The sequence below is a fragment of the Microcaecilia unicolor genome, chromosome 3 (genome assembly GCF_901765095.1).
Source record: "Microcaecilia unicolor chromosome 3, aMicUni1.1, whole genome shotgun sequence".
NCBI classification, from domain to species: domain Eukaryota; kingdom Metazoa; phylum Chordata; class Amphibia; order Gymnophiona; family Siphonopidae; genus Microcaecilia; species Microcaecilia unicolor.
Window position 1 is genome coordinate 401,623,264 of NC_044033.1, and position 287,839 is coordinate 401,911,102.

The 287,839-nt window shown below is 43.1% G+C and overlaps 2 protein-coding genes and 1 long non-coding RNA gene across 6 annotated transcripts; 2 read left to right on the forward strand and 1 right to left on the reverse strand.

Moving 5' to 3' along the window:
* The first annotated feature begins 330 nt into the window (after positions 1-330).
* LOC115467065 (cytochrome P450 2K4-like) lies at positions 331-153,495 on the forward strand. Of its 2 annotated transcripts, XM_030198743.1 has the most exons (9): positions 331-607; positions 27,333-27,495; positions 50,709-50,858; positions 68,280-68,440; positions 93,640-93,813; positions 127,534-127,675; positions 134,139-134,323; positions 136,811-136,952; positions 152,869-153,495. In XM_030198743.1, the coding sequence occupies exons 1-9, from the start codon at positions 422-424 to the stop codon at positions 153,048-153,050; spliced, it is 1,485 nt and encodes a 494-aa protein (XP_030054603.1). In that variant the 5' UTR covers positions 331-421; the 3' UTR covers positions 153,051-153,495. The 2 variants fall into 2 exon arrangements, with proteins under 2 accessions (XP_030054603.1, XP_030054604.1); XM_030198744.1 differs by lacking the exon at positions 93,640-93,813 and having other exon boundaries at positions 333-607.
* Positions 153,496-172,380: 18,885 nt separating this feature from the next.
* On the forward strand, positions 172,381-258,269 carry LOC115467064 (cytochrome P450 2K1-like). Of its 3 annotated transcripts, none has more exons than XM_030198740.1 (9): positions 172,384-172,644; positions 204,092-204,254; positions 214,985-215,134; positions 223,425-223,585; positions 227,476-227,649; positions 235,745-235,886; positions 245,088-245,272; positions 248,303-248,444; positions 257,696-257,952. In XM_030198740.1, the coding sequence occupies exons 1-9, from the start codon at positions 172,459-172,461 to the stop codon at positions 257,875-257,877; spliced, it is 1,485 nt and encodes a 494-aa protein (XP_030054600.1). In that variant the 5' UTR covers positions 172,384-172,458; the 3' UTR covers positions 257,878-257,952. The 3 variants fall into 3 exon arrangements, with proteins under 3 accessions (XP_030054602.1, XP_030054600.1, XP_030054601.1); XM_030198741.1 differs by lacking the exon at positions 172,384-172,644 and adding an exon at positions 200,258-200,367; XM_030198742.1 differs by lacking the exon at positions 248,303-248,444 and having other exon boundaries at positions 172,381-172,644; positions 257,696-258,269.
* Positions 258,270-274,370: 16,101 nt separating this feature from the next.
* LOC115467074 lies at positions 274,371-276,586 on the reverse strand. Its single transcript, XR_003941639.1, has 3 exons — positions 275,127-276,586; positions 274,838-274,896; positions 274,371-274,645 (listed from the first exon to the last, which is right to left on the reverse strand). It is a non-coding gene; the product is annotated as an uncharacterized LOC115467074 (long non-coding RNA).
* Positions 276,587-287,839: the final 11,253 nt, after the last annotated feature.

Consider the following 287,839-nt stretch of genomic DNA (forward strand, 5'->3'; position numbering starts at 1 on the left):
AGTACAGATCCCTGGCGGCATTCCACTATTCACCCCCCTCCACTGACAAAAATATTCATTTAACCCTAACCTCTGTTTTCCTTTCTTTTTTTTTTTTTTTTCCAATCTGCTTATTGAAATTTTCATTCAAATATTCAAATGTGATGGAAGGAAGGAGAGAGTTTTTGAGGGTGTAGTAATGTTTCTTTCTGGGTTCCATTCTCATGGAACCAACCTCCCCTCTTTTTCTAACTTCACATGGGTCAGCAGATTTTGTGCCTTGGAACTTCCTCTGTTTGAAATGTTATAAAGGGAATGGAGTGGGTGGAGATAGCTAAGACCAACCCTGTTATTCGATACCAAAACTTTCTGCAGTTTAGTCTTACAAAATAAGGTCTGTAAGTTTGTTATCACACCCTCAGAGAGCAAGCATTAAAAAACAATGTGCTTTTCTGTTCTAACCATCTTATTTTTGGTGGGGGTCATTACTCTTATTTGCTACATTAGTGGAGTAAATGTCTGGAAAAGAAATATCCAACAGAATTTTCCACCAGGACCCAGACCACTGCCTCTCATTGGAAACCTGCACATCATGAATCTAAAGAGACCCCATAAGACTTTATGCAAGGTAAGAAAGATTGCAGAATGAATCTCCCAGGCAGAATCCTGGTGTTTAAAAAAAATACAGCTTTCCTATATGTAGTATTTTCTTAGAACTTCAGAAAAAGATGCATTTATTACTAGATGACTTTTTGCAGACAAAATACATAGTTCAGACTTTTTAATCTGCATTCAGAAGGAAATAAAATCAGGACTCGCATATGTGTTCGTGTGTGCATGTGTGTATGTCTAGTAACTTGGGGGAAGGGTGTGGTATGAGGGTTCCAACAAGTGTGCGTGTGTGCACCTTGGAATACAGGTTCTATCAGTCCTGGGTGGAATGTCTTATAAACATATGGTATTGCTTGCAAACAGATTATTCAAATCAGATTTTGTGCATAATCTTTCTATCTGTTACACTTTTCAGAGCCAAAGGAAGGACGATTATCAGACACATACCAAATAAATAGCAGTTTACCTGTGGAAATTACATTGGATTAGCTGAAAATAACCCTTGCCTGCCCAACGAAATTACATGCAAATGTCCGGAGCATTCATATTTATTACCAACTTGAGGGGAGTTGTTGCCAGATGTGAGGAGAGGGTGACATAAGAAGCATGCATAAAGCTGGTTTTAATTTTTATGTATGTTATTTTCCTGCAAATGTTTGTCTACAGAAATTGCAGGTGTAATATTTGCAAGAACTTATGTCCAACAGACTTTTCAAACTAGTTGCATACTTTACCATCTGTAAATTAGTTATAAACTCTCTGGGTACAAAGTACTTGTGGCCTATGGGTACAAAGTACTTGTGGGCTTTGCAGCTAAACAGGCTATCTGAAAGCTGCTCTTTAAAAGATTCAACTTTAAGAAATATGCTTTAGGTCTGTACTGTGAAAAGATAATAGGTAAAAAAAATAATGGAAAAAGAATATATTGTCACTAATTCAGTTTGAATACTTCCAAGCCTGGTGGGAATGGAGAAAGATATAATTATTAGATAACTTGTTTAGAGAAACCTCAAGGCACAGGGGGAGAGGCAAAGAAGCACCAGTATCGGCAAGAAGATCCCACATTCTCTAGGCTGAGGGTTAGATCAGGTTTGGAGTTTTGTAGGAATATAGCTGAATTGAGGGAGTTTCTCCATAGATAGGCTTGCTTGGGGGGAATTTGACAACAAAGGTTTGTTTGCTGTCGAACTACCAGAAAGACCACATGAAAACAATTTAGGACTCTTTTATAGAGGGATGATTGGAATACAGCCTAAACATTCATCTTGATCTGAATTGTTCTTCAGTCTGTCACAAATTTGCTACTGTTGACCAGTCCAAACACAACTTCTGAAATGATAGGACTGTAAAATGTGAAGTCAATAAAAAAACAATGACTTGAAGAACCAAAAGCAGTAAGAGAGGGCTAAAACAGGACCAAAAGTGAATAGAAGACCTCAAAGCAATGAGGATGAATCATTTGAGTACTGGTGGGTGGGAAGTTATTCACCCCAAATTTGGCTGCTGAGGTTCAGTAGGCATGGCAGCATTGGAAGTGATATGTATATTCAATGTCTCTTAAAGTAATTGGGTACACAAAATTCATTAGCCTAGAAGGAAATGTTAGCCTGGAGGGCTCATGTTATTTAGTGGCTAGGAGATGTAGCAATTATATCTACAAGGTCCTGCCAAAGGATAAAACAGCAGGAACAGTAGTGGAACGATGACCCAAGGCTTCATTCCACTATTGGTATGAAAGTGGTAAAACTAGAGGACTTGAATTTAGATTAGTGTGGTGGACTTTGGTTCTGGGGAACTGGGTTCAATTCCCACTGCAGGCACAGGCAGCTCCTTGTGACTCTGGGCAAGTCACTTAACCCTTCATTGCCCCAGGTACAAATAAGTACCTGTATACAATATGTAAGCCGCATTGAGCCTGCCATGAGTGGGAAAGCGCGGGGTACAAATGTAACAAAAATTTTAAAAAAAATTGATTGCGGGGGGGGGGGGGGGGGGCACTCAAGAATAATATTAGGCAGTACTTTTTCACAAAGAGGGTGGTATATGCCTGGACTGCCCTCCCATGGGAGGTGGTGAAAAGGAAAAGAGTAACAGAATTCAAAAATGTATGGGATAAACACAAAGGAATTCTGTATGGAAGGCATGGGACCAAACAAGCTTAGTTTTAATCAGATGGCAATACCAGTTGTTCTGTTTGTCTGTCCTATTTAGATTGTAAGCTCTTTGAGCAGGGACTGTCTTTTCATGTATGATGTACAGCGCTGCGTATGCCTTGTAGCGCTATAGAAGTGATAAGTAGAAGAAGTAGTAGTAGTAGTAGTAGTAGTAGTAGAAGCAAAGCCAGTCCTGAACAGACTTCTACAGTCTGTGCCCTGATCGTTGCTGGACAGATTCAGGTTTAGTAGTTGGAGATCAAGGACATGCCAGGTAGATTTATAGTCTCAGCCTTGAAAATGCCATTACTTTTCCAAATGGCCCAGGAGGAGGAACATTTCTGACCAGTTCTGGTGAAGTTTGAGGTTTTATACCAGCTGGTTTCTATTCCCCTGATGAGGCCAAACAAATACTGCCTTTCCTGAGAGAATATGTTCAGGCACTGGCGAGAATGTCTGCCCATCTCTTTCAGGCAGATACCCTGGGCATCTCCTCACCACCTGAGAGGCCAGGGTGCCCCCAGGAACTGGCAAGGTTATATCTGGCCAAAGCTCTCATCTCAGGAAAGGCCCCACTCACAGATGCCCTATAGCCAGAGCCTAGCCAGTGTCCCTCTGGGGAGTTAGGTGAGGGTGGCCAGCTGAACTGAACAATGTCAAAGCAGTGCAGAGAAACAGCATTGTGGGTCGTAGGATAAGGCTGACTGCCCATCTGCATCACCACTGCACTCTGTAGCCCTGGGGGTTCACAATCAGTGCATAAACCTATAATAATGCTGCCTACAGAGATCTGGTCTGTGGGATACTTGGAGTTAATGGTGCTGGACGTTTATGTGACATAAACATTTGTGGAAACCAGCATGCAGGGCCCCCCAATCCAGATCTATGCTGGAGTCTGGAACAAAGTTCCCAGCACAGGTGTTCCTTCACAAAAAGGAAAGATAGACCTTTGCACTGCCACCCCCAGGAAGGAGGCAGCAGCTACTGGTGTCGACCACATTTGAGCTGCCCTAAGCATTATCTTGTCCTTGCTAACCAACTAGCAGTGGGAGTTCAACCCCATATGCCCCCTCTACCCTGGAAACCCACACCCACTTGCCAGACTGCATGCAACTAAACAAAACTAAGGCAATACTTTTATACCGCAGCAAATGTTTGTTGTCTCACACTAGCCACCAACCAGCTGATGCTCCTAGGCAGTGTCCAGAGTAAAGTTTACTCTCTGTTCAGCATGCTGCCTTGTCCACAAACAGCATAGCTGAGGGCTTAGAAAGATGCAGAAACAGCTGCTTCCTTTGCATGCATTTACATATTTTAAACAACATATAAGATTACAGGTGAGGGACGAGAAAACAACTATATACAAATATAGAGGATATATACATGGGGTGGGAAAGGAACTATTACATATGTCTGTTGTCTCAATGGCAACCAGTCAGGTACAAACCAGCAAACCTCCTATGTAGGCAAGAACTCTGAGTCAGAGGCAAAGGCTGGAACCAGTAGCCAGCAGGCAGCACAGGAGCCTCAAACAGAGGAGGGGGAGTCAGTGGCAGCAGATGAGTCATAAGAGGGCACTGTGCCAGCAGAAGAGCCTGCTGAAGACATCAGCAAGGAGCCACTTGCAGGGGAGGAAGAAGAGGACCAATTACTCTTTGAACCCACACCCCCTGACTGGATATGCCAGATGTCTCTGTAGAGACTGATGAGCCAGAAGAGGACCCACAGTTGGCCCATAGGGGACCACTCGCCAGAGGCAGCAGGCTGTGTGGCTGGCGAACAAGCTCCTGGCCCAAAATGTGCAGCTGGATGACTGCTGGTGCTAGAAGCTACAGCTGATGCATGAGGAGGTTCAAGTTCAGCAGCAAAGGTTCCAAGCCCAAGATGACTACCTGCAGGTGCAGCATGCTATGCAGCAGGAGAGCAAGGATGCTAAATACAATACGTGGCTGCAGCTTCAGGGCATCTAACAAAATCTACATGATTACACAGAGGCCTTGTCCAGCACATTGCTCAACCAGCAGGTGCCTGACCTTCCCAGGGGAACTGGTGAAGCCAGCATTCCAGAAGCACCACCCTCCACACCAGTGCCCACACCACCCAGGCGTGCTTCACAGAAACTTCCCCAGCTCTGGTCAAGCATCCAGAAGCCAAGCAGATGTAGATGGGACTCACATGAACCCAGGCGAGTGGGTTTACCTTGCAGCCAGGCCCTCTAGGGCAGCATATACTTCCTTGCTGGGAGCTGTGCCCAGCAGTAACTCAGCCACAGGGCCAACCAGTTGGCCTAATTTCCATGGGGCAGCAGAAGCAGGCGTATCTCTTGATGCCTCTGAAGGCAGGGCAGTCCCACAGGGGAGAACTCAGACAATGTGTTTGTTCCGGCAAGGCCTAGACCTTCCCCTACAGCTAAAGGGAGGGATGGGAGAGTTGGCCCACAGAAGGGAGGGGGATAATGAGGTAGGGCTGTGAGGCAAATACTTGCCATGCTGTGGTGGTATGTGCTGGAAAGAGGGGGTGTATGTGCTGGGGGTAGGGGTTGAGGGTGGGGGAATATAATAAAATATAATGAGGCCAAACAAATACTGCACTGACCTTTACTGGAAATTGGTCTGTTTGAATCTTTGGTGCAGACCCCCCAGCTGATGTGGTCCCTGGTCAGTTCTGTGGGTGGGGAGGGGGCGAGGAATGGTTTACTCTTTCAAATAGACTAGGGAGCACTCTTTGAAACTAATAGGTGCCATCTGTAAAACATATGTAGCAAGTTTTTTTTTCCACTATATTCAAAACCAAGCTATGGACATTATTACCAGAGCTGGGCATAAAAGGATTTTACAAACAATCCTGGATGAGAAAGTTTTAAATATATGTACTTATAAATACAGAACACAGTTGTCAGTGTGTAAGTCAGAGTTCTTCCATTCAAGGAGGAAAAACGCCTCAAAAACAAGCCCCTCCCACAGATGTAAATGGGGTGAAGGCTACAAATTCATCATCACAGGTGCTTCTAAAACCTCCTCATTTTAAAACATTTTTTTGAAAAAGTTTTTTCTAATGCTAAACAACAAAACTGCTTTGCCGAGTAAGCTATAAAGTTTTACTTAACTTCGGCAGACTGCAGACTTTCTCCTCCCAGACCGTGATTCAACTGTGGTCAACGGGTCCCGTTTCACATTGCGCTGCTTAAGGACCACAGCAATTCAATCAACCAATTCAACTGTCATAAATCATTCCGTTCAAAATGCCGATGGTAGCATGAAGGGCTTGAATATAGTAAGAAGCATGAAGTTTTAAATATAGTAAGAGGCAGCAGATAAAAATCTGAATGGTCCATCCAGTCTGCCCAATAGTCACATTAATTATCAATTCAAGATTAAATCAACAATGAATGTGATAGTATATACTTGATTATGGCCTTTCTTTGGTGTTTCTAGGACTTAGACCATAGAAATCCGCCCGGCTCTGTCTTTATGTTCCAACTACTGGAGTTGCCATCAAGGCTCACTCCAGTCTATCCAAATCCATCTTGTCATTTGCGGGACACAGACTGTAAAAGTATGCCTGGCACTATCCTCACCTTCAAAATTACTGGAGTTTCCACTGAAGCTCTCTCCAGCCCATCCTAAACCGGATTGCTAAATGCAGGATTCAGACTGTACAAGCAAGCAAAGCACCAGCCTTAGTTGATACTATCTAAGCACCACTTGACATGTTGAGACCAACAGACAAAGTTCAAAACTAGGAGCTCCCTTATACAATGTGCTAACTTTCCCTCCAGAACTGAAACTCCTCCTAGCTTTCTAACTCTCATCAATTATCTCGATATTGATTAGGAAAGTATAACATCAGGGCATGCTAGGGAGGTAAAATTCCTTGACGAAACCAAGGACTGCTTAATGGAGCAGCTGGTACAGAAGCCAATGAGGGAAGGAAAAATTCTAGGTCTAGTCCTTAGTGGAGCACATGATCTGTGAGAGGTAATGGTGAAGGGGCCGCTTGATTATAATATGATCAGATTTGATATCGGCTTTGGAGTAAATACACACAGGAAATCCATTAAAGTAGCATTTAACTTTCAAAAAGGAAACTATGATAAAATGAGAAGAGCGGTGAAAAAAACTTAGAGGAGCAGCTGCGAAGGTCAAAAATTTATATCAGGCATGGATGCTGCTTAAAAATACTGTCCTGGAAGCTCAGGCCAAATATATTCTGTGTATTAAAAAAGGAGGAAGGAAGGCCAAACGACAGCAGACATGGTTAAAAATGAGGTGAAGGAAGCTATTAGAGCTAAAAGAAAATCCTTCAGAAAATGGAAGAAGGATCCAACTGTAAATAATAAGAAACAGTATAAGGAATGGCAAGTCAAATGCAAAGCGCTGATAAGGAAGGCAAAGAGGGACTTTGAAAAAAAGATTGCGTTGGAGGCAAAAACACGTGGAGGGGCATAATCGAAAGGGGCGCCTAAGTTTTCCTGAGGACGTCCTTGCAGGATGTCCCGGCGAAGGGGCGGGGAAACCCGTATTATCGAAACAAGATGGGCGTCCATCTTTCATTTCGATAATGAGGTTGGGGACGCCCAAATCGCAAAATTTAGGTCGACCTTAAAGATGGTTGTCCTTAGAGATGGTCGTCCTTGATTTTCGGCGATAATGGAAACTGAGGATGCCCATCTCAAAAACGACCAAATGCAAGCACTTTGGTCATGGGAGGAGCCAGCATTCATAGTGCACTGGTCCCCCTGACATGCCAAGACACCAGCTGGGCACCCTAGGGGGCACTGCAATGGACTTCAGAAATTGCTCCCTGGTGCATAGCTCTCTTACCTTGTGTGCTAAGCCCCCCCAAACTCCCCTCAAAACCCACTCCCCACAACTGTACACCCCCATAGTCTAAGGGTGAAGGGGGACACCTATATGTGGGTAAAGTGGGTTTCTGGCGGGTTTTGAAGGGCTCACATTTACCACCACAAGTGTAACAGGTAGGGGGGAGATGGGCCTGGGTCCACCTGCCCGAAGTGCAATGCACCCACTAAAACTGCTCCAGGGACCTGCATACTGCTGTCATGGAGCTGGGTATGACATTTGAGGCTGGCAAAAAATATTTAAAAAGTTTTTTTAGGGTGGGAGGAGGTTAGTGACCATTGGGGGAGTAAGGGGAGGTCATCCCCGATTCCCTCTGGTGGTCATCTGGTCAGTTCAGGCACCTTTTTGAGCCTTGATTGTTATAAAAAAAGTCGCCCAAGTGCTTGTCAGGGACACTCTTCTTTTTTCTATTATCGGTCGAGGACACCCATGTGTTAAGCACGCCCCAGTCCCGCCTTTGCTACGCTTCCGACATGCCCCCATGAACTTTTGTCATCCTTGTGACAGAAAGCAGTTGAGGATGCCCACAATCGGCCCACAATCGGCTTTTGATTATGCCAATTTGGGCAACCCTTCTCTGTCGAAAGATGGGCGCCCTTCTCTTTCGAAAATAAGCCTGATTGTAAGAATTTTTTTTACTTATATTAAAAGCAAGTAGTCGGCAAAAGAATCAGTTGGACCGCTAGATGACCAAGGGGTAAAAGGGGCAATCAGGGAAGACAAAGCCATAATGGAGAGATTATAAGTATATAAGAATTGCCATGCTGGGACAGACCAAGGGTCCATCGAGCCCAGCACCCTGTCACCAACAGCGGCCCAAAGAAGAAGCAATTTGTCCCACCCATCCTAGAAATACTGTATTATTCCCTCTTCCATTCAATATGAATTCTTTGCTTTGGTCTTCACCAAGGAAGATTTGGGAGAGATACCGGTGCCAGAAAAGATGTTCAAAGCTATGAGTCACAGAAACTAAATAAAATCTCTATTAACCTGGAAGATATAATGGTGCAATTTTTTTAAATTTATATTTGTACCCTGCACTTTCCCACTCATGGCAGGCTCAATGCGGCTTACATATACAGGTACTTATTTGTACCTGGGGCAATGGAGGGTTAAGTGACTTGCCCAGAATCACAAGGAGCTGTGCCTGAAGTGGGAATCGAGCTCAGCTCCCCAGTTCCCCAGGACCAGAGTCCACCACCCTAACCACTAGGCCACTCCTCCACTATTATTTAATTTAATTTCACAAATTAAATTGCCTGGACCGGATGGTATACATTCCTGAGTACTGATAGAATTGAAAAATGAAATTGCAGAACTATTGTTAGTATTATGTAATTTATCTTTACAATCAAGCATAGTACTGGAAGATTGGAGGGTGGCCAATGTAACACTGATTTTTTAAAAAGTTTCCAGAGGTGATCCGGTAAATTATAGACCGGTGAGCCTGACATTGGTGCCGGGAAAAATGGTAGACACTTTATAAAGAACAAAATTATAGAGCATATTCAAAAGCATGGATTAATGAGACAAAGCCAACATGCATTTAGTGAAGGGAAATCTTGCCTCAACATTACATTTCTTTGAAGTGGTGAACAAACGTGTGGATAAAGGCGAGCCAGTCGATAATATGTCCTCGGGCTGCATGGGGTCCCATCGACACGCATACTTGACTGTCACTGCCTGAGCCATGTGTGTGTAGTCCTCTCTGGGTTTGTTCAGAGAGCGGTGGTTGCAGGCTCCTTAATTGCTTTGCTTCCATGCACCTGTTTCTGCTCTCTCTCTCTCTGCCTGGCTTCCAGGCTTCTCTCCTATTGGTCTTCCGGTTCCTCCTTCCCCTGCTCTTGTCCTATGGCTGTGCCCCTTCTCCCTGCTGATGTCAGACACCAGCACTTTATTAGCTGAGCGCTCCCTGGACTCCATGCTTCGGCTTCTACTTTGGTAGGTGTTTCTAACTCTGTAGTCTGCTTCTTGTCTACTGGTCCCTCGTTGCTGACTTTGCCTGTACCTGGATTACCCTTCTGCCTGCCGCCTGCCTACTGACTTTCGCCTGTACCTGGATTACTCTCTTGACCTGCCGCCTGCCTACTGACTGCCACTTGTACCTGGATTACTTTCTTGACCTGCTGCCTGCCTGGCTAATACATTCATCACCCCGCTTCCAGCTCTGTCCCGTAAGTCCTACAGGCAGCCCACACCTAGGGGCTCAACCTCTGGGGAACGGCAGCGCAGGTGAAACCTGGGGTTGTTCAGACGCCAAGCAGAAACTGGCCCAAGTACCAGGCTCAGCAGCGCTCTACTTGGTACAAAAACTCACAAGTCTGACAGTAAGCCGAAGCCATGATTTCGCCGGACAAACCTGACATGTCTGAGTTGGCCCAGGTTCTTCAGCAGCAACAGGCCCAGCTAAACTGTCTGTCCGGAGTTCTACAGGAGGTGTGTTCCCAGATGTCAACCCTTCAATCCAATGACAGCCTCCTGCTGCATTGTCCGAATCCATGTTACCTACTCCAGGGTTGTGGCTTCCTTAGCCTCCCTGGTTCAACGACACCCCTTCTGCTTTCCGAGGGTTCTTCAACCAATGTCTTATGCTGTTTGAAATGCAACCAGCAGCCTTTTCTATGGATAGATTCAAGATAACCTATATCATCTCTCTACTCACTGATCTTGGAGAATTTCTTTGCCGCTTCTGGTCAGTTTTCAATGTGCTGGGACAGCCCTCCTCTGCAGCCGCAGACCTTCTACGAGTTCAACAAGGCAATTGTTCTGTTGGTGCTTATGCTGTTCACTTTTGAACCCTAGCTTCAGAGGTAAGATAGAACCAAGAGACCTTTACGGCCATTTTCTGGCAAGGACTCAATGACCGGATCAAAGATGAACTGGCCGGCCGGGAACTTCCGAATGCTTTGGATGCTCTGATCACCCTCTGTGTCCGTATGGACGTACGGTTTCAAGAAAGGTCACTGGAACGCTCTGCTCAGCGCCGCTCTCAGAGACCATCTCCCCAGACGCTGCGCCCTTCTTCTCCCAAAGGTGCGACAAGCTCTATTTCTGGAGTCCCTGAAGAGCCAATGATTATCGGACAGCACCGCCTCTCTGAGAAGGAGAGGGCTCACCATCGGGACAATCAACTTTGCCTCTACTGTGGGCAGGCTGGCCACTTCCTAAGACATTGCCCGACTAAACTGGGAAATGCCATGACCCACGGTCACTGAAGGGGGTGGCCCTGGGTCATTTTTCACCTCTTCCAGATAATCTTGTCTCCGTCCCAATATCCCTGCACTGGAGGGAACTCAGTATTAACACTGTGGCTTTGATCGATTCAGGAGCAAGAGGAAATTTTATTGACGCCGGTCTCCTGAACCAACTAGGAGCTCCTTCAATTCTTTGCAAACCTATGCTACAAGTGACCTCCATTCAAGGTTTAACTCTTCCCTACTCGATCATTCACATTGCCTAGCCCTTGCAGATGCAAGTTGGAATTTTGCATAAGGAGGAAATTCAATTTCTGGTGCTTCCCCTGGCCATTCATCCCGTTATTTTGGGCCTACCCTGGTTACGACTACATGCACCAAGTATCAACTGGACTACGAGTGATATTGGCAGTTAGGGTTCCCAATGTTTTGCAACATGTCTCATGCCGGTGATGCCTTTCCCGAGGAATATTGCGGCCTCCCCGGGGGTCTTGAGCCTGGGTGATGCTTCTCTCCCCAAGGAATATCATGATTTCCAAGACATCTTTAATGCACAGGAGGTGTCCTCCTCATCGCCCTTTTGACTGCCCCATTGAGCTACTCCCAGGCAAAATGCCTCCTCGGGGCCGGCTCTACACCCTTTCTCGGGAGGAATCTAAAACCATGTGGGAGCATATTCAAGAAACCTTCTGTAAGGGCTTCATCAGATCCTCTTCATCCCTGGCGAGGGCAGGGTTCTTTTTTGTTTCCAAGAAAGATGGCTCGATGCGACCCTGCATTGACTACCGAGGTCTGAACGAAATAACCATCAAGAATCGGTATCCGCTTCCCTTCATTCCAGAACTTTTGGACCGTCTGCAAGGGGCATCTATCTTCACCAAGTTAGATCTCCAAGGGGCATACAACCTAGTCTGAATTCACCATGGGGACAAATGGAAGATCGCTTTTAATACCCATGAGGTACATTTTGAGTATTTAGTTATGCCGTTTGGCCTTTGCAACGCACCTGTGGTGTTTCAGGAATTCATCAATTTTATTTTTCAAGATCTTCTGTACTCCTTGGTCATAGTTTACTGGGATGACATCCTGGTTTTCTCTACTTCTGTTAAGGACCTTGTCCATCATGTGCATACGGTCCTGCAGTGCCTCCGGAGCCACTGCCTATTCGCCAAGCTGGAGAAGTGCTCGTTTCATCAACAGTCTATCCCATTCTTGGGATATATTGTCTCCTCGAATGGCCTCCAAATGGACCCCGCTAAACTCCGAGCCAGTCAAGATTGGCCCGTACCCCAGATGTGAAGAACTGGACACCGGAAGCCCTTGACGCCTTCATCACCCTTAAACGAGCTTTTCTGTCCACCCCAGTACTCCAAATCCTGATGTTAAAAGACCGTTCATTATGGAGGTTGATGCCTCTTCCCTTGGGGCAGGGGCTCTTCTTTCTCAAGCCTCAGAGTCTGGCAAACTTCACCCCTGTTTATTCTTCTCTAAAAAGTTTTCTTAAATTGGCTTTTCAAGAATGGCACTACCTCCTGGAAGGTGCTTTGCACCCCATCAAAGTAATCGCAGATCAGAAGAATCTCCTATATCTTCAAGAAGCCAAAAGGTTGAACCCACGGCAGGCACGCTGGTCATTATTCTTTTCCCATTTTAACTTCTGCCTGGTGTTACGACCGGCCGAGAAAAATACGCCTACCATGGCTTTGTAAAAGGGTCCCATAGCCGGTTAGCAGCTAGCCACTAACCGGGATATTCAGCTATAGATAACCAGTTATCTCCCTCTGAATATCCGCAGTTAGGCACTTAAATGCTATTTAACTATTTTATCAACTTTGAATATCGGATGGGGGAGGGGACTCTCCAAAGCTGTTAACTTACACCACTTTCACGAAATTCTTTCTCATTAACTCCCAGTTGCCACTACTAGGTTAGCAGGTAGCCAGCATAGTTCCTTTAAGCCACATCTACTACTGTGGCTAGCATTGCACAGTTTTTTTAAGCTTAGATGCCTGAGGGTAGCAGTGCAGCACTGTTCATTAGAGGTTCCACTTACAATTGAGTTGCTAGCTGCCATGAAGCTCAGGGGCAGGTTCTGTGTACTTGGGATATGGTACTAGCTTTTTTGGATAGTTAGGAACCCTGTATATGTTGTAAGTGATGTATTTCTGTCATCCTTGTGATGCTCCTGGACCATTAGTAGTTGAAGTGAAACCTTGACCATTTTGCTGTAATAGATAGACAAATAGACCAGTCTACTAGAGGATGGTGAGGGCTCCTCATTCTCTTGGCCAACCAGTAGAGCAGGTGCTTCAGTAACATTTCTGTTAGATACTCTTGGTTTCTCCTTTAACTTTTCTATAGTGGCTTAGGTAGTACAGTACTAGCCTTTATAATGACTGGACTATAGGGATAAAGCTTAAGCATGAAGGCCCTTCTTTTGTGACTAGAGTTAGAAGACAGAGAGGAACAGAAAAAGTCAAGAACGGGGTTTCAACAATAAGGCAGGGTTTTATAGTCGAGGGAGTATCCTTTTACACCCAGTCCTCCTTCTGATGACAAATATATCAATCCCAGCTTTTCCTAGCTTTTCTCTCTTTTTAGAAAAGGCCAGAATGTCTAGATGGTCAAATATTGGTCTGCCTGCATATCACTGAGGTCAGGCAACAGGTAACATCCTATTAGTTAGGTAGTGGCAATGGAATTCTAAGCAAACACATCTACTGCTAAATTACAGCTGCCCTAGACATATATTACCCATTTTAGAAAGACTACCTAGGAGTACCTTAATCAAAATGATTTAAACATCCAGGAGAGGCTCCTGGCCATTTAAATCACAAGTTCGAGGCTAACCGGTAATTTTCAGCAGCACTTAACTGGATAATGCTGCTGAAAATGCCCGGTTATCGCCCAAGCCGAAACCAGCTATTCTGTGGGTGGAGGCAGCACTTAACTGGCTGAGATAACTGTATAAATAGGACCATGTAAAACACAGTCCTACCTTTATGCAGTTCTTCTTAGCCGGTTAATTACTGAATATCGCACTTAACAGGCTAAGTTTTATCCAGTTGTATATATCCATATTTAATGCTGAAGTTCAGACATGGGCCAGCATTGAATTTCTGGGCATAAGGCTAGCAGTGGGCAGCAAAATGCTGATTGATGTTGGCCGAATATTGGATCCTTTATATTTACTGTTACTAGATTACCAGTTGCCCTAGACAGGTATTTATCATTTCAGAAAGACTACCTTGGAGTACCTTACTCTTTATATATTAACTTTACTGTAAATTTATGAAACTGAAATAGCGGGGGGGGGGGGGGGGGCGCTAGTGAGCCACAGACAAAATGGCAGCCTAGACAATTTGCTCTCCTCCATGAACCAGAATATTGGCGATTTTCAACATCTTTACAAAACTTTTGTCCTTCTTTTTTTGACTCTCAACCTTGTTCAATATGTCTTCTGCTAGAATCTCTACATCCAATTCATTGTCAGTCTCTCAATAAAGCGCTAAACGCTTGAAACACGACCCTCCTATGCCTGAGAAAATGGCGCCAAGTAAGTCTGTTACTCTGGTAGCGGATGTGGTGCTCGATGAGCTTAAATCTTTGAGGGACCTTTCCTCTCGACATTATGAGACTACTTGTAATTTACAATCAGAACTTGCAGCTATTTCGACTTCTCTTGCTGCTTTTCAAGTGCGAATAACAGATTTAGAGCATAAAACGGATCAACCTGTACTGCACTTAACTCAGCATGAAGGAAATACAGAAAAATGCTTCAAAAAGTTAGAGCTAGAATTAGAAGACCTTGCCAATCGGTCCCACAGAAATAATATAAGAATTTTGGGGCTTAAGGAAAGCACTGAGGGATCTAATATGTCTAATTTTCTTACCAAATGTATTCTGGCTCTTCTAAAGATATCATTTGATCCTCCTCTGGAATTCAAAAGAGCTCAAAGGGCTCCGTCACATAAAACAAGGCCGAACTACTCCAAGGCCTGTGGTTGCTAAATTTCTACGCTATCAACATGTGTTTCAATTCCTGTCAGCAGCTCGCATCACTCCGTCTCTCCAACTTGAGGGGAAAAAAGTTCTTATTGTTCCAGATTTAGCAAGAACCACAGCACGGAAAAGAAAAACCTTTTTGGAAATGAGGGCACGTTTGAAATCACTGGGGGCAAAATATGGACTTTTATATCCTGCTCATATGGCCGTTACCATTGACAATGCAACTAAATTTTTTGATTCACCAGAACAACTCCAACAATATTTGGATGATTTTAAACCTGGCGAAATGACATGATATCTGACTTCTTAATTACGTCGCCAAGGTGAAATTTTCTGTTCCTTTAAACAAATGAGCTCAAAAGTCATATGAAGGACAAAAAAAAATTAAAATGAGCATATTTTTACTTTCTTATTTCTGCAATGTTTGTATTGTTCTGCTAAAGTTAAATATGTTTTTAATATTATCGCTTTAGAGCATTGTACTTTGATTAAAATATGGAGGGTTATTGCCTGGACACATAGATCCTGGTTACTGACCTCCTCTTTTTTTGGAGTTTTTCCCTGTTTGGGGCTGAGCATATTTCATTCTCTCTTTGCCTTTTGTTTTGTTTTTTCATTAATCAGCCTGTTCGGAAGAATATGTCCTTAGTCTCAGGGCCGTGCCAAGGGTCTCTGGTGCCCCCCTGCAGACTATCAGTTGGTGCCCCCCCCCCCCCCCGTCTCACTTCTTCATTAGATGTTTCTCCATTGCTACCTGTCTTTCCTTTAGACTGAAAACTACAGGCACAGCCAGACCTACCACATCCTTCAATGTCAAGCATATACTAGAAGACTGTAAATTAGCTTACACAGGAAAGCAGTTTAAAAAAATAAACACAATTCCTGCTGTTTCTTAACACTGCTCTCCAGAGAAAGCACTGCCTTTATAAAGAGGCTTTTCAGTGGGACTTAGCCTATTAAAATCTATTAGCATAATTAGGAATGGCCAGCCCTTGTAACTGCAGAGACCTAAGCTTTGATTATGCATGTTCCTATCTTTGTTACAGTGGGGGGGGGGGGGGGGGGGTCTCTTCATCTCATTTACACAGTCTGACCTCCCTGGCTCACTGGGAGCCCAGTCTCTTGGAGGCTGCTGTACATTGCAAAATAAGATAGCAGATGTAAATTCTCAAAGTGGACATATTCCAAACACTAAAATGAAAATAAAACGATTTTTTTCTACCTTTGTTGGCTGGTGACTTTCTTTTTCTGATCATGCTGGCCCAGTATCTGATTCTGTTGCTGGTATCTGTCCTCTTAACTCTGTTTCCAGGGCTTCCTTTCCACTGTATGTATCCCTCATTGATAAGTCTCTGACTCTAAAGTTTAGCAATTTCATTAAAGCAAAATGTATTTTCAAATATCACAAACTCTCCCTATCCAAGCAGAATGTTTTACATAAAAACAAACACACAAAGAAAGCAATCAGATTTTTACTTACCAGCTATTCTACACTATACGTGAGCTAAACTTCCTCTTTGAACCTCAGCCAATTAAATGGATTTTAGGTGTAGCTATGATAATTATGTACACATCATTGCAGTCATGCCCTCCTCTCAGTGTACATGCTCAAAAAACAAAAACTTTGAACCACTTACAGATAACAATTACACTATTTATTTTTTATTTCTCCCCAGTCTCACTTGCACACCTGCCTCCAAACCTGTTCTCTTTAATTTGAATGTTGTTCCAGCTCACCCTGAATGAAAGTTGTTCACACACCAAAGCCATAAATAGCTGCTGGTTGTACTCTTTGAAACAGCTTTAGCAGAGCAGCGTGTCTGTCTCAGTACTGGTGGGCTACCTTCACTTCCTGATGTGGGAAGGGCAGGGGAGAGAGGAGAATCACAACTTCAGGTAAAAGTTTTTGCAAGTGAGTGGCACCCTCTAGAGGTCGGCGCCCCCCTGCGTTGCTTACCTCGCTTACTGTGTCAGCACAGCCCTGCTTAGTCTTTTCCTTTGCTTACCTTTCCAGATTTTCTGGGACCACATCTAATGTGATTTTCATATAATAAAGTTCTATGGTTTCACAAGATTTATATTGTAAGTTAATTTTATGTGGAGCAGAGTGGAGGAGTAGCCTAGTGGTTAGTGCAGTGGGCTTTGATCCTGGGTAACTGAGTTCAAGTCCCACTGCGGCTCCTTGTGACTCTGGGCAAGTCACTTAACCCTCCAGTGCCCCTGGTACAAAATAAGTACCTGAATACAGTGCAATCTGCTTAAGTGCAAGGGTCTGGGACCAAAGAAATGCATGCAGTTAACCAGAGCATGCACTTAACTGTTGTGACCCAAAGAAGCTTGACATCTGATAGACATATGTAAAGTACTGTTTATTATTATACATACAGTCTCAGTTAACTGACATTAGGCTTGCTTGAAGTAATCAGTTATAGACCTCTGTACAATCTTGGGTCTGCGAGTTCCATAGACTACGTCTGCCAGACGGTAAAAACTGTCATAGCACTGACATCCAGTGGCCTCCAGATAGGCCCGCACAGTGTTGAGACTCTCCAGCGCTCTTGCAAAAGTGACAGGAGGAGGTTGTTCAATTTCATCAGCATGTGCCTCGCTGCTCATTTCTTCATCTGTTCCATCATCAGCCGTTGTTGCCTGCGTGTAGGCGCATATCTCAACATCAGTGCTGTCTTCAGCTGTTTGTAGATCGTAATCAACAGCTACTTAGCGATGGAACTCCTCTTCAGTAACACAGGCTGGGATGTCAATAACCTCTTCATCCGACACATTTGCAACAGCTGCATCTGTTTCATCCCTCTCCACATCCTTAACAAAGCTTGCCCACTTGTAGCAGTTCACAATGGTTGCCTGTGTAACATGATTCCAGGCTTCTTTCTACATATGTAGGGAATCCAATAGTGATAGATTATGAGCCAGTTCAACAGCACATTTATCCTTGCCAGTCTGGTCATTCATAACGCTCATCAGACGACGTAGCACAAGAGCCCGATAATGTTGTTTGAAATTGGCTATTATGCCCTGATCCATAGGTTGGATCAGAGAGGTAGTGTTTAGTGGCAGGAAGACCACCTTGACGTTAGACAGCCTGACATCATCACTGTGTGCAGCACAATTATCACAAAGCAGCAAAATCTGACGCTTTTGTACCCGCATTCTAGTGTCTAACTTCTTTAGTCACTGCTTCCAAATGTCCACAGTCATTCATGAATTTGCCTTAGCCTCGTATGACACAGGAAGTCGCTTAACTTTCTTGAAGCAACAGGGCTGTTTGCTCTTTCCAATGACGAAGGGTTCCAACATCTCACTCCCATCCATATTGCAGCAAAGGAGGATTGTCAGTCAGTCCTTCGATGTTTTACCTCCAGTAGTTTCGGCATATTTGAATACACATGTTCCATCAGGAATTGCTCACCAGTAGAGACCATTTTCTTCAGCATTGAAAATGTCACGAGGTGCAAACTCGTTCAAGAAGGTAGGAAGAACTGAAACAACCCAATTTTCAGCACCAAAGTCATCAGCGTCTTATTTCTCACCATGCTGTTTCTTGAATTTTATGCTGTTCCACTCCTTCCATCTTTCCAACCATCCAACAGTGGCTTTGAATTCAGTTAGTCCAAGACTTTCTGCTAGCTGGTTAGCTTTCTCCATAAGCAGTGGACCACTGACAGGAAACTGTCAGCTCCTGACTTGAGAAAACCACTGAAGAAGAGCATCTTCTACCTCCTCAGCTTTTCCCGCCCGTTTTCGTTTTCATTGTGGATTTGTATTGTTTTGCCAGCCTTCCAGAAGCTGGTCTTTCTGCTTCAAGACACTTGAAATGTGACTGGGATTGACACCATATTCTTTAGCAATAGATGCTTGACTTTGTTTGTTTTCTAATTTTTTTAAGAACTTCTATTCGTTCAGCCAGTGTTAAAGTCTTACAGTTCCGCCACGACAACAATCGCGGTGTATGCCCTAACAACATTCTTTCACTTATTCTGCCTGTGGCAGTTAAAGAGGCAGTAAATTTGAAATCTCGTTGGTTGTCTCGCACAAATCGGCTTCCATATTCCATCTGCGCGCTTATGCAGAGTCTTTCCTGCACAGGAGCGGTCTTGAACCATGCATATAAGTGAATCTTGTACTTATCAGTGGTGCGCTAAACCGAAGTTTGTCCCCATAGAAATTGATGGTGCCAAAAATGGGATTGAAGTAAGGCATACAATTAAACAGAGCATGCGCTTATCCGACGTGCACTTAAATGGAGTGCATTGTATATGTAAACTGCTTTGAATGTAGTTGCAAAAACCTCAGAAAGGCGGTATATCAAGTCCCATTTCCCTTTCCCTTATTTCATAAAGGCTTCCAGTTTCAGATTATTAATCAAAAATTGATCCAGAAGGAAGATGGATTATTCTGAAACTGGAGGTTTCATCTATGCAATTTCAGCTTGCAAATGTATATGCTCCTAATAATGATTCTCCTGAGATTTTCATATCCTTTTTTTAGCATTTATCTGACTTTGGGTCTTTACCAACTTATATCGCTGGTGATTTTAGTCTCACATTAGACCCATGGTTAGATGAAAATTCAGGCACAAGAAACACTCAATCTAAAGCTCTTATTACATTACAATCTCTTATTAGACAATTTCATTTACTAGATCCTTGGAGGATTTTACATCCTGACACTAGAGATTATATTCATTATTCTGCACAACATAATTGTTTTTCTCGCTTAGATTTTTTTCTCATCTCCGCATCATGTCTATCTAATATATTAGAATCTGGAATCCATGCCTCAGTTCTTTCTGACCACTCACCAATTTGTCTTGTGCTCTCTAATCCGAGTACAAATGTTCCTCGTTTTCCAATTTGGAAACTTAATATGAATATTCTTATGGAAGAACACATTCAAAATCGTATAACCAAATTTATAGAAGATTTTTTTCTAATTAACAACACTCCTGATCCACCACTAACTATTTGGGAAGCCTTTAAAATGACTTTGACAGGTGAGTTTATCTCTATAGCATCTGTTTAAAAAAAGGCTGCTCTTTTTACTACAACTCCAAATTATTATGTACCAGCCACCCACAATTTAGAAAGATAAAAGATTAGGAAGGCCAGCGTATGAGAAAAGAAAAGCAATTCTTTAATTTCTTACCAAGGTAAAGTTACAATTACAAATGCTAGTTTCTCATGTGGCGAGGAGGGGACACAAACATATGGTCTGCCTCTGCTTCTCCAACATAATGCTCTGATTCAATCGTTTATATATCTTTTGTGTTAAGCAAGGCTTCACATTACTTCAGCTCTTATCTTCCTGAGAGATCATTCTATTCTCTGTTCTCACCATATATTTTCCCTTGCTACATCACATTCTTCTGTTTATACTAGTTTATTTCCCAAGGTGTGCTTTGCTCCCTAAGGGTATAAATTCCTGAATTTACACAGGCTCATGTTCTTTAATAAATTGCAGGTTTCTCAATCTCTGATAGATTCTAGAGTGGCTTGTCAGCCTCTACCTTTTTTGACATGTGCTGGGGTACTGACCTGTGCTCATAATCCTACATCTCCCCTCTTGAAGGCCTCACAAAGGGAGGGCTTCACACTTGATAATAATGTTAGGCATCAAATCAGGTCCTGCACCCTGACTTGTGCTCACACATCAGATTTTGATGAGCCGGTGGTGGGAGGCAGGGCTAGTGGTTGGGAGGCGGGTCTAGTACTGGGCAGACTTCTACGATCTGTGCCCTGAAAATGGCAGATACAAATCAAGGTCAGGTATATACAAAAAGTAGCACATATGAGTTTATCTTGTTGGGCAGACTGGATGGACTGTCCAGGTCTTTCTCTGCCGTCATCTACTAAGTTACTATCTAGCTTATTTTCGAAAGGGAAGGATGCCCATCTTCTGACACAAATTGGGAGATGGGCGTCGTTCTCTCAGGGTCGCCCAAATCGGCATAATCTAAAGCCGATTTTGGGCGTCCCCAACTGCTTCCTGTCGTGGGTATGACCAAAGTTCCTGGGGGCATGTCGGAGGTGTAGCGAAGGCGGAACTGGGGCATGCCTACCAGAGGGGCATCCTTAAGCGATAATGGAAAAAAGAAGGGCATCCCTGACAACCACTTTTTCGACTTTACTTGGTCCTTTTTTTTTACAACCAAGCCAGAAAAATGTGCCCTAAATGACCACTGGAGGGAATCGGGGATGACCTCCCCTGACTCCCCCAGTGGTCACTAACCACCTCCCACCCTGAAAAAAAACTTTAGTCTTTTTTTTTTTTTTTTAGAGTATGGGTGACGGACCTCCTTTGCTATGCCTCTGTGACAGCAGGTGAGGATATCCTTTGATATGCTCTGTCTGTGTGATGGTAGTTGAAGATGTCCAAAGTGTGGATGTTTGTGAGAAGGACATCCATGCTTGGGTGTTTCTGTGAGAAGGACATCCATGCCTGCTATGCCTCTAACATCCCCTTTATTTATTCAGATTTTGCCTCACAAGTAATAGCAGTGGGATTTGAACCAGCTACCTCTGGAGTGCAAGACCAGTGTTTTAACCACTAAGCCACTCCTCCACTCCATGCCCATCCGCTCCCTTGAAATTTGGACATTCCTTTGGGGGGGGGGCAGTATGCAGGTCCCTGTGGGGGAGGTATGTGTGTGTCAGCGGAGGCATAACAAGGGTATGGACGTCCTTCTTTCAAACATTTTGGATGTCCTCAACTGCCCCCCCCCCCCCCACAGGGATGGCCAAATTTGAAGGGTGTGGAGTGGAGGAGTGGCCTAGTGGTTAGAGCACTGGTCTTGCAATCCAGAGGTGACCGGTTCAAATCCCACTGTTGCTACTTGTGATCCAAAATCCAAATAAATAAAGGGGGTGTTGGAGACATAGCAAGCATGGATATCTTTCTCACAGAAAACTCTAGGCATGGATATCCTTCTCACAAACATATACATTTTGTATGTCCTCAACTACTGTCGCAGGGACAGAGACATATCAAAGGACATCCTCAACTGCCGTTGCAGGGATGGAGGCATAGAAATATCCAGTGTACCTGAATGTATCTCACCTTGAGCCACTACTGAAAAAGGTGTGAACAAAATCTAAATAAATAGCGAAGGACGTCCTCAACTGCCATCATGGAGGCATAGCGAAGGACATCCCTCACCCATACTCTAAAAAAATGACAAACGTTTTTTAAAGTTGTTTTTTTTTCGGGATGGGAAGTGGTTAGTGACCACTGCATGCCTTTTTCCATTCAGTTAGTGCATTAGTTAGTCCACTGCAGTGCCCCATAGGGTGCCTGGTTGGTGTCCTGGCATGTCAGGGGGACCATGAATGCTGGCTCCTCCCATGACCAAATGACTTGGATTTGGTCGTTTTTGAGATGGGCGCCCTCAGTTTCCATTATCGTCGAAAACCGGGGATGACCATCTCTAAGGTCGACCTAAATGTTGAGATTTGGGCGTCCCCGACCATATTATTGAAACGAAAGATGGACGCCCATCTTGTTTTGATAATACAGGTTTCCCCGCCCCTTCACTAGGTCATCCTTAGAGATTGGCGCCCTTAGAGATGGTCGTCCCCGTTCGATTATGCCCCTCCACGTTACTAACTAGTGCCCCAGCCACAGGCTGTCTTAGGTTGTAGGCTGTCCTATCTTACCCATCATTACCATATGACCGCATGAGCACTAACGAATGATCTCTCATTTTTCCGCTTAAGGGATAGCCCCTCATAGGTTCCCGTTAATTTAGGTAGGGAGATTGTAGGTGTGAGTCACAATGTCAAACCCTTTTTACAGGTATCGGGCTATAGGTGACAAAAGAATGTGATTATAGTGAGATGTAAGTTACCCCTCTTTAACCTTCCCTGGGCCTTATGTTACTTACAATACCTCACCATCTAAATGATCCTAGAGGAAGATAATAATGCAAAACCAAGAGTATCACAAAGAAATTAAACATTATCTTCAACATTTTCAATTTCTGCGCTAATGCGTAGTCTTTCATACAGTACATATGCATGTTCTATAGGTTCTCTTTTACTTAAAGCAGTTTCAATTAACTGTTGCACTAAGCTTCTAATACAGGGTGTTATATAGCAGCTAAGAAGTACAAATATAGCAATAATGATTATCAATGTGGTGAAACCAGATAATATGAAGGTTTTCCATGGCATGGTGAACATTGTATAAGCAATTAACATTAGCAGTGCTTAGAACAACTTGTGATGTAAGGAGATAATTCAGTAAGAAAAATATAATCATTGGAAAAGTCCATAATGTGTGGTTTAAAAATGTAAGCAGTTAGAAATCAGGTAATTCAAAGTCACTTAAAATTTCATTGATCTGATAAGTAGGCAATCTTGGCATCAGAGAAATTTATAAGTCAGTGTAGGTTCTGGTATTGTGAAACAGCAGTCTGCACACTGTTGGGAGGCTCACACAGACAGGCATCATGTTGTATCCAGAAGACTTCCACTTAAAGAATCTCATGATCTCCAACAAGTCAAACAGTCCATATAATAGTTGTCCAATTCATTAATAACATGGCATTAACTTAAGGATGTTCCCAGATTTCATTCGTTGCACAGTTCAAGGTATATGTAAAATATAATAAAAATCTTATTATGTGAACAGAAGCATTATCAAACATGAAACAATCAATTGTTTTAATAATATTAAAATTAATTGTGTTAACATATAAGTTTACACCTAGTAAGCAGAATGGATTTAGAGTCAGAAGAAGAGAACCAAAGAAAGAAATCATTAAAACTCAAAATGTAACTTAATTAATTAAAGATTATACAAAAAGTGTAATATTCCCAATGCAGCTGTAGGTGTCACTGTTTGGATACTAAGCAGTCCCGTATAGATTGGGTCTTGCCACATTTTATGGCTTAAATTCTTCTTTTATACCAGCTGGTCAGGCTGATATTTGTAAACAGGATGACATGATGCTTCTGAAGTAAATAAGGGGACTTTGAATGAAAACAATAAACAAACAGAGCAATGTACTTAATATCTGTCCAGTTCCTTAACAAAAATGCCATTAGCTCAATACTGTTTTCAGGTTGTTTACTTTATACAATTCTGGTTATAGTGAATATAGAATAAAATCAATTGCTATTCTGGTCTTAACTAAAAGAATATATCATAATTCATATACATATCCCTGTTCAAAAGACTTCCATATATATTCACATTGCTCATTCTTTCTAGCTAATTTGCAATATCTTTTCTATACATGCTGTTCCACTAGCCTGCACTCCCTCCATGTGACCACCCACAGCATGCACCGTTAAACAGTTCACACAACTGTCCCATTTCTAGCTCACTATGAATAGACCTTCTCATTTGTCCAAACATTTGTGCAACCCTGTACATAAAATTATTTCAAAACTGATTGGGAAATTGCTTCCAACTTCTGCACAAGGTTTCTCCATTCAATTGAAAACATAATTTTAAATCTTTATCATAGGGCTATTACAAACAAGCTTCTAAAAAGCATTAGATAGGCACATTTCATTTATGGAAAAACAAATTAGGGAAAAATAATTTAACATGACAGCTGTTTACAATGGCCTGGATTTTGGCTGCAATTTCTGGTGTGGAGAGGTAGATCTGGGAGTCATAAGCGTAAAGATGATGCTGAAAACCATGGGATGAGATCAGAGTACCAAGGGAAGAAGTATAGATAGAAAAAAGAAGAGGTTCCCAGACTGATCCCTGAGGTACACCAACTGACAGTGGGATAGAAGTAGAGGAGGATCCACTAGAGTATACACTAAAGGTACGTTGGGAGAAATAAGAAGAAAACTAGGAAAGAACAGAGCCCTGAAATCCAAGTGAGGACAGCGTATCAAGGAGCAGGCTGTGATCAACAGTGTCAAAAGCAGCAGATAGATCGAGAAGGATGAGGATAGAATAGAGACCTTTGGATCTAGCCAGGAACAGATCATTGGAGACTTTAGCAAGCGCTGTTTCACTTGAATGAAGGGGGCGAAAGCCAGATTGAAGTGGATCAAGAATAGCTTGAGATGAAGGAAGTCAAGACAACGGTGGTGAACAGCACGTTCAAGTATCTTGGATAGGAAAGGGAGGAGGGAGATAGGGCGATTGTTGGAAGGACAGGTAGGGTCCAATGAAGGTTTTTTAAGGAGTGGTTTGACTACGGCATGTTTGAAGGCATCAGGAACAGTCGTAGTGGAAAGTGAAAGATTGAGGATATGACAGATAAAAGGGATGACAGTAGGAGAGATAGTGCTAAGTAGATGGGTGGGAATAGGATCAGAGGAACAGGTAGTTAGATTCGAGGAGGAAAGAAGATGTGTAGTTTCCTTTTCAGTGATTTCAGAAAAGGAAGAAAAGGAGGCAGGGGTTGTAGGATTGAGAGAATGGACTAAGGGAAGGAGAGGTGGAGGTGACTTGGTTGAGAATTCAAGTTTAATCTTGTGAACCTTATCATGAAAGTACTCAGCCAGGAAAGTGAAGGGGATGTTGGAGGTGAAGGCACTTTGAGGAGAGAGTTCAGTGTGGCAAAGAGATGTCGAGGGTTTGAGCCAAGAGAATTTGTCAACTGGATGTAATAGGACTGTTAGGCAAGTAAAAGAGCAGACTGGAAGGAGGTCAGCAAGAATTTGAAGTGTATGAAGTCAGCATGGGCACAGGATTTCAGCCAAAGGCGTTCGGCAGAGCGGGCACAGGAACGTAGGTAGCAGATTCTAGAGGTCAGCCAAGGCTGGGGTTTGGTACGTTTTACAGAACGGGGACTAGGAGGAGCGAGAGTTTCCAGAGCAGAGGAGAGAATAGTATTATAGGAAGAGACAGCCTCATTGACATACTTGGATAACATAGTGGTAGAGAAGAGATTTGAAACACTGGAGGACAGAGTAGTAGGGTCAATAGCCCGAAGATTCCTAAATGTATTGGTTAAGATTGGACGGGACTGGGGAGGAAGGTGTTTAAGTGTGAAAGTTATCAGATGATGATCAGAGAGGGGAAGAGTTGAGGCACAGAAACTGTAGAGTGAGCAGTTTGAGAAGAGGCCAATCTAGTGAGTGGGAGCAGTGGAGCACAGTTGAAGATTGAAAGAGAATGTTAAAGCAAAAAACTGAGAAGCATAAGAATCAGAGGGATCATCAGCATGAGTTGAGGCACAGAAACTGTAGAGTGAGCAGTTTGAGAAGAGGCCAATCTAGTGAGTGGGAGCAGTGGAGCACAGTTGAAGATTGAAAGAGAATGTTAAAGCAAAAAACTGAGAAGCATAAGAGTCAGAGGGATCATCAGCATGAATGTTAAAATCCCAAAGAATGAGGGAAGGAGATGAAGGTTCAAGAAAGAAGGAAAGCCAGGCATCAAAGTCAATGAGGAAAGAAGAAAGGAACTTATCAGGGGGTCGATAAATGACTGCTACTTGTAGAGGCAGAGGAGCAAATAGGCAGATGGAGTGGACTTCAAAGGAAGAAAAACAGTGAGACTGAGGTGGAAGAAGAGGTTGAAATCTACAAGAGGGTGAAAGTAGTAGCCCAACACCACCTCCATGGCCAACCGGGCAAGGAGTATGGGAGAAAAGATAACCGACATGGCATAGGGCTGCGACTGAAGAAGAGTCTTCAGGGTAAAGCCAAGTTTCAGTTAGGGCAAGCAGATGAAGAGTATGAGAGACAAAGAGATCATGGATGTAGGAAAGTTTGTTACAGACAGAGCGGGCATTCCACAGAGCGCAAGAGAAAGGCAGGGAAGAAGGGAGGAGGAGAGGAACAGAAATTAGATTGGAGATATCACAGTGTGACCTGCACAAATAGGATGTGAGCTGATGTAGAGGACCAGGATTGGGATTAATGTCCCCAGCGGAGAGCAGGAGAAGGAGCAAGAGAGTACAGAGAAGGGTAGGAGAGGTATGATGACAGCGACGAAGGCGAGATGTACTCAGATAGAAAGGAGATGGATGAATGTGAGGAAGGAAATGTTGAAGGTTGAGTGCTGAGAAAAAGGAAGAGGAAAAAAGAGATGGTGAGATGATGAATACAGAGGGTGGACAATGTGTTCCTGCAGCATACAGTGGTTTCAGATGGAGAAACAGATTAGGAAGGGACAGTACCAAGAAGAAAAAGTGTACTGGAGCCATAAGTAGTAACTGGGAGAAAAATAAATGTAAATAGAAAAATGCCCCGGAGCGCGACACCTAGAGCGGAGGCCCTGAGTGAATCGGAGTGGATCTGGGAGCCACCATGGAGAAGGCTGTAAGGATACGCAGATGAGCTGCAAGTCCTCCACAGCACCTGAGAGCTGGGCACCTCTCAGCCAAGGAAAGGCTTACCAGGGATAGGCCGAAGCCAGTATTCCTCCCCCTGAGGGTCACCTCAAGCACTGTTTGTGTAATTTTGTTACATTTCATATAAAAATTTTAAAATATCTAAATTTAGGGTTCATAATCCTAGATTATTGATGTTTTGATACCATTGAGAAAAGGATTGCCCTCTCAAAATTAATTTCTGCTGTGTTCTGCATTACAGTTGTCTGAGAAATATGGCTCTGTGTTCAGCATTCAGATGGGTATGAAGAAGATGGTCATACTAACAGGATATGAAACTGTGAAGGAAGCTCTTGTGAGCCATGCTGATGTATTTGAAGAAAGGGCCATAATTCCAGTGTTTGAAGATGTGGCAAAAGGACATGGTAATTATATTATATTATATTATATTATATTATATTATATTATATTATATTATATTATATTATATTATTTACTAAGCTGTGTTAGCAAATTAGCAAATTAATGTGGCTATTACTATGCACTAAGGACATAATTTTGTAAGGAGCTTTAGTTTTAGGCAAAAAGAAAGCATGTGAACAGAGACATTCTAGTGATTTAAATGTGTAGGAATCCAGGTGTATTGATGTTCTAGACTAACTTGCAGTATATATGATGCTCCCCTTTCCTAGGAAGGTCCTTGCTGGTGCTGTTATGGAATGGTATATTTGTTCTATAAGTCCTGAGTGACTTTTGTGCTACAGCAGAGGGATTATTTTGTTGTTACTGAGATAGAAATAAGAGTCAGATATTTTATAGGGTGAGTCCTATAATAAAGTACCCTAGTTCTACTCTGCACCCACTGTTGTGTACATAAGTACATAAGTGTTGCCATACTGGGACAGACCGAAGGTCCATCAAGCCCAGCATCCTGTTTCCAACAGTGGCCAATCTAGGTCACAAATACCTGGCAAGATCCCAAAATAGTACAATACATTTTATGCTGCTTATTCTTGAAATAAGCAGTGGATTTTCCCAAAGTTCAACTTAATAATGGCATATGGACTGTTCTTTTAGGAAATTATCCAAATCTTTTTTAAAACTCACTAAGCTAAGTTCTTTTACTACATTCTCTAACATCAAATTCCAGAGTTTAATTACATGTTGAGCGAAGAAACATTTTCTCTGATTTGTTTTAAATGTAATACTTTGTAGCTTTATTGTGTGCCCCCTAGTCCTAGTATTTTTAGAAAGAGTAAACAAGTGATTCACGTCTACCCGTTCCACTCCACTCATTATTTTATAGACCTCTATCATATCTTCCCTCAGCCATCTTTTCTCCAAACTGAACAGCCCATTATAAATTCTTCCTTGGCCCATCCAGGCCGCATCCCTTTGAAATTTCTGCATCCTGGGGATCTACATATGTAAGTAGCGCCTTTCTGAAATTACTGTTCACACATGTATTAGCTCTGTGTTCAGCATTCAGATGGGTTTGAAGAAGATGGTTATACTGACAGGATATGAAACTGACGGGAGAAGGATCTTGGGATCAAAATATCTGAGGATCTGAAGGCGACTAAACAGTGTGACAAGGCGGTGACCGTAGCTAGAAGGTTGCTAGGCTGTATATAGAGAGGTGTGACCAGCAGAAGAAAGTAGATGTTGATGCCCCTGTATAAGTCGTTGGTGAGGCCCCACCTGGAGTATTGTGTTCAGTTTTGGAGGTTGTATCTTGCTAAGGATGTAAAAAGAATTGAAGCAGTGCAAAGAAAAGCTACAAAAATGGTATGGGATTTGCGTTACAAGACTGGAGGAAAAGAGAAACAGGGGTGATATGATACAGACGTTCAAATATTTGAAAGGTATTAATCCGCAAAAGAACCTTTTCCGTAGATGGGAAGGCAGTAGAACTAGAGGACATGAAATGAGATTGAAGGGGGGCAGACTCAAGAAAAATGTCAGGAAGTATTTTTTCACGGAGAGAGTGATGGATCCTTGGAATCTCCTCCCGCAGGAGGTGGTGGAAATGAAAACGGTAACAGAATTCAAAAATGCGTGGAATAATACATAAAGGAATCCTGATCAGAAGGAATGGATCCTCAGAAGCTTAGCGGAGATTGGGTGGCAGAGCCGGTGGTGGTAGGCGGGGCTAGTGGTTGGGAGGCAGGGCGAGTGCTGGGCAGACTTCTACGGTCTGTGCCCTGAAAATGGCAGATACAAATCAAGGTCAGGTATACACATAAAGTAGCACATATGAGTTTATCTTGTTGGGCAGACTGGATGGACCGTACAGGTCTTTCTCTGTGTCATCTACTATGTTACTCATGTTACTATGTAGCCAATCTGCACATATGAATGCTTCTAAAATGAACTTCTAGATGTTTTGGTAGAAGACAATATACATACCCATGGATTGTTACAAATGGAGGCTCATGACAGCACTAAATGTTAGAGCTCTATCCCAAAATCTACTAGACATCAACATAATTACACGCAGTTTCATGAGATTTTAAAAACATTTCTTTTCACAGTTTCTTATTAATGGTTTCTAAGTTCCAGGATTAATTAACTTCATTTGCATGCTATTTTACATATCGCTTATGAACTATGTCCTTACTTATCCGAATAGTGCATGCTGGATCTTCTTTTATTTGTCTGTACTTCAAATATTGACTGAACATAAGAGCAGCCACACTGGGCCAGACCAATGGTCCATCCAGCCCAGCATCCCGCTCCCCAAACAGTGGCCAAGCCAGGCCACAAGCACCTGTCAGAAACCCAAATCGCAGCAACACCCCACACCACAAATCTGTGGATGTAGAATATATGTTTGTATTTAATACTATGACAATATAGGTCAGTATTTATTTATGTATGTATGTAATTTAATTTAATTTAAAAGAATTCTTGTTAAATATAACCAATGTTGACAAAGTTTTCTTTTTTTTTTCTAGTCAAGTGTATAATTTGAAAATATAAGTTGCATTCTTATTTTCTGGGGCAACTGCCTGACCAGTGTTCTCATGCCATGGTTTTCAGTATAATCTTTATGCTGATAACTCCCAGATCTACCTTTCCACACCAGAAATCTCAGCTGAAACAGAGGCCAAAGTATCAGCCTGCCTGTCTGACATTGCTGCCTGGATGTCTCAGCACCATCTGAAACTAAATATGACCAAGACTGAGTTTCTTATCTTTCCCCCTAAACCAACCTCTCCTCCTCCCCCCCCCCCCCCCCCATTCTCTATTTCTGTGGATAACACTCTCATCCTTCCTGTCTCGTCAGCTCATAACCTTGGGGTCAACTTTGACTCCTCCATCTCCTTCTCTGCACATATTCAACAGACTGCTAAAACCTGTCATTTCTTTCTCTATAATATCAGCAAAAGTTGCCCTTTTCTTTCTGAGCACACTACCAGAACCCTCATCCACACTCTTATCACCTCTTGCTTAGACTATTGCAACTTGCTTCTCACAGGTCTCCCACTTAGCCATCTCTCTCCTCTTCAATCTGTTCAAAATTCTGCTGCACGACTAATATTCCGCCAGGGTCGTTATGCTCATATTAGCCCTCTCCTCAAGTCACTTCACTGGCTTTCTATCCATTTCCACATACAGTTCAAACTCCTCTTATTGACCTAGAAGTGCATTCACTCTGCAGCTCCTCAGTACCTCTCCACTCTCATCTCTCCCTACATTCCTCCCCGGGAACTCCGTTCCCTGGGTAAATCTCTCTTATCTGCACCCTTCTCCTCCACCGCTAACTCCAGACTCCGTTCCTTTTATCTTGCTGCACAAGCTGGTACGTCAAGCTCCATCTTTGGCCGTCTTCAAATCTAAGCTAAAAGCCCACCTTTTTGATGCTGCTTTTAACTCCTAACCCTTATTCACTTGTTCAGAACCCTTATTTTATCATCCTCACCTTAATATTCCCTTATCTCTTGTTTGTCATGTTTGTCTGTCCTAATTAGATTGTAAGCTCTGTCGAGCAGGGACTGTCTCTTCAGGTTCAAGTGTATAGCACTGCGTACGTCTAGTAGCGCTATAGAAATGATAAATAGTAGTAGTAGTAGTAGTAGTAGAAGATCTTCTTGACCAGAGTTTTGAGAAACCATCCTCTTTGAATGCTTTGAGTGGGGGGATAGGGGGAATCTTATCTCTTGCCTCAGGTAACAGACTGGTATGAGCTGCCTCTGGGAATAAGTGCTGCCAGTGGAGAGATCCAAGAAGAAAAAAAATCCTATGCCTGTGGGAGGAGGGGCAAGATCTGCTTTTAGGGAGGAAGGTTAAGAAAAGAAAGTGCTGCCTGTGGATTGACCCATTAAAAAAAAAAAAAGGACTGCCTGTTTGAGGTGGGGGAGGGAGGAAAAAAAGTGTTGCCCATTTGAAGTTGGGGATGGGATAGGGGAGATAAAAGTGCTGCCTATTTGAGAAGATTGGAAGAAAAAAGGTCTGTTTACAAATAGGTAATCTATTTTTCATCTGTTCACTAACCAGTCATGGACATCCGAAGGGAGTGAATTAGCATTTTCCATTAAATCCTGCCATATTCCCACATATCCCTCCTAATTCTCTTCATCTATACTTATGTTCTAGGCTTTTTAATACTGTACATTTTAGCTTAAAGTACATTATCTTGCATTTCATTGTCAACTGGCCAGTGGCCAATGATTAGCAAAAATTATGACTTTTCAAAACTTGGTTTGGTGTGCCACAAGAGTCAAGCAAACTCAAAAATATGCCCCCAAATAATTTTTTAAAAGGTTGAGAAGCCCTGACCTAAGTCAAAGTATCAGAAAGCCTGACTCACACCAAAGGAAATTTCCTTTCACTAATATCAAGCCAAAAGGAAAATACTGGAGACAAGGTATTGGATCTGAATTCTGTCCCAAGAAAACAGCAGCTCCATGGCAACAGGATTTATTTTCTAATGCTGGTTTTAGCCACCCAGTCCTCAAACCAGCAAACCATGTATCTGAACCTAAAGGGAGGGCCCCAATTGCAAATGCAAACACAGGGGTAGATGAGCAACTTCAATGTCTAGTACAGTCAGTGACTATCAGGGTGTTGCCTTGGAGAACAGCACAGATAAATTATGTCCTGCAGTGTCTTAGGCAAAACCTGTGGAAGGAAAATATGGCACAAGTCTCTTGGAAGAAACACATTTGGCAAAAGCTTATGGAAAAAATCAAGGTCTTTGTCTTCTCCAGACAAGTAGTAGTTTCAATCTTATCAGTGTCCCACTTAGACTACTGCCACCTGCTTCCCACATTCCTTCACTTCAATCTATTCAAAACTTGACTGAACAATTTACATTCTGCCATTGTTACTACACTCGCATAACCCCCCTTTTTAAGTCATTTCATTGGTTCCTTGTCCATTTCATATGTAGTTAAAACTTCTCTTATTCATCTCCACATACATTCATTCTGCAGCTCCTCATTACTTCCCTCTCTTATTTTCTTCCTATACCTTTCCATTGGAACTCCAATCATTGGACAAGTTACCCTTATCTGTGCTTTTCTCTTTCACCGATAGCTTCAGACTTTGTTCTTTCCAACTTGCTTCACTGTACACCTGGAATAAACTTCCTGAGTTGATGTGTCATGCTCCCTCCCTTGTCCTATTTAAAACCAGCCTAAATACTCAACTTTTGAGGTTGCTTTTAAATCTAAACCCCCTATTCTCCTGTTTATATCCATTTGGTTTTTAACCGTTCCCATAATAAATGAAATTCTCTTATTATTATATTTTTATGTTTGTCAGTCATTAATAGATTGAAAGATCCACAGAGCTTATAGAAGTTGAAAAACAGAAAAATAACAGTAGATAAAAACCACACAGTTTATCCAATCTACCCATCCATACCAACTTCAATCTCTACTGTTTACCTTTGGTGCTCCGATACCTTGGAACTTTTACATTTTATCATATCTTCTATATCCCATCTTTCTACTATTTTTGTAGAAACCCTCTTGATGATTACATCTTATTTATATCCTTTTGAAGGTACAGTCTACAGGACTGCACACAGTACTCCAAATTAGGTCTCACCTGAGACTTATACAAAGGTATTATTCTATTTTTTTTTCCTGCTGACCATTCTCCCTATGCACCCAAGCATCCTTATCTCTTGTTGTCACTTTTTCTACCTATTTGACCAGCTTGAGGTCAACAGATAGCATTGTGCCCTTTCTTTGTGCACAGATCTTCACTCCCCTATACTGTATCATTCTCTTGGGGTTTGACAGCACAAATGCATTTCCTTTTACTACTTTAACATTAAATCTTAGCTGCCATATTATAGACCATTCTTCAAGCTTCGTTTGATCTTTTCTCATGGTATCTACAACTTTCAGGGTATCTACTCTGTTGCAGATTTTGGTATCATTAAAAAAAGAGAGAAACCTTCCCTAAGTGCTTCAAATGATGTTTTGCTTTTTTATATCCAAATTTATATAATAGGTGTAACTTTTATGCAAGATACCTATCTGTGTTGTAAGAGTCTGTGTAACTGCTAAGACTAGGGTTTTCTTATTTGCATGCTTTGCATCAGATATTAGTTATGCACTTTAAGTTCTTTTCTAGCCTCCCTTGCCTAATATCACTTGCAAAAATGTTGAATATAACCTGACAGTATACTACTGGTACCATGCCTATCCTCAGAGTGAATCCTATTTACCACTACCCATTTACCACTATCTACATCAACCAGTTCCTAGTCAAGCCATAAGTACACAAGTGTTGCCATACTGGGACAGTCCAAAGGTCCATCAAGCCCAGTATCCTGTTTCCAACAGTGGCCAATCCAGGTTACAAGTACCTGGCAAGATCCCAAACCAGTACAATACATTTTATGTTGCTTATTCTAAAAATAAGCAGTGGATTTTCCCAAATCCATTTTAATAATGGCTAATGGACTTTTCTTTTAGAAAGCTATCCAAACCTTTTCTAAACCCTGCTAAGCTAACTGCTGACTCACTTTAATGCCCATACCAATGGTATTCAATGACATCTATATATAAGGAATGCATGTTTGTACAGTGCTGCATATACCTAGCATTTATATAGATTTTTGCTCACACCTTTTTTTTCAGTAGTAGCTCAAGGTGAGTTACATTCAGATACACTGGGTATTTCTCTGTCCCAAGAGGGCTTATAATCCAAGTTTGTACCTAAGGCAATGGAGGGTTAAGTGACTTGCCCAAGGTCACAAGGAGCAGCAGTGGGATAAATGGGCATTGCAGGCGTACTCTCCTTTTCTTTCTGCTAATGCTTTATTAACCTTTCACATGCTGTCTTCCATTCTTTATCCTCCCTCTCTTTTTCTTTCTGTCTGTTTGCTCTTCTTTGCCTCTGTGGGTCTATCTGTCTTTCTGGTCTCTTTGCATGCCCATACTCTCTCTATCTGTCTCTGTACCTCCCTGCAGAGATAGGTTCATTACTTTTTAAAAGCACTTAAGTAAAAAGTAAAAGTATTGGCTTCAAAAGTAGTGAAGTGAAAGTAGAAAGTCTTATCCCAAAAAAACTTAGGCCTTTGTTTACTAAGTAGTGCTGTAGGTGTTCTAGCGTTTTTAGTGCACGCTAAAAATTAGCACGTGCTAACGCTAAAGACACCCATATGTTCCTATGGGTATCTCTAGCATTAGCGTATGCAAATTTTTAGAGTGTGCTAAAAATGCTAGCGCACTTTAGTAAACAGGGTCCTTACTCAACTAAAAGTAATAAAGTACAGCTCTTAAAATTACTTCTTCTTTTTTTTAATTTAATTTTAATTATATTTTCAGAGTTATATTTAATAGTGTCCTCAATAGTGGAGCCAAATAAAACTCCCAAATACTTAATTTGATTATCATTCCATTGAAAATTATATTGTTGAATAATATGTTTCAGATGAACACAATTTATGGGCAAAAGTTCCGTTTTTGTGGTATTTAATTTATAACCGGATATTTTGAACTACAAAGTAAAAAGTATTCTTAGCAAGTTGGATCACAAAATCTAGTTTACAAGCAAATTTCCAGGGGATCACACAAGGTCCTTCCTGGGGGGTGGGGGGGGGAAACACCCCAAACATTGTAGTGGACAGAAAAACATTAATACACCTATTGGGAAAGAAAACAAACTGGATTGGTACAGATGAGTCCTACACAGACACTTGATACTAACAGAATACCCCGCCTTTTTTAAACTACTTTCCAAATTTGTACTTTTTTACTAAGTATAAAAATATGGCTTAATGTAACTCGTTACAAGTAAAAAGTATTGCAAAACAAATGTAACTCATTACAAGTAAAAGTACAGTCAATGGTACTACTCACCTCTGTCTCCCTGGTCCTCTCTGTCTGCATTTAGGAAGCACAGCTACATAGTAACTGAGGCAGGTACATGGGTGGCACATCTGTACTTTGCCATGCACATGGGATCTGTAAAATAGAAGCCTCCACCAGACACATTCTTCTATCAGAATAGGATAGCAACTCTTCTCTACTAAAGCACCCTTGCAGTCAGATGCTAGAGAAGTTTAAGGCCCCAGTCTCTGGCTACTAGAAGACTGGCATCATGGAGGAGCAGGAGATACCCTGATAGCTCTGAGACAAAGGTCTTCATACAGGAGGAGGGTTACTGTGCACAGCCTCAGATGATAGACCTACCTATCGGAGTATGAGATGGATTAGTACTTACGTTCTCTTATTGCAGATTCCAGAGATAGTGGCATCATCTAGAGACAACAGAACCTGTTGCTCAATCAGGGCAGATTAACCTGGTTAGAAAGTCCATCTTGGACTATAGTTACATGTCTATTCTTGGCTTTCTCCCTAAGACCTCTTCAATTGTTCAAAAGATCCTTAATGTCACCTTAATTGTAGAAGATGGCTTTGTGAAGCCTGATTCATACAAGATGTTCAGATGTTTCATCTACCCCGTCATCAAAAAGACATCCTATGCTGGAGAAAAGTTAGCTTACCTGAGAACTGTTGCTCACCAAACAACCATTGTATCTGAGCTCTGCAGTGACTATATACACACTTATAAAATAGATGCACACAAGCTGAATTGGGTGCTATGTAGGTCCACTTGCAACAATCAAATAATACTTAGTTTTTATATATTATAATTCATTAAATTGATGTAAATTTTATGCAGGGCACTTTATATGCCTACTTTGGCATGATTGTAAGTGTCTATGTAACTGTTAAAGCCTGTTCGGCTCCTACATGTACTTTGTGTCAGGTATTAATTATTTACCCTAAATACAGCAGCACCTTTACCTTTTCAAAAGTAGACCTGTTTGTTATGTACACATTTCTTTTTCCTCTGGAGAGGGATTGAACCCTCAGCAGTGAGAAGGTCATTGTGTGCTCCTGTTCTCTCCTTCTGACTTACATTGATAAGTACAACCTTAGTGCAACCTTGCTACAGTGATGATAGAGTCATCTGTGCAGTTGGGGAAGAGTATTTCTTAGAGATATGTTTTTTTAATTAATTCTTTTTCGGGTCAACTAGCACCACAATGTGTCAGCTAATGGAAGGTTCAATTCTAGCAAGGGTACAACTATGTCTTGTTTATTACTCCCGGAAAAAAAATTTGGGGCAAATGATGTCAGACTCCAAATGCCTGATTCTGTAATACTGCCGATGAGTAGGTGATCCTTCAAGCTGTGTCTTTTGGAATTCTATCTAATTTCCTTGTTAGCTATGTCTCTAATGAGATGTAGCACCCTAGAGGCAACAACAGTGGCTGAGACATCTGGATGGAACTTTAAGTAAGGTGGATCTTTGATGTGACACTGCTTCAGTATGTTATATGAAATACGCCAGTGCTATGTCTTTAACATACAACATTTTAGGTTGTTCACTTTAGGTTGCTATCAGGGTGAATGTGCATAAAAAGTAGGAGCTGACCTTTTATATTTTTTTAACCTTATATTATATATAGCATGCTAAGTTTCTATAGGGTGTAGTCTTTATCTACACCTGTGTCCCATAAGCTATGTCTTTGCTACCTGATGCCACATGCAGTTGGAGTTACTGTACATCTGAAGGTGCTTGACCTACAGCCTGTATTTTTTCAGGCTTGTTTGCTCAGTGCTGGCTTGACCCAGTTGCTTGCTAGGACTGATAGTTCTAACTACCCTCTTCCATTGCATTACCAAGTGAAAAGTGCATCTGCTTGCTTGGTACGGGGTCAAGTACAAGCTGGAGAAGCAGCTCTAACTTAATACCTCCTAGATGGGCAGGAAAGTCTGCAGGCAGTGTTTTTACAATGGCATATAGCACAGTGTGGAGGTTTTCTAAGGGCAAAGGTTGAGATACTTGTGTAGAAGCAAAAGGGAAAGCTGGATCCTGGCTGTCTTGTTCATTCACATGCAATGCTTTTATATCATCAGGTTTTCTTTTCTTGTTTCTAAGATCTTGAGTGGGTTAGAGAAGATGGAATGTTTCTGTGCTTTTTCAGATGATCAATCACTACATTATGGTTACATTATGAAAGAATACTGAAGTGGCTAAAACTTGTGACTATGGGAACAGCTGCAGGGGCCTATGTGGGTCATGACTGATATTCAGCTGGGGCCCGCATAAGACAGTTATTGCTGAATATTGGCTGGTACCTGCATAACAACTTTTTCAGCTCAAAGTCCCTCCGATCCTCCTCCCTGTCCCTGAAAAAGTCCCCTTCTTCCTATCCCCTACCTTCCAGCCTGTGAGACTATAAACCCTCCTACCCCTGGAATGACTTCCTCAACCCCTCCCCCTCAGGGCCTACCTATATCCTTGATGGTCCTAGTGTGGGCACTAGAGGCAGGAACGAAGCTCACTCACTCCTGTCCCTTGTGGCTACCTCCTGAAAATGGTTGCCGCGACCTCTTGTGGCAGCTCACAGTACTTGTGTAGTAGTACTGTGAGAGGTCACAGGAACCATTAAATTAAGATTATACCTGCAAACTATCCAGACTTGGATGAAATCTAATAACCTAAAGTTGAATGTGTCAAAAACTAAGATACTCTTGTTGACAAGTTTGATGTACCTGCTTTATTTGATTTTGGTTTAGATTCAATTGCAATAGTGAATATAATTTGAAACTTAGGTATAATAATGGACTCTGCTTTAATGCTAAAACGGCATATTTGGAAAGTGATTAAGGATGCCTTTTTTAAACTGCATCTGTTGAGAAGATTGAAAGATTTGTTGAACTTTGACAATTTTAGAAAGGTTATTCAGATCATAATTACATCATGTTTCAACTACTGTAATGGCCTGTTGTTGGGAGTGAAGAAAAATCAACTTTACGCATTACAGGTAGCACAGAATACTGTAACAATTATCCTGAATGGTAAAAAGAAGATCTGTATGATCACATCTTTCCTGTATTGAAAGAGTTATATTGGCTTCCAGTCATCTATAGGATCAAATTCAAGACTCTGCCTGTTGTTTAAAGTTTTTAATAGACAGGTTTCACCTTTGCTGGCATAAAAATTATATGTCTAACAAACAGGGTGATCTTTAAGATCTGAAAATCAATGTCTGTTTGTTCCTTTGTATCAATTGGTACAATTGGAGGAATATAGAAGTACAAGCAAAAAAGCACGTTTCGCAAAAAAAAATGAAATGGTCCCTAGCAAGGCTATCGTCTTTTATCGGAAACATTAGTAGGAATATCCTATGTTAAGCATAACTGATAAGGCTTTTCAGGAATATCCTCCCAGGGCAGGGGACATGGACCCCCTTCTGCATGCTGCTGATTTGCTATGGATTTACAGCCTGTCTCACTAACACAGACTACCCAATAATTACCGTGGATTCTTTTGGATTCGTAAGGAGTAAATGAAACCTTTATTAGAGGAAGCTAGATTCTACAATTGGTTAATATATATATATATATATATATATATATATATATATATATATATATATACTGGTTAGCACAAATACAGTAATTAGCTATTTGAAAACAATGGTTACATCACTGATCTCTACATCTCTCAGACCAGGAAAATAAGCAAACGCAATGATTAAGACAATTATTACATCACTGGCCTCCACATCTAAGCAATGCAAAGAGTTCTTTGACCAGGAAAGAAACAATAATTACATACATACAATCATCACTGATCTCCATCATCCAAGCCCTTGTCATCATCAGCTGAGGAGGGCCCGGCACACACAGCGAAAGAGCTAGGAGCTTTTTGGACCAGGAATAACAGATTTCTGCGCAGCCCACAACGTACGTTGCTCACAGATGAACCCTACCGTGCTGTGACAAGCTCTCCCTTTTATTGGGTTCTGAACCTATGTCCAGAGCTATGGGAAGTTACAGGAATGCCTCCAAGGGAAAATTACAGAATGTACATGAGGATGCAGTCACATGCTTCCAGCCCAAGTAAACAAACCACTGGCCAGGTGGCTCCTCTCTTGGGCTTCAAGCATATACTGTTTCCCTCCTGCACAAACTGAATTGGTTAGAGACATGCCTTATCTTCCATATTCCAACTTATTTTTGTATTCACAAGAAAAGTTACTTTCAGTCAAAAGACAAGATTTCAGAGGGTATTATCGGACAAGAGCAGGGTAGAAAAGCAATCCTTTAAGATAGCACTTAAACAATAAATGAAACAGAATTACTTCTAATCAAAAATACAGACCCCAAGTGCACTGGTTGATCAAGACAGGGTTGAAAAATAATTCTCTGGGCATTTGTAAAGGCTGGGTTTAAGGAAGGTTTGGATAACTTCCTAACAGAAAAGTGTATAAACCATTATTAAGATGGACTTCGGAAAACCCACTATTTATTTCTAGGATAAACAGCACAAAATCTATTTTACTGTTTGGGATCTTGTCAGGTACTTGTAACCTGTACTTGTAACTTGTAACCTGACCCAACAAAGCCCAGATCTGCCCCCAGGGATGAAGGGCAGGAGGATGGCTCTTGGAGTTTGTGCTGAGCAGGTAGGAGACTGGCAGCCCTGGAAACTGTTTTCTCTGCAGCATACCAAGATGGCGACCTGACCGGACGGGCGAAACGGGAGCTCTGCAGAAGATCACTGGGATCTGCCGAAGATCGCGATCTGAGCGAACCCGTTGCATACGAGGAGGTGGAATATCTCCTTGTGACGGGATTGCACTCCCTGAAAACGTCCCGGAAAGCGACGAACGAAGATCACTAGAGGAAGAGCCGAGACCGTGACTTGCTGGGATCTGAGATCGTGTACAAAGCCTCTCCCACGAGGCTACTACCTGGGCCAAGCAAGTGATCAGTCTTGCCCCAAGCCTACCTGGCGCCAATCCCATCCTTGACTCACTCCAACCAGCACGCACCGCGGTGAAAACGAGCGGCGAGCTGAGAGAAAACCGAGGCTGAATCGGTACTCCAGTCGTACATATAATTGATGACGTGGACCCACATTGCGACGATCAACCGAGGTGCAGATACGCTGCAGACCGACCAGCACCCAGACCCCATCCTGCCACTCGACCGCTGAAAAGAGGAGTGCAACCGGGGGACGATGAGCGAAATGAAACCGAGGCACTCATCCCTGAACACGAGTGCACAACACTTCGCGGGAAATACTGCGTGAGTAAAGGAGCATTTCTAGAACGGTGAAGACAGAGGACTTGCATAGACTGCAGCAGAGAACCTGCTCGCTCCCACAGTGAACTCCGCATCTCATGCCGAACAGGTAAAGGGAGGCGGAGAGCAAGGAGGACGCGGGGCATGGTGGGGTCAGATCGGACCCGGCAGCGACCTCGTGGAGGGGACAGGGCGCAGCAGAACCGTGACCCGCAATAGCCAAAGTAACTGCTTGCTTCACTTTGCTTTGCTTTGGCTGCATATACTGCTTCCAGCTCGATTTAAAAGTTTATGCCCTACACTCCTGCTTGAATAGAAGGCTTTAATTGCTTTCAGCTCGATCTGGGAGTTTATACTCTGGACTGCTTACTTTGAATGGAAGGCTTTAATTTAATTTAATCTAATTTAATTGCTTTCAGCTCAATCTGAAAGTTTATGCTCTGCATTGCTTGCTTGAATAGAGAGCTCTAATTGCTCTCAGCTCGATTTGAGAGTTTACTCTCTGCTTTGCTTGCTTTACATAGAAGGCTTTAATTGCTTTCAGCTCGAACTTAAAACCTACACTGTGCATTGCATGCTTAAAATAGAAGGCTTTAATTGCTTTTAGCTCAATTTAAAAGTCTATACTCTGCATTGCCTGCTTTAAATAGAAGGCTTTAATTGAATGCACCACTTTCAACTTGGATTTAAAAGTTTAAACTATGCTTTACTTACTTGAATGATAACCAGCTAAATATTTGCCACAGGGCCTAAACACAGATATGAATATCAGTAAAACACTCCTAACCATTCTTTGTCTTACCCTACTCTTACATGCAAACATAACCCACAACCCAGAAAACAACAACCCCATAATTCACAAATCACACAGCACTCACATACACACAATGCCCACCTTAAAGGACATCCATAACAACCTACCAACAACTTACCAAACCAAAGACACAACAACCAACCAAATGGAAAAATCTCCGAACATGATCACCACCAACAAAAAGAGGAAAACAACAACAGCAACAAATTCAACCACCGAAGAAACAGACAACTAATAAAAATAAACACATCGAACCCTCCCACAGACCCACATCGCTCAATCCAACTAGGATACATCAATGCAAGATCAGCAGTAAGCAACTCAGTAGATATACTAGACTGGATCACCGCAGAGAATTTAGACCTTCTATTTATTACAGAAACCTGGTTCCATAGCCCCACAGACCCTGCCATCTTAGAAACATGCCCACCAGAAAACAAAATCACTCACTGGGCAAGGAGTGGAAAAAGAGGGGGCGGTATAGCCATAATTTACAAATCCGAATTCACCATCACAACCACGGGTGAATCTACCTCACCACAACTTGAAATTGCATAGACAAGAATTAATCACCCAAACCTCATAGGACACCTTAATGCAATCCTATTCTACAGACCACCAGGAAAATGGCAAGACTCCCAAACACAACTCATGGACTTCATCTCGAACACATGTGTATCTGCCACAAACATCCTTATAATAGGAGACATCAACCTACACCTCGAAGATGACACCTCAACAGGAACACGAGAATGCAAAGAATTCCTAAAACTATGTGATCTATACGCTCCCAGCACGCAAACAACACATGAAAAAGGATACACACTGGACATCTTAACACACAAATTTGACCCGGACTCAACTATCACACTTACTGAAACAAGATGGACACCTACATTATGGTCAGACCACCATAAAGCAAATGTCTCTCTCTACTGGCAAAAAACACACATAAACACAATCAATAAACATGAGCGAACAATATACACCACGAGAGGAAAAATAGACCCCACAACATTTTGGCAACAGATCTACCAGAACAAATGGTCAACCAATGCTGATACCATCCAATTCCTCCAAGAATGGGACGATTTATGCACAACAACATTAGACAAAATCGCCCCAATCCAAACCAGAACATCACACAGAAAAAAATCAAACCCATGGTTCACCGAAGAGCTGAAAAAGCTTAAAACACAAGTCAGGAAACTAGAGCGTGCATGGATAAAAAAAAGAGATGAACAAACACGAAATGCCTGGAAACTACTTCGGAGGAAATACAAATATACCATAAAACAGACTAAAAGACTACACTACAAGACAACAATAGGACCAAACTACAAAGACACACATAAACTCTTCTACCTTGTGCACAAACTGTTAGACACCACACCAGTTACAAACAACAGCAAAGATATACCAGACGTTGACAACCTTGCGAAATATTTCAAGGAGGAAATTATACAATTACGACTCAAAATACCTGCCAGCCATACTGAATACGCCACACTCCTAGACTGTCTAGACCCTGAAGATGGAATATACACAGCAGACAGAACCTGGACCAAATTCGAACTACTATCAGAAGACCTCATCTCTGAAACACTTAAAAGATATGCCAAATCCCACTGCAAACTAGACGTATGCCCAAATAACCTCATGAAATCAGCTCCTCAACAATTCATAACAGACCTAACGAACCACACAAACTTCATGCTATAAAACGGACTTTTCCCAAAAGAAAAAGGAAAAATTTTACTCACCCCAATACCCAAAGAAAAGCGCAAGAGAAATAACCAACTACAGACCAGTAGCATCCATACCACTAACAACCAAAATAACCGAAGGAATGGTAACTAAACAACTCACTAACTATCTAAACAAACACTCAATATTGCATGATGCCCAATCAGGATTCCGATCAAATCACAGCACAGAAACAGTATTAATTACCCTCATGACTAAATTTAAACAAATGATTGCAACCGGCAACAATATACTCCTCCTACAATTTGACATGTCAAGTGCCTTCGACATGGTTGACCACGGAATCCTATTACACATACTTGAATATTTTGGCATTGGAGGAAATGTCCTAAACTGGTTCAAAGGGTTCCTAACCAAGCGTTCTTACCAAGTCACATCAAATTCAGCCACGTCTGCCGCATGGACACCTGAATGTGGAGTACCACAAGGATCACCTCTCTCACCAACCATCTTCAACCTAATGATGATCCCTTTGGCAAAAATCCTATCAAACTATAACCTCAACCCATATATATACGCCGATGATGTAACAATATACATCCCTTTCAAACAAGACATCAAATAAATCTTCAATGAAATCAACCAAAGTCTACACATCATGAACACCTGGGCAGATGCATTTCGTCTGAAACTGAATGCAGAAAAAACTCAGTGCCTGATACTCACTTCCCAATACAACACGAAGGAATTTACCGCTATATATACACCAAAACTAAACCTTCCAATCTCAGAAACGTTAAAAATCCTTGGAGTTACTATCGATCGCCACCTAACACTCGAAACCCATGCAAACAACACAACCAAAAAGATGTTCTACTGCATATGGAAACTGAAAAGAATAAGATCATTCTTCCCAAGATCCGTCTTTCGCAGCCTAGTGCAATCCCTCGTACTCAGCCATCTGGATTACTGCAACTCACTGTACACAGGCTGCAAAGAGCAAATCCTGAGGAAACTTCAAACAGCCCAGAATACAGCAGCCAGACTCATCTTCAGAAAACCAAAATATGAAAGTGCAAAACCCTTACGAGAGAAGCTACACTGGCTCCCACTTAAGGAACGCATTACTTTTAAAGTATGCACATTAGTCCACAAAATCATTCACAGCGAAGCCCCAGCCTACATGTCTGAGTTAATCGACTTACCACCCAGAAACGCTAAAAGATCATCCCGAACTTTCCTCAACCTCCACTTCCCTAACTGCAAGGGCCTGAAATACAAGGCGCTGCAGGCGTCAACCTTTTCTTACATGCTTAAAGCCCACCTCTTCAATGCTGCGTTCAGCACCTAAGCCTTACCGTTCAGTGATTCCAGACTGCCCCAATTTGACTGCCCCTATCGGACCGACCGTTCACTTGTCTATTAGATTGTAAGCTCTTTGAGCAGGGACTGTCTCTCTTTGTTAAATTGTACAGCGCTGCGTAACCCTAGTAGCGCTCTAGAAATGTTAAGTAGTAGTAGTTGTAGCACGCAGTTCTGGAACACACTGTCGCGCAACCTGAAAACGATCTACGAACAAACCAACTTCCGCAAATTACTGAAAACACATCTTTTTGATAAAATTTACGGAAAGAACCAAAACATATAAAATCCACACTCATTGTTTACTTATACATCAACACATCCACTTATGTATTCTCAATCCTGAAATCTCACCACACTCATACCTTTAATCACAGAAAAATGTATACCATATGTTTTTCGTTATTATATATTACCCTTTAGTTTCCCGTTGTTTTCCTTTCAATGTTTCAATGTTCTTTTCCATTGATATATTCCTTAACGATACTTTGATTTTGTCTCGTATAACTCTTCACAATGTACAGTAATCCATAACCGAATTGTAACAAACTGTATTTCCATCAATCATAATGTATTGTAAGCCACACTGAGCCCGCAAAAAGGTGGGAAAATGTGGGATACAAATGCAATAAATAAATAAATAGATTGGCCACTGCTGGAAACAGGATAATGGGCTTGATGGACCTTTGATCTATCCCAGTATGGAAACACTTATTTACTTTTGGACCACCAGGAGGGAAGAGGTAGGGAGCAGAAGCAGGCAGTCTTTGCAAACTGCCTGATTGTGTTTCCCTTTTCTTTGGATAGCTCCATACCAGCTGTAAAATTATTTCATTGTAATACATTTGCATGGGGTTCTCCATGGCTGATAATGGCACACATTAGAGCCACTGAAAACCCCTTTGTGCATTGTTCACAGAATAACATTTGCTTTTGACTGGCTACAACCAGTCTAAAGCAAACATTCCCAGCACAGTAAACTTTGTGCATCTGGCCCTAATTCTGTTAATGTGTGCTAAGTTTTAGTAAAAGTGCCTTTATTGTTAGAAGCAGCATGCAAATTACATATTAAATTAAATTACTGATGTGGCCAATTGCACACAACTACAGAACTGCCATCTTGGAAACCCTGATATTTTTTAAAAATATCTTTGGTTCATACAAACTTTTAAACGTTGAAAGTGCTCCTTTTAAGTTTTTGGTTTTTTTTTCTAATTTCCTCATTTCTTTGGTATTCTTTTTTAATGTTATATACCACTGAAATAGTTTTCATTAATGTTCTGTCTCCAGTGATTAGGTGAAACGTGGTTGTGTTTTGGTTGGAACTACTGTTTTTAGGTTTTAGCTGATAAAACACCCCAATGCAAAAAAATTACCCCCCTCCCTTTACAAAGCCATGCGGCAATGCTGACACAGCCCATGCAAAGTGAATGGGCTGTGTTGGCATTAGAACCACCAGCCGCTAATGCAGCTTTGTAATAAAATAGATGTTTGTTGAATAAACACAAGAAAAAAATAATTTTCCCTAGTACTTTATCACCCTTCCCCTCGTTTGTCTTGCATTCTAAACTCCGTTTTTATTTATTTATTTGTAACACTTATACCCCGTGCTTTCCCACTTATTAGCAGGTTCAATGTGGCTTACGTGGAGGGGCATAATCGAATGTGAATGCCCATCTCCATGGGTGTCTATCTCCGAGGACGGATGCGTGAAGGGGCAGGACAGACCGTATTAAAAAAAAAGATGGGCGTCCATCTTTTGTTTCGATAATATGGTTGATGCCGGGCAAATGCATCAGATTTGGGCGGATTTGAGTTGGGCGGAATCGTTTTTCAGTGATAATGGAAACCGATGGCGCCCAGCTCAAAAACGAATAACTCCAAGGCATTTGGTCGTGGGAGGGGTCAGGATTCATAGTGCACTGGTCCCACTAACTGAATGGAAAAAGCCCTTCCCTTACTAATCTGGAAAGGAACGGGCATGCATGAAGGAAATTGAATGCAAACGAGCTGCTCGCTGTTAGCTCATTTGCACATGATTTCCTTCCTAAGGAGGGTGCCCGAACTGCCCAGATGACCACCAGAGGGAATCGGGGATGACCTCCCCTGACTTCCCCAGTGGTGAATAACCACCGCCCACTCCCCAAAAAAACATTTCAAGCTTTTGTTTTTTTAGAGTGGCAGTTGAAGACGTCCTCCCCTGCAACGGCAGTTGAGAACGTCCAAAATGCTTCCAGCACCCTCTTTATTTATTTAGATTTTGGATCACAAGTAGTAGCAGTGGGATTTGAGCTGGCCACCTCTTGATTACCAGACCAGTGATCTAACCACTAGGCCTGTCTACCACTCCTCTAAGCCACAGCCTTGAAATTTGGCTGTCCCTGTAGGGGGGGCAGTTCAGGATGTCCAAAATGTTTGCATGAAGGACGTCCATGCCTTCCTTATACCTCTGCTGACACACATATACCTCCCCTGCCCAAGGACCTACATACTGCCCGCCCCCTCCCCCCCCAAAGTGATGGCCAAATTTCAAGGAAGTGGAGTAGTATGGAGGATTGACAGACTGGCCTAGTGGTTAGAGCACTGGTCTAGTAATCCAGAGGTGGCTGGTTCAAATCCCACTGCTGCTACTTGTGATCCACAATCCAAATAAATAAAGAGGGTTTTGGAAGCATTTTGGAGGTTCTCAACTGCTGTTGCAGGAAAGGACGTCTTCAACTGCCGTCTCAGGGACAGAGGCATAGCGAAGGATATACTCTTTAAAAAAAAAAGTTTGTAAAGTTATTTTTTTCGGGGTGGGGGGTGGTTAATCACCACTGGGGAAGTCAGGGGAGGTCATCCCCGATTCCCTCCGGTGGTCAGCTGGGCAGCTGGGGCACTTTTGGGGGACTTGATCGTCAGAAAAAAGGGTCCACAAAAAGCGGCCCAAATTCTCGCTTCTGCCGCCCTTCTTTTTTTCCATTATCGGCGGAGGGCGCCCATCTCTCCTCAGCCGATAAACACGCCCCAGTCCCGCCTTGACCACGCCTCCGACACGCCCCCGTCAACTTTGTCCGTTCCCGTGACAGATTGCAGTTGGAGACGCCCAAAATCAGCTTTCGATTATACCGATTTGGGCGCCCACGGGAGAAAGACGCCCATCTCCCTATTTGGGTCAAAATATGGGCGTCTTTCTCTTTCGAAAATCAGCTGGATAGTATAACAGGTTTACAAGGTAACAAAGATTGGATAACAGTTTTAATATAATGTATGAAGAGGTGGACAACAAAATGTGGATGATTAAGATTGGTAAGGGAGGAAGATGGTAGAGGTAGAGAGTGGGAAGGGGGTGTATATTGTGCCTCTTCTGAGCACACAGCTTCTAAGTGACACTAACATAAGCACATAAGCACATAAGCACTGCCACGCTAGGAAAAGACCAAAGGTTCATCAAGCCCAGCACTCTGTCTCCGACAGTGGCCAATCCAGGCCCCAAGAACCTGGCAAAAAACCGAAAATTTAATAAGGATCAATGGACTTTTCCTTCAGAAATCAGTCCAGACCCCCTTTAAACTCAGCAAGGCCAGCTTCCGTCACTACCTTCTCCGGCAATGAGTTCCAGAGGCTAACTACACACTGAGTAAAGAAAAACTTTCTCCGATTTGTTTTAAACCTATTACATTCTAATTTCATCTTGTGTCCCCTGGTTCTATTATTGTTAGAAAGCGTAAACAAACGCTTCACATCTGTCCGCTCTATCCCGCTCATTATTTTGTAAACCTCTATCATATCACCTCTCAGCCGCCTTCACTCCAGGCTAAAGAGTCCTAGCCATCTTAACCTCTCCTCATAGGGTATTCGTCCCATCCCTTTTATCATTTTTGTCGCCCTTCTCTGCACCTTCTCCAATTCCTTTATATCTTTTTTGAGATGAGGCGACCAGAACTGAACACAATACTCCAGGTGCGGTCGCACCATGGAGCGATATAACGGCATTATAACATCCTCATGCTTGGTTTCCATCCCTTTTCTAATAATACTCAACATTCTGTTCGCCTTCTTAGCTGCCACAGCACATTGAGCTGAAGATTTCAATGTCCTATCCACGGTGACTCCCAGATCCCTTTCTCGGTCCGTAACTCCTAACGCGGAACCTTGCATAACATAGCTGTAATTCAGGTTCCTCCTTCCCACATGCATCACTTTGCACTTGTCAACGTTGAACTTCATCTGCCATTTGGATGCCCAATCCCCCAGTCTCACGAGGACTTCTTGTAATTTTTCACACTCCTCCCGTGACGAGACAACCATGGATAATTTTGTGTCATCTGCGAATTTAATTACCTCACTAGTTACTCCCATCTCGAGGTCATTTATAAATATGTTAAAAAACAGCGGTCCCAGCACAGACCCCTGAGGGACCACACTAACCACCCTTCTCCATCGAGAATAATGGCCATTTAACCCTACTATCTGCTTCCTATCCTTTAACCAGCTCTTAATCCATAATAATACACTGCCTCTGATCCTATGACTCTCCAGTTTCCTTTGGAGTCTTTCATGCGGCACTTTGTCAAACGCCTTCTGAAAATCTAGATAAACAGTATCCACCGGCTCCCCTTTGTCCACATGTTTGTTCACCCCCTCGAAAAAATGCAATAGATTTGTGAGGCAAGACTTCCCTTCACTAAAACCGTGCTGACTTTGTCTCAGTAGCCCATGCTTTTGTATGTGCTCTGTAATTTTATTCTTAATAATAGCCTCCACCATTTTTCCCGGCACCAACGACAGACTCACCGGTCTATAATTTTCTGGATCACCTCTGGAACCCTTTTTAAAAATTGGCGTTACATTGGCCACCCTCCAATCTTCCGGTATCACACCTGTTTTTAGGGATAAATTGCATATTACTAACAGTAGCTCCACAAGTTCATTTTTCAGTTCTATTAATACTCTGGGATGAATACCACCCGGTCCCGGTGATTTACTACTTTTCAGTTTGCAGAACTGCCCCATTATATCCTCCAAGTTTACAGTGAAGTCATTTAGTCTTTCTGACTCGTCTGCTTCAAATACCTTTTCCGGCACCGGTATCCCTCCCAAATCCTCCTCGGTGAAGACCGAAGCAAAGAATTCATTCAATTTCTCCGGTACGGCTTTGTCTTCCCTGATCGCCCCTTTAACACCACAGTCATCCAGCAGCCTTACCGATTCTTTAGCCGGCTTCCTGCTTTTAATATACCTAAAAAAAATTTTTGCTATGTGTTTTTGCTTCTAATGCTAACTTTTTTTCAAAGTCCTTCTTAGCCCTCCTTATCTCCTTTTTGCATTCGGTTTGACATTCCTTATGTTTTATCTTATTGTCTTCAGTCTGTTCCCTTTTCCATTTTCTGAAGGATTGTTTTTTGGCTCTAATAGCTTCTTTTACCTTACCGTTTAGCCATGCCAGCTGACGTTTGGTCTTTTTTCCTCTTTTTCTAATACGCGGAATATATTTGTCCTGTACTTCTAGGATGGTGTTTTTGAACAGCATCCATGCCTGATTCAAGTTTTTTACCCTTTCAGCTGCTCCCTTCAGTCTACTTCATTCCACCAGAAAAGATACCCAGCAATAGTACCTATGGCACCACAACACCAATGAACATATATTTTTGTACTCTCACAGAATCTCTAATTATCTGAAAAATAAACACCTAAATTTACATTGTTTAAACATTTAAGAATAGAAGTTCCAGTTATGATCGCTATTGTCAAGTAGCCCTGTCATCATTACCTATAACATCAGGTTCTACGTTCTTCTGAGGCTAAGTTACTTTATGAAGAAGTTATTTATTGCATCTAGAAACTTCACTACACTTGTACATACCAATGAGACATTTACTCAGTCAATACAGAGGTAAATAAAATCTCTCATTATTGTTTTATTGCCAGTTTTATTTGCCTTTCTAATTTCTTTTAGCATTTTCCTGTCTGTTCATCATCCTGGTCATTGATTATCTTCATTCTTCTATGTCTCTAAGGTGTTAGAGACAAAGAAGAATGAAGATAATCAGTGACCAGGATGATGAACAGACAGGAAATTGCTAAAAGAAATTAGAAAGGCAAATATGTTTTGCTTGTCTATTTTTATCTGAAATATTTGGTAAAATAAAATTTGGAAATGTGATTCAAAGGTTGTATTTACATTTTTTACATTTTCTAGGTATAATTTTTTCTCATGGTGAGACCTGGAAAGTGATGAGAAAGTTTACCATGAAAACTTTACGAGATTTTGGCATGGGAAAGAGAACCATAGAGGACAAAATTATAGAAGAATGTGGTTTCCTAATCAATCATTTTGAATCATTTCATGGTAAGTATCTCCATGTATTCTCAGGTCCTGAGATTTTTCCCTTAGTGACAGAAAGGAGGAAAAAAGCCTCAATGAAGTAGACCCTTATAGAATTAAACTGTTTTATAAATTTAGTCATTGGGAGGTTAATTTTCAAAAGCCTTTTGCTGGATTGATGCCTATTTACCCAGATAAATAATCTGTCTGAAAACTTCCCACCCTGTAAGTAAAAACAGCATGCACTGGGATTAATAGGTAGAATCAGATGCAAGGTTAGGTCAGGGGACACAACATATTTAATGATGCATTTTGAAAACTATTCATGTTATTTAGATGGGTAAAAGTATGTACAGAAAAATCAAGTCAAATCTCTGCAGGTACTTTTTTCTGTGAGTAGTCTTCAAACGTACATACTTTTCATTTGAAAACTTGTATAAAGGATACTAGGAAAAGTTTTTATGGACCTACATGAAGAGTTTGTACATTTCACCAGTAGCACACAGTGGATGTGGATTCAAAGCACTTCAAAAATCTATTTGAATCTGTGGTGAAATGGTGAATTTTCCAACATGTGAATTATACGAATATTTCATGAAGTATATTTCTCTAGTTTGGCTAGAAGGTGGTGCATGCTTTATGTTTAAAAGCTGTTACAGAGAAATGACTGTTCCTTCTTTACTTTAACACAGATAAGAAGTAACCTGCAGAGATGTGGCCACATACTTTTTAAAAATGTTATTCTGGGCCAGTGGCGTACCAATGGGGGGGCGGTCCGCCCCGGGTGTTAGCGGGTGGGGGGTGCTCCGCGAGAACCGACAGCTTTTTTTTTAAAATCCATGCAGCGATTGCTGATGCAGGCAGCGCCTCGCGTCTGCCCTGCATGAACTGAAAAGAGGAAATCGCTTTGCTGACGTCGGGCCTTCCCTCGCTTGTTGTCCCGCCCTCGAGGAAATAGGAAGTTACCTCAAAAGAGGGTGGGACAACAAGCGAGGGAAGGCCCGACGTCAGCAAAGCGATTTCCTCTTTTCAGTTCATGCAGGGCAGACGCGAGGCGCTGCCTGCATCGCTGCACGGATTTAAAAAAAAAAGCAGGGTGGTGGCTTTAGGGTGAAGAGGGCTCAGGCCTCTCGACGGAGGGGGAGCTCAGATGGGAGAGGGGGGGCTCAGAGGGGAGAAGGAAATTGGTGAGGGTGCTCAGAGGGAAGAAGGGGATTGGGGAGGGTGGGGGAGCTCAGAGGGAAGAAGGGGTTTGGGGAGGGTGGTCATAGGGGAGAAGGGGATTGGGGAGGGTGGGGTGCTCATAGGGGAGAAGGGGATTGGGGAGAGTGCTCAGAGGGGAGAAGGGGATTGGAGAGGGTGGGGGTGGTCATAGGGGAGAAGGGGATTGGGGAGGGTGGGGGTGCTCAGAGGGGAGAAGGGGATTGGGGAGGGTGAGGGTGCTCAGAGGGAAGAAGGGGATTGGGGAGGGTGGGGTGGTCATAGGGGAGAAGGGGATTGGGGAGGGGAGTGCTCAGATGGGAGAAGGGGTCTGGGGGTCTGACAAGGGGGCAGGAGGGAAATGGGTCCATGCCTGGGGCAGGTGGGAGAATGGGTCTGGGGCTGAAAAGGGGGGGGGGGCTGAAAAGGGGGGATGCAAGGCATGTGGTGGATGAAGGGGGCTGGAACTGGGGGCTGAAAAGGAGGGCATTTGGGATAAGGGGGCTAGTACTGGAACTGGGGGCTGAAACGGGGCAGGGGCTGAAACTGGGGGCTTTAAAGGGGACAGGGAGAACTGGCTGGGGCTGAAGCTCGGGACTGATGGGAGAAAAGGGCTGGGGACTGGTGGGATAGTGAGGCTGAAAAGGGGGGCAGATGGGAGATGTGGGCTGGGGCTGGAACTAGGGGCAGGTGGAATAAGGGGGCTGAAAAGAGGGGGCAGAGAGAGAGGGTGACAGACCCTGGATGGAAGTGGGGAGCGTGAGGGAGGGCAGACCTTGGATGGATGGGAGAGGGAGGGCAGACGGATTGAAGGGGCAGAGAGAAAGGGCAGATGGTGGGTGGAAGGGGGAGAGAGAAAGAGGGCAGACTGGGGTAAATGGTGGATGGAAGGGGCAGAGATGGAGGGCAGATGGTGGATGGAAGGGGCAGAAATAGAGGGCAGATGTGGATGGAAGGGAGAGAGAGGGCAGACAGTGGATGGAAGGAGCAGAGAGAGAGGGCAGACACTGGATGGAAGGGACATTAGAAAGGGCAGACACTGGATGGCAGAGAGTGAGCGAAGACATGCTGGATGGAAGGAAGACAGTGAAAAGAAGATGAGGAAAGCAGAAACCAGACACAACAAACTGTAAATATATATTTTAATTATTTTGCTTTAGGATATAGTATTGTAGCTGTGTTAATAAATGTTTATAAGTAGAACATGTAAATAAGGTCATCTTTTTATTGGACTAATTTTAATACATTTTGACTTAACTTTCAGAGAACAAAACCCCCTTCCTCAGGTCAGGATAGGATAATGTAACAGCACTATACTGTATTGACCTGAGGAAGGAGATTTTGGCCTCTGAAAGCTAAATGTATTAGTCGAATAAAATGATATTATTTGTTTTATTTCTATTTGTTAATTTGTAAAGTGGTGATTGGTATTTGTTAGTTTTTTCAAATTTACATCTGCTGTCTTTATATTTTGCACAGTACTAGGGGACGTTTTCTGTTTCTGTGGTGTTGCATTGTATGCAGAGTCTGGCATCTTGGGGGTTCAGTTTAATTTTTGTCTAAATAGAAAGTTTAAATATTACTACTTATTCTATAGTGGATTAGGGTGTATCTGTATTTGTGAAAAAGACATGGCTTTCAGTTGGCATTGACTGTGCAGGATCGACGATCTATATTATTCTGTCTGGTTTCATTTTACAATAGGTGAATTGATGTTCTAGTGCTCTCTGTAGTGTTTAAGATGCTTTCCTTTTCCTTGTGTGACTCGTAGAAATTACTGCTTATGGTATGGTAGAATCGCTCTATAGGTCCTGATGTTTTGTATTCTCGGTATGCCTAGTACTGGATTTGGGGGGGGGGGGGGGGGGTTTAAAAATGACCGGCCCCGGGTGTCAACTACCCTAGGTATGCCACTGTTCTGGGCTCTGATTTGCCCAGGAGTTCAAATTCAGTCTGGAAATACTGTATTTTTCTCCAGTCTCAGTTTGAAAGTAGAGAGAGAAAGACCTCTTTACCGAGACCCTGTGAGCAGCTATATTTCCTGAACTTCCTAGGCACTATCAAGGTAGTGATAAAATGTTTACATAGTTTTATAATTGATCCTTATTTATTTTTTGTTACATTTGTACCCCACGCTTTCCCACTCATGGCAGGCTCAATGTGGCTTACATATTATATACATGTACTTATTTGTACCTGGGGCAATGGAGGGTTAAGTGACTTGCCCAGAGTCACAAGGAGCTGCCTGTATCTGAAGTGGGAATCAAACTCAGTTCTCCAGGACCAAAGTCCCCCACCCTAACCACTAGGCCACTCCTCCAGTTACCTGTTATTTGCCTGTTATTTTCCATCTGTTTTTATAGTTCATTGTTCAATATTTTTAATGACAATAAACCCTTTTTAGTTTATTAACTCTGCTTGTCTGGCCTAAGGATCCTGGTGGTTTGTGTGTTGGATCTGTGAGTGCTTTCTAGGAACAGTGGGACCACTGGGAGTGTGGTCCCAGTAACTTAGAAATCACCAGGGATAACCTGAGAGCAGAAGACTTGTACAGAGGCAGTTGGGACCCAGTGGGTGGGAAGAGGGTGCTAGTGGAGAGTACATGCCCAGGTGCAGGTAGACCTGAGCTGTGCTTGGGATAGACCCTTTAAGTGGCCACAGGTTTAGCCCCAGGCAGGTGGCTAGCCATTTCATGATAGAATGTTAGTCAGCCTCATGCTTCCCATTGATTTTATAATTGGGTATTATAGCCAAGGTTCCAGATCAACATAGTTCATTTATAATAACCTAAATTAGTCATTTTTAGTTTTTAGTGATGCTCTAAACTTTTTTCTACCTAGAAATAAAAATCTGCTTATTCTAAACAAATCTAATCTAATATGGATGTTTCTATTCCACTTTACTAATTGGCTCAAGGCAGGTTAGAAATTAAATAGAGAAGAAAACAAGAGACATACCTCCAATTATAATATAATTTCAAATCACTTTCTTGAACCTCACAACATTTACCCCTGTGTTTACTAAGCTGTTCCGGTGGCTGCGCGCAGCAATGCCAACACAGTCTATTCAAACTGAATGTGATGTGTTGGCATTACCACATAAGCAGTCGCTAGCAAGGCTTAATGAACAGGGAGGGGGGTTAATCTCTATCCTAAATACCTGTTAAATATTGTGCAAAAAGATAACATTTAACTAACCTCCTAAAAGTGTTATAACTTGTAATATCTTTTATATTGCATGGTAGCTTATTCTACAATTTGGGATCACTACCTATAAAAGATCTCCTCCTAGTAACTGATTTTCAATGGGTTGATACTGATGTTATATTCAGTGGTGTGCTAGAGCAGGCTCTCACAGGCTCGCAAGAGCCGGTTGTTAAGTTTTTAAGAATTTTGGGAGCCGGTTGTTAAAGCAGGACCCTCCATGGCTTCTTTAACAACTGGCTCCCAAAATGTGGGCTTGGGCCCCCTGCTGAATTATCTTTTACTTTGCTGGTGGGGATGCTGAGCCTTGCAAGCCAAGTAAATAGACTACTGCTGCTCCCTGCTCCTTGTTTCCAGCTCTGGGCAACAGGCTGGGACTTCTCGAGCATGCTGCTCAGAGCAAGACGTTGGGAGTGGTGGCAGTCCATTTATTGGCTGCCAGCAAAGGTATGCCTAGCATGCCCGCATGAAGGAAGGGAGGAGAGAGAGGCAAGTGTTGCTCCCCCCCTCGCCCCCCCCCCCCCCGGCCACCCCTGGCCCTTCCAACTGCAGAGCTGGCTACATCCGGAGAAAGAGCCTGTTGTTAAAAATTTACCAGCACTCCCCTGGTTATATTCAATCTTATTTCCTGAGTGGAGCATAACTCCCTAACAGATAAATATAAAGAGATTATAAGGGGCATTTTCGAAAGAGAAGGGCGCCCATCTGTCGACACAAATTGGTAGATGGGTGTCCTTTTCTCAGGGTTGCCCAAATCGGCATAATCGAAAGCCGATTTTGGGTGTCCTCAACTGTTTTCCGTCGCGGGGAAGACCAAAGTTCCGGGTCGTGTCAACAGCATACCGAAGGCGGGACAGTGGCATGGTTAAGAAATGGGCGTCCTCGGCCAATAATGGGAAAAAGAAGGGCGTCCCTGATGAGCATTTGGTCGACTTTACTTGGTTCATTTGTTTTCACAACCAAGCCTCAAAAAGGTGCCCAAACTGACCAGATGACCACCGGAGGGAATCGAGGATGACCTCCCCTTACTCCCCCAGTGGTCACCAACCCCCTCCCACCCTAAAAAAAAAACTTTTTTTTTTTTTTTTGCCAGCCTCAAATGTCATACCCAGCTCCCTGACAGCAGTATGCAGGTCCCTGGAGCAGTTTTAGTGGGTGCAGTGCACTTCAGGTAGGCGTACCCAGGCCCATCCCCCCTACCTGTTACACTTGTGCTGGTAAATGTGAGCCCTTCAAAACCCACCCCAAACCCACTGTACCCACATGGAGGTGCCCCCCTTCAACCCTTAGGGCTATGGTAGTGTTGTACAGTGGTGTGGAGTGGGTTTTGGGGGGGGTGGGGGGCTCAGCACACAAGGTAAGGGAGCTATGAACCTGGGAGCAATTTGTGAAGTCCACTGCAGTGCTCCCTAGGTTGCCCGGTTGGTGTCCTGGCATGTGAGGGGGACCAGTGCACTACGAATGCTGGCTCCTCCCATCACCAAATGACTTGGATTTGGTCGTTTTTGAGATGGGCGTCCTCGGTTTCCATTATCCTCGAAAACTGGGGACGGCCATCTCTAAGGTCGACCATCTCAACATTTAGGTCGACCTTCTCTAAGGTCGACCTAAATGTTGAGAGTTGGGTGTCCCCGACCGTATTATCGAAACGGAAGGTGGATGCCCATCTTGTTTCGATAATAATGGTTTCCTCGTCCCTTTCCTAGGACGTCCTTAGAGATGGGTGCACTTAGAGATGGTCATCCCTGTTCAATTACGCCACTCCATGTGTTGAAGAAAATCTGGGGCTTGCCTATATAGGATTTTGAAGACAAACATCAACAGCTTCAAATGGATTCTTGCCTTCACAGGCAACCAATTTGACCAAAAATGGACCTAAAATTAAATTTGCTGCTGCGTTCTTAATTACCTGAATTTGGTGTAATTGTGTATCTAATAAACCTAATGAAACAATATTGCAATAGTCTATTTGACTTAAAACCATGGATTGCAAGGTTGTTCTAAACTGAGAAGGTTGTAGTTATGGTTTAATTTAACAAAGCAACTTCAATTTAAAAAAAGTCTTTCCTCATAATTTCATTGACTTGCTTCTCCATTCCCAGAGTAGAATCCAAAATTACCCCTAATATTTTAATATGAGCCTGGATTGAAATTTCAACTATAGCTAACTTAAGTTTTACTTGTGGAAAATCCACATCTTTACCTGATATCCATAATATGTTTGTTTTACTGGGATTAATTTTCAGACCACTCTCAAGCATCCATTGAGAAATCTTTTCATACACTTGCATTATCACCTCTGTTGTCTCCTGAAGGCTCTTTACTACTAGGAACAATAGCAAAATGTCATTGCATAAGAAAAATGTTCAATCAAAAGGCCTAGAAACAAGATACAATTCACTCAGAAAAACATTAAAAAGAATAGGAGAAATTGAACTCTTTTGTTATTGCACATTCCATTTTCAATGTTTTAGAAAGACTCTTACTCCACACGAGTTGTAAAGTCCGCTTCTTTAAAAATCCAGAAAATCACCACAGTACTGTGTCTGAAATACCAATCTGAGACAATCTTCCCAATCAAATTTCATGATTAACCAGATCAAATGCAGCTGACGAATCCAGTTGAGTGACCACAGTCGGTAGGCCCCTATCTAAGGGTCTTTTTTACAATGCCACGCTAGTGATTCCCACACAGCAAATGAGAGGAAGCTTATAGGAAATTAATGGGTTTCCTCTCATGTACCACACAGGAATTGCTAATGCGGCATTGTAAAAGAGACCCTAAATTTGTTCTCAAACTTGTCATCAGTGCAACAAAACTGTTTCTGTGCTATTCTGTGGCAAAACAAATATTCAATTTATTTGTTCTCTAGCCAACTTTTGACAGATCTCAAGTGATGTGTGTTTTTTTTTGGGGGGGGGGAGCCCAAATTTTAAACAGGACCGAGTAGTGGCCTAGGGCAGCAGATTCTGTGAATGCTAAAGAGAATCTACAGTCAAAGCAAAATAGCTAATTTGGCCAGATTATTCTAGAACTGGTGATGTTGGTGTGATCATGATTTTTTTCTTTTTTTTTGGGGGGGGGGGGGAGATAATCTAATATCTCAGTTGTATGGCTATAGATTTGGTTACCTGATATCTGTTCTCTAGACTTTAGATGCTTTGTTAAATTATTGCTTAGTGCTGACTGTGATCGATATTGTGTGAAGTTAGAGATTGCAGTAAAGAAACTGCAATACTTATTGGGAATATTGGATCTAATGGAGAACATTTAGATTCTAGCAGATCTTGATTTTTGTATCAATTTGTCTTATTGCTTGCCCCTTTTATAAAACATTGCTAATAGCGATACTTGGCTGAATCACTGTGAGATTTATAGTCCCCTCCTACCCCCACCCCTGGACTTGCTACACATATGTCAATGACCTAATAATCATTAACAGTATTCCTCAGTCACATGCAGGTAGTCTTACAGATTATTAACCTAATAACCTATTCCTATCCATTCCAATCAAGATGGCTTTTATTCAATGTAATAATTGTGGTGCATTAGTTCCAAGGCTCACCATGTGGAGGTATCTGTCTTCAGCTTGCTAGTATAAAGAGAAGCTCAGCAAACCTAAGCAGAAATTAGATGCAATTAAAGTAGCTTCTAGGACTACACAGCATCATACCAATTTACCATCACTACCTCAAAGAATAAAACAACCCAAGAATAGATCAGTCACAGTAGGTTCAGGTATATTAATATGTGTGGCCCAGAAGCATTCACCCTCACAGTTCATGCCACTATATATTTATATTGCTGCATTAGAACGCTGTGATGCTCTATAAAAATAGAACTGAAGTGGAACCAGAAAAAATGAAAGTAGCTCAAGAGAAAAGATACCCCCAAAGCACTGATAAAGAACCTAAAAACCAGAAAATTGTTGCTGCTAGGGGACTCCATTATCAGAAGCATTAACTTTGGAACACTGTTATCTTGCTAAAGATGCAAAAAGACTGGAAGCAGTGCAAAGAAAAACTACAAAAATGGTATGGGATTTGCTTTGCAAACCGTAGAAGGAGAGACTTGCTGACCTGAACATGTATAACTTGGAGGAAAGGAGAAACAGGGGTGATATGATACAGATGTTCAAATATTTGAAAGATATTAATCCGCAAACAAACCTTTTCCAGAGACAGGAAGGCGGTAGAATTAGAGGACATGAATTGAGGTTGAAGGGGGGCAGACTCAGGACTAATGTCAGGAAGTATTTTTTCACAGAGATGGTGGTGGATATGTGGAATGCTCTCCCGCGGGAGGTAGTGGAGATGAATATGGTAATGGAATTCAAACATGCGTGGGATAAACACAAAGGAATCCTGTTTAGAAGGAATGGTTCCGTGGAATCTTAGTGGAGATTGGGTGGTGACACCAATAATTGGGAAACAAAACGGGAGCTAGGCAGACTTCTACGGCCTATGCCCTGATCATGACTGAATAGATAGGGATGGGCTAGAGTGTAAATTTTAAGGGGCTTCGATGTTAGCTTCAGAACTTAGTACAAGAACTGTGCTGGGCAGACTTCTACGGTCTGTGCCCTGAGAAAGGCAAGGACAAATCAAACTCGGGTATACATATAAAATATTTTGTTGGCAGACTGGATGGACTGTACAGGTCTTTATCTGCCATCATTTACTATGTTACTATGTTAATTCAAAGGGCCCAACAAAGTGAAATGTCTTCTAGGATCCTGAGCAACTGGGAGTACAAACCAAATACTGACTACAATCAGAGAAGAGACTAAGGATTCTAACATTAATGTTGTTATCTATCTGGGAACAAATTACCTGGTCAATAATACTACACTTAGAGTGCATAGAGCTTTCCAGCAGCTGGGAGAGGGTTAAAGCCTTTAGTACAGACTGTAGCTTTTTCTGAAGTACTACCTACCTGTAGAAAGGTATAGAAAAGATTGTAAAATGCTGAAAAGTTCAATAGGTGGCTTAAAGCCTAGTGCCATCAAAAAGGTCTTAGGTATATAGGATAATGGGACATTACATAGAAAAACAAAAGACTATACTGTAATGATGAGCTGCATCCCACTCTGCCAGGAAAAGGAATCTTTGGTGAGAAAGACAGACAGTTATGTTTCTAGCCATTTAAACTAGAAGATGGGGGTGGCATATGGAAGCAGGTCACTTCAGGTAGTAACCCCTGCAAAAGAAAAGATTTGATAGTAGTGAAGAAAAGAATTTAAACAACAATCTTAGCAATTCACTTCTTAGCAATAAAGTAGAAGGTGCATTCTTTAGTCACTAGCACGCTAGATTGTTGTAATTCTATTTTAATTGGTTTGAGTGAAATCAAAATTCAACGCTTACCAATTGTGTAAAATACAGCTGCTCATTTGACAACAGAGACAAAGAGATTTGATCATATTACACCAGTATTTTACCAGCTGAATTAGTTGTCTGTAACAACCAAAAAAACTGTAGTGAAGATGAGACTGCTATTGAAATGTAGCTGGAAAGCAATGACCACAAATGCTCACAGTCTAAGCAACAAAGTTCCTGATCTAGAAACCCTGTTAGAGGAAGATGTAGATATTCATGGTTCAATGATTCCCATGAATGGGACACAAACATAATTGTCTATAATCTATCTAGGAAGAATAGAGATGGTTCAAAAGGTGGAGGAGTAGCTCTGTATGTGAGAAACAATATTAAAGTGACTGAAATGCAGGGGGCCTGGTAAAACAAAGAAGTAATATGGATCACCTTAAAAGAGTAGATGAAAAGTCCATAAGGTAGACCAGGGAACTTAATAGGATCAAGCTAGATGGTGTGGCTTCTAAATGATATGCTTCCCATCTAACGTTTCTGATTCCTCCTGGAGGAACAAGCTATCAGTTGAAATATCATGCAGAGCACTGCTCATAATGAGCTTGCTGTTCTTCAGAAGTATAGCAGCTAGGCATGACTGTCTTTGGTATCACCGGGGATTGCATTTGCTCAAAAGAAAAACCTGATGTACACAAAGGATATGGCATAATAACAAGTCCACCACCAATCTTGCTTATTGTATTATATTATTACTAGGAAAAATGCCCATTTCTGAGTGCAATGAAACGGGCGCTAGCAAGGGGCCCCCTCCCTCCATCCCTCCAAGCTACTTGTTCGCTGTGGCGTTTGCGTTTCGGCCCTGGAGTGTCATAGCTCCGCCCTCGACGTCATGACGTTTTGACGCGAGGGCGCTGCAGACACTCCAGGGCACACCGGATATCTCGGGCGCCTCAACTTCCATGGAGGCTTCAGAACGTTGGGGTTGCCTTTTATATAGAGAGATATTTCCTTAAAAAATACCGCTCAATGTTCAGCACTATTTAACTAACGAAAAATGGCTCCCGGCCTTTTACATAGCACTTAACCGACTATCCACAAATATTCTACAGAAGATAACTAGTTATCTCCCGCTGAATATTTGTGGTCTGTGCGTAGTGGCTAACTAGCTATCCACAAATATTCAGCGAATCACCAGCTAAGTTTGGTGGCCAAATTGTGCCACCAAAATAGCAGGCCTATCTTTGGCAGTTTAAACTTAACTGGCCAGTGCTGAATATCAACTTGGCTGGTTAAGTTAAGGATTGTCTTCGGCCTCGGCTTGCACCCACTTTATCTGAAGTCCAGTTTGTTTTGTCAGCCCTGGTCCCTGTTACCTGACTTGAGGAGCTTAGCAGGCAGCCCTGACTGAAGGGGTAAACCAGGGATATACACATAACCGTTAGCTCCTTCCTAATGATACCCCCAGTACCGCCCCTAACTTGCCCACTTTTTTGTTGGGCGGTCTGTGCTGATATTCCATGGCACTACCCACTTAAATCGCTTTGAATATAAACTGGAAGATATCTTCAAGTGCTAATTCATGCAGTTATTCCTATCAAGTAGCCCAGGAGTGTGGATCTATCCAGGCCACCTAGTCAGGTCACTCTCTCTCCTAAACAGCCAATAAAACCCCCAAAATTCCAATGCCCAACCCAGCCAAGGATTTGCGTATCTCCAACTAAAGGAAACAAGATTATAAAGTGCAAATGAAATACAATCTAAGATTCCCAAATTTGGGCAAGTGATATAATGAAGTTCAACAGTTTTCTTTTCTTTTCTTTTCTTTTATAAATCCTTTAAGGAGGAGTACTGGAACTCAGACTCTGGGCCTTCTCTTATCCTCCCTCTCTCAAGCAAGTTAGGTCACTGCTCTGCAGTGGTGCCTCTGAATCTTCCAGCATAAACAAACACAACCTTCTGAAAACATTGGCACAGTCTCAAAAAGAAAAACTCAGCAAGAAATAAGTGCTCCTGTAACAGTCTCAAATCACAGGGTTACTCACAGCATGAACAATGTTTGCTCAACACTGGTATTCATTACAAACATGATACAAGAAGTATTTACTTTAAGCAATGCAGACAAGGTTTATATTTCCCTCTGACAGGAAACTTTCATTTAATACAATAGTTTGTTTACTTCCTTTTCTTCATAAACAATATTTCTAAGACACAACTTAAAAGGCTGTGTCCTCAGACCACCTCCTTCTTAGGTTTATTTACTCACCCAATATCCTCCCACCAGGCTGAAAGCATCAAGAGCAGTTCTTGTAAGTTTTAACTGCCATTCCAAATATCTAGTTTAATCTGTCGTGATTTATTTCCTCCTCTGGATACTGCTCCACTTCCTCAAGAAAGTTTATGTTTTCGAGATGCTGTTCTACAGGCCCTTGTTCAAACTTGGTATCTCCCTTTTTCCTGTCAGCATTCTCCCAAGGAACAATGAGTGGTTTCTCCCCTCCCCAGCCTCTGTTTGGCTCCATAGCACACTGCTTGGTTAACCAGGGAATTTGGTCCTGATCTAAAACCCCACCTCTCCTCGACAACTGACACCTTTTCTTCCAGGCAGGTACTAATGGCTGTCAGTCACTTCCTTCCCAGGGACATGCCAGGTTTTTCCCCTTGCTGCAGGTTCTGTATTTATCCTGAGGAAGACTAAAGTCGAGTATTTTTAGGGAAGGTTTTTGAATATTGGAATTTACCATCTTGATTATTATATTCCATATTGGCTTGCCAATTGAAATGGCCTCTATAGTGGTCTTAGACCTTTTACTCTGAAGTGATTCCAATTAATACTGAATACCCTTTATCTATGCTGACAACATTCAGATACTAACCACTCTAGATCCCTTGCATCCATGTTCTGTCTACCACTGAGAAACTTACCACTAATGCCAATTTGCTACATTCTAATAAACTAAAGCTCAACCCTGACAAATCAGAGAAAGTACCTGCGTATCATATATATAAACTGCATTGGTTGTACCACAGAAAGGCAGTATATCAAATCCACGATCCTTTATCCTAAATGACAGATACTGGTATTAAGATCTCACTCATTGACTCTCTAAAATTCTGGGAGTACCTCTTAACAACAAAATGACTTTTCAATTTCATATCTCATCTCTACCTGTGGGAGCAAAAGGTACTATATATGTAGCATTACATGGCACACTTAAATATTATTTTATTATGGAGCACCACAAGTCAGAGTCAGGCGCATTCAAACATACTGATTCATGTTGAGATACAGCATTTCATACAAACTCTGGCACACTTCAACTTTCATGCAAAGCCCTGTTGATTTTTAGACCTCAGACTTGCATGCAGTCAGGAAGGACACTGCCAGACATTGCCAAGGTTGCTGGTGGACAAGGAGAATAACAACTGCACATTGTTTGTGAAACTAGGACTTCATGGTCAGAATGACCCTGCCTCATCTACTTCAAATAATACTCCCCAATAAAGTATATTGATATAAGTCCAAAAAACAATTTTTTTAATATTTTTTATTAATTTTTTACGCATTAAATATCTTGCAAAAAGGAAGGAAAAAGCCTCATCTGACTCCTTTATCAGGAAAAGTGCCTTGAATTTCCTGGAGTACAAATTGTCATCATTGGCTAAAAAGCCTTCCAACCTTCCTTAATGGTGTGTGTATTTCAAAACTCAAACAGAATAATGAGCAACTACGTAGCTTTTAGCTCGTATCACTTTGCCAGATCTCATTCCCATAATGTTGTTCCGCTGCTGACCGTGGCCAAGGTTTCATGACCTTCTTCAGGGTTCAAGGAGCAAACTGTCAAGGCAAAGTAGAAATCTCATTCAAACTACAAATACATTTCAACAATTTTTTACAAAGACTGCAATATACTTCTGCTTCTCACAGTGTAACGTGGCAACCGTATCCTTGTATTACTGGCACAGTATGGCGCCCTTCCTTTTAAAACCTGCCATCAGACGCCAGTCAGAACTATTCACCAATCCATTCATGCTTATGTAATTTCAAAAAAAGTACCACCATTCTATTCTCGCATTTAAGCCTGTCGGCTCCATTGTTTTTAAGCAAAAAAATCCATCTCTGTTCTGCTTGTAGTAAGGTCAATTGTCTATCTCCTCCTCTTTGTGCTATCTTGATCTTTTGTAAAATTACACATCACAAAATCAAAATTGTGATTTGCGAAGAGTTCAGACTGGCGTCTGATGTCAGGTTTTAAAAGGAAGGGCGCCATATTGTGTAAGCCAGGGGTCCCTTTTGACAAGTAGTGTCTACTAGGAAAGGAACTCTGAGTCACCTTCAGTTATGAAGGAGTAAGCTGATATAGTAATTTTCCCCCTGCCTAAAAATTAGGGTTTAATGACCTATGTGAGTTTTCAAGTGTACTGTGTGATATTCTATTCAACAACCTCAGCAACAGTATAGTAAAGCCTCAGGCACTCCAAATGATCTCAGGCACAGTGAAATTCCATAATAGAACTTTACTTGGATGTACTTGATAAAACTTCAATTCTATACACAAGAGAACTTATTTACATCTATAATTAGTGAAAATAAAAAATACTAAGATAAATGACATTTAGGTGCATATTTTAGAAGTTTGATTTGTTTTTTTGGACATTTGAAAAGCGATAGTTAGACATCCAAATACTGATTTTATAAAGTCAGAATCTAAAACTGGATATCTAAAACTGTTGTATATCCATAGGCAAGGGGGAATGGACTGGACAAATTTCTTTTTTTTGGGGGGGGGGGGTGGGGGGGGACTAGGGAGGACCAAAAGATGGATGTCCAGCTTCTATTGCAGAAGAGGAAGGGACATCTGTGTTCAAAAAGATGGACATCTGTATTTAGACCTGACATTTGTCTTATCCAGATTACAGAAAAGTGATTTGATTGAGAAGTATTTTCACTGAATAGCATAAGGAAAGTCTCAGTAGATATTTTCCTGTCCATGGAGGACTCTCAATTAAAAAGAACAATTATAAAAATCTGCAGTACCACTTGAACCAGCAACCTTTGGATCTTTACACTGGTTCTACTCAGTCACATTTATACCTGTACGGCCATTTTATAATATGGATGTTCCTCTGCTGCCACACAGATATCCATGTCCCTTGGTTTGCCCAATTTATAGTTTGAACATATCCGTTTGAAAAATGGTGATTCATGCTGGACATAGCCAGAATTTGGACATCCATTTTCTTGTATTTTAAAACAGGCTGTACATCAGCAGCTAGTGTTCTGAAATACATGAAACATGGATGTCCATATTCTGAGTTAGATGTCCTTTCTAAAATTCCGCTTTTAGTATATTCATTTGTGTTGTTTGAGTTAGTAAACCAGGCAGCTCAGGGGTTGACTGAGAAGATAATAACTTTACATATTCACTTGTAATTTATAAGCAAGTTCATAATATCTTGCATTAGATTCAATGGCAGTATAAAGGAGAAATCTGGTTTAACCATCTCAGAGCTAGAACTTTAATCAAGGTGTAAGTTTAAAAGTAATATTTGTCTCTTAGAGGTTGCTGCAGACAAAAAAACAGAAGTTATGCAGTGCTGGGCAAAATAGTGGAAGAGCAAATAAATAAACATGATTTTAATAGGGCAGAGTCAGCATGAATTCATCCAAGGAAAGCTTTGCCTCACCTATTTGCTTCATTGCTTTGAAAGTGTGCATAAACATGTCAATAAAGGTGAGCCAGTTGATGTAGTGTATCTAGATTTTCAGAAAGCTTTTGACAAAATTCCTCATGAGAGACTCCTGAGAAAATTAAAGAATCATAGAATAGGAGGCAATGTTCTGTACTGGATTCAGAATTGGTTATTGGACAGAAAACAGAGGGTAGGGCTAATTGGCCATTTTTCTCAATGCAGGAGAGTGAATAGTGGAGTGCCACAGAGATCTGTACTAGGGCTGGAGCTATTTAACATATTTATACATGATCTGGAAAAACAGAACGACAAGTGAGGTGATTAAATTTGCAGATGACACAAAAATATTCAGTTATTCAAACGCATGTGGACTGTAAAAATAATTGCAGGGAGACCTTAGGACACTGGAAGACTGGCATCCAAATGGCAGATTAAATTTAATGTGGACAAATTGAAAGTGATGCACATTAGGAAGAATAATCTGAATAACTGTTACCTGGTGCTAGGGTCCACCTTGGGAGTCAGCACCTAAGAAAAAGGTGTTATTATAGACAATGCGCTGAAATCTTCCCAGTGTGTGGTGGCGGCCAAAAAAGCAAACAGGATACTAGGAATTATTAGGAATGGGATAGTAAATAAGACCAAGAATACTATAATGCCTCTGTATTGCTCCATGGTTCGACCTCACCTTGAGTATTGCATTCAATTCTGGTTGCTGAATCTCAAAAAATATATAGCGAAATTATAAAAGTTTCAAAGAAGAGAGATCAAAATGATGAAAGGGTTGGAACTACTCCCATATGAGGAAAGGCTAAAGAGGTTAGGGTTCTTTGGCTTGGAAAAGAGACAGCTGAGGATATATGATTAGAAGAGTGGTTCCCAAACCCCTGGAGGCACCCCAGCCAGTCTAGTTTTCAGTATATCCACAATGAATATTCTTGAGATAGATTTGCATGCAGTGGACTGCATGCAAATCTCTCATGAATATTCATTATGGGTATCCTGAAAAGTTGACTGGTTGGGTGCCCCCAGGTTTGGGAACAACTGGATTAAGGTCTACAAAATCCTGAGAGGTGTAGAATGAGTAAAAGTGAATCAATATTTTAGTCTTTCAAAAAGTACAAAGACTAGGGGACACTCAAGGAAGTTACATAGAAATACTTTTAAAACAAATAGGAGGAAATATTTTTTCAATCAATGAATATTTAAGCTCTAGAACTCATTGCTGGAGAATGTGGTAACAGCGGTTAGCATATCTGGGTTTTAAAAAGGTTTGAACAAGTTTCTGAAGGAAACGTCCTTAGTCTGCTATTGAGATAGACATGGGGAAGCCACTGCTTACCCTGAGATTGGTAGCATGGAATGTTGCTACTATTTGGGTTTCTGTCAGGTACTTGCGACCTAGCCTGGCCACTGTTAGAAACAGGATAATGGGCTAGATGGACCATTGCTCTGACCATGGCTATTCTTATGTTCTTATGATGTGCAGTCTTTGTTACCTTAAGGCAGCAGGTGAATGCAGACCTGGCAAAGTCTTTCCTGAAGTCCTGTTTGGCATGTATAGCATGGAAGTTTTAGGCAACATCATTATGTTTTTCATTTCATCCCTATCTGATTTATGGTTTCAATAGAACCAGGAGGTGAATATACCTGAATATGTTATGTTTATAAAAAGAATAGGAGAAAATGCAATCTAAGAACAAAGGGCCCTGTTTATTAAGTTGCGCTAGTGTTTAAAGCACGTGCACAAAATTAGCGTGCGCTGTGTAGGCACCCATAGGAATATTGTGGGCACCTACACAGTTAGCGCTCGCTAAAAGCACTAATGCGCCTCTAGCGCAGCTTAGTAAATGGGGCCCAAAGTAAATTATTAGAGAACCTATGAGATCATATTATTTCTAATCACATGAATGGATGAAATAAATCAGTAAAATGTTGGTTCCCCCACCATGGTGATGACTTGTGTCATCAACATTTTATGTGTATTCTACATAACCTGCAAGTGCTCCTTAATGTGTTTCAGGGACTCCATTTGATACCTTGATGAGCATTACTCTTCCTGTTGCCAATATAATTGCATCTATACTACAAGGATATCGTTTTGACTATAATGATCCAGTATTGCGGAGGCTTATACACCTAAATGATAAAGCTGACAGGCTCCTGGGATCCCCAATGGTTTCGGTAACACTTCATTTTCATATCTATCTATTGAATATAACAAACATTCCAAGTCTTTTGTCATGTACTAAGGATATGGGAAATGATTACCCTTACTATAACTCTGTTCCTTGTGTTTCTGATATTAGGGTTCGAATGATAAATACACACAGAAAAAAATACCTCCAATATAAAAACATTTTAATAGATGTTTATTGGTCATATACCAGAAAAATACCATCTGTATAACCTCTCCTCTGGCTCTTCTTATATCCTACACTCTGTTTTTGTGCCTCTTCTGTACTGATTCCTCCTAAATGACACCTATCTATATATTTGATCTTTCAAAAAGGTATCTAGTAATTGTATATATGGGGCAACAATATAAATAAAAAACAAAAAAAAAATTCTTTGTGCCTTTAAAAAACAGTTAGCTGAGAAAATGAACACTTAAGGGGGTCAATATTCAAAGTGATTTAACTGTCCAGAAACAGTTCCTGGCCAGTTAAATCATATGTTCTGAACTAGCCACTAATTTACAGCAGCATTTAACCAGTTAGTGCTGCTGAAATAACCAGTGAGCACAGAACTAAAAACTGGCTATTTAGGGGGTGATCTGGGGACAGGGTCGGCACTTGGCTGGTTGTGTCAATATTCAGCACTTAACCAGCCAGGTTAACTGTATAAATAGTGCCACACAAAAATCAATCCTAGCTTTGTGTGATAACCCTCCATCTACGCTGACGACGTCACCATATTCATCCCTTTTAAAACTGACCTATCTGAAATCTCCGATAAAATTAACAGAGGTATGACCACTTTAACCTCCTGGGCTGGTGCTTTCAGGATGAAATAAAATAAAGAGAAAACACAATGTTTAGTCCTATCTTCTCCACATTCTCCATTCATCCCAACTACTCTTAGCACCCCAGAGGTTAAACTTCCCATATCAGACAACTTGAAAATCCTTGGAGTCACGATTGATAGTCATTTATCTTTTGAAAACCATGCTAAAGTAATCAACAAGAGGATGTTTAATATAATGTGGGTTTTGAAAAGAGTGATATCATATCTTCCATTAGACACCTTCCAGAACCTAGTACAATCCACGGTTCTTACACATGTAGATTACTGCAATAGTGTTTTTTCTAGGTTGTAAGTCCCTAATATTGAAAAAGCTCCAGAATTCCCAAAACACGGCAGCCAGACTTATTTTTGGTAAGTCAAGATTCGACAGCACAACACCTCTTCGAGAGAAACTTCACTGGCTCCCCATCAGAGAAAGAACTAACTTTAAAGTCCACACAATTATTTACAGGATATTACACGGAGAAGCCCCCACCTACATGAATCACCTTATTGACCTCCCAACCAGGAACAGTTTGATGTCTTCCCATACTAACCTCAATCTACACCTCCCCAACTGCAAAGGTATTAAGTACAAATCTTTCCACGCATCCAATTTTTTCTTTTTAGGTAGCCAGCTTTGGAATGCTCTATCAAGATCTATCCGTACCATTAACAGCCTTCTGCCCTTCAGAAAAGCACTGAAGACCCATCTCTTCTAGATAGCCTACCCTAACAATCCAACCTAACCAAAACTTGCCCATATGATTCTTATTGACAATAGTTATATTCCGACCATGTTCCCCATTATCCTTTCTGCTACCCCATATCCATTCCTTTCCATCTTTCTACGCCTACCTCCCAACGCTCTTTTCCTTCTGAACCCAGTTCCTCCTATGTTTAACTTACTTTCCGTTAACCCCATTGCTTTTGTGTTTACCACAAACTGTATATTCTTCTTACGACTTTGTAATTATTTATATTGTTACTATGTAAGCTGCATTGAGCCTGCCATTTGTGGGAAAGCGCGGGGTACAAATGTAATAAATATAAATAAATAATAAAATAAAATAAACCCATAACCAGTTAAGAGTTGAATATCACACTTAGCTGGCTATGCAATAGCCAGCTCTGCAAACCTGGAAATTCAATGCCAGTGCCTGGACATGGTCTGGCATTGAATTTCTGGGTTTAACATGGGTGGTAGTCAGCAAAATGCTGATCACCGCCAGCTGAATTATTTAAAAAAAAGGTTCCAGAGGAGATCCAGGAAATTATAGACTGGTAATTCTGACGTCGGTGCCGGGCAAAATGGTAGAGACCATTATTAAGAACAAAATTACAGAGCATATTCAAAAGCATGGATTAATGAGACAAAGTCAACATGGATTTAGTGAAGGGAAATCTTGCCTCACCAAGCTACTACATTTCTTTGAAGGGGTGAACAAACATGTGGATAAAGGTGAGCCGGTTGATACTGTGTATCTGGATTTAGAAGGCGTTTGACAAAGTACCTCATGAAAGACTCCAGAGGAAATTGGAGAATCATGGGATAGGAGGTAGTGTTCTATTGTGGATTAAAAACTGGTTAAGGGGGAGGAAGTGACGTCACAGTGCTGAATGGCTACCTGAGCTGAGAGCTTCCGCACCCACCTCCCTTAAACTGCATTTTTCACCCTCAATTGAGAGCCGTTTGGTCCCGGTGGATGGATTGAAGCGAAGGGAAGTGGCACCATTCCTGGTATGAGTAAAAAACCCTCAATGCCAGTGCGTAAAGAAGTGGAGCATCCAGCTCCTCGGCACTCAAGCAGAGGCCCCCCGCGCCACGTGTCTCCTGCAGCGCACTCACACTCGGAGTCAGACTCGGCGGGGTCACAATCGGAAGAATGCCCTGCGTTGTGAACAAGAGCGTTGCCGATGGAGCTGGTAAAAGCGTTACAGGCGATCCGGGAGGAGATTAAGTCTTCAAAGATCGAGATCTTGATCGCATTGAGACCATGGGAGCGGATCTGCGCGAGATGGGAGGTCGTGTGGAGGACTTGGAGGGCAGAGTGGATGAACAGGCAGAACAGCTCTCAGATATGGGGGCTAAATTACATCTGTCTTCCTCTCTTTATGTGGACCTCCAGTTCAAAGTGGATGATTTAGAGAACCGAGGGTGACGGAGTAACCTCCGATTTTGGGGAGTCCCGGAGAATGGGGACATTGAAGATGTGGCTACAGTGGTCCGCACAATTTATGAAAAACTACTGGACTCAGAGTCTACTACAGAGATGGTGGTGATTGAAAGGGCTCACAGAGCATTTGGGAAGCCAGTGGAAAATAGATCAAGAGATATTATTGCACGATTTGCATCCTCAAGTATTAGAGAGCGTCTGCTGCAAAGTGCTAGGCAGGTCTCATATGTTAACTTTAATGATGCAAAAGTCCAGATTTATTATTATTATTATTTATTGCATTTATATCCCACATTCCCCACATATTTGCAGGCTCAATGTGGCTTACATAGATTTGATAACATTGTCATAATAGGACCTTTCTGCTTTCACACTTACTCAGAGGCGCCTTATGAAACCAGCACTGGAAATCTTGGCTAAGGGGAAAATCTCTTACAGATGGGCCTTTCCATTTGCTCTAAACTTCATGCTAAATGGGAAAATGCAGCGGGTCCGCCATCTTAATGAAGCGTGGAAGGTGCTGCACAAGGCTGGACTATCTCATAAGTAATGCCATACTGGGAAAAGACCAAGGGTCCATCGAGCCCAGCATCTTGTCCACGACAGCGGCCAATCCAGGCCAAGGGCACCTGGCAAGCTTCCCAAAAGTACAAACATTCTATACATGTTATTCCTGGGATTTTGGATTTTTCCAAGTCCGTTTAGTAGCAGTTTATGGACTTGTCCTTTAGGAAACCGTCCAACCCCTTTTTAAACTCTGCTAAGCTAACCGCCTTCACCACATTTTCCGGCAATGAATTCCAGAGTTTAATTACACGTTGGGTGAAGAAAAATTTTCTCCGATTTGTTTTAAATTTACTACACTGTAGTTTAATCGCATGCCCCCTAGTCCTAGTATTTTTGGAAAGCGTGAACAGACGCTTCACATCCACCTGTTCCACTGTTCCATTATTTTATATACCTCTATCATGTCTCTGCCCTCCCCTATGGCTAATCCACCATCAGAAATAGCTCCGGCTACAAAAGAGCGTTTTCAAAAATGGAAGAGGGGCGTGCCTAAGCGTCTGCTGTTGCTTGATCCTTCAAACTGACTGATAATGCTTTTTGAAGTTTTCATGTTTATCCAGCTGTTTCCCAGAAAGGAGATAATGGGATCAGAGGCTTATAACAAGCTGTTAATTGTGTGTAGAGAGGGGGGGGTACGGTGATTAATGTAAGGTGGAGGTTTATATGGGGAGGGGGCGGGCTCGGGTGTGTTTGTTGGGCATTGTGGTATCCTTTCTTTTGTTTGCCCAGTCAGTGTCCCTTAGGGTGCTTGTCTGGTGTGAGAAGGGAGGGGGGTTGGGTGAAGGGTAGGAAGGATATTTGTGGGAAGTGAGTGTAAGGGTGGGGTTGGTTGTGGGTATGAGTGTATGGAGGGAGGAAGGGGGAATGGGCTGTGGGGTTCTCACTGTTGGGGAAGAATGTATATTTTACTTACTACAAGATGTGCACAGATTTAAAGATAATATCTTATAATGTTAAGGGCTTGAATATGCCTCAAAAGAGACAGAAGTTCTTTAAGGAATTAAAGCAGTTAAAGCCACATATGGTTCTTTTGCAGGAGACGCACCTTCACCATGTGCATGAAAAACTTCTCTCCCATTCCAGTTACCCATTGGCTTGTTTTGCTTCTTCTGCTGAGGGCTCCAAGAAGTGTGGGGTGGCGGTACTGATTCATTCTTTGGTGCCGGCCCAAGTAGTGAATGTGAAGAGGGACCCGGGAGGGCGATTCCTGTTTCTACATATTAAGATAGATCAAGTGGATTTAACGCTGGCATCTATCTATGCCCCAAATAGTGGTCAAGTAGAGTTTTATACGAAGGTGAAGAACTCCCTGGCTGCGTTTGTCCAAGGGTCATTGATTTTGGGAGGTGTCTTCAATGCTGTGGTGAATCCCGCTGTAGATCGAACAGGGGTCGCTAGTATAGTGGGCAATAAAGAGTCTTTGGCATTGGGGGCACTAGCTTACTCGTTGGGTACATTGGATTTGTGGACATTGACACATGCTCAGAATAGAGATTACACATATTATTCACCAGTACATGACTCCTATTCTCGCACTGACTATATATTCCTTGATACTGCACTGGTAGAGCGGGGTCCAGAGGCGGGTGTGGGAAGTATGACAATATTGGACCATGCTCCAGTTTGGGTTTCATTGCCATTTATCAGTACGGAAACAAAGGTTAGGAGATGGATGCTGAATACTAGTGTGCTACAGTAAGGGAATATGGTGGAGGGCTATAGGAAAGTTTTAAATGAATATCTGGAGTTTAATATGGAATCGGGGCCCGCATTACACACGGTTTGGGATGCCATGAAGGCGGTCTCTAGGGGATATTTTTTGCAAATAGCTAGCAAATGTTCATGTGTTCGTAAGGCCCAGATAGCGAGCTGTATGGACAGAATTCGCTTCTTGGAAGAGCAGTATAAGGCTAGTGGCTCACCTCAGATTTTGCAAGAATTGCGAGGGCAGAGACTACAGCTAGACTCTATTTATTTGGAGCAGCTTAGCTTCCTGCAAGCGAGACATAAGGTTGTTTTTTACGAATATGCCAATAAGGCTGGACGTCTCCTTGCTATGCGGTTACGTAAGCAAAAAATAGACTGCACAGTCACTCAGGTAAGGGATGGGAAGGGTGGTGTGTTACATAAATCTGAGCTTATTCGCAGGCGTTTTAAGGACATTTACCAAGCCCTATATGCGCAAGAGATTAACCCTACCCTAGAGACCATAGGAGAGTATTTGGCGGAAAGTGATCTCTCTTCCCTGTCTTGTCAGCAGCGGGCATAGGCGGTTGGTGGCCCAACTGTTTGGGGAGGCTAAAGGGGGCGGGGTTATGGGTGGGGCCAGGGGTGGAGCTTAAATCCATAATTGTCTGATAACACACAGAAAAATAAATAAATAAAAATAAAATTCACAATTAATACCTTTTATTAAATTTAGATATTAGATATGTATCATATGTCAAAGAATAAAGTGGTTGCTCAAAGCATATACTAACCACAATCGCTCAACTGCAAAACACTGCACAACTTTGTGCAAAAACACACTCAGAACCTTACTGTACCATAAATATTACACTGGGCAGAACCTAATACACCAATATACCACCCATACGGAACATGCAGACCGTCAACAATATGAAACAAGGATCATAATATCACAATTCTCATGTAGAGCCACAAAACATCCTAATTCATGTTTAATGTGGGATAAAATGCCATACATAAGTAAATAAATAAATAAATATAAACATTTAATGTTGAGCACCTGATTCTCAAAGTGGACATATTCCAAACACTATAATGAAAATAAAATGATCTTTTCTACCTTTGTTGTCTGGTGACTTTGTTTTTCTGATCATGCTGGCCCAGTATCCGATTCTGCTGCTATCTGTCCTCTTAACTCCGTTTCCAGGGCTTTCTGCCTTTCTTTTTCATTTCTTGTCCTCGCTCCCCTGCCCCCCCCTCCAGCCATCCATACCCACCCATTGATTCTCTCCTCTCCCCTGTCCCCCCTCCAGCCATCCACACCCACCCACCCATTGATTCTCTTCTCTCCTCTTTGTTCCCGGGCAGATTTTCTAACAGGTGCTGCTCATCCAATCAGAGAGCTCTATTTGAATGCAGATTAACATACAGACACTCTAATGGGAATTTTTAGTCAAAAACATTAGCTAAACCCTTCGTTTTTGGATCAAAGTTCACATTTTTGATCAGAGCCATGCCCTAACATTAAGGCTGTAAACATTTCCAACAATTTTTACCCATAAATATGCAAATGAGAACCTCCCAAAAATGGACTAATTTGCATATGGCTTGAGCAAATTTGAGTACATAGCATACCAATCCCACTTCCTAGCACCTAAATTCTGCAATTAGATTTAATGCAAATACTTTTAAAACTTATTTTTAGCACTTTTAAAATTTCAGGGGTCAGTGCAACTCTCTTTGGTATGAAGTGCTCATGTGCAGGAATTCATCCTAGTTAAATATCTCCCTGGCAACCCAGGACACCTCCAGCCAACCCCCCTGCTCTGCTCTCCCAGCAGTAAGATAATCAAATTACAACTGGTTATACACAAGGCTAGAGACAGCTTTCACTGCAGCTGCTGCTATTTAAACCTCCCAGAGAACTACTACTACTACTATTTAGCATTTCTATAGAAACAGCTGATCCATCCTGCTGTGGCTGGGGAGGCATAGCCTCCCCAAGCCTCTTATACCGGGCACCTATGGCAGCGGGCCATGTTGGATAAGCCGGTTACCCCACTTGAGATACAAGAGGCTATTCTTAGTCTTCCCTCCTTCAAGTCTCCGGGGCTGGACGGGTTTCCCAATGAGTTTTATAAGAAATTCACCTCTGAGCTGGCTCCACTCCTTGCGGACTTGGTTGATCAGGTGGGTGCTGGGGAACCCTTGCCTTTGTCTATGAAGGATGCGTGGATAGCGGTGTTGCCCAAGCCAGATAAAGATCATACTGAATGTGGCTCATATCGGCCTATCTTGGTCTTGAACGCTGATGTTAAAATATTGGCAAAGGTTTTGGTGAGACGCTTGACCCCGCTGCTTCCAGTGCTTATACATCCTGACCAAGTGGGCTTTGTTGCATACAGAAAGGCAATGGATAACATAAGGCGGGTAGTTGATTTAATGCATTTAGCCAAGAGAGATCAGAGGCCTTTGTGTCTTTTAGGCTTGGTTGCGGAAAAAGCCTTTGACAGGGTTCACTGGCCCTTTATGTATAAGGTTCTGGAGGCCTTTGGGTTTGGGGTGCAGTTTCGGGGATGGATACAGGCATTTTATGACTCTCTTAGGGCGTGTGTGATGGTCAACGGGAGTAATTCAGAGCTGTTTTCTTTGTACAGAGGGACTCGTCAGGGATGTCCCTTGTCTCCTTTATTATTTGCAATGGTCATGGAGCCTTTCGCCTCTAGGGTGCGAATGAATCCAAACATCTCGGGAGTTAATATAGCAGATAGGATGCATAAAATGGCTCGCTATTTGTGGACGATGTTTTGTTATTTGTGACTAGGCCGTTGACTATGTTCCCTAATCTTTTACGTACTATAGAAGAGTACTTGGCAGTGTCCGGGTTTAAGGTAAATATGACAAAGTCGGAGGCTTTGAATGTCATTCTTCTGGCAGAACTAGGGGAATCTTTGAAGTCTTCCTTCCCATTTTGTTGGGCTACTAAGGGAATTCGTTATTTGGGAATAAATGTGACCTCAAACCTTTCCGAGCTTTTCTCGGCAAACTATAATGTAACATAGAGGAAAGAAGAGGGGACGGGAAGTTTTATTATTAGGGAAGGTTTGGGGTAATTTGACCGATTTTTGGAGGGGATTTGGTTTAATAGAATAATTTTTCCATTAAATCCTATGGAAAAATAAAAGTAAAATGGAGATTTCAGTTGGGCCATACAGAATTCCATCGCTTAGAAAAAAATTGGAATTTTGAGGCCACTAATTGGCTGGGGGTCTACAGAATTCCAGCTGAAGTTCCGTAACCTAGGGAACGGAGTGGCTTGGCAGTTATGAGAGAGGCTGCAGCGCTGCAGGAGAAAGGTTGTGTTTTTGGCATGCTCTGTGCAAGAGAGTGAGGGAAATGGTGTTAAAGTTATTTTGAAAGGTGTTGGGGTGAAAGTAAATGAATGGGAACTAGTTTAGGGGTGATTTGAAGGTGAGCATGACTAAGTGATGTCACTGTGAAAGAGGGGTATGAAAATTATGAGAGTGTGCCTGGAGTGAGAGGGGAATAGAGTTGGGGATGATTTTAGGAAAAGGGAGATAGTGGGTTTTAATGGAAAAACAGCTACAAATCCTGATTGTGAGCGGAATGTGGGGTTTATAGTGGCTGGGTGAGTAACTGAGGAATGGAATGTGGTGTCAGAGACTGAATCTGTCTGGATTGCTGGTGAATTCAGTGCAGATGCTCTCTCTCCAGCTCTCTAGAATAGGGACTGTTCAGTAAGAAGTAGATTTGAAAGTATAGAAGTATTCTAATTAATTTTGTTTTTGTTAGCTATATGGCCCCAGTCTAATGTAATGTCCCTAAAGTCCCCCAATCAGGATTGGAAGAGAAAGGAAGTCAGGGTTTTGCTTCCCAATTTGGTTTAATTATTAGAGAGATTTAGGAAGAAGAGAAGTACTGTGCAGAGGAACCGAGAGGAACCGGTGGAGATCCCGGACCAGCAACAAAAGAGCCCCCACGCAAGAAAGACAAGTTGCAACACCCGCTCTCAATGGCAGAATTGTATTCAGCTAAGTGATTCTTTTTGGGTAGCCCCACAAGTTGATAAAGCTGGTGCTTACCTAATTGCTCTGAAAGCAAATATCAACTGAAACAAAGTGGATAAGGAAAAGTGAAAGCAGAAAAAGAGACATACTTACCTGCAAGTTTGATCTGAGTATTGTGACTCCTGTAAAGGGGTTAACCTGTGAGACAAGAAGTGGAAACAAAGAATCAAACTCTTTATAGGAACACTAAAGCACAAAACAAATACCAAGTAGAAGTGAAGATATATGAGAGCGTAGAACACAGATAGAACACTTATCTGATAGAGGTTCAGGGATGAGTTTTGTCCTGTGGGGAGAAACACAAACAAAAGTAAATGAGGGTTTCTATAATTTGACTGTTTACAATATTATCCTGTGTATTGTTAGGCCCTGAGTGGAAACATGGTTGTTTAGTCACTGGTACAGACTTAAAAGCTTATAAGGTATAACTGTTAGTACTTGTTATATGAAGTTAAGTATCTTACTATTAATCATTTTTCTATTCAACTGGAAAGAAATCTGGTGTGTCTCTTCCAGAATCAGGGAAAATCCCTACAATTAGTTTATTTTCCTCTCGTGTCCTTTGAGGGCACGAGACGTGGTTAGTGTATTTGTTCTCCTTCCACTTCTGGGAGCTGGGTTCTGGAGCCACGACTACATTCAATGGGCGAAACAGAACCCAGAGGTTAACACACATCTCAACCAGAAGTGAGGGGGAGTAACAATAAGGGCTTGGCTAGAGTGATTGCAGAAGACTTGGAGCGGTGGGGAGATTTGGCTGTTTCATGGTTTGGCAGGATAGCTATTGTTAAGATGAATGTATTGCCCTGATTGTTATATTTATTTCAGGTTTTACCTGTGATGATGCCCAGGCGATTTCTTGCAGCTTTGCAGGATCGCATTGTGCATTTCATCTGGGCTGGTAAGTGTCCGCGGTTATCACATTCTCTTCTTTATCAAGAGAGGAGGAGGGGTGGGCTGGGAGTCCCTAACTTACTATGGTATTATAGAGTGGCACAAGGGAAGGCAGTAGTTGAATGGTATCAGGATTATCCGGACAGGCAATGGGTCCATTTGGAGCAGTATACAGTGGGTCAGAGGCCATTGGGTGCACTCATGTGGCTTCCAAGGTTGCAAAGATGGCTGGGGGAGGGATTGTGTTCATCTGTTCATGTTACTCTTCACTACTGGGACAGCCTTTTTCCAAATGGATGGTGTGTTTTATCTTGTCTGTTGCCTATTGCGTTTAATCCTTTGTTTTTGCCTGAAACCATGAGTGGGGTATTTACACGATGGTATGGGGAGGGATTGAAAACTTGGGGTCAAGTGTTTTTTTTTATTATTTTATATTACATTTATGTCCAATACATAAATGGGAAAGAAAAGAGAAAATATCAATTAAAACAAACATTAAGGAAAAATATCATCTTTGTTAGTCCACATTATTGTCCACAATTGGGGGATCCAAGATCAGGAAAATGGGGTCAAGTGTTTGAGGCGGTCAAGATGCTGTCTTTTCCTGCCCTGGCAGAGAAATATCCTGTAGTGGGGAAGGATGAATTAGCGTATTGCCAGTTGTCTCACTTTCTCCAGACAGCGGCCATACGATCGGTAATGGGTAGGGAAAAGTTAAGCCTGGAAGAGATCTGTGAGAAGCTCTCATCCTCTAGAGGATTGATCAGTTGCTTATATAAATGTAGTAGTGTGCAGACTCCACATTATATTCTTCATAGGAGGGGCTGGCAGAGGGAGCTGGGCATGGTCTTGGGGGAGGCTGACTGGGAGAGGATAGAGCGGACGGCGGCAAAGGTGTCTTCTCATATCCCTTTTAAGGAGAATGCAGTGAAAGTACTGTTTAGATGGTACCTTACTCCCGACCGTCTCCAGCGTATATATCCAGCCTCCTCGGGCTTGTGCTGGAGGGGGTGTGGCAAAATGAGAACAATGGGGCATGTGTGGTGGACCTGTGTGAAAGTCAGAGCGTTCTGGAAAGCGATACATAGTAGGTTGCAGAGATGGCTGGGGTGCACAGTAAAATGGGCTCCTGAGGTCTTCCTCTTTTCTGTGAAGGCAGTGGGTTTGACACCTGCTCAACAGGCATTGATGAGGCAGGCATTGGGTGCAGCCCGGGTGGTCATAGCTTGTTATTGGAAACAGGCTGTGGTCCCACCAGTCACGAGATGGCTTCAAAAATTGCAGTATGTTTGTGAAATGGAGAGGCTCTTAGCAGAGCGCAGACAACAGAGGAGTAAATGGCATTCTGTTTGGAAATCTTTCTTTCTTAGAGCTCAGAGTGAAAAGTGAGAGCTGTGTGAGTGGTGTATGGATGGATGTGTCAGGGGTTCACCACGTGGAATGGTAGGGTGGGAAGGAAGGAAGGAAGGGAGGGATGGGTGGTTACTGAAGGGGGATATATTTTCTAGTTCAAAAACTTTACAAAAAACTGAAGTTCTTTGTGTTTTTTTTATAAGGATGTTGAAACTGTCAGAAGGCGGTGCTTATGAAGCCAGTATATGTATCAGTTATGTTATAATATGCTGTACGTTTGCTCCATGAGCATTTTGTCATGTTTTAACAGTGAATAAAGACTTCATGCAAATTAAATAAAAAAACTGGTTAAAAGATAGAAAACAGAGAGTAGGGTTAAATGGTCATTATTCTCAATGGAGAAGGGTAGTTAGTGGGGTTTCTCCAGGGGTCTGTGCTTGGACCATTGCTTTTTAACTTATTTATAAATGACCTAGAGATGGGAGTAACTAGTGAGGTAATTAAATTTGCTGATGACACAAAGTTATTCAAAGTCGTTAAATCGTGGGAGGATTGTGAAAACTTACAAGAGGACCTTACAAGACTGGGAGACTGGGCATCTAAATGGCAGATGACGTTTAATATGAACAAGTGCAAAGTGATGCATATGGGAAAGAGAAACCCGAATTATAGCTACATCATGCAAGGTTCCACGTTAGGAGTCACGGACCAAGAAAGGGATCTAGGTGTCGTCGTTGATGATACGTTGAAACTTTCTGCTCAATGTGCTGCTGCAGCTAAGAAATCAAATAGAATGTTAGGTATTATTAGGAAAGGAATGGAAAACAAAAATGAGATTGTTATAATGCCTTTGTATCGCTCCATGGTGCGACCGCATCTTGAATATTGTGTTTAATTCTGGTCGCCGTATCTCAAAAAAGATATAGTGGAATTAGAAAAGGTGCAGAAAAGTGCGATGGAAATGATAAAGGGGATGGGACGACTTCCCTATGAGGAAAGGCTAAAGCGGCTAGGGCTCTTCAGCTTGCAGAAAAGGCGGCTGAGGGGAGATATGATAGAGGTCTATAAAATAATGAGTGGAGTTGAACGGGTAGATATGAAGTGTCTGTTCATGCTTTCTAAAAACACTAGGACTAGGGGGCATGCGATGAAGCTACAATGTAGTAAATTTAAAACAAATCAGAGAAAATGTTGCTTCACTCAACATGTAATTGTTGCCAGAGAATGTGGTAAAGGCGGTTAGCTTAGCGGAGTTTAAAAAAGGTTTGGCCAGCTTCCTAAAGGAAATGTCCATAGACCGTTATTAAATGGACTTGGGGAAAATCCACTATTTCTGGGATAAGCTGTATAAAATGTTTGTACTTTTTGGGATTTTGCCAGGTATTTGTGATCTGGATTGGCCACTGTTGGAAACAGGATGCTGGGCTTGATGGACCTTTGGTCTTTCCCAGTATGGCAATACTTATGTATGTACTTATGAATATTGGGCCCTAAATTTACAATTCATTAACACTTAAGAAGTTTTACCTATTCCCATGGGCGTAGACTGGGGGGGCGAGGGGGGGCAATGCCCCCCCAAACGCAGGGCCGGCAACAGGCAGCTCTCCCTTCACCCCACCCTCTCCCCGTTCCTTCTCCTCCCCCCCGGCCCCCCCGTGAGCCGGCTCTCCTCCCTCCCTCCGTATCCGTCCCTCACCGACCTGATCTTCGAATCCTTTGCCTGCCCGCTAGGCGCTAGCGCTCTCTCCCCTGCTGGTTCGCGCTTTAAAAATGGCCGCCGAGACTTTCAGAGGCGGCCTCGCGAGAAGTCTCGGCGGCCATTTTGAAGCGTGAACCGGCAGTGGAGTCAGCGCTAGCGGGCCGGGCAGGTGAAAAATTCGAAGATCGTTGGTGAGGGACGGATCCGGAGGGAGGGAGGAGAACTGGCTCGCTGGGGGGGGGGGGGAGGAACGGGGAGAGGGCGGAATGAAGGGAGGGGAGAGGAGGGTCACTGCTGGACTGAGTGGATGGAGGGCAGGGGAAAGGAGGGCCACTGGGTATGGGGGCAGGGGAGAGGAGGGTCACTGCTGGACTGGGTGGATGGAGGGCAGGGGAAAAGAGGGCCACTGGGTATGGGGGCAGGGGAGAGGAGGGTCACTGCTGGACTGAGTGGATGGAGGGCAGGGGAAAAGAGGGCCACTGGGTATGGGGGCAGGGGAGAGGAGGGTCACTGCTGGACTGGGTGGATGGAGGGCAGGGGAAAAGAGGGCCACTGGGTATGGGGGCAGGGGAGAGGAGGGTCACTGCTGGACTGAGTGGATGGAGGGCAGGGGAAAAGAGGGCCACTGGGTATGGGGGCAGGGGAGAGGAGGGTCACTGCTGGACTGAGTGGATGGAGGGCAGGGGAAAAGAGGGCCACTGGGCATGGGGGCAGGGGAGAGGAGGGTCACTGCTGGACTGAGTGGATGGAGGGCAGGGGAAAGGAGGGCCACTGGGCATGGGGGCAGGGGAGAGGAGGGTCACTACTGGACTGGGTGGATGGAGGGCAGGGGAGAGAAAAGAAATGCTGGACATGGATGGAGGGGAGGAAAGAGTGAGGAAGGAGATGAGATGAGGGAAAAGGAAGAGAGGAGAAAAACTGCACATGGATGAAGAAAATAGGCAGAAGCTGAGGACCAGAAATGAAGAAGAAAGGAAGAAAGAAATAAATGGAAAGGAAGCCCTGGAAACGGAGTTAAGAGGACAGATAGCAGCAGAATCAGATACTGCACCAGCATGATCAGAAAAACAGTCACCAGACAACAAAGGTAGAAAAAAATCATTTTATTTTCATTATAGTGTTTACAATATGTTCACTTTGAGAATCAGGTGCTCAACATTAAAAGTTTATATTTACTTATTTATACCCCCCCCCCCCCCAGGCTCTCTCCCCGGCTATAGCCAGCTCTGCAATTTGGGGGGGGGGGGGGCGCAGAGGGGGACTGGGGGAGAGCCTGTTGTTAAACATTTGCCAGCACACCACTGCCTGTCGCCAAACCCGCTGCCTCTCTGATTCAGTGGCTATCCATTGGCAAACGAACACTGGTTATTCCCAAAAAAGCCAGCTCTTGCTCCCTTCCTTCCTCCATATTAGCATAATTTGCATATACATATATGCAAATGAATATGCTAATATGCCCCGCCCCTTCCTTTGCCCCCCCAAATGAAACAGTCAAACTACGCCTATGCCTATTCCCCACTTCCAATGCAAGCGTTAACAGACATATGCACACTGGTTATGCAATACCACCTAGCACTTACATGTTGATTGACACTAGTAATTGAAATTAATTACTTTAATTAATGTAATTGTGGTCACTTACTGGATCTTCTACAAAGGCACACTAATGTTTTTAGTGCACGATAAATGCTAGAGACATGTATATATATACCGCATGCTTATTTTTAGTGCACGCTAAAAACGCTAATGTGTCTTTATAAAAGGACTCCTAAGGCATTTAATAATCTCTGGAGACTGAAAAGACAAAAGACCATTCTTTACAACTAACACCTTTTGTCATTGGTGTGCTGGTAAATTTTTAACAACAGGATCTCTCCCCAGTTCACCTCTGCGCCCCCCCCCCCCCCCCCGCCCGCCCGCCCGCAAAAAAAAAAAAAAATATATATATATATATATATTGTAAAAAGGACACACAGAAGACCTCGTAGCACTCTGCTGACTTGCCTCTGGAACTCGACCGCTCCCACTATCCCCCACACAGGAGACCTCCTCTGGAGACTGATGCCTTTTCCACTCGGCTCCACTTTGAGTTCTCTAGTCCCCCAGAACCCGCCTGTAGTCAGTAGGCCTTTCTGCACACTTCCCTGGGGATAAAATTATTGCCTGGGTCCCACCAACCCTCTGCTCTTCCCTTGGTTTCAACTTCCAGCCACTGTTATTCAATGGTCAAGGGTAGCAGGGATTCTCTGATGTCCTTGCCTTCAGGGGGTTATTCAACCACAAGGTTCCATCTGGGATAGTGCCCTTTGTAACTCCCACAGGGGTGCTCTGGTGTGCAGTGGCCCTCTAGTGGCTCCGGCCCGGCCTCACCAGCCTTTTGCCTCGGGGAACCACCTTGAAACCAGACTTCTCTGTGACTGCATTGACTCAGGCCTCTAGGTTTGGTCCTCCCCTTTCCCTCAGGGTGACCTCTTCCTTAACCTGCAGTCCTGGCCCGGCCTTCCCGCTGTATCTCCTGGTAACTGACCCATCTTACCAGTTCTTCTGGTGGGGCCCCCAGGTCACCCTTCTCTGGAAGATAGCACAGCTTCCTCTGCTTGCAAAAATATGCAAATTAGCTGGTTGCATGTAAATTCAGTTTATTAGCTAGGTTACAGTCTTTTGGGAACCTGGCTTTCCAACTCTTCTTCTGACTGCGATTCACCCCCCTGAGACCATTTACTGGGGGACATCTGGTCTCAGGGTATAACAGCCACCTCCCCCTGGATAGGACCTTCTTTATTCACATTAACCTTACGGTCCTATCCTCCACCCCACGGCTGTTTGTTCTTTCTAAACACTTCACAGTTACAATTGTTCATAACACTAATACCCAGTGCTTGATCCCCACCAGGTAAGTACCTCTTTGGGTTTGGAGGGAACCTTCTCCTGACCTCTCTCTTGAGCTCCACTTCAGCAAGCCTCTTTCCTCAGTTCCTGGCTTGTAATACTCAAGCTCTGGGCGTTGCAGGTCCCCCCCCCCCCCCCCCCCCCAATCCATCTTCTCCTCTCTCCCTTGGCTAGAGGATGCTTTTTATAGGGTGCCCAATAATCCACTCCACCTTTCTTTAGGCCTCTCCCCCTGCTTCCAGAAAGGTCCGCACCCAGAACTTTCTCCACCTATCCAGCTTCCACTCAGAGAGTCCACCTGGTGGCCTCCCCGGGAAGTACAAGTCCTATGCCAGGAGCACCCCCTAGCTGTTCCTTCTGGTCACTACCATGGACTATACTCTTTGGCTCCCTCTAGTGGCCAGATCAGGACATTTTAGGTTTTCAATGGGAGAGCGCCCTCTGGCGGCCTCCTCATGTAAGGGCAGACACTGTGGTTATCACTATATATATATATATATATATATATATATATATATATATTGCAGAGCTGGCTATACCCGTGGAGAAATCCTGGGGGGGCAATGCACAGGAAAAAAAATTAAGTGCTCCCAGGCTCCAATCTAAATTCATATGGAATAAAATGTCATAAATTTTGGAAACTCAAAAGAATTAAACCTTTCTTCCCAAGAGAAGCATTCTGCAGACTGGTTCAATCATTAGTGTTATGCCAGCTGGACTTCTGCAATGCCATCTATGCTGGGTGCAGAGAACAAATTATCAAAAAACTCCAAACTGCACAAAACACGGCAGCCAGACTCATATTTGACAAAATGAAATATGAAAATGGCAGTCCCCTACGAGAAAAACTACATTGGCTTCCATTAAGACAGCGCATTGCTTTCAAGGTTTGCACCATGGTTCATAAGATCATACACGCTGAAGCTCCGGGGTACATGTCAGACCTTATTGATCTACCAACCAGGAACTCTAACAGCTCATCTCGTACATTTCTGAATCTCCACTATCCCAACTGTAAGGGACTGAAATATAAATTAACATACGAATCTAGCTTCTCCTACATATGCACGCAAATTTGGAATGAATTACCAAAATCCATAAAAATAGTGAATTTCCGTAAATTATTGAAAACCTATTCATTTAAGAAAGCATACAATAATAATTCATCCTAAATGCCAATTAACAATTGTACCTATGCAAATGTATTCATTAAGCCCTAATTGCTTTTTGCTAAAGTATCTTGATTTGTAGTTTTAATATTCCTAATTGCTCAAGTTAATCTTTCACGAACAGAGTTAACCTAATACCTTTCAATTCTTATTATAAGACAAACTTTCCTTCCTGTAACCAAATTCACTTTGTATCCTCTACCTTAACTATGTATTTCTCTGCTCCGGAACTGGTATTAAGCCACATTGAGCCTGCAAATAGGTGGGAAAATGTGGAATACAAATGTCAAAAATAAATAAATAAATAAATAAATAAATAAGTAAATAAATAGATAGATAGAAACTCTGTACATGATTCTCATAACATGATGTCTGTTTTAGAAGCCCTTTACCAGGAGAAAAAAAATCTCTGCACCAATAACAGGGTTAGGTGTCCCTATAACCAGTCCCTCCAAATGACACACTGATTACGATTTATAACAAATTACTACTCTGCCTATGAAAAGTTATTCCCTTCAGTGTACATCCCTATGCACAAGACGGTGTCATTTTTAAGAATATAACTTTTTTTTTAAGTATCCTCCCCAACCCACCTCACCTACCTATTACAGACATCCTCACCGGTCCCCAGAGCCTAAGGGTCCCACTCCCAGCGCATACCTGAAGGCAGCGTCTCTGGTTGTCTAGTGGATTCTTCGGGGCAGGAAAGATCCCCAGTCTTTCCTGCCTGCTGCAAGCGCTGACCCTCCTCCTGCCACATCTTCTTTAAAATGGCTGCCAAGACTTACAAGGGTGGCCTCGCAAGACATCTCCTTCCTCTTTCTTTCCTCCCCTAGTCCCCTCCATTCATATGCATCCCCTTCCTCACTCTTCCCTCTCATCCATCCATGTCCAGCTTTTCTCCTCTCCCCCCGCCATGATCCATATCCAGCATTTTTCCTCTCTCCTCCCCTCCATCCAGCCATGTTCATCTTACTTCCCTTCTCTTCCCTCCCTCCCTTCCATCTATGTCCAGCATTTCAACTCTCTCCCCTCCCCTCTATCCATGTGCATCTTCTTCCTCTGTCTGCCTTCCTCTCCATCCATGTCCAGAATTTCTCCTCTCTCTCCTAAATCCATGTGCATCTCCTTCTCTGTCTTCCCTACCCTCCATTCATGTCCAGCCTTTCTACTTCCTCTGTCTTCCATCCCTCCCCTCCATCCATGTCCAGCATTTCTTCTCTCTCCCTTCCCCTCCATTCGTGTGCATCTCCTTCCTCTGTCTTTCCTCCCCTCCAACATTTCTTCTCTCTTCCCTTCCCTCCAATCCATCCATGTCCAGCATTTCTCCTCTCTCCCCTCCCCCATCCATGTGCATCTCCTTCCTGTCTTCTCTCTCCTCCATCTAGGTTCAGCATTTCTCCTGCCCTCCCCTCCATCCATCCATGTCCAGCAACTCTCTTCTCTCCCCTGTCCTCCCCTTCCATCCATGTACAGCGATTCTCCTTTGCCCCTTTCCTCCCCTCCCATCCATGTCCAGTGATTCTCCTCTGCCCTCCCCTAACCATTCATGTCCAGCAATTTCTCTTCTCTTCCCTACCCTCCCCTCCCATCCATGTCCAGCGATTCTCCTCTGCCATCCCGTCCATGCCCAGCAATTCTCCTTTGCCCCTATCCTCCCTTCCCATCCATGTGCAGTGACTCACCCCAGGCTCCACCTGTCCCCCTTTTCAGCACCCGAGTTCCAGTTCCAACCCCAGCGCTGGCTCACTTGCTCCCAGATAGCTCTCCTTTCCTTCCTGTCGCTACCCTGCATTTAAATATTTTATTTTACCTCACGTTGCAGTGGTGGCACTGAAAACAGCAGGCTCAGCTCACCTCCAGCCTTCCCTTCCCTCTCAGTGTCCCGTCTTCTTCTGATGTATTTCCTTTTTCCGCGAGGGCGGGACACTAAGAGGGATTATCTCATTCTACATTTCCCTAATTACAAAAATATCAAATACAAATGCATTCTTACTCAAGGTTTCTCTCATTTAGGCACTAAATGGTGGAATTCCATCCAAGGGAAATAAGACATCTCAATAACTATCTGACTTTTCGCAAAGTCTTGAAGGCTTTTCTTTTCAATAAATTCCTTCACTAAATGTTGAAATCAGTTATAGCCAAGATCTTTCTCCTTCCCATTACTTTTTAAGAAATGTTCCATTAATTCTTACAGGTTTCATAGTATGTATTATACATTAATTTGTACTGTATATTACTTATGTAACGGCAATCCCTCGCAGTCTCACAGACAAACCAAACACAGTGAAGGTGACAAAAAAACTGAACACCAGACAATGTCCAATATTATGTGGCTTTATTCAAAACATCTGTAATTCAAAACGAGTCATGTTTCAGCCCTAAACGGCCAGCCACAGGAATCTAAAAACAATAAAAGTACATATACACATATACAAATAAATAAAACTAATAAACAATATCTTGACATAATATAGATGAATGAAATGTGCTCTCATAAACTGTATCTTTTTTAACAAACTTTTATTGCAGTGAAGAGCAAGAATAATTCACCAGAAATAATAGATACACAGTTGTTTCTTCAATGTATCTTGCTAATACACGCTACAACCTAACTATCAGATAACAATTCCAGACATCCCCTCCTACCCCCATCCTCCAAACCCCCCCTCTCCACCCTAGTACCATACTGGAACAAGCCCCTAGGTGTTCTTTTTGAAACAGAGCTGGGATTTGTCCAGTGTTTAGCTTGGGGCAGAGCTAAGATTATACTGTAAGTTTTGTTACTAGCTAGGGGGAAAGGGCAACAGACTCTAATGATCTCACACAGGCCCAGATGCACTAAACCTTAAGGACCCTCTAACAACCCTTTAAGGAAGAAATTCCTAACCATTGCATGCATTAAAGGCCTTTTCCCGACTAAGCAAGCAGCTAACAAAAACAGAATACAAACGAGTAACTACCATTGTATTGTGGATGATTCGGGATGCACTAACAATACTGACGATTACACCAAATCATTTACCACGACATATTTAACGTATGGTCAGAGCAGTTGTAAAGGCCAGAGCTGTCATCTCTCCGCTTCCCCCTGCACCATAAAAATCCAAGCTGGCATGTTTAAAAACAAAAGTGAGATAAACAACACCTCCCCGCTTTCCCCTGCATAAAATCTAAAATCTAAACAAAAATCAAAAAAGGATCAGGAGGGGGCAAGGCGCTCATCAGGAGCGTCCTGTATGGACGGCCTTGCCCCCCTCCGCCCGAGGTCGCCGCTGCTCCCCGCTTCTCTGCTCTCCTCTGAAGCCAATTTCCCGGTTCTGAAAACAACTTTAAGCTGCCCAGGTCCCCCTCCTTTCCTCTGTTCCCCCAGCCGGGGGCGGGCCCAGGTCTCTCTTCTGAGCTAAAGGGGATCACAGTGAAAGAGGTCTTTTGTTAGAAAGGATGTCCTTTTGGAGTCTTGAGGAGGACATCTTCAACTGCACTCTCCTGCTAGGATCACAGAGCTAAATGCTTGCACGTCCCGATCCCCCTCCCCCTCGCACGCCCCCATCTGACATAAGCAACCTATGTAGGTTTAATACGTTTGTGTTGACGTTTGTGGCTCTGCGCATGTTTTAAGAGCCGATTACCGATGGGGATTATGAATCTGTAATGCATTGTACTTTACAATACCGCACCGAACATGTGCGACTTGTTTTTTTTGTGCATTCTTCGTTTTTTCAAATTCGGTAAGCACTTTTACGTTTTAGATTTTTTTTACGTTTAGTTGATGCATCTGGGCCACAGACAGTATGAAAAAAGCAAACACCAGATTTTTTTCCCTTTCAAACTGCCGAGAAAGCATACCTATAGAAAAGCATTTATTCTGCCATTCCACTTTTTTCATTTAAAACAAAAAGCGATGAAAAGAAAAAAAACAAGTTGACTTGTCTGTAACTTTTTAAGTTCATCTTTGTTACACCGAAGCTATGATTCTCCCTGTAAGTTTTGTTGTTACCTAGCAGGGAGGAGGGAGGGAGGGAGGGGGAGGCACAAAGCAGCAGTTCTCTGCCTTTTGAAGTGGCTGAAGAGAAAACCAGCTGGGCTCTTACAAAAGCAAACCCCCCTAGCATTTTGTCTGTCTCACTTCAGTCGCTTAGGGGCACAATGTTTCTTCAAAACAGGAGGGTGAACCGCTCTTGCAGTCTAATGTAAGTTTATTTATTTATATATTTATATATTTATTTATTTATTTATAATTTCAATTTACATTTCAAGCAATACGCTTGTTCAGAAAAGTGGTTAAATACACATTTACATATGTTGATGAAATATGAAAAGGAAAAAGCATGAATACATATCACTAAGATTCATCCCTTATCGTGTTTTAACTACTCGAGTCCACAAATTCGATTCAAGAATTACAAATTATGGAGAATTTAAGAAATTACTTATTATTTAACAAAAAAGAATGATTAAACTGTGTAGCTACAAGAAATCACTTTCCTTTTGGACTATTGAGTCTCTCTTCCTAGTCTCCTGGTTACCAGGAACTCCATGAGATGTGTAGGTTCAAAAAATATATATTTATTTGCTTGATATCTCACTATACATTTGCATGGATAGTGCAGAAAAAAAGATGCTCCCAATTGAAGGACTCCGGGTCTACTTAGAAGAAATTGGCATCTCCTTTTTTGTGTCTCTCTTGACACGTCCGGAAATATCCTTATTTTTAATCCAAAAAATCTTTATTTCTATTTATAAAGAAAAGTCTCATTATCCACTCTTTGTCAGGTGCCAAGACTACAGTAGCAACTAATGTCGAGGCAATAACTTTTTCTAAGTCCGACGTCTCTAGTAGTGCTGACACATCCAAAGGGGAATCTGAGCTCTCCTGAACTTAACCCACTTTTACCGGCAAATAGTATATTGTTTCTTCTGGAATTAAGTCCTTCATATATTTCACTAACATTTCTTTCGGTGAAATTGTTTCAATTTTTGGAAAATTTATAAATCGAAGATTATTACTTATTTGATTATTTTCCAGTGCTTCTATCTTCCTGCGTATATTCGTCAGATCTAATCATTACCGTTTGAGTCTCTTGCATTTGCTTTTCTTTTTTGTTCATAATTCTGCATTTTCTCATTCAATTGCTTAACATCATCTTTAATTTTTGTTACATTTTCCGTTAAAGTTTGGGTTTTTAATTCTAATTGATTTATTTGCGGGCATAAGGCTTTACCAAGAGAGGCAATCAAGGCCCATAATGATTCTAAAGTCACTTCATTTGGTTTTTCCAAAAAGGATAACTGTTGTATAAATTGAATATTTTGTAAAGAACTACTTATCTCACTTCCCGTAGCCTGGTGAACACCCTCCGGTAAAGTTGTTTGTCTCACAGCGTTTTCGGTATCCACCTCAGTGGAACTCTTCGAGTCAACCCCCTGTTGTTCCTGTACCTCGAGCCTGTCCAATTTCTCCATGGATGACATCATCAAGGGGGTACTCGCTCGTTGTGGTTGAGGAGGGGGGGTCCTCCTGTCTGGGGTTAAAGTTGTTTTGAGTGTCGGCGTCGACTCTGGGCCACCACCTGCTCTGGTTGGCGCCATCGCGCCTCTCACAGACCCTCTTTCTTGAGCGCTCTGTACGAACGGGTCCATAGGTCTGGTCACCGGGACTGCTTGTTGACCAGGGGTCACTGTGCTGGCCGTCTTGCCCCTTCGCTTAGGCATAGCGAAGGCTAGGAATCAGATCGCACAGAGCACAGCTTACACAGGTTCGCTCTGGTCAGCTATCTTGAATCGACCTCCGCAGTCTAATGTAAGTTATAAGCAAAGAGGAGAAGGACGGTTGATCTATTCTTTTTGTTTTAAAACCTAAAACGGTAAGCATGAGGTATCATTTTTAAAGAAAAAAGTATAAGAAAAAGAAAACAAAAATGTCAGCTTTCCTATGAGAGAAAAAAAGGTTAAGGTGCTCATGCATGACTAAATTCCACTGAGGCTATAGGGATTAGTGTCTGTGTTTTTTTGACATCACTTCCTATCACTTGACCCCATACAAGATGGCAGCTAGTAGAGGAAACAGGAAGTGATGTGATGCATACAGTGGTGGCTGCCATCTTAAAAAAGGGGCATGGCTATAACACCACTTACTATGACATCACCAAAAAGGGCAGGGTTTAGGGTGGGCTTATGCCAATAAGGTGAGACGTGGGGCATGGCTATGGTAAATGGGCAGAGCTTGGGTGGGGTCAAGACGTCATATCCAACATTTAGCTTCTTATCAAGGTACTATTAATGACTCTGTTTTATCTGTTGTGTTAACAACCTCTGTGTTAAATATGTGGAGCAAGAATCACTCATTCCATGCCCCAAAGTTCTAAAATGGTTTTGTAAAAAGAAGGAATAGCTAATCAGAGGGTGATATGTTTTCATGCTTTTTAGGACTCTGCTACTATCCAGCTTATAATCGAACGAGAAAAACGCCCAAGTTCCGACCTAAATCGGGAGATGGGCGTTTATCTCACAAAAACGAATAACGCGGTATAATCAAAAGCCGAATTTGGGTCGCTTTCAACTGCACTCCGTCGCGGATGCGGACAAAGTGGACGGGGGCGTGTCGAAGGCGTGTCGAAGGCGGAACTGGGGCGTGGTTATCACCCGAACAGAGATGGGCGCCCTTCGCCGATAATGGATGCGTTTGTAGCTAGAATTTAGGGCACTTTTCCTGGACCCTGTTTTTTCACGAATAAGGCCCCAAAAAGTGCCCTAAATGACCAGATGACCACTGGAGGGAATCGGGGATGACCTCCCCTGACTCCCCCAGTGGTCACTAACCCCCTCCCACCACAAAAAAATGATGTTTCACAACTTTTTATTTTCACCCTCAAATGTCATACCCTCCTCCCAGGCAGCAGTATGCAGGTCCCTGGAGCAGTTGTTAGGGGGTGCAGTGGACGTCAGGCAGGTGGACCCAGGCCCATCCCCCCTACCTGTTACAATTGTGCTGCTTAATGCTTATTAGTCGTCCAACCCCCCCAAACCCACTGTACCCACATGTAGGTGCCCCCCTTCACCCCTTAGGGCTATAGTAATGGTGTAGACTTGTGGGCAGTGGGTTTTGAGGGGGATTTGGGGGGCTCAACACACAATGGAAGGGTGCTATGCACCTGGGAGCTCTTTTACCTGTTTTTTGGTTTTTGTAAAAGTGCCCCCTAGGGTGCCCGGTTGGTGTCCTGGCATGTGAGGGGGACCAGTGCACTACGAATCCTGGCCCCTCCCACGAACAAATGCCTTGGATTTATTCGTTTTTGAGCTGGGCACTTTCCTTTTCCATTATCGCTGAAAAGCAAAAACGCCCAGCTCACACATTGGCGAATAAAACATGGGCGTCTATTTTTTATCGATAATACGGTTCGGTCCGCCCCTTCACGGACCCGTTCTCGGAGATTAACGCCCATGGAGATAGGCGTTTCTGTTCCATTATGCCCCTCCACGCCTCTTTAAGAGGGTATTTTACTAAAGATTAGCACATGTTATATGTAGCAGGGCTTATATAAAAATAAAATGGGTCCTATGGCAAATAACGTGCTAATCTTTAGTAAAAGATCCCCTACATGTATTAAATTCTATATTAGATGATATTATATTTTTACAAAAGCTGCATTCTCTTTGATTCTAGCTTTGGAGATCATAATTTAGGAGGTAGATCATAAATTTGTTATATATAATGCAAGTCTCAAATGAATCATTTTCTGATCCAGTTTATACTAAAATCCCATTTTACTCTAAGTGTACATTCCAATAGACTATCTACTTCTGCTTATTATGCATCATCAAATTTTTCTTCTGCATTTTCTGTTTATAGTTGTACAACATATTTCCAATACTTGGATTCCTTCCTGGAAATCACAAAGTTGTGCAGAATATTTTAATGGAATCACAAGGTTATATAAAATCTATATTAATAGAAAGTCGTAAACAACTGGACACAAATGTCCAGAGAAGCTTCATTGATGCCTTTCTTTCCAGGCAAAAAGAGGTAAATAAATTAACTCTTATTTTACTTTACATATAAAATATATAATTAATTGTTAAAATGCATTTGCTTGAAAACTTGATATTTGCATACCCATAAATCCTGCATTAATATTTAGATAAGGTCTTAAAGAGGAAGAGTTTGGATAAATTGAATAATGATGTAAGACATCTAAGTTCATGGCCTACTAACCAATCTAACAACACTGGAAGCTTGAGATAATGCTTTACAGTTAATCTTTTTAATGGAATGAAGAAATCAAAAGTTGCTGCCTGTGATAAGAGGTGAGAGAGATCTTTACTAGGGTCAGTGCATTTCAACAGATGTACAAATGATCTGGAAATGGGAACAATGAGTGAGATGATCAATTTTTGCAGATGTTACAAACTATTCAAAGTTGTTAAGCTGCATGCAGAATGTGAGAAATGTCAGGAGAACCTTATGATTGAAATCCCACTGCTGCTCTTTGTGATCTTGGGCAAACCACTCAACCCTCCAGAACAAATATTTGATTATAAATCAGTTTTAAGGTTCAGTGGATTTGGTCAATACTAATTTGCATAATTGATTTTGACAGGTGCCATGCCTACTGGGTTGCCTGACAATAAAAATCAAGGATCTGCCTTATTAAACCCCTTCTCATACATCTTATTAGGACCCTCTTACAGTGGTAAAATTTTCTTTGTAAAAAAAAAAACCTGTTAGAATATACTGATCGTAGATTCACCATGAAGCCTGATCAAATCATATACTATTATACCTGCTGGTAGCCTATCCATAAAAAATTATTAAACTGATACCCTTTTATATGTTTTATGGATTTTCTACCAGTAATGTTTAATGATGACCAGTTGTTTCCAGTTCATAAAGTAAATCTGGTCATCATAGATGATTTTATGGTGTCTGCTTATAAAAATGATGAACTCAAAAAAGCGTTTACCAAATAAATGACCATAGAAATTTAAGCATTATCTATGTCATCCAGAATATTTTTTGCAAAAACATAACAAACTACACTATCACCTTAAAAGTCAAATATAACATAAAATAGCATAAGTTTATTCTTATATTCCACAAAAACATTACCATTCAATATGGATCACAATATGAAATAGCTGGCCACAACCAGGGATTATAAGCAATTATAATATTATCAATACAAATAAAACATGAAGTGCACACCTACTAAGAAAATCAGGGGCTCTTTTACTAAGGCTCACCGAAAAATGGCCTGTGCTGGTGTAGGCATGTGTATTGGATGCGCGCAAGTCCATTTTTCAGCGCATCTGCAAAAAAGGCCTTTTTTTGCCGAAAATGGATGTGCATCAAAATAAAAATTGGCGTGCATCCATTTTGGGCTTGAGACCTTCCTGCTTATTTTCTAAAGAGAAGGGCGGCCATCTTCAGACACAAATCTCTCAGGGGCGGCCAAATCGGCATAATCGAAAGCCGGCTTGGCCCTTCCTCAACTGCTTTCCGTCGCAGAGCTGGCCAAAGTTCCCAGGAGCATGTCGGCAGTGTTCCAAAGGCGGGACGGGATGTGGTTAAGAGATGGCCGTCCTCAGCAGATAATGGAAAAAAGAAGGCTGGCCCTGACGAGCATTTGGCCGACTTTACTTGGTCCATTTATTTACAGGACCAAGCCTCAAAAAGGTGTCCCAATTGACCAGATGACCACTGGGGGAATCGGGCATGACCTCCCCGTACTCCCCCAGTGGTCACCGACCCCCTCCCACCCTAAAAAAATTTAAAATCATTTTTTTGGCAGCCTCTATGCCAGCTTCAAATGTCATACCCAGCTCCATGACAGCATTATGCAGGTCCCTGGAGCAGTTTTAGTGGGTGCAGTGCACTTCAGGTAGGCAGACCCAGGCCCATCCCCCCCCCTACCTGTTACATTTGTGGTGGTAAATGGGAGACCTCCAAAACCCACCCACTGTACCCACATGTAGGTGCCCCAATTCACCCATAAGGGCTATAGTAGTGGTGTACAATTATGGGGAGTGGGTATTGGGGGGGATTTGGGGGGCTCAGCACCTAAGGGAAGGGAGCTATGTACTGGGAACAATTAATGAAGTCCACTGCAGTGCCCCCTAGGTTGCCCGGTTGGTGTTCTGGCATGTGAGGGGGACCAGTGCACTACAAATGCTGGCTCCTCCCATGACCAAATGCCTTGGATTTTATCGGTTTTGAGATGGCCGGCCTCGGTTTCCATTATCGGCGAAAACCGAAGCCGGCCATCTCTAAGGGCAGCCATCTCCAAGGTCAGCCCAAATGTTGAGATTTGGCCGGCCCCGACCATATTATCGAAATGAAAGATGGCCGCCCATCTTGTTTCGATTATATGGTCAGGGATGCCTCTTTACAGGGCTGTCCCTAGAGATGAGCGCCCTTATAGATGGGCACCCCCGTTCAATTATGCCCCTCCTTACTGCCACCCATTGACTTAGCAGTAAAGTCTCAAGTGTTAACTGGGCGTTAATCATCAGTGAGCATATACTGCTGATTACCGCTCGGTTAGCACCATGTGGTAGAAAATAGACATTATTGTCTGCTGTGAGTTTTGGCCCCTGAATTTACCGCCCCTGGCATACAAATTTCTTGAAAAGATAGGTCTTAAATCCAATGCCTAAATATCCATTAGCAGTTAACAGAAAGCTTGTAATTTCTTTACCCACCAGTCACCTGAAACATAAACAAGTATTCCTACATCAAAGTGTAGTCGAATAAATTATTGTTTCTCAATGGTCTAGCAAAGGATACTAAAGAAACACAATCAGTTAAGTAAGATGGTTTCAAGCAGGAGAGTTTAAATAAAACTCTAGGTGACATATTGGCAACCAATGTACTTTGGCATAAAAAAACAAAATTTGATCAGAAAATCAGAAAGAAAAAAAAATCAAACATAGAGCAGAATTCTGAATAGTATGAAGTTTTGTAATCAAAAGCCAAGGATAATTTAAATAGATTATATTGTAGTAATCTAAAAGTCTTAACAGCATAGATTGGACAAAAAGGCGAAACCACTCCTGCGCAAAATTCCAGAGTTTAATTACATGTTGAGTGAAGAAAAATTTTCTCTGATTCGTTTTAAATTTACTACTTTGTAGCTTCATCGTATGCCCCCTAGTCCTAGTATTTTTGGAAAGTGTGAACAGACGCTTCACATCTATCTGTTCAACTCCACTCATTATTTTATAGACCTCTATCATACCTCCCCTCAGCCGCCTTTTCTCCAAGCTGAAGAGCCCTAGCCACTTTAGCCTTTCCTCATAGGGAAGTCGTCCCATCCCCTTTATCATTTTCGTTGCCCTTCTCTGCACTTTTTCTAATTCCACTATATCTTTTTTGAGATGCAGCGACAAGAATTGAACACAATATTCGAGATACGGTCACACCATGGAGCGATACAAAGGCATTATACATCCTCATTTTTGTTTTCCATTCCTTTCCTAATAATACCTAACATTCTATTTGCTTTCTTAGCTGCAGCAGCACATTGAGCAGAAGGTTTCAAAGTATCATCAACAACGACACCTATATCCCTTTCTTGGTCCGTGACTCCTAAAGTGGAACCTTGCATGACGTAGCTATAATTTGGGTTCCTCTTTCCCACATGCATCACTTTGCACATGCTCATGTTAAACGTCGCCTGCCATTTTGACGCCCAGTCTCCCAGTCTCGTAAGGTCCTCTTGTAATTTTTCACAATCCTCCCGCGATTTAACGACTTTGAATAACTTTGTGTCATCAGCAAATTTAATTACCTCACTAGTTACTCCCATCTCTAGGTCATTTATAAATATGTTAAAAAGCAGAGGTCCCAGCACAGACCCCTGGGGAATCCCACTAACTACCCTTCTCCATTGAGGATACTGACCACTTAACCCTACTCTCTGTTTTCTATCTTTTAACTGTTATCTATCTTTTAACTGTTATCATAGCATCAGATCAGAATCTTGAAAAGACAAAGGCATGTGAAAAAAGTCTCAGGAACAGAAAGGCACCTCTTAAGACAAAGAAAAAACTAGTGATGCAGTCTGAACGTTTATCGGACCGCTGCTAAGTTTTGCCTTGCTGCTGATTATGAATCTTATCGGCAATGCAATACACCAAAAAGATGTACTTTATTCCTAGCTGGTAGCGAGGGACAAAGTGCATCCTTCCCAGGCGCCAAGACAATATTAGAACAGATGGCATTCAAAGGCTCAATGAAGAAATGAATGTTATTTGTCAAAGTGCAGGACTAACCAACTATGATAAGGAAAAATATTATTAAGCTGTGCTCCAGTGCTACCTATCGCTTACCAGAAAGGTCAAAATAGAAAGAAAAAATATCTACTTGACAAGGTCATAAACAGACAGAGGCACTGCTAGAAGTGATAAAAGGATTCTTTGTCCATCATAGGAAAAATATCAAAGTGATAAGGTATCCAGGCACAAGGATATAGTGATCTGGGCTGCCGAAGGGACTTTTGTATACAAGGGAATTCCGTCAGTGGCTCTAATCTGTGTGACACATGCTCTTCCCTAACAGAGGAAACCCAGAGGTTGGACAGAGTATATACACTCCTTGGCTGAATTCAATATGCCCTCCATGATGGTTGGCAAAGCAAGCAAAAGAAATCTGCTCACGTCTTAAAGAAAACCCCTGTGAAAACCGAAGAAATGTTTCCGCTTAAAAAAGAGAAACCTCTGAAAACCATAACTCTTCTATAAGAAGAAAGTTGCATTGAACAGACACTGGTGGTTGAATATGTAATATGTACAGTTTTAAAAAATACTTTTTACACAGTGAAAAGATATCAAACTTGTGATTCCTTTTCAGAGTTTTATTTAGATGCAAGGTGATACTCGTTGTAGGAAACACACCTTTGAAGGCTACAAAACAGACCTTGAAAAGATCTACACATCCAATGCTTTCTTTGTTATCCTATATAATAATTCTCACAACCAACGTTCTAATCGGTTCCTGCCTGTGTCCATGGCGCCTGGAGTTGCTGAGCTAGTGTCCGTCGCCAGGCTGACATCACCGTTTCTGACGTCACCGTTGCCTTTATGCTGAGAAGGAGGTGGGGCGAGGGCTCCAGCAGCCAGCTGGGCACACAGCAAGCCCAGCTCCCAACACAAATCCTACAGCCAGAAAGAGAGGATCAGGGCGACTTCCGGAGCACCAGCTCTGCCAAGATGGCCGGCTTTCCACTTTGCAGGGGTGAGAGGATCGGGGCAACAACCTGGGTGGCTGGAGGGGGGTAGGTGAGAGAGCAGGGTCATTGGACATGGGTGGCTGGAGGGGGGGGCAGGGGGAGAGGAGAGTTGCTGCACACGGATGGCTGCAGGGGGGAGCAGGGGAGGGGGTCCTGAGACCAGAGAGGTGGGGTGGAAGGGGGTCCTCAGACCATAAAGGGTGGAGGAGGACGGCCCTGAGAGAGGAGGGGGCGGGAGGGGGACCCTGAGAGAGGAGGGGGCGAGAGGGGGGCCCGAAGAGAGGAGGGGTGGGAGGGGGCCCAGAGAGAGGAGGGGGCGGGAGGGGGCCCTGAGAGAGGGGGGTGGGGCAAACACTGACTCACTCACTGTCCCTCACATACACTCTTTCTGACACACTCTCTGACACACTCTCTGTCTATCACACTCTATCTCTTTGTGACACACTCACAGTCTCACACACACCGACACTCTGTCTTACACACACTCTCTCTCTGACACAAACACACACACACTCTGTCTCTCTCTCTCTCTCTCTCATTCTCTCTCTGACAAACGCACTCCATCTCTCACACACACTCTTTCTCACACATACACACTCCGAGGAAAACCTTGCTAGCGCCCATTTCATTTGTGTCAGAAACGGGCCTTTTTTACTAGTCCTATATAATAATTCTCACCTCCAACGTTCTAATGTGCCTGGTACCGTGGCTCCCTCAGAGGTGGTCTGCTAGGCAGTTTAGAATGCACTGACGTCAGTGATGTCACTGACAGCTGATTCCAAGGCAACCTACTCCTCCCCCTGCCTGGGAAACAGCTTTCAGCGCAACACCCAAGCCCCTGCCATGCAAAACCGCGAGCCAGGCAGGGGGAGGAGTAGGGAAACACACGGAGCGTGTTTCCCTACTCCTCCCCCGCCTACCAATCAGCTCTCAGTGCCCCCCCTCCTCGGCGCAACACCCAAGCCCCTCCGCCCCGGAGCAGCACCCAAGCCCCTACCCCCCCTCGACACATCACCCAAGACCCTCCCCCCGGCGCATCACCAAAGCCCCTACCCACCCTCTTGGGCACATCAACTCCCTCGCCACCCACAGCCGCCAATACTAACGCTGTCCGGCTGCTGCTGCTTCTGCTGTGGAGCAGCAGCGGCCGGTACAAAAAGAAAAAAGCCAAAAAAAGATTTTTAACCTGAAACACGGCTCCGTAGACAGCAACCTGGCATTGGCTGTCATCACTGCAGCTGCTCCTCCTCCCCCCTCCACGTCACTGTCCCTGCAGGAAGACCCCGGAGGAGCGCAGCGACGTCAGAGGGGAGAAGAGGAGCATCTGCAGAGATGACACCAATGCCAGATGGCTGTTTACGGAGCGTGTTTCAGATTTAAAATATTTTTACCGGTCGCTGCTGCTCAACAGGAGACGCAGCAGCGGCCAGACAGCGTTAGTATTGGCGGCTGCGGGTGACAAGGGGGTTTTATGTGCCCGAGGGGGGGGTAGGGGCTTGGGTGATGTGCTGGGGGGGGGTAGGGATTTGGGTGATGCGCCGAGGGGGATGGGGAGGGTCGCTGGACATGGGTGGGGGCAGGGGGAGGGGAGGGTTGCTGGACATGGGTGGCTGCAGGGGGAGAGGAGGGTCACTGGACATGGATGGCTGGGGGGGGCAGGGAAGAGGGAGGTGGGGAGGGGGTCCTAAGACTAGATGGGTGGCTGCAGGGGAGGGCAGGGGAGACAGAAGGGACGCTGCGGGGGGCAGGGGGAGAGGAGGGTCACTGGACATGGGTGGCTGCAGGGGGGGCAGGGGAGAGAGGTGGGTCGCTGGACATGGGTGGCTACAGGGGGCAAGGGGAAAGGAGAGGAGGGTCATTGGACATGGGTGGCTGCAGGGGGGCAGGGGAGAGGAGGGTCTCTGGACATGGGTAGCTGCAGGGGGAGAGGAGGGTTGCTGGACATGGGTGGCTGCAGGGGGGCAGGGGGAGAGGAGAGTCGCTGGACATGGGTGGCTGCAGGGGGAGCAGGGAGAGAGGAGGGCCGCTGCACAGGCGTGGCTGCAGGGACAGAGGAGGGTTGGTGGGGAGGGGGTCCTGAGACCAGATGGGTGACTGCAGGGGGAGCAGGGGAGACAGGAAGGATGCTGCGGGGGGGGGGGGGGATTACCTTGCTAGCGCCCGTTTCATTGCCTACCGAAACGGGCCTTTTATACTACTTTTTCTTAAAATATAACATCCTCATTCTGAGAAGTTCTGGTAGAAGAGGACATTTCTATGGTTAAGTTAACATTATTTTGCTCTGCGCGTTGGTGATTTAAAGATGGGGGATAATAGAGTAATTGTAAGTTTATTAATAGACAGTTTGAAGTTAAAAAAGCAAACTTTATTAACCAGTTTCCACAGTGTAAAACCCTTTCCTCCACATTTTTAAACCTGAACTTTCTGACACAGCCTACAGCATTAACAGATAGCACTTGAAAGCACAGAAGGACCTAGTTCAGCCTTCATTCCCACCCACCCTCCCCAACTCCTGCCCACCCCTAGCACATCTCTTCATTTATAGTTTTAATTTATAGTCAATTATTCTAATTAGGATAGCAAAAGTTGAGTTTTAATTACATTTCATTACTTTCTGAGAAGCAAACATTAAATAAATCACACAATATACCATATAATCTTCAGGCTCTTTATATTGGTCTAATATTCCTGGTAACTTAATAAGTTTTAATTAACCAAACAACTGAGTAATACTAAGATGCAGAGAGCAGTACAGCAGTGAGAGAGGTACTATCCAGTCTTTTCCACTGAGTGTCACATTATAATTACCTCCCAGTTGGTGAGAGGTTATATGTGTGTGCTCGATGCAAAGAGCTCCTAGCTTTCAGATAAAGAGTCCATTCTCTTGAGGCTAGAGGAGCAGACTTAGAGAAACTGAGCGAGATAGATTGATAGATACATAGAGGAGACCTACAGGGACATTGTGGTGAAGTCCCACCTCCGGTCTGGCAGCCCCTGTACTGCCCTAAAAGATGGAGATCTCCTAAAAAGGGAACATCATCCTGGTGAAGTAGGAATTAATCCTATAGCCAGGATATGCCTACCAGGGGATGCTATATCCTATCACACAGAGGATGTATCTCCAGGAACTTCTGCTCAGGATGAAAGGATAAGGAAAGCTTGGTGATTCGATCATTAAGCATGTTGCTGGTGGATGTGAGGATCACCTGGGCACTTGTCTGCCTGGTGCAAAGGTGGCAGACCTCATGCATAACCTAGATAGGATTTTAGATTGTGCTGGGGAGGAGCCAGCTGTCTTGGTATATGTGGGTACAAATGATGTAGAAAAATGTTGGAAGGTTGTTCTGGAACCCAAATTTAGGTTCTTAGGTAGAAAGCTGAAATCCAGGTCCTCCAGGGTAACATTTTTAGAAATGCTCTCCATTCCACGCACAGGACCCAAGAGGCAGGCAGAGCTCAGAAGTCTCAATGCATGGTTGAGACAATGGTGCAGGGATGAAGGATTTAGATTTGCTAGGAAATTGACAACATTCTGTGAAAGGGGGAGCTTACTCCAAAAGGATGTTCTAAACCTTAACTGGAATGGAACCAGCTGCTGGCACTAACATTTAAAAAGGAGATAGAGCAGCTTTTAAACTAAAATGGGGGTGGGGGAGCTGACAATCACCCAGGAGTGCATGGTTTGGTATGGGGTACCATTGAAGGATACTATTGAAACAGGACATTTAGGAAATCTCAATAGAGAGATTTCAACAATGATGAAAAAAAAGATGCACATTATCCCTGTGAACTTCTAAGCAGCTCGTAGATGCAAGGAAAAAAAAACAGTTTGAACTGTCTGAGTACAAATGCTAGAAACGTAGAAAATAAAGATTGGAGAGTCAGAGCTAGGGAGGTAAAATTACTAGACATAATAAATGATTGTTTCTTGGAGCAACAGGAACCAAAAAAAGGGTGAGTTATTTTAGAAATAGTCCTTAGTGGAATGCAGGGCATAGTATGAGAGGCAACCGTGTTGGGTCTGCTGGGGAAACAGTGATTATAAGATGATTAAATCTGAGCTAATATCTGGAATGACATCACAACAGAAATCTACTGGAGCAGCATTTAATTTTCAAAGGGGTGGCTATGATAAAATGAGGAAAATGGTTAAAAAGAAGCTGAAAGGATCAGCTTTAAAGGTTGGGACTTTAAATTAGGCATGGATGTTATTTAAACATACCATCTTGGAAACCCAGACCAAATGCATTCCACATATTTACAAAGGTGGAAAGAAGAGAAAATGACAGCCAGCATGGTTAAAAGGTGAAATGAAAGAAGCTACTAGAGCCAATAGAACATCCTTCAAGGAATGGAAAAAGGACCTGAATGAAGAAAATAACAAGGAACATAAGCACTGGCAAGTTAGATGCAAAGCATTGATAAAGAAGGCTAAAAGAGAATATACAGAGAATCTTGCTGCAGAGGCAAAAACTCACAGTAACAAGTTTTTCAGTTAGATCATGAAGGAGCAAAAGGGGAACTCAGTATTTATTTGCCACAGAGGCAAAAACTCACCTTTTTCAGGTACATCAGAAGCAGCAAGCCTAAGAGGGAATCCATGGAACTGTTAGATCATGACTGAGCAAAAGGGGCACTCAGGGATGACAAGCCCATAGCAGAGAGACTGAATGAATTCTTTACCTTGGTTTTTATGGAAGAAGATGTAAGAGATCTAACTGTACCAGAAATAGTTTTCAAGGGTGATGATGCGGAGGAACTGAAAGAAATCTCAGTGTACTTGGAAGACGTGCTGAGCCAAATCAACAAAATTAAAGACTAGTAAATCACATGAACTGGATGTCATGCACCCTAGGCTACTGAAAGAACTCAAATATGAAATTTCTGATCTGCTGTTAGTGATCTGTAACCTGTCATTCAAATTATCCATAGTACCTGATGATTGGAGGATGCCAATTTTAAAAAAGGGTCCTGGGGAAATTACAAGCCTGATGTCAGAGACTGGTAAAATAGTGGAAACTATTATAAAGAATAAAATTACAGAACACATAGATAAACATGGTTTCATGGGACAGAATCAGCATGGATTCAGCCAAGGGAAGTCTTGCCTCACCAGGTTTACCTTGAGAGGTGTTGCAGCTAAGTTGGGCATTTTCAGACTTGGTCTGATTGTAAACTGAGGCTACCTGGGTCCTGCTCTTAATATCTTCCTGATAAACTATTGGCTCTTTATTCTATTTCACCACCTTTTTATTCTATCCTATTAACAACAAAAACAACAACAACAACAACAAAAATAGTATTAAAAACATCCCTGTCCTTTCACTTACAGTGGGTCTGACCTGTAAATTTTCCTCATCTTTCTTCATCCTATTGCCTATAACCTGAAATTGTTCTTGCACTGTGATTTTATATTTTTATGCTGGTATTGTCTTAAAGGGCTTTTATTGGTTTGAACATCTGTGCTAGTGATTTCATCATTGTATGCTGGAATTGTCTTAAAGGTATTTTCATTGGAACTGCGTTTAGTGTTTTAAACCTGTGACTTAATCCAAGCAATCTGATTACATAACATCTGGTGACTCTGGTGAATCTGGTGTCTGTTTTTAAAGGTGCATTCATTAGAATTGTGGTTTGACTCTACACTGCCAGATACTTAAATCAATCAATTTGGTTACATAGCATCTGGTGACTCATAGACTAGAGGAAGGGCAATTGTATACATCTGTGTGGTGAAAGACAAAACCAGAACTTGGGTTTACCTTGAGAGGTGTCGCAGCTAAGTTGGGCATTTTCAGACTTGGTCTGATTGTAAACTAAGACTACCTGAGTCCTATTCCCACCCGCCCACTCGTCTCCCACCCACCCCTAGGTAAACTCCCTTTATATAGGGCAATCGAGGGACAAGTATCTTCATTACACTTAATTGGTCAATTCTACTTCTTGTTATTCCCTATCATAGTTCACCTTTTCACACTTGTGAATCACATCAATATGACCTTCATTTAGTGCAATAAATGTTATGCTTTAATTCTAAGGTAAACTATCTGGAACCTTAGAGCTTGGCCTATCTGTCGCCAACTATCAGTTTTGAAAGATGAGATCAACAAACTCAAGAAGGAATTAGCTACAATTAAAAAAGCACCTAGGATTACTCATTTCCCAGCCAATTTACCACCACCACTGCCTCAGAGAATGAAACAACAGAGGAATAGATGGATCACAGTAGGTTCTGGTAGACTAAGATCCATGACACAGAAGCATTCACACTCCCAAGCTTTGTCCCTGTCAAATTCTTTGGCAGCGTTGCATCATTATGATGCTGAAAAAAAAGAAGTACTGTTGTGGAACCAGAGGCAATGAAAGTAGCACAACGCAAGAAACATCCCCCAAATAATGACAGATTGGTGAAAAGCAGAACATTCTTACTGATTAGAGACTCCATTATCAGAGGCATTAACTTAGGAACACAGTTCAGTGGTTCCAAACTAGTGAAATGTCTTCCAGGATCTTCAGCTTTAAGATGTACAGACCAAGTACTGATAGTGATCCGAGAAAAGAGCAAGGCTTCAAACGCTGATGTTGTAATTCACCTGAGGACAAATGACCTGGCCAACAATAGCAAGTCTACAGCACAGAGAGTGTTCCAGAAGCTTGGGGAGAGACTGAAATCTTTGGTTCGGACTGTGGCTTTTTCTGAAGTAATTCCTTAATGGGGGAAGGGAGAAGAAGGTCTACGCAAAACAGTGGAATTCAATAAGTGGCTTGAGTCTTGGTATAAAGAAGAAGGTTTCAGATACATAGGAGCATGGGGTAATACGTGGAAAAATAATAGGCTGTAGACTGTAGTGTAATGATGGGCTATATCTTTCAGAGATGGGGAAAAAGGATCCTTAGGAAGAAATTCAGACAGTATGTGTCTAGACATTTAAACTAGAGGGTGGGGGTGACAAAAGGAAACAAGGTATTTCAGAAAGTTACCCCCAGAATAAATATGATGGCAGAAGGAATGGTCATGTAAATATAGAAAACCACCTAAACTCACTAAGCACATGGAAGTCAATGAGCACAAATGCTCATAGTCTAAGTAAAAGGGTTCAAGACTTGCAAGCCCTGATGTTTGAAGAAAACTTGGATATTGTTGCTATTATGGAGACATGGTTCAACAGTTCCGGGTTATACCGGGCTATAATCTTTTTAGAAAGGATAAAGAGGGCCGAAGAGGAGGAAGAGTGGAACTGTATGTGAGAGAAAATATCAGAGCGACTGAAATACGGGGAACCTGGGGAAAGGAAGAAGCTTTATGGATCATCCTGGAAAGAGAAGACAGAGCCTGTATCCACACAGGGGTTATCTACAGACCTCCTGCATAAACGGAGAAGTTAGACAAGGATCTGATAGAAGATATTCAAAAGATTGGTTTGAAAGGGGAGGTGCTACTGTTGGGAGATTTCAATTTGTCTGATGTGGATTGGAACGTCCCGTCTGCAGAATCAGAAAGAAGTAGGGAGATTGTGGATGCCTGTCAAAGTGCCTTGCTCAGACATATGGTGACGGAACCCATGAGGGAAGGGTCAATGCTAGATCTAGTACTCATGACTGAAGGAAGTGTTTCCAATATCTGGGTGGGTGCCCACCTATGTAATAGTGATCATCACACTGTATGATATAAGGGTGAAGGTGGAATGCGGATGCACAAATCTCAAAGTACTGGATTTCAGACGTACTGCTTTTGATAAAATGGGGGAATACCTGAAGAAGGAGCTGTTGGCGTGGGAAGGCGTAGGAGATGTGGAAAATCAGTGGTCCAAGCTAAAGGCTGCTATAAATATGGCGACTGATCTTTATGCGAGGAAAGTAAACAAAAACAAGAGAAGCAGGAAGCCTATATGGTTCTCCAAACAAGTAGTTGAAAAATATAGAGCAATAGAAGCTTTGTTCAAGAAATACAAAAGAACACAACGAGAGGATTACGGAAAAACTTATTGGATTAAACTCAAAGAAGTGAAGAGGGAAATACGGCTAGTGAAAGTGCGAGTGAAAGAAAAAATGGCTAAAGATGTAAAGAGATGTGACAAGACCTTTTTCAGGAGAAATGAGAAAAGATAGGAATGGAATTGCGAGACTGAAAGATAATGAGAATGGCTATGTGGAGAGTGATGAAGATAATTTGAACATGCTAAACAATTATTTCTCTTCGGTGTTCACGGAGAAAAATCCTGGAGAAGGACCGTGGTTGGCTGCCAAGGGAACATCTGTGAATTGAGTGGATATTGCGCCATTTACGGAAGAAAGAGTTTATAAACAGCTGGAAAATCTGAAGGTGGACAAAGCTATGTAGCCGGATGGGATACATCCCAGGATACTGAGGGAGCTCAGGGAGGTCCTGGCGGGACCTCTTAAAGATTTATTTAATAGATCTTTAGAGATGGGAGAGGTACCACGAGACTGGAGACAAGTGGATGTGGTCCCTCTCCACAAAAGTGGAGACAGGGAAGTAGTGGGAAACAACAGACCGGTAAGTCTCATGTTAGTGGTAGGAAAAATAATGGCTGCTGAAAGAAAGGATAGTTAACTTTCTAGAAGTCAATGGGTTACAGGACACAAGGCAACATGGCTTTACCAAAGGAAAATCCTGCCAAATGAATTTTATTGACTTCTTTGACCGGGTGACCAAAGAACTGGATGAAGGACGTGCGCTAGATGTAATCTACTTTGATTTCAGCAAAGCCTTTGATACGGTCCCCCACAGAAAACTTGTGAATAAGCTGAAAGGGTTAAACTTAGGACCGAAAATGGTGAACTGGATAGGAACTGGTTGACCGACAGGTGGCAGAAAGTGGTGGTAAATGGAATCCGCTCGGAGGAAAGGAAGGTGAGCAGTGGAGTTCCTCAGGGGTCGGTGCTGGGGCCTATTCTGTTTAATATATTTGTGGGAGATATTGCTGAAAGGTTGGAAGGAAAGTTTTGCCTTTTTGCGGATGACACAAAAATAGCCACTAGAGTAGATACCCTGGAGAGAGTAGAAACAATGAGAAGGGATCTCCAAACGTTAGAAGAATGGTTGAGGGTCTGGCAGTTAAAATGTAATTAAATTTTAATTCTCTGGAAGAATCTTTATTCAATACTAACTGAGTCAAATACTTCAAACTCAAAATTGTTATACTCAGTCTTCAATACACATAAAACATACTCAAAATAAATTTTAGTAATAATGATAATGTGCTGAGTTCATACCCATTCCAACCATTATATCCCCAAGGGAACATGTGGTAGTAATTCAGATGGAACCATCATTGCACATTAACGTTCCATATCCCTGTGTTCTGTATGTACATACAAAGTAACCTTCCACGGTATTTCAATTTTTCATAGGTAGCTGCCTTAGGTTGAATGACCCAATATTGATCAATATGTCCCACAGTATAAGATAACACTTTATATACACTTTTTTTCCATTTGTACCCCGCGCTTTCCCACTCATGGCAGGCTCAATGCAGCTTACATATTATATACAGGTACTTATTTGTACCTGGGGCAATGGAGGGTTAAGTGACTTGCCCAGAGTCACAAGGAGCTGCCTGTGCCTGAAGTGGGAATTGAACTAAGTTCCTCAATTCCCCAGGACCAGAGTCCACCACCCTAACCACTAGGCCACTCCTCCACTCCACTTATATTCAAGTACCCAAAATTTGGGGATAGCTATATATCAGTAATCACATTACATACACTGCAGACATTGGTAATATGTCGCCTCACCCAGACAGTGAACTAGCTCAGGGAAATTTAATATCTAATACAATGATGTGACCATACTGCCACAAAGTTGACAACCTTCTGGAAATTACTAAAGACTAACCTGTTTAAAGAGACTTATCACAAAGTCCTTCTTTAACTAACTGACATCAAACTTCTACCAGAACAATTTATCAGCGATTTCTTGCTATTTGTTTATTATAATCACAAAGTTATTATTGAATGTTATTTTTATCCTTGTTCTCCTATTCCTGAAATGTTTTGTATATCTATTTACTTCTAACATATTTTATACTTTCCGTACCTTAAATGCAATAATATTCTGTATTTCTCTTCCTAAATTGGCGATCGCCATTACGGCATAATGTAAGCCACATTGAGCCTGCAAATTGGTGGGAAAATGTGGGATACAAATGCAGTAAATAAATAAATGTGTCCCTTAGTATGCCTTATCAGCGCTGTACCCTTTCAGATATAGATGTAAACATGCATACAAATCATGCCTCCCAGACTGGGCATTAACAATCGATAAGTATACTTGAAAAAAGGCACACTTCCCTTGAGGATGACTCCCTTGTGTCCGTGCTCCGTGAAGTCTCTTCAAATTCAACCAACTGACACTGAATATACAAGAATGCAGCATTCCCCTTAAATCTGGCTGAGTTTCGCATAGTGTCTTCAGAAGAGGAATCTACAAATAAACATACACAAATTAAACTACATTCCCTTCATACGGATTGAAATGTATCTTTTACCTAGAGCTTTCACATACACTTCAAATACAAGATCAGGCCCCGCCCTTCACCAGCACGGAGCGTATTCCATCACTGCTCCAGAGCTCCTTATCATTATCACTAAAATTTATTTTGAGAATGTTTTATGTGAATTGCAGACTGAGTACAACAATTTTCAGTTAAAATGTAATGCCAAGAAGTGCAGAGTGATGCACTTGGGGTGCAGAAACCCAAAAGAGAGATACCGGAGAGGAGGGTAGGGACTAGTAAACTGGACTCAGGAGAGAAACCTTGGGGTGTTGGTGTCTGAGGATCTAAAGGTGAAGAAACAATGCAACATGGTGATGGCCTTGGCCAGAAGGATGCTAGGCTGCATAGAGAGGGGTATAACCAGAAGAAGAAAAGAGGTGTTGATGCCCCTGTATAAGTCGTTGGTGAGGCCCCACCTGCAGAATTGTGTTCAGTTTTGGAGGCCGTATCTTGCTAAAGATGTAAAAAAACTGGAAGCGGTGCAAAGAAAAGCTACAAAAATGGCATGGGATTTGCGTTGCATACCGTATGAGGAGAGACTTGTTGACCTTAACATGTATACCTTGGAGGAAAGGAGAAACAGGGGTGACATGTTACAGTTGTTCAAATATTTGAAATTTGTTAATCCGCAAACAAACCTTTTTCGGAGAAGAGAAGGTGGTAGAACTAGAGGACATGAATTGAGGTTTAAGGGGGGCAGTATCAGACAGGGGCGTAACTACGGGTGGGCCCAGGCCCGCACAATCTCAGCTCAGGCCCACCCAGGCAGCCGGCAGCTGTCCGGTCCTCCTCTGCCTAATTTTGTTTTTAGTGCAGCCATTGTACTACACGGCGCCGCTATTCCATCGCTCACTCCCTGAGTCCCCATCCAGTTTTAATCTAGTTTCTGGACTCTGCTGTTTTGCTTTGCTCCTCCCACTCATGCGCGACGGCACCGCACTGCTGCATGGGAAGGGAAACTGTGCCGGCTATTGTCGCGGTCGTGGTTCCTCCACTGCCCTCCTTCTGAATGAAGACAGCCTTATTTTCTTGATTCCACCCAGGCCTCAGCACTCCCCTGTGGCCCCACAACAGCACACATGGAGCAGAGCACAATGATTGCGCTCTGAGTCTGCCAGACTTGGGGACGAAAATCCTGGCAAACATAACGGGAGTCCGGTGAGAGGTGGCACAAGAGGAGAAAGAGAGCGGAGGACCCGATCCCCCCCCCCCACACACTATACACACATGGATAACTGAACCCCAATAACAGAGGACCAAGACCGGACCCGCATCCCGTTCAGCTGGAAGCACCGGTGACACCGATCCAAAGTGAAGGAGGAAGCTGCGGAAAGGGAGGATGATCTCCTTCGGTACCGACGGGGAATCGTCTGTGCAAGTGTGAAGCAGAGGAAGCCTGGAGGAAACTGTCCGCCCCCGCCATACACTGCTGGCAGCTGAGTAGCGCCTATGGGCAGTCTCCCGCTGTGTGGATATATCACAGCAAGGTCCCCCCCCCCCCAGATCCTCACTCTTAACCAGACCCTGCAAGGTTCTCCCCCCCCCCCAGATCCTCACTCTTAACCAGACCCTGCAAGGCCCCCCCCCAAACTTCATTCCTAACCAGACCCTGCAAGGTTCCCCCCCCCCAATCTCCACACTTAACCAGACCCTGCAAGGTCCCCCCACCCCAGATCTTCACTCTTAACCAGACCCTGCAAGGTTCTCCCTCCCCATCTTCACTCTTAATCAGACCCTGCAAGGTCCCCCCAACCCAGATCTGATCTTCACTCTTAACCAGACCCTGCAAGTTCCCCCCCCCCCCAATCTCCACACTTAACTAGACCCTGCAAGGTTTCCCCCCCCCAATCTCCACACTTAACTAGACCCTGCAAGGTCCCCCCACCCCAGATCTTCCCTCTTAACCAGACCCTGCAAGGTTCTCCCCCCCCCCCATCACACTTAACTAGACCCTGTAAGGTCCCCCCCCATCTTCACTCTTAACCAGACCCTGCAAGGTCCCCCCACCCCAGATCTTCACTCTTAACGGTCTGCACCACTATCTGCCACCACCACCGAAGCCCAGCTGCCCAGGCCAGGTAAAATAAATATATTTATTTTAAAAGTTAACATCGTGTACAGTGTAATGGTGGGTGGGGGTGTGCTCTTCATTGCCTAGGTAAAAAAAAAAGGTATATTTAATAATTAAATATACCTTTTTTTCACTAGGCAGTGAAGAGCCTACCCCCACCCAGAAGCCCACCAACAATAAATTTTTATAATGCTCAGGTTATAATCTAAAAAAGGTTGTATATTTTTCATGTTGATGGGTTTTTGGGGGATGTTCTCTGCAGTGCCCGGGTTACAAATTTTAAAAAAAATGTTTTAAATTTAATATAGGCAGGTTTCTGGGTGGAGGTGGGCTCTGCAGTGCCCAAGACATAAAAAAAAGTCTTATATTTAATGCTGGTGTCCTTCATGGTGGGGGGAAGAGATCCCAGACCGTGGGAGGATGGGTAGGGGGTAGGACAAGGCTGATGCTAGGCTAAAGGGGGGTGGGGGGCTAGGGTAGGGCTTATCTATGGGTTGAATGATTGGGAAGGGAAGGGCTGATACAGTGCTATGGGGATAAATGGGGAAGAGGGTAAGGTAGAGAAAGGAAGGGCTGATGCTGGGCTATGGAGATGGATGGTGGGGTAGGGAAGGGGAAAACCAATGCCAGGCTAAAGGGCAGGGATGGGCTGATGCAGGCTACAGGGCAATTGCTAATGTATGGTCCTCTATTCTGTAATTGATGAGAGTTGGTATGTGCTCTGCATGTGACCAAGGTGAGAGATTCTGCGGGCATGTAGTTTGTGTCGGGTTGTATGAGTCTGACTTGTCTGACTTTTCCAATGGGAAGTGTATTGCTGTTATGCATATGCACTGCTGCATTTATACAGTGGGGGAAATAAGTATTTGATCCCTTGCTGATTTTGTAAGTTTGCCCACTGACAAAGACATGAGCAGCCCATAATTGAAGGGTAGGTTATTGGTAACAGTGAGAGATAGCACATCACAAATTAAATCCGGAAAATCACATTGTGGAAAGTATATGAATTTATTTGCATTCTGCAGAGGGAAATAAGTATTTAATCCCTCTGGCAAACAAGACCTAATACTTGGTGGCAAAACCCTTGTTGGCAAGCACAGCGGTCAGACGTCTTCTGTAGTTGATGATGAGGTTTGCACACATGTCAGGAGGAATTTTGGTCCACTCCTCTTTGCAGATCATCTCTAAATCATTAAGAGTTCTGGGCTGTCGCTTGGCAACTCGCAGCTTCAGCTCCCTCCATAAGTTTTCAATGGGATTAAGGTCTGGTGACTGGCTAGGCCACTCCATGACCCTAATGTGCTTCTTCCTGAGCCACTCCTTTGTTGCCTTGGCTGTATGTTTTGGGTCATTGTCGTGCTGGAAGACCCAGCCACGACCCATTTTTAAGGCCCTGGCGGAGGGAAGGAGGTTGTCACTCAGAATTGTACGGTACATGGCCCCATCCATTCTCCCATTGATGCGGTGAAGTAGTCCTGTGCCCTTAGCAGAGAAACACCCCCAAAACATAACATTTCCGCCTCCATGCTTGACAGTGGGGACGGTGTTCTTTGGGTCATAGGCAGCATTTCTCTTCCTCCAAACACGGCGAGTTGAGTTCATGCCAAAGAGCTCAATTTTTGTCTCATCTGACCACAGCACCTTCTCCCAATCACTCTCGGCATCATCCAGGTGTTCACTGGCAAACTTCAGACGGGCCGTCACATGTGCCTTCCGGAGCAGGGGGACCTTGCGGGCACTGCAGGATTGCAATCCGTTATGTCGTAATGTGTTACCAATGGTTTTCGTGGTGACAGTGGTCCCAGCTGCCTTGAGATCATTGACAAGTTCCCCCCTTGTAGTTGTAGGCTGATTTCTAACCTTCCTCATGATCAAGGATACCCCACGAGGTGAGATTTTGCGTGGAGCCCCAGATCTTTGTCGATTGACAGTCATTTTGTACTTCTTCCATTTTCTTACTATGGCACCAACAGTTGTCTCCTTCTCGCCCAGCGTCTTACTGATGGTTTTGTAGCCCATTCCAGCCTTGTGCAGGTGTATGATCTTGTCCCTGACATCCTTAGACAGCTCCTTGCTCTTGGCCATTTTGTAGAGGTTAGAGTCTGACTGATTCACTGAGTCTGTGGACAGGTGTCTTTCATACAGGTGACCATTGCCGACAGCTGTCTGTCATGCAGGTAACGAGTTGATTTGGAGCATCTACCTGGTCTGTAGGGGCCAGATCTCTTACTGGTTGGTGGGGGATCAAATACTTATTTCCCTCTGCAGAATGCAAATAAATTCATATACTTTCCACAATGTGATTTTCCGGATTTAATTTGTGATGTGCTAGCTCTCACTGTTACCAATAACCTACCCTTCAATTATGGGCTGCTCATGTCTTTGTCAGTGGGCAAACTTACAAAATCAGCAAGGGATCAAATACTTATTTCCCCCACTGTAAAAGTACTGTTATTGGTATTCGTGTTCAGAATTGGTGTTGAGATTTGCAACATAGGATCTAAGAAGTTTCTTTGCAGGATTTAGTGTTACCTGACAGTTAAGGGATTTTGTATTGCTAATAGTCTTTATTACCAGAATTTGAATACATCTTTCCTGTGTATTTATATTGCAAGATCCTGTCGTGTGTTGAGAGGCTTGCCACTGTAGTAGACTTATGTCTGGTCAATTTTAAGATATGGGATAATGTAATTATATTTAAAAATATTGGTTTTTCTGTTTATGTATGTGGTTTACGCTGATGCAGCTGTTAGGCAGACTACTTAGAAATCCATCATCAAGTGCATTCTAAGGCCTTATTTTGTAGTATCTCAAGAAACACTACTCATACCTATATACATAGTGCCCACCCATATTAACTCTGGACCCACCCAAAATGTCAAGTCTGGCTACGCCACTGGTATCAGAGGTGGTTGCCTAAGCCAGGGACAGACCTGTTGCAAGTGGGATCCTACCACCCCATATCCCTTCTCAACCAGGATGTCAAACTCCTAGCTGCCATTCTTGCTCGTTGGATGAACGTCTTCCTCCCTGGTATAATTCATCGCGATCAGGTGGGCTTCATCCCTGGGCGCTATGCTTCTATGAATCTCATACAAGCTTTAGCGGCTATTCATATGTACCAGGGGAAAGGAGGATTGGAGGCTATTGCGGGCTTGGACATGGAGAAAGCATTCAACAGTTTATCATGGCAATACCTTTTTTGGGTTATGGAGAAATATGGCTACAGGGTAGGTTTGTTGACTGGATCTTGGCAGCTACTGATCAACAATATGTTGACGGAGAGCTTTAGCCTACAAAGGGGCACAAGACAGGGGTTCCCTCTATCCCCAACATTATTTTTGCTATCTATAGAACCCCTCACCTTTAGGATCCGTCTTAGTGATCAGATACAGGGCCTTCATGTGGGAGAGAAAGAGGTCCGTTTTAACCTTTTTGCGGATCACCTATTGCTGTACCTTTGCTGATGCCCCAACCCATTTCCAGAAAGCACTGATTATAACCAAGAATTTCGGGGCCATATCTGGCTTACAAGTTAATTGTGACAAGTCTAAACTTCTCCCTCTCACAGGAGGGTCTTTGGATTCAAGATTTACGACCTTACCCTGACACACCCTATGCGTTATCTGAGGATTTTTCTTTGCACTAGCCAGGCCATGATGTACAGGTGAAATATCTTGGATCTGATAGACAAAATCAAACAGCTTTGTTTATGCTGGAAAAAACCTACCGAATTCTCTGTTCGGCAGCATACCTTTAGCTAAGATGATTCTGCTTCCTAAGTTGTTATATACCTTGCAAGCCATCCCTATATGGATCAAAAAGAAAGATGAAAGGCTATTCCACTCTATATTACGCTTTTTCATATGACAACAGTGAGGAGTACGTATACGGTATCAAAAATTGGTCCTTGATAAAGATCTGTGGGGACTCAGTTTACTGGATCTGCGCATGTACAATATGGCAGTGCTGATGAGAATTGTTTTTGAGGGGATAACAGGGGTATCACACTTTACCCCACTGGGATGGATGGAAGGATGGAGCTCTCCATACTCTTTCATAAACCTTTTGCATACACCTTCAGGTTTAGGCACTCAGTATATCTTGCAATTGAGCTTTCTTAGACCACTGAGTACTGCTTGGTGCTGGTGGTGACGGTGCCAGCAGCACAGCCCTGATATATCCCCTTTTTTACGTTTTGAAGGTAATGTGGACTTCCCAGCTGGTATGGGTCCCTCACTATTCCGCAGATGGGTGAAGATGGGATGCAGTAGTTTAAGACACTTGCTTCTGCCAGGCATGGACAATTTTATATCCTTCTCTCCGGCTAAAGAAAAATGGCACTTTCCAAATGGCCACATGCTATATTATTTACAGACTAGGTATTATTGGTGCCAGGTTAAGATAAAGTATGGTGTGTAGTGGACATATGGTACCATAGATTCTATTGTTAAGAGTATGCCGGTTAGTGGGAATCATCTGTCTACCTTGTATAAGATTTTAAAACTGACCCTCCCAGAGGGAGCTCTAGACAGTGTCATACAGTGATGGAATGAGGATTTAGATGCCCAATACTCTCACTCCCAGTTTTGCACACTATTCAGAACACTACATGAAATGGTTAAGTCGACGAATCTGCAAGAGAGCCAATATAGAATTCTACATAGAGCTTACATATCCAGGGTAAAGGGGGTTAAACTGAAACTGTGGCATTCTGTTTTGTGCCATAAATGCCATACAGGACTCGGAACTGTCCTTCATGCCTTTTTGGAGTGCCCCAAGCTGTCTATCTGGAATACAGCCTTTCTTGTAATCAATCAGGTGCTCCAATCCACAGTGGAGTGATCCTATGCTACATTACTTTTGGGAGAGCAATCTCTCCTATTCTTCCAAAACTTATCCCAACCAAAGAGGAGATTTATATACATGTCAATTTTGGTGGTTAAAAAAACGATTTTACAGTTCTGGACATCTGAGGAGCCTGCACCATTTGCATGCTGGGTAACAAGGATACTCAAGGTGGTTCAATGTGAATGTATGCTCTACACCCGTTCTTCCAACGTGAATAACAGACAATATGCTCTTCTTTGGCAACAACTTCTGGACATTTTGAACTCTCCCAGTGAGGGTAGGGGGTCGGGATAGGATGGGGACATGAGCATGATGAGTGAATGACTGATATGTTTGTTGCTCTTCCTTTAGGTATGGATATATGAGCTGAGAGTGGATGAAGGTGAAGTTTGGATGTTCTCTATAAAATACAAAAGTCAATGCAGGAGTACTGTATGCATAATTCACTTGCGTTTATACTTTAGGATTTTACAGTGATACTTGCTGATTGTACTCTTTTTGAATGTGTTCTCTCTGTATTGACATTGAAAAATATAAATAATAAAAAAAGGTTCAAAGAAAAGCAACAAAAATTATAAGGAGGGTGGAACTCCTCTTATATGAGGATAGGCTAAAGAGTTTAGGGCTCTTCAGCTTGGAAAAGAGATGGCTGAGGGGAAATATGATTGAGATTTAGAAAATCCTGAGCAGTGTAGAACGAGAAGTGAATCAATTTTTTGCTCTTTCAAGAAGTACAAAGACTGGGGGACACTCAATGAATTTAGATGGAAATACTTTTAAAACAAATAGGAGGACATTTTTAGTTGAGCTCTGGAACTTGTTGCTAAAGGGTATGGTAACAATTACTATATCTGGGTTTTAAAGGATTTTGGACAGGTTCCTGGAGGAAAAGTCCATAGTCTGCTATTGAGGTAGATATGAGTAAGCCACTGCTTGCCCTGGGATTGGTAGCACAGAATGTTGTTACTATTTAGGCTTCTGCCAGGTACTTGTGACCTGGATTGTCCACCATTGTGCTAGATGAACCTTTGGTCTGACCCAGTATGGCTATTCTTATGTTCTTATAATTTTTCATAGTCTTCACAATACAATTGCAAAATATTTTCAAAAGACTTGTCTTTACAATGGTGTGTAAGAAAAACATGTTCTGGTAACCCTAGGTGGTTGATAGAGGATGTTGTAACTGTCTGTTGTGGTGCACGATAGTTTTACATGATTCTGTAAAAAGCCTATAATACTGCTAGGAAATAATAAACTATCAGGGGAATGTCTGAACGAATCAAAAACTCACAGATGACATTCTGACTCAGATGGGTAACCAGTGTTCGCTGGATAAGTCATGTGGATGGGTATTTTCCACTAAAGTTGACAGTGTCCATGACACTTGCTTACTGAGTGACCAGTCACTGGGTTAAACATTTAAAAACAATTCTGCGGCATACAGGTCCTCCTTTAACAAGTAATAGATCTGTATGGTGTTCATTTTTTACATGTGGTCAAACAGGTCACTTCTTTCATTGCTTGATTTCTAATACATTGTCAAACACCCTGTATATGATCACATTTACGTACGGAGCAAAGCATTCACAAAATGGATTTCTGCATGCAGATTACTAGTTATGATCATGGCGTAGTGATATGTGCATTCCTGATCAGGTGACAGTTACTTTGAGTTCCCCTTCGATTATCAGCCCTGTGGAAGTCCTTGTTTATATGCATTTTTAGTATTGTTCCCACAACCGTATTCAGTTAATATGACTCCTGAAGCAAGTATCCCATGCTGAAACATAGATTCATGTCATGTCCTTCACTGAATTTATGTTCAATAAAGATAGTTCTCTCTTTGGATCCCTCTCACTGTGATTTCATTTGGAAGGCTTATTGCAGTACCGTACTTTGTTTTTTTTCTCCTGGTGGACTTATCGTAAGGTTGTTTTTCTTCTTTTGTGGTTCGTGTGACAGGTCAAAACCCAGGAAGGTATAGCCTCTGTAAAAGTTTGTACAGTGGATTATCAATGCACTATCTTTCATATGTTTACCATTTGCTTGCACCATCAGCATGTTTTCTCTTACACAGAGACCATGTTCAAAGTCCAGTTGAAGAGGTTTTACTGGCACTTGTTCATCTCTGTGTCTCAATATCAAAAACAATATTGTTCAGTTCTAATTAAATGGAGGAAAAGACCTCAAATATCCTGAATAGGCAGCAAGTATGAAGTTTTAATGCCAGTTCATACTGTATTCCGATCATATCATTGATCAAAAAAACCTCCAAATTTCCTATAGTTTAATTCTCCTGATTATTAATTATTTTAATTGTCTCTTAATCCTTTTTTATTATAGTTATTTTTTTGTTCAGTTATATAAAAATGCACCGTGGCTGTAGAACCCCTCACTTAATACATGTCCAACAGGGCTTCTTCATATGTCTCCCGGAGACTTATGACGGACCGAGTACTGATTACAACGCTGGAGCACTGGCTAACTTCAGAGTTTGCGCTGTCTGATTCGGCAGGGCCCCTCTGCCTGGAGAGAGTACACCACATGGGACAGGTTCAAAATGGCCGCCAGACCCCGCGAACAGTGATCTTGAAAGTGCATAACTACATGCACAAGAATGAAATTCTCAGTGGCTACCGGCTGAAAAGAAATGAGACAAAATTTGAAAGGCATCTTATCCGCATCTTCCAGGACTACTCGGCGCAATTGCAAGAGAAGAGGCGGCAGTTCAATCCAATTTGTCAGCGCCTGGTGGAGTTAAAGGTGAAGTTTATGCTGCTGTATCTGGCAGTCTTGAAGATACACCATGGAGGTGGCTGGAGTACTTTTGACTCTGTAACAGCGGCAAAAGAATATGTGGCACAGATGGAGAAGGCGCTGAATCCAGGAGAAACCTTATCACGAACTTTGTAGGGAATTTCAGTTGAAAGAAGGAGATACATTTGCATACATACAACTAAGCCATTACTATGTGAACTCTTTACCCAGGGAGTCCCTAGCTGGGGATTCTTGGGATCGTTGGAATGCTATGTTGGGATTGGATGCACAGTTGTGGATTCCGTTGAAATATTTCCATGCTCATCTAAGAGAACATGTGAATCCTAACAACTTTGTCCAGGTGGCACATAAATGGAGTGCAGAACTGGGAAAGCAGATAACCATGGAACAAATCCAATCCTGTCTTTCAAGAACTTATCAAATGACAGCAAACGCGTGCTGGTGGGAAATTCAGTACAAATTTGCCCTTAGACTGCACATTTCACCTCGACGAACATTCCGGGCTACCCTACGAAGCACAGATAACTGCCCTAAGTGTGGACGAGGAGACGCAAATCTGGGACATATGTTTTGGACATGTACGGACATACAAAAGTTTTGGAATGCTATGGCGACACATGTATCTGCTATGTGGAGGGTCCGGTGGCAAGCTTCCCCAAAGCAATTGTTTGGTGACTTCGTTACAAAGGGGCAATCACGACCTGGCCTAAAAGCGTTTCTTCAACGGGCAACCTCGATGGGGAAAAAGGTGATTCTCCAACATTGGCTTGCTCGGAGTGCCCGTCGGTGGCCCAGTGGTGTTCTACTATGATTCATGTGTGCTCCTTGGAACGAAGAGGCATTACGGATCTGGCTGCCAAAAAGGGAGATCTGTTCTGCAAAACATGGGCACCCTTTTGGGACACGTTAACTCCAGTGGCTCGGAGCAGGGTACTTAATTCCTGAAGAGGGGAGTAAAGGGGGAGGGAAGGGATGGGGAAGGGGAGGGGGAAGAGTAGGGAGTCTCTATAAATATAAAAGTGTTATTCTTTTATGTTATGCGGATTATTTTGTTTGTGAAATGTGAAATAACTGTTAAGCGCATGTTCTGTTCTTTATTTTGAATGAATAAACAGGTTTATATTAAAAAAAAATCTATCTCCTTCACTTGAGAATTGATCTACAAAGGTATTCACCTTCTCCTGGTCTCCTGAATTATGATTGGCTTCCTTTAATAACAATCCTCTGTTATTATATTTTGCCCTTTTATAGGCTGATTTCATAACACTACTTAGATAACTTCTTTGATCAAGATTGTTAATAAATCTTTTGGCACTTGTCTTGAAATCTTCATCCCTTGTATAAATTCTTCTAAATCTCAAAAATTGAGAGAATGACAGACTTTTCTTCAGTCTGATTGGATGGCAACTCCGATATTGGATAAATATGTTTCTATCTGTGCTTTTCTTGAACACTTTTATAACAAATTTATGATCTGCTATATGTACTTCAATAACCAAAAACTGTATAACTCTTTCTGAAAATGAGTTGGCAAATTTTATTCTCGGATGACATTAGTTCAGTTACTCAACAAATAAATGAAATTTGTCTGTACTTCCTGTCCATATCATGAAAACGTTATCAATGAATCGTTTCCACAGAGCAATCTTAGTTATGTATGGAGAATTTTCTATGTCTTCTCAAATCTGGTCATAAAAAGGTTGGTAATAGAGGGAGAAAATGTGGCTCCCATATCTATCCCCGAAACTTGTAAATATAGATCTTCTTGAAATAGAAAATAATTCTCCAACAAAGCTAACCTTGTGAGTTCTATCAAAAATTTTGATGGAATTCTATGGGGATGCATCCTTGATTTGACAATCAACGATACTACATCAATAGCTTCTGATTGTGGAATCGATGTATATAAGGCCACAATGTCTAGTGTTACTAAAAGCAGTTTCTGACTGGCCAGATGATTACATTCTTCCAAAATATTCAAAAAATGTGTGTTGTCTCTGATGTAAGAGGGATGGCCATCAACAAAGGGTCTCAAAACAACATCCACAAAGGAAGATAAAGTTTCTAGAGCTGATCGTTTAGAAGAAATAATAGGACGACCTGGGGGAGAATTGAGTCGTTTGTGTATTTTTGGCAAAGCATTAAAAACAGGTATTGTGGGATATTACACATTCAAATATTTAAATTCTCTCATTGTCAAAAAACACTTTCTAATCCTTTTTGTGTGATCTACAATATTTTAGATTGTATCATCAATGTAGGATCTTCCAATAGCTTCCTGTAAGTAGATCCATCTGCTAGTTGTCTTGTTATCTCATTAGCATAAGCTTCATGATTTTGCACCATTACTGGCTCCCCCCCTTATCAGCCCTTTTGATGACAATTTCCATTCTTCTTTTTAAATCATACAACTTTCTTTCTTCTTTAGTCAGATTGTAATAAAAATGCCAACATTCGATGTTAAATTGATCTTTGACGTTCCATAACACCGAAGTCCTAAATGCTTGTAAGATGAGATCTAGTGAAGTTGGGGGCATTAGAGTGGATTTAGGTGCAACTATAGAGAGGTCATATATAGAAATATATTTTTAAATGAAGTGTTCTTAAAAATGTTCTAAATCAACGCTGAATTGAAATAAATCAAAATTAATGGGTAGGACGAATGATAAGCCCTTCAATAATAATTTTAACTCAGATGTTGATAATTCATAAGATGACAGATTAATCACCATTGTTGCTGTCTCCTCTGTTGTCTGGTTTGTGGACGGGAGGGATTCTCCCTTCCCAGTCTGCCTCTTGTGTTTTGTTCTGTCCTGCGTCTTCCTCGACTAGATCCTAAAAAACGTTCTGATGATTTTCCACTTCTAGTAAAGGTTGAGAATGAATCTCTAAATCCTACTCATTTTGCTGGTTCCATTGTTTTCTCCTCAGTGTCTTTCCACATCCAGGGATAAACTTTGTTATTCTGATAATCCTTATTATTACTAGTTATTTTTTAATCTTGACTTTCTTAATTGTTTCTTTAAAATTTTCCATGGATTCTTTACATTGTATGTGCTGTTGTTCAGATTCTTCAGATGTGATCCTTTCTTTTATATTCTTTAATTCCTCATCTAATACCACTTTATCTTGTTCCAATTTTGCAGTGCTCCTTTCTATAATCAATACCATTTTGAAATGAAATCAGAATTGTCTTGAAAATTCTGTGGGGCTTTGTAAATTCTCATCCCTCTTGCAATATTCAATTAGTGCTGCAGAATTCAAATCCAATTTTATGTAGTCTTTAAATTTAGCTGTCAGTTCTGATTCCCAATTCAGTCGTCCGATTTAATAATGCCGCTGTTGTATCAGTGGCTAAAACTGTAACCAGATTGCCACATAATAATTGTCTCCCTAACAAAACTCCTTGTTCAAAATCAACATATAGACTTTTATTTCAGAAAAATCCAATGTCGATGACACAATAATGAGCTGAAAAACAATCTAATGTTCGAATCTCTGCCCCTCAAAATCAAAAACAATCTTACTGACCTCTAATTAAATGAAGGAAAAGACCTCAAATATCTTGGCTAGGCAGCAAGTATGACGTCTTAATGCCAGCTCATATTGGCATTTGAAGTTTTTTTGTTTTTTTTACCAATGGTATGATTGGAGTCCAGTATGAGCTAGCATTAAGACTTCATACTTGCTGCCTAGCCAGGACATTTGAGGTCTTTTCCTCCATTTAATTAGACATGATAATGCCACTTTGGCCATCCCTGTAATGTCTGCTCTATCTTCTTTCATGATCTTACAGGTCAGGTACAACAGCATATTGTTCAAATCTAAATAATCTCTCTATGACTGATAATGTAAAAGTCAAGCCACGTAGATTCTGATAAGGCAGCGAAGGCCAATAAAGGCAATATCTCTACATAAATACTTTTAAAATATTGGTTTGGATGTGTGACAATGAAAAGAGTTCTGATTCTGATTTAGCACATTCTTCCGAACCATCATGAACAAATGCCATAATTTTTCTCATAATATATCTTCTCTCTCTGTAGCATTGGCTCTCTTCTTAGCTTCGCGCTTAGGCTTGTGAGAGCCACTACACTGCTAAGCTTCTTTAAAGGGTTGGATGGTCCTTCCAAAAGTATCCAATTGTTTCATTCGGGCTTTTTGCATGAATGCTAATCCTGATCTGGTCTGTTCCGTGTAGTTATTCATGTTATTCAGAACAGCTGTGGTGATGTAGCCCATCACATCTTTGGCTATATTTTTGGCTACACTTTTACATGTGCAGTTTAACAATCTCATGCACCTTCACGGCAGTGGTAGCGCAGTCCGTACATAACAGGTGATTTGTAAAATCCTGGAAACCTGTGCCCAGCCCAAGCCACATAATAATCAAAAATACCTTGCCCTTTTAACAAAAAAGTGCCAGAAAGGGACTTAACTCTTATAGCCCAGCTCATCTGCAAGATTTCAATTGATCTAATTCCAAGAAGCAACTCAAATAAAGGTTATTAATGCCGCCACTCCCCCCCTCCCCAAATAACTGTCCACTCAGTCAGGATTGATTTTAAATAATTCTTTGGAATAAAAAGAATCTTCCATGGCTTCTCTGTCATAATCCTGTGTCTTTTAAACTAGTTCCTGCCCCCTGTTTAATATGTCCTTTATTATAAACTAGCCGTTAAGCCTGTAACAACGGGCTAGTTTTTTGTTTTCCTATGGCCTCCCCCCACTCCCCCCCACTGTCCACCAACCCTGCTCTCTCCCCTGCCCTCCCCCCAGCGTCTGTTTCCCTCAGTTCCGCCCCTCCTTCCCTCCCTGCTCCCTCCTCCTCTGATTTCCACACCCATGTCCAAGCCCTCCTCCCTATTGGGCTGTACTGCTGGTGGAGGCGGGGCTTGGACTTCTACACTCTTAGCGTTCGGACTCTACTGCGCATTTGCAGGTGAGTCGGTCACTTGCCGTTTATATGTTTGATATCTCATCAATCCATTTCTGTTCGTACCCCTTTTGAAAATTTCCTTTGATTTCAATAGTCTTACATGATCACATTTTGCAAAATGTTGCACAGTCGTTTATAATGTTGTATCCCCTCTGTAGGTCATTTTGAGACCTATAGAGAATTCAGATGTATCATGTTCATCAGTCTGCCTTGTATGGTTCTGTTAAAAATCTGATTATAGCAGGGGCATAGACAGACACCCAATTTTGGGTGGGCCTGGGCGCAAGATGGGTGGGCAGAACTCCGCCTCATCCCACAAGTAATTTGGTCACTCCCTCTCTCGCCTGCATGCCATATGGTCTCTCAAACATTTCCCCTCTCCCACATAACTTTTAAATAGCAGATTTTCACCGGCAGCAATCAGCAACTAATACACACTGCTCATGTTGGCCCCACAGCCTTTCCTTTGATGCAACTTCCTGTTTCCGCATAAGCGGGAATACATCAGAGGGAAAGCTGTGGGGCCGGTGCGAGCAGTATGTATCAGTCGCTGCTCACTGAAGGTGAAGATCTGCTATTTACAATGTATGCAGGAGGGACAGTTGTTGGGAGTTTTTGGCTGGTGGGTCTTGGGGATCCCTGCCAGTCATGTCATAGGTGTACTGCTACTGGGTGGGCCTGAGCCAAAAGTGGGTGGGCCTGGGCCCATCCATGCCAACCTTTGCTACACCACTGGATTATAGATGTGTTGCAAGGCCTGCAATACATCTACATAGCAAAAGTATTAAGTACCACCACATTTTAGACTTTAAGGTGTGGTTAAACCTCTCCACAACGACCACTTTTTTGTGTCCACTTTTACATCGTTAGTCACACAATGATGGATTTGTTTTCTTTTCGGTAATGTCTGCAGAGGATTGTTTAAAATTTTTGTACCCTTGTCTGTCTGTTTTTAGGTGTGTGACTTATACTAAATACATTTTCAAAGGCTTCAGCCACTTCTTGACTGTTTTATTTTTAGACTCATGGCCTACACATATTTTGATAAGATGTCAATAATCATTAGAATGTATTTATAGCCATCATTATAACAAGACAGCACTGACAGATAAACCAAGTCCACTGCCAATGCATATCCACCAACTATTTTGGGGTATTCTGGGGGCAGAGTCGACACTTGGCAGGTTAAGTGCCAATATTCAGCACTTAACTGGCCAGGTTGACCGCATAAATAGAACCACATACAAGTCAGTCCTATCTTTATGTGGTAACCCATAGCTGGTTAAGTGCTGAATATTGCACCTAACTGGCTATTTGTTAGCTGAATACGGCCTGGCATTGAATTTCTGGGTTTAACACCAATGGTGGTCAGTAAAATTCTGATTGCTGTAAACATTAATTTATTATTATGTTTATTATTTGGATTTTGCTCACACCTTTTTCAGTAGTAGCTCAAGGTGAGTTACATTCAGGTACACTACGTATTTCTTTGTCCCTGGAGGGCTGACAATCTAAGGGGTCCTTTTACCAAGCTGTGGGAAAAAGGGCCCTGCATTAGCGGCGGGGGCCATTTTTCCCATGTACAAGGGCCTTTTTTAGCGCAGCGGGGAAAATAGCCCCCAGACACACATGGCCATGCAGTAAGAGTCACAGTGAAGAGAAGTGTCGAAGAGATCCTTTAAAATTTGAGAGTCCCTGACGCAGCCAGAGTGGCGGAACATGACGCTATATTGGACTAGTGGAAGATTTTTGGAAATAACAGTAGCCTGATTTACAATAGAAAATTACTAATGAGGGGTATACACATTGTGTTTGAAGATAAGTACTTGTAATTTTGTTGGATATATTGAAGATACAATTTAACTGTCGGACATTGAAGTTTAATCAAAAAACTTTTATGGAAAATAAGTTTGGAGAAAAAATGGACCGATAAGAAAAATTGGTGTGGCAGTTCAAGTATGTTGTTATACACACATATAAAATGGAAAATTGAACCCAACCTTCTGATGGTCCTATATATAATTTTTTTTTCTAAATATTTAAGATCATTCTAAATACTTGCATCAAAATTTAACACCAAATTGAATAATGACCAGATAATCTTCTTTTACAAGGGTTGATATTTGGAGTATCTTGTATTATGTTCATAGTTTGACAACAGGAGACAAATCTCCAGGGCAGACGTGGAGGGGCATAATTGAACGCTGCCGGCCATCTATTTGGCCGGCGCCGCAAAGAGGCGGGCCCAACCGTATTATCGAAAAAGATCTCGGCCATCTTTTGTTTCGATAATACGGTTGGGCCGGCCAAATGCCTTGGATTTGGCCGGGTTTGAGATGGCCGGCATCGTTTTTCAGCGATAATGGAAACTGAGAGCGGCCATCTCAAATCTGGCCAAATCCAAGGCATTTGGTCGTGGGAGGGGCCAGCATTCGTAGTGCACTGGCCCCCCTAACATGCCAGGACACCAACCTGGCACTCTAGGGGGCACTGCAGTGGATTTCATTAATTGCTCCCAGGTACTTAGCTCCCTTCCCTTGGGTGCTGAGCCCCCAAATCCCCCCCCAAAACCCACTCCCCACAAATGTACACCACTACCATAGTCCTTATGGGTGAAGGGGGCACCTACATGTGAGTACAGTGGGTTTCGGGTGGGTTTTGGAGGGGTGCCATTTACCACCACAAGTGTAACAGGTAGGGGGGAATGGGCCTGGGTCCGCCTGCCTGAAGTGCACTGCAGTACCCCCTAAAACTGCTCCAGGGACCAGCATATGCTGTCAGGGAGCTGGATATGACATTTCAGGCTGGCATACAGGTTGGCAAAAAATGTTTTAAATTTTTTTTAGGGTGGGAGGGGGTTGGTGACCACTGGGGGAGTAGGGGAGGTCATCCCCGATTCCCTCCGGTGGTCACCTGGTCATTTGGGGCACCTTTTTGAGACTTGGTCATAAAAATAAATGAACCAAGTAAAGTCGGCCAAATGCTCGTCAGAGCCGCCCTTTTTTTTTTCCATTATCGGCAGAGGGCGGCCATCTCATAACCATGCCCCCGTCCTGCCTTTGCTACAGCTCCAACACGCCCCCTTTCACTTTAGCCACCCCTGCGACAGACTGCAGTTGAGGCCAGTGAAAATCGGCTTTCGATTATGCCGATTTCACCGGCCTTGAGAGATGGGCGGCCATCTCCCGATTTTTGTTGTTAGATGGCCGCCCTTCTCTTTCGAAAATGAGCTGGATGGTCTCCATATTAAAAAGAATGAATGCTTGTCTCATTGTATTAATCTGTGAGATTAAAATGTTTAATTTGTATTCTTAAAATGGTTCCTTAAAATAATTTAAATATTTCTTTTCACTTATAGGAAAAGGATAATCCTAATACCTATTTTAATGAAGACAATTTAGTGAACCTTGTGCAAAACTTGCTTGGTGCTGGAATGGGTACCACTTCTACTACTATTCGCTGGAGTCTTCTTATAATGATGAAATATCCCAAGATTCAGGGTAAGACATTGGGATAGATTTACTAATGCACAGTACTGCGTTAAGGGGTCCTTTTTCAAAGGCGCGCTGAAAATGGCTTACAGTTGTGTAGGCATGGGTTTGGGTGTGCACAAATCCATTTTTTAGCACGCCTGTAGAAAAGGCCTTTTTTTTGCCAAAAATGGATGTGTGGCATAATGAAAATTGCAGCGCGTCCATTTTGGGTCTGACATTTTACCGCCAGCCATTGACCTAGCAGTAAAGCCTCACGCGGTAACCAGGCCGCAATGATCTATGTGCCAAATGCCACTTAGCACGCATCCGTTACACATGCCCAAAAATAAAAAAATATTTTTTAGATGTGTGTATCGGATGCATGCCAAAAATAAAATTACCGCAAGATCCACGCAGTAGTTGGGCGGTAATTCCATTATATCGCACATTGGGCGCACGTTGATGCTTACATGATTTAGTAAAAGGGCCCCTAACTACACTAACACTGATTAAAGTCTATGGGGTCCTTTTACTAAGGTGCGTTGAAAAATGGCCTGCGGTAGTGTAAGTGCATGTTTTAGAATCAATTTTCAGCACACCTGCAACAAACGCCTTTTTTTGCAGAAAATGGACGTGCGGCAAAATGAAAATTGCCGCGCATCCATTTTGGGTCTGAGACCTTACCGCCAGCCATTGACCTAGCAGTAAAGTTTCACACGGTAACCGGATGGTAATGACCTACACATGTCAAATGTCACTTGGTGCGCGTCCAAAAATAAACATTATTTTTCAGCCGCGCGTATTGGACGTGCACCAAAAATGAAATTACTGCAAGAGCCACTCCTTAGCCAGGCGGTAACTCCATTTTGGCACACGTTGGACACACATAGATGCTTACGCAGCTTAGTAAAAGGGCCTCTATGATTTACCACAGGTCTAATTCTGTTCAATAGAATAAATTTACTAATAATGCACATTAGAAGCATTAACATGCACTAACACAGTACCACACTTTAGTAAAGAGCCTGCAGTACATTGTAGAACATTCCATGGAAGTATTGCACTTCATGGAGATTAGTAGTAACACTAATATGGCATGTATCCTATATGTTATTTTGAATAGGTCAAGCACTATACCATGGATCATGTTATTGCTGTTTCTTTTACATGTCTAGCACTCAAAGAAATTGTGAGGTGCTCTGCCCTTGTTTCTTTATGGGGTGATACCTTCTCAAAGGATAAACAGAAAGGATGTGCATGTAGTTTAAAATTTATGTAGGCTCCATGTTCAGAAGTGATGATAAGACTAAGAGAAGAGCAATTTGGGTGGAAAGGTTTTATTATTGCCTGGCTGTGGAGCTCTTAAATCTCTTGAATTGTCTAGGACACATTAGAGAGGTGAAAACTGCTGAGGTAGTAGAAGAAAAGAAAAGGTACAGAAGGAGCCAAACCTACAAGTCAGGATGTCGCACAATTAGGTTTCAGACCATTAGTGACAGAGACACCGTGCTCGGTTGTTTTTATTTACAGCTTTCAGCAACATATCCAGAGTGGTATTTGAGTACATATGTGTAGAGTGCTTCATATTAGCACCCCTGAAGAAGGCAATTTCTTGCTGAAACACTGCAGTGTTGGGTTATCTATATCTTGAAGTACCTATTGTACACTACTTTTATGTACATTTATATTGGACATTGTACGCTCTTTGCAAAAAGCATGCATGCTTTTTCTGAAAGAGTGCCAACCGTTAAAGTTATTGCTCCAGTAACGAAAAACTAAGAAAAAAAATCCACTGAACAAAATGAAAAATTAAGAAAAAAAATCCACTGAACAAAATGAACTTCCTCTAAACAACATGGGGAAATAAAACAACATGAACATTTTTGGACTGGACACTGCTGCTTAGTACAGCTACTGCAAGGTTTTCAGTGAAATGTATTTCATGGTATAGTCTCTGGGACAAACATACTGCAACACGTTGTTACCCAGTGTGCATTGCAATAGAAATTACTTCTATGTGGAGATTCAATGTAACTATGCTGCTGCCTTTATATTATTTATTTAGGAATAACTGTAGTTTGCTAGAAGAAGCTACATAAAGGCCAAAGCAGGGGGTGGGGCTGGCCATCAGGGTTCATTTTGGGCCCATTTGGATACCATGACTAGACAGCACAATTATTCCTCCAATTATGTAGCCATACTTCAGCAGCTGTGTGGGAGTTCTGGAAAGTGCCTGTCATGACACTGTTTGTACCAAGTACAAACACTCTACCTCCCTTGACCATCCCTTCTGACACTACTGACTATACACTGTAAATTTCACTTTGAGGAATGCAATTATTAGATAACTCTTAAACTCCCAAAACTGCTCCAGAAAACAGATCCTGAAAACTACATTTCTGGGACTGTGAGGCTTGAGGATCAGAGGTTGGCTGCAGGGCTGACTCAGCCTCACTGGGCATAGAAAGGAATCTGTATACTGAAGAGAGTTCCATCGGGTCACTAGAAATTGTATGCCTGGAAGACATGCAGAATAAAGACATTCAGCAGAACTAGACCATAGGGAAAACCATCCCATTGCTGGACGACAGGTGTAGAAAGCATACAGCAGAGCTGGACAGTAGTGAGAAGCAGTTTAACTGCCAGAAGAAAGCACAAGGCATGAAACAGAGCCACATAATACTGAATGTGAATAATGGGCATTGAGCTTTAATATAACAAATAATAAAAGAAGCAACGTGAAATCTGAGTTCAAGTATTTATTTCAGTAGGATTTAGCAAAATGTTGATATCTGAAGGCAACACCTTAACATATAAGGACATAAGAGTAGCAATACTGGGTCAGACCAATGGCCCATCTAGTCCAGAATCCTGTTTTCCAAACAGTGGCCAAACTAGGTCACAAGTACCTGGCAGAAACTCAAATTGTGGCAACACTCCATGTTTGTCTCAATAGTAGATCAGAAGACTAAGGAAGCTATTGAAAATTTGGCAAATTTCCTTTAAAAAAAACAAAAACCTAAATTCTCATGGGTCAAACAAGTTCTTCTTTCGGATAAAGTGGTCCCAGAATTACTGTAGAGCCTTTCACTTGATATACTGGTTGGAGAAATGACCAAAAAAGCTTTAGCATATGTGCAAGTTTGGATGTGTGTTCATGTTATTTTAACCACAGAATCAGATCATCAGGGTAAGCAGGGTTCTGCAATGAATTTGTTGATTTCAGTTTCAATATCAGAGGATTGAACTTGTGCCATCACAGTGCACTTGAAAAGAAATCGAAAACGCAAGACAAAACTTTTGTATTTTTTTCCTGGAAGGTTTAGCAACTTTGTTTTCAGTCACATCCTGGTGGTTCTGCTTATCTGACATATGTGGTGATTTGGAAGAATGTTCAGTGAGGAATTCATGACTAGATGAGAATAATTTCAATTTTGCCTCCATTCATTTTAGGTCAACAGTTACTGTCTGTAATTTAAAGCTTGGATCAAGGCAAGTAGCAACAGTAGGAAAATAATCTTTAAAAAGATGCGAAAAGCGATCATTCACTGATTTCACTGTATCTGACAGCATTTCTTTATTCCATTATGAGACAAGTTATTCAGGTATAGGAGCAAGAACCTTACAGCTGGCAAAACTACAGAAAGTGTAGATGACAACTTGCTTACTTTGGGGTCCTAAGGTGTGTTGAAAAATGGCTTGCGGTAGTGTAGGCACGGGTTTTGGGCGCGCACAGAGTTATTTTTCAGCACATCTGTAAAAAATACCTTTTTTTATTTTTGCCGAAAATTGCTGCACGTCCATTTTGGGTCTGTGACCTTACCGCCAGCCATTGACCTAGCAGTAAAGTCTCACACAGTAACAGGGCGGTAATGACCTACGTGCACCAAATGCCACTTGGCGCATGTCCAATACACGCGGCCAAAAATAAACATTATTTTTCGGCCGCAAAAATGAAATTACCACAAGAGCCACATGGTAGCTGTGCAGTAACTCCATTTTGGCTTGCGTTGGGCGTGTACACGCTTATGCAGCTTAGTAAAAGGGCCCCTTTGTGAGTTAGTTGTTTGAATGTCTTCAACTGAGACATCACACTGCCCATCAATGACTACTGCTGCACATTTAGTCCCTTGACATCATCTGTTTCAGAAGTGTAAAGTAGTACAGCCCTTTTTTTTTTGTTTAAGCAAATGTTCCAACATACAAAATGTTTAATTCTATCTAGTCACCTCATCAGCTAGCAACTGATGCTGAGGTGAACCCAATTCAAGTTAAATGGCATGTAGACGAGATGTGGCACTGAAAGAATGTTTAAAGTATCCAAAAGGTTTTCTGGATGTGTGAATTAATGATGTGACACTATCATCCACTGTTTTTTGTTTAAAATCAAATCTCTTACACTTTGCTGTTTTTGTTTTTTTTTTTTCTTGACTGGACTTTGGATGTGCATAGTATTACACTTCGCCAACATAGATTTACATTCCTCAGGCTGTTTGTGCTTTAAGTGGTTGTTTAAAGCAGAGGTCATTAAATTTTTAGACTGACTGACACCACACAAAATTGTCACTCTACAAGTGATACAGATCGCTTTGCTCAGATCTTCAACCATAATCATAAAGTATTTCTATATTAGTATTTCTTTTATCCATTGAAGTATAAATTAGCTTATCAATCACCGCCAGATGGTCAACAAAGGAACAGGAAGTACTAATCCTCCATCTTCAGTAACTAGAATATTACAAAGTTCATAACTGACTTTCTAATCTACATTTCAGAGCATTTGGAAATTACCCTATGTCAGTGATGGCGAACCTATGGCACGCATGCCAGAGAGGGCACGCAGAGCCCTCTCCCTTGGCACGTGCGCCGTCACCATCGCAGGTCCGCCCACTCTCCCTCCCTCCCTTCCTCCGAGTACCAGTTTGGCCTCCCTCCTGCCCTCCCTCCAACCCAACAAGCATCAGGCCGCCCGCCCGTCCTCCCTCCCAGCACCAGGAACCCCCCTCCTGCTGAAATTTAAAAAGCATACCGTCCTCGGAGTCGGGGTTAAGGCAGCGAGTGTCGGCAGCGGCAGCAGCGAAGCGCGTGTTTTTCACTCGACGCGCCTTCGGCCTTTCCTGTCTCTCAAGCTCTGGTCCCACCCATATATTTATGGGGTCCTGAGAACCTCTTAAGGTGAACTGTGTGGGGGGGGGGGGGAGTAAAATTTGGACAAAATTCATTTGAGGGGTGAGTTCCCAGGGTGGCTATTCTATGCCTGTGGTGGGTCGTGACAGAAGTTTCTCGATAGAGGAGGTGTCAGGGAGGTTTTATTAATTATTTAGAGGGGTGGAAAGAAGATTTATTAATTTTGAACAGATTTAGAGGAGAAAAATGTGGAACATCATAAAAAAAAGTTATTTTGAAAATGTAACACCAATGTCCGTATCAGGGGCGTAGCTACGGGTGGGCCTGGGTGGGCCCAGGCCCGCCCAATTTCGGCCCAGGTCAGCCCACCGAAGCGCACACAGTTGCAGGAACAGCAGCACGGCACAACGACAGAGGAATCCATTCTAGCCCGATTTCGCTCAGACCCACCGCCCGCCCACCACCACCCAAGCGCAAACACACACTGCTGCAGTCTGCAGCAGCAGCAGCCCCGTCGAGGGTAGCCAGGCATCCGCTTAGGTCTCCAAGGTAGGCTCCGAACTCCGTATAATCAAACAAGACACTGTTTGATCAGGGTAAGTATTGAGTCTATTTGTATCCCAAGGTTCTTGATTTGTGATTTAAGGGGAGTTCATATCTCCCCAAAAGATTTTGATGTCAGGTATGTTTCTACTTTTGTTAAGGGCCCACAGAAGCTCTATTTTACTTGGGTTCAGTAAAGTTTGTTGAGTCAGATATTCAAAGATGTTTAACCAGGCAGGAGAAGCTCCTGATCAGTTAAGTACCAATGTGCCTACGCGTGCTCAACAGGCGTCAGTTTTGAGTTAATACCCAGCTACCACGTGGCCCTTGCGGTAATTTCATTTTTGATGCGCATCCGCTACGTGTGCTGGAAAATATTTTTATTTTCTGGCAAACATGCAGTAATCGGATGGTAATCGGCATTGTATGTGAGTAGACCATTACCACCTCATTATCACATGAGACCTTACCGTCTGGTCAATGGCTGGCGGTAAGGTCTCAGATCCAAAATGGATGCACAACAATTTTCATTTTGCCGCACGTCCATTATCGACAAAAAAAATTTTAAAGGCATTTTTTTACTGGTGCGCTGAAAAATGATTCTGCATGCACCCAAAACGTGGGTCTACACTACCACAGGCCATTTTCCAGCTCACCTTTGTAAAAGAGCCCCTAATTGATTTCCTCTTGGGTGGTGTGTTTTTTTTCCAATTTAAAGGAGAAGAGATATTCTCCAATTTAGTTCATATGTTACATTTTCAACTAAATCAATACATTGCATTTTTCATTTACACATATTTCCTTGTTTATGAATTACTAGAAAAAGTCCAAGAAGAGATAGAAAGAGTCATAGGATCTTCCCAGCCTCGAGCTGAGCACTGGAAACTCATGCCATATACTAATGCAGTTATACATGAAGTTCAAAGGTTTGCTAATATTGTGCCAATGAATTTACCTCATGAGACTACCAGAGATATCAACTTCAAAGGATATTTTCTTCCAAAAGTAAGTTAAGTCGGTTTCTTTTTGATATAGTAATTACTTTAAGGAACAATTGACTAGCATCTGAAGATACAATACAAGAAGCATTATTTATTTTGAATATTATATATACTTTTTACTAATCTCAAACAATCGTCCTTTAGGAATGCGTCCATTCAGTATCAAAGTCTGCATATTCTTTTAGCCAGGCTGCCTGTATACTCAAGAAAATTGCTGTGAAATATCCTCATTCTATGATCTGCCCCATGCACTCAGGGAGTAACAGAAAGGGGCCTGAGCACTAGAAGAAAGTTACTGCATGCCACCTAGTAATGAGGCTGTTATTTTTTCTGAGAGACCTGTTGGGACAGAAGCAACTATGATCATTCCTTTCCCCCTCTACCTATAAAGGCAGATGCCTGTCAGTTGCTAGGGTATGAAGTGAGTCCAAGGGGAAGTTTTTAATTCTAATGAATCATGGACGTATGGATAGAGTCTAGCTTTGGGGGGGGGGGGGGGGGGGGATGGGGAGGGGTAATTTCTAATGAATGTGGGGTATATTTCTTTAAGCACTGTGGCCTCTTTCTATGGCTCTCCTCTAGCTTAAACTTGCATGTTAGTGGGCTCAAGCTCCTGGGGAAAAGTTTATAACATACCATGAATTAATTTTCCATGAAAAACACAAGGTTTAATACAAGAAGCATTATTTATTTTGAATATTAATAAGCTGCTTTGCATGCTTTGCAGTTATTTATTATCCTGTATTAAGCTCTGCTATTGACAACCAATAGGGGTCTTTGGTGCCATTCTGAACCCAAGGACAGTTCAGGGACAGGAGAGGAGGGGAACCACTCCTGTTTTGGAAATTAGACCACCAGGGTGACCCGTAGGTAAGTTCGGGGGGAATCAAGGTTTGGGAGATTGCTTTTTGGAAGGCTGCTTTGGGAGAGATTGGATTGGGGGTAAATTTGGGAGCAATGCGAAGGCACCAACACTTAGGGGCCCTTTTACTAAGCCACGTGTCTACGCTCGCCCAACACATGCCAAAATGAAGTTACTGCCCGACTACCACGTGGCTCTTGCGGTAATTTCATTTTTGGTGTGTGTCCGATACACGTGTCTGAAAAATATTTTTTATTTTCGGGCGCACGTAATGGACGTGTGCCAAATGGCATTTGACGTGCGTAGGTCATTACCGCCTGGATTCCTTACCACTAGGTCTCTGGCTGGCAGTAAGGTCTCAGACCCAAAATGGACACTTAGCAATTTCGATTTTGCTACACGTCCACTTTTGGCAAAAGAAAGGCCTTTTTTAGAGGCGTGCTAAAATATGGATCGGCGCATACGCAAAACCAGTGCCTACACTACCACAAGCCATTATTAAGCGCACCATAGTAAAAAGACCTCTTACTGAATTGTTAACTTAGGCAGCGGCTGCTAATACTTTATTGACAGTTGTAACAGGAACAGCTAGTGTGCTGGTAGAGTGAGTAATACACCAGTCACACAAAAAGAAAAAAACAAACAAACAATAAAATGTCCTTCCCATGCCAGGAAGGAAATCAAAGGTAGTCATCCCCCCCTTCAGACCATAATTTGGGAAACCTTGTAGTAAGGGATTTGGTACCCTGTACTAACATATGTTTAGATTTTAGGGATACTGGCCACTCTTAATAAGTAATTATCAGTTGTGATGTACATTTGTTTGAAACAATATTTTTGCCATGTCATATTATGTTGTTTTTAACCCTGAACAGGAAAAAAATAAGAAATTTTATGTATTTCCTCGTATCATCTATAGTGTGCAGTATTTATGAACAGGCCCGTGACTGTTTGAGGGCCCTTTTACTAAGGCAAGTAGGTGCCTACGCACATACAACATGTGTAAAATTACAACTACCACCCAGCTACCACGTGTCTTGGGCGGTAATTCAAATTTTTACATGCATCCGATACGTGCGCTGGAAAATATTTTTTTATTTATTTTCTGGCGCACAGTGCTAACTGGGTGGTAATCGGCAGTGTATGCGCTGACGATTACCACCCAGTTAATGCGTAAGACCTTACTTCTAAGTCAATGGGTGGCAGTGAGGTCACAAAACCCAAAACGGTCGTACGTCAATTTTTATTTTGATGCACGTCCATTTTCAGCTAAAAAAAAAGGCTCGCTGAAAAACGGACCTGTGCACATCCAAAACAAGCGCCTACACTAGCACAGGCCATTTTTCTGCACACCTTAGTAAAAGGATCTCTGAGTAATAGAAAGCAGTATTGAGCAATAAATTGCACTGTTGTCAACATTGCCCCCCCCCCCCCCACCCTAAAATGGAAACAAAACCCAGTTAAACTTGATGAATCAAAAAAATTCTATAAATGACATGGGAAACTTGTCCTGCACATGCTAATAATCAGTTCTTTCTCCTCAGTGTGAGCTTTCACTTAGCAACACCATATAATTATGATTACTACTTTTCCTTATATTTATTTATTTATTTATATTTTGTCATTTAGGGAACCTTTATCGTTCCATTATTGGAATCAGTGCTGAGAGACAAGACATATTTTGAGAATCCAGAAGAGTTCAAGCCTCAGCATTTTCTGGACTCGGGTGGAAAGTTTGTAAGAAAAGATGCATTCATGCCTTTTTCAGCTGGTAATTGTTATTTTCCTGCTGATAAATAATAATACTTAGTTTAGCAGCCCTATTTACAATTTTCATGTGTAAAAAAACAGCACACGCCAGTATTTATACATGTAAATTTGCACTATATGTACATTACAAGGGGCTGTGGTTTGGGCAGGACTTGGGCAGATCCCAAATCTGCAAATGTATCCTCATTTTAGAAAGGGAATGTGCATGTGTATGTCCTGATATTTTAACAGCTGCTCCTTTGCACAAATGTTTTTAATGAAGTGCTTGTTTGGGCCAGACCTTTACAGAAGGGATTAAGAGAGTTCTTCCCTTAATTCCCTGTTGCTTTTATCTCCTTCCAAAATGAAAATTAATAAGTATAGTGTTCTTTGTTGTTAATTAGCAGCATGTATATGTGTAGGTTTGCAAAACGGTCGGTTTAAACATGGAACCTACATATGTAAGTTGTGAAGCAACATCTTGCATGCGTAATTTACATGTGTAAAATTGTAGAATACCTCTGCTCCATAGTCTGCTATTGAGACAGACCTGGGGAAGCCACTGCTTGCCCTGGGATTGCTAGCATGGAATGTTGCTACTACTTGGGTTTCTGCCAGGTTTTTATGACCTGGATTGGCCACTGTTGGAAACAGGATACTGGGCTAGATGGACCATTGATCTGACCCAGTATGGCTATTATTATGTTCTCACGCGTGGTCATCACTCCTGCCTCATTTATGGTATGGGACTTTGAGGGGTCCTGGACAAAGGATCACAGGGTGGGAAGAGGGTCCCACTAGACACCAGGGAAGTTTTGTGCTTTTTTGTGTCAGGTCAGGTCATAGGGGTAGGAGGGGGGTGAGTTCCAGTAGACACCAGGAGATTTTGGGGGGAGTGGAGGTAGAGAGGAAAGTGGCACTAAGCTACCTGGTCAAGGCTTCACCCCCAAAAAAAATTGCAGAAAGAAATCTGGAGCAAGTAATCAGGTTTGTGAGAGAGGCGTTGTGCCAATAGACACCTACTCTTCTAAACCAACCTTTCTTACTGCGCTTAACCTGTGTTAAAACCTTTTTTTGTTTAATTACATGGCTGGGGAATTAATAATGTTTAATGTGATATGTGGTCATGGTTTCTGTTTGAATTTATATTCATACTGAAACCATTTCTGCATTGTGTAGAGTGATGCACTTGGGGTGCGGAAACACAAAAGAGAGATACCGGATTGGAGGGGAGAGATTAGTAAGCTCGACTCAGGAGAGAGACCTTGGGATGTTGGTGTCAGAGGATCTGAAGATGAAGAAACAAGGCGACGGCCATGACCAGAAGGATGCTAGGCTGCTTAGATAGGGGTATAACCAGCAGAAGAAAGGAGGTGTTGATGCCCCTCTACAAGTCGTTGGTGAGGCCCCACTTGGAGTATTGTGGTCAGTTTTGGAGGCCGTATCTTGCTAAAGATGTAAAAAGACTGGAAGCAGTGCAAAGAAAAGCTACAAAAATGGTAGGGGATTTGCATTGCAAACCGTACGAGGAGAGACTTGCTGACCTGAACATGTATACCTTGGAGGAAAGGAGAAACAGGGGTGATATGATACAGACATTCAAATATTTGAAAGGTATTGATCCGCAAACAAACTTTTTCCAGAGACAGGAAGGCGGTAGAACTAGAGGACATGAATTGAGGTTGAAGGGGGGCAGACTCAGGACTAATGTCAGGAAGTATTTTTTCACGGAGAGGGTGATGGATATGTGGAATGCACTCCCGCGAGAGGTGGTGGAGATGAAAACGGTAATGGAATTCAAACAAGTGTGGGATAAATACAAAGGAATCCTGTTTAAAAGGAATGGATCCGTGGAATCTTAGCAGAGATTGGGTGGCGACCAGGGCCGTGCCTAGGGTCTCTGGTGCCCCCCTGCAGACTATCAGTTGGTGCCCCTCCCCCCGTGTGGCACAAGATGCAAAGGAAATAGGAGCTGAAAGATAGAGTGCATCTTTGTGGGATTGCTCAACAAATAGAGGGTTTACAACCACTTAGCTTTTCATGCTTTCATGTTCACGAAATAAGTAATTAAATCTTTGATATCTAACTGGGCACATATATCATTCTCAATAGCAATCATGGCAAGGCTTACAAGCTTTTCTTGCAAAATACTTGATCACAAATAATTTTTTTATGATTTTTAACTGTGAAATGATTGCTCACCACTTGCCACACTGACAGGAATTGTCAGCAATATTCTTAGAAACAAATTGCTATACATTGCAAAATAAGATAGCAGATGTAAATTCTCAAAGTGGACATATTCCAAACACTAAAATGAAAATAAAATGATTTTTTTCTACCTTTGTTGTCTGGTGACTTTCTTTTTCTGATGATGCTGGCCCAGTATCTGATTCTGCTGCTATCTGTCCTCTTAACTCCGTTTCCAGGGCTTCCTTTCCATTTATTTCTTTACTTTCCTCCTTTCTTCTTCATTTCTTGCTCTATATCCATAAGTAAAAGCTGTGTCCTCCACAGACTTGACTGTCCAGTGGGTCCAGCTACTGCCTATTTTCTCCATCCATGTGCAGTTTTTCTCCTCTCTTCCTTTTCCCTCATCTCATCTCCTTCCTCTCTCTTCCCTTCCCTTCCCTCCCCTCCATCCATGCCCAGCATTTCTTCTCTCTCCTTTCCCTTCCATCCATGTGCATCTCCTTCCTCTGTCTTCCCTTCCCTCCCCTCCATCCATGTCCAAAAATTCTCCTCTCTCCCCTCCATGTCCAGCAATTTCTCCTCTCTCCCTGGGCCCTGCCCTCCCATCCATGTCCATCCTTGTCCCTCTCTGCCCTTCCCTCCTCCATCCATATCCAGCAATTCTCCTCTCTCCCCTCCCCTCCATTTCCAGCAATTTCTCCTCTCTCCTTGGGCCCTGTCCTCCCATCTATGTCCATCCACGTCCATCCATGTCTCTTTCTGCCCTTCCCTCCTCCATCCATATCCAGCAATTTGCCTCTCTCCCCTCCCCTCCATTTCCAGCAATTTCTCCTCTCCCTGGGCCCTGCCCTCCCATCCATGTCCATCCATGTCCCTCTCTGCCCTCCCCTCCTCCATCCATATCCAGCAATTCTCCTCTCTCCCCTCCCCTCCATTTCCAGCAGTTTTCCCTCTCTTCCTGGGCCCAGCCCTCCCATCCATGTCCATCCATGTCCCTCTCTGCCCTTTCCTCCTCCATCCATATCCAACAATTCTCCTCTCTCCCCTCCCCTCCATTTCCAGCAATTTCTCCTCTCCCTGGGCCCTGCCATCCCATCCATGTCCATCCATGTCTCTCTCTGCCCTTCCCTCCTCCATCCATATCCAACAATTCTCCTCTGTCCCCTCCACTCCATTTCCAGCAATTTCTCCTCTCCCTGGGTCCTGCCCTCCCATCCATGTCCATCCATGTCCCTCTCTGCCCTTTCCTCCTCCATCCATATCCAGCAATTCTCCTCTCTCCCCTCCCCTCCATTTCCAGCAGTTTTTCCTCTCTTCCTGGGCCCTGCCCTCCCATCCATGTCCATCCTTGTCCCTCTCTGCCCTTCCCTCCTCCATCCATATCCAGCAATTTTCCTCTCTCCCCTCCCCTCCATTTCCAGCAATTTCTCCTCTCCCTGGGCCCTGCCCTCCCATCCACGTCCCTCTCTGCCCTTCCCTTATCTCAGCTCTGTACCACCCTGGGGGCTTTAAATCTTTTACTTCCCACGGTCACAGCAGCTGAGCAGCGTCAGTGAAAGCGCTGCCGACGTCTCCAGCCATCCCTTCGCGCTCGCTCGTTCATTCCCTCAGTGTCCCGCCTTCTTCTGACGTCATTTCCTTGTGAGGGCAGGACACTGAGGGAACAAACGAGCGTGAAGGGAAGGCTGGAGACGTCGGCAGCGCCTTCACTGATGCTGCTCAGCTGCTGCGACCGTCGGAGGTAAAAGATTTAAAGCCCCCAGGGCAGCGCGGAGCTGAGGTAAGTGATGAGGGTAAGCACCGTGGTGGCACCCTCCAGAGGTCGGCGCCTCCCTGTGGTGCTTACCCTGCTTACTGTGTTGGCACGGCCCTGGTGGCGATGCCGGTAATTGGAAACAAAACGAGAGCTAGGCAGACTTCTACGGTCTGTGTCCTGATCATGACTGAATAAATAGGGATGGGCTGGAGTATAAATTTTAAGGGGCTTCAATGTTAGCTTCAGAACTTAGTACAAGAACACTACTGGGCAGACTTGTACGGTCTGTGCCCTGAGAAAGGCAAGGACAAATCAAACTCGGATATACATATAAAGTATCACCTACCATGTAAAATGAGTTTATCTTGTTGGGCAGACTGGATGAACCATACAGGTCTGCTGTCATTTACTATGTTACTATCTAGCTTATTTTCGAAAGGGAAGGACGCCCATCTTCCGACACAAAATGGGAGATGGGCATCCTTCTCTCAGGGTCGCCCAAATCGGCATAATCGAAAGCCAATTTTGGGCGTCCCCAACTTCTTCCCGTCACGGGGACGACCAAAGTTCCCGGGGGCCTGTCGGAGGCGTAGCAAAGGCGGGACTGGGGCGTGCCTAACAGAGGGGTATCCTCAAGTGATAATGGAAAAAAGAAGGGCATCCCTGACGAACAATTGGCCGACTTGGACCTTTTTTTTTTACGACCAAGCCACAAAAATGTGCCCTAAATGACCAGATGACCTCCCCTGACTCCCCCAGTGGTCACTAACCACCTCCCACCCTGAGAAAAACAACTTTTAAAAAGTTTTGTCTTTTTTTTTTTAGAGTATGGGTGAAGGACCTCCTTCGATATGCCTCCATCTTAGATGTCCAAAATGTGGATGTTTATGAGGACATCCATGCCTGGATTTTTCTGTGAGAAGGACGCCCATGCCTGCTATTTATTTTATTTTATTTATTGCATTTGTATCCCACATTTTCCCACTTCTTTGCAGGCTCAATGTGGCTTACAATACATCATGAATGGTGGAGATATATAAGAGAATAGACATTTGGTCTTACAGAAGGATCTTGGGTAACATGATAATGATAAAACATGTTAGTAGTATAACAAGCAAATATTATAAGACAATTCTGGATATATGTGTAGGAGTTCACATTTGTTGATCATTGTGGTATGCCTTGTTAAAGAGATGGGTCTTCAGTAGTTTGCGGAAGTTAGTTAGTTCAAAGATCGTTTTTAAGCTACGCGGCAGCGCGTTCCAGAATTGTGTGATCCAGTAGGAAAAGATTGACGCATGCGTTAGTTTGTATTTTAGACCTTTACAGTTGGGGAAGTGAAGATTGAGGAATGTGCAGGATGATTTTTTGGCATTCCTGGGTGGTAAGTCTATCAGGTCTGACATGTAGGCTGGGGCATCTCCGTGAATGATTTTGTGAACTATAGTACATATTTTGAATGAGATGCGTTCTTTAAGTGAGAGCCAGTGTAGCTTTTCTCGTAGGGGTTTAGCACTTTCATATTTTGTTTTACTGAATATGAATCTAGCTGCAGTGTTCTGAACTGTCTGAAGTTTCTTGATTATTTGCTCTTTGCAGCCAGCGTAGAGTGTGTTGCAGTAGTCTAGATGACTAAGTACCATTGATTGTACCAGATTGCGGAAGACGGTCCTTGGGAAGAAAGGTCTAACTCTTTTTAATTTCCACATTGAGTGGAACATCTTCTTGGTTGTGTTTTTCGCATGACTCTCAAGTGTTAGGTGTCGATCAATGGTAACTCCAAGAATTTTTAGGGTGTCCAAAATTGGAAGATTCAGTTTTGGTGTGTTAATGGTGGTGAATTTGTTTGTGTTATGTTGAGAGGTGAGTATTAGGCATTGGGTTTTTTCTGCATTGAGTTTCAGCTGAAATGCATCTGCCCATGAATGCATGATATGTAGGCTTTGGTTGATGTCATTGGAAATTTCCTTTAAATCTTGCGTATATGTATGGGTTGAGGTTTTGGTTTGATAGTAGTTTGGCCAAGGGTATCATCATTAAGTTGAAAAAGGTCGGTGAGAGGGGGGATCACTGTGGAACTCTGCATTCAGGTATCCATGTGGCTGATGTAGTTGAATTAGATGTCACTTGGTATGATCGTGTGGTTAGGAATCCCTTGAACCAATTGAGAACGTTGCCTCCAATTCCGAAATACTTGAGGATATGTAATAGTATTCCATGATCAACCATGTTGAAGGCGCTAGACATGTCAAATTGTAGAAGTAGTATGTTCTTGCCAGTTGCAATCATTTGTTTGAATTTATTCATGAGAGTAACTAGTACTGTTTCAGTACTGTGATTATCTGCTGTCTGATTATATGCCTCTGACACCCCCTTTATTTATTTGGATTTTGGATTACAAGCAGCAGCAGTGGGATTTGAACTGGCTACCTCTGGATTGCAAGACCGGTGCTCTAACCACTAGGCCACTCCTCCACTCCCTTGAAATTTGGCCATTCCTCTGGGGGGAGGGCAGTATGCAGGTCCCTGGGGGGGTAGGTACAGTGGTGGAAATAAGTATTTGATCCCTTGCTGATTTTGTAAGTTTGCCCACTGACAAAGACATGAGCAGCCCATAATTGAAGGGTAGGTTATTGGTAACAGTGAGAGATAGCACATCACAAATTAAATCCGGAAAATCACATTGTGGAAAGTATATGAATTTATTTGCATTCTGCAGAGGGAAATAAGTATTTGATCCCCCACCAACCAGTAAGAGATCTGGCCCCTACAGACCAGGTAGATGCTCCAAATCAACTCGTTACCTGCATGACAGACAGCTGTCGGCAATGGTCACCTGTATGAAAGACACCTGTCCACAGACTCAGTGAATCAGTCAGACTCTAACCTCTACAAAATGGCCAAGAGCAAGGAGCTGTCTAAGGATGTCAGGGACAAGATCATACACCTGCACAAGGCTGGAATGGGCTACAAAACCATCAGTAAGATGGTCAGTGTAGACAGAGCACTGTAGAGAAGGGGACTCGGGCCCATAACCCACTCTAACTGTATCAATTGTGGTGGAAAGTGTGAGCCTTGCAAAACCCATCAAAAACCTACTATAACAACATACTGACTCTATACTACCCATCTTGTCCCCATCTATATATCTGCATTTGGCCCCTTGTCTAGATAGAAAAGCATTAACATCATATCTATGTCATTTGAATGTTCTAATACATGCTTATTAGATGTTTCATTGGTATTATATCTATGTTATTTTAATATTCTTCCATGCCATCTATTATGGTATTGTTTGTATTACACTGACATCATATTTCCTAGTTTACCTCATTTCTTTTATGTTTATTTTTTTGTTACATTTGTACCCCGCGCTTTCCCACTCATAGCAGGCTCAATGCGGCTTACATATACAGGTACTTATTTGTACCTGGGGAATGGAGGATTAAGTGACTTGCCCAGAGTCACAAGGAGCTGCCCGTGCCTGAAGTGGGAATCAAACTCAGTTCCCCTGTTCCCCAGGACCAGAGTCCACCACCCTAACCACTAGGCCACTCCTCCTACAATGTTAACAAAATTGTAAATTTTATGTTAAACCATACATGCTGTACACCACCTTGGGTAAATCTGTTCATAAAGGCGGTTAATAAATCCCAATATATAACATAACATAACATATAGGTGACACTTACAGGCATAAGGGCTGTTGTAGTGGTGTACAGTTGGGTACAGTAGAGTTTTGGTGGTTTTGAAAGGCTCGTCATACAATATAATGGGGTAACGGTGAGAATTGTACCTTGGACCTTTTGTGTGAAGTCCATTGCAGTGCCCTGTAGGGTGCCCCACAGCTCTGCTGGGATGTCTTTGTGGCCAGTCTACTAACAATACTGGCTCCTCCTACATCCCAATGGCTTGATTTTGTGCCTTTTTCACTGAAATAGTAAAACAAATTTTATGCTGCTTATCCTAGAAAAACTCAGTAGAACTCATGCGTATGTAATTAGCATAGCATACCATTATTTTTAATAGGGAAGTCTCATAGGTCGAAGGGGTTTAATTGCAGTTCTCGTGTATCCCCCTATTTCGTGACAATTGTAATCATCGACTTGCCCTACCACCTTCCTTGGTTGCCTGTTTATCTCTATTTTTATTTTTTATTTATGTTTATTTTTGTTTTTGTTGCTCTTCTACGAATACCAAAGGTATGACTATGCTTGATATTGCAACCAAGGAAGGTGGTAGAGCAAGTTGATGATTACAATTGTCGTGAAATAGGGGGATACACGAGAACTGCAACTAAACCCCCATGACCTATGAGACTTCCCTATTAAAAATAAGGGTATGCTATGCTAATTACATACGCATGAGTTCTACTGAGTTTTTGCAATATCAGGCATAGTCATACCTTTGGTATTCATAGAAGAGCAACAAAAACAAAAATAAACATAAATAAAAAATAAAAGAAGAGATAAACAGGCAACCAAGGAAGGTGGTAGGGCAAGTCGATGATTACAATTGTCGCGAAATAGGGGGATACACGAGAACTGCAATTAAACCCCCGCGACCTATGAGACTTCCCTATTAAAAATAATGGTATGCTATGCTAATTACATACGCATGAGTTCTACTGAGTTTTTGTGAGGTATATGTACCAAGTTATAGTAGAACAAGTGCCATCGCTAGTTGACAGTATCCTAGAAAAAAGCAGTGAATATTCCCAAGTCCATCATAATAATGCCTTATGGAGTTTTTTAAAGGAATTTATCCAAACCTTTAAAAAAAACCCTGCTAAGCTAATTAGTTTTACCACATTTGATGGTAATGAATTCAAGAATTTAATTGCACATTGAGTGAAGAAATATTTTCTCTGATTTGTTCTAAATTTACTACTTAGTAGCTTCATTGCATGCCCCTTTTCCTTTTATTTCTGGAAAGAGTAAACAAGCAATTCACATCTATCATTTCCAGTCCATTCAGTATTTTATAAAATGCCATCATATCTCTCTTCAGTCATCCTTCTCCAAGCTGAAGATCCCTAGCCTCTTTAACCTTTCCTCATAGGGAAGTCATCCCATCCCCGTTATCATTTTCATCACACTTCTCTGTACCTTTCCTAATTCTGCTATATCTTTTTTGACATACAGTGACCAAAATAGCACACAATATTCAAGGTTGGGTCGTACCATGGAGTGCTACAAAGGAAATACATTAAAGAGCAGCGGTCCCAGCAAAGACCACTGGGGAACCCACCTCTACTTAGAATACTGACCATTTAACCATACTCTCTGTTTTCTTACTTTTAAACAGCCTTTTAACAACTGCTATTTGTTATTACCCAACAGGTGGGCCATCCAAGCACCCTGTATCTCCTCTCTGTGCTTTCTCTCTGAGCACTCGTTGTTCTTTGGGCTTATCCCGTAGAAGGATGCACCTATACTTCTTAAATAACACCCGATGATCTGGGCCTCTCGACCGTCCAAGCTGGGAGACAAGCTGTGTCACCATTCATTCTGTCATATTCCCGCTAACATGCAGGCATATCTTTCTTTAATTACATTTCAACATTATTCCAAACATTTAACATCAAACTTATAACTGTTACCTGCTCAGATGCTGTGTACCCGGCACTGGCAATGTATAACTGAACATAGTGTAACTCCCGGCCACGACAACTACCGCTCTGGCCATAGGTTGTCTGGGCTGGGTCAGCGCTGCTCTCCCTATGCTCATTAATCTCCAACTGCCACTACCTTCATTTCTTTCTTGCTTTTCAAACTCCCTTTCACGCTCCTCCCATATTTTCCTTAACCCTTTCCTCACCCTGATTGTTCTGCATTCTGTCTGTACTCATTTACCTTGCTAACCCAAACCCCCTCTCCCTTCTCTGTCTTCCCTAGCCTTCAGCCTATTTGTATACGGCCTCCCCTTAATGGGTTTGCCTAGGTCTTAGTGCATGGCCATTAATTCAGAAAATGGAAAATCGGCCATTTTCCAGCTGCACTAAAAAAGACCTTAACACACAGGAAAGACCTGCGTTAGGGCATGCTAAGGCCATGTTTTCCTGCAGTTTAGTAGAAAGAGTCCATAGTGCATTTGGACTTTCAGAAAGCATTTGAAAAAATCCCTCATGAGAAGCTTCTGATGAAATTAAAAAGTCATCGGATGAGGGAATGTCCTGTTCTGGATTGAGAACTGGTTAAAAGACAGAAAACAAAGAACAGGTTTAAATGGTCAATTCTTTCAGTGGAGGAAGACAGCTAAGCTAATGGAGTATCACATGGATCTGTACTGGGACTGGTGCGTTTTAACATTTTTATAAATTATCTAAAAATGGGAATGATGAGTGAAGTAAACAAATTTGCAGATGACACCAAATAATTCAAGTTGTTAAATTACATAGAAAATGTGAGAAATTGCAGGAGGATCTTGGAAGACTTGGCATCCAGAAGGCAGATGAAATTTAATGTGGACAAGTACAAAGTGATGCACATTAGAAAGAATAACTCAAATTACAGCTATGCAGTGCTAGGTTCCACATCACCCAAAACAAGGATCTAAGTCTCATCATGGACACTACATTGAAATTATCTGCTCAATATGTGTCAATGGTCAGAAAATCAAACAATGAGACCCTTTTTTCTAAGCAGCAGTGAGCACTAACGTGTGCTTCCCATGTGCCAAAATACACTACCACATATTGCACTCAGGTGTCCTGCAGTAGTTCTGGCCTCTGTGCATGCTTCCCACACGTGTTTAGTGGCAGAGAGTAGGTGTACCCAGCATTAATCTGTTAGCACAGCTACATTGCTGTGCACTAACCGATTAATACATAGATGGTGCATGAGCCCATTCCGCCTACTAACTAGGTGCCAGTAAGGGCTCACATGCTAATGGTCATGTGTTAATTGTGAAACTAGTGCCTGGCCATTAATAGTAAAAATGGAAATGCAACTGTTTTACAGCCACACTAAAAGTGGCCTTTGCATGCTAGTCATAGTGCAGGCCACCTTTTTGCGCAGCTTAGTAAAAGGGCCCCAGTGTTAGCAATTATTAGTACAGAATAAAACAAATACCATAATGCCCCTGTATCATTCCATGTTGAGACAGCACCTATTAATGTGCAGTTTTGATTGCCACATCTAAAAAAAAAGATATAGCTAAATTAGAAAAGGTAAATAGTAATTTATTTATTTATTGCATTTGTATCCCACATTTTCCCACCTTTTTGCGGGCTCAGTGTGGCTTACAATACATTATGAATAATGGAGATACAGTTTGTTACAATTCGGTTATGGATTACATTGTGAAGAGTTATATGAGACAAAATCAAAGTATCGTTAAGGAATATATCAATGGAAAAGAACATTGAAACATTGGAAGGAAACAACGGGAAACTAAAGGGCAATATATAATGACAAAAAACATATGGTATACATTTTTCTGTGAGTAAAGGTATGAGTGTGGTGAGATTTCAGGATTGAGAATTCATAAGTGGATGTGTTGATATATTACTGAACAGTGAGTGTGGATTTTATGTGTTTTGGTTCTTTCCGTAAATTTTATCAAAAAGATGTGTTTTCAATAATTTGCGGAAGTTGGTTTGTTCGTAGATCATTTTCAGGTTGCGCGGCAGTGTATTCCAGAACTGCGTGCTCATGTAAGAAAAGGTTGATGCGTGCAGCGCCTTGTATTTCAGGCCCTTGCAGTTAGGGAAGTGGAGGTTGAGGAAAGTTCGGTTTGATCTTTTAGCGTTTCTGGGTGGTAAGTCGATTAACTCAGACATGTAGGCTGGGGCTTCGCCGTGAATGATTTTGTGGACTAATGTGCATACCTTAAAAGCAATGCGTTCCTTGAGTGGGAGCCAGTGCAGCTTCTCTCGTAAGGGTTTTGCACTTTCATATTTCGGTTTTCCGAAGATGAGTCTGGCTGCCGTATTCTGGGCTGTTTGAAGTTTCCTCAGGATTTGCTCTTTGCAGCCTGCGTACAGTGAGTTGCAGTAATCCAGATGGCTGAGTACAAGGGATTGCACTAGGCTGCAAAAGACGGATCTTGGGAAGAATGGTCTTATTCTTTTCAGTTTCCACATGCAGTAGAACATTTTTTTGGTTGTGTTGTTTGCATGGGTTTCGAGTGTTAGGTGGCGGTCGATAGTAACTCCAAGGATTTTTAACGTTTCTGAGATTGGAAGGTTTAGTTTTGGTGTATTTATAGCGGTAAATTCCTTCATGTTGTATTGGGAAGTAAGTATCAGGCACTGAGTTTTTTCTGCATTTAGTTTCAGATGAAATGCATCTGCCCAGGTGTTCATGATGTGTAGACTTTGGTTGATTTCATTGAAGATTTCTTTGATGTCTTGCTTGAAAGGGATGTATATTGTTACATCATCGGCGTATATATATGGGTTGAGGTTATGGTTTGATAGGAGTTTTGCCAAGGGGATCATCATTAGGTTGAAGATGGTTGGTGAGAGAGGTGATCCTTGTGGTACTCCACATTCAGGTGTCCATGCGGCAGACGTGGTTGAATTTGATGTGACTTGGTATGAACGTTTGGTTAGGAACCCCTTAAACCAGTTTCTGACATTCCCTCCAATGCCAAAATATTCAAGTATGTGTAATAGGATTCTGTGGTCAACCATGTCGAAGGCACTTGACATGTCAAATTGTAGGAGGAGTATATTGTCGCCGGTTGCAATCATTTGTTTGAATTTAGTCATGAGGGTAATTAATACTGTTTCTGTGCTGTGATTCGATCAGAATCCTGATTGGGCATTATGTAGTATTTAGTATTTGTTTAGATAGTTGGTGAGTTGTTTAGTTACCATTCCTTCGGTTATTTTGGTTGTTAGTGGTATGGATGCTACTGGTCTGTAGTTGGTTATTTCTCTTGCACTTTTCTTTGTGTCTTTGGGTATTGGAGTGAGTAAAATGTTTCCTTTTTCTTTTGGGAAAAGTCCGTTTTGTAGCATGAAGTTTATGTGGTTCGTTAGGTCTGTTATGAATTGTTGAGGAGCTGATTTCATGAGGTTATTTGGGCATATGTCTAGTTTGCAGTGGGATTTGGCATATCTTTTAAGTGTATCAGAGATGAGGTCTTCTGATAGTAGTTCGAATTCGGTCCAGGTTCTGTCTGCTGGGTATATTCCGTCTTCTGGGTCTAGACAATCTAGGAGTGTGGCGTATTCAATATGGCTGGCAGATATTTTGAGTCGTAATTGTATAATTTTCTCCTTGAAGTATTTTGCAAGGTTGTCTACGTCTGGTATATCTTTGCTGTTGTTTGTAACTGGTGTGATGTCTAACAGTTTGTTCACAAGGTAGAAGAGTTTATGTGTGTCTTTGTAGTTTGGTCCTATTATTGTCTTGTAGTGTAGTCTTTTAGTCTGTTTTATGGTATATTTGTATTTCCTCCGAAGTAGTTTCCAGGCATTTAGTGTTTGTTCATCTCTTTTTTTATTCCATGCACGTTCTAGTTTCCTGACTTGTGTTTTAAGTTTTTCAGCTCTTCGGTGAACCATGGGTTTGGTTTTTTTCTGTGTGATGTTCTGGTTTGGATTGGGGCGATTTTGTCTAATGTTGTTGCACATAAATTGTCCCATTCTTGGAGGAATTGGATGGTGTCAGCATTGGTTGACCATTCGTTCTGGTAGATCTGTTGCCAAAATGTTGTGGGGTCTATTTTTCCTCTCGTGGTGTATGTTGTTCGCTCATGTTTATTGATTGTGTTTATGTGTGTTTTTTGCCAGTAGAGAGAGACATTTGCTTTATGGTGGTCTGACCATGATGTAGGTGTCCATCTTGTTTCAGTAAGTGTGATAGTTGAGTCCGGGTCAAACTTGTGTGTTATGATGTCCAGTGTGTGTCCTTTTTTGTGTGTTGGTTGCGTGTTGGGTGCGTGCAGATCCCAGAGTTTTAGGAATTCTTTGCATTCTCGTGTGCCTGTTGAGGTGTCATCTTCAAGGTGTAGGTTGATGTCTCCTATTATGAGGATGTTTGTGGCAGATACACATGTGTTCGAGATGAAGTCCATGAGTTGTGTTTGGGAGTCTTGCCATTTTCCTGGTGGTCTGTAGAATAGGATTGCATTAAGGTCTCCTATGAGGTTTGGGTGATTAATTCTTGTCGATGCAATTTCAAGTTGTGGTGAGGTAGATTCACCCGTGGTTGTGATGGTGAATTCGGATTTGTAAATTATGGCTATTCCGCCCCCTCTTTTTCCACTCCTTGTCCAGTGGGTGATTTTGTATTCTGGTGGGCATGTTATTAAGATGGCGGGGTCTGTGGGTCTATGGAACCAGGTTTCTGTAATAAATAGAAGGTCTAAATTATCTGTGGTGATCCAGTCTAGTATATCTACTGAGTTGCTTACTGCTGATCTTGCATTGATGTATCCTAGTTGGATTGAGCGATATGGGTCTGTGGAGGGGGTTCGATGTGTTTATTTTTATTAGTTGTCTGTTTCTTCGGTGGTTGAATTTGTTATTGTTGTTGTTGTTGTTGTTTTCATCTTTTTGTTGGTGGTGTTCATGTTCAGAGATTTTTCCTTTTGGTTGGTTGTTGTGTCTTTGGTATGGTGAGTTGTTGGTAGGTTGTGCGTAGGGTTGGTGTATTGTGGGTAGGTTATTATGGATGTTCTTTCAGGTGGGCATTGTGTGTATGTGAGTGCTGTGTGATTTGTGAGTTATGGGGTTGTTGTTATCTGGGTTGTGGGTTGTGTTTGCGTGTAAGAGTAGGGTGAGACAATGAATGGTTAGGAGTGTTTTACTGATATTCATATCTGTGTTTAGGCACTGTGGTAAATATTCAGCTGGTTAGCATTCAAGTAAGTAAAGCATAGTATAAACTTTTAAATCCAAGTTGAAAGCGGTGCATTCAATTAAAGCCTTCTATTTAAAGCAAGCAATGCAGAGTGTAAACTTTTAATTCGAGCTAAAAGCAATTAAAGCCTTATATTTTAAGCAAGCAATGCAGAGTATAAACTTTTAGATCGAGCTGAAAGCAATTAAAGCCTTCTAGGTAAAGCAAGCAAAGCAGAGAATAGACTCCCAGATCGAACTGAGAGCAATTAGAGCTCTCTATTCAAAGCAAACAATGCAGGGCATAAACTTTCAGATTGAGCTGAAAGCAATTAAATTAAATAAAGTCTTCCATTCAAAGTAAGCAATGCAAAGTATAAACTCCCAGATCGAGCTGAAAGCAATTAAAGCCTTCTATTCAAGCAAGCAGTGCAGGGCATAAACTTTTAAATCGAGCTAAAAGTAGTATGTGCAGCCAAAGCAAAGCAAAGTGAAGCAAGCAATTATTTTGGCTATTGCGGGTCACGGTTCTGTTGCGCCCTGTCCCATCCACGGGAAGTGTGAAAAGAGTTTACAAAGAGAGCATATACTTGCAGTAAGATCTCTGGATCGGGGTCATGGGATGTTAGGCGATTCGGACCGTTTGGGTTGGCGGCGGTCGGTTGTTTTAGGAAGGATGTCGGCGGAGTGGTCAGCTGTTCGTGTCACCTTCATTCGCTATTAATCAGCTGTGTGCAGTTCCGTATGGTGCTTTCTGGTGCTCTCATCGGTTTGTCCAAGGGTTTCCTCACCATCGGGGTTAGGCTGTAGGCATGCGTCGCAGTGTATCAGAAATCCCCATGGACAGGTAAAGAGAGGATACATATTTATAGTGTACAATTAAACTAAGCTTTTATCCCACAGATAAACTGGGAATAAAGCCTTAGAGGCCCTTTTACTAAAGCTTAGCAAATGCTAAATGCTGTGTCCTATTTTATACCTATGACCTACATGGCTCTTAGTGCATGCTAATGTCTGTTAGTGCATGATAAGCATTAGTAAAAGGGCTCCTTATTGAATTCACGACAAAAAGCTTTTTAATGCTTTCTGTAATAATGATCTAGATCTACTCATGTATTTTATTTTTCACTACAATGTACATAATAAAAACACGGTTTTTTCAACATCTGAACTCAGTCTTGTATTTTGTTCCAGGTCGGAGAGTCTGTGCGGGTGAGACTCTTGCCAAAATGGAGCTTTTCCTTTTCTTTATCAGCCTTCTGCAGAAGTTCACCATCTGTCTTCCCCCTGGTGTAACCGATGTGGACCTTATGCCTGCAATTGGGCTTGCAACCCGTCCAATGCCTCACCTGATCTGTGCTTTGCCACGTTCTTGAATAAACATAGAAACCAATGTATTAAACTGTAATTTTGTTTTTTCAAAAAAGGGAGCCCACTTACACTTCTGCTAGTGTTTTGAGTTATGTTTATTTTTTGCTGATAGGGCCTGTTTGTAGAAAATTCACAAGATGGTCTCCCTGTAAGTAGTAAACTTTCCATACAGTCCACTATGCTAACCTTTTTCTAAGTTTACTAAACTTAGAGCTACTTTTCCTTTATAACCTATTAACTCTACTAGTCCTACTCTGGTGACTTCAAATCTCTCTGAATTGGGTACATTAATTAGTCAAGAAGCAATCATTTGTGGTTCAGTTTCGATCAGCTGGTCTAAATAAGAAGAGTGTTCAAAAGAATCCGCAAGCTTGCGGAGAACTCGAACGCCCCACGGAAGAACACAGGTATAGGCAAAAGTGGGATGTTTGACCACGGGAATGCAAAGCCTGGAGAGATGGATCTTAAAAACACTTATTTTTATTGATGAAAAAAAGACTCGATACAACTGTTGTGTTTCGGCCGTCAGGCCTGCAACAGGAGTCTCGCTTGGCGGAGACCATCTGGTGACCGCACTAAACTATGCGCGACAGGGTATTCCGTGTGATAAGTCTCAGTCACGGGAGAACAGCTGCTGCATATGTGGAGAAACTCAATTCAGTGTTTTTAAGATCCATCTCTCCAGGCTTTGCATTCCCGTGGTCAAAAATCCCACTTTCGCCTATACCTAAATAAGAAGAGCACATTTCCATTAGATCTTATTTTTTCTTCTTGGCTTTCTATTTCTACTCCTGGTCTTCTTTCTCTATGGCCCTGACTCTGGTGAGACCTCATTTAGAATATTGTGTACAATTCTGGAAACCGCACCTTCAAAAAGATAAACAGGATGGCGTTGGTCCAGAGGGAAGTTAGTGAAATGGTCAATGGTCTTTGTCACAATGCATATGGAAACAGACTTAAAGATTTCAATATGTATAAGGAAAGTATGGTGAATTTATGGAACAACCTCCCAGTGGAGGTGGTGGAGATGAAAATTGTGTCCAAATTCAAGATAACTTGGGACCAGTACATAGCATCTCTAAGGGAGTTAATGGAAGAATAGATAGCATGGATGGGCAGAGTAGATGGGCCATGTGGTCTTTATCTGCCTTCATTTTTCTATATTTCAGTATGTTGTGCAAAATACATTTCCCAAAGCTGACATATTTCAATTGAAATAAATTAAAAATAAAATGCTTTCTACCTTTCTTGATTTGGCATTTACTTTTTTTAATCGTGTCAATCATAATCTCTCTTTTCTGGTTTCATGTTCATTTCTAATTCTTTGGCATTGCTCCTGTCTATTCTTGTCTTGGTCCATTCCTCCCTTATATTTGTCTTTGGTATTGATCTTTCCATTTCATCTCTTTCTGCCACTTATCTTTTCTATCTACTCCTTGCCAAGTCGTCCCCCACCCATGACCTCTTCCACATTGTTCCATCATGACCAGCATCACCTATTTCTCTCTCCCTCCCACCCTTGCAATCCAGCATCTCCTTTGTAACAGTCCATCTCCCTACCTCCCATCCTCCAATAGTCAAGCTTCTCCCCTCTCCCCATCTTACCAATGATCCAGCATCTCTCTATTCTCTCCCATCTCTATAATGCCAACCCTCTCAACAATCAAACGTCTCCACTCTTTCTCTATCTCTCTCTCTCCTGCCCCCCCCCCCATTTAACATTGTTCCTATCTCTTCTCCTATGCAGTATTTCCCCTCTCTGCTGTCTCTTTCTCCCTCTCATCCACTATTGCCCCATGTTTCTCTCTCTCTTCCCTCCCCCTCCCCCTCTAGTATTGTCCCTTTCTCTGTCTCCCACTTCCATCCAGTTTTGTCCCATTTCTCTCTCCCTTGCCACCCATCTTATATTGCCTCTCCTTCTCTTTCTCTCCCTGTCTCCCCTGCCCTATCACTGCCACTTTTCTTCCTTCCCTCCCATTGCAACCTCTGCCAGGTCCATGATGGTAAACAACCAATGAAGATGCATGGGTCCACAGGTCTCTATTTACCACTATTGCTTCCTCCCACCTCCTGTGGTATAAACTTCCAGGACTGGAAGAGGAAACAGCAGTGTCACTCAGAGAGATGTGGACCCATGCATCATTGCTGGTTGTTTACCAGCATGGGTTCAGCAGATGTCAATGGGAGGAAGGGATTGATGTCTCTCTTTCCCCTATCACACCACTGCCACAAGGCACCAGATCTGGAGAATGGGAAGGGTTGTTGGTTGGGGCACCTATGGCTGGAAGGCTAAAGGTGTCGGTCCTAAATACCGGCTGAAAAGAAGCTCTGCTTTGTTTTGAAAAGACACCTTTAACAATAGTGAAGGAAGTCACAAAAAAAAGTCACCTATATGTGATGAATTTGACATTGTGTAAAGTTTAGGCTTGTGCAAAACTGATGAAATTTGAGATGGAAGGGGATTAAATTAGGGTTACCAAATGACTCCAGATTGAGCCAGTCTGTGTTTTACTTCTATTGCTTTCAATGGAAGCAAAACCTGGACTGGATCAATGTGTCCTCCTTTTTCTGGAGCTATATGGTAATCCTAATTAAATGTAGTGTATCATAAATGCTTGAGAACACTATGGAAACTGAGAATAAGAAACTATTTCTCTAGACAATCAACAATACTATCGCAACTAGACTACTACAATGCAGCATACGTAGGGTGCAAGAAAAACACATGAAAATCACTGCAAACAGTCCAGAAAATGGCAGCAAAACTTATTTTCAAGAAATTGAAATATGAAAGAGCAACCCCACTGCTTGAAACACTACATTGGCTACCAGTTAAGGCAAGAATATTTTTGAAAGTGAGCACCCTAATCTTCAAGATACTATTCGGAATGGCATCTGAATATATGCTTAATATGATTGAACTATCCTCAAGAAATGTCAGCCCAGAAAACAGAAACTACCTACTCCTACATCTATCCAACATCTATCCAACTGCAAAAACACTGTCTACAAAACTATCTACACAGCAGGATTTAGCTACCTGGGTTCCAAATGGTGGAACTTGATACTAAAAACCATAAGAAACATGAGAAATCTCCTCCAATTCAGAAAAAAAAATGAAAACCTACCTCTTCAAAAAATTCTACAGCTAATCACAAAGATATCGTCACCTTTCTTTCAAACCTACCTCTTCAAAAACTGTGTAGATAAATATCACCAAAACTCTACAATTGAACACAAAAGCTAAAACTACCCTTTCCTCTTCAAATCTATCTCTTCAAAAACTCTATGAATAACCACATGAACTATAGATGCCCTCTCCACATTGTACAACACTATTGTAACTCCAGCAAAATGGAAATAGTAAGCCACTTTGAACCGAAACTTGTTTTTGGATAATAGTGGGATACAAGAATGAAGAAAGAAAGAAAGAAAGAAAGAAAGAAAGTAAGTTACTCATCTGTTGCAGGTGTCCTCCGAGCAAAACAGGACACATATAGGTGACATCATCTGATGGAGCCCAGCATGGAGTACTTCCCAACAACTATTACGGAAGCCGTAGGAAGACCGCATTCATGAGCGCCTTCCCATCTGCCGCTACCACATGGGACCAGACAGTCTAATACAAAAGCTATTAGAGTTCCTAGGGGAGGTGGGCAGGTATGTGTGAACATGTGTCCTGCTGTCCTCAAAGAACATCTGCTACAAGTGAGTAGCTTCATTTTCTTTGAGGACAACAGGCACTATATTATCACATATGGGAATCCCTACTTATCAGGCTGTCTGAAACAACAACAACAACAAAAAAGAGAGAGAGAATGACAAAAGACCTGCAACAGGCTAGGCTTATCACATATATTTTTTCCTTTTTTTTTTTCATGAAACAGCCTGAAACAGAAGAAAAAAATGTACCTAGGGAGTGGACTTGGATTCTAGAAGGAGGAAGGCATCTGAAGCTAGCCTGCTACATGACCCCAATCCCAAGGGTCTTTGTTGTTTAAATGTGTGGCAAAGATTTCCACCAGGAAGGGTGCCCCACTTTCAGAAGATCTCCTAAGCTACGCCCATGTTAAGCAACCACTCATGCAGCTGCATCACTGCTTAGCCAGTCTACCAGATTGTTGTTCTTTCCTGCCAAGTAAGTGGCTCTGAGCATCATGTCATGCTTGGATGCCCAAGTGCACAACTCAACTGCTTCCTGACACATAAGGTACAATCCCAAGAGGGGCATAATCAAACGCAAATGCCCATCTCCATGGGCGTCTATCTCTGAGAACGGGTACATGAAGGGGCGAGACAAACCGTTTTTTGGAAAAAATGCATCAGATTTGTGCAGATTTGAGCTGGGCGGTATCATTTTTCAGTGATAATGGAAACCGAAGGCACCCAGCTCAAAAACGAACAAATCCAAGGCATTGGGTCATGGGAGGGGCCAGGATTCGTAGTGCACTGGTCCCCCTCACATGCCAGAACACCAACTGGGCACCCTAGGGGGCACTTGTAACAATTAAAAAACTAAAGTTAACTACCTCTGAAGTCCATAGCTCCCTTCCCTTGGGTGCTGAGCCCCCAAAAATCCCCCCCAAAACCCACTCCCCACAACTCTACACCATCACCATAGCACTTATGGCTGAAGGGGGGCACCTAGATGTAGGTACAGTGGATTTGGGGGCAGTTTGGAAGGCTCCCATTTACCACCACATGTGTAACAGGTGGGGGGGATAGGCCTAGGTCCACCTGGCTGAAGTCCACTGCACCCACTAACAACTGCTCCAGGGATCTGCATACTGCTGTGATGGAGCTAGGTATGATGGCATACAGGCTGGAAAAAAAAGTTTTAAAAGTTGTTATTTTTGGGTGGGAGGGGGTTAGTGACCACTGGGGGAGTCAGGGGTGGTGATCCTCGATTCCCTCCGGTGGTCATCTGGTCATTTAGGGCACTTTTTTGGGACTTGTTTGTGAAAAAGTAGGGTCCAAAAAAAGTGACCCAAATTCGCCCTACAAACGCCTTTCTTTTTTTGATTATCGGCCGAGGATGCCCATCTCTCCTCGGCCAATAAACACGCCCCAGTCCCGCCTTCACCACGCCTCTGACATGCCCCCATCAACTTTGGCCGTTTCCGCGACAGATTGCAGTTGAAGACGCCCAAAATCGGCTTTCGATTTTACCGATTTGGGCGCCCACGGGAGAAAGACGCCCATCTCCCGATTTGGGCCAAAATATGGGCGTCTTTCTCTTTCGAAAATAAGACTGCAAGCCTCCCTGATTGTTGATATAGAGGGGCATAATCAAACGCGAATGCCCATCTCCATGGGCGTCTATCTCTGAGAATGGGTATGTGAAGGGGAGGGACAGACTGTATTTTTGAAAAAAAATGGGCGTCCATCTTTTTTTTCAATAATACGGTTTGTGCCGGGTAAATGCATCGGATTTGTGCGGATTTGAACTGGGCGGTTTTGTTTTCCAGCGATAATGGAAACCGAAGGTGCCCAGTTCAAAAATAAACCAATCCAAGGCATTGGGTCGTGGGAGGGGCCAGGAATTGTAGTGCACTGGTCCCCACCAAATGCCAGGACACCAACCGGGCACCCTAGGAGGCACTTCTAAAAAGTAAAAAAAAAAAAAAAAACCTCCCCAGTCCATAACTCCCACCCCTTGGGTGCTAAGCCCCTCAAATCCCCCCCAAAATCCACTGCCCACAACTCTACACCATTACCATAGCCCTTATGGCTGAAGGGGGCACCTGCATATGGGTACAGTGGGTTTGGGGGGCGGTTTGGAGGGCTCCCATTTACCAGTACAAGTGTAACAGGTAGGGGGGGATGGGCCTGAGTCCACCTGCCTGAAGTGCACTGCACCCACTAACAACTGCTCCAGGGACCTGCATACTGCTGTGATGGAGCTGGGTATGGCATTTGAGGGTGACATACAGGCTGGAAAAAAAAGTTCTTAAAGTTTGTTATTTTATGGTAGGAGGGGGTTAGTGACCACTGGGGGAGTCAGGGGGTGATCATCCCCGATTCCCTCCGGTGGTCATGTGGTCATTGACTCTTCTCTCTCCTTCTCAGCTCATATCCAGCAGATTGCCAAGACCTGTCGTTTCTTTCTTTACAACATCCGTAAAATCCGCCCCTTTCTTTCCGAGCACTCTACCAAAACCCTCATCCACACCCTTGTCACCTCTCGCTTAGACTACTGCAATCTGCTTCTTGCTGGCCTCCCACTTAGTCACCTCTCCCCTCTCCAGTCGGTTCAAAACTCTGCTGTCCGTCTCGTCTTCCGCCAGGGTTGCTTTACTCATACTACCCCTCTCCTCAAGTCCCTTCACTGGCTCCCTATCCGTTTTCGCATCCTGTTCAAACTTCTTCTACTAACCTATAAATGTACTCACGCTGCTGCTCCCCAGTATCTCTCCACACTCGTCCTTCCCTACACCCCTTCCCGTGCACTCCGCTCCATGGATAAATCCTTCTTATCTGTTCCCTTCTCCACTACTGCCAACTCCAGACTTCGCGCCTTCTGTCTCGCTGCACCCTACGCCTGGAATAAACTTCCTGAGCCCCTACGTCTTGCCCCATCCTTGGCCACCTTTAAATCTAGACTGAAAGCCCACCTCTTTAACATTGCTTTTTACTCGTAACCACTCGCCTCCACCTACCCTCCTCTCTTCCTTCCCGTTCACATTAATTGATTTGATTTGCTTACTTTATATTTTTTTTTGTCTATTAGATTGTAAGCTCTTTGAGCAGGGACTGTCTTTCTTCTATGTTTGTGCAGCGCTGCATACGCCTTGTAGCGCTATAGAAATGCTAAATAGTAGTAGTAGTAGTCATTTAGGGTACTTGTTCGTGAAAAAAAAGGGTCCAAAACAAATGACCCAAATTCGCGGTAAAAACGCCTTTCTTTTTTCAATTATCAGCTGAGGGCGCCCATCTCTCCTTGGCCGATAACCACGCCCCAGTCCCGCCTTCACCACGCCTCCGACATACCCCCATCAACTTTGTCTGTTTCCACGAGAGATTGCAGTTGAAGACGCCCAAAATTGGCTTTTGATTATACCGATTTGGGCGCCCAAGGGAGAAAGGCACCCACCTCCCGATTTGGGTCGAAATCTGGGCGCCCATCACTTTCGAAAATAAGACGGATAGTGCATTGCAACCTGGTTGTCTGTTTAGACAATTATTATTTTGTTACAGTTAATTCACTTATAGCCCACCATTTCCTATCTATATAGTTCACAGAGGATTACAGCAAGATTCTAGACACAATAGTTTAGGAAGTTACATAATGTGATTACAAAATATACTTAAACCTTAACAATATCATACAAATGTAAAACATAAAATTAACTAAATCAGATTATTTCTTAGTCACATAGGTCTGAAACAGCAGCATCTTCAAGCCTTTCTTAAACATGATATAATTAGTAATATATCTAAAATTAACTGGTATAAATTTCCAAAATGTAGCAGCTTGAAAGGCAAACAAACAGTTAAAAAGTAATACCTCTAGGACTCAGGAAGTCAAATAATGGAAATTTTCTGAAGTTATATAAGTAACTCACTAATAAATAATGCACAAGAGTAATCATATATAATATAACTTGTCCAAATGCAATTTTCCATAACAAACAGCCCAACTTAAAAGTATCCTCGCTTCAATGAGTCTTAACAAAGTAGATAGTAATTCCATCTGTTTTTTGTAGGGAGAACATTAGGCGTAAAGTCACATTTTGAACTGTTTGAATTTTTCTCAGTAGATACTTTGGTAAGCCCAGACAGATTATGTTACAATAATCAAGCTTACTGGGAATGAAAGCCAGTACCACTAACTGAAATAGGTCTACTGTTAAATATTTATGAATTACTCTTAATTTTCTCATAGTGTAAAAGGCATTCCTTACTAAGAAATTTATCTGATGCTACATGGATAAATTGCACATGTTGTCCTTTAGATTGTAAGCTCCTTTGAGCAGGGATTGTCCTTCTTTGTTAAACTGTACAGCGCTGAGTAACCCTAGTAGCGCTTTAGAAATGTTAAGTAGTAGTAGTAGTCCAATTTAACACCCAGAATTTTTATAGATTACTCAAGAGCAAAGCATTTCCCATCAATCAGCAGATTTTATCTCAGTTCTTTATTCTGTTGTGCCCTAATAACATTTTTATACCTTATTCAATTTCAAATGGTGAGACAGCATCCAATTAGTGATGGCAAGAAAGCAATGAGAAACTGTGTTCATTAGTTGATCTGTGAAAGTCTTTAGAGCATTCCACATTGCCCTTAATTCCAGTAGATTTATGCGCAGCTGAGTCTTCTGGGGGGGGGGACCATTGACCCATCAAGTGGAGAAGTAGCCTAATAGTTAGTGCAGTGGCCTGAGAACCAGGAAAGCTGAGTTTGATTACCACTGCAACTCCTTGTGACTCTGGACAAAGTCACTTAACCCTCCATTGCCCTAGGTACAAAATAAGTACTCGTATATAATATGTAAACTGCTTTGATTGCTAAACACAGAAAAGTGGTATATCAAATCTTATCCCCTTTCTCTTTCCATCTACATGACCTCCCCACCCTAGGTTAGACACATCCATTGTCAATGTCTTGTGGGGAGGCAAAATTTGGAATGGAAGTCCCTTTATCAAATTGGTCTGAATTGTCTTCCATAAAAGAAACTCCTGCAGTGCAGGAGTGACATTAGTAACATCTGCCAGGTTCCCCGTGGCCTACAACCATTGGGAAGCTAGAGTTCACTAGGCCGGTCACAATTGGAGATGTGCTGTGGGTGTTACATGAATGGTAGAAGCCATGTGGCCTAGAAATCTCAACATCTACTACTACTACTACTACTTAACATTTCTAAAGCGCTACAAGGGTTACGCAGCGCTGTACAATTAACATAGAGGGACGGTCCCTGCTCAAGGAGCTTACAATCTAAGAGACAAGTGAACGGACAGTCCGATAGGGGCGGTCAAATTGGGGCAGTCTGGATTTAGTGAATGGTAAGAGTTAGGTGCCGAATGCAGCATTGAAGAGGTGGGTTTTAAGCAAAGACTTGAAGATGGGCAGGGAGGGGGCTTGGCGTAAGGGCTCAGGAAGGTTGTTCCAAGCATAGGGTGAGGCGAGGCAGAATGAGCGGAGCCTGGAGTTGGCGGTGTTGGAGAAGGGTACAGAGAGGAGGGATTTGTCCTGTGAACAGAGGTTACGGGCGGGAACATAGGGGGAGATGAGGGAGGAGAGGTAGTGAGGGGCAGCAGACTGAATGCATTTGTAGGTAAGAAGGAGAAGCTTGAATTGAATGCGGTATCTGATTGGAAGCCAGTGAAGTGACCTGAGGAGAGGGGTGATATGAGTAAATCGGTTTTGGTGGAATATGAGACGTGCCGCAGAGTTCTGAACAGATTGAAGGGGGGATAGATGGCTAAGTGGGAGGCCAGTGAGGAGTAAGATGCAGTAGTCAAGGCGAGAGGTAATGAGAGCATGGACGAGAGTTTGGGTGGTGTGTTCAGAGAGGAAAGGGCGAATTTTGTTGATGTTAAAGAGGAAGAAGCGGCAGGTCTTGGCAGTCTGCTGGATATACGCAGAGAAGGAGAGGGAGGAGTCAAAGGTGACTCCGAGGTTGCGGGCAGATGAGACGGGGAGGATGAGGGTGTTATCAACTGAGATAGAAAGTGGAGGAAGAGGAGACGTGGGTTTTGGTGGAAAGACGATGAGCTCGGTCTTGGACATGTTCAGTTTCAGGTGGCGGTTGGACATCCAGGCAGCAATGTCGGATAGGCAGGCTGATACATTTGCCTGGGTCTCTGCGGTGATGTCTGGTGTGGACAGATATAGCTGGGTATCATCAGCATAGAGATGGTACTGAAAACCATGAGAGGAGATCAGGGCGCCCAGGGAAGAGGTGTAGATTGAGAAGAGAAGGGGGTCCAAGGACCAATCCCTGGGGAACACCAACAGATAGGGGGATAGGGGTGGAGGAAGGTCCGTGAGAGTGAACTCTGAAGGTGCGGTGGGAGAGATAGGACCTGTCGAGCAGTGACCTGCTGGCTCTGGCAGAACTGAAACACAATGCAGAATAGGGTGTCTACACACTGTTCTGGAAAGAAGGCCAAGGCAGGGCTCCTATAAACTCCAATTTTTGAATGGGAATTAGATGGGACTTTGGGTAGTTGATAACAAACCCTAGTAGCTTCAGCACTCAAATAATTTTGGACATCGATACCTGTGGTAGTATCCTTGATGTGTGCTTTACCAGTCAATCATCTAGGTAATGAAACACATGCACTCTCAGTCTATGTAACAATGCTCCAACTATTATCAGACATTTTGTGATGACCCTAGGAGCGGACACAAGGACAAAAGGCAGGATGTGATACTGGTAGTGGTGTTTCCTTATTTAAAATCTTAGAAACCTCCTGTGTCTGGGATTATCTCAATGTGGGTATAAGCATACTTTTAAATCCAGAGAGTATAACTAATTGTGTTCCTGAATCATAGGAATTAAGGTGCCCAGGGAAACCATTCTGAACATTTCCTTGGCTAGATACTTATTCAGAGCCCATAGATCCAGGATGGGGTAAAATCCTCCTGTTTTCTTGGGGACCAGGAGGTACATGGAGTAAAATCCATTCCCTTTTCCTCTGATAGAATAGATTTGACCACATTGGTCTTTAAAAGGGAAAAGCTCCAGTAAAAGAAATTCCCAGTGCTGAGAGCTTAATTTTGATTCTCTTGGTGGGCAATTTGGAGGGGTTTCTTTGGCCAACGAAGGATGTAACCTATTCAGACTATTTTGAAAAGCCCACTGGTCTCTTCCCCCACCAGTATTACATAAGTACATAAGTATTGCCATACTGGGAAAGACCAAAGGTCCATCAAGCCCAGCATCCTGTTTCCAACAGTGGCCAATCCAGGTCACAAATACCTGGCAAGAACCCCAAAAAAGAACAAAACATTTTATACTGCTTATCCCAGAAATAGTAGATTTTCCCCAAGTCCATTTAATAATGATCTATGAACTTTTTCTTTAGGAACCCGTCCAAACCTTTTTAAAACTCTGCTAAGCTAACCGCCTTTACCACATTCTCTGGCAACGAATTCCGATTCGTTTTAAATTTACTACATTGTAGCTTCATCACATGCCCCCTAGTCCTAGTATTTTTGGAAAGCGTAAACAGACGCTTCACATCTACCCATTCCACTCCACTCATTATTTTATGGACCTCTATCATATCTCCCCTCAGCCACCTTTTCTCCAAGTTGAAGAGCCCCAGCCACTTTAGCCATTCCTCATAGTGAAGTCATCCCATCCCCTTTATCATTTTCGTCGCCCTTCTCTGTACCTTTTCTAATTCCACTGTATCTTTTTTTAGATATGGCGACCAGAATTGAACACAATATTTGAGGTGCGGTCGCACTATGGTGTGATACAAAGGCATTATAACATCCTCATTTGTGTTTTCCATTCCTTTCCTAATAATACCTAATATTCTATTTGCTTTCTTAGCCACAGCAGCACACTGAGCAGAAGGTTTCAACGTATCATCAACGAAGACACCTAGATCCCTTTCTTGGTCCGTGACTCCTAATGTGGAACCTTGCATGACGTAGCTATAATTCAGGTTCCTCTTTCTCACATGCATCACTTTGCACTTGCTCACATTAAATGTCATCTGCCATTTAGACTCCCAGTCTCGTAAGGTCCGCTTGTAATTTTTCACAATCCTCCCGCGATTTAACGACTTTGAATAACTTTGTGTCATCAGCAAATTTAATTACCTCACTATTTACTCCCATCTCTAGGTCATTTATAAATATGTTAAAATGCAGCGGTCCCAGCACAGACCCCTGGGGAACCCCACTAACTACCGTTCTCCATTGAGAATACTGACCATTTAACCCTATTCTGTACACTCTGGTGGATCCTCTTCCACTTCTATCCATCTACCAATCGGTGTACCCCAGGGTTCTGTTCTCGGTCCTCTCCTGTTCTCCATCTACACCTCTTCCCTTGGCTCTCTGATATCATCCCATGGCTTTCAATACCATCTCTATGCTGATGACTCCCAAATCTACCTCTCTACCCCCGAAATCTCAACTTCCATCCAGACCAATGTCTCAGCCTGCTTGTCTGATATTGCTGCCTGGATGTCTCAGCATCACCTGAAGCTCAACATGGCCAAAACTGAGCTTCTCATCTTTCTCCCTAACCCTACCTCCCCTCTCCCCCCTTACTCTATTTCGGTGGATGGCACTCTCATTCTCCCTGTCTCATCTGCTCGTAACCTTGGGGTCATCTTTGACTCCTCTCTCTCCTTCTCTGCTCACATTCAGCAGATTGCCAAAACCTGTCATTTCTTTCTCTACAACATTAGCAAAATCCGTCCCTTCATCTCTGACCACTCCACCAGAACCCTTATCCACACTCTTATCACCTCTTGTCTTGATTATTGTAACCTACTTTTCGCCGGCCTCCCTTTTAGCCATCTCTCTCCTATTCAATCAATCCAAAACTCTGCTGTCCGACTCATCTTCCGCCAAAGTCACTAAGCCCACATTAGCCCTCTCCTTAAGTCACTTCACTGGCTCCATATCCGTTTCCGTATTCAATTTAAACTTCTCCTACTGACCTATAAGTGCATTCACTCTGCCGCTCCCCAGTACCTCTCCACTCTTGTCTCTCCCTATGTCCCCCCTCAAGTACTCCGTTCTGTAGATAAATCTCTCTTATCTGTCCCTTTCTCCTCTACTGCTAATTCAAGACTCTGTTCCTTTTATCTCACACACCTCACACCTGGAATAGACTTCCCGAGCATATACGTCTAGCCCCGTATTTAGCCGTTTTCAAGTCCAAACTCAAAACCCACCTCTTTACCACTGCATTTGACTCCTAACTCACTTACCCTGTCCTTTATCCTCACCTCTTCATTCCCTTACCCTTAATTGTTCTGTGTATTTATCTGTTTTATCTAGATTGTAAACTCTTTGAGCAGGGACTGCCTTTTGTGTATGGTGTTCAGCGCTGTGTATGCCTTGTAGCACTATAGAAATGATAAGTAGTAGTAGTAGTACTCTCTGTTTTCTTTTAACCAGTTTTTAATCCACAACAGAACACTACCTCCAATCCCATGACTCTCCAATTTCCTCTGGAGTCTTTCATGAGGTACTTTGTCAAACGCCTTCTGAAAATCCAGGTACACAATATCAACCGGCTCACCTTTATCCACATTTGTTCACCCCTTCAAAGAAATGTAGTAGATTGGTGAGGCAAGATTTCCCTTCACTAAATCCATGTTGACTTTGTCTCATTAATCCATGCTTTTGAATATGCTCTGTAATTTTGTTCTTAATAATAGTCTCTACCATTTTGACCGACACCGACGTCAGACTCACCGGTCTATAATTTCCCGGATCTCCTCTGGATCCTTTTTAAAAAAAATTGGTGTTACATTGGCCACCCTCAAATCTTCCAGTACCATGCTCGATTTTAAGGATAAATTACATATTACTAACAATAGCTCTGCAAGCTCATTTTTCAGTTCTATCAGTGCTCTGGGATGAATACCATCCGGTCCAGGAGATTTGCTACTCTTCAGTTTGTAGAACTGCTCCATTACATCCTCTAGGTTTCCAGAGAATTCATTAAGTTTCTTCGACTCGTCAGCTTCGAATACCATTTCTGGCACCGGTATCCCACCCAAATCTTCCTCGGTGAAGACCGAAGCAAAGCATTCATTTAATCTCTCCGCTACGGCTTTGTCTTCCTTGATCGCCCCTTTTACTCCTCGGTCATCTAGCGGTCCAACCGATTCTTTTGCCGGCTTCCTGCTTTTAATATACCTAAAAAAAATTTTACTATGTGTTTTTGCCTCCAACGCAATCTTTTTTTTCGAAGTCCCTCTTAGCCTTTCTTATCAGTGCTTTGCATTTGACTTGACTTTCCTTATGCTGTTTCTTATTATTATCAGTCGGTTCCTTCTTCCATTTTCTGAAGGATTTTCTGTTAGCTCTAATAGCTTCCTTCACCTAACTTTTTAAGCATGCCAGCTGTCGTTTGGTCTTCCGTCCTCCTTTTTTAAATACGCGGAATATATTTGGCCTGGGCTTCCAGGATGGTGTTTTTGAACAGCATCCATACCTGATGTAAATTTTTGACCCTCAAAGTCGCTCCTCTAAGTTTTTTTTCATCGTTCTTCTCATTTTATCATAATCTCCTTTTTTGAAGTTAAACGCTAACGTATTTGATTTCCTATGTATACTTACTTCAAAGCTAATATCAAATCTGATCATATTATGATCACTGTTATCAAGCAGCCCCAGCACCATTACCTCCCGCACCAGATCATGCGATCTACTAAGGACTAGGTCTAGAATTTTTCCTTCTCTTGTCGGCTCCTGTACCAGCTGCTCCATAAAGCTGTCCTTGATTTCATCAAGGAATTTTACCTTGCTAGCGTGCCCCTATGTTACATTTACCCAGTCAATATCGGGTTAATTGAAATCACCCATTATTATTGTGTTGCCCAGTTTGTTTGCGTCCCTAATTTCTTTTAATATTTCTGCATCCGTCTGTTCATCCTGTCCAGGCGGACGGTAGTACACTCCTATCACTATTCTTTCCCCCTTTACACATGGAATTTCAATCCACAGTGATTCCAAGAAGTGTTTTGTTTCCTGCAGAATTTTCAATCTATTTGATTCAAGGCTCTCGTTAATATACAATGCTACCCCTCCACCAATTCGATCCACCCTATCACTACGATATAATTTGTATGCCGGTATGACAGTGTCCCACTGGTTATCCTCCATCCACTAGGTCTCAGAGATGCCTATTATATCTAATTTTTCATTTAGTGCAATATATTCTAACTCCCCCATCTTATTTCTTAGGCTCCTGGCATTTGCATATAGACATTTCAAACTATGTTTGTTGTTCCTATTTACATCATGCTTAGTACTTGACAGTATTAATTTGCAATCTTTCGTCTGATTTTTTTTTTAATTTAAGGACACCTGATCTACTACGGTCTCTCATTGTTCCATCTTTCTCCCCATCCCATGAAGTATTGCCCCTGTCTTTCTTTTTCTCTATCTCCATGCAGTATTGCCTAAGTTTCTCTCTATCTCTCTCCCTCCCTCCCTCCCTGACATTCAACATCTCCTCTTTGTCTCTCGCTCTCCGCCCCTCACTATCCAGCATTGCTCATCTGTCTGTCTCTCTCTCACCTGCCAGCACACAGCATTGCCCCTTTCTATCTCTTCATTCCACACCATTCAGCATTGCCTGTGTCTCTTTCTCTTCCTTATCCATCATTGTCTTGTATATCATTATCCTTTCCTCTCTCCATATTGCTGTGCCTTCTCTCTCTCTCCCCCTCCATGCAGCATTATCCCCTGCCATCCAGCATTGTTCCCCCACCAACCAGGATTAGCTCTGCCATTCAGCATTGTTACACATCATGCAACACTGCTGTCCATCTCTCTCTCTCTCTCTCTCACTCTCTCTCTCTCTCTCTCTCTTTCTTTCTCTCTGTACTTGGAATGCAACACTGCCCCCTCTCTCTCTTCCCCCAACACCATTCAGCATTTCCCCTGCCTCTTTTTCTTCTTCCACTTAATATTGCCTTTATCTCTCTCTCCCTCCTCATGCAGTATTCCCTATCCTTTTCTCTCTCTCCATCCAGCATTGCCTCTGTCTCCACCTCCAATCCAGCATTGCTTCTCTCTCTCTCTCTCTCTCTCTCTCTCTCTCTCTCTCTCTCTTTGCCCAGCCTTGCTTTGGGCCTCTCTCTCTCTCTACTCTCTTCTCCTGTCCTATCCTATCCTATTGTAAACCCCCTGGTGGCAGAGCAAGGTATTACAATGATGGTACCAAATATGTCACAGTGTTTCCCCAAAATGACTCAACACCAACCAGGGAGTTTAACAATAAAAAGAAAATATTTTTTTATTATTTGAATTATATTTAAATGTTAATGAAATTTTACCAACTTGCAAATTTAACATATGTATTTCAATTACAGGTTTGCAACACAAATCAGTTAAGAAACATTGAGAGCATCCTCAGGTAAGTATAAATATTAGTTGCATAAATCATTTAGGTACATTCAATTCCGCCAAACACCAGACTCTTCAAAGTCTCCCCTCTCCTGTCCCTCAGACCCCCAGAGACCCCCAAGGATCCCAACATGTAAGTTTTCCTCTACTCTTTCTTTTCTTCTTTTAGTTATCTCTCACTTATTGTTCAGGTTTCCTTTACTATTTTCTCTTATGTGCACTTTTTAAAATAGTTTCAGGTGATGATCTCCAGCATCAACTTTCTTCCCGTCTTTCCCTAGTAACATGTTCTCACCAATAGAGCTCTCTCCCAACTGCCAGCCTGAGCTGTTTGTCACTCTCCTGAGAGTTCCATCAGCATGCGGAACACTCGGCGCATGCACACAGACTACTCAGTTTCACTGCACTGCTCACTGACTCTACACAAGATCTAGAAGGAGCCAGGTAATCTTTTCAAATTTAACCCATAGGGTTACACTATCCTATCCTTTCCTTAGCCTTTCTTATCTAATATTGCCCCATTTCCCTCCCACCCGCATCCCTCTGCATTGTTCCTGTCTCTATTTCTCTCTCTCTCTCTCTCTCTCCTACCTTCCAGTATTTCCTATGTTTCTTCCTCTTTTTCTCTTCTTCTCCCATACCAGCCCACTATCATGCAGCATTGCTGTCCATTTGTCTCTCTCTCTCTTCCCCCAACACCATTAAGCATTTCCCCTGCCTCTTTCTCTTCCCCCACCCAACACTGCCTTTATCTCTTTTCCTCCTTATGCAGTATTGTCCATCCTTCTCTTCCAGCCCATCCAGCATTGTCTCTGTCTCTACCTCCAATCCAGCATTGCTCCTTTCTCTCTCTCTCTCTCTCTCTCTCTCTCTCTCTCTCTCTCCTCTCTTCTCTTCTCCTATCCTATCCTATTCAATATTGCCCCATTTCCCTCCCACCCCCCATCCCTCTGCATTGCTCCTGTCTCTATTTCTCTCTCTCCTACCTTCCAGTATTGCCTATGTTTCTCTCTCTTTTTCTCTCCCTCTCCCTTACCTACCCACTATAATACATCACCTTTTGTTTCCTCCCTCTCTTCCACTGACACCTTTGCCAGGCCTGCAGTAGTATTTAAGTAGCAAAGAGCCATGTGATTAGCTCTCTGAGCACCACTGCTGCTTCTGTTGCAGCAGGTGGGGCTGACAGTGGAAGTAGCAGCAGTGCATAGAGAGCCAATCCCATGTGTCTTTACTGTTAAAGTATTATTATGAGCCCAGAGGAGGTGGCAACAGTAGGGAAGGAGGGAACAAAAGGTGCTGCGTGACAGCAGGCAGCATGAAGAGAGGGAGAGAAAGAGACAAATAGGGGCAATAATGGATGGGAGAGAAAAAAAGAGACATACACATAGTGGAAATACTGGGAAGTCAATGGGTCTGGCAGTGGGAAAGACAATGACAATGTCATCATTTGGATTTCAGACTGCAAAAAAAAGCACAAAAGAGCCTTCAAGACAATGTAGAGATCTTTAATGCCAAAGATCCGACACAGGCCGGTGCAGAAAAGCCCCTGCCTCAGGAGTCAAAATAGTATACTCATTGATATAAAGTAAAGTCAAAAGCAATCCTCCTAAAAAAACATCAAGTTAGGCAGCAGGTTATACCAAAGGCATCCAAGCACAACGATGGCTATTGGCAATCTGCCAGAGATTTTCTGCAATGTTCATGTTGATGAAGAATGAAATTCTCCAGCAGTTAGATCAGCAAAGTGAGAGTAATGGAGAACCTGAGAAGAAACCATGGGAGAGGTTGATGGTGGAAAAAAGGAGGCGGATGAATGTTGCGGAGTAGAGAAAGAAAAAGGAAAGGGTATTAGTAGGTTGATGAAGGGAGTGGTTACTGGGTGGATGGGAGGTAGGAGGAGTATGCTAGTGATAAAGAGAAAGAGAGCAAAAGGGAATGGAAAATGTGATGTAAGAAGGGGAGAGTATTTGAGGATGTTGTCAAGTTCCTTTCTGGGTGTCTTTCTCTGGAACATCTTCTCCATTTCTAACTTCATAGTGATCAGCAAATTGTATGCCTTGAAACATCCACATCTGGACTGTAAGACGGTCACAACTTATGTCTTCATGGTGATTTATTATTAATGGCTCATTAGGGAATGGATTGTAAGTCACTAGCCCATTTATCCCTTCGTACTACTTTTAGCTTTCCAAAATTGTAGTGAAGCCTCAAATCAAAACCAGAGACCCATGGTCATTAATGTTTCAAATGGTAGGTGAATCCAGTTCAAAAAAAGCAATGTGTTTTTATAGCTTTCCACAGCTGTAGCCAAAACACTCCCTTTGTAAACTGAAAGCTGCCTGTTGAACTCATATTACCTCTCTTGGCAATGCTTTATTTCCCTAAGCCAATATTCCTGAGGCATTTCAAGTAGGCCAGGCGTCTTCAATAGCTTTTTTCTTCAGAGACTCCTCCTTCAGAGCCTCACACTTAACATCGCCTGTCAGTAGTGCAAGTTCTCCATATTTGTAATCCCACAGGAATGTGCACAGAACAAAATATGTTGGTTCATTTTTTTGTTTTGGTTCGTATGGCCTTTTTAAAAGATTTGCAACTATTTTTCCAGTTCATTTCACACATGCAAATCAACATAACACATATTAATTCAAAGATGATAGGGAGAGAAAGAAAGCGAGAGAGAGAGAGAGAGAGGGAGGGATAGGCTGGATGGAAATGGGGAACACGAAAGACAAAGATTTTGCACAGAGTGTAAAGGGAAGGAGAAAGAGGGCAGAAGGTGGTGAGAGAGAAATGGGGTAATATTAGGCAGGAAATGGGTGAAAAGAGGGGGAACGCAGTGCCACTGCTACCTGTGAAGGAGAGAAAACTGTCCCACAGTCAGCATCACTACCAAAAGAGAAAATGCTGTACCTGAGCTGCTGCTAGTAAGTTGGGGGGGGGGGGGGGGGATGCATTAAAATGTGGTGCCCAGAACTGTACCCATCTGTGATATTGGTTATAAAGTCAGTTTAATAAACTCTGGTCTTCATTGAGCAATAATCAATTGGATTTCAATATTTCTATCAGGAGACTGCAGATCTGGAGGTTCTTTTACTGGTGATACTTCTATTGACAATGGAAAAGTTAAAGCTAGAAAAAGCACCAGTACTTTGTATTCAACTAAACTGAGCCAATTAAAGCAAATCCTTTTTTCAAGCCAGCGTTTTTATTATCGACTGTGTTTGAAATATTGCATTATAAACAGAATGGAGTGGGCGGAGACAAGCATAATAGCTAAGATCAGCTCTGTAATTTGATATCAAAACTTTCTGCAGTTCATTCTTACAAAACACAGCTTCAGCAAGCAAGCATTAAAAACAATGTGTTTTTCCGTTCTAACGGTCATATTTTTGGTGGGGGTCATAACTTTTATTTGCTACCTAAGTGGAGTAAATGTCTGGAAAAGAAATATCCAACAGAATTTTCCACCAGGACCCAGACCACTGCCTCTCATTGGAAACTTGCACATCTTGAACCTACAGAGACCCTACCAGACTATGTGTGAGGTAAGACTTTGATTGCAGGAATTAATCTCTCAGGCAGAGTCCTGGTGCTTACAAAATACAACTTTCCTTAATTTAGTTTTTTTTCTAGAATTTCAGACAAAGATGGGTTTATTACTAGATGGCTTTTTGCAGGATACTGGGCTTGATGGACCATTGGTCTGACCTAGTATGGCTATTCTTATGTTCTTATGATATTTGGCCTGTACACTTTTCAACAAGGACTAGCTGCATACTTTACCATCCGTAAATTAGTTGGAAGCTCTCCTGGTACAAAGTACTCATGAACTTTGCAGCTAAACAGGCTAACTGAAAGTCACCTCCTGAAACATTTAGCTTTAAGAAATATGCTTTGGGTCTGTACCATGACTAGTTAATACAAAAGTAAGGAAAAGAGAGAGGAGAAAATATTTATTTTTACTAATTCAGTTTAAACCCTTCCAAACCTGGTGGGGATGAAGGATAGTAACTTAGATACCTGATTTATAAAAACTCCAAGGCTCAGAGGGAGGGCAAAGCAGAAGCAGTATTGGCAGGAAGACCCCACATTCTCTGGGTTTAGTACAAAGAAACACATGGAGGGGCATAATCGAACGGGGCACCCAAGTTTTCATGAGGGCATCCTCGCAGGATGGCCCCGTAAAGGGGCAGGGCAACCCGTATTATCGAAACAAGATGGGCATCCATCTTTCGTTTCAATAATACGGTCGGGGACGCCCAAATCATGAAATTTAGGTCGACCTTGATGGTTGTCCTTAGGTCGTTTTTGAGATGGTCGTCCCCGGTTTTCGGTGATAATGGAAACCGAGAACACCCATCTCAAAAACAACCAAATCCAAGCCATTTGGTTGTGGGAGGAGCCAACATTCATAGTGCACTGGTCCCCCTGACATGCCAGGACACCCTAGGGGGCATTGCAGTGCACTTCAGAAAAAAAGTCCCAGGTGCATAGTTCCTTTACCTTGGGTGCTGAGCCCCCAAAACACCCTCAAACGTTTGTTGTCCCCGCAACGGAAAGCAGTTGATGGCGCCCAAAATCGACTTTCGATTATGTGTTTTGGGCGACCTTGCGAGAAGGACGCCCATCTCCCGATTTGTGTGGGAAGATGGGCGCCCTTCTTTTTCAAAAATTCACCTGCAAGAGGGTTAGGTCAGGGTTGGAGTTTTGTGGGAAAATGAGGCCATTTGAGTGAGTGTCTCAACAGATAGGTTTGCCTGGGAGAGATTGACAGCAAAGGTTTGCTTTCCGTCAAACTACCAGAAAGACTACATGAACTGATTTAGGACCCTTCTTTGAAAGGCAGTTGGAATAGAGACTAAACATTCATCTGTGATCTGTACTGATCTTCAGGCTCTCACAAAGAAGTTACTATTGACCAGTTCAAACACAGCTTTTGAAATGATAGGACTGTAAAATGCGAAATCAATCAAGACACAATGATGAAGTGACCCAAAAACACTAAGAGAGGGCTAAAGCAGTACCAAGATTGAACAGAAGATCCCAAAGCATTGAGGATGAAACATTTGAGTACTGGTGTTTAGGGGATGGGAAGTTACTCCCACAAAATTTGGACTTTCAGGGTTCAGGAGGTATGTCAACATTGGAAGTGACTTTTGTACTCAAGGTCACCCAAAGTTCACAGGGGCATGTTGGCAGTGTACCGAAGGCAGGACAGGGGTGTGGTTAACAGATAATGGAAAAAAGAAGGGCATCCCTAATGAGCATTTGGCCGACTTTACTTGGTCCAATTTTTTTCACATCTAAGCCTCAAAAAGGTGCCTGAATTGACCAGATGACCACCAGAGGGAATCAGGGATGACCTCCCCTTACTCCCCCAGTGGTCATCAACCTCCTCCCACCCAAAAAAAAACAAATTAAAAAACATTTTTTCCAGCCTCTATGCCATCCTCAAATGTCATACCCAGCTCCATCACAGCAGTATGCAGGTCCCTGGAGCAGTTTTTAGTGGGTACTGCAGTGCACTTCAGGCAGGTGGACCCAGGCACATCCCCCCTACCTGTTACACTTGTGGTGGTAAATGGGAGCCCTCCAAAACCCACCAGAAACCCACTGTACCCACATGTGGGTGCCCCCTTTACCCTTTAAGGGTTATGGTACTGTTGTACAGTTGAGGGTAGTGGGTTTTGTGGGGGGGGGGGGGGGGGCTCAGCACCCAAGGTAAGGGAGCTATGCACCTGGAAGCAATTTCTCATGTCCACTGCAGTGCCCCCTAGTGTGCCCGGTTGGCGTCCTGGCATGTGAGGGGGGGGGATCATTGCTGCATGGATGTCCAACCGCCACCTGAAACTGAACATGTCCAAGACCGAGCTTATAGTCTTTCCACCAAAGCCCACCTCTCCTCTTCCTCCTCTCTCGATCTCAGTTGATAACACCTTCATCCTCCTCGTCTCATCTGCCTGCAACCTTGGAGTCATCTTCGGCTCCTCCCTCTCCTTCTCTGCGCATATCCAGCAGACAGCCAAGACCTGTCGCTTCTTCCTCTTTAACATCAGCAAAATTCGCCCTTTCCTCTCTGAACACACCACCCGAACTCTCATCCACACCCTCATTACCTCTCGCCTTGACTACTGCAACCTTCTCCTCACTGGCCTCCCACTTAGCCATCTATCCCCACTTCAATCCATCCAGAACTCTGCTGCTCGTCTTATATTCCGCCTGAACCGATACACTCATATTACCCCCCTCCTCAGGTCACTTCACTGGCTTCCGATTAGATACCGCATTCAGTTCAAGCTTCTCCTTCTCACCTACAAATGCACTCAGTCTGCAGCCCCTCATTACCTCTCCACCCACATGTCCCCTTACGTTCCCGCCCGAAACCTCCGCTCACAGGACAAATCCCTCCTTTCAGCACCCTTCTCCACCACCACCAACTCCAGGCTCCACCCATTCTGCCTCGCCTCACCCTATGCGTGGAATCAACTTCCTGTGGCCCTAGGCCAAGCCCCCTCCCTACCCATCTTCAAATCCTTGCTCAAAGCCCACCTCTTCAATGTTGCCTTCGGCACCTAACCTTAGACTGCCCCAATTTGACTGCCACTACTTGATGTCTGTACATTTGTCCATTAGATTGTAAGCTCTTCGAGCAGGGACTGTCCTTCTATGTTATATTGTACAGCGCTGCGTAACCCTAGTAGCGCTTTAGAAATGTCAAATAGTAGTAGTAGTAGTAGGATCAGTGCACTATGAATGCTGGCTCGTTCCACGACCAAATGGCTTGGATTTGGTCGTTTTTGAGATGGTCGGCCTCGCTTTCCATTATCGGCGAAAATCGAGGTCGCCCATCTCTAAGGCCGGCGATCTCAGCATTTAGGTCGACCATCTCTAAGTTATGAGCTATGTTGAGATTTGGGCGTCCCCGACCAGATTATCGAAATGAAAGATGGCCACCCATCTTGTTTCGATAATATGGGTTTCCCCACCCCTTCGCCGGCCCATCCTTACAGATGGGTGCCCTTAGAGGTGGGCGTCCCCGTTCGATTATGCCTCTCCACGCTAACCCTCCACCAATTCGATCCACCCTATCACTACGATATAATTTGTACCCCGGTATGACAGTGTCCCACTGGTTATCCTTCTTCCACCAGGTCTCAGAGATGCCTATTATATCTAATTTTTCATTTGGTTCAATGTATTCTAACTCTCCCATCTTATTTCTTAGGCTTCTTGCATTCATATATAGGCATTTCAAACTATATTTGCTGTTACTAATTACATCACGCTCAGTACTTGACAGTATTAATTTGCAATCTTTTGTATGATTTTTATTTTTATTTAAGGACACCTCATCTACCATGATCTCTTTTGCAAGCTCACAATCGGGATACCCTATCGTCCCTGTTTTGGTGATTTCTTTGAAAGATACCTTATTCCAAACCATACGCTTTTGAGCGACTGTCGGCCTTCCCCCAGTTTCTAGTTTAAAAACTGCTCTATCTCCAGAAGGATGCTAGGCTGCATAGAGAGGGGTATAACCAGCAGAAGAAAGGAGGTGTTGATGCCCCTCTACAAGTCATTGGTGAGGCCCCACTTGGAGTATTGTGTTCAGTTTTGGAGGTCATATCTTGCTAAAGATGTAAAAAGACTGAAAGCAGTGCAAAGAAAAGCTACAAAAATGGTATGGGATTTGCATTGCAAACTGTACAAGAAGAGACTTTCCAACCTAAACTTGTACAGTGCACTCCATTTAAGTGCACGTCGGATAAGCGTATGCTCTGTTTAACTGCATGCTGTACTTCAGTTTCGTTTTTGGCGCCATCAATTTCTATGGAGACAAACTTTGGGTTAGCGCACCACTGATAAGTGCAAGATTCGCTTATACGCATGGTTTAAGACCACTCCTCTGCAGGAAAGACTCCGCATAAGCGCACGCACGGAATATGGAAGCCAATTGGCACGTGACAAAGGGGCGATAAATTTGAAATCTCATTGGTTAACTGCCACAGGCAGAAAAAGCGAAAGAAAGTTGTTAGAATCACCGTCGTCATCACGCAACTGTAAGACTTTAACACTGGCTGAACGAATAGAAGTTCTTAAAAAAAATAGAAAACACAGTCAAGCATCTATTGCTAAAGAATATGGTGTCAATCCCAGTCAAATTTCACGTATCTTGAAGCAGAAAGATCAGCTTCTGGAAGACTGGCAAAACAATACAAATCCACAATGAAAACGAAAACGGGCGGGAAAAGCTGAGGAGGTAGAAGATGCTCTTCTTCAGTGGTTTTCTCAAGTCAGGAGCTGACAGTTTCCTGTCAGTGGTCCACTGCTTATGGAGAAAGCTAATCAGCTAGCTGAAAGTCTTGGACTAACTGAATTCAAAGCCACTGTTGGATGGTTGGAAAGATGGAAGGAGAGGAACAACATAAAATTCAAGAAACAGCATGGTGAGAAATAAGACGCTGATGACTTTGGTGCTGAAAATTGGGTTGTTTCAGTTCTTCCTATCATCTTGAACGAATTTGCACCTCGGGACATTTTCATTTCTGATGAAAACGGTCCCTACTGGTGAATGATTCCTGATGGAACACTTGCATTCAAACAAGCAGAAACTACAGGAAGTAAAACGTCGAAGGACCGACTGACAATCCTCCTTTGCTACAATATGGATGGGAGTGAGAAGTTGGAACCACTCGTCATTGGAAAGAGCAACAGCTCAGTTGCTTCAAGAATGTTATGCGACTTCCTGTGTCATACGAGGCTAACGCAAATTCATGGATGATTGGGGAAATTTGGAAGCAGTGGCTAAAGAAGTTAGACACTAGAATGCGGGCACAAAAGCATCAGATTTTGTTGCTTTGTGATAATTGTGCTGCACACAGTGATGATGTCAGGCTGTCTAACGTCAAGATGGTCTTCCTGCCACCAAACATTACCTCTCTGATCCAACCTATGGATCAAGGCATAATAGCCAATTTCAAAAAACATTATCGGGCTCTTGTGCTACGTCATCTGATGAGTGTTATGGATGACCAGACTGGCAAGGATAAATGTGCTGTTGAACTGGCTCGTAATCTATCACTGTTGGATTCCATACATATGCAGAAAGAAGCCTGGAATCATGTTACACAGGCAACCATTGTGAACTGCTACAAGTGGGCAAGCTTTGTTAAGGATGTGGAGAGGGACGAAACAGATGCAGCTGTTGCAAATGCGTCAGATGAACAGGCTATTGACATCCCAGCCTGTGTTACTGAAGAGGAGTTTCATCACTACGTTGCTGTTGATTACGATCTACAAACAGCTGACGACACCACTGATGTCCAGATATGCGCCTACACGCAGGCAACGGTTGATGATGAAACAGATGATGAAATGAGCAGCGAGGCACATGCTGACAAAATTCAACCTCCTCCTGTCACTTTTTCAAGAGCGCTGGAGTGTCTCAACACCATGCGGGCCTATCTGGAGGCCACTGGATGTCAGTGCTATGACAGTTTTTACCGTCTGGCAGACGTGGAGGGGCATAATCGAACAGAAACACCTGTCTCCATGGGCATTTATCTCCGAGAACGGGTCCGTGAAGGGGCGGGCCGAACCGTATTTTCGAAAAAATGGACGTTTTTGAGCTGGGCGTTTGGTTTTTTTTAGCGATAATGGAAACTAAAAACGCCCAGCTCAAAAACGTCCTAATCCGAGCCATTTGGTCGTGGGATGGGCCACGATTCATAGTACACTCGCCCCCCTGATATGCCAGGACACCAACTGGGCACCCTACGTCAGTGCGGTGAACTTCAGAAAAAGCTCCCACATGCATAGCTCCCTTACCAAGGGTGCTGAACACCCAACCCCCCTCCCCCAAAACCCACAAATGTACAACATTACCATAGCTCTTAGGGGTGAAGGGGGCACCTACATGTGGGTACAGTGGGTTTTGGAGGCCTCCCATTTACCAGCACAAGTGTTACAGGTGTGGGGGGGATGGGCCTGGGGTCACCTGGCTGAAGTGCACTGCAGTACCCACTAAAAGTGCTCCAGGGACCTGCATACACGCAGGTACTGAGATAAGCAGTAGGTCAGAGCTGGCAGAATGCTGTACAATGCCCTCATTCAGCCACATTCAAGGGAAGAACTAAGTTGTCTAACGTGGCTAACACAGGAAAGGGAACTAACACTGGCTTACAAAAATGGCCACTACCGCATGGACTACAACAGGAAACACAACAGGGCACACTCTGACCCAGTAGGCAGGGGGAAAAGCACCATGGGAGAAGAGCCTACCAACTATAAAATCCTGAGTACCCTAGAACAAGTACAACAAGGGGGGACACTCAATGAAATTACATGGAAATACTTTTAAAACAAACAGGAGGAAATATTTTTTCACTCAAAGAACAGTTAAGCTCTGGAACTCTTTTTTTTTTTTAACAAATATTGTTCATCGATAGCACTGCACACTATCTGGTAAATTCTGTATAGGTTGCCCAAAGTTATGCACCAGGATGACCTAAGCTAAGCACAAATTCTATAAAGGACATTCTGAATGGTATAGCTTTATAGAATATAAGATTAGCACACATTTCATACCTAACTTTGGGTGTGAATATGGCTCTTTGAGCATGCAATATTTGAGCAACCTATACAGAATCCCCCCCTATCCTCCTATGTGCTCATAGGGGCCAATAATCATAGCAATTTAAGCAAACAGGAGCCTCTCCTGCCTGCCTAAATCACTTCCTGCCACCTGAGTGAGGATACTCAGTGGCACTTAACCGATGAGTGCCACTAAAAAGTGGGCAGGTGAGGAGTGGCGCTTGGTGTGGCACTGGGGAAGAGCCCTGGATTTTGTGGGTCAGGGCAATATTCACTGTTGTCACCCACATAGCTAAGTGGTCTAATTATGCAGGTACTGGCTCTGAAAATTGGGCTGGCACCTGCATAACCATATTTTTGTAAAGATTCCCCAAGCCCCCTCCTACTACCCTGATTATGCTCCCTCCTTCCATCCCCTCTCCCCAAGCCCACATAAAAAAGGCCCCCCAAACCCTCCCCCAACATCCAAGTAGGGCCCAACGGGCCTACCTGTACACTGGTGCAGGGGCGTAGCTACGGGTGGGCCTGGGTGGGCCCAGGCCCACCCAATTTCACCTCTGGCCCGCCCGCCCACTTTTCTTCCAGGCCCACGCCAGCGCCAGCTCCCATTGCCGGCCACTGCTGCTTTTCCAGTTGAGCAGCAAGGCCGGCGCTACAAAAAGAAGAAGCGCTCAGCTGATTGAGCTGAGCGCCAACGCTAACGAGAAAAAATGTTTAAAAAAAAAAAAAGCGCGACACCGCAGGCAGCCTTGGGGCATTGGCTGCTGGCTCTGCAGGCTCCTCCCATCTCCCTACATCACTGCCCCTGTTTCGCTCAAGGGGCAGTGACGTAAGAAAAGGGAGGAGCCTGCAGAGCCAGCAGCCAATGCCTCAAGGCTGCCTGCGGACCTGGTGCCGCGCTTTTATTTTAAACATTTTTTCTCGTTAGCGTTGGCGCTCAGCTCAATCAGCTGAGCGCTTCTTTTTGTAGCGCCGGCCCTGCTGCTCAACTGGAAAAGCAGCAGTGGCTAGCAATGGGAGCTGGCACTGGCGGGCCTAAATCAGGAGAGGGAAAACAGATGGAAGGCTGGGGAGAAAGAGGGAAAACGGAAGGATGGCAGAGAAAGAGGGCAAACAGATGAAAGGATGGGGAGAGAAAGAGGGAAAACAGATGGAAGGATGGGGAGAAAGAGGGAAAACGGATGGAAGGATGGGGAGAGAAAGAGGGAAAACGGATGGAAGGATGGCAGAGAGAGGGAAAACGGATGGAAGGATGGGGAGAGAAAGAGGGGAAAACAGATGGAATGATGGCAGAGAAAGAGGGAAAACATGGAAGGATGGGGAGAAAGAGGGAAAACGGATGGAAGGATGGGGAGAGAGAGGGAAAACGGATGGAAGGATGGGGAGAAAGGGAAAACGGATGGAAGGATGGGGAGAGAAAGAGGGAAAACGGATGGAAGGATGGGGAGAGAGAGGGAAAACGGATGGAAGGATGGCAGAGAAAGAGGGAAAACGGATGGAAGGATGGCAGAGAGAGGGAAAACGGATGGAAGGATGGGGAGAGAAAGAGGGAAAACAGATGGAATGATGGCAGAGAAAGAGGGAAAACATGGAAGGATGGGGAGAAAGGGAAAACGGATGGAAGGATGGGGAGAGAAAGAGGGAAAACGGATGGAAGGATGGGGAGAGAGAGGGGAAACGGATGGAAGGATGGCAGAGAGAGGGAAAACGGATGGAAGGATGGGGAGAGAAAGAGGGAAAACAGATGGAATGATGGCAGAGAAAGAGGGAAAACATGGAAGGATGGGGAGAGAGAGGGAAAACGGATGGAAGGATGGGGAGAAAGAGGGAAAACGGATGGAAGGATGGGGAGAGAAAGAGGGAAAACGGATGGAAGGGTGGGGAGAGAGAGGGAAAACGGATGGAAGGATGGGGAGAGAGAGGGAAAACGGATGGAAGGATGGCAGAGAGAGGGAAAACGGATGGAAGGATGGGGAGAGAAAGAGGGAAAACAGATGGAATGATGGGGAGAAAGAGGGGAGATGGATGAAAGGATGCAGAGAGAAAGGGGAGAGACTGGAAGGATGTGGAGAGAGAAGGGACACTGAACAGAAAAGGGTAGAGAGATAGAGAGACACTGGTTAGAAGGAGGGAGAGAGAGACATTAGATGGAAGGATCAGGAGAGAGGGTAGATGGGTGGAAGGATGGGGAGAGAAAGAGGGAAGACGCTGGATGGAAGGGTAGGGAGAAAGAGGTGACAATGGATGGAAGGATGCAGAAAGAAAGAGGGGAGACCACTGGAAGGATGGGGAAAGAGAGGGGAGACACTGGAAGGATGGGGAGAGAAAGAGGAGAGCTGCTGCATGGAAAAGGGGGGTAGTGAAAGACTGGAGAATAAGAGGAAGGGGCACGGGGAGAACAAGGGTGAGAAAAAGATGAAAAGCCATAAGTAGATGAAGGAAATTAAAGAATGGATAGTAAGAATGAATTAAATCTGGACAGAGAGAGAGAGGCAGAAAAATATTGAAGAAAGCAAAGAAAAAGGAGAGAAAAATGACAAATGGCCAGGAAACCCTGGCAGAAGAGTTCAGCAAAAATGAAGGAAAGCAGAATCTAGAGACTGGGAGCAACACAATGAGAAAAAGTAAATGGCCATACAACAAAGGTAAAGAAAATAATTTTATTTTTAATTTAGGATAAAGTAATATGGTACCTGTGTTAATAAAGTTTCAGAGACCAATACTTCCTTCCTTAGGTCAGGAGAGGATACCGGAACAGCATTATACTGACCTGAGGCAGGAGGTTTTGGCCTCTGAAAGCTCACTGAAAATGTGACTAAATTTTGCTGGAGGAGGGGGTTTAGAGAGAAAATGTTGTGCCCACCCACTTTGGGTTCAGGCCCACCCAAAATCAGCAGTCTGGCTACGCCACTGCACTGCTGATCCAGTGGTGGTCATTGGGGGCAGCAGTGCAGCCTCCTAGCTCTTGGTCTTTGTGGCACCATTCTAAAATGGCTACCACAACCTCTCACAACAGCTTGTAGTACTACAAAAGTACTACAGCCATTTTAGAACATTATCACTAGGAATACAGGTAGGCCCTGGGGGTCAACCTGGATGTTGGGAGGGGAGGTTGAGAATTCTAGAGGGGTTTTCTGTGTGTGTGGTCTTGGGGAGGGGATAGGGAGAAGGGGGCATTGTCCGGGGGTGGAAGGGGGCTCAGTGGATTTTTTTTTAAGTTATGCGGGTTCCGGCCTGATATTCAGCTAGGGCCCATATAACTGCCTTATGCGGGCCCAGCTGGCGGGTTCCATGGGAGATCCGGGAAATTATAGACCAGTGAGTCTGACGTCGGTGCCGGGGAAAATGGTAGAGGCTATTATTAAAAACAAAATTACTGAGCACATCCAAGGACATGGACTACTGAGACCAAGTCAGCACGGCTTTAGTGTGGGTAAATCTTGCCTGACCAATTTACTTCAGTTCTTTGAAGGAGTAAACAAACATGTGGACAAAGGGGAGCCGGTTGATATTGTGTATCTGGATTTTCAAAAGGCGTTTGATAAGGTACCTCATGAAAGGCTACAGAGGAAATTGGAGGGTCATGGGATAGGAGGAAATGTCCTATTGTGGATTAAAAACTGGTTGAAGGAAAGGAAACATAGAGTGGGGTTAAATGGGCAGTATTCACAATGGAGAAGGGTAGTTAGTGGTGCTAGGACCGCTGCTTTTTAATATATTTATAAATGATTTAGAGATTGGAGTAACCAGCGAGGTAATTAAATTTGCTGATGACACAAAGTTATTCAAAGTCATTAACTCGCGACAGGATTGTGAAAAATTACAGAAGGATCTTACGAGACTGGGAGACTGGGCGGCTAAATGGCAGATGACGTTTAATGTGAACAAGTGCAAGGTGATGCATGTGGGAAAAAAGAACCCAAATTATAGCTACGTCATGCAAGGTTCCACATTAGGAGTTACGGACCAAGAAAGGGATCTGGGTGTCGTCGTTGATAATACACTGAAACCTTCTGCTCAGTGTGCTGCTGCAGCTAGGAAAGCAAATAGAATGTTGGGTATTATTAGGAAAGGTATGGAGAACAGATGTGAGGATGTTATAATGCCGTTGTATCTCTCCATGGTTCCACCGCACCTTGAGTATTGTGTTCAATTCTGGTCGCCGCATCTCAAGAAACATATAGTAGAACTGGAAAAGGTGCAGCGAAGGGCGACAAAAATGATAGCGGGGATGAGACGATTTCCCTATGAAGAAAGACTAAGGAGGCTAGGGCTTTTCAGCTTGGAGAAGAGACGGCTGAGGGGAGACATGATAGAGGTGTATAAAATAATGAGTGGAGTGGAACAGGTGGATGTGAAGCGTCTGTTCACGCTTTCCAAAAATACTAGGACTAGGGGGCATGCGATGAAACTACAGTGTAGTAAATTTTAAACAAATAGGAGAAAATTTGTCTTCACCCAACGCGTAATTAAATTCTTGAATTTGTTGCCAGAGAACATAGTGAAGGCGGTTAGCTTGGCAGAGTTTAAAAAGGGGTTGGACGGTTTCCTAAAGGACAAGTCCATAGACAGCTACTAAATGGACTTGGGAAAAATCCACAATTTCAGGAATAACTTGTATAAAATGTTTGTACATTTGGGTAGCTTGCCAGGTGCCCTTGACCTGGATTGGTCGCTGTCGGGTACAGGATGCTGGGCTCGATGGATCTTTGGTCTTTTCCCAGTATGGCATTACTTATGTACTTAACATCGGCTGGGCCCATATAAGCTCCAGGTGGCCAGGCCGCCCAAAATTATTCCCCAATATTCAGTGTTGGTGCTCAGCACTGAATATCAGGGGATAATTTAGCTGGCAGCGATTAGCATGTTAAAAAACGCTCACCATAACTGGCTGAATATTGGAGAGATAGTGCATTTTTTTAAAATAATGCACACTGCAAATGCAGGATGGTTGGTGCTGATTTTTAAGGTGTCATATATAGAATCTAGCCCTATGTTAGTAATTCTATATGGGTTGCCAATAGGTGCCAAACATCTGAGAGCTAAGCTAATATTCTATAATTGAAAATTTGAACAGAAATGTGCCTAAATGTGGGCTTGACCAATAACACCATATCTGTGACTGATGTAAATGGGTGCGTATTTCAGAACTTAAGCACCAACTGCTAGACATGTCACTGACCTGTCCATGTATATGCCCCCTTTGCAGTTACACACTATAGAATGTATGCACTAAGGAAGCAATTCTACATAGGGAACCCTAATTTAGATGTCAATTAGGTGCCCAACTTTAGACACTCATACAGGAGATAACAGTAGTGGTGCACCACAATGGGAGGTATGAATGTACATGGACAGGTGATATTCTAGAACTGAGTGCTTAGGTGTTCTTGCAAATGACTGCAAAGGGGAAATTCCCATAGAAGGGACGTGGGCTGGTCATGGGTGTCCCCACTATTTTAGCATACACTTTATAGAATACTTTCATTTATGCGCTCAACTGCAGTATTAGGCACACCCATTTACATCACTCATAAACACAGATACATTAGAAACATAGAAAAATGTAGGCAGATAAAGACCATGTGGCCCATCCAGTCTGCCCATCCATGCCATCTACTCTCACTATCATTCCCTCAGTGATCCTATGTACTCGTTCCAAGCTCTCTTGAATTCAGATACTGTTTCATATCCACCACTTCCACCGGGAGGCCGTTCCACAAATTCACTACACTTTCCATGAAGAAGTATTTCCTCAGGTTACTTCTGAGTCTATCCCCTTTCACCTTCATCCTATGCCTCCTCATTCCAGAGCTTCCTTTCAAATGAAAGAGACCCACCTCCTGTGCATTTATGCCATGGAGGTATTTAAACATCTTTATCATATCTCCCCTCTTTCTTCCAAAGTATACTTATTGAGATCTTGAAGTCTGTCCTCATACACTTTATGATGAAGATCACTGACCATTTGAGTAGCTGCCCTCTGGACTGACAGTACCTGTTTATATCTTTTTGAAGGTTCGGTGTCCAGAATTGTACACAATATTCTAAATGAGGTTTCACCAGAGTCTTATACAGGGGCATCGTCACCTCCTTTTTCCTACTGGCCATTCCTCTCCCTATGTACCCAAGGATCCTTCCAGCTTTTGCTGTCACCTTTTCTACCTGTTTGGCCACATTAAGATCATCACATATGATCATACCTGAGTCCTGCTCTTCTTTCATGCACATGACATAAGTGGTCACCCCTAAAATTATTTACTTATTTATCAATGACATTTTTTTAATTCTTTATTTATAATTTCAAAATAATACATTCATTCAACATAAATGTAGGCAAATAAGAAATTTCTAATAATAGAAAAATTACATTTTCCTTTAAATATTCAAGGAATACAAGAAAAGATTTTTAGTACTTAGTCCACTAGTTATGATCAAGATACAAAGCAATGATATAAGGTAACTAAAGAGAATAAATCTCTTAACCAAATTAAATTGAGAGGGTAGAAGCCAGGTCTCTGCCAGTGGTTTCAGGTCCCCTCTGGCGCATTCAAAACTACAACTCCACTGCTTTCTTTGGCAATAATTAATTGCCTCAATTTGTCCGGGTCAAAGAATACATACTGGATCATATTTAAGGAGATAAGGCATCTGCATGCAAATTTAAGTTTAAAGGTGCCCCCTAAAAACTCTTTCTCCTTTTTTGGGTTACTTTACTAATATCTGGAAAAACTTGTATCTTTGCACCATAAAATTGGGCTACAATAGATCTGAAATACAGTCTCAGTATGTTGTTACGATCAGTTTCGAAGGCGAAGGACACAAGAAGTGTCATGCGCTCAGTGATATGTTCTAAAGAAGTTTCAAGTAATTGCGTCAAATTTAATTCTGGTGTCTCCACTGAGGAGGTTTTAGCTCCGGTAATGTAGTATGCTTTTATTATTGGTGGCAAAGCTTCGTTAGGAATTTTTAATATATCAGAAAAATACTTTTTTAACATTTCCACTGGAGATATCAAAGGCATCTTTGGAAAATTTAGGAATCTTAGGTTGTTACGCCTAAGTTGATTGTCTAGATATTCAATCTTCCTTTGTGCAATGTCTCTTTCTATACCTATATTACCGACAGCTAATTGCAATTTTTTTATCTCAAGTAGATTAGACTCACTCTTATCTTCCTGTGCTTGCACCTTCGTTTCCAAAGTCTGTTGGTGTTGTTTTAAGTCTTGTACTTCAGTTTTAAACGAAGAAGAAAGTTGAAGCAGCGACGTGTTCATAGTTTGAATGACATCTCAGAGGGCCTCTACAGTAACGACCGCCAGTTTTACCTTCACTCCGAGTCCCACTGGGGGAGACGCCAGGGTAGGGGAGGGGAAGGAATCAACATCTCTCTCCCTCCGTTGTGATGTCATATCCTCCGGCATCGAGAATCCGACTGGGCCGCTATCAGCCTCAGAAAATCCCGATCGAGGCTCTCCAGTCGGCCCCGAAGCTCCACCCGGTCTCGGAGGAGCAGTCTGATTAGGCGGACTCAGCGACACTGCCTCCGCCTCCACGCCAAGATCCCCCGGCTGTACTGGGGATCCTACCTGGGCAGGGACCTGGCTTCCGCGAGTCTGGAGCCCAAAAACTTCTAAAGTCGGCTGACGCAGCATTAAGGTATTTGCAGGGTTAGAAATGGCTTTAACTCCTGCTTTCCCTTTTCTCTTCACCATATTAAAGGTGAAAGGAAACAAAATGCTGGGTAAAGTGGCTGAGTTCCAGGAGCCTTCAGACAGTGCTCCCTCTCATGGGCGCCATCTTGATCTCCCCCTCAACACATTCTTTTTCTTATGAATGACATTTTTATCCCACATTAGCCCAAGGAGAGCTGAAGTTCAATGTGGCTACCACAGGTTCAATGTGGCTTACATAACAAACACTAATAGAATGGTACATATTGTATAATACATCGCATACTGCCTTATAATATCTTGAAATAAATAGGTACAAGTTGGGTTCTAAATGTCAACTTACACTAGTATTCAATAACAGCTAATGTGCCAGTATAGAATACTAGCTGAGTGCCTAATTTTTGGCACCTAGGTTTGAGTGCCCTTTATTGAACTGACCCTTAAGTTTATAGAATAGTGACTAATGGCAGTTTTGGACATAACTGCAAATTAATGCCAATTAGCACCAAGTAACACCAATTAGCACCTGTTATTGCTTATTAGCACCAATCAGCCCCTAATTTAACAATTAACTTACACAAGTAACTTCCATTGATCTACAATCTAGGCGTACAGTTTTGTGCACTAAACATGAACATGTACACGTAAGATTTAACATAGGCAGGCAGCACACTCCTCTTGCGGGCCCAAGCATGCAGGTGAAACATTGAGTTAAACTTTAATAATCAATTCACATATTGATCTCCAATATTCAAGAATAGTAGAGATCAATATGGAACACCATCCGCCTTATTTTTGAAAGTGATGGGCGCCCATATTTCAACCCAAATTGGGAGATGGGTGCCCATCTCGCAAAGGCGCCCAAATCAGCATAATCGAAAGATGATTTTGGGTGCCTTCAACTGCACTCTGTCGCGGAAATGGCCAAAGTTGACGAGGCGTGTCAGAGGTGTGGTGAAGGCGGGACTGGGGCATGGTTATCGGCCGAGGAGAGATGGGCGCCTTCGGCCGATAATCGAAACAAAATGGGCATTTTTAGCGCAAATTTAGGTCACTTTTTTTGGACCCTTTTTTTTCACGAACAAGTCCCAAAAAAGTGCCCTAAATGACCAGATGACCACCAGAGGGAATCGGGGATGACCTCCCATGACTCCCCCAGTGGTCACTAACCCACTCCCACCAAAAGAAAAAGACCTTTAAAAACTTTTTTTCCAGCCTGTATGCCAGCCTCAAATGTCATACCCAGCTTCATCACAGCAGTATGTAGGTCCCTGGAGCAGTTGTTAATAAGTGCAGTGGACTTCAACCAGGTGGACCCAGGCCCATCCCCCCTACCTTTTACACTTGTGCTGGTAAATGGGAGCGCTCCAAACCACCGCCAAAACCCACTGTACCCACATCTAGGTGCCCCCCTTCAGCCATAAGTGCTATGGTAATGGTGTAGAGTTGTGGGCAGTGGGTTTTGGGGGGCTCAGCACCCAAGGGAAGGGAGCTATGGGGTATTTTTATTTTTTTTAATTGTTACAAGTGCCCCCTAGGGTGCCCGGTTGGTGTCCTGGCATGTGAGGGGGACCAGTGCACTATGAATCCTGGCCCCTTCCATGACCAAATGCCTTGGATTTGTTCGTTTTTGAGCTGGACGCCTTCAGTTTCCATTATCACTGAAAAACGATATCGCCCAGCTCAAATCTGCACAAATCCGATGCATTTGCCCAGCACAAACCGTATTATTGAAAATACAGTCTGTCCCACCCCTTCATGTACCCGTTCTCGGAGATAGACATCCATGGAGATGGGCGTTCACGTTCGATTATGCCCCTCCATATCATCTACATTGAAGATCCTGGAGTCCTTTTCATATGAAATAGCCATATTAGGATCATTAGCTGTACATTGCCCACTGGATAAATATCAATCACAACTTTTGGATACACTTCTCCAAACAGCCTTAAGAATACTTTTCTTCTGCTGGAAAGACTTATCCAAGGCAACCTATTTAACATGGTGGAACTCAGTATGCATACTTGCCAAATATGAATATGCAGCGGCTGAGAAGTATAATTCAATAACTAAATACAGGAATATATGGACTCCCCTTCAAGATCAAATATGTAGTACTCTTGTGTAGATATGTACTCTTAACTGTCCGTTTTCACGATATGACTACCTACCCATCGTTACTAATCTGTAACCATAATAATTGATATTTTTATCTTGTATCAGATGTGTATATTGTTTGATGCTCAGTTTATTGTTCATATTTGTATACTAGCCATTGTGTTTTGTTTCATTGATAAAATCAAATAAAAAAATATTGGAACTAAAAAAAATAATAATCAATACACAGCAAGCAGTTTCTTAGATACACTTTATGGGAATTTAGTCCACAGTATTATTTAACAAAGTTAACAACATATGGTTAAGGAAGCACCCGAGCAAGTGAACAGTAGTCCAGCAGATCCACACCCCGTCTTGCACCAGCTAGGGAAGCATGCCGTATTTCTCATGCAACTTGGCTTGCTTTGTGCTTTCTTCTCCAGTTAAGTCACACACAGTTCCACTTAATCTTCGGCGAAATTCCTTTACCATCCCACTTCCGCCATGCTTCAGCTAGGCACTTGCCACAGGGCTACCATCCAATGTTAGTTCCTGTTTCCTCTTCTGGTGGCTTACCAAGTGTCATCTGCTTGCTGTTCCCATCCTTATCGTTTATCTGAGCTCGGGTGCCTCCGCCACATCCGGAACAGCTCGTCTGCCCTGGGTTTCCCCTGAAATATGTATAATGAAAAACCAGAAACCAGTCTTTAGCAAGTTATGTCCAAGAACAGATGCATTCCAAATTGATCATTTCAAAAAAACAGGGTGAGTCGATTCAATAAGTAATCATAAAAGGCGCATTCAGGGCTTCCTGAAAATCATTGATGAGGAAGTCCATTGTCACATCCGAAAGGAGGACCTGATCTGACAATAAATTTCTGCTGATCGCCCAGTGATGCTAAATCTTTCCACCACCCACCTCCATGTTCCTTCAAGAAGCACCAACATCTCAAAAAGGTCTCTTTTCAGTGCCAAGATAAGGTACTTGCAAGATAACTGTTCAAAGTCATTGGCTCCTAAGTGAAGAATCAGCACGTCCGAAGGGGAGGTCGTCATAAGCTGTTCAGGTAAAGACCTGAGCTGGTGCCATCACATGCCAGGGACTCCCAGCTATTTGATGTTCAGTCCTAGCCCCAGATGAGTGCCTAGGGAATGGGAGTGCACCCTCTGACCTGATCGCAGAACATACAAGTGTCCAACTATCCACACAGTATGCAGTTGATCTGTCATGCCTGAAAAAAAGGTATACAAGGAGTCAGTCTTTTTTAATTATTATTGCAAAGAAGTAAAACATATTTTTTGTACACCAGTGACTTCTAATGTCCCAGGTGTTTGATTGTGGGGGCTGGGAGGCTCTGATGTGCCACTGTGGTGGTCACGCCAATGAGGAAGGAATGTGTTCCAATGCTTTCTGGGCTGAGTCCTATGTTGCGTCAGTGTGCTGGAGTTCTGCCGTAAACTAGAATTTGGCCTTTTGATTAGGCACTGAAAATTTTGCTAGGTTGGGTCCTGGTGTGTTGATGGGTAAGGCAGATATTGAATCAGTTTTCCATCTGTTACTGTTACATCTGAGTTATTTTATTCTCCATGGGTTTGAATTTGATCAGCAATTCTGTTTTGAAAAGTTAATGCAAAACAGACCAAGGGTGGAAGAAGACCAAGTCCAAGTGACCAGCCCAAACACAAAAGTAAGAGCTCTAAACAAAGTTTATTAGGACCCTACATGGTCCATGTTTCGGCAATAAAGCCTTCTTCAAGGGTCCTACCCTAGCTGAGATAATATTTAACCATCTCTCTGACCTCACGTGCAACTTTTTTTCAAATCAATCACCTTACTTTCTAATTCTTCCTACTTTCTTACTCATCTATATGTTACAACTTTGCCTTACCCTTCACTACCAATTATAATGTTCTAGTACATATAGAGGGGCATAATCGAACGCAAACGCCTATCTCCATGGGCGTTTATCTCCGAGAACGGGTCCGTGAAGGGGCGAGCTGAAATGTATTTTCGAAAAAATGGACGTTTTTGAGCTGGGCATTTGTTTTTTTTAGGGATAATGGAAACTAAAAACGCCCAGCTCAAAAACGTCCTAATCTGAGCCATTTGGTCGTGGGAAGGGCCAGGATTCATAGTACACTGACACCCCTGATATGCCAGGACACCAACTGGGCACCCTAGGTCAGTGCGGTGGACTTCAGAAAAAGCTCCCACATGCATAGCTCCCTTACCACGGGTGCTGAGCACCCAACCCCCATCCCCTAAAACCCACTACCCACAAATGTAAAACAGTACCATAGCTCTTAGGGGTGAAGGGGGCACCTACATGTGGGTACAGTGGGTTTTGGAGGCCTCCCATTTACCAGCACAAGTGTTACAGGTAGGGGGGGATGGGCCTGGGGCCACTTGGCTGAAGTGCACTGCGGTACCCACTAAAAGTGCTCCAGGGACCTGCATACACGCAGGCCTCTAAGACTTATTACTGCTGTATAACAATGGCACACCAGTTTACACCTGAAGACTAATCTCTCCGAAAACGTCCTTTATTGGAATAAGCACGTTTACTCACAGTTAACTGCAGATCACAGGTTGTGCCCCACTGGCAACGAGTCTCCCTGGTACTGAGATTAGGAGTAGGTCAGAGCTGGTAGAATGCTGTACAATGCCCTCTTTCAGCCACATTCAAGGTAAGAACTAAGTTCTCTAACGTGGCTAACACATGAAAGGGATCTAAAACTGGCTTATAAACATGGCCACTACCTCATGGACTACCGGAAACAAAACTGGACACACTCTGACCCAGTAGGCAGGGGGAAAAGCACCATGGGAGAAGAGCCTACCAACTACCAACATCATGAGACTGTAACACAAGCTAATGAAATCACGAAGCCCAATACCCTACACCCACCACAATGCAATGCTGATGTGACCCTGTAGTGCACCCGAGAGCCACATCTGACCCAGGGAAAGGCTGTGACAGGATCAAACACATTCTGCTGTCATGGAGGTGGGTACGGCATTTGAGGCATAGAGGCTGGAAAAAAAGTTTTTAAAGTGGGTTTTTTTTTGGTGGGAGGGGGTTAGTGACCACTGGGGGAGTCCGGGGAGGTCATCCCCGATTCCCTCCAGTGGTCATCTGGGCAGTTGGGGCACTTTTTTGGGACTTGTTTGTGAAAAAAAAGGGTCCAAAAAAAGTGACCCAAAATCACTGTAAAAACGACTTTTTTTCGATTATCAGCTAAAGACGCCCATCTCTCCTCGGCAGATAACCACACCCCAGTCCCGCCTCCACCACGCCTCCACTACGCCTCCACCATGCTCCCGTCAACTTTATTTGATTCCGCGACGGAGTGCAGTTGGAAACTCCCAAAATCGGCTTTCAATTACACCGATTTGGGCACCTTTGCGAGAAAAACGCACATCTCCCGATTTGGGCCGAAATATAGGCGTTTTTCTCTTTCGATTATAAGCTGGATAGTGTTGTCATTGCAAGTAGTATACCATGCCATACTTGGTATTGTTGTTCGAATATTTTTACTGCTCTAATTGCCTCCTGGTCATGTTTGATCTATTCTTACTGTACACCGCCTTGAGTGAATTCCTTCAAAAAAGGTGGTAAATAAATCCTAATGAATAAATAAATAAAAATAAAATTTAAAATCAATATATAGAGATAAAAAATCAATATACAGATATAAAAAATAAAAATAAAAAGTAAAACACACACAATTAGAATCACAAAAGCCATGAACCAACAATAAAACAAATATAAAAAATATATAGATTATATAAAGCGTCAAATATGTAAATTATAATAGCAATGTTGATGACACACACAGCTCTAAAAATATATCTAATAGGTGTCTCAATATAGATCTCACAATTCATGAGTACATACATATGGGCATAATAGAACAAATGATATCATGGTGGTTTCATCAAATTGAATTAATTGTTAAGGAAAACAAATTATCCCTATTTACATAATGAGTTGATAACATTATGATGTAATAATGACATAATTGAATATTAATGGAACATAGCACTTTGAATGCATATGTGTAGACATTAAGAACTTGTACCATGATATTGAAAGTATAAAATGATACACTGCATAATTAGGGGCCTTAAGTATAAAGGATTTTAACCATGGCACCTGTGTGTCACAAAAAGTAAAGCCCAAAATAGCATACCAATAAACAGGAGTCCTCTGCTAAACACCAAAACACCTTTGGTCTGGAAGGAACTTCGGAAAGTACAAGCTATTGTGCACCTCCAAAAATGAGTGAATGGGAAGATCTCCAAACCTGTTTGTTCTTTACTTGGTATGATGCTCCTGATGGCATTCACCTGTTTGATAAAGAGTTAGATATTTTTATTAGTACAATTCAAGATTTGTTGGCAGCAATCTTTTGACTTCACTTGGCCACAGTTTAGCAAGTTTTCTGGGGAGAGGTGACAAGCAGGCTATCATCACTTTGGCAGGGAAGAGAGGGAAGAGTTACAAGTGGCTTTCATTAAAGGAAACATAATCTGTAAAGTTTTGGGGTATGATATGCTTATGTATGAAACTTCCACAATCAGAGGTGAGGTCTTGACCACACCATAGGTCTCATTAGACCAAACATGGGTTTGAATATTAATATATGGAAGGATAAGAAGGGAGAACTAGGTTGTTACTGACTAGCTGCATAAAGGGTTGCTAATTACAATTGAAAGTCACTTGGAAAATAGTAGAACGAGTTGTAATTTTGGCTTTACATTAAGCTATCTCTCATTTGTTAATGATGAATAAAGCTGTGGCCAGGTTGTTTTTCACCTTGATTAATTGTTCAGTATTATTAATTTTGTGAGTACGAAAGCAATGTGAGTGCCAATGTTAAGCAATGTGAAAGAAGGCAATTAAGCTCCAGCAAACTATAACTACAACTTATAATGAGTACCTGTAGTGCTTTAAAAAGGGTACAACCACAACTTAACCAGCTTTAGAAGAAACAAGCACAAACAACTGTGAATGCTCTACAGATGGTAACAGACATTTGTTATCTTGATAAAATACAAAGAGATCTTTTTAATAAGCTATGCTACAAGTAAACACAGACAACTGTGATGGATCAACAGATGATAACAGATACCTTGATAAAATATAAAGAGATTCTTTTACCAAGCTGTGCTACAAAGTGGCCTTTGCACACCCTTATGCAAGTCTTTCCTGCAAGAAAATGGCCGATTTTCCATTTTCCAAATTAATGATCATGCAATAATGTTGCCATTAGCACACAGTCATTACAAACATTAGCATGTAAGCTTTTACCAACAGTTATTTTGCAGGCAGTAAGGGCTCACATGCTAATCCTGTGCTAATCACTTAACACATGGTAATGCAGGCACTGTCTGCCCAGGCATGCTTCCTCTGCGAAAAAATTACATTTATTTTTTAGTGCATGATTTGCACATGCAGAGTGCAAAATTACCGCAGGACTTCTCATGTTGTCCATTCCCTCTGGGGTGTCCACTATTTTGCAAATCTTCATCATCCACAAAAAAGGCAAATGTTTCCTCCTAATTTCCAGTGATGTCAGTCACAAATATATTGAATAGAATCGGTACCAATACCAATCCATGAGGCACTCCACAACTCACCTTTCTTTCTTCCCAATGACTTCCATTTACTACCATCCTCTGTCATTTGCCAGTCAACAAGTTTATAATCCAGTTCACCACTTTGGGTCCAAACTTCAGCCTACTCAGTTTATTCATGAGCACCCAAGTAGATTACAGTATGCATCCTCAATCCAGTTCTCTGGTCACTCCCTCAAAGAAATCAGAATCATTTGGCATGATTTTCCTTTGTTAAAGCTATGTTGCCTTGGATTTTGCTACCTGTTAGAGTCTAGAAAGTTCACAATCCTTTCCTTTATTAATGCTGTCATTATTTTTCCAACCACCACAGTGAGGCTTACTGGCCTGCAGTTCCCACTTCTTCTTTGTCATCATTTTTGTGTAGAGCAAGAGTGTTCAACCTCTGTACTCAAGGTCCACAAACCAGTCAGGGTTTCAGGATTTCCCCCAAAACACGGATATGGCACCTGATGCCTGATTTGCAAGCTACATATCCAGGTAGACCAGGTATGGACACTGTTTGACAACCCCACCAGTGAAACTCCTATTGTGGCTCAAGCACAATGTTTTTTTTTTTGTTTTTTTTTTTATTTCTTTATTAGTTTTAAATTATAACATTCACAAAAGAACGCAATAACAGAAATTATTAGAAATTAGATCATTACAGAAATTGCATACAGGAAAATATTCTCATTTTCATAAACCACCACCGGTGGGATCCAAGAATCAGAAATTGTACTTGAACACATTATCATCTTAAATTTTTGAACACAGGTTAAACCAACTATACAATCAAACAGCAGCGTTGTTCTGGTTAATTGCCCCAGAGGGATTTCTCAAACTTTCTTTAGCAATTACAAATTCTTGAAGTTTCATGGGGTCGGTAAAAAGAACAAGCACAATGTTATACAAAATGTATTAAAGGCCTTTACGAAGAAAAAGACTACAAAAGACAAGTCACCTGGCAATGTTTTGGGTTTTAACAATCCAGGATCCAATAGTGTCAGTTCTGAGTAGACACATTTGCCATCACCCTCTGCGGGAGACCCAATTGACAATGTTTTTGTGATGTCTCTACACTCGTGAAAGTTGTCTCCATAAAAACATCTTTTTAAGAAGATTTGGAAGAGAGAGTTATAGATATTTTCTCTCTATTAACTCAGGACCAGAATGATGAAGGAAGTGAGTCCAAGGATAGAGGAACAAATAGCTGTAAAAAATATCTATATCTATCTATATAAGTTCATTAATAATTGTATATTTGCTTTTCACATGTTCATGAGTCTAAATGTGTGGGCAGCAGGATGCAAATTATCATCCGGAAATCCTAAGCAGATCAAGCCAATAAGAGTAGTCAAGTGATACTCCATAAAGCTGAAGGAGATCTAGCCTGCCCCATAAACCATTATCCAAATTATGTTTCTCACAGACCTGCTGTAGGCCCCTCTGTGTTCCTTCTAGGTTTGCCTACCAAAGAGGTGTGGCTGCAGATCATAACTACTTCTACTTTGCAGAATTCTTATAGAACCTGTATGAAATACCCATAGGCGGTCAATGGCCCAACTGTTTGGGGAGGCTAAAGGGGCGGGGTTAGGGGTGGGGCCAGGGGTGGAGCTTAAATCCATAATTGTCTGATAACACACAGAAAAAATAAATAAATAAAAATAAAAGTCACAATTAATATCCTTTATTAAATTTAGATATTAGATATGTATCATATGTCAAAGAATAAAGTGGTTGCTCAAAGCATATTCTAAGCACAATCGCTCAACTGCAAACACTATGCACAACTTTGTACAAAAACACACTCAGAACCTTACTGTACCATAAATATTACACTGGGCAGAACCTAATACACCAATATACCACCCATACGGAAAATGCAGACCGTCAACAATATGAAACAAGGGATCATATCATCACAATTCTCATGTAGAGCCACAAAACACCCTAATTAATGTGGGATAAAATGCCATAAATAAGTAAATAAATATAAACTTTTAATGTTGAGCACCTGATTCTCAAAGTGGACATACGTATTCCAAACACTATAATGAAAATAAAATGATCTTTTCTACCTTTGTTGTCTGGTGACTTTTTCTGATCATGCTGGGCCAGTATCTGATTCTGCTGCTATCTGTCCTCAGTGCAGGTCAGGAAGTCATCCTCATTAAATATCTCCCTGGCAACCCAGGACACCTCCAGCCAACCCCCCCCCCCCCCTCTCCCAGCAGTAAGGTAAACAAACCATAAACCAATTTCTACAACTGATTCACAAGGCTAGAAGGCTTTCACTGCAGCTCCTGCTGTGAGGATGGAGGTAAATCAACAATTTAAACCCCTCAGAGCACAGCAGGGGAGGCTTAGCCTCTCCAAGCCTCTTATACCGGGCGTCTATGGAAATACCTCCTAAATATGCATCAACAGATTAGCTAAATTTCATGCTCCAACTTTCCAAGCTTAATCAATTTTAAAATTCAACATAATGAGCACAGTGTACAGTATAAATATATACAAATATATTCTTTAATATACTACCATCTGATTCCCCCCCCCCCCCCAGTTGTTTAAACAAAATGACTATGCTTATCACCTAGAAAGGGTTTTTAAATTTAGGTTGGGATATATAACCATAGTTGCTGCCACAGGAGAGTGCTCAAGTCATTTCTAAGGATGGCTTCTTGCTGCTGCATGATGAGGGAGTCAAATTTTATTACCTTCAAAACAAATAGTATTATGAAGTTAATCTATATGTAGGTTACAGCTGCCTATTCCTGGACTTTATGAATACCCCAGTTAAGGAATGGCCGCAGCTATGAGTAGGGGAGGTAGGGAGACCATGACAAGCGAGGTGTCGCTGCCTTGGTCTGTGGCGGTGGGTCCTAGCCTGATAGATCACACAGCAGTATGTATATACCAAACCAAGCTTTAACAGTAGTCAAATGTGAAGTTGTTTTGTCACATGCTAGCAGTGACATGGATGATATCAAAGACCCGAGGCAGTCACCCTCTTCTATGGAGGGGGGGCAGTGCCAGAAAGACAGACCTTTATGGAATGGGGGGGGGGGGCTGAAGACATCAAGAAAAGGAGTCACGGTTAAGGAGACAGGGCAAAAAGGCATCTTGTCTGATAAGGCAAAAATAGTTGGAGCTGTGTGACTTGAAAGGCTAGACACCCTACCTTGAAATTATTTAGATAGAATATTAACAAGGATTCATGTATATAATTGCGTTATGATATAAGCTGCATCAATATATGTAATTGCATGATACTGTAAACTGTGCTTAACATATGTAAGTAGTACAATGCTATGGCCATAATAAATCCACCCTTCTTCTTAGATGATTTATCATATGTTGATATTTTGGAGTGTGGTGTGTGAGATGAAAGGAGAAGGCCAAGGTGCCACCTGCCCAATTTGTGTTCATTTCAAATTCTTTGCCGATTGAAGCTTGGGGGTTGAAATTTGTTCAACTTAGGGAGTACTTGACTTGAAGAAGCTGGTAAAAACTGGGTTGGACTTCTTTAGTTAGGAGAAGGGATATGATGGAGGTTTATAAAATTGTGAGTGGGATGAAAAATACTTTGGGGATGGTTTCCCATTTCTAATAGACTAGAGAGCACTATATGGAACTAATAGATATCATATATAAAACAAATTGTAGCACGTTTTTCTCACCAAATTCAAAACCAAGCTATGGACGTTATTAATGGATGATGTGATTAGAGCATCTAGCATAGCTGAGCATAAGAGAATTTTAGAAAAGATCCTGGATGAAAAACTTGTAAATAGTGATATACATTCAGACAGATCCAAAAGGGAAACAGATCTTAGAAAAGGTATGGTTTGACATTTGAAAATACTTATCTAGTAGTAATGTCTACTACCCAGATAAAATTCTGACCAGATTATTGAGCAGTACTTTCTTGATGGTGCTCGAGTGCTCCATGGGTGAAGCTAGGGCAGAGTTACCAGTTATTCGGTTAGAGATGATATTTATCCAGCTAAAGTTAAGGCTATAGAAAAGACTATGCTAATGATATCCAGTTAGATACCAGATAGCAGGCTTAATATCTCCACTATCCAGACAGAATTGGTGCTGATCACCCTGTCATGATATTCAGCATCAGACACTCTCTTGATATCAATACAGAATAACACACTTTTCTGGCCATGGTAGCTGGTTTCTTTTATAAAACTGACCTCCAGGGGTCAATATTAACCTGAAAATGTTTAGGTTCTTTCAGTGGTTTTGAATTGAATGGTTTTAATTCTGTTCTTGACTCATTCAGTTAGGCCTCATTATGGTCTACTTGGAATTCAAAGCTGTTAGGCCTCAGCACCTTGCTATGCTGTTATACCCATCCTGTTTTTTCTGATCTACTCCTTTCCTGGTTATATTGGGATAGTTTGCCGTCCTCCTCCAAAAAAAAAAAAATCATAATAAAAGAAAGACCTTGTCTGCTCCTCCATGGATGCTTTAGGCTCTTATTTTAGAAGCCTTACCTGCATGTATATCACATACACATGTAAAATCCAATTTTAGAAAGCCAGCATTTACACATATATATCTGCACTATCCTGCAAATTCTATATAGTGTGACTAGAGTTGCATGCTGAAATCTGGGCGTATTCTGATTTGTGCATGTGACACTTTATTTACTTCTTCCAGGTGAAATGGGGAGTCAGGGCAGATTTCAAGCTTTAAAGTTAACCCAGCATCAGCAATGAAATCACACAAGTCATTTGTATCAAATATCATACATGTTTATGAAGGAAAAACAACAGCTCAATTATTTGTTTTTGACAATTCTCAGCAGTTCTAAATGCAAAGAAATGATAGCTTAAGGTTTAACAGGCTGAAGTATACATTTATCTATAGTAGTTATGAGTCTTTGCATAGCAGCTGATAAAGTTCAGTTCAATCTGGTACTGTTTACTGATTTGAACTTCCTGAATGGGAGGAAGGAGAAGCTGTAACGCAACTGACAGCTATCCAAAGCTGGATTCTTCCTTGAGAGACTGGAAACCTCTGAAATCTGCAGTGTTTCAAGCTTGATTTCCTTCCACAGTACAAGTTCTTGTTTGTAAAACAGATTTTACCTTAACAGCAAGGTAGAATATCTCTGAGATTAACAGAACTCTCTCTCTTTCTCTTTCTCACAGCCTGTTTGAACTTCCCACAATTCTCAGCAGTACCCAATTTGCAGTTGTACAGTATTATCAGTAACAGTGGGTTACACGTGTACAACTCAATTGGTTAACAAGTCAATCAGCACCGGTAATTGGATGTTAAAAAGCAACTATCAGCTCTAATTGGCATGAAATGTTCACTAAGCGTATTCTATAAAGTAGTCTGCGTAAATTCTACTGTGTGGATCTCAGAAGTGGGTGTGGTCATGGGAGGAGCATAGGTGTGTCATGGTCATTCCTAACATTTATATGCAGTGTTATAGAATAACCCATTCTTTGTCTAAAGTTAGGCTTGAGCATTTACACCAGCTTTTCAGTGGTTTAAATGGCTGCGCCTAAATTTTAGTTGTGTGGATGGTGCTATAAACCATGACTAACTTTAGGCTTGGTTTATAGAATACACATAGGCACATTTTCCATTCATGCCAATTTTTTTGGCGCCAAATATAGAGTTAGACCCTATATGTAGATTGCAAGGGGGTATGATTTGGACATGGTTTAGGTTTGGCTTGAGCAGAACTAGAATTTAAGTCCAGCACAGAAAGAGCCAATAGAAACAGCCAGTAACCATCAGAATGCAATTTATTAATAAAACAGCCATTAACAGTAGTACATGTATTGTCCTATTATTCAGTCAGCCACTGACCAACATGTTTCAGCAACAGGTGCCTGTGTTAGGGTAAAATCAGTTTCTGTTGTAAGGAAAATTGTAGAGAATAGAAGGCACAGTAGGGCAGCTTAAACGACTCAAATGAAATTTTATTAAAAATCTTTCCAGATAAAAGGTGATTCAGGTGCATGTATCCAAACTGTTGTAAGCAGGGGAAAAAAGAGGGTATTACCTTAAAAGAGGGCACTCAAGAGTATCATGGTTGCATATTTCTGACCCCAAAGGACCAGTACTGCTATGTACTGCGCTGCTATGAAAAAAGAGGATGGAGTTAGAATCTACACATATGTAAACCTGAGTTAGTGTATTGTTAGGTAGTCACCTAGAGGTACCTGGAGATAGTGGGAACCCAGTACACAAAGAAGATTTATTGATTTCAGAATCAGGGCTGGTCCTGGTTTATACCAGGAGGTTGAATGATTTTTTTTTTGTTACATTTGTGCCCCACGCTTCCCCACTTATGGCAGGCTCAATGTGGCAGGCAATGGAGGGTTAAGTGACTTGCCCAGAGTCACAAGGAGCTGCTTGTGCTGGGAATTGAATTCAGTTCCTCAGGACCAAAGTCCACCACCCTAACCACTAGGCCACTCCTCCACAGAATTATGTTCAATCTTTTAACACAATAACTCAGTCAGCTCCATAGGGGTTGTTCTAAACTAATCATTGGCAACTCACAGTATGACAGAGGCAACAGACAAAGGCAGCAGTAGCAATCAATGTATACACAAAATCTCCAAAGCTGTTAACTCCCACTTCATTCTTTGACAAAGTCTTAACTCCTGGCTGCCACTACTAGGTTATCAGATGGCCAACAAAGTTACTTTAAGCCAAATGTCTACTACCGTGGCTAGCAATGCACAGTTCCTTTAAGCTTAGATGCCTGCTACTGAGGATAGCAGTGCAGCACTGTTCGTTATAAGTTCCACTTACACTTCAGATGTTGGCTGCCATATGGCTCAAGGAAAGGTTCTGTGTACTTGGGATCTGGTACTTGCAATTTTTGTCCCTAGGAACCCTGTAGATGTTGTACGTGATGTATTTTCTTCAGCTTTGTGATATTCTTGGATCGCTAGTAGCTAGGGTGAAACTTAGGTCACCTTGCTGTAATAGACAAATAGACCAATCCACTAGGGCAAGTGCTTCAGTGGCTGTCACATAGATACACATAAAACTCTTGCCAACTCCTTTGAATTTTCTATAGTGGCTTATATTATCTGGGCTATAAAGATAAGGCTTAGGCATGGAGGCTCTTGCCTTGTGACTAGGGTCAGAGGATGGGGAGGAACAGAAACAACCAAAGACTGGATTTCAAAACAATGAGGCAGGGTTTTATAGTCACAAGAGTTTTCTCCTACAACCCAGTCCTTTTTCTGATTACAATATGTTACTCCCAGATTCTCCTAACATTTCATCTTTTTAGAAAAGGCCAGAACGTCCAGCTGGTCAAATATTGGTCTGCCTACGTATGACAGATATAAGACAAGAGGTAAAATCCTATTAGTTAGATAGTGACAATGGGATTCTCAGCAGTCATCCCTTCTGCTCAATACCGGCTGCCCTAGTCATGTATTTCTCAAAAGCTTTTTCAACTAAAAATCTTTCTCAGGGTTAATTCTTGATAGGTCTGATTAGTGTTAACATGTTAGCTTCTCCACCACCGCCAACTCCAGGCTCCGCCCTTTCTGCCTCACCTCACCCTATGCTAGGAATAAACTCCCTGAACCCATACGCCAAGCCCCCTGCCTACCCATCTTCAAATCCTTGCTCAAAGCCCACCTCTTCAATGTTGCTTTCGGCACCTAACCATTGTACCTCTATCCAGGAAATCTAGACTTCCCTAATTTGATTGACTGCTCTTTTTGTCCTTTAGATTGTAAGCTCCTTTGAGCAGGTACTGTCCTTCTTTGTTACTGTACAGCAGGGGCGTATCTGGAATCCGGCGGTAGGGGGGGCCAGAGCCAGAGAGGGGGCACATTTTTGCCTCCCTCCCCCCCCCCCGCCGCCGCCGCCGCCGCCGCCTCCTCCTCTCTCCACCCCCTCCCCGCCGTCAACCCTCCCCCGCTGCTTACTTTTGCTGGCGCCGAGGTCCGACCCGCAATCGCCGTTTTTCGTCTTCCTCCGTGGCCATGCTTCCAGGAAGTAACGCTGCAGTGCTGATTCGTTGAATCCAGTTCGACGTCTGACGTCAGACGCCGAACTGGATTCAACGAATCAGCACTGCAGCGTTACTTCCTGGAAGCATGGCCACGGAGGAAGACGAAAAACGGCGATTGCGGGTCGGACCTCGGCGCCAGCAAAAGTAAGCAGCGGGGGAGGGTTGACGGCGGGGAGGGGGGCCAGGGCGACATCTGCGGGGGCCCAGGCCCCTGTGGCCCCACGCAGATACGCCCCTGCTGTACAGCGCTGTGTTACCCTGGTAGCGCTTTAGAAATGTTAAATAGTAAATAGTAGTAGTAGTAGCTTGTGGAATTCCTGCATTTTCTTAGTTTCTTTTTACTTACCTTGATTCAGTTTTCCTTGGTTTTTCTTCCACCCATGTGTAGGGCTATGTGAAATTTCTAAATTGTACTTCGCTTCCTCAAGACATGAGGCTCTTTTACAAAGTGGTGGTACCTGTACCACCGCTTTCCCTGTGCCGATCAGGCACTACCCCCGCAGGTGTCTAGCAGTAGTGACTGCCCTCCACATGCCATTTCTGGTATTTCAAAATTTGTTTTTTAATTTGTGCCCCAGGGCTTACCTGGCAGTAATTGGGCAATGCCTTGCACCGCCTGGTTACTGCCGGGTTACTGCAAGAGTCTTTACTGCCTCCTAAATATGTGGCTGTGAGGGTTCCCCCAGGAAATGGCCATGTGGCAAGTGGTTAACTTGCCACATGGTCATTTCCTGTAAAAAAAAAAAAAAAAGCCTTTTACCCAGTGCAGTAAAAGGGAGCCTTAGCACATGGCAAATTTGTGTGCCAATGCCACCATGGGCCCCCTTTTACCACAGTATGGTAAAATGGGCCTTTTTGTATAATTTCATGTAAAATTTTTAAAACTTCTAAATTTAGGGTTCATAATTCTAGATTATTGATGCTTTCATACCGCTGAGAAAAGGATTGCCCTCTCAAAATTAATTTCTGTTATGTTCTGCATTTCAGTTGTCTGAGAAATATGGCTCTGTGTTCAGCATTCAGATGGGTATGAAGAAGATGGTCATACTAACAGGATATGAAACTGTGAAGGAAGCTCTTGTGAGCCATGCTGATGAATTTGAAGAAAGGGCCAGAGTTCCATCGTTTGAAGATGTGTCAAATGGACATGGTAATTATTATTTTTAATATTATTTACTAAGCCATATTAGCAATTTAATATAGCTTTACTATGCACCAAGCAGGTAGTTCCGTAAGGAGTTTTAATTTTAGGCAACAGAAAGGTATGTAAAGAGAGCCATTCTGGGCCAAGATGCACTAAGTTCCCCGTTAAGAATCCATTCGTATTTTCAAATCAGCAAAAATTACCGATTTGGAAATACAGATGGATTCCCAAAGAGAATCGCATGCAAATGAGGTGCTCATTGCTTTTCCGACCCAGCTCATTTGCATGTGATATGGGGGAAGCCAGTCGGCCAGCTGAGCATGCAGAAAGCAGCCCATCGCTAAACGTGGCTGTTCTTCGCATGCTACAGATGGCTCTCACACACGCAGACAAGCTGCATGTATGAGAGCTGGCATAGCTTCTTTTTTTTTTTTTTTCAAAAAACAAGCAAGGAGCCTGCACTCTCCTGCCGGGGGGGGGGGGGGGGTGTCCGCTGATGCTTGGAGCATGGAGTTAGCAATCTGCCACTCTCTTCAGCGCAAAAGGCGAGAGGAGGGAGACAGCTGAAACACCTGCAGCCCTCAGGAAGAGCAGACCCCCAACCCCGGGTTCTCGCTCGTGGGCTCCAGGGTTCTCTTTTCTGCTGCCCCTGCTTCTTTGCCAGAGGGCAGGACAGGGCAGCGGCAGCACAATAACTCCTGCAGCTCTCTCTCATCTCTGCCTGGCCCCGGAAAGCTGAAGCAGGATCTTTTCCTCCAATCACAGGGATCCACCAGCTCCCTACAGCCTTTCAGGTTGGATTTTTGTCACACTTTTTTTTCTGTTCTGGATGAAAGCAGTCCTTCTGCCATGATATTATGTTGTGTACAGCTCACTCAGATTTAACAGGAGGTCTGGAGCTGTCAGGACTGACAGCTCCAGACCTCCTGTTAACCTTTCCATGGTAAAGCTAGGGACTGCTTCTGTGCATTGGGTCAGAAAACGACTGTGCATCACCTTGCAAGCATACTTGAACAATAATTAGCTCCTTATAATAGCTTTGCACTCTATTTTCATTAGCTGCTACCGTGATAGGAAAAGAGCTCGGAGATTCCTTTTGTGCATGTCTCGTTTTACTCCTTGCTCACTAAACTGGCTAGAATTGGTATAAAAACCGCACTGCTGGCTCATTAGGTTTTGTGCATCTGGGCCCTAGTGATTTTGCAAAACAATAGGAGGTGATGATCTGCAAAAGCTCAAGCCATGCAGATGAACAGAAGACCAACATACACATGAAAGTAGACTCTGTGAAAAATGTATTAGAGCAGAAAGGATAAAACATTGCCTGGCATGGCCACATTTCACCTTTGTTTGGCTGCATCAGGGGTAGACAACTGTTAAACAAACAAAACTGAAATTAATACCCAAATAAATAGCATAATAAAAAAAATAATGAAAAAATATAATTGATGCTAATAGCCAAATCATAAAAATTCATAGCAAGTTAAAAGCTATCTTGCAAACCAAAAAGTGGAACACAGATAATAGTGACTCAGTCATTCACATACAGAAAACATGCAGAGCAAATCAAAATGTACATGCACATGTGTATCTTAACAGAAACCATCAGGTACAGCTTTGGTGATGTATGATGAGCAATAATAATGTGGGCTATTCAGTTTTACTATGGGGCTCATTTTGAAAAGAGAAAAACATTTTAAAAAGTGCCATAAATAGGCATTTGGACATTTTACTTGCCAAACCACTCAAATCTCTATTTTCAAAACCCATTTTTTAAAATCTTTTGGTATGTAGTGCGTTCAAATCACAAAGGGGTGTGGTAAGGACAGGTTATTGGCATTCCTAAGACTTGGATGTTTTTCTGTCATAATGGATCAAAACAAAAACACCCAAGACTAAAACTAAGATGTTTTGAGCTAGACCTGTTTTAACAATGACTAAATCAAAAATATGAGATATCTACAGTTCACGATGTAGTAGAATTGTCTAAGGAGCAAAAGCCTCAAATAAACATTAGGACACTCCATTGTTAATATAGTAATTAACTTAAGGGAGGCCAACACATTCATCACCGGCTGAAAAACCTCCTGCTAATGCTTTCACTAACTCTTCAGCAAAGCTGTTAGATTTAAATGTGAAAAACGACATCTTTCAAGTCACCCAGTAGACTGCTGAATCTCTAACCACTAACCACGGCCCAACTTTGGCCAAGGTTTCAACTCCTGCATCAGGGTCCGCGATGTACAAAAACTGGGATCTGAAAAAAGGAAGAAAAGTCAGTTACATCGTCCTTATCTTGTATCTTAACCGCATATATTCTATCCCCATATACGACGTCTTACTTTCAGTGCTGGATAACCTTCCTTTCATCGTATCGGACACGTAAAAATGGTGTGGATTTAAAAATCTCTGACGTCACATGCCCTAGTCCTTACTCCTCCCCTTAGTCGACGTGTTTAGTCTGGGACCGCCCACTACCCTCACTATGCATCTTAGAAGAATTGATTCCATTCAATCCTAATATTTAATCCGTTTGGCTGGATCATTTTAAGACGGTAAATCCACTTCTGTTCTTCTTGTAGCTGTGCTAGTTTCTTATCACCTCCCAGGGTATTCCACCTCATCTGCTGCAAAACTACGCATTTCAAAGATCCAAAAGTATGTTTAAAGGTATTGCAATGTGCTGCAAGTGGTGCTGTAATCTTATTGTTGATATTTTACTCCTATGCTCTATGAGCCTTGTTGACAGCTTCCGTGAGGTTTGCCCCACATATATCTTTCTGCATGGACAGATGATCGCATACACCACCCAATCAGAATGGCATTCAGTAGAGGCAGGAACCTAAAAGAGATCCTGGCACCTGCCCCGTTTAAAGAGTGTACGACGAACCTGCAGGGAGAGAGACATAAGGAGTGCAGTACCTGCAGTGTTTGCGATAATATTTTAGAGGTAACTGATTTTACTGACCCACAATCAGGGAAGATATACAAACTCTACCACACTACCACCTGTCATTCCGATTGGGTGGTGTATGCGATCATCTGTCCATGCAGAAAGATATAAGTGGGGCAAAACTCACGGAAGCTGTCAACAAGGCTTATAGAGCATAGGAGATTTTCGAAACCAAAGACATCCAAATCTAAAACGTCCAAATGCAAGCCATTTGGACGTGGGAGAAGCCAGCATTTATAGTACACTGGTCCGCATGACATGCCAGGACAGCAATCGGGCACCCTAGGGGGCACTGCAGTGGACTTCATAAAATGCTCCCAGCTATACAACTCCCTTACCTTGTGTGCTGAGCCCCCCAAAACCCACTACCCCCAACTATACACCACTACTATAGCCCTTACGGGTGAAGGTGGGCACCACAGTGGGTTTCTGGTGGGTTTTGGAGGGCTCACTGTTTCTTCCACAAATGTAACAGGGAGGGGGGATGGCATCGGTCCACCTGTCTGAAGTGCACTGCACCCACTAAAACTGCTCCAGGGACCTGCATGCGCTGTCATGGACCTGAGTATGACATCTGAGGCTGACATAGAGGCTGGTAAGTAATATTTTTAATGACATTTTTTGAGGGTGGGAGGGGGTTAGTGATTATGTCGATTATACCGATTTGGATGTCTCTGAGAGATGGACGTACAAGTGCCGATTTATGTCACTTTTTGGACATCCATCTCTATCGAAAATGAGCCTGATAGTGGTCTCTGCAGTAATGTAAATTGTCTCAAAAGATGTATTACAGATAAGAGCTGCAACTATCTAAGATCCGTTTATCTAGCAGTAGAGAGTAGGATAGAGCTCATAGTAACTAAAATAAATGATACGGTAGCAGAGATCTGGCAAATTACGTGATATCAGTTACCACACAATATAGCACACAATACAGCAAATGTTGCCAGGAAGAAAAAGGTCTCTGAAATAATAGGTTAAGAGTCACAAATACTGTATTAGAGATTCAGGGAGTCATAAAAGAAAGGGATAATCAATACACAGTATAGTATCTGCAGCAGTGGGAAATTGTCCTCAAATAACATTCAAAGTAATTCAATGGATACTGCAGCAGAGGAAAATGTACAGATAGAGGAGATTAACCCCAGAGTTTGAGCCTGAGCTGTGGTCCGCTGTTCATTAGGATGTTGGTTGGAATGACTTGCTGCTAGTGTGTATTGGGACAGCTCATTTCTAGGATGCTTGCATTTCATACATGGTTCAGAGGCCATAGGCTGCTGTGTTGCTCTGATCGCAGTGCATTAGGGGCCATCCCCCGCTATAGGTGAATCCCTTAGTTACCCTCTCTCCTTGACCCCGGCCGCCTGTGCTGCTTCTGGTCACATTGTATTGGGAGTTCTCCGCCTTCCACCTGTACCACTCACATGGTTCTTGTCGTGATTGACCCATCAAGTCTGATCTGCCAGTGCCTAAAAGGTGGCTTTCACTTGCTACGGGGGGGGGGGGGGGGGGGGCTGCCCCTGTTCCTCTGGGTTCTAGGCAGTCAGTGTCACATTGACCTTGCAGTGGAAGCCATCTGCCTCGTTGTTTCTCACTGCTTCAGGTACCCCATTACCTGGCCAGTGTTGCACCAGGGGGCTGCTGTCCTGTGTCTGCATTGCAGATGCAGCTGGTGCCCCAGCCGACGGGCTGATTACGACGTCCGAGAGCAATTTCCAACCAGGTACACTGTCTGGAGCTCACTCACTGTACAGGAGGTGATCGAAGAGTCTGTTGTTGTCTTATAAAGCACCGCTACTACTACTACTACTATTTAGCATTTCTATAGCGCTACAAGGCGTACACAGCGCTGCACTGCCTTCTGCCGTGGGTCTCTCGCTGCTCCTACAGCTGCAAATGCTGAGGTTGCCCTGCATCAGCGTTGCTATAAAAATGGCCAGCCACCACGGGTTCCCACACCTCCTTCAGCCACACGTGCCAAGGTCACTGCACTCCCCGCTCACCTTCGCCAACCACTCTCTCCAGCGTCAGCATACTGCTGGGAATCTCCAGGCTTGTGCATCCATGGTTCAGCAAACTGTCCATCCTACACGGTCCCGGACTGCTCTCCTGCCCTGCCCTGCCTCTGGGACTCTCATCAGCACTCTGCTGCTGGATCATCAGTGTGCTGGGACTGTATGGCTCTCAGAGCAGGTGTCATGTCCCCTACCTCAATGCAAGCGGCGTCCTCGGGCTGCGTTGGGTCCTGTCGACACGCACACTTGACTGGCACAGCCCTGAGCCATGTGTGTGTAGTTCTTCTCTGGCTGCAGGCTCCTTGATTGCTTTGCTTCCATGCACCTGGGTCTGCTCTCTCTCTCTCTCTCTCTCTCTCTCTCTCTCTCTCTCTCTCTCTCTCTCTCTCTCTCTCTCTCTCTCTCTCTCTCTGCCTGGCTTCCAGGCTCCTTGAATGCTTTGCTTCAATGCACCTGGGTCTGCTCTCTCTCTGCCTGGCTTCCCTTGCTTCTCTCCTATTGGTCTTCCGGTTCCTCCTTCCCCTGCTCTTGTCCTATGGCTGCGCTCCTTCTCCCTGCTGGTCCCTGCTGATGTCAGACACCAGCACTTTATCAGCTGAGCTCTTCCTGGACTCCATGCTTCGGCTTCTACTTTGGTAGGTGTTACTTGCTCAGTAGTTTGCTTCTTCTCTACTTTGTCCCTCGTTGCTGACTTTGCCTGTACCTGGATTACTCTCTTGCCTGCTGTCTGCCTATTGACTTTACCTGTAACTGGATTACTCTCTTGCCTGCTGCCTGCCTATTGACTTTACCTGTGCCTGGATTACTTTCTTGCCTGCTGCCTGCCTATTGACTTTACCTATGCCTGGATTACTTTCTTGCCTGCTGCCTGCCTATTGACTTTACCTGTGCCTGGAGTACTCTCTTGCCTGCTGCCTGCCTACTGACTTTGTCTGTACCTGGATTACTCTCTCGACCTGCTGCCTGTCTGGCCAATACGTTCACCACCCTGCTTCCAGCTCTGTCTCGTAAGTCCTGCAGGCCGCCCACACCTAGGGGCTCAACCTCTGGGGAACGGCAGTCGGCGCAGGTGAAACCCGGGGTTGTCTGGCAGCCAAACAGAACCTGGTCCGAGTACCGGGCTCAGCAGCGCTCTACTTGGTACAAGAACTCACAAGTCTGACAGCAGGTGAGTTCTGCCCTGAGAGGTCATTGGGGGTGAGCAGTAGGAGGAAGAGAAGCAGAGATCTAACTGCTGGTGGCCATACTGTTTCTTTTACATCTTTGGGGGTGTGGGAGGGGATCAATACACACTTGCGGAGTAAGGGGGGTCATTCCTTTATTCCTCCAGTGGTAATCTAGTCACTTAGGGTACTTTTTGTGGCTTATTCATTCTAAAAACAGGTCTACTCCAAACATCCTAGTTTTAATCCTGGGCATTTGTGTTTTGTTCCATTTTGGCTGAAAAATGTCCAGGTCTTAGGAACTGAATGCCCAAATCTCACCCTTAATATGCCCCCAACAACCTCTTGATATTTGTACACACTGTAGCCAAACTGTATAGAATAACATCTGGAAAATGGGTTTCGAAAATAATGATTGGGACATTTTTGTGAGAAAAATGTCCAAATTCTGCTTTATGCCACTTTTTGTGTTTTTTCTTTTCAAAAATGAGCCCCACTGTGTAACAGATACTACTGCTCCCCCCCCCCAAAAAAAAAAAAAAATTAAAATAAAATAAAAACATATAGGTTTGGACTTTGTGCGCACACAAGACCAGAGAACCCTGAGAATATAACTAGAACAAGAGCAAAGCTGAGGCACTTTACTGGAAAGATCCCACAGCTTGTTCCCCAATATGAGGCCTAACTCCACTAGTAATGCTAAGGTTTAGTACAGTTCCAGGCATCCTCTCAGCTTGTCTGGAGCTTTCAACTGCTTTGCAGCTGGTTCCAATGACGTGGAAGGGCATAATCAAAAGGGACGCCCAAGTTTTCCTGAGGATGTCCTCGCAGGTCGTCCCGGCAAAGCGGCGGGGAAACCCGTATTATCGAAACAAGATGGGCGTCCATCTTTCATTTCGATAATACGGTCGGGGACGCCCAAATCTTGAAATTTATGTCATCCTTAGAGATGGTCGTCCCTAGACTTGGTCGTTTCTGATTTTCGGTGATAATGGAAACCGAGGACGCCCAAATCAGAAATGACCAAATTCAAGCCATTTGGTCATGGGAGGAGCCAGCATTCGTAGTGCAGTGGTCCCCCTGACATGCCAGGACACCAACCGGGCACCCTAGGGGCCACTGCAGTGCACTTCAGAAATTGCTCCCAGGTACATAGCTCCCTTACCTTGTGTGCTAAGCCCCCCAAAACACACTCCCCACAACTGTACACCACTACCATAGCCCTTATTGGTGAATGGGGCACCTAGATGTGGGTACAGTGGGTTTCTGGTGGGTTTTGAAGGGCTCACATTTGCCATCACAAGTGTAACAAGTAGAGGGGGATGGGCCTGGGTCCGCCTGCCTGAAGTGCACTGCACCCACTAAAACTGCTCCAAGGACCTGCATACTGCTATCATGGAGCTGGGTATGATATTTGAGGCTGGCATAGAAGCTGGCAAAAATATTTTTTAAAGGGTTTTTTGAGGGTGGGAGGGGGTTAGTGACCACTAGGGGAGTAAGAAGAGGTCATCCCCGATTCCCTCCGGTGGTCATCTGATCAGTTTGAGCACCTTTTCATGGCTTGGTTGTAACAAAGAAAGGGCCAAGTAAAGTCGCCCAAGTGCTCATCAGGGACGCGCTTTTTTTCCATTATGGGTCGAGGATGCCCATGTGTTAGGCACGCCCAAGTCCCGCCTTCACTATGCCTCCGACATGCCTCCGGGAACTTTGGTTGTCCCCACGACGGAAAGCAGTTGGGGACTCCCAAAATCGGCTTTTGATTATGCGGATTTGGTCGACCCTGGGAGAAGGATGCCCATTTCCCGATTTGAGTCAAAAGCTGGGCGTCCTTCTCTTTCGAAAATAAGCCTGATAATCTCTGAGGTAAAAATGTTCCTCAGTACTAAGAGAAATATCTTGGTCAGGAGATTGATGGAGACAGTGGCGTACCAAGGGAGGGGGGGCGGTGGGGGCGGTCTGCCCCAGGTGTCAGTGGGTGGGGGGGGTGCTCCGTTGCAGACTGCAGTCAGCCCTCGTCTCTTCTCCATCCTGTGCCTTTAAAAAAAATCTGAAAAGCGCTTCGCGTCTGCCCTGTCTGCTTGTAAAAGAAAGCGCCGGCAAACCTCTCCGTTGACGTCACAACGTCGCGTCGGGTCTTCCCTTACTGGGTCCCGCCCTCACGGAGGGCGGGACCCAGTGAGGGAAGACCCGACGCGACGTTGACGAGGAGATTTGCCGCTTTCTTTTACAAGCAGGCAGGGCAGACGCTGAAGCGCTGCCTGCCATGCTGCTTTTCAGATTTTTTTTTAAAGCTCCAGATGGAGGCAGGAGATGAGGGCTGTCATCGAAGGTGGTAGGTGGGTCGAGTTGGGGGGGCTTAGATGGGCGAGGAGGACTGGGGAGGGAGGTTTCAGATGGGAGAAGGGGACTGGAGAGGGGGGCCTCAGATGGGAGAAGAGGTGAGAAGGGGACTGGGGTGGGAAGGGGAGGGGGATCTCAGATGGGAGAAGGGGTGGGGGGTCTCAGATGGGAGAAGAGGGGAGAAGGGGACGGGTGGGGAGAAAGGGGTGGGGAAGGGGCTATGCGAGAAAATGGGAGCCATGCCTGGGGCTGGTGGGAAAATGGGTCTGGGGCTGAAAAGGGGTCCTAATGCAAGGCATGTGGATGAAGGGGGCTGGAACTGGGGGCTGAAAAGGAGGGTAGGTGGGATAAGGGGGCTAGTACTGGAACTGGGGGCTGAAAAGGGGCAGGGGCTGAAGCTGGGGGGACTGGGGGTTGAAAAGGGGACAGGGAGAAGTGGCTGGGGCTGAAGCTCGGGACTGGTGAGAGAAAAGGGCTGGGGTTGAAACTGCGGACTGGTGGGATAGTGGGGCTGAAAAGGGGGAGCAAGTGGGAGATGTGGGCTGGGGCTAGAACTAGGGGCAGGTGGGATAAGAGGGCTGGAACTGGGGGCTGAAAAAAGGGGCAGAGAGAGAGAGGGGACAGACGATGGATGGATGGATGGATGGATGGATGGATGGATGGATGGATGGATGGATAGATGGATGGATGGATGGATGGATGGGGGGGGAAGAGGGAGGGCAGACCCTGGATGGATGGGGGGGAGAGGGAGGGCAGACCCTGGATGGATGGGGGGAGAGGGGAGGGCAGACCCTTAATGGATGGGGTGGTGAGGGAGGGCAGACCTTGGATGGATGGGGGGAGAGGGAGGGTAGACAGTGAATGGAAGGGGCAGGGAAAGAGGGCACACATTGGATGGAGGGAACAGCAGAGACGCCAGACACTGGATGGACAGAAAGAATGAAGACAGATGCTGGATGGAAGGAAGACAGTGAAAAGAAGATGAGGAAAGCAGAAACCAGAGACAACAAACTGTAAATAAAATATATATTTTTGTTTTTTTTTTGCTTTAGGATAAAGTAGTATTGTAGCTGTGTTAATAAATGTTTATAATAGAACATGTAAATAAGGTAATCTTTTTATTGGACTAATTTTAATACATTTTGACTAACCTTCGGAGAATAAAACTCCCCTCCTCAGGTCAGGTTAGGACACTGTAACACACTATACTGTATTGACCTGAGGAAGAAGGTTTTGGCCTCTGACAGCTAAATGTATTAGTCCAATAAAATGGTATTTTATTTTCTATATTTGTTTTATTTCTATTTGTTAATTTGTAAAGTGGTGATTGGTATGTTAGTTTTTTTTCAAATTTACATCTGCTGTCTTTATATTTTGCACAGTACTAGGGGACATTTTCTGTTTCTGTGGTGTTGCATTGTATGCAGAGTCTGGCATCTTGGGGGTTCAGTTTAATTTTTGTCTAAATAGAAAGTTTATGATTACTTGTTCTATAGTGGATTAGGGTGTATCTGTGTTTGTGAAAAAGACATGACTTTCAGTTGGCATTGACTGTGCAGGATTGACGATCTGTACTATCTGTCTGGTTTCGTTTTACAATAGGTGAATTGATGTTCTAGTGCTCACTGTAGTGTTTAAGATTATTTCTTTTTCCATGTGTGACTCGTATAAATGACTGCTTATGGTATGGTAGAATTGCTCTATAGGTCCTGAGTGTTTTGTATTCTCGGTATGCCTAGTACTGGATTTTGGAGGGGGGTGTTAAAAAATGACCAGCCCTGGGTGTCAACTATCCTAGGTACGCCACTGGATGGAGCTATATCTTCATGCTGCAATGATCAGAGGAATAACAGCCAAGCACGTCACAGAATCCAATATACAGATAGCACCACATGTAAAGCAGTAGTGTAATGGCTAGTGCAGTGGGATAAGAACCAGGAGAACTGGATTTGAGTTCCACAGCAGCTCCTTGTTACCCAGGGCAAGTCACTTAACCCTTCATTGCCTCAGGTACAAAATAAATACTTGTATATAATATGTAAACTGATTGTAATCACAGAAAGGCAGTATATCAAATCCAACCCCCTTTCCCTTTTCCTTGTAACTGGAGGTAAGTCAATTAAACCTTCATTGTGCCAGGTACAAAATAAATAAACAACACATTCATTATATTTCTTCTCCTTAGTCTCTCATTTGTGTTATTTTACCTATTTTTATCTTGAAATGTGAATCAAAGATTGTTTTTAATTATTTTATATTTCCTAGGTGTCATTTTTTCTCATGGTGAGAACTGGAAAGTGATGAGGAGGTTTACTCTAACAACCTTACGAGATTTTGGCATGGGAAAGAGAACTATAGAGGATAAAATTGTAGAGGAATGTGGTTTTCTAATAAATCATTTTGAATCATTTCATGGTAAGTATCTTCATTGTTTCTTAAGTACTAATTAATTAACATTTTCCCTATAGACACAGAATATTTAAAAAAAAGGCCACAATGAATTAGACCTTATAGAATTAAGTTGTTTGTTATAGATTTAGTCATGGTGAGGTTAATTTTCAAAAGCTGCATGCTAGATTAAGGATTATTTACCCAGAAAATAAACTCTGAGAAAACTGCCCACCCTGTGAGGAGGTAAAAGCAGCATAGGTAGGATCAAAGGCAAGGTTAGGTCAATGGAGACAATGTTTTTAATGTTACATTTTCAAACCTGTTCATGTTGTTTGGATGGGAAAAAGTCCAAATCTGTGCAGGTACTTCACCCCCCCCCCCCCCCCCCCCCCACGCACACACACACACACACACACACACACACACACACACACACACACACACACATTGGCAGTCTTTAGAGGAAAACCATGTACATAGTTTTCCTTTGAAAAAACGATACTAGGGAAAGTTTACATGGGCTACCTGCATAGTTTGGAAATTTCCCCAGTAGGACACAGTGGATGTTGGTTCAGAAAATAGCAAAAAGCTACATGCACCTTAGCTAGCCTTGTGTTTCTTATTGATTTCATAATTGGGGATTATAGTCATGGTCCCAGATCAACATATTTCATTTATAATAGCCTAATTCCCAATTAGCAGTGTTGCTTTCTAATCTCTTCTAAGCTTCTTTGGATCTATTCCTTCCAAACAGGATTCCTTTGTGGAATAGAGGAGTAGCCTAATGGTTAGAGCAGTGGGCTGAGAACTTGGAAGGTCAGAGGTCAAACCTCACTGTGGCTCTTTCTGATCTTGGACAACTCACTTAATCCTCTACTGCCATTTAACTTTCATAAAGGAGACTATGAGAAGAATGATGGAAAAAAATACCTAGAGGAGTAACTGCAAAGGTCAAAAATTTGCATCAGGCATGGATGCTGTTCAAAAATACCATCCTGGAAGCCCAGGCCAAATATATTCTATGTATTAAAAAAAGAGGAAGGAAGACCAAACGACAGCCGTCATGGTTAAAAAGTGAGGTTAAGGAAGCTATTAGAGCTAAAAGAAAATCCTTCAGAATATGGAAGAAGGATCCACCTGAAAATAATAGGAAACAGTATAAAGAATTGCAAGTCAAATGTAAAACGGTGATAAAAAAGGCAAAGAGAGACTTTAAAAGAATTTTGCGTTGGAGGCAAAAACACATATTAAAACTTTTTTTAGGTATATTAAAAGCAAGTTGCCGGCAAAATAATCAGTTGGATCACAAGAGGATTGTGAATAATGGCAAGAAGACCTTACGAGACTGAGAGACTGGGCATCTAAATAGCAGATTACTTTTATTATGAGCAAATGCAAAATGATGCATGTGGGAAAGAGGAACCCAAGAGGCAAACAAAAGAATGGAAGAAAAAGTTCAGAGAACGGCCAGAAGACCAATATCTTCAAAATAAAAGTTTATTTTCCATTAATAATCACATGCATCATCCAGACCCAACATGGAACGTGTTTCAGCAGTGTGCCTTCCTCAGGGGGAAGTAAATGTACAATCAGATGAATAAATTAACAGACATATACAAATTGTAATATAATTATGTAATGACACAATAAAAATATAGTGACATAGTGGAAAAATTATCCATTGCAAGAGGACCTTACAAGACTGGGAGATTAGGCATCCAAATGGCAGATGACGTTTAATGGAACTATAGCTATGTGATTCAAGGTTCCACATTAGGAGTCACTGACAAGTGAAAGAATCTAGGTGTCATCGTTGATGATACATTGAAACCTGTGCTCAGTGTGCAGCAGCAGCGAAGAAAGCAAATAGAATGTTAGGTATTATTAGGAAAGGAATGGAAAACAAAAATAAGGATGTTATAATGCCTTTGTATCGCTCCATAATGTGGCCACACCTTGAATACCGTGTGCAATTCTGGTTACCATATCTAAAATATATATATATAGTGAAATTAGAAAAGTTTCAGAGAAGGGTGACAAAAATGATAAAGGGGATGGGTCGACTTCCCTATGAGGAAATTCTGAAGTGGCCAGGGTTCTTCAGCTTGGGGAAAAGATGGCTGAGGGGAGATATGATACAGATATACAAAATAATGAGTGGAGTGGACCCGGTGGATATGGATCACTTGTTTACTCTTTCAAAAACACTAGGACTAGGGGGCACGCAATGATTATACAAAGTAATAAATTTAAAACAAATCAGAGAAAATATTTCTTCATTCAATGTATAATTATTTCTGGAATTCATTGCCAGAGAATATGGTAAAAGCAGTTAGCTTAGCGAGGTTTAAAAAAGTTTTGGATATCTTCCTAAGAGAAAAGTCCATAAGCCATTATTAAGATGGACTTGGGAAAATCCACTGCTTATTTCTAAGATAAGCAGTATGAAATGTGTTGTACTGTTTTGGGATCTTGCCAGGTACTTGTGACCTGGATTGGCCACTGTTGGAAACAGGATTCTGGGCTTGATGGACCTTTGGTCTGTCCCAGAATGGCAACACTTATGTACTTATATACCTATGTAAAAGGTACAGAAAAGGGCAACAAAAACAATAGAGAGGATGGGATGACTTCTCTATGAGAAAAGGCTAAAGAGGCTAGGGATCTTCAGCTTGGAGAAAAGACAGCTGAGGAGGGATGGGATATGATATAAGTCTATAAAATAGTGAGTGAAGTGGAATGGGTAGAAGTGAATCACTTGTTTACTCTTTCCAAAAATTCAAGGACTGGGGACACACAACAAATCAACTAAGTAGTACATTTTAAACAAAATTAGAGAAAATATTTCTTCTCTCCGTGTATAATGAAACTCTGGAATTCATTGTCAGAAAATGTGGTGAAAGCAGTCAGAATAGCAAGGTATAAAAAATATTTAAACATTCCTGAAAATAAAACCATTATTAAGATGGTCTTGGGAAAATCCAGTGCTTATTCATGGGATAAGTACAGTGGTGTGCTGGTAAATGTTTAACAACAGGCTCTCTCCCCCGTCCACCTCTGCACCCCCCCTAAATTGCAGAGCTGGCTATAGCCATGGAGAGAGCCTGGGGGGGGGGGGGGGGACAATGCATTACTCCAGAAAAAAATAAATTAAATGATCCCAGGTTTCAATCTAATTCATGTTTAATGTGGGATAAAATGCCATAAATAAGTAAATAAATATAAACTTTTAATGTTGAGCACCTGATTCTCAAAGTGGACATATTCCAAACACTATAATGAAAATAAAATGATTTTTTTCTGCCTTTGTTGTCTGGTGACTTTGTTTTTCTGATCATGCTGGCCCAGTATCCGATTCTGCTGCTATCTGTCCTCTTAACTCCATTTCCAGGACTTCCTTTCCATTTATTTCTTTACTTTCTGCATTTCTTCTTCATTTCTTGCCCTACATCCGTATTGTAAAGAGTATGTAGGCAGCTCTGGGGAACAGAAAGAAAAGAGGAGAGCAAGAAACTACAACTCCCCGCATGCCTCAGGGGAACCCTGGGCTAAGCAAGAATACCCCCGTTACAGGCAGGCATCCCCCAAGAAAGAACCAAAAATAAGGAACTACAACTCCCAGCATGCCCAAAGGGAACTTGGGGATAAGAGAAACTATGTGCATTCCCCTGAGTCACCAGAGGAGGGCCGCAGGGGAAGGAGTAAGGCTGATTCTCCAACCTGGTGGAAGAGGTGGTGGAACAGGTGGGTGGAGAAAGAAGAGACACCAAAGAGCTTTAATGAAAGAAAGGGTGAGCAGCTGGGAGAAGGGCGGGGTGAAGAGAATATGGATTGGGCTCCTGAGGAGAGAGAGGCAGAGAGTGAGCCTTGCCCTATGGAGTTGACTGAACCGGAGAACACCCTGGAAGAGCCGATGGACTTTTCAGCTCTGGCTCAGCGAAAGCCAAGGAGGTAGCGGGGCCAAGCCGGGTCAAGCGGGAGGAGGTCAGGTAAGAGAGAGTGACTGACCAAGAGGGTGGGACCCTAGGCTTTGAGCCCGCGCAGAGCCATATTGTGTTTTAAAGCTGGAATTGAAAGTGAACTGTGTTTTGAAAGCCTGGCTAACCTGAACTGTGCTTTGAGAGCCTGGCTGTGTTTTGAAAGCCTGGCTAACCTGAACTGTGTTTTGAGAGCCTGGCTGTGTTTTGAAAGCCTGGCTGTGTTTTGAAAGCCTGGCTAACCTGAACTGTGTTTTGAAAGCCTGGCTAACCTGAACTGTGTTTTGAGAGCCTGGCTGTGTTTTGAAAGCCTGGCTAACCTGAACTGTGTTTTGAAAGCCTGGCTAACCTGAACTGTGTTTTGAAAGCCTGGCTGTGTTTTGAAAGCCTGGCTAACCTGAACTGTGTTTTGAAAGCCTGGCTAGCCTGAACTGTGTTTTGAAGGCCAGGCTGGGGTTTTAAAGCCTGGCTAAACTGAACTATATTTTGGTAGCCTAGCTAAAATGAACGGGGGGGTTTTTTTTTGCTTTTAGCTGCGCCTCTCTAGGAGAGGAAGAGAGAGGACGCAGCTGCTGAAGCCTGGCCTGTGTACCAAACCAGCTTGAGTAAGGTACATGGTAACAGGGATTTGTTTTGTGTTTTGGATCTGTACTTGAGAGAAGGAGGGACGCCCTTCCTAGGCAATAAACAGCTTTATTTTGAGTTGGAGGTGAGCACGGCTGGAGAGTGTTCTTTTGTTTGGGGAGCTGCAACCTCGGAGTGAAGGTGAGCAACGTAACAGTATGTAAAAGCTGGGTCCTCCGCAGACTTGACTGTCCAGTGGATCCAGCTTCTACCTATTTTCTTCATCCATGTGCAGTTTTTCTCCTCACTCCCCTGCCCCCCTTCCAGCCACCCATACCCAGCAATTCTCCTCATTCTTCTGCCCCCCCTACAGCCACCCAGGTTGTCCAGTGGATTCTTTGGGGCAGGCAGGAAAGATCCCCAGTCTTTCGTCCCCGCTGCCGGCACTGACTCTCCTGCGGTGCTACTGCATCGCTCTTTAAAATGGCCACCTAGACTTACAAGGGCGGTCTCCAAGACTTCAGCAGAAGTCTCACGAGGCCACTGCTGGAAATTTTTAAAGAGCAATCCAACAGCGGGGAGGGTCAGCGCCGGTAGCAAGCAGGCAAGACTGGGGATCTTTCCTGCCTGCCCCAAAGAATCCACTGGACAACCTGGGTGGCTGGAGGGGGCAGGGGAACGAGGAGAATTGCTGGGTATGCGTGGCTGGAGGGGGGCAGGGGAGTAGAGAGTCGCTGGGTATGGGTGGCTGGAAGGGGGGGGGGCAGGGGAGCGAGGAGAATCGCTATGTATGGGTGGCTGGTTATGTGGGTGCCAGCAATATTCAGTGCCGGCACCTGCAAAGCAATGCAGATTAATTAAGGACAGCTCAAAAGCTGTAGTAAATTAGCTTGCTTAGCTATTAGGGCCCTGGCACTGAATATCATCTGGGACCAGCATAAATGAAAAATGGGCCTTTCCCTCCAATTCCCCCCTCCCGCCCTCTCGACAAGCTCTGTAGTCCCACTCTCATTCCACTAATGTGCTGCATAGCCCGCGTCACAAACCTTCCCCCCCCCCCCCCCCCCCCCCCCCCCCCCCCCCCCCCCCCCCCCCCCCCCCCCCACACACACACACACACACACACACACATAAGTTACTATCCCCCTCCCTTTCCCCACCCTCATCTATCAGAAAGGTCACCGCCCTTCCCCGGGCCTACCTGACCTCTCTGGTGGCCCAGTGGTGCAACAAGGGCAGAAGGGAAATCTTGGCTCACCAATTTACTTCACTTCTTTGAAGGCATGAATAAAAATGTACATAACGGTGACTCAGTTGATGTAGTGTATTTACTGTATCAGAAAACTTTTGACAAACTCCCTCATGAGAGACTTGAGAAAATTAAAAAGCCATGGGATAGGAGGCTATTAATTTGTTTACTGTTTCAAAAAGTGTAAAAATTAGGGGACACTTTTACAGCATATAGGAGGAAAATATTTTTTCACCCCATGAATAGTTAAGCTCTGGAGCTCATTGATGGAGGATGTGATAACATAACTTAGCATATCTGGGTTTAAAACATTTTTGGACAATTTCCTGGAGGAAAAATCCATAATCTGCTATTAAGGAAGATATGGGATAGGCCACTACTTATTCCTGGGATCGATAGCATGGAATCTTGCTGCTATTTGGATTTCTGCCAAGTACTTGTGTCCTGGATTGACCACTGTTGGAAGCAGGGTACTGGTTTAAGATGGGCCATCAGTCTGATCCACTATGGTTATTGCTTTTCTTAAGAAGTACTCCCAATGAGCATAGTTTGTGGCTTTGGACAATCCTTCAGGTGATGCCTCAGGCATATTCTTGACCATGACATGTAGTCACTTTCCACCCTGGTCCATTACTGCTCTTTATACATTTATTGAAACATCTTTCACCAATTATGGCATCTAACTTAGTTGTCCCAGTGATCTGGGTTTTGAGCTAATTTCAGCACCGAATCCTTACTATGCTCTATGTTACATGATATAAATGTACTGTTAGCTGAGGGCAAAAAGGTACTCATTGTGCAATTAGATCTCTCAAATGTCTTTGATGTGGTAGACCACAAAATATTATTAACAATTCTAAGTAACATTGGTCTCTTAGACTCTGTACTGCAGTGGTTCTGAGACTTCCCTACGAAGAGATCCTACTTGGTAAAAATGAATGGATCATACTCAGTGAGATGGACTGCAGATTGTGGAGTCCCACAGGGATCACCCTCCCCCCCCCACCCTGTTTTATTCAATGTATCAATGGCCTCACTGTGGTTTTTTGTGGATACCGCGGGCTTTCATGTTTTTATATATGCTGACAATATTAGAATCCTAATTCCTACATGGTGTAATGGAAGATTTAAAGGATTGCTTTTCAATCCTGCTTTGATCGATAATGAACTCTGAAATCTTCTGTCTTTGACTGAAAGTAACTTTCCTTGTAAATACAAAAACAAGTTGGAATGCAGAAGATACAACACAGCTCTAATTAATTAGTTATGTGAAGGGAAAGATGGTTCTTGTTTTCAGAAGTTCAGCCTGGCCACCTGGACTTGGAAAGCATGTGACCACATTCCCACAGTGTGGCTTGTTTACCTAAACAGAGAAACATTCTGTAATTTTCCTTAGCTCTGAACATGAGTTCTGAGCCTAATAAAAAGGGGAGTTTCTTTCAGTGAAATCGGAAGCTCATCTATGAGTAACATATGTACTGCACAGAGGACTTGTTCCTGGTCTAAAAAGCTCCTGGCTTTAGCTGTGAACTGGGCCCCCCCAGCTGATGTTAAGAGCCTGGATGATGTAAGGACCAGTGATGATTGAATGTATAGTGTATTATTGCTTCTTTTCCTAGTCTAAGAACTCTTAGCATTGCTTAGATGTAGAGACCAGTGATGTAATGATTGTTTATATAGCTAATCATTGTGTTTATAGCTAATCATTGTATATACCTTAATCATTGTAGAATTTAGCACCTCTAATAAAGGTTTCCTTTATTTAATACGAATCCAAAAGAATCCACGGTAATTATTGAGTAGCCTGTGTCAGTGAGACAGGCTGTAAATCCATAGCAGTACACATGGGAACGGGTGTTATGGCTACACAAATTCCAACTTTGAGAGTCTCCTGGTCTTTTAAATCACTTGCGTGGGGCTATCCAAGGATATTCAGTCACACTTAATTGAAGGGTGCAGCTGCTGAATATCCCCTCTAACTGTTGATACTAAAAGGATGGTGGATATGTGGAAAGAACTCCAGAAAGAAGTGACAGAATTTTTTAAAAATGGAATAAACATAGAAGATCCCTAGTGGCAAAAAAGGATGGTAAAGAAGCGTCAGAATAACCTTCATGAAACAGTAGCTGTAAGATGGCTGAGTTGACTGAATGATCAGATCTTGGTTAAGGCCTGAAATGTAATGAACATGTAGAAGATGAAATTTGTAAACAATATCATTATGTTTTTCATTTCATCCCTATCTCACTTACGGTTTCAAAGAGAGAGACTTTTTTCATAAAAGGAATAGGTAAAAAAAGAAGAGGGAACAATCTAGCAATAATGTCAAATGAGTATTTATAAGAAGATTGCATAAGAACAAAGCATTGGAGTACATATGAGATCAGATTATTTCTACTCAAATATCTTAACTGGAGGAAATAAATCAGGAAAAAGTTGATTCTCTCACTATGATGATGTCTTGTGATATCAAGATTTTGTGTTTATGGTATAGAACCTGCAATTGTCCCTTAATGTTTTTCAGGAACCCCATTTGATACCATGATGAACATCACTTTTCCTGTTGCCAATATAATTGTATCCATAGTAGAAGGACACCGTTTTGACTATGATGATCCAGTATTCCAGAGACTTATAAACATAATTGATAAAGCTGATAGGCTCCTGGGATCCCCAATGGTTTCGGTAACATTTCATTTTCATATATATATTGAATGCAGAAACTAGATAAAATAAACATTTCAAGTGAAATAATTATTCAGACCATAACAATATTCCTCGGGCTTCTGATATTAGGTTTCAACACCAAAAAATATCACCAATATAAAATCATTATGGTCCTCTTTTATTAAACCGAGCTAGCAATTCCCATGCAGCAAATAAGAGGAAGCCCATTCCTTTCAGAAAAACACCATTTCTGGTAAATTATTATCTCTTCTCTGGCTTGCCTTATATCCTGCACTCAGTTTTGTGCTTTTTATTTGGTGTACTCCTAAATGACACATCTAATATAATAATTTGCACCTCCATCGAAAAGGTACATAGCAATAGTATCTATGGGGCAAAATCACAATTTTTAAAATCTTTATCTTCAAAGAACAGCTAGCTGGAGAAAATAAACACCCAATTTACAACTCATTAAAACCTAAGAATACATATTTTATCTATTCCTCACTTCCAATGCATGCAGGGGTAAAAGTCCTTGTGTAGTCCTAATGTATTGGTATAATGCTCTTTTATTATAATATATTAATTAACATTGTAAACCACATAGTTATCTTTTTGATGTGATACCGTCATGAGTAAAAGGGCATTTTCAAAGTAGGGGCAATAAATGGCTGTGTGCTACTTAAAAACTTGTCATGTGGTCATATACTGCCGGAGCCCTTACCACACGCACTGGCACTAGAAAATAAAAACAATTTTCTAGCACTGGAAAGGGTGCAAGGCAGAACCAGAACTATTGCCGGATTCCTGGGCAAGCTCTTTGGTAAAGTCGATTTGCTGCATGCTATCCCAGCGATAGCCATACCACCCATTTATAAAAGGGCCCCTTAATGCTACATGTGCTGCTTTTAAGTAGAAAATGCTTTCACAGAAAAACAAAAAACAAATGTAAACACCTGTGGGTACTTTTTCCATGGAAAATTTTCAAAAAGAAAACATGACTGGAAAGATCCAGGGGTCCTTTTACTAAGGTGCACTGAAAAATCGCTTGTGATAGTGTAGGTGCGGATTCTGGGTGCGTGCCGATCAATTTTTCAGCGTGCCTGTCAAAAAGACCTTTTTTAAATTTTTTGCCGAAAATCGCCGTGCGGCAAAATCAAAATTACTGCGCTTCCATTTTGGGTTGGGTCTACGACCTTACCACCAGCCATTGACCTATCAGTAAAGACTCACGCGGTAACCGGGGTGGGGGGGAAGTAATGACCTATGCGCATCAATTGCCACTTGGTGTGCGTCCAATATGCGTGTCCGAAAAGAAAAGTTATTTTTCAGACGCGTGCATCGGACGTGCACCAAAAATGAAATTACCAAAAGAGTCATGCGGTAGCTGGGCGGTAACTCCATTTTGGCACACACTGGGCACATGTAGATGCTTACACAGCTTAGTAACAGATCCCCCAGTACTTAGAAAATGTATGAACCTCAAGAACTTGACAAAGTAAGGTATAGCATGAGACTTGTTTGTCAAACACATGAGTTATCTGGTATTTATATAGGGTTTCTTTTACAAAGGCGTGCTAGCATTTTTAGTGTGTGCTAAATGCTAGAGATGCTCACAGGAATTTATGGGTATCTGTAATGTTTAGCACATGCTTATTTTTAGCATGCACTAAGAACACTAGCATGCCTTTGTAAAAGGGGCCCTCAGTGAGATGCCATCCAAACTCCCTGTTACTTTGTTTTCAAGCAGTTTAATGCTGAAGTGAATATCCTGGATCCATTTCATGTAGGATTTGCCACACTAACTTAAAAGGGCAATTCCGTGCATCGGTATTAAGATGTAGGAGCCACAATGTGGGGTAGCATTTGCACCATTTCTAGAACGGCTTATGGGCACACCTAAGCTATTATAGAATATTAGTGCAAATCAGCTTTGGCACACTTATGTCATGACAATGGTCGGTATAAGTTGGCATGTCTAGTGCACCATGCAACAAGTGCAACTACTAGTATTCTATAAGTTGTGCATGATGCTTGGCAACATGCCCATGCCCCGCCCACATGTTTGCCCTCCCCCTTGTAGTTGGGTACCGAGGGGCTCTTTTACTAAGCTGCAACAAAAAGTGGCCTGCGGCAGTGCGAGTCCATCTTTTGGGCGCAAACCGGCCAGTTTTTGCCATGTCCTGGAAAAGGGACCTTTTTTAAGGAACTGGGATGTGCGACAAAATAAAAACCACGTATCCATTTTTGGCCTAAAACCTTACCGCCTACCATTGACTTAGTGCTACCCAGGTGGTAGGCATGCAGCGTGTGTCCACTGCCGTTTACTGTCCATGTATTAGGCACGCCCAAGTCCTGCCTTCGCTACACCTCTGACACGCCCCCTTGACATTTGGCCATCCCTGCAATGGAAAGCAGTTGGGGACGTCCAAAATCGGCTTTCAATTATACCGATTTGGATGACCCTGTGAGGACGTCCATCTTCCAATTTTTGTCGAAAGATGGGCGTCCTTCTCTTTCGAAAATGAGCCTGATAGTGTCTGCAAAACCTTCTCATTAGCTGTTGGAGGCATTTCCAGAATTTTTGGCAGGGCTTACGTGCAGTTAATGTCCTGAAAACGTCACTAGTGCATATTAACTACATGCCAGTAGTTAGCTTCATCTCAAGGTGCCATTAATGACTCTGTAGTGTTAACAACCTCTTTGGTAAATGTAAGGAGCAATCCCCACTCATTCCACACCCCAAAATTCTAATGTGGTTTTGTGAAAAGAAAGAATAGCTGGCTATTTATATATGAGAGTGTGATATTTTTTCCATGCTTGCTAGGACTCTGTTTTTGTGCCTTTTTAAGGAGGTCTTTTACTAAAGATTAGCACATATTATCTGCAGCAGGGTCCATAAGAGTAAAGGGCCTTATTTGCTAAATATTTTTCCCATAGGCAGAAAATGAAAGAACACCTTTTGCAAGCAGACCTCAAAATAGTTCTTGTGGCAAATAACATTTGCTAATCCTATGTAAAATAATGCACCTCCAACATTCTGAAGCTGACTGCATGGCTGAGGCATTCCTGCTCTCTGTATCCATCTCCTGAATTGACATCATGTACTTCCGGGTTCGTCACAAGCAGAAGTGACCAACCACATGAGGTTTCTCGGCTTCAGAATGTTGGAGGTGCATTCTATTAAATAGGATTGGTCAGTTCCTTGAAGCACAGCCAGAGCTCAGTGTTCTGCACAGTAATGGTTCAGACACCAGAGAGAGGGGGGGGGGGGGGGCCTGACACCAGAGAGGGGGGTATCTCTGTCACACACACTCACTCTCTCTCACTCTCACACACTGTCTCTCACACACTATGTCTCACACTGTATCACATTCACTCTCTATGTGTCACACAGTCACTCACACACTCTCTTGGTCTCATACACTCAGTCTCACAGAGAGTATGTGTCTCACACACACTCTATCTCACACAGACACACTCGCACCCAGACTCACTCTCTCTCTCACACACACACACTCACACATTCACTCTCTCTCTCACACACAGTCACTCTCACATACACTCTCTCAAACATACACACTCCGAGGAAAACCTTGCTAGCGCCCGTTTCATTTGTGTCAGAAACGTGCCTTTTTTACTAGTCTTTAATAAAAAGACCCTCTACATGCACTAAACTGTATACTGGATGATATATTATATTTTTACAAAAGTTGCATCCTCTTGAATTCTGGATTAGAGTTTAGAAGGTAGATCATAATTTAAGCTATATACCATAAGTCTCAAATGGATCATTTCCAGTTTATTTTAAAATTCCATTTAATCTAAGTGGCAGTTTCAATAATAGACTATCTACTTCTGCTTATTATGCATCAGTGATTTTTTTCTTCGGTTATGTCTGTTCATAGTTGTACAACACATTCCCATTACTTGGATTCCTTACTGGAAATATCAGAAAGATACGGAACATTGTAACAGAAGTAAATGCTTATATAAAAACTACATTAATAGAGTCTCGTAAACAACTGGATACAAATGACCAGAGAAGTTTCATTGATGCCTTTCTTTCCAGGCAAAAAGAGGTAAAGCAGTTAACTCATATTTGACTTTGCATAGAACATGTGTAATTAATTGTTATAAACAGAAATAAAACAAGGCAAAGAAAAGGAAATAAGATGATACCCTTTTTATTGGACTAACAATATATTTCTTTGATGAGCTTTCAAAGGTAACCTTTCTTCTTCAGATCAGAAATTCAGAAAACCTGAATAATTGTTGAAATGCATTTGCTTTACAAACCCATATATACCGTGTTAATATTTATATAGGGGCTTGAAGAAGAAGAAGAGTTTGAAAAAAATGTAATAATTGTATAAGACACCTAAGTTCATGGTTTGGATCTATGCTATCCAATCTACAAAACTGGAAGTTTGGGCTAATGCTTGACAGTTAAACATTTAGACCAGAATTCTATATATGGTGCCGAAAAATCAATGCCAAAAAAAATATGAGCACTAAGTTCTGTTCTATATACGGTACTCTAAGTTGGGCACAGTTTATAGCACTTAGAACCAGGATCCTGAAACCTAGTGTAAATCCTCATGCTAAATTAGGCGAAGATCTGCCATATCCTATAACACTGCGTGTAAATTATTTAAAGGTTCCTTTTACTAAGGTGAGCAGTGGTACAGTAGGATCTCTGCACAATGCAACATTTGTTAGGTATAACTGGTATGCCCAACAGCTCAAAAGCCATAGAGATCTAAAATTAGATTGCTTCAATACAACTAAGACTTCTGCAACCAAATTACTCATTTAAGCTACGACTAACATAGAGTGATGGCAGATAAAGACCTGAATGGTCCATCCAGTCTGCCCAACAGTCACATTCATTATCACTTCATGAACATGAGATTATATACTTGATCATGGTCTTTCTTTGGTGTTTCTGGATCATAGACCGTAGAAGTCCACACAGCTTTGTCCATAGAAATCTGCTCGGCTTTGACCCAACTAATTTTGGGTCAGCATTGCTACTGTAGTGTAATAGCTCCATATAGGCAGCACTCATAATGTAGGCTTGAAGTAAGAAAGAGAACTCCATCATTGTTAGTGTTGGTCACATCATTCTTTTGGTTCAGTCAATCTTTGTTGGTGGTTGCATTTTGTGCATCCATTGAAATGACTTTGCATCTTGAAGAAGCAACAGAAAATGCAATGGATATAAAGAAGTCATCAGTGAGAGAAATGAAAGAGGTGAATGGCTCTGGGACTTTGCAAAGCAAAACAGTCTGTGTGTGGCAAACACCAAGTTTCAGAGTACAGAAAAGTATAAGTGGACACAGAAATTACCAGATGGCCAGAGAGAGAACATGATTGGCTTGATTCTGGTTGTAAAGAATTTTACCAAGATGGTAACACAATGCTACAGCTTTCCAAGTATGAGCATTGCATCTGATCAACAATTAGTGCTATGCAACATTAAGATGCAGTTGAACAGAAAAAAGTAGATGAATCATGTGAGAGCTATGATATCTGACAGGATCAAATCACAAGAGAAAAAGAAAGTGATGAGGAATTTGTTGAAGAGAGCGTGGAAATGGAAGACAACCCAGGGATGCAATTCCATAACTGGATGCCACAATGTGGGTTTTAGAATATTAGCATAAGTCAGCATTGGCATGCCTACATTTAAGTACAAATTTATGTCATGTCAATGGCAGGCATAAGTGACTGTGTCTAAGTATGGCAAGCTAAGCATGCAATCTGTAACATCTGTAAATTGGACATGTAAGATGAAGACACACCCATGCCTCTCCCATGCTTTGTCCATATGTACACCCCCTTTGCATTTATGCACTGATGCCCAGATGGTCTAAAACCCCGCACTGTTCCGTACAGTGCTCTAAAAATAGCGCTGGAACAGCATGAGACTTTACCACTCTTATGATCAGAGATAATAGCATGCAAATTTATTTGCACTGTTATCTCTGATCATAGGGTAAAGTGCAGGTGGACTGTGCCTGAGCATGTGCTCAGGCACAATCCTCCCACACTTGTTTGATAGGTCTGGGCTGTCAAAAGTCCAGATCTGTCAAACACAGGGGCTGGAGGCCTCCAGTCCTCCCAACCCCCCCAACACATGTTCAGGGGGGCTGGACATCCGGTGGGTCTCCAGCCCCCCCCCAACTCCCCTAGCATCCCCCCCCAAAGCCCTGGTAGCCCAGTGGGCTGCAAATCAAGCCCCCCAACCTGGTCTAGCAGCCTTCTTCCCTGTCTCCCGTACCTTTGTTAGAGGATGGAGATATACTCCCTCCTCTTCCAGCAGTGCCACCTTGAAAATGGTGACGCCCAGCCCTGCCCAGTGCATCCTGGCTAACTTGAGGACATTTCAGAGGCAGATTTGGCACTTATGTGGTTAAGTTCTGATATTCAACCCTTAACTGCATAAGATAACTGCTTAAATTGGGTTGTATAAATAGCAGTCCTTTCTTTTAGTGGTTCAGCTTATGTGGTTAAGAGCTAAATATTGCACGTAACCCATACTGGCCAATAATCAAAGTGATTTAGCTGGTCGCTGACCAATTAAATTGCTTGGTTGGAGCAAGCTGCTAATTTTCAGTGGCACATAATCAGCTAAGTGCTGCTGAAATTTGTGGTTAGCACCAAACTCAAAGTCGGCTATGTTGGGGGCATTCCAAGGGCAGAGTTAGCACTTGGCTTCTTAAGTGCTGATATTTAGCCCATAAGTGGCCACGTTTGGTGCATGGGACAGCATAAAAGTCTGACCTATCTTTATGTGCTAACCGATGGATGTTTAAGAGCTGAATATTGACTTAAAAAGTGGCTACATGTTAACCGACTCAAAAATAACCATATATTCAAAGCGAAGCCTAGACAGAGCACGACTTCGAATATATGATAATAACTGTCAGCAGTTAGCAAAATGCTTACTGCCACCAGCTGAATATCAGGCCCATAAGCTTTAGCAGACAACCCAAACTGATTATTTAATGCCAGTGCCTGGACATGGTCCAGTATTGAATATCCAGGAATACAGCCAGCGGTAGATATAATAACGCTGACTGCTGCTGGCTGAATATCAGCTGGTGAGATGTTGAATGTATTTGAAATGAAGTGTAACAGGAGAATAAGAATAAATTGGAGGGATATGGTGAGCAAAAGCGAGATCTGAGAGGATTTGAGCAAAATTTGAGTAACATTTGTTGACAAGATCAAAGCAAGGAAATGTCATTTTTGGATACATCTGTAGGATGGAATATGACAGGTTGATAAAAACAGTAATGCTTGGAGGAGCTGAAGGAGTGAGGAACAGAGGAAGACTGAAAAGAAAATGACTGGATAATATCAGGGATCAGACTGGGCTGCATATCCAAAGTACAGTACACATGCATGGCTCAGGACAGGAAAGGACCTTGGGCAAGAAAGATGGGCCCCACCACTGTCTCCAATGGTCTATAAGGTTTAAGGGGTGCAGAATGGCTGATGACCGGGTAACTAGCACTTAACCAGCTATCCTCCAATATTCAGTGAGTGATAACTGGCTATCCCCCACTGAATATCCTCAGCTAGCAGCTAACAGATATCCAGTTATATCACCTGATATAACCGACTATCTGTAGTAGCTATATTTGGCCGTGTGAAAACATGGGATATCTTTGCCATTTAAACAAAACCGGCTAAGTCGAATACCAACTCAGAGGGTTATCTTTAAACCACCCAAAAATAAACTGGATATTCAATGCTGGAAATAGCCTGGCATTGAATATCTGGGCTCAGCACCGACCGCAGGAGTTAGCCAGTTTAATTCCCGCAGTCTGAATATCGGCCCTATTAAATATAGTGTAGCCCATAACTATTCTCAGTTTTAGAATAGCAACATTTCTTTGATTTTTGTCAGTCAAGATTTCATAAATTCTAATGTACTGAAATAGATTCCATAGTGGTCTTTTTTTCTCAAAACCTTTGATACCATGTATCATGCCATTTTGGAGGAGCATTGACAGGTCCTTTTTATCAAAGACAGTATGCTGAATTTGCTCTCTTTCTTGAGAAGAGGTTTTTCTCAGAAATAATAAAGGCTTTACATCCTCTTGGGAAGTAAGATTTAGATATTTAGAGTTCTTATTTTATATCTGCATCCTGCCTATGATGAAACTAATTAAAAGTTCTGACCTTTAACATCAAATTTATACCAATGAACTATTATATCTTCTCATGAGGAATCTATATATAAGGTCAACACTGGTTTAAAACGAGTTTCATGTTGGTTGGAGACAAACACATTGAAAGTTTATTATCCTTAAAATCTAGCGTGTTACTGGAAGTTTGGAGGGTGGCCAGTATACTGACAGTTTTTAAAAGGGGTTTCAGAGGTGATCTGGAATTCATTGACAGAGAATGTGATAAAAGCAGCTAGCATTGCAGGGTTTAAAAAAGGTTTGAATAATTTCCTAAAAGAAAAGTCCATAAGCCATTATTAAGATGGAGTTGGGGAAAATCCACGGCTTATGCTGCTTATTCTAGAAATAAAATTTATTTTTCTGTTTTGGGATCTTGCCATTTACTTGTGACCTGGATTGTCCACTGTTGGAAACAGGATATTGGGCTTGATGGACCTTCAGGCTATCCCAGTATGGCAATGCTTATGTTCTTATGAAAGTTAATTCATAAATAAAAACAAAAGTCATACGAATTAAAAAGTCTTTTCTTACTTTTTCTGTCTTTCGTTAGTATAGAATATCATATTCCAGCATTCATTAAAGAGAAACTTGCTGAGCTATATAGAGATGAATGATAGTAGGTTAATATCCCTTCTTTAGAATTTCTTGGGACTATTTTTGTCCTGATACTGGATGCCTCAGGTGTGGCTTCTTAATGACTAGGAGGGCAAGAGACCTCCAGAGTCTACTGCAAAAGGCTAGAGTTCTTAAAGGGATTTTACAAGTCTTAATATGTCAAAGCAGGGGTTAAACATTTATTTATTTATTTATTTATTTATTTATTTATGTATTTATACCCCACATTATCCCCACAGACTTGCAGGCTCAATGTGGCTTACATAAACCGGAGAGAGAACTCCGGGTGATATCAGATACAAATGAGAACAGTAGAGTAGAAGGGCAAGAAAGAAAAGATACTTTACATATAACAGTACAAAAGAATAGGACTAAACAGGTTCCATGTATGCTAGCTGGCAGAGGCGATAGTCCTATATTGTTCCCGGAGAAAATGCTTTGGTTAATAGATGCGTTTTTAGTGCCTTGCAAAAGGTAAGGTAGTCTCTCTGAGTGGTGATGATGTCTCTAGGAAGTGCATTCCATAGTTGCACACTGATAAAGGGAAAGCTTGACGCCTGAATAGATCTGTGCTTACAGCCTTTCCAGCTGGGATAGTGCAAGGTGAGATATAATCTTGAGGACGGGTCAGCATTTCTGGCTGGCAAGTCAATCATATTCAGCATGTAACTGGGGACATCCCTGTTGACGATTTTGTGAACCATGGTGCAAACCTTGAATTCAATGCGCTCCTTGATCGGAAGCCAGTGAAGTTTAGCAAGAAGAGGCGTCGCGCTATCGAACCGGGCTTTATTGAAGACAAGTCTCACTGCCGTATTTTGGACAGTCTGTAGTTTTCTCAAGATAAAGCCCTTACACCCTGCTAATGTATCATTGCAGTAGTCCGTGTGATAAAGCACCAATGATTGTACCATATTTCTAAAGAGTGGTCTCGGGAAGAGGTGGTGTACTCGCTTGAGCTTCCACAACATGATGAACATCTTCTTGGCTTGCGCCTTTGCTTGACTTTCAAATGTTAAAAAACGGTCAAATATTACTCCCAACATTTTCAAACTGTCAGAGATAGGAAGGGTTAGACTATTGACCACAAGTGGGAGGGATGAACTTGCGCTGGGAAGTCAAAACAAGGCAGTGTGTTTTGTCTGCATTAAGTTTTAGCTTGAAAGCGTTTGCCCAAGAGTCCATTACTTGCAGGACGTTTTCGATAGACTTAATAATCTCTGGTACTGTAGAATAGAACTGAATATATACTACATCATCGTCGGCATAGATAAACAGATTTAGTCCCAAAGGAGCTGGAGTAAATGTTATGTGTGGTGGCAACAGGGGCAGCTGAGCCCTAGCTCTACCTATTACATGATCTAAATATTTTTTAAAGGTCATTACAAAATCTTTTTTCAAAATTAGACACCACACAGTTTTACTAAAGTATTCTTCCATGCAATGTGCCTTGGATGCTTGCCCAAAACACCTTATGCCTGATGCTCCTGACCTCTTTCTTGATCTCCTTACTTCACACATATCTTTTATGTGTCATATGGTCTTTTTCCTACTAAGAAGGGTTATATTATGTTGACTCGGATTCCAAAAAACCCTCATGCTTCCAGGAGTGATGACGTTAATTATAAACCGGTAGCTTCTATCTCCATTTTGATTAAGATAATGGAGAGGTTGGTGGGGTTGCAGCTCATGGAGCATCTTTCCACCTTCTTCCTTTTACATAGCTCACAGTCAAGGTTCGGACCATGTTATAGCATTGAAATGGTGTTAACAACTCTTATGGCACTGTTCAGAACTGAAGTTTGCTTGGGAAGGATGGTGCTAATGTTGTAATTTGATATGTCAAGTGCATTTGATGTAGTCGACCATGGTATACTGCTTCATCTGCTTGACTAGTTTGGGATCAGTGGTGTTGTCCTTAAATGTTTCCAGGGGTTCCTCAAGGCTCAGTCCTACTGAGTGAAATTGTCAGGTTCTATTTCATCCCCCTGGTCCCGTGATTGTGGTGTGCTTCATGGTTTTCCTTTATCTCCCACATTGTCTATTGTCATTATGGTGCCTTTGGGGAGATTTTTTGAGGATCATGGGTTTCACCCCTTTATTTATGCCAATGATGTTACTTTATATTTTACCTTTTTATACATGACTTGCAAGACATTTTGGAATTGGTCAAATCTGCCTTAAACCTGAAGAAATCTTGGGCATATGTATTTAAATTGAAATTAAATAGGGACAAAACTAAATTCCTGGTCCTCACTAATTCTTTTGACCTTTCCCATTAGATAGTTTCACTATATCCACTGGAGTCTTCAAGATTGTTGGGTGTTATCATTGATCATCATTTAACTCTGTTGTAGCCAAATCCTTTAGTACTCTGGAAGTTAAGGAGGATTTGAACCTTCTTTTCTACTGAGACATTCAGACTCCTGGTTCAGTCACTTGTTTTGTCTCAGTTTGATTATTGTGATGCTACCTATGCTGGTTGTAGGGAACTTTTGTTTAAAAGCTCCAAACTACCCAAAGCACTGCTGCTCAATTTGTCTGTAAAGTGTTACACTTTGAGAGGGCGACACCACTGTTGACAAGGCTGCATTGGCTACCAATTAAAGCAAGGGTCATGTTTAAACTTTGTGTTCTTATTTACCAAATATTATATTGCATGGCCCCTGACTACATTCAGTCTCTCGTTAACCTTCCACCCCATAATGCTCCATTTAGGTCTGGAGACTATTTGCAGCTACACTATCCGAGCTGTAAGCAAGTCATTTACAAATATGTTCTTGAGGCATGATTTGCTTATCAGGGCATGAAAAGCTGGAACTCCTTGTTCAAATCTGTTCGAGGTCAACCTGAACACATGATCTATCGTAAAATGCTAAAGACCTTCCTCTTTAGCAGATTTCTGGGTGTGGTTCCCAAACTTCCTGTCTAGATAACTTAGTTCATTCTTTACCCTAATGATGTTTGGTTTGATTCTTACTCTGTTCTTTTCTTTTGTTGTAGTAATTATGTATTCTCTTTTTAATGTTTTTTTTTTTACCTATACTTTTGGGTTTTGATTGATGTACTGTATTGTTTGCCCCATTGAATCAGGTTGTTGGGAATATGTGGGATATAAATGTTATCATTAAATAAATAAATAATGACCAGATAATCTTCTAAGGGGAGATATTTGGAATGTCTTATACTGTGTTCGCAGTTTGACAAAAGGAGACAAATCTCCAGGGGAGAAATGTCCCCCATATGAAACAGAATGAATGCTTGTCTCATTGTATTATTCTGTGAGATTAAAGTGTTTAATTGTTATTCTTAAAATTATTGGTTTAAATTATTTAAATATTGCTTTTGATATGTATAGGAAAAGAATAATCCTGATAAATATTTTAATGAAGACAATTTAGTGAATCTTGTACAAAACTTGTTTGCTGCTGGAATGGGTACTACTTCAACAACGCTTCGCTGGGGTCTTCTGTTAATGATGAAATATCCAGAGATTCAGGGTAAGACATTGGTATAGATTTACTAAAGCACACTATCGCATTAAGGGCGTCTTTTACTAAAGCTTAGCTCGAGTTACCTGCAGCAGGGCCCTTTTTATTCCTATGGACCCTGCTGCAGTTAACTCGAGCTAAGCTTTAGTAAAAGACTTCCCAACGGCACTAACACTCATTAAAGTCTATTATTTACAACAGGTCTGTGTCACGGTTGTGCCCTTGTTTCATGCTCTCATTCATCTCACCACCTGGTCGTCAGACCTGGTGGCTGCGATGGACTGTTTGTTTGCTGTTTCTCATGTTCCAGAAGTCATGCTGGTCCGGTCTGGATCTTCCAGCTTTCCAGACTGGCTTGGGATTTTTGGAACTTAGAAGCACCCTTACCTGGTGAACTCCCTTGTATGTGGCCTTTATTAAGAACCTGGAAACTTTCAGACTTTGCCTTGGCAACAGAGGTCTTCAGTCCTGTTCTTGTCCTTGTTGGTCTGTTGCAATTCTTACCCTGAATGCTTGCTTTGCCTATTTTTGACCCAGCTTGTGTTACTGGATTATTCTACTGTCTGCTGCCTGCCCAAGACTCTGCGTGTTTTCTGGTTTATTCTACTGTCTGCTGCCTGCCCAAGACTCTGCGTATTTCCCGGTTTGTTCTACTGCTTGCTGCCTGCCCAAGTCCCTGCTTGATCCCTGGTTTACTTTTCATTGCTGCCAGCCTACAGACTCTGTGTGGTCCCTGGTTTCCCTGTTGCTTTGCTGCCCGCCTGTAAGACTCTGCTTGATTCATGGACTATTCTCCTGCTGCTGCTTAGTGCTTCTGTTCCAGTCCAGCTGCTCTAGTCCGGCCTGCGCCTTTCTGTCTGTGGTCTGCCTTGCCTCCTGTTTGGGTGATTTGCCTGCCTCTGCCGCTCCGCAGCAGTGGTCCAAGGGCTCACTAACCCTGAGGTTCTACACGAAACCTGACAGTCTGACTCTGTGCAATAGGATGTTTACTAATAATGCACATTAAAAGCATTAACATGCGCTAACATAGTACCACACTTTAGTAAAGCTAGCCTTTAATGCATTGTAGGACAATCATGGAAATTAGTAGGAACACAAAATATGGCATGTATCCTTCAAAATGTTATTATGTCTGGTTTGAAAAATGTACCTTGGAGCATTGCAATATACAATTTTCACAAGTGACAGAGGTACTTCAAGGAAAACTCAACATTGGTGTTGTTTAAACTGGCCCCTTATTGCTGTTTGTTTGTTTTTTTTTGTTTTTTTTACATGCCTAGCACTCTAAGAAATTGTGAGATACTCTGCCCTTGTTTCTTTATAGGGTGATACCTACTTAAAGGATCAATGGCAAGGATGTGCATGTGGTTTCAAAATTATATAGGTTCCATGTTCAGATGTGATGGTAAGACTAAGAGAAGAGCAGTTTTGGTGGTTGTTTTATTATTGAATGGCCGTGCAACTCTTAAACCTGTTGAATTGTTTAGGATTATATCAGGTGAAAACTGTTGAGGTAGTGAGAGCAGAAGATCACTCTGAACAAGACACAAAAGGGTTCATGTATTCACTATTGAGCAGTGACTGTATTTCCTACTGTTGTTCTCTTTGTACTTCTTCCCTGCTGAGGAACTTTCCTGCTAACACTGACACACACTATCTCTATCTATATAAATAAATCCCACCTTGAACGTTCTGAAGCTCCCTCCAACTGTGGCAGTGAAGCCCTGAACTGCTGTAGCCCTCCTGGTAGGGAAGGCTATTCGGACTACTCACCACCGCCCTCAGCCACGCCCCATCTGCGACCTACGCCACACCCCAACTGGACATAAAAAGCACCCTGAACGTTCTGAACCACACTCTGAGGCTTCAATAGTTCGTATGTTCGAAGCTCTGTAACCACTTTTAAGCACAGTACATCTGTGCACCGCCATGACCTGGACGAGCGTCACAGCTGCAACACACATGGATGAGCGTCACACCAATAGGAATAGAACAAGGGAGGAGCGTCTGAGGCGAAGGCGTCAGTCGGGAGGAGTCATTTTCTACGACTGCACCGTTGCCACGCAATGGAATGCAATCACGCCTCATGCACCTATCAAACAACTCAAAAAGAAGAAGGGAGGGAGAGCCGACACAGGGTGAGCCGCTCTCACATTTCTCCCCGTCAGCGGACTCCGCCCCTTCGTCCTCCTGGAGCCTCTGATTGGTTCTACTCCCTGCCCGTCTCCCCTCCACTCCCCGTCCCCATGGCAGATGCTGCAGGAGGAAGAGGAGGCGAGGTAAAGGATCCCGGTGTCCTCTCAGCTCGGCCCAAAAACAGTTTGCGGCAGCGGAGGGAGCGACAAGGGCCGGGAAGTTACGAGCTGTCTGTCACCTTCCTTCCCGGCGGAGCATGAAGGTTACCATGGACTTTGAGGAGTGCCTGAAGGACTCCCCCCGCTTCAGGTATAACTGCAGACTTCCTCTTCCCCCTCCCCCATGGTGCATCACCCAAGCCCCTACCCCTCCCCCCTCGCCACGCGCGGCCAGCATAGGACGAAGGGAGATCCGGCACAGGGTGAGCCACTCTCACATTTCTCCCTGTCAGCGGACTCAGCCCTTTCGTCCTCCTGGAGCCTCTGATTGGTTCTACTCCCTGCCCGACTCCCCTACACTCCCCGTCCCCATGGCAGATGCTGCAGGAGGAAGAGGAGGCAGGGTAAAGGATCCCGGTGTCCTCTCAGCTCGGCCCAGGAACAGTTTGTGGCAGCGGAGGGAGCGACAAGGGCTGGGGAGTTATGAGCTGTCTGTCACCTTCCTCCCCGGCGCAGCATGAAGGTTACCGTGGACTTTGACGAGTGCCTGAAGGACTCCCCCCGCTTCCTACCGAAATGGGCCTCTCTCTATCTCTTTGTCCTTCTCTCTCACACACAGTCTCACAGACAGACACACACTCTCTCTCTCACACAAACACACACATACTCTGTCTCTCTCTCTCATTCTCTCTCTGACATACACAATCCATTTCTCACACACACATACATTCTGAGGAAAACCTTGCTAGCGCCCGTTTCATTTCTGACAGAAACGGGCTTTTTTCCTAGTATACAATAAAATGCAATTATGTAGTTGGAGGACAAATTTTATATAACCCAGGGTATAAGTCCATAGGTATGTAGAACTTAAATGCCTGTAAGCACATTTTAAATGGCAAAACCTTCATGAGGTTTCTATTTGAAAATGGTAAAACAGTGGAATGGGACACTATTCTTAGCACAGGTGTATCCCTTCTGCTTTGAAGCACGTGGACATTTATGCATAGAAAGTGAAACAAAAATGAAAGAACCAGTGTGCATGTGTGAATAGTACATGCATGCACGCATTCTCAGAAAAGAGTGTGTGGTCTTTCCGAAAGAGTTTGCTCTTTTTGCAAATAGTGTGCAATCTTCAGAATAGTGGAAACTTTTTTCTAATTTTTTTGGACTGTCCACTGCTACTGGGTAAAGCTACTGCAAGTTTGTCAGTGAAATATGTTTCATTGTATAGTATCTGGGAGAATCATATTCCAACAAGTTGTTACCTAGTATGCATTGCAATAGAAATGACTTCTAAATGGAAGTTCAACTGATTCAATGTATCTATGCTGCTACCTTTATAATATTTAATGTATTTAATATGCATTGACTTTAGATTTGAGAGAAGAAGCTATACACAGGCCTATTGACTGGCCAAATAGTGTCTAGTTGAGCCAGGCGGTAGGGCTGGCCATAAGGGCTCACTTTGGGTCACATGTGTACACCATGGCTGGTCAGCACAGGTCATCCTCCAATTATATAGCCACATTTCAGCAGCCATGTAAGAATTCTAGAAGTTTCTCTCATAATAGTATTTGTACCAAGTTCAGATATTTCACCTACCTCAGCCATCCCATCTGACAGTACTGGCTATACACAGTAGATTTCATATTATGGAATGCTGCTATTAGATAGAGTGGAACAGATAGACATGAATTATTTGTTTAGTCTATGTATAAAATCCCCTATCCAAACAGCCATACTTGAGAAATCCTAGCACAGATCATGGGAGGAGCCATATATGCTAGAAAAAATGTAGAAATTCTTTCCTGAGAAAGCCTGAGTCAGGTTCTTGGGAAAGATAGAATGAGCCAGGATACCACGAGCCACAAGGGAGAGAAAACATAGGCTTACTCAGTCAGGAAGGCAAACCCAGTCCCAAGTGCCACACACTAAATGATTAGTGCAGGATTAGCATGTGAACCCTTACCACCTACATAATAATGCGGCAGTAAAGGTTCACATGCTAATGGCCATGCACTAATGGGGAAATTGGCATGTGACCCTTATCAGATAAATAGAAGAGGGTTTTTTTACTGGCAGTGCTGAAAGTGGCCTCAGTGCACAGGAAAGACCAGCATTGGAGCTACCACAGGCCACTTTTTAGCACTAATAATTCTGCCTTTAAATTGGTTGGCATATATAATGAATATTTATTTTCCTAAATTGAAAAATCAAGTTAATTTTCAAAGGGTTTACTGACAAAAACAGTAGAGATATAAATCACATGTATGTATATATTCATTTATGTATTAGGATTTATTTACCTTTGAAGAAATTCATCAAAGGAGGGGGGAACAGCACAAAAAATCTGGACATATGTAATAGACAATTCAAGTAACAGTACATAGAATGGCATAATATGATAGTTACAATATCAGCACAATATGCAATAACATATCTTAATAGAGAGCAGTGGCGTAGCCAGACTGCCAATTTTGGGTGGGCCTGAACCCAAAGTGGGTGGGAACAAAATTTTCTCTCTACCCCCTCCCCCAGCAAAATTTAATCACACTAATCAGATGCATTTGTCACATAGGGGTAAAGTGCTGCTTTTCAGTGCATCAGGTTTCAGAAAATAATTTATTTAATAGCCTAACACCCTTTTCAATGAGCTTTCATAGGCCAAAACCTCCTGCCTCAGGTCAGTATAATGCTGTTATGGTATCCTCTCTTGACCTAAGGAAGTATTGGTCTCTGAAACGTTATTAACACAGATACCATATTACTTGATCGTAAATTAAAAATAAAATTATTTTCTTTACCTTTGTTGTATGACCATTTACTTTTTCTCATTGTGTTGCTCCCAGTCTCTAGATTCTGCTTTCCTTCATTTTCGCTTAACTCTTCTGCGCCATTTGCCATTTTTCTCTCCTTTTTCTTTGCTTTCTTCAATATTTTTCAGCCTCGCTCTCTGTCTAGATTTAATTCATTCTTACTATCCATTCTTTAATTTCCTTCTTTTTCCTTCATCTGCCTATGGCTTTTCATCTTTTTCTCACCCTTATTCTCCAGTCTTTCTCTACTCCCCTTTTCCATCCAGCAGCTCTCCTCTTTCTCTCCCCATCCTTCCAATGTCTCCCCTCTTTCTTTGTGCATCCTTCCATCCAGTGTCTCCTCTTTCTCCCCTACCCTTCCATCCAGTGTCTTCCCTCTTTCTCTCCCCATCCTTCCACCCATCTACCCTCTCTCCTGATCCTTTCATCTAATGTCTCTCTCCCCCTCCTTCTATCCAGTATCTCTCTATCTCTCTACCCTTTTCTGTTCAGTGTCCCTTCTCTCTCCACATCCTTCCAGTCTCTCCCCTTTCTCTCTGCATCCATTCATCCATCTCCCCAATTCAAGTAACAGTGCATAGAATGGCATAATAGGATACTTACAATATCAGCACAATATGCAATAACATATCTTAATAGAGAGCATAGAGTGTGAGTGGAGGTGGAACATATAGACAGATATGATAGAGTAACAGAAGCTAGATAGAAGGGAGACTAACTTAAAGAAACTTGCATATGAAGTCTGGAAGGTACAAGAATATGCTCTCATCAAGGGTAGAAATGGATTTGCAAATGCAACCAGTGTTAGTCTGTGTATCAGGGACATCTGTAAAGATCACAGTATGAATACCTTGGAAGAAAGGTGGCAGGGGGATTTAAGTACTTTTGTGGCATAAATGCACAGGAAGCAAGTCTCTTTCAATTCAAAGGAATCTCTGGAATGAGGGGGCATAGAATGAAGGTGAAAGGGGATAGGCTCAGGAGTAATTTAAAGAAATACTTATTTACTGAAAGAGTGGTGGATGCATGGAATAGTCTCCCAATGGAGGTGAAGGAGATGAAGGCTATATCTGAATTTGAGAAAGTGTGGGACAAGTACATAGGCCCCGATATTGAGACAGTGGGAGTTAGACTGGCTAACTCCTGCTGTCACCAGCGAATCCAGAAATTCAATGCTGGGGCCCATATCTGGCCACTAGCTTTGAATTTCAAGGTTTTTTTAAAGTGCCACAAACATAGCCGGCTGACTGGCTAAGTTCTAGCGGCCAAAGATAGACCTGTTATTTACGCAGGTCTATCTGGCCGCTAATCTTAACCAGTCAGACGCTGAAAATCTGTGGTAACCGGCTGTGTCAAGTGACAAAGCCGGTGACCAGGCTATCTGCTGACCGGTATATTCAGTGGGAGATAGCTGTTTATTTCCTGCTGAATATCGCTGGATAGCCGAATTTAAGATATTTAACCGGCCAGATGCCATTCCTGGCTGGTTAAATACCTTTGAATATCGGGCAGATAGGATCTCTAAGGGTGAGAAATGGATATTAGATGGTATAGATGGGCAGACTGGATAGACCATATGGTCTTTATCTGCCGTCATTTTCTGTTTTTCTATATTTCTATGTGACTAGCAAATTAGTTACTTCTTCCATCAAAGGCTTGGGTGAAGAGCCAAGCTTTCACTTGCTTACTGAAGTACAGATAGTCTTGAGCTGAGTGAAGCCTTTCAGAGTGCATTCTACAGTGTGTGTGTGTGTGTGTGTGTGTGTGTGTGTGTGTGGGAGGGAGGGGGTATAACTGAGAAGGTTCATTAGTGGGTGTAACATTGGATGATGTCCTTTAGAGAGGGTGTGGTTAAGGATATACCTCGGGAGTACCTTAGGGACTTTGGAAGTGTGTAGAAGGAGATCCTGTTCTTCAAGTACTCTGACCCATTTCCTTTAAGGGCCTTGAAGATCAGACATACGGTTTTAAATTTAGACCTATATCACACTGGTAGCCACTGAAGTTTTTGCAGACAAATCCCTGTCAGTCTTGCTGGAGCATTTGAATCAATTGAAATTGGTGCAAACACCTTATAGTCAGATCAATGTAGAGTGCATAATAATAAGCAAGTCTTGATGTTATCATGGCATGAATCATTATGACAAGGCTTGCCTTCTCAGTGTATGGAGAGAGGCAGTGTAGTTGCTGCATATGATAGAAGCACCTTCTGAAGGTTGTTTGGATTTGGGAGATCAGGGTAAGTGTTGAATCTAGCTGTACTCCAAAGTTTCTGATTTATGACTTTAGGGAGAGTTTATATCCCCCAAAAGAGATTGTTATGTCAGGTATGTGTCCACTTGGTTTAGGGACCCACAGGAGCTTTTATTTGGGTTCATGCAAAGTTGGTTTGGCTTGATATTCAAAGGAGTTTAACCAGACAGGAGAAATTCCTGCTCAGTTAAACCCCACTGAGCTGGCCATCCCAGATATTCAGTGACACTTAACTGGGTAGTGCCACTAGCCACTAAATATCAGCTCTAACCTACCATTTGCAAACTGGCTAGCTGGGAGGGGGTGGGGGGGGGGTCCATGGGCAGAGCTTGGGCAGAGCAGCTACTTAACCAGTTAAAGGCGATATTATCATTTATTTATTTTACTATACCGTCTCAAATTGTAGTTACAAAACAAAAACGGTATACATATTAATATAAAATTAGTAATAAAAAACATAAAAGAACCCCATCAAATTGATAGGAAAGCAAACTAAAACAGCCATTCTTAAAAAAATAAAACACCAATTTTGCTAAACAGCCATTCATAACAAATACATGACTAACATAAAAATTCTACTGGATAATTAATTCTACCTAGTGTTGCCGTTTTATTACAGATTATTTTCAATCCGCTAACCATTTAAGTAAGTTGATAAAGTTAGGCTAGAAAAAAAGGCTGTCCTAACTTTATCTGCCAAGCTGACAGGACACCAGTCTGAACATCAGCTGATGCCCAGTGAACTTCTCATTGACCGCACATACCCAGATATTCAATGCCAGATCTCAGTCACTGCCCGGTTAATTATGCCCACGGTGATCCTCGACTTAAAAAAAAATACTGACTGCCAGAGGCTGAGTATTACCCCCATTGATTTTAGCCCTTCTTTAATTGCTGTTAAATAGGTAGTCAGTTTATGCAGGGCTGAGGCAAGCCATACTAGTGAATTCTAGATGCAAAATAGCCATCAAGGGGGAATTCAGTAAATAGTGCCAAAATTAGGTGCTAGGATGATCTATGCTAGCCTAGGGCCTCTTTTACTAAATCATGCTAGTGATTCCCGATGCAGCAAATGAGAAGAAGTCCATTCAGTTCCTATGGGCTTCCTCTCAGTTGCTATGTAGGAATAGATAGCATGGCTTTGTAAAAGAAGCCCCTAATATTCTGTAAAGTGTTCTCTGTGCAGAACATCCTTTACAGAATATTAATTTAGCATGCAGTTCACACCTATCTTTGGGCACAACCATTTATGCCTGCCAAAGACTGGTATAAATGTTCACACTCAACTGATGGTAGTAAGGCGTGCAAATGCAGGTATTCTATAACATTGCACCTAATTTCTGGGTATGGCTGTTGACCTGCCCATGCTCCTCTCCCTATAGACTTGCATGCTATGAGATTTAGGCATGCATGTTATAGAATAGAGCGCAGGGCAGATCTGTGTGTAACTCCTAATTACTGCTAATTACATGCTTGTTAACACCAGTAATTGATTGATATTGCCTAATTGATTTCTCCTCAGGTGTATTATGTTTCTTTTAATTTAGAGGAGAAAAATGTAGTTCATACATTACATTTTCAGATAACACAATACATGTGGTTACAGCAGTTAGCATACCTGGGTTTTTGAAAAGGTTGAGCTTGGAGGAAGAGTCCAAAGTGAAATAGACGTGGGGGATTGGTAGCATGGAATCTTGACACTATTAGGATTCTACCAGGTATTGTGCCCTGGATTGGCCACTGTTGGAAACAGGATACTGGGCCATTAGGTTGACCCACTATGGCTATTCTTATGTTCTTATGGCATTTTCATCTTTACACTTATTTCCTTGTTTATCAATTACCAGAAAAAGTCCAAGAAGAGATAGAAAGAGTCATAGGATCTTCCCAGGCTCGAGCTGAACACCGGAAACACATGCCGTATACTGATGCAGTTATACATGAAGTTCAAAGGTTTGCTAATATTGTGCCAATGAATTTACCTCATGAGACTACCAGAGATATCAACTTCAAAGGATATTTTCTCCCCAAAGTAAGTTAAGTTGGTTTCTTTTTTATATTGTTATTACTTTAAGGAGCAATTGACTGGGATCTGAAGATTCAATATACACATACTATTTTCTAATCTCAACCAAAATATCTTTTAAGACTGCTTCCCCTCAATATGAAAACCACATGTACTTTTAGCCAGACTGAATGAAGACTATTTTCAGGCTTCTAATATATCCCAAAAAAATTATTATGAAATCTGTCCTTACTCTGAATTGCCCCATGATCTCAAGGAGCAATTGAAAAGTGCCACCACACTTGATGAAAGATACTGCACACCCTCAATACATTAAAAATTAAGGGGTAAATATTCGGCTGGCAGCGGTGAGAGGTTTTATACCCACCGCCAGCATTTTTCCTAGATATTTAATGCCAGGCTATGTTTGGGCACTGGCATTGAAAATCCAGGTTTATGCAGCCAGCTATATATTATTAAGGGGCCATTTTACTAAGCTGTGTAGGCACCTACCTGTGCCCAATGTGCGCCAATTCAGAGTTACCACCCGACTACTGCATGGCCCACGCGGTAATTTCATTTTTTATACGTGCCTGCTACACGCACCAGAAAATATATTTTCTTTTCTGGCACACGGCAAAAATCAGGCGGTAACTCTGACTTGATGCGCATAGGTGATTGCCACACAGTTAACATGAAAGACCTTACCGCTAAGTCAATGGCTGATGGTAAGATCTCAGACCCAAAATGGACGCACATCAATTTTTATTTTGCTACATGTCCATTTTCGCCAAAAATTTAAAAAGGCATTTTTTGCAGGCGCTCTGAAAAATGGATCTGTGCGTGCCCAAAATCCATGCCTACACTACCACAGGCCATTTTTCAGCACTCCTTAGTAAAAGGACACCTAAGTTAAGTGTGATATTCAGCACTTATTAACCAAATAAGAGATACTACATACAGATAGGATTGAATTGTGTGTGGTCTTATTTAATCACTATATGTAGGTGATTAAGTACGGAATAATGGAAGTTAACCCCGTAAGTGCCAACCCCACCTCTGAACCACCCACAAAATAGTCGGCTTTCAGTTTAGCAGTCTATGGTGACATTCAGCAGTGCTAATTGGTTAAGTATAGCTGAATATTGGTGGATAACCCTGAACAAGCGACTTAACCAGTTGAAGCCATTTCTGGTTCATTAAATTGCTTTGAAAATTGACTCCTAAAAGTCATCATCCCCTAACACCTTTCCCAGCTCCTGACAGGGGATTTTCAGGTAAGTAGAAGATGGTGAGTACACCCCTGAGATCAAGAGACAGCTGGCACAAAGAAGAAGTGTGATGGTCAGCATGAACAACATCTGGAAGAGCAAGGACATCAGCATGGCAACCAAATGTAGACTGGTCAGTGCAATCATCTTCCCAATAGCAACTTATGACTATGAATCTTGGATGCTGAGAAATGCAGACAGGTGAAAAATGATGTATTTGAATTATGGTGCTGGAGACGACTGTTATGCATCCCATGGACAGCTAAAATAACAAAACAAGTAGGTCTGGAAAATATCAAACCAAAAATCTCGCTGAAGGCCAAGGTAGCAAAACAGAAGCTCTCCTATTTTGGTCACAATATGTGAAGCAAGTCCCTTGAAAAAAACATCATGTTTGGAAGACTAGTGGCAAAAGAAAAAGAGGTCACCCAAGAATTTGCTAGATAGATACTATCAAGGAAGATCCTGGAATGAACATAGCAGAACTGAAAGAAGCTGTGAGAGATCGGAAGACATGGCAAACATTGATCCATAGAGTGACTGAGCACTGTACTCGACTGATTGGATAAGGAAGGAAGAAGAGGGGAAAGGAATGAGGCTGCCATTTTTTCTGAGAGACCTGCTTGGACAGGAGCAACTATGATCTTTCCTTTCCCCCTCTACCTACAAAGGATTTGCTGGGGTATGAGGTGAGTTCAGAAGAAAGTTTTTAATTCTAATATTTCAGGGATGTGGGGGTAAACTCTGACTGGCGGGGGGGGGGGTGTTAATTTTTAATGAATTGGAAGTATATTTCTTTAAGCACTCTGGACTCTTTCTGTAGCTCTCCTGGAACTTAAACTCACATGTTAGTGGGCTCAAGCTCCTGGGGAAAAGTTACATACTATTGTTAACTTTCCATGAATAACATAAAGTTTATTGCAAGAAGCATTATTTATTTTGGATATTAATAAGCTGCTTTGCATGCGTTTGTATTCTTTGTAAGTTATTATTATTTAACATACTTTGTGGTAAAAATTCTGAGTTAAGCTGTGCTATTGACCACAATTAGGGGTCTTTGATACCATTTTTAATCCAGGGCAGTGCTGGGACAGGAATGGACCATTAGACTACCTGTCTTGGACCATTATACCACCAGGGAGACCCTTGGGTAAGTTCTAGGGGAGATTGGAATATGGGGAGTTGCTTTTGTAAAAGCCACTCAGGGGTAGATTGGATTGGAGGGAGAAAGTTAGGAGGAACACGATACAGCTTACTCAGTAGTCAACTTGAGCAGTGACTTGATATCAGGCTGCCACTAGTGCAGCTGCATTTAAAGCCTCTTTATTGGCAGTTGTAACACCAGTCACATACAAAAACAAACAACAAGAAAAAAAGAACAGTAAAATGTCATTCTTAGACCAGGCTCAGTTACAGGAAGGAAAACAAAGGTGGCCACAAAAAAAATAAATCTTTAGGCCATAATTTGCGGGACCCTGTAGTAAGGGATTTGGTACCCTGTACTAGCATATCTTTAGACTTTAAGGATGCTGACATTCTTAACAAGTAATTATCAGTTATGATGTGCATTTGTTTGAAACAATATTTGCGAGGTCATTTTATGTTGTTTATTGGGTCCCAATAAACTTTGGAGCTCTTACTTCTGTGTTTGGGCTGGTCACTTGGACTTGGCTTTCTTCCACCTTGTGTTTGTTTAGCTTTCACTTAGCAACACATATAATTATGCTTTACTGCTTTTCCTCATATTTAATTTTCTCTTTTCTTTTTCTTTTTTTTTGTCATTTAGGGAACCTTTATCATTCCATTATTGACATCAGTGCTGAGAGACAAGACATATTTTGAGAATCCAGAAGAGTTCAATCCTCAGCATTTTCTGGACTCAGACGGAAAGTTTGTAAAAAAAGACGCATTTATGCCTTTTTCAGCTGGTAAATTACATTTCTTAGTGTATATTACAATCTCTGTTGAAGAAGCCCTATTCGCGATTTATACACTTAAATAACAGTATTTACATATACATGACACATTCACATGTAAATCTAGTTTTAGAAAACTGGTATTTACACATGTAAATCTGCACTATGTGTATATTACAAGAGTCTGCGGTTTGGGCTGGGCTTGGGCAGAACCAGAATCTGCACATGTATCCTCATTTCAGAAAGGGAATGTGCATGTATGTCCTGCTATTTCAACATTGGGATTTACAGCTGCTCCTTTGCACATATGTTTTTAAAGAACTGCTTGTCTGAGCGAGCCCTTTACAGAAGGGATTAAGAGAGCTCTTCCCTTAATTCTCAGTTGCTTATTTCTCCTTCCAAATGTTATCAATAGAAATCAAACAAAATAAAACATGGAAAAGAAAATAAGATGATACCTTTTTTATTGGACATAACTTAATACATTTCTTGATTAGCTTTCGAAGGTTGCTCTTCTTCGTCAGATCGGAAATAAGCAAATGTGCTAGCTGACAGTGTATATAAGTGAAAACATTCAAGCATTACTATGACAGTCTGACAGGGTGGGAAGATGGGGGTGGGTAGGAGGTATGTATGGGGACATCAAAGCATATTGATATTCTAACAGGATGGGTGTGGATAGGTGAGGGGTGGGGTGATCAACAGAGAATACAGCTTTATGGTTTATAATGGGCTAGGAACCCCAGATCCTTGTTAAGTACTTTCTGTTGGGTGTTAAAATATTCAATCATTCTGACTTCAAAGGTCTTACATTCTTGTATGGTTTTAAAGTTACCTTTCAGGATTCTCACTGTGAAGTCACTGGTACAGTGTCCTGGTCCTGTAAAATGCTGACCAACAGGGGTGGGAGCCCTACTGGCACCAGTATTGTTCATGTGATGTCTATCCACCTTATAATCGAAAGAGAAAAATGCCTAGATTTCGACCCAAATCGGGAGATAGATGTTTATCTCACAAAAACGAATAAATCGGTATAATCGAAAGCCGATTTTGGACGTTTTCAACTGCACTCCGTCGCGGATGCGGACAAAGTTGATGGGAGCGTGACAGAGGTGTGGCGAACGTGGAACTGGGTCGTGGTTATCGGCTGAGGAGAGATATACGCGTTAGGGCGATAATCGAAAAAATAAAGGCGTTTTTAGTGAAAATTTAGGACACTTTTGTTGGACCCTTTTTTCACACGAACAGGTCCCAAAAAAGTGCTCTAAATGACCAGATGACTATCGGAGGGAATCGGGGATGACCTCCCCTGACTCCCCCAGTGGTCACTAACCCCTCCCACCACAAAAAAATGATGTTTCACAACTTTTTATTTTCACCATCAAATGTCATACCCACCTCCCTGGCAGCAGTATGCAGGTCCCTGGAGCAGTTGTTAGGGGGTGTAGTGGACTTCAGGCAGGTGGACCCAGGCCCATCCCCCCCTACCTGTTACAATTGTGTTGCTTAATGCTTATTATCGTCCAACCCCCCCCCCCCAAACCCACTGTACCCACATGTAGGTACCCCCCTTCACCCCTTAGGGCTATAATAATGGTGTAGACTTGTGGGCAGTGGGTTTTGAGGGGGATTTGGAGGGCTCAACACACAAAGGAAGGGTGCTATGCACCTGGGAGCTCTTTAACCTTTTTTTTTTGTTTTTGTAAAAATGCCCCCTAGGGTGCCTGGTTGGTGTCCTGGCATGTGAGGGGGACCAGAGCACTACGAATCCTGGCCCCTCCCACGAACAAATGCCTTGGATTTATTCGTTTTTGAGCTGGGCGCTTTCATTTTCCATTATTGCTGAAAAACAAAAACGCCCAGCTCACAAATTGTCGAATAAAACATGGACATCTATTTTTTTGCGAAAATACGGTTCGGTCCGCCCCTTCACGGACCTGTTCTTGGAGATAAACGCCCATGGAGATAGACGTTTTTGTTCGATTATGCCCCTCCACGTAAATTGAATCTTGTCTTAAGCATCTGGCCTGTTTCTCCAATATAGCATCCTTCGTTACATTTTTTACACTGAATGATATATACCACATTGGAAGATGAGCAAGTGAAAGATTCCTTTATGTTGAATATCTTTCCTTTGTGGATGACTGTGGGGTCCTGTGAAATATTTTGGCATAGTTTGCAAATGGATAAATTACAGGGAAGTGTGCCCTTCTGTTCCTTTTCAGTCTGTGATGGAAGTTTACTTCTGATTAGCTTGTATTTTAAGTTGGGTGGCTGTCGGAAGGCCAGTACTGGTGGGGATGGGAATATCTCTTTCAGTAATTCATCCTCCTGGAGTATAGGTTGTAGATCTCTTATGATTTTCCTCAATACTGGTGCCAGTAGGGCTCCCACCCCTGTTGGTCAGCATTTTACAGGACCAGGACACTGTACCAGTGACTTCACAGTGAGAATCCTGAAAGGTAACTTTAAAACCATACAAGAACGTAAAACCTTTGAAGTCAAAATGATTGAATATTTTAACACCCAACAGAAAGGACTTAACAAGGATCTGGGGTTCCTAGCCCATTATAAACCATAAAGCTGTATTTCTCTGTTGATCACCCCACCCCTCACCTATCCACACCCATCCTGTTAGAATATCAATGATATGCTTTGATGTCCCCATGCATACCTCCTACCCACCCCCATCCTCCCACCCTGTCAGACTGTCATAGTAATGCTTGAATGTTTTCACTTATATACACTGTCAGCTAGCACATTTGCTTATTTCCAATCTGATGAAGAAGGGCAACCTTCGAAAGCTAATCAAGAAATGTATTAAGTTATGTCCAATAAAAAAGGTATCATCTTATTTTCTTTTCTTTTCCATGTTTTATTTTGTTTGATTTCTATTGATAACCTTAAGAGTGGACTAACACGGTAACCACACTCCTTCCAAATGAAAATTAATAAGCATTTCAGCCTTTGTTGTAAATTTGCAGCATGTGTACGTATAGATTTGCAAAATGGCCATTCTAAACATGGAACCTATACATGTAAATTGTGAAGCAACACTGTGTTTGTATAAATTGCAGGCTGCCTCTGTTCAACTTTTCAACATTTATCTTTATAAAATGGCTACTCCCACTGCACATGCGCACAGACACATGTGTACTCCTGCAGGTATTTTCAAAAAGGCTCTACATGGGCAAATCCCTTTCTAAAATACTACCAGAATTATACATATCCTGATCTGGACATCTCAATTCTGATTTCCATTTAAAACTGGGCTTCACAACAAGTACTGTTTAATTTAGTCACTTTCTTTTTCCTAGGTTTTTCCTTTATTTTTCTCCATGTCATTTTCTGCTGTTCCTCTTTCCCTAGAATGTATGGCCCAACAGTTCTGGGCCTTTTCTGGCTTGAGGGCTGTGGGAGATACTTTCTTCAAGATATACTCTTAGCATCATCCATTAGGTAGCAATGGCCACCGCAGTAAAGTCAGCACTTTCCTTCCCTCACTGGGCCTGAATATACCACCTTAATAGTGTACCCAAGCCTGACCAGCACTAAGGACCTGGGCAGTTCATTGCTATAGCCTGAGCCACAGAACAGAACCCAAATCTTCTTTTTCTTTTTTTCTATTTTTACTAAGAAAAATTGCATTCAAGTAGTGATAATGTTTGTCAGCCAGTATTTCATTTGCAGGTTAATAGCAATAGCACTAGCAAGGCTATTTTGCAATCTAGTTTATTGGACTTTTATATATAGAGAGATGTGTGCCAAGGTTTAGTTTAGTTGGTAAACAGAAGCTGAGAAAACCTCCACATGACATCATTCTGTTAATTTAAATACATAATTATGTTTTATTTGTTGATTTTAGCAGATCCTAAGAAAACTGTAAATATAGCATGCGAAATGTTTGCAAGAAAGAAAGGAGAGGCAAATCCCACTGCACATCAAGGGGGCACTTCTATACTGCATAACTCTGTCAAAACTTGACCAATTTCAATAAAATGTGGGATATATCATCCCGAATAAATTTGCAATAAGCCTGTAGAAAATGCACAAAATAGCCCCCATTGGCTCGCTCACATGCTTGGAGTCATTTTTTCCACTGATCAACTGCAACATCAATGACACCCTGTCTCAAGTTGGCCCATACCTTAGTCCAGCGCTACTTGAAGTCATCAGTATCATGAATTGACCTTTTATAAACACACTGATGCTTAAGACCTCAAATTCTGTAATCAATAGAACTGAGGTCTGGACTTTTAGGGGGCCACAAGTACAGCGAAATGAAATCTGGAGTTTTTCTCTGCAGCAGCTGGATGGTTTCACGAGCAAGAAGAGCAGGTGCACTGTCTTGTTGAAACATGTAAATGTTGCCAGTGATATGCTAAATGGCCAGTAGCAGTTGCTGTGATAGTAAAACATCATGATAGTATTCACAATTAATCTTTGCACTTAGGTCAACAAAGAACGTTATAAGCATTCCATTTTAGACACTCCAATGGAGACCATGACCGATTTGCTGAATGTCTAGCGGGTACTCAGAAGACAATTGGCAGACAACATTGCACTTCTTCATTACGGTCTGTGCGTAAAGTTGGTTATTTTGGGTGTTGATAGGTGGATCAAGCATGAAAAGTTTCTCATCTATAAACCAAATGAAATCGACGGCATGTGAGGGGAACTTGCAAAGAATCTGCTTGAACTGTGTCATACGAGCAGTGCAATTGTTCTCAGTTAGCTGTTGCGCTTGCCTCTGCTTAAGACACCACAGGTCAAGATCACTGTGGATGACCTGAAACACCATTGACTGAGAAATGTCAGTTGCTCGACTAATTTGATGAATGGACATGTGAGGTTTAGGTGCATCCTCTTGATCCTTCAACTGTGAAGATGTTTTCATCAGTGCATACTGAACAGGACCTGCCGTTTCCTAACTTGCGATAAGTTGAGCCCATTTCTCACAATTTCTTCAACACATATGCTATGCTTACCCTCTTCCACCTTGTTTCTGGAAACTCTTGCACCAGTCTATGAAAATCATAACCTTTCTCCAGATACATATTTTTAATAAGCATCAGGTCCTCCTAACTGAAAACCATGGTAAATGTTTATGTTTAAAGCAAAATGGCATATGTGCATTTCATGCTGGTAATTGCTAGATGTGACGTCATTTAGAGAGGTGCCCATTGTGAGTGAAGGCTTATTCAGGAAGATATATCCCAAATTTTATTGAAGTTGGTCAAGTTTTGACAGAGTTATGCAGAAACCAATCTTTGCATTTTTTTAAATACCGTGTATAGCTTAAGTGCTAGTGTTTCCCTGCTCAAGAGAGCTTTCAATCTAAAGGACATAACAACAGAGACAATCAAATTAGGACAGCATAGTACATCTGATTACACAATAGTTCATAGGGACAGACTAATAGATCTAAACAGCTAAAGACAATTAAGTTATGCAAATGCATAATACAGACAGATTGGTAGTGGTATTGAACAGAGGAGTAATGGTAAGGTTAAGTGCCAAAAGCAGAGTCGAAAAGATGGGCTTTGAGCAAGGATTTGAAGATGGAACTCATTTTATGTGAGGAAGGTTATAGAGATTAGAACTCCTCAGCTTGGAGAAGAGATATGATAGATGTCTATAAAATCTTGAATGAAATGGAAAGGGTAAATCAAATTGATTGTTACTCTTTAAAAAAAAAAATAAAAAGGCTAGGGGATACGTTATGAAATTACATAGTAGTGCATTTAAAACTAATACAAAAATATATTTTTTTCATTCAACACATGGTTAATGCATCTATGTTTAAAAAAAATATGGACACATTTTGGAATTGATGAACTCTATAGAGGCTCCCCAGCCAGTCAGGTTTTCTGAATATCTACCATAAATATGCCTGAGAGAGATTTGCTTGCAGTGGAAGCAGAGCTTGCAAACCTCTATCAGGAATATTCATTGTGGATAGCCTGAAAACCTGACTGGCTGGATCCCCAGGACAAGTTCAGGAATCACTGCCATAGACCATTATTAAGGTAGGCCTGGGGGTGGGAAGTGTGGAATCTTGTTGCTTTCTGGGATTCTGCTGGGCTCTTGAGACCTGGGTTGGGCATTGTTTGAGACAGGATAATGGACTGGATGGACTGCTGGTCTGATCCAGTATATTCTTATGTTGCTTTCCATATTTTAGATGAGGACTTTTGAAAACTCCCTCATATGCACCATTGTGTATTAGAAATGCTATTCTGTGGAACTGTGGACAACTACGCCAATTTTGTTTTGTAGATCAGTTTTCAGGCAGTTCGGTCAGACTTTTTCTTAGTCTTTAGGATTATGCCTTGACTTTAACAGTACAGTCTAACTTCAGTTTCTTAACAGTGCTCTTACTGTTGAGATTTATTTTATAGCTTTCCCTGCTTTCTAAAAGTGATTTGCCTTCATTTTCAAAAATGCTCAGCCAACTGCTCATATGAACTCTGGGTTATTGAAAGGAGAAAGAACAACAATCACTGGCTGAGAGGTTAGAAGGGCCATAGTATTTGATTCACTGTGAAATGGTCTTTAGTTGAATAATGAAAGACTAGTGAGTCATAAATGTTTGGACCTTATTAGCAAAACAAATAATAATGATTCAACTGAAACAGTATCCAAAAATTTGCACGTCATATTCACAGTTTTATTATTTTCAATATGTTAAAATCAGCAAATAAATTGTAAATATGCATTAAAAATAAAATGTACAGAAAAATGTCATGTTTGACTTTTTACCAGGTGGAGATTATCAGGCTTATTTTTGAAAGAGAAAGACGCCCATATTTCAACCCAAATCGGGAGATGGGCGCCTTTCTCTCATGGGCACCCAAATCAGTATAATCGAAAGCCGATTTTGGGCGTCTCCAACTGCAGTCTGTCACGGGAACGGACAAAGTTGACGGGGGCATGTCGGAGGCGTGGTGAAGGCGGGACTGGGGCGTATTTATCGGCCGAGGAGAGATGGGCGCGCTCGGTCGATAATGGAAAAAAGAAGGGCACCAGAAGCCAGAACTTGGGTCACTTTTTCTGGACCCTTTTTTTCACAAACAAGTCCCCAAAAAGTGTCCCAGCTGCCCAGATGACCACCAGAGGGAATCGGGGATGACCTCCCCTGACTCCCCCTGTGAGCACTAACCCTCTCCCAGCAAAAAAAAAAGAACTTTAAACACTTTTTTTCCAGCCTGTATGCCAGCCTCAAATATCATTCCCAGCTCCATCACAGCAGTATGCAGGTCCCTGGAGCAGTTGTTAGTGGGTGCAGTGGACTTCAGGCAGGTGGACCCAGGCCCATCACCCCCCTACTTGTTACACTTGTGCTAGTAAATGGGAGCACTCCAAACCGCCCCCAAAACCCACTGTACCCACATCTACTGTACAGCGCTGCGTAACCCTAGTAGCGCTTTAGAAATGTTAAGTAGCAGTAGTAGGTGCCCCCCTTCAGCCATAAGTGCTATGGTAATGGTGTAGAGGTGTGGGCAGTGGGTTTTGGGGGGATTTGGGGGGCTCTGCACCCAAGGTAAGGGAGCTATGGACTTGGGAGGTATTTAAATTTTTTTTAATTGTTACAAGTGCCCCCTAGGGTGCCCGGTTGGTGTCCTGGCATATGAGGGGGACCAGTGCACTATGAATCCTGGCCCCTCCCATGACCAAATGCCTTGGATTTGTTTGTTTTTGAGCTGGGCGCCTTCGGTTTCCATTATCGCTGAAAACCGATAACGCCCAGCTCAAATCCGCCCAAATATGATGCATTTGCCCGGCACAAACCGTATTATCGAAACAAAAGATGTACGCCCATCTTTTTTGAAAATATGGTCTGGCTCGCCCCTTCGCGGTCCTGTCCACGGAGATAGACGCCCATGGAGATGGGCGTTCGCATTCAATTATGCTCCTCCATGCCAACTTATGTTCACTTATAAATTCACTGCAATATATGATTTAACCAGAAACATTTCCCAATTCTCCTTGTACCAAATAATTTTTCTGAGACCTTACTATATCCACATTACAGGATATCTGGGAAGATTAATCTAGCAGGCACTATGACTGGAATCATTTTGGGTATTTTCACAAAATCAAGTACTGATTTTTAAACCATGCCCTTATCTGACAATGACATTTGAAGAATGCAAGTACATAATTTATCAGAATAATTAATTAGCAAATATTGATGTATATAATAATTTAATAAAATTCATAAATGTTTGCTGCTGGAAATTCCACAGTAAATAAATAGTACTGAATCAGAAATCCTCATGAACATATAAAGAGAATTCACACACTTACAGTATGCAATTAAACAACGTTTTTATCCCATAGACAGAGAGAAAAATCTTAGAGACTCTTTTGCTAAGCTGTGTTAAGAAATAGGCATAGCCCTTCCCATGCACTGAGCCCATTTCTACCATGACCAACAAAAAGGGCTTTTTTTCTATTTCCTAAATATTTATTTATTTGGATTTTTGCTCACACCTTTTTCAGTAGTAGCTCAAGGTGAGTTACATTCAGGTACACTGGATATTTCTCTGTCCCAGGAGAGCTCACAATCTAAGTTTGTACCTGAGGCAATGGAGGGTTAAGTGACTTGCCCAAGATCATAAGGAACAGCAGTGGGATTTGAACCAGCCACCTCTGGATTTCAAAACCAGTATGCTAATGTTAGCATTAATGAGTGGCCAAAAAAAATAAAAATTACTGCGGGAGTGCTTATCGCCACCTATTCAGGAGGCGCTAAGGGCTCCCACTTTACAGATGTGCTAACCATTTACCAAGCCAGTGACATTAGCATTCTATCTGGTTAGCCATCCACACCCATCTCTTTCCCTGACATGCCCCCCCAAAAAATAAATACCCATGCTTAGCACGTGCAGATGGCAAAAATAGTGTGGAACACTGTAGTGTGTCCATTGTTAGGTTATTTTTGCTGTGTAAAGCATGCGTAAGTGCCTAACGCAACTTAGTAAAAAGACCCCTTAGTGAATTCAGTCCAAAATGAAAAAAGAAAAAGCTCTTTAGTGCATTATGATTTACCCCTCTGTATACTAAGCCACGCTAGTGCTGACATAGCCCATTCACTTTGAATGGGCTCTGTCAGCGTAGCCATGTGGCAGCCGCTAGCGCGGTTTAGTAAACAGGGAGGAATAGATTTTGCTCGTGTATTTTATTTTTCTCTGCAATGCACATCATAAAAGCACAGGTTTTTTTTAAACATCTGAAATCAGTTTTGCCTTTTGTTCCAGGTCGGAGAGTCTGTGTGGGTGAGACTCTTGCCAAAATGGAGCTTTTCCTTTTCTTTACCAGTCTTCTGCAGAAGTTCACCATCCGCCTTCCTCCTGGTGTAACCCAAGTGGATCTTACACCTCAAATTGGAATAACAACCCCTCCGATGCCTCACCTGATCTGTGCTTTGCAACGTTCTTGAACAAATATAGAAACCAATTTACTAAATTTTTTCACAGAAGGGAGCTCACTTGCAATAAAACTATGTTTGCCATTGCTTTGGGTTATGTTTATTTTTTGCACACAGTGCCTGTTTGTAGAAAATTCACAAGATGGTCGGTCCTCTTGTAAACAGTAAATAATTCACAGATTTACTAAATGTATGAAAGTTCACATTTTGGATAAATGTGAACTTTCATTAGCAGATAAATTAAGCAGTATTATTTCTGTTTCCAAAACATGGTCGAGTTTAGACAAATGTTATGTAACAACTCATAATTGGTAGCAAACTCATTTGTATAATCTTTTGACATATGACTTTACGCTTGTATAATAATGATACCTTACAGATTTTATATTGTTATCATGAACTTTTAATGTTCATTAAATTTCTAAATAAAATATCTTCATTAAAAAGAAACTACATTTATAAGTTAATGAACTGATCTGATGTAAAAAGTTTTATCTTTTTCATATTTATTTCAGTTTTACATTCTCACTAATCATCCCAGGAGTTCAAATTTATATTAAAAAAAATTAATCCATACAAATACAATTTTATACACAGTATCCAGAGAATACAATGTAATACAGAAATAGAATATATAATAACTCTATTGTCCCATTTAATTTAATTTCACTTTTCTATTCCACTTTATCTCAAAATACTTCACAGTGGCTTACAAAGCCTAGGAGATATCAATTCAACACATTAAGGCACTTATTTTAGAAACACAATTCATGTTTTGGACATCCCAAAACTGTCACTCCTACAAGGCCCATTTTTACAAAGCCGGGGTATGGGATTTCAAAACCTAAGTATATTCCAACAAGGGGGTGTGGTCTAGGCATGTTTTGGGTGGTACCATGTGCTAAGGAGGTCTTGCAGCACATCTGCCTATTCTTTCCATAATTCTCTGAAGTGACTCCCACGTCCACCCTGATCCACTCAGGGCCTCTGCTCCTGCTGTCCAGTGTTCCCACTGGCCACCTACTGTAACCCTCAGGGGTTAAAATAATCTTACCTAAGCTCCTCCAGAGGAAAAAAAAAGGGTTTTATAGTGACATCACTCTGCAACAATAGATGAGCAAGCTGAGGCCTGGTTGTCTTGGCAACGGCTTATTAGTCAGTTGAGAGTTGGGCAGAGGTAGCTGAGGAGAGAGGAAGCACTGTGAGTGGGTCTGTGTTTGAAATAAAAGGGGAGAAGGTGAAAGCAGTGAGAGTGAGAGGTGGTGTTGGTGGTGGCTTGAGAGAAAGATAGAAAAGGTTTTAAGATGTATTTGAGAAAGGTATGAATGCTGAAGGGCACAGTTGAGATACAGATGGTGAGTGTCTGGTCAGAGGGAGGGAGACTGTGATTCCTGTTTGTGGGAGTATTAAATGAGAAAAATCATAAGGGTGTCAGAAGAAAGGGTGACAAAGGTTAAAGTGTGATAGGGGAGAGTCTGAAGGTGGATTTGAGAATTGAAAGAGCTGTGTCTGGGTGAAAGGTGAGATGAATGATAGTGTGCTGTGATCAGTACAGGGCTTGGAATCTTAAAGAAAGTACAATGCTGCTTTTCTATGAGGGTGCAGTGTTTCCCAGATTGATCTGAAAGTTACAAAAGGTACTGTTATGCATTTAAGTGAGGTTTGTAGGATGGAATGTTGAAACACCCTTTGAATACAGAATGTGATACAATGTGAGGTGCATGAATGCAGTGCAAGTGTCTGCTACAGCATCCTAGAATAGGGACACAGCAGTGAGAAATAGGGTTTGCAGTGACAAATCCTTTGACTTATTTAGTTTTAAGTAGAGTATGTGGCCATAATATTGAACACTAATTAAATGTCACCAGGAAGGAGCCTGTTCCTGAATATAGGGAAGTCAGGGTTTTGCCTCCAAGTTATGTTCTTTTTGAGTGAGGTTTAGGGAGAAGAAACCTGTGAAGCACCCTGGACGAAAGACTTCTCCAAGGGCCCCCACGCAAGAAAGAATCTGCTCTAATTGGCTATAAACTGATCAGTTACAGATAAGTGCCAATTCTAAAGGAAAACTTTATTAATTTGAATTTGCATAAAGAAAAGGAGAAAGTTAATAAAATACTTACCTGAAGTGAACATGGTTCTCTTTAAGAAGTGAAGGGGGACTGAAGATTAGATGAGAATTGTTACATTCCAAATTTCACATTGTTATATTCTAAGGAGTGCTAGTTAAGGATTGGAAACATTGTTATTTATTCACTGTTCAGCCACAAATGTTAAAGTGTTGCTGTTTTGGCATGGAATACATGCAATAAAGAATTTCATTATTAAAAGTTCTTTACTTGACTGAGAAGTGAGAGGGTGCTTACTACCAAAAACTGGAAAAATTCCTAAATTTAGCTTATTTTCCTATCTTGCTTTCTTGAGGGCAAGAGAAGGGGTTAGTGTTCTTTTGTCCCCTCTCCACTCCTGAGCACTGGGTTTCTGGAAGCGCCGCCATGACTATCGACATCAGGCGAACCAGAACCTAGTGATCACCATACAACTAACTCAGGTGAGGGGGAGGAGTAATACTACCAGGTACTTTTGTATATTCCACCCAGCATTTTGCCGGCACGCACAACATTCTAACTCTACAGTTTTTCTTTTCTTTTCTCTTATTGCCAGTGGCTTCACTACACTTTCTTTTCTTGATACCGACTTTTCCCAATCTCTTTCTCCATCTCAAAATATTTCATACCTCAAGACCACATTGCTCACTTTCTGCTTTCATCACCTTACCATCCCTTTTCCTTTCTACCTTTTCAGCTCTCACCCTTCCTTTCATTCATCCTTCTCCATTCTGTTTGAGTGCATTTCATCTTCATCATTGTCATCATGCCTCTCCTACTCTTCTCTGTTCTTTCTTGCTCCTTCTTCTGCTCTCTGCTTGGGATATTAATCCCTCTCCTGGTCCTCCAAATCAACACTCACACTACCTGTGCAGGTTATACCAAAATGTCTCCAACTGTATTTCTGTTCCTCTGCTTTCCCCTTAAGTGTCCTAGGATGTGTCTGCTCTGTCTCCAACAAGCTTGGCTACATCCATGACCTCTTTGTCTCTCACACCCTTCATCTACTTGTTCTAACTGAGACTCTGCTTCAGTTGTTGCTCTCTGTCCTGGAGGTGATCTTTTCTCCCATATACCATGCCTGGTTGGCCAAGGAGGTAGTGTTGGGCTGCTATTCCCACCTTCTTGTAGATTTAAATCTCTTCTTCCACCTCAGTCTCAATGCTTTTTCTTCCTTTTAAGTCCACTCCATCTGTCTATACCTTCCATTACCTATCTGGGTAGCAGTCATTTATTAGCTCTCTGATAAATCCATTTCTTCCTTTCTCACTGACTTTGACTCCTGGCTTTCCTTATTTTTTGAACCTTCATCTCCTTCCCTCATTCTTGAGGATTTTAACATTTATGCTAATGACCCCCTCTGACTCTTATGCCTCTAAGGGGTCCTTTTACCAAGCTGTGGGAAAAAGGGCCCCGTGGTAGCCATTTATCCTGTACTCCAGGGCCCTTTTTAATGCAGTGGGTAAAAAGCCCCTAAAAAATGGCCATGTGGTAAGAATACTCTTACTGTGTGGCCATGCGGGGAGAGGGGAGCACTTACCACCGCTCATTGAGGTGGTGGTAGGAGCTCCTGCGGTAACCCGGCGGTAACCAGGCAATGCATGGCAATGCCCAATTACCACTGGGTTAGTACTGCACTATTAAATGTAAAACTATTTTCTGGCGCACCGGAAATAGTGCACGCTCGAGCCAGAACTACTGCTGGCGGCCACATTGGGCCAGCGGTAGTTCCGGGATAACGTGCAGTAAGCCCGCATTGGGCTTACCAACACTTTGTAATAGGGTCCCTAAGTTTCTTGCCCTAACATTCTCATTCAGTCATCAGCTGTGTTCCACTACTTCTACTCACCAGAATCGCCACTGCCTTGAGCTTGTTTTCTTCTCCAACTACTCACTCTCCAATTTCTCCACCTCAGTTATTCTCTTCTCTGACCATTATCTGATAACTTTCACACTTTAATCGCCCTCCCCCCAGTTCTGTCCACTCTCCATCAATACATTTAGGAATCTTCGGGCTAATGACCCTTGCTTTCTTTCCACCACTGTTTCATCTCTCTTCTCATCCACCATGTTATACAACTCTGCCAATGAGGCTGTCTCTCCCTATAATACTGTTCTCTCCTCTGCTGTGGATACTCTTCACTCCTCCCTTTCCCCATTCTGTAAGGCATACCAAACCCCAGCCTTGGCTGACCTCTAAATCCACTACCTACATTCTTGTGCCCAATCTGCTGAACACCTTTGCCTAAAATGGGCTAAACACAACAAACTTTGCCTGAACCCAAGTAAAACCAAGCTTCTCTGAGTCCCTAACACAAGTAGATACATACCTGACATCAAAATCCCTTTTGGGAAGTATGAACTCCCCCTCAAATCACAAGTCAGGAACCTTGGAATACAGTTAGATTCAACACCTACTCTGATTCCCCCAAATCCAAGAAATCTTCAAGAGCTGCTTCTACTATTTGCGACAGCTACGCTGCCTCTCTCCTTACATGGAGAAGGTAAATCTTATCCCAGTTGTGCATGCCATGGTAACATCAAGATTGGATTACTGCAATGCACTATACAATGGTCTGACTACAAAGGGCCTGCACCAGTTCCAGTTGATTCAGAATGCAGCAGCAAGACTCATAGAAGGTTGCAAGCGACGTGAGCACATCACACCATTTTTGCAAAAACTTCATTGGCTACCAGTAAATTACAGGGCTAAATTTAAAACTCTATGTCTGATCTTCAAGGCCCTGAAAGGAAATGGTCCCGAGTATCTGAAGAATAGAATGATTCTCCACACACCACCAAGGACACTAAGGTCCTCCCAAGGACTTTCACTAACTACACCCTCTCCAAAAGACATTGCACAGTGTGATACCCGCAAGCGAGCCTTCTCTGGGGTAGCCCCCACACTCTGGAAAGCATTGCCTGAAAGGCTCCACTTAACACAAGACTACTTCTACTTCAGGAAGCAGGTGAAAGCGTGGCTCTTCAACCAAGCCTTTAATGGAAGAAGTAACTAACTTGTTAGTTTCACTCACACACACAAGGATTGACTCGGGCTGCACATACTGCAGCGGGACATGTTTATCCATTTCTACCCTAACTGAGATAATATTTAACCATCTCTCTGACCTCATGTGCAACTTTCTTCAAATCAATCACCTTACTTTCTAATTCTTCCTACTTTATTACTCATCTATATATTACAACTTTGGCTTACCCCTCGCTACCAATTATAATGTTCTAGTACATATTAGAGGGGCATAATCAAACACGAACGTCTATGTGTAAGAACGTCCATTTCTGAGAACGGGTCTGTGAAGGGGCGGGCCGAACTGTATTTTCGAAAAAAATGGACGTCCATCTTTTTTTTCAAAAATACATTGGATTAGGGTGTTTTTTGAGCTGGGCGTTTTTGTTTTTTAGCGATAATCGAAACCGAAGCGGCCCAGCTCAAAAACGACCAAATCCAAGGCATTTGGTCGTGGGAGGGGCCAGCATTCGTAGTGCACTGGTCCCCCTGAGATGCCTCTATGCCAGCCTCAAATATCATACCTAGCTCCATGACAGCAGTATGCAGGTCCCCAGAGCAATTTTAGTTTAGTTGGTGCTGCGCGGGACCCATGCAGAGAGGAAAAATCGGAAGAAAAAAAAAACAAGCAAGCAAGTGCAGTCAGGGACGTCCAAATTAAACTGATAGTAAAAGGGGGAATCAAACCAGCAACCTTCTGATTACAAGCTCAGTGTTCTAGCCAGTGCACCATGTTATTCAGTTGTTTAGATATCCTTCCCTTTCCATTAAGTCCCTCCAAGTTTCTGTCAGCCAATCACAGCTCGTTTAGCTGACATCGTTTAGCTAAACAGCTGTGATTGCCTGACAGAAACTTGGAGAGACTTAATGGAAAGGGAAGGACATCTACACTACTGAATAACGTGGTGCACTGGCTAGAGCACTGAGCTTGTAATCAGAAGGTTGCTGGTTTAAATCCCCCTTTTTTTTTTACTATCGTGGTAATTTAGACGTCCCTGACTGCACTTGCTTGGTTTTTTTTTTCTTCCAATTTTTCCTCTCTGCATGGGTCCCGCGCAGCACCGACTAAACTAAAATTACTTCAGGGACCTGCATACTGCTGTCATGGAGCTGGGGATGACATTTGAGGCTGGCTTACAAGTTGAAAAAAAAGTGTTTAACCTTTGGGTTTTTTTTGGTGGGAGGGGGTTAGTGACCACTGGGAGAGTCGGGGAAGGTCATCCCCGGTTCCCTCCGGTGGTCATCTAGTCATTTAGGGCACTTTTTTGGGACCTGTTCGTGAAAAAAACGGGTCCAACAAAAGTGACCTAAATTCTCTCTAAAAACACCTTTCTTTTTTCCATTATCGGCCGAGCACGCACATCTCTGTTCAGCCGATAACCACACCTCAGTCCCACCTTCGCCACGCCTCCGACACGCCCCCATCAACTTTATTCGTTCCCGCAACAGAGTGCAGTTGGAAACGCCCAAAATCGGCTTTTGATTATACCAATTTGGGCACCCCTGTGAGAAAGACGTCCATGTCCCGATTTAGGTCGGAATATAGGCGTTTTTCTCTTTCGATTATAAGCAGGATTGTGTTGTCATTGCAAGTAGTATACCATGCCATACTTTGTATTATTGTTCGAATATTTTTACTACTCTAATTGCCTACTGCTCATGTTTGATCTATTCTTACTGTACACCGCCTTGAGTGAATTCCTTCAAAAAGGCGGTACATAAATCCTAATAAATAAATAAAATCCTGTGTCCATGCTGACTTCATACATTTCAAATTCTTGCTGACCTCCATGCAAGTGAGAGTCAAGTTGGGACCTGATATAGGTCCAGAGCGTGCTGGAACGTAGCCAGCATCCTGATTGCAGCACATGCGCCTACATTGAACTGCTGCAGTGGTTGATTATGCAGGCTGAGCTGGGAAAGGACAGGAAGAAAGAGACAGACTGTGGAGCTTGGCCTGGCAGAGCTCTAGAGCATGCACAGTTTTTTGCACATGTGCAATTGGGCTCTGGAGCTTCGATTGACCTCAGTTAAAGTCAGGAACTAAATTGTGGAGGCAACCAACAAAGTTACTATGAAAAATCGTAGTTCCCGCTAGTTTCAAGGGAGGCCTGCCCAGAATGAATGGGGAGATAGAGGAGGCATGAGCCACATATTGGAAGCCAGGTAAGAAGCTGGCTGTGCTGCAGAATATTAGATTAGAATGGGCATTTTTTATATGATGTCTAAATCTGATTTTAGACATTTTGCTGAAAATGTCCAAAAATCAAGTGGTGAACATTACGATTTTTGAACAAGAAAAACAACTATCTTTTTGTTTTGAAAATGGCTATTTGCATCTATCGTTTTGGATCATTTTTGGAAAAAAAATGTCCAAGTGAAAAACACACAAAAACAAGCCATTGAGATGTAATGGGGGGGGGGCCATCATTCTTAGTAGAATGGCCACATAAACATCCCAGAAGAACAGTGGGACACCTTAGAAGACACTGCAGTGGACATCATATAAAAGGTCCCTGTCATGGCTGTGGTCATGCCCTGCGTCCAGATTCACTTGCTCTGGTGTTCCTGCAGCCAAGTCTCGCTCCTAGTTGTGACATTATCAGTAAAGTCCTTTATAAAGCACCATGAAATTTTCATGCTTTGCTTTTGCAACAGGTCTCTTAACCTTATCTTTGTGTTCCCTGTCTTCATCCATTTCCAGCTTGGCTTTATTCCTTTCATATCTTGATTCCTGTCTAGCTTTGTTCCTGTGAGTCTTGTCTTTGAATCGTTGTTCCTATGTGGCTTGCCTCTGAAGTCATGTACCTGTAAGCCTTGCTTCTAAACCTTGTTCCTGAAGCTTTACTTTTGTGTGGAGATTTGCCTTTAACCCTTTACTTTTTGAATCTGCTCTTTGAGTTTGTGAGAACTGGCTCCTCCGTTTAGCTATGCTTTTTAACTCAGCTGTGAGCTGTTCCTCTGTGTGGTTAGTCTTTAACCCTTTACTTTCTGTATTTGCTGTTTGAGTCTGTGAGAACTTGCTCCTCCATTTAGCTGTGCTTTGAGCTCAGCTGTGAGATGTTTCTCTGTGTGGTTGCTGTTTGGGCTGCTCTTCCATTTAGCTGTGGCTTCTAGCATAGCCATGACCTACCTCTCTGTTTGGATGGGCTGCTCTGTTTAGCTGTGACTGCTAGCACAGCCCTGAGCTACCTCTCCCTTTGGTTTCTGTTTGAGTCTGAGTGGGCTGCTCTTCCGTTTAGCTGTGGCTTCTAGCACAACCATGAACTGCCTCTCTGTGTATGAGTGGGCTGTTCCTTCATTTAGCTGTGGCTTCTAGCACAGCCCTGAGCTACCTCTTTCTTTGGTTTCTGTTTGAGTCTGAGTGAACTACTCTTCTGTTTAGCTGTGGCTTCTACCACAGCCCTGAGCTGTCTCTCTGCGTGGTTTCTGTTTGAGTCCTCTCTGTGTGGTTTCCCTTTTACCCTTGACTTGCTGAGTGGGATGCGCTTCCGTTTAGCTATGCTTCCTAGCACAGCCTTGAGTTGTCTTTCTGTGTGGTTTCTGTTTGAGTCTGTTTGAGCTGCTCTTCAATGTGGCTTTGGGTTCTAGCACAGCCTGAGCTGCCTCTCTGTGTGATTTCCCTTTTACCTTTATTTGCTGATTCTGTTTGGGCTGCTCTTCTGTATAGCTGTGGTTTCCAACACAGCCCTGAGCTGCCTCTCTGTTTGGTTTCCGTTTAACCTTTTACGTGTTGATTGTACTATGTAAGCCTGTATGGTTACTCTTTTGTCTGACAGTGCTTTCAGGCACAGTGTGAGCTATTTCTTTGCATGGGGTTGTCTTTTACCTCTCAGTTACTGTTTGTGGCTGTGTGTAGGGTCTTTGGGCTTTTTGTTGTGGCTGTGTTTTGCGCAATATGCACTGTTTGGTTAGTATTTTTTTCTTTCTGTTTGTTTGGGTTCCAAATTGGCCTTGCGGCCCGTACGCTTGGACTCCGTTACGTTTGGGTTCCAATTCTGCCTTTCTTTTCTGGTTCCTGCTACAGTCAATCTCCATTCCTGGTTCCTGCTACAGCTAAGCTCCGTTCATGGGTCCTGTTACAACCAAGGTCCATTCCTGGTCCCTGCTACAGCCAAGCTTTGTTTCTGGTTCCTGCTACAGCCAAGCTTCGTTCCTGCCTTGTATTTAGTTTGCACTGTTTTGTTTGCTGTGTTTTGTGCCTTGTCTTACTGTGTCAGAACCCAGTTGTAGTTTTGTCCTGTGTCCTGCAGGGTTCCTGTCTGGGTTCAGTTCTTGCCCTTTACTTTGCTTCTTTGTTTTGTCTTGATCAAGCTTATGTCCTGCCTCTGCTTTGTTGTCCAGTGTGCCCTAGGCCATTCCAGAGGACTTGTCTGCTGCAGCCCTGCATGCAGTCCAAGGGCTCACCATCCCAGAATCCGTGACAATCCCAGATACAAATCTCACCATTACCTCCTTATATTGTATGGTGAACCCTCTAAAATCCACCAAAAACCTACTGTACCCAACTGTAACCCACTACAATAACCTTATGCCTGCAGGTATCACCTATATATGGTGGGTTTTGGAGGGCTCACACTTTCCACCACAAGTATAACAGTTACAGTGAGATATAGGCCTGCATTCCCTTCTCTACAGTTCACTGTACCAACTACTGGGCGATTGCAGAAATCATGATTGCTGCTATGGAAAGACTGGTTATAATATCTGAAGATCTCATACAGGCTAGTATGTACTGTTTCTATCACTGCTTTGAGGTGTTGGAGGGGGTCAGTGACCACTGGGTAAGTAGGGGGAGGTTATGCCTTAATATTTTCAGTGGTTGTTTGGTCAGTTTGACACCTTTTGGTGACTTATTAGTGATTGAAACAAGTCTAGACCAAAACATCTAACTTTTAGGACTGAACATTTTTTATTTGTTTTTTTTATGACAGAAAAACATCCAAGTTTTGGGATTGCCCTTATCCCACCTTCAACATACCTCTGATACACCCTATTGTGATTTGGATGCATTGCAGATGAACTGCATTAAAAAAAAGTCTTAAAAATGTGTAACATTCCCTTACAGGGAACTCCTGGATTTAGGGCCTGACCTAACTGGAGTCTCCCAAGGGCAGTATCCGATGGTATCTTACTCATTTGGCACTCAGTGCCTCCACCTGGGGAAGAAAAGCATTAGTGGGTACGATTATCCTCTCTTCCCCCCAGGAAAAGTAAAAAAAAAAAAACTGCTGTGAACAGGACTGGCTAATAAACAGGTTTTATTGAACTATTTATACAGACATCTATTACTTAGATACTCTAAACAAACACCAATAGTTGTGATGTGTGGGCATAGCTGTGTGGCCTAGGTCCCTACTTTCCTTTCGTTTCAAGTTCACCCTTTCCAAGTCCCCTCAGATCTCACCCCTCCGCAGGAGACTTTATGGGCTAGTGACTGCTGGACTTCCATGCTGGTTATGCCTGTCTCTGCTGTGGCTCCTTGGAAGCTCTTCCTGGGCTCTGAAGACTGGCTATCCTTCCAGGAGCAGTTCTCCTCCACTGGGCTCCTATTGCTAGCCACACCTAGGCAGCCTTCACCCTTGCCGGGCTCCTAGTGCTGATTGCACCCCAGAGGCCTTCACCAACATTGGGTCCCTAGTGACAATCGCATCCCAGAGGCCTTTACCCTCACTGTGTCTCTAGTGCAGATCACATCCCGGAGGCCTTGTCCCTCACAGGTCCTCTCTTCAAGAGAAGCCTCTGGGGTTTCTCCATGCTGGAGTTCAGCATTACCAGCTCTTAACAGGGCTCTTCAGCCACCAGTTTCAGGGTTGCCCACTAGAGGGCTGCCTCTCCTCTTCTCAGCCCCAGACACCAATACTGCCCACCTAGGCCATTTTATTCTGCCCTGAGCTATTCCCAAAGGCTTCCTTGCCTTGAGCAATACTCCCAAGGGCTTCTGTTCTTCAGGAGACCCTCCAATGGTACTTTTTCTGCAAGGGTTCAGAGTTTCTTAGTGAGACTCTAGCCACCAGTAGCAAGGTTTCCTAGAAGACTGTCTTCCATCTCAACCAGAATTATCAGAGATAGCTCAGCATGAGACAAACACCCTCCATACACTTGATCGCTCTCTTTGTGAATTCCCACCATGCCAACAACCTCCCTCTCCACTAAACTTACGGGGAGCAGGTTTTTCATTTCCTTTTATTTGATCCATCTCTATTTGGTGTATGTGCATCATTTGTTCCACAAGCTTTATTCCCCTCAAATGTAACAATATTCTAACAGCCACATTCCTGTACACTGTGGCATTCCTAGCCTGTTCACCACCTGGGGCGGGTCACCGCTACCCCCCCCCCCCCCCCAGTGCCTCATCCCTCTGAAATGCATCATACACCCCCAAAGCATCACCCCTGAAGTGCATCTCACCCCCCCCCCCCCCCTCCAAAGCTCATCACCTGACCTTCCATCAAGGAGGTGTGTGGAGCAGGTTTGTGGCTGTTAGCTCTGCCGGTCCCCTGCCTCGGAACAGGAAGTAACGTTAGAAGAGGCACTGTACCTGCAGAGATGACAGCTATGTACCTGCTCTGCGCACCCCCTTGCTGCCTGCTCCCTGAGGCAGACCGCCCTCACTGTCCCGCCTTTGGTATGCTACTGCCTGTACAGCACTACTAAGGCAAGCAAACTGACAGTTCACCTTAGAAAGAATAAGCTGTTTGTGTTTTAAAAGCACTTTACCAGGATTTCTTCTCTCTCCTTATTCTCAACACGGGGGGAGGGGGGGGTTTCACCCTCCCCCTTTTTACCTTCTTGTTGTCCTGAACAAGACAGTACAGATTAATTTTAATCATACCTTATAGCAGAGTCTACCTACACTCCTTGGTTCTGGTGGTACAATAAGCAAACAACTGTCTGTGTATTACCTGATAGGTACTTGTGCAGGGTGATCTAAGTTGTTATATGTTAACCTTAAAGTAGGCCTCACAGTTCTTTGTGACCTTCTAGGTCCTGTTTCTTTCAGTGCTTCATTTGTATCAGACTCCTCAGTCTCTGACTCACATTTGTATGTTTTTTTCACTCACACTGCCATTTTGCAGCGGCGTCGACTGGAAAAGGAGGGAGGCAGGCATGCTGCGTCCCTCCTCCAACGAAAGGTAGGGGGCCGAGAGGGGGGGTTGTCACCACGGACCACCAGGGATTCAAAGGACAACGCTGGGGGGGGGGGAGAACCTTTGGCCGGAGACGGCCACTTCACCATTTCTGGGGTTTGGGGGGGCTGGAGACCCACCGGATCTCCAGCCCTCCCTGAACATGGGGGGGGGGGGATCGTTGGGGGGACCAGAGGTCCACCGGACCTCCAGACCCTGTTCACGTTTGCTTTGGGAGGGAACGGGGGCCTGCCAGCATGCAACTGCATGCTGGACAGGGCTCACCATTCCTCCCCAATGATCCGCAAAGTCTAACGCCAGCTCAGAGCTGGTGTTGATTTTGCTGCGGCCAGCGACCCAATCTTTGGCGTGCTGGATGCTAATCATTGAGGATGAATGCGTTAAGCGCTGATTAGCATTCATTTGCAAGCTAATTGCACTAGTAGCCCTGTTTAGCATGCATTTGCATGCTACTTGCGCTAAGAGCCCTCGAGTGCGTTGTTTCAGGCGCTCGAGGACTCTGATCATGGGTCGGCAGCAAACTCTGGCGCTAGTATAGCGTTAACAGCCTCTAGTGCCAGAGTTTGCTTTTGATCATGAGGGCCTAAGTGCCATACTGGGTGCCATAGTTGACTCATCCCAAATAAGGATTTTAGCATCTCTAATGATGGAAGCATCATTTAATGTTAATCTGATACTTGATGTTGACGTTTCCAGTAGAGGAACAGGTAACTTAGACTGTGAATGATAAGTTTGTCCTCCTGGAAGGAGATTTGCAGCAATTCCTGTAGAAGCAACAGGTAGTGCAATTCCTCCATCTCCTCGGATGGAGCTCAGGTTAGTATTATACGTATACGTTTTTCCACTTCCAGCAGGACCATCTAGGAAGAAGCAAGTGAGGTTTATGTTTTTTGTATTGCAAGCAGAAAGTATAGTATGAAATGCTTCTCTTTGCTCATTATTTAGTTTTTCTTCCATTTGTTCAGTTTTCTGCTTTTCATCTCCAATATTGAAGGTAAATTTAGGATCTTCTATTCTGTGGATGACTGTTGGTAAACCAAAGTGTTCAAGTTTTTTGCCATGTGTAGTCAGAACGGCTTGGATTTTCTGAAGGCACAATTGTTCACAAATCAAGCAATCACCTTTGCAACCATGGATGTGTTGAAAATCTTGTGTCATATTAAGTTTGTATTTTTGGAAAATTTGGAAAGCATTTGATGGTATGGCAAAAACACAAATGTATGCAAAAAGGTGTCTGATTTGCTGTGGCATGCTGCATGTGAGTGCATCGTCTAAGGTGTTCTCCCACAGAGCTTCATCGTCAATGAGCCCCATTTTCTTGGCTGCATCTTGAAATGTATTATAAAGAACACATGCAACTATTTTTAAGTCTTGAAAGGACTTAGCCCCTGGTTTGTGTAGTAGAATTAGCCTTAAACAGTTACGCTCAGGGTCCGGTGAAAAATGAACTGCATTCATTCTCCTAATTGTTTTGTCATGTCCTGCTTTTCTACATTTCCAGTTTCGTTCTCCTTTGTCGAAAGTATAGTACATAGGAATATCTACATACAAAATGGTCTTTGGAGGATTGTCTTCTGTATTAAGTTTAAACCATACTGTTAAAGTGGTGTCCCTGGTTCTGGCTCTTTGTACTGCAGCCTCAACTCGTTAGGGTGAAAAACAATGCTTTGTTGATCTGGTAAGTGTACTTCCAATCTCTGGATAGTATGTGATTGGTGATGCATTTCAAAACTGTTTAATCACCATGCAGCTTCAGGAGTCTAACATATCTAGAGTCAGTAAACGTTTTAATTTCATCATGTTGTAAAGTTTAGTGCTCTGTAATAACCACATTGGCACAATCGTGTCCTTTATAGACATATTTAAAGAGGTACGTGACACTTTTAATAGATAAACATACTTCCACATTTATATGGGAATTGTACTTTAAAATTAAGTAAGGGTTATAAAGGACTACCCAATTGTTATTAATGAATTTTCCATTTAAGAGTGTACTGACGCCGTTATCCCTTCTGCGGTATTTAGGATATCCGTCACAGTTCTCAATAGTTTCATTTTGGAATGGTTTTAGAAACTGTTTAGAACACTTCCTATAAAGAATGCAGGGATAATTTAAGTTATGGTCACTGCATGGGCCATGTGTCATATGTTTAGCAACTGTTGCATGGAGATGTGGAAAGTTGTTTATTTCAGGAATTTCAGCACATATGATTTTGTCAATTATTTCCTTTCTTTTCGACTTGTATTCCTCTTTCATGATAATTAATATATGAGCGTGAGGTAAACCACGCTTTTGAAATTTAATGACATGAATTTTTGCAAGAGGGACACCAACCAGCTTATTTTCGAAAGAGAAGGCCAGCCATCTTCCGACACAAATCGGGAGATGGCTGGCCATCTCTCAAGGCCGGCGAAATCGGCATAATTGAAAGCCGATTTTGGCCAGCCACAACTGCTGTCCGTCGCCGGGATGGCCAAAGTTCCCGGGGGGTGTCAGAAGGGTAGCAAAGGCCTGCCGGGGCGTTACTAACCCCCTTCCACCCTCAAAAAACAACTTTAAAAACTTTTTTGGCAGCCTCAAATGTCATACTCAGGTCCATCGCAGCAGTATACAGGTCCCTGGAGCAGTTTTAGTGGGTGCAGTGGACTTCAGGCAGGTGGACCCAGGCCCATCCCCCCCTACCTGTTACACTTCTAGTGGAAAATTGGGAGCCCTTCAAAACCCACCTAAAATCCACTGTACCCACATATAGGTGCCCCCCTTCACCCCTTAGGGCTATGGTAGTGGTGTATAGTTGTGGGGAGTGGGTTTGGGTTTTTTGGGGGGGGGGTTCAGCACCCAAGGTAAAGGAGCTATGCACCTGAGACCAATTTGCGAAGTCCACTGTAGTGCCCCCTATGGTGCCCGGTTGGTGCCCTGGCATGTGAGGGGGACCAGTGCACTACAAATCCTGGCCCCTCCCATGACCAAATGCCTTGGATTTGTTTGTTTTTGAGATGGGCGCCATTCGTTTCCATTATTGGCAAAAACCGATGGTGCCCATCTCTAAATCCGGTGATCTCAGCATTTAGGTCGACCATCTTTAATGTTGACCTAAATGTTGAGATTTGGGCGTCCCCAACCGTATTATCGAAATGAAAATGGGCACCTATCTCGTTCAAAAATACGGTTGGCCCCGCCACTTTGCGGCGCCGTCCTCGGAGTTGGGTGCCCTTACAGATGGGCGTCCCCGGTCGAAAATGCCCATCCAAGTATATGTTTTTTGCATATATCGTGTAGTAACTCTTTCAGTTTTAAATGAAACACCTTTGCCAATAAGTCAGGTCGAAACTCTGGTGCCTGACCTTTTTTTAAATTTTTGAGTAATTTCTTCCCATCTTGGGTTGCAAGTCATAGTAATGAACAGATCTGGCTTGCCATATTTGCAAACTATTGCCATTGCATCCTGAAAATTTTGATGCATATTTCTTGGGTTGCCAGCAAATGATGATGGTAAAATAAATGCCTGGCCAGATGTAAATCCTCTATTTGCAGCTTCAGTTGCAAGGTGGTCCATTAACCCAGAGCATTTTTCAACTCTTAACAGTTTTTGATTTTGTTGAATATAATTAAGTCTTTTTGCCTCTGTTTTAATATATTGTAAGGTCTCCACCACCGGGAGACTCTTTGAAAAGTCTCCTGCACCGTGAGACTCTTGAATCCCTCGGCCCTTTAGCTGAACTGCGTGCTGTAATCCATTGCTAAAGAGCATACAGCACTCCACAAGGTCAGATCATTATACTTTATTGTAATCCCTTTGTGTCAACTTCTCCTCCAAAGGTAGTTCCCACCCCAGCATTTCTCAAGAAGCATAGCAGTTCAACAGCATAGTATTCAAAACAAAACCCCAAAAGGTCCCAAAATCTCAGCAGTTTGTATAAAGCAGTTATGCAAAGCAATTCTTCACTGGGGGAGTAAGGGGAGATCATCCCCGATTCTCTCTGGTGGTCATCTGGTCAGTTCAGGCACCTTTTTGAGGCTTGGTCATGAAAAAAAACGGACCAAGTAAAGTCGACCAAATACTCGTCAGGGACGCCCTTCTTTTTCCATTATTGGCTGAGGACGCCCATCTCTTAAGGATGCCCCAGAATGTGGAAAAAAAACAAATCTTTATATAAATGTGACAAGACCATCATGAAAATGAGTAAACCAAACTTTTATTAATATAAATGTGACACGAACATCATTGAAATGAGGAAACCAAAAATGTATAAATATAAACGCAACGAGAACATCAAGGAAATGAGAAAACCAAAAATTTATTTTTATAAACCCGGCAAGAACATCATGGAAATGAGGAAACCCAAAAATGTATTTATATGAACGAGACAGGAACATCATACAAGGAGGGAAAAAATATTTAGATATGCACATGACCACTCCGCTCATATGTTTGGTGAAGTTAGAGGGTGGGTGTCATTTGAGGAATACAGGGTTGCTCTGGCTTCATGGAGACCTGCATAAGGGGAAAAAGAATGCATATTAGAGCATAGCATGGGTGTCTACAAGTATGTAAACAGTACCTGTGGGTGGGAGAGCTGGGGAAATTGCATCAAGGCAGTACTACTACTACTACTACTACTACTTATAGCGGAAAAGCAACACATGAAATGAATGGGAAATGAAAGGCAGAAGTAACAGAACATACCTTGTGCCACTGTGCCCTGCTGTGTTGAATCCACAATGCTGTTCCTGGCTTCTTGTACACTTTCAAAGAAAAAACAAGACAACAACAAAAAAAACAAAGGAAAAATTGTGAGTCACCAGAGGTGTGATGCAAACATAAGACAGTCCTACCATGGATACTTTCCATGGACATTGTTGGTCTGTTGAAGCATTAGGCATTCACTTGTGAGGGCAAGAAAGAGAATTAGAGGGAGTAGCAGAACCAACAGATGCCAGGATGGCAAAGAGCAGGAATGTGTGGCAATTGTTACCTTGCCTGGATGTAATGTGCGGTGGAACACCGCAGACATGCTGGTTTGAAACAGGAGCACTGTTCCATGCTCCATGTGAACCTGTACAAAAGAGGAGAAATGTTAGACACACACACGCATGGAAGCAAGGGTGTGGGGAAATAAAATTGTGAAACAACCTACCATACCCCCTGGGTATATGCATAGACTGTTGTCTTGTGCCAGTAGGGAGAGGAACGAAAATCAGTATTTCATGCAGTCATTCACCGATGGATAGGAAAGGGAAATGGGGAGACAACTCTTACAGTGTGTCGATGGTGTCTGGGACACAGGATAGGGGGAATAGTGTGCACTGTTCCTCATTTCATGCAGATCTGCATATATAGAACAAGAGTGTAGATTGCGGCCAGACTAGTCTTTTTTGCTTGCAGTCATGGAAAATATGGGACTCTACCTACCAAAGACATAAACCTTGGCTCACAGAACACTGGGGCAAGAAATATGGTACAGGACAATTGGGATAGGGCCCTGTGGTCCAGCTTTCCAAGTTCCTGTGCAAAATACAAACAGAATGACAACAGACACAAAAAGCTGCCTAGAAAGGGCACAGGTGGAAAGGGGCTCGCCTTGTAAACTATGGACACAGTTTGGATGGTGTTCCAGCACATGATGTCAGCCAACCTCCGAATCTCAGTGACTATCTTCCACATCCCGTTGAGCATCTCGGTTCACATCTCCCGCATTTCGTCACACATCTCACTTCTGAGATGATCGACAGAACAACAGATGAGATGCATCTCTCGCAAGATGCTCTTGAGGAATCACTATGTACCATGGTTCCAGTCTCTCTGCCTTTCCAACATACTGTTAATAGATGAGATACACTGTCCCCCAGCATCATGGGATAACAGTACAGGGGAATCAACACTGTCACTTACCAGCATCTCTCCCACAACACTTAGCCTACATGTGGAGGACTCCACTGAAAGGGACCCACCTGCAGAGGTGGGTTCCCTGCTGGTACTGCCCAGTGTCCCCTGTATATTCTCAGACATACATTCTGACAACACAGAGCTCAACCCCATGGAACTGGCTTGCCAAGATGTGGGAGAGCGTGAACAGGCGACCGCTTCCTCCACTCGCTCCTGTCCTCGACCTTTGCCTGGTACAGGGACTTCGCCTGGTACTGATACAGGGATGTAGGGCACCTCCTCTGGACATGGCACTGGCAAGAAAATTGGGAAATGAAAGTATATACTTACATATGTCAACAACCCACATCAGTACAGAAACACATCCTGCAAATAGACCACTTACCGACTTCTGGCTGATCACATGTATCAAACCATTCCGGCACCCCAATCATGGTATCCAGGAGCAGGGTGGTGTTCACCAGCTCTTCAGCAGGTGTCATCTGGATGTCGACTGGCGGACCACCACCATTCTGCTGCTGCAAAGCCCTGATCCTAGACACTTTGTCTTTAATCACTACCAAGCCACCTCCTCCTCTTCACCCTTCAACCCTCTCCCTCAACCAACCAACCCAGACCTCCTTCTCCTCCTTTCCTGATATCTCCGAGGAGGAAACCGCCTGCCTTCTTTCCTCCTCAAAATGCACCACTTGTTCCTCTGATCCCATCCCCACCAACTTACTTAACACCATCTCTCCTACTATCACCCCCTCCATCTGTCATATCCTCAACCTCTCTCTCTCCACTGCAACTGTCCCCGACACCTTCAAGCATGCTGTAGTTACGCCACTCCTCAAAAAACCATCACTAGACCCTACCTGTCCCTCCAACTACCGCCCCATCTCCCTCCTACCCTTCCTCTCCAAGACACTTGAGCGCGCAGTCCACAGCCGCTGCCTTGATTTTCTCTCCTCTCATGCCATCCTTGATCCGCTTCAATCCGGTTTTCGCCCTCTTCACTCGACAGAAACAGCACTTTCTAAAGTCTGTAATGACCTGTTCCTTGCCAAATCCAGAGGCCACTACTCCATCCTCATCCTCCTGGATCTATCCGCCGCTTTTGACACTGTCAATCATGACTTACTTCTTGCCACACTGTCCTCATTTGGGTTCCAGGGCTCTGTCCTCTCCTGGTTCTCCTCCTATCTCTCCCACCGCACCTTCAAAGTTCACTCTCATGGATCTTCCTCCACCCCCATCCCCTTATCTGTTGGTGTTCCCCAGGGATCGGTCCTTGGACCCCTTCTCTTCTCAATCTACACCTCTTCCCTGGGCTCCCTGATCTCATCTCATGGTTTCCAATATCATCTCTATGCTGATGACACCCAACTGTATCTCTCCACACCAGACATCACCGCGGAGACCCAGGCAAAGGTATCGGCCTGCTTATCCGACATTGCTGCCTGGATGTCCAACCGCCACCTGAAACTGAACATGTCCAAGACCGAGCTTATCGTCTTTCCACCAAAACCCACTTCTCCTCTTCCTCCACTTTCTATCTCAGTTGATAACACCCTCATCCTCCCCGTCTCATCTGCCCGCAACCTCGGAGTCATCTTTGACTCCTCTCTCTCCTTCTCTGCGCATATCCAGCAGATAGCCAAGACCTGTCGCTTCTTCCTCTTTAACATCAGCAAAATTCGCCCTTTCCTCTCTGCCCCACCCGAACTCTCGTCCACGCTCTCATTACCTCTCGCCTGGACTACTGCAACTTACTCCTCACCGGCCTCCCACTTAGCCATCTATCCCCCCTTCAGTCTGTTCAGAACTCTGCTGCACGTCTCATATTCCGCCAGAACCGATATACTCATATCACCCCTCTCCTCAGGTCACTTCACTGGCTTCCGATCGGATACCGCATTCAATTCAAGCTTCTCCTTCTTACCTACAAATGCACTCAGTCTGCTGCCCCTCACTACCTCTCTACCCTCATCTCCCCTTACGTTCCCGCCCGTAACCTCCGTTCACAGGATAAATCCCTCCTCTCAGTGCCCTTCTCCACCGCCGCCAACTCCAGGCTCCGCTCATTCTGCCTCGCCTCACCCTATGCTTGGAACAACCTTCCTGAACCCTTACGCCAAGCCCCCTCCCTGCCCGTCTTCAAGTCTTTGCTTAAAGCCCACCTCTTCAATGCTGCGTTCGGCACCTAACCCTTACCGTTCAGTGAATCCAGACTGCCCCAATTTGACTGCCCCTATCGGACCGACCGTTCACTTGTCTATTAGATTGTAAGCTCTTTGAGCAGGGACTGTCTCTCTTTGTTAAATTGTACAGCGCTGCGTAACCCTAGTAGCGCTCTAGAAATGTTAAGTAGTAGTAGTAGTAGTAGTAATCCAGGCACAAGTATCAGCCTACCTATCTGACTTTGCTACCTGGATAATTCACCGCCATCTGAAACTAAACATGACCAAGACTGAGCTTCTTATCTTTCCCCCTAAAACCACCTTTCCTCTTCCCCCATTCTTTATCGCTGTGGATAACACTCTCTCATCCTCCCTGTCTCATCAGCTCATAACCTTGGCGTCATCTTTGACTCCTCTCTTTCTTTCTCTGCACATATCCAACAGACTGCTAAAACCTGTCATTTCTTTCTCTATAACATCACTAAAATCTATCCCTTCCTTTCTGAGCACACTACCAAAACCTTTATCCACACTCATTATCTCTCGCCTAGACTACTGCAACTTGCTTCTCACAGGTCTCCCACTAAGCCATCTCTATCCCTTTCAATCTGTTCAAAATTCTACTACATGACTTATATTCCACCATTTTCACTATGCTCATATTAGCCCTCTCCTCAAGTCTCTTCATTGTCTCCCTATCTGTTTCTGCATACAATTCAATCTCCTCTAATTGACTTACAAGTGCATTCACTATGCAGCTCCTCAGTACCTCTCCACTCTTATCTCTCCCTACACTCCTCCCTGAGAACTCCATTCATTGGGTAAATCTCTCTTATCTGTATTCTTTCCTCCACTGCCAACTTCAGAATCTGTTCCTTTTATCTTGCTGCACCATATACCTGGAAAAGACTTCCTGAATCAGTACATCAAGCTGCAGCTCTGGCCTTCTTCAATGTAGGCTAAAAGCCCACCTTTGTGAGAATGCTTTTAAGTCCTAACTCCTATTAATTTGTTTAGTACCCATGTCTGTTTTAACATTCCCTCCTTAAGTAATACTCTTATCCGTTATTTTTCATGTTTGTCTATCTTGATTGGATTGTAAGCTCTTTCGAGTAGGGAATGTCTCTTACATACAAAATTGCAGAGCTGGCTATAGCCGGGGAGAGAGCCTGGGGGGGGGGGGGGGGGGGGGGGGGGAAGGCAATGCATTACTCTCTCCAGGAAAAAAAAAAAAAAACAAATGATCCCAGGTTCCAATCTAATTCATGTTTAATGTGGGATAAAATGCCATAAAAATCATTCCCGTAATATCACATCATTCATACCTTCAATCACAGAAAGATATATATCATATGTCTTTATGCCTTCTTATCGCCCTCTAAGCTACCATTGTTTCCTTCCAATGTTTCAATGTTTGTGCTCCATTGTTACACTCCCAACGACACTTCAATTGTTTCGCATAATTATGCAAAATGTAATCCATAACCAATCTGTAACAAATTGTATTTCCAACATTTAACTCATATTGTAAGCCACACTGAACCCGCAAAAAGGTGGGAAAATGTGGGATACAAATGCAATAAATAAATAAATAAATAAAATAAATAAATAAATAAATATAAACTTTTAACGTTGAGCACCTGATTCTCAAAGTGGACATATTCCAAGCACTATAATGAAAATAAAATGATTTTTTTTCTACCTTTGTTGTCTGGTGACTTTTTTTTTCTGATCATGCTGGCCCAGTATCTGATTCTGCTGCTATCTGTCCTCTTAACTCCATTTCCAGGGCTTCCTTTCCATTTCTTTACTTTATGCCTTTCTTCTTAATTTCTTGCTCTATATCCGTAAGTATCTGTAAGTAAAAGCTGGGTCCTCCGCAGACTTGACTGTCCAGTGGATCCAGCTTCTGCCTATTTTCTTCATCCATGTGCAGTTTTTCTCCTCTCTTCCTTTCCCCTCATCTCATCTCCTTCCTCACTCTTCCATCCCCTCTATCCATGTCCAGCATTTCTTCTCTCTCCCTTCGCTCTCCTCCATCCATGTCCAGCAACCCTCTTGTCTCCTGCCCTTCCCTCCATCCATGTCCAGCAACCTTCCACTCTCCTATCCCCTCCTCTCCATCCACCCATGTCCAGCAACCTTCCTCTCTCCTCTTCCCTCCCCTCCATCCACCCATGTCCAGCAACTCTCCTCTCCCCTCCATCCATCCATACCCAGCAATTCTCTTCTCTCCCCTGCCCCCTTCTATCCATCCATACCCAGCAATTCTCCTCTCTCCCCTGCCCTTCCCTCCATGTCCAGCAATTTCTCCTCTCTCCCTGGGTCCTGCCCTCCCATCCATCTCCTGCTCCTTCCCTCTGCTGTGCCCCATTTCTCCAAGTCCCATCTGTTGGATTATTTGTAGTAAATAATTAGCAGATTTTAGTACACACAGCTTCAGCTTTAGAAATGTTAATTTCTTTTCTTCATCTCTCTCATACACCCCAGAATAATTCACTGCTGAGTCACTTTAAAGTTGAAGTAACAAAACATCTGTTTACTCACAGTTTGTAGTTAGATTATATTCAGACAGACTTATATATACATAATACTATACATTTGGATTATCAGCTCTTTCCATGTGCTAAGATGGTAATGGATGCTCACACCACCATAGATCCTCAGCTAGGAGAGATCATGAGCTCCATGTGCTGTGTCTAACCCCCACAGGAAGTTGCATAGGTGTGACCTCTCTAAGTAATTCACATCAGAGGTCACAGAGTAATCACAGAGAAAAAACATTTCTGACAGGCAATGCATGTTAAATACAATACATTCCAACACCATCCACCCTCTGCTTACCACCCCTCCTAGTCCCATCCATCTCCTGCTCCTTCCCTTTGCTCACGACCCCTCCTAGTCCCCTCCATCTCCTGCTCCTTCCCTCTGCTCACCACCCCTCCTTGTCCCATCCATCTCCTGCTCCTTACCTCACTCTGCTCACCACCCCTACCTCTGCTGTGCCCTTCTCCCAGATCAAGTTGCACCCCGCCTGCCTGCCCGCAAGGTCCAGGATTGCACGATTCTGTCTACCCCTCTCTTCCTCCCTCTGGTGCTGCCTGCAGATAGTAATCTACCTGGGATCCAGGCATGCAGCATGAATCCACGCTGCCTTCGCACTGCCCCGGAGAAGGCTTCCGGGGCAGTGCAAAGGCACCCGCCCGCGAGGTCCAGGATCGCGCGATTCCGTCTACCCTTCTCTTCCTCCCTCCCTCCGGCACTGCAGTAATCTACCTGGGATCCCGGCAGCATTAGCGATGTATCCACGCTGCCAGCGTGCGAAGGCAGCGTGGATACATCGCTAATGCTGCCGGGATCCTAGATAGATTAAAGACTGCAGCGCCGGAGGGAGGGAGGAAGAGAGGGGTAGACGGAATCGCGATCGGCGGTGGCAAGCTGTTGTCGGGGTCCGGGAGCTGACAGACTCTGCTTCTGGGTGGGGCGGGCCTGAGGCTAAACTGGGTGGGCCTGGGCCCATCCAGGCCCACCCGTAGCTACGCCCCTGATCACTACCAAAAGAGAAAATGCTGTACCTGAACTGCTAGTGGTACGTTGGGGGCAAGGATGCAGAAAAATGTGGTTTCCAGAACTGTACCCAACTGTAAGGATGTAATATCAGTTTAATAAATTCTGGTCTTCATTAGGCAATAATAAATTGGGCAGCAGTATTTCTATCAGAAAACAGCAGATCCGGAGGTTCTTTTACTGGTGATAGTCCTATTGAAAAAGGAAAGGTTAAAGCTAGAAAAGGCACCAATACTTTGTAATTAATTAATTAAGCTGAGTCAACTATGGAAAAATCCTTTTTTCTAGTCAGTTTTTCTATTACATAGTAACGTGGAGGGGCATAATCGAACGTCGCCGGCCAAATAGGTCGCCGGTGATCTATGTTGGCGGCGGCGCTACAGCTGGCCGGAACCATATTATTGAAAAAGATGGCCGGTCATCTTTTTTTTCGATAATACAGTTTAGCCTGGCCAAATGCCTTGGAGTTTGCCGGGTTTGAGATGGCCGGGTTTGTTTTTCAGCGATAATGGAAACAAATGCCGGCCATTTCCAACCCGGCAAAATCCAAGGCATTTGGTCGTGGGAGGAGCCAGCATTTGTAGCACACTGGTCCCCCTGACATGCCAGGACACCAGCTGGGCACCCTAGGGGTCAGTGTGGTGGACTTCAGAAAAACCTCCCACATGCATAGTTTCCTTTACTTTGGGTGTTGAGCCCCCCCACCCCCCCCCCCCAAAACCCACTACCCACAAATGTACAACACTACCAAAGCTCTTAGGGGTGAAGAGGGCAACTACATGTGGGTACAGTGGGTTTTGGAGGGCTTCCATTACCAGCACAAGTGTTACAGGTAGGGGGGGATGGGCCTGGGTCCGTGCCTACCTTTAGTGCACTGCGGTACCCACTAAAAGTGCTCCAGGGACCTGCATACACGCAGGCCTCTAGGACTTGTTGCTGCTGTATAACCTTAGCACACCAGTTGACACCTGAAGTCTAATCTCTTTGAAAAAGTCCTTTGTTTGAAGAAGCACGTTTACTCACAGTTAACTGCAGATCAGAGGTTGTGCTCCACTGGCAAAGAGTATCCCTGGTACTTAGATTAGCAGTAGGTCAGAGCTGGCAGAATGGTGTACAATGCCCTCTTTCAGCCACATTCAAGGTAATAACAGTAACATAGTAGATGACGGCAGAAAAAGACCTGCATGGTCCATCCAGTCTGCCCAACAAGATAACTCATATGTGCTACTTTTCGTGTATACCTTACCTTGATTTGTATCTGTCTTTTTTCAGGGCACAGATCGTATAAGTCTGCCCAGCACTAGCCCCACCTCCCAACCACCAGTCCCGCCTCCCAGCATCGGCTCTGCCATCCAATCTCCGCTAAGCTCCTATTATCAGCTGTGTTTGAAATATCTATATTAATAAATCCCACCTTGAACGTTCTGAAGCTCACTCCAAGGCAGAGAAGCACAAAAATCCTGTAGTCTTCATAGGCTAGGACCAGTCACCCTCACTCATAGACCCGCCCTCAGCCATGCCCCATCTATATTAATAAATCCCACCTTGAACGTTCTGAAGCTCACTCCAAGGCAGAGAAGCTCACTCCAAGGCAGAGAAGCACAAAAATCCTGTAGTCTTCATAGGCTAGGACCAGTCACCCTCACTCATAGACCCGCCCTCAGCCACGCCCCATCTGTACATAAAACGCTACCTCAACATTCTGAAGACAATCTGCTGAAGCCATCTGCAAAATCCCTAAACAGTTCGTAAGTTCATGGTGGTGAAGCCATCCAACTCACTATGTCTCTGTGCCCCGCCCTCGAGGGCGGAACACAGAGAGTAAAGGGATCCATAAAGGCACCCCTACCAACTGGCAACCCCCTCCAACAAACAACGACCCAGGCAGGGGGAGTGTTTCCACAACCCCCCCCCCCCCCCCCGCCTAGGAATCGCTACAGACTGCTGGCAAACTCCCCAACCACACGACCACAAAAGCCACCCGCAACCCCCCCACACATACAGACACACACACACAAACACATACACACAAACACATAAACACACACACGCAAACACACACACATAAACACACATGCAAACACACACACACACAAACACACACACAAAAACACACACACGCAAACACACACACACAAACACACACACAAACACACATAAACACACACACACAAACACACACACAAACACACACACAAACACACACACACACACATAAACACACACACGCAAACACACACATAAACACGCAAACACACACACATAAACACACACACACACACACAAACACAAACACACACACAGAAACACACACAGAAACACACACACACACACAAACACACACACATAAACACACACACACACAAACACACACACAAACGCAAACACATAAACACACACACATAAACACGCAAACACACACATAAACACACAAACACACACCTCGACGATGCACCTCTAAGTGCCCCCCCGCCGCATCGCCACAACAACCCGTGCAACGGGGCATCAGAAAGCCCCTACCCCCTTCCCTCCTCGCCGCATCACCCAACCCCTCCCCCACCGCTTCACCAAGCCCCTCCCCCCCATCAACCGCCTCGCCACCCGCGACCGCTAATACAAACTCTGTCCGGCGGCTGCTGCTGCTTCTATTCAGCAGCAGCAGCCCGTACATAAAGAAAACAAACAAACAAACAAAAAAACAACCTCCTAAAACACACCTCTGTGGAGAACCATCTCACATTGGCTGACGTCTCTGCAGGCCCTCCTCCTCTCCCCTCAACGTCAGTGCTCCTGCCGGAAGACCCCGGAGAAACGCCGAGATGTCAGAGGGGAGAGGAGGAGCGCATGCTGAGACTTCAGCCAATGTGAGATGCATCTCAACGGAGGTGCGTTTTAGGAGGATTTTTTTTTTGTTTTCTTTATGTACGGGCTGCTGCTGCTGAATAGCAGAAGCAGCAGCTGCCAGACACAGTTTGTATTAGCGGTTGCGGGTGGCGAGGGGGTTGATGAGGGGGAGGGGCTTGGTGATGTGCCATGGTGGGGGGTCGGGTGATGCACGAAGGGGGGGACAAGGGGCTTTCTTTGGGTGCTGCGCCGGCTGGCGGGGGAAGGGGGGGTCTTGCTGGACTTGAATGGCTGGAAGGAAGCAGGGGGAGGGGAGGGGAGGGTCGCTGCACATGGGTGGCTGCAGGGGGGGCAGGGAACAGGGAGATAGGGATGGGGCTCCACACACCACATGGGTGCCTGCAAGGGGGACAGGGGATACAGGACGGACACTGCAGGGCGGGCAGGGGGACAGAAGGGTTGGTGGTCATCAGGGGGGACAGGTGGGTCGATGGACATGGCTGGCCACAGGGGAGGAACAGGGAAAAAGGAGAGGAGTGTCCTCAGACATGGGTGGCTGCACAGGAGAGGAGGGTCGCTGGACATGGGTAGCTGCAGGGGGGGCAGGGGGACAGAAGGGTCGCTGGACATGGCTGGCTGCGGGGGGGACAGGGGAGAGAGGAGGGACGCTGCACATGCATGCCTGCAGGGGGACAGGAGGGATGCTGAGGCGGGGGGGGGCCTGAGACCACATGGGTGGCTGCAGGGGGAGCAAGGGAGACAGGAAGGACGCAGCAGGGGGAGAGGAGGGTTGATGGGCATAGGTGGCTGCAGGGTATGCTGGACATGGGTGGCTGCAGGGGGAACACGGGGAGAGAAGAGTCACTGCACATGCCTGGCTGCAAGGGGGCAGGGGAGAGGGAGGGAGGGGGTGAGGGGGTTCTTCACACCACACACGCAGTCACTCATTCTCTGTCTGCCACATACACTCTCACTCACACACTCACTGTCTTTGTCCCTCTCTCTCACACAGTGTCACACAGAAACACAAACACTGTCTCTCACACACTCTCTCTCGCACAAACACATACACTCTGTCTCTCTCTCTCACATTCTCTCTCTGACGCACACGCTCCATCTCTCACACACGCTCTTTCTGAAACATACACTCTAAGGAAAACCTTGCTAGCGCCCGTTTCATTTCTAACAGAAACGGGCCTTTTTTACTAGTCTGTACATAAAACACTACCTCAACATTCTGAAGACAATCTGCTGAAGCCATCTGCAAAATCCCTAAACAGTTCGTAAATTCATGGTGGTGAAGCCATCCAACTCACCATGTCTCTCTGCCCCGCCCTCGAGGGTGGAACACAGAGAGTAAAGGGATCCATAAAGGCACCCCTACCAACTGGCAACCCCCTCCAACAAACAATGACCCAGGCAGGGGGAGTGTTTCCACAACCCCCCCCCCACCTAGGAATCGCTACAGACTGCTGGCAAACTCCCCAACCACACAACCACAAAAGCCACCCGCAACCCCACACACACACACACAAACACACACAGAAAAACACACACACACACACACAGAAACACACACACACACACAAACGCACACACACAAACCCACAAACACACACAAACGCAAACACACACACAAACACACACAAACGCACACACACAAACACGCAAACACACACACACATAAACACACACACAAATGCACACACACACAAACACAAACACACACACAAAAACATACACACACACAAACACAAACACACACACAAAAACATACACACAAACACACACACACACATAAACACAAACAGAAACACACACACAGAAACACACACACAGAAACACACACAGAAACACAAACACACACAAAAACACAAACAAACACACAAACACACAAACAAACACACACAAACAAACACACACACACACAAACAAACATACACACACACACACACACACAAACACACAAACACACACAAACACACACACACACACACACAAACACACACAAACACATACAAACACACACACACAAACAGCCTCGACGGTGCACCTCTAAGTGCCCCCCCGCCGCATCACCACAACAACCCGTGCAACGGGGCATCAGAAAGCCCCTACCCCCTTCTCTCCTCGCCGCATCACCCAAGCCCTCCCCCACCGCTTCACCAAGCCCCTCCCCCTCCACATCGACCGCCTTGCCACCCGCGACCGCTAATACAAACTCTGTCCGGCGGCTGCTGCTGCTTCTATTCAGCAGCAGCAGCCCGTACAAAAAGAAAACAAACAAACAAAAAAACAACCTCCTAAAACGCACCTCCGTGGAGAACCATCTCACATTGGCTGACGTCTCTGCAGGCCCTCCTCCTCTCCCCTCAACGTCAGTGCTCCTGCTGGAAGACCCCGGAGAAACGCCAAGACGTCAGAGGGGAGAGGAGGAGCGCATGCTGAGACTTCAGCCAATGTGAGATGCTTCTCAACGGAGGTGCGTTTTAGGAGGATTTTTTTTGTTTTGTTTTCTTTATGTACGGGCTGCTGCTGCTGAATAGCAGAAGCAGAGGCCGCCGGACACAGTTTGTATTAGCGGTTGCGGGTGGCGAGGGGGTTGATGAGGGGGAGGGGCTTGGTGATGTGCCACGGTGGGGGGTCGGGTGATGCGCGAAGGGGGGGACAAGGGGCTTTCTTTGGGTGCTGTGCCGGCTGGGGGGGGAAGGGGGGTCTCGCTGGACATGGATGGCTGGAAGGAAGCAGGGGGAGGGGAGGGTCGCTGCACATGGGTGGCTGCAGGGGGGGCAGGGAACAGAGAGATACGGATGGGGCTCCACACACCACATGGGTGCCTGCAAGGGGGACAGGGGATATAGGACGGACACTGCAGGGCGGGCAGGGGGACAGAAGGGTTGGTGGTCATCAGGGGGGACAGGTGGATCGATGGACATGGCTGGCCACAGGGGAGGAACAGGGAAAAAGGAGAGGAGTGTCCTCAGACATGGGTGGCTGCACAGGAGAGGAGGGTCGCTGGACATGGGTAGCTGCAGGGGGGGCAGGGGGACAGAAGTGTCGCTGGACATGGCTGGCTGCAGGGGGGACAGGGGAGAGAGGAGGGACGCTGCACATGCGTGCCTGCAGGGGGACAGGAGGGATGCTGAGGCGGGGGGGGGGCCTGAGACCACATGGGTGGCTGCAGGGGGAGCAAGGGAGACAGGAAGGACGCAGCAGGGGGAGAGGAGGG

Bases quoted from the DNA above. Each gene is read 5' to 3' on its own strand.
- LOC115467065 (XM_030198743.1), top strand. From the start codon at position 422: ATGTGCTTTTCTGTTCTAACCATCTTATTTTTGGTGGGGGTCATTACT. The intron at 68,441-93,639 runs GTAACACTTCAT...TTCTGTTTATAG, and splicing joins TGGGATCCCCAATGGTTTCG to TTGTACAACATATTTCCAAT. The intron at 93,814-127,533 runs GTAAATAAATTA...TTTCACTTATAG, and splicing joins TTCTTTCCAGGCAAAAAGAG to GAAAAGGATAATCCTAATAC.
- LOC115467064 (XM_030198740.1), top strand. From the start codon at position 172,459: ATGTGTTTTTCCGTTCTAACGGTCATATTTTTGGTGGGGGTCATAACT. The intron at 223,586-227,475 runs GTAACATTTCAT...GTCTGTTCATAG, and splicing joins TGGGATCCCCAATGGTTTCG to TTGTACAACACATTCCCATT. The intron at 248,445-257,695 runs GTAAATTACATT...CTTTTGTTCCAG, and splicing joins ATTTATGCCTTTTTCAGCTG to GTCGGAGAGTCTGTGTGGGT.